Genomic DNA, 238122 nt, shown 5'->3' with positions numbered 1-238122 from the left:
TTCATCAATCAACCTAAATCTTTCCTTTTTTTTTTGGTTTCCGCCATAACTTTTTGGTTTTGTTTTAATTCAAAAAAAAATTCATGTTTGTTAATTTTGCGACAAACTTTTATGTATTATGGGTTTATCTTGACGAGAAGAATCAAAAAAATAAAAAAAAATTATAACTTTTACACAAATGTTTCTAAAAATATCTAAGAAAAACCTAAAAAATTGAACTTTTTTTTGCGCTTTTTTTTGAATATTTTTCAAAACACTAGTGTAAAAGTTAAATTTTTTTTACTTTTTCAAATCCTCTCGTTGAGATGAATTAATAATATATAGTAAAAATTTAGCGCAAAATTGATAAAGGCAAAAAAAAAAAATTGGATTACAAATTTTTTGTTAGGGAAAGTGGAAACGCACCATCACAGGAAATTCAAAACAAACCAAAATTTCTTCAAATCTGATATATCTTCTCGCGATATGAGTAGTAGCCGACTTTTAAAGCTTAATTCACAGAATCACTGGTGTAGTACTGTACAAGAGTCAGCCAAGTCATTGAATACCTTCTCTCAGTGGCCACGTGGAAAGTTCTTTACTTATTTATATTTGTTTTTGTTTTTTTTTATGAAAAAATCTAAGATCAGCCCACTGAACTGACAATAAGAAATATGAATGTATATTAAAAAGTGTAAAAAAAATATATAAAAATATATGTTTTCCTTATTCTTTTGTGTGCTTATTGTCAACCCACTAGGCTGACAATAGAAAAATAGTATTTTTTTTTCCATTAGTCTATTTTCAAAAAAGAAAAGCGTATTCAACGCCAAAGGATGATTTGCTCACGCGCCACCCTCTCACCCGTCAAGAGTTGGGTTACAGTTACAGTTACACTACTACCTCTGTCTCCCGCTCCCAATGCTCATTCTATGCGTCTCCGCTTTCGCTACGAGAAAAAATGATTTTTGCGTAGATACAGGGCCATCGCAAATACTCATGTCGCCCTCGCTAATGCCTTTTTCAAAGGCCATGCAACGGCAAATGGGACATCGCGGTTGATGGGGTTTCAAAAGTTTTTTTTTTTTTGGCATTGACAAGTAGCCGTCGCTAAATATTTGCCACAGTGAAAGCCACTTTTAAGCGTCGGCCTTGTTGCCAACGCGAAAGGAAATCTTAGAACTCATCCTTGAAACTTAACAAAGGAGACACAGTTTTAGAATCATCCAAAGAGGAGTTACAGTTTTTTAGAATCACCCTAAGAAGAGATTTTGCATGCATTATTATTTTGTCTATAAAATACTATAAATTAACCTTATCATTCTCATGAAATTAATTCTCTTGAAATTTCTAACCAACGACAACGTAACATATATAGTAAAAAATACAACTTAGAATTTATTCTTCATAATTTTACCCAAAACATTATTCTGATGCAAAATTTATTGTGCAAATATTATTTGACCACCCATACACAAATTAAAACTGAGTAATTATTTGTGTTATACTATTTCAAAACTTGAATCTAAAATCCTACAGAAAATTAACTTCCAAGTGCCCATTACTCCTACTCGTGTTCTCGCTCATGCGTAACAATTACTTCGAACCTCAAAATTAAGACGCAAACAAACACAATTACAATGGGGTGAGGAAGTTCCAAAGGAAAAAGTTTTAAGAAGAGTGTTTTTCTTTCTTTGATTTTTTTTTATCGGCAAAATGTTTATTGAAAAAACTCTATAAGGGTACATGGAGAAGGGGGCAATCCAAGCAAAGGTTAAAAGAAAATTTCTTTGTTTGATTTTTCACAGAAGAGAAAGCAAAGTTCAAGTTATCCTATGTAATAAGTTAGAAGTAAGACAACAAATGGGCTCCACAATATAAAATAGCTTTTATATTTTTTTAAGAAAGGGCTGAAACTATTTTAAAGTGCTGGGAATACCTACATTTTTTTGTTTATTTTTAAATAAGAGATTAAATTTTGTTCGCAAGCGGTAGAAACGATGGGTTTTCACTGTAGTCCATTGTGGATCCCACCATGTGTTTTATCATTCTAATCTGAATTGTTCATTTTGTAGAGCCTATTAGTGTACTTTATTCACGCAAAAAAATATCAGTTTGATTGTGTATCAATAAATCAATCAAAAATTGAATTTTGTTTATAAAATAGACGATCTGATCGTGTCAAGTTAAACTGTCCATGACCATCCAATCTATTTTATAAACCAAAGTTTAAATTTTTGGGACACCTACTGATATCCGCTAAAGCTAATATTTTGAATGAAAATATTACTCTGCGGGTTTTACAAAATAAACGGTTCAGGTTGACAATTAACGCACCGTGGGACCCAAAATAATTGTGGTGGAAAAACTATAGTTTATGCCGCTAGCGGAAGAAATTTAATCTCTTTAAATGCAGTAATAAACAACCGTTCTTTCCTTTTTTATTTGAAGATTGGTTCAAATAGAGATACTGTGAGCATGGAAAATATCAATTGGAGGGAAAATTATTTAATGTCTTTGGGCATCACCACATGATATTCAAAAAAAAATTCATCACATATTTTTGTAGTCTGCATCACAAAGTGTATGGAGCCGACACGTGTATAAGAGTTTGAGACACCGTCACGTGGGATTGCGGTGCTGCAGGAGCATAGAATAATTACTCGAATTTAATTCTGTCGGTGCCGGACACGAGCTCCACGATATTTAATTACCAAAATCAGACGACCAATCGCCGCGAAAAAGGAATCCAATGCCGATGCCCAGTACAGCATCAAAAAATCGGATGCGGGGGGCTGCTGTCCCCAAGGGGATAGCAGCGTGCTGCTGTCCCAATTTTGAGGCCCACTCCGGTCTCGCTCCGATAATCTGAATCGTTCACTTTGTAGAGCTCGTCAAGTAGAACGATTATGCGAAAAATCAGCTTAATTGGATATCATTAAGTACCTGATCGGAGCCCATATAACTCTCAATCCATGGGTTACAGTGGATTTGATCCAGTGTTTCGGATTCATTCTTTTTAAGATAAAAAGGTTCCGATCAGGTACTTAATGACATCCAATTAAGCTGATTTTTAGCATGGTTGTTCTACTCGACAAGCTCTACAAAATGAACGATTCAGATCATCGGAGCGAGACCGGAATGGGCCCCAAAATGGGGTGCAGCAGCATGCTGCTGTCCCCAAAGGGACAGCAGCCCCCCTCCCTCCAAAAAATCGGCGATTTTAAACTTTAATGCTTTAGTACTTTTTTCGAAAATTCAAGACACTTAATACTCCTATAAAAAAAACTGCCCATAGTCACGGAAAAAAACCGGGTTGAGGCCGTGGAGACTTTAGTACTCGATGGAACTTTACAGTTAAGCGTGCTCGTCTTGAAAATAGTCTTGAAATGGGTGACAAATTGGAAAGTTCATAGAGCTTGGCGGCCAATCGGACAATATTGTAGCAAGGCTGTAGCGGGTCATTACAAAAACATTTAATTTCAAATTTATCTTCTTTTTTTGTTTTAGCTCCACTAATCCTGAGAAAAAAATCTCAGTGATCACTGGCGGAGGTCCCACTAAAGCCAAAGTTTTGCCTTTCCGAACCTTTTACTCCGAAACAAAATAAACCAAGCATTAGTACGCCTTTTTCTCTGTTTTTTTATCCTCCTTGTTTTATCAAAACACCTTCTCTGGCTGCATTGGTAGTTCGGGATCTCGACTTCTCGATGACAATTCGTACGATGTTTTTTTTTGTTTTGTTGATGCTCAATTCGTACCATGTTTATGGTCACGTAAATAGTAAAATAGCCTCACACCTTGTTTTTTCAAGAATCTCGTTTGTCTTGGACCGTAGAGGTGCAGTCCAAGTGATCGCAACCGTCGCATGGTATTTTTAATGGTCCAGATTTGTTTTAAATCTATTATTATACCGGTAATAAAAGACTTTTACCCGTAAAATATTCAACAAATTAAATCAAAACCATTGATTATCAAGATAAATGGTTCAGATTGAATTGACTGTAGAGAAATCGGATCCAAGAATCAGGCAATTGGTTGGGTGATTGCGTAGATAAGTATTTAAGAACTTTCTTGTGAGCGCTCTCGTTTATCATTTTCGATTGTGCATTTCTCCCTTTTTGGGATTTTCGGAGCCAATTCAAGACCAATTATGCCAAAAATGGAGTATTTTGCAAAAGGAAGATGCTACGGTATCCCCTTTCTTGTCTGGGGGATACCCGACAAAAATAACATAACCCAAACAAACACGTTATGTAATTTTTCAAAAATGACATAACACTTTTTAAAAATGGCACAACACATTACATCATTTTTCAAAAAAGTTTTAAAATGTCATAACAACTCACACAAATGGGCATAACACTATGATGTTCCCCAGACAAGGTTACTACAAAGCATTCATTTGTTACGGTATCCCCTTAAATGGCACAATAACTCACACAAATGGGCATAACAAGAGGCGTAACGGGGGACACCGTGAGAAGAAACAAGGGGATACCAAGTCATTCCCTTTTGCAAAATGAAGTGGGGAATGTAAAATTCAAAAAACAATTGGCCCCCAAACACTTAGGAAAAACTTGAAAAGTTGGCCTAATAAGTACGTAATTCAATGCGCATGCTAAGCTTAAACAAACCGTCCACTATTAATGCCAAGTTAGCTTCGTCAGCTGATGCGTCAGTTTTTAACCATTTTCTTTTACCAATTTTCGTTCGTAGACTTCCAAAAATTCAACAATTTGATTCTTTGGGAATTTCGAGTAGTTGGTACGATTTTTCCAACAAATTTATAATTCTTATATATATAATCTTTCATACTCTTGGAGTGGCGTGTAATAATGTACATGCCCGAGTTTACTTTAGTTTTAATTTTTCAGCACATCGAACGTGTTGCGCACCCGCACGTGAATACGCACGTGTTATTTGAATATTTGGGCTAATCCCGATTATAGTGTCGAGTGCAAATAAACGTATTTAATGGGATTTAGGAAACCAATGACACGATATAGACGGGCATTGGAAAAAATGTTGAATATATACATCAAACGGAACAAAGATATAGTACAAAATACTCCTTGGTTTTATTCAAATCCTCAAATTCAGTGTATATATTGCAATTCCCTGCATAGATTAAAAATGTTTAAGACACAAATATTTGGATACAGGTATACCCGTAAGCCGTTGAGAGTCGACGCGAGTCTAGAAAATGCACTATGAGATCACATGCATCGAATGACTATTGACATATCTTTTCTTCGAACTTGTGTTTGAATATACACGTGTCTTGTCTAGTACTATCATATCGTTGGGTTGTACATTAAATTAATAAAATTTACCATCACCGCCACCATGAACTAAAACTAAAGAGAAGTGTGAAACAACCACTTTTTCCTTATTGAGTTTTTTTTTCTTTTAAAAAAAGTGTCTAGTAATATCATATTGTTACGTTTTTATCATTCGTTAAAACTACAATGTTGTAGCCGGCCAAACATAGCTGTCCGCGTTCAATTACCGTGCACATACCTGCGCCAGGGCTCGGCTTTGAACTGAGGTCTATCAGCCGCCAACGTGGCACCCACCTTATGCCTGACGCCAGGAGTGTGTCATCCACGCTCGGCAACCTGCGAAAAAATAGGGTCCGTTGGAAGGTTCTTCGTTCGGGGCAATCACTGGGCTCGGCCAGGAGCGGGGCTCAGCCACCCGCTGAGTCGCGTGCTCTCTCACGTGACTAAAAATAGTTACGCCAAAAGATAATGATGAGCGCACATGGGAGGTGCCAGCTCACGCCAAAACGGTTACCATATCTATTCTATGACGTCACAATGATGTCACCTAGCTCGTGCAGGGCATGTGCCCGTACTTGGAGAGCAAGCTAAGGAGACTATAAATACTCAAGGATCACGACCCTAAGAGGTACAGACTTCTAGAGACCTAAACCCTAGTCTCTGGCATTATTCTCTGCACATTTTGATCCTCTCGCCGGAGGGCCTTGCCGGGCAACCCCGCCCAGGTCTTAGTCGTGCGTTCACTGTGCAGGGTAGGGCAAGGAGGCTAGACGATCCCTGAACCAGCGGAGGAAGGATCGAAATCAAGGATTACGGGCCGCACAAAGGTCCAGTGGTAAAAAACAAAAAACTACAAGGTTTTTCACATTTTTAAGAGGTGAATCTCGTTAACTAAATCAAACGAGAGAATAAAGATGATTATTTACCGGTTAAATAGTTGAAACCCAACAAAAATTCGAATACATGTGTTACAAATTAATACTACCAATTTGTTTTCTGCTTCTACGTTTAAATGTTCAAATAAAACCTTGCTATGCTCCTGGCCAATTGGAGATGATGTTGTGCAGTGGTGTGCGCTGCACCGTGTTGAGCACCTCTAATCGTGCATCTGACGGCTCGGATCTCATCTCGACAATAAATGACTCTCGATCGTTGGTTGCTAAGATAAGATCCGAGTCGTCAGATGCACGATCCAACGGTTTGAAAGTACGCAGTATGTGTTTGTGCACCACCAATCCGAAGTCCGCTTCTGGCAAAGGAATCCTTGACCTACTTCAACACTTCTACAATTTTCCGCCTCCCATGCCTTTTTTTTTTTAAACGAACAATATAATCCCACTTATATATAACTTGAAGACTTTACAACCATATTTACTTAGCATCCAATACAAGATCAAAAGCAAAATGAAAAAACTATATATAGCGGCAAAGGCATTTATTTTTCTTATTGGGAGCTAAGTTACATAATTTCCGTGCGCAGAGACGGATCTAGAGTTCGGCATACGGGGGCCAAGGCCCTCGCATAGTTTCGGTTTTTTTTTCCCCCAAATTTCAATATCAATATTAGTTGTATTTTGCTTGAACACATAAATATTGTGTTTTGTATCAGGTGTTATTTAGACATTTAAATGCTTTAGAATTAGAATGTGTCCATTTTTTGTCACAAAAACCAACTTCTCCCTCTGTGCACGATTTCTCATAAGTTATCCCTTCAATTATTAGTCTTATTTCTCTTTTTATCCCTCTCACTCGTTACCCAGAAAACTTCTCTCAAAACCCAAATCAAACAAACAATTAAATTCTCAAACCTTGAAATTTTAGAATTTTGTTGTTTATAGTTCGGCCCCTGCGTGTAGGAAATTCTGGTTCCGTCTCTGTCCGTGCATGCTCGAGAATGGAAGCGACAGCACGTGTGCGAGTGTGGAAGTGTTTTCGAAACACATTCCGAACTACAAAAAATCGAGAGAGCGAGGATTGAAAGTGTGAGCACAGTGCAAGAATCGAAGGATAACGAGGATCGGAAGTACTAGGTAAAAACAAACATAGAATATATACACACGTGAGCATGTATTACCCCGTATTAAGTTTAACGCTTTCCCTCATTCCAATTTACATGCTGTAGATGTTTTTTTGTCACTCATGTAGCTAGAGAGTAGTGATTTTGTTCTATTATGCAATATGAAACTATCCATTTAGGAGAAACTATGGGTACAGATCAACAGATGTGCAAATATGGATGTCATATGGTGGTGCAGACATGGACATACATCATTGAGGGCACTATAAAAATAAAAAATCCAGAGATAGTCAACTCCTGACAACATTCCACCGACTCACAACTTGATGGTTGTTGGCGATGTGGCGTGGTTTCGTGTTGGTTGTTACATCATGTTAGGAAGGATAATTTTTAGGTTTTGGAGTACAAAGTACTATTTAGTTCACCCATGCACCTAAATACAAGGTGAGCAGTACTCACTGTCCATGTTGGACGAAAATTACTCACTTTTTGAAAAGTTCGCGCCGAACCGTTACTTCGATGATCACATACATTGATTTTGTGGGGCTTATTTTCGTAACATTTCAAACAAGTCATTCTTATTTTGACAAGCATTTAATCGAATAACATGTGCCTTGTAAACTAAACTAAAAATTTCAAAAAAAAAAAGTGCAGTGGGGGCCGTGCACCCGGTGGTCCTAGATTGGCTCTGTCACTGATGTCGTAAATGAAAATGGGTTCTTTGATTTAGGATTAATATAAAATGTATTCAAATAAAAAATAAAAAAAAAACTTCAAATTGATTACTCAACAAGTACACTAAAAAAATTGGAAAAACTAATTATTGGACAAAGTGGGCCTCTCTACAAATAAATTGAGAATTAAAGTTCCCAACTTAGAAAAGTCCATCAGAGTGCACAATCTTCGGTCTCCGACGGGTAACATGAGTAATCTCAAAATGTATATTTGGCTTTAAAATATACTCTCAATTCACGAATTCATCTATAATATTTATTGATACACGCAAGGTATGCGGTAGTCCGTGGTAGTAATATTTTCAGAAAAAGCTTATCAGGTTTTGTCGTTACTAGTAGAAGATGAAATTAACCACTTTCATTTTCTTTTGGGTGCTGCTAAATACAACTGCAAATTTTATACATGTAGCCAATTTATAAAAAGAAAATTTTGAATTCCTCCTTATGAATTGGCTACATATAGCAAATTCGCAGTTGTATTTAGTTGGACCCTTTCTTTTCTTTTGAGAAATTAAGATTCACTTATATCTGAATATTTAGGCTTAGCAATTTTCATGGTGGAACAACAAAAAACAAGTGACAGGACTTAAAAATGGGCCCATGTAAGGCCCACTACTCGGATCAGGTACAGATCTTCAAATGGGCCCATGCAAGGCTTTTTTAATGGCCCAGCATTACTCGGGTCAGTGACAGGTTCAAAATGGACCTATCGGAGGCCCTTTTTAGTGGCCCAATTAATTGTCCTCGCAATGAAATCTTCCTTTTTAGTGTAGCGTCAATTCATCATCATATAAAATTCTTTTTTTTTTTGGAAAATGACGGCTCAAGACGTGTTTTGATAATTAATACCAGCCAATGACAAGCTAAGAACATTTGTTAATGCTGAAAATGTCATTGGCGGGTATTAATTATCAAAATACGTCATTGGCCGTTATTTTCCTCTTTTTTTTTTTTTTTAAACCATAATCCGTTCAAGAATATGAATATCTGAATTAAATCGGTAAATGAAGCCCTCAACATACTAAGCCGAACTGATAGCCCATTAAAGAAAGAAATATTACCTAAACAAATGACCCATGACGGCATGACTCATGGGAGATATTCAATTCTTTGTGGCAGTGATTAACCCAGCCCCTGACATCTCGATCTGGTATGAAAATGTACAAGGGTGCTCAATTGAACTAGTCTCAATTAATTTTTTTCTTGATATCATAAACATAACGTGTTTGACAATTCGTATTGTTAGGGTAAAACGAGGAGGAAGCTAGAAAGATCTTTAACCGGGCCAAAAAGATTTCCAAAACGTAAAACGATGCATTTTAGAAAAGAGAGTTATTCTTACAAGAATGACGACATAGTTCTTGTTTCGCTAAGACCAATACTACAGAGTATAAAAAACCAATTTCCCTGCAATTTTTTTAGTGTTTACGAGTTACTGAGATAATTGAATTTTTTTTTTTTTCATTTCATCATTTCTCGTCTTTTTCGTACAAACTGAACGGGTCCTTAAACATAGTAACGTATTCCACAATTCCATGACTCTTTTGAAACAGAAAGTCTAGGGTCAACGCATTTCATGCGGTGACCGATCCACCGCACGTATTTTGGAGCCCACTCTGGACCCCCAAAAAATACAAGAAAATATTTATAAATTTTAAAGGACCATGTAAAAAATCAGCTCTAACGGATATCGGTAGGTATGTTTTTCGGAATTCGTAGGAACGAAACTGTTTAGTTTTACAGTTTCATCCCTACAAATTCAAAAAATATATCTACCGATATCCGTTGGAGCTGATTTTTTACAGGGTCTCGTAAAATATTATTTTAAAATTTATGAATTTTTTTCTGAATTTTTTTGAGACCCGAAGTGGGCCCCAAAAAAAGTGCGGTGAACGGTCACCGCGAATTCCATGCGGTGACCGTAGTCCTGCTCCTTTTGAAAATAGTCTAGTCTTAAAACATGGCATTGGAACTCAAAAAACGGTAGCTAATCTTAAAGACATACAAAGTACTTTTCAATATTACACTGCCAATATCTCTCAATTAAGACCTTGAGCATACAAAAATAATTACTCCACCAAAGAACTTTCTCATTAATAAGGGCCAGCTTCAACAGGGGTGAGCCATCTTGCACATAGAATACCAGACGAATGGGTAGCTATCAAAGCCGGCCCTGTGGTAAGTCGGTTCCGGCAACCTCCTACCATGAGGCAACAAATCAAACTAATTTTTGGGCAATTGTCCACGCGGTTATATTAATTTTGATTTTTGTATGTAACTTTTGATTGTGTTTTTTTCTTTTTGACTTGTATGTCATTTTGTCTTTCAAATATTATGCTGTGAAAGTGTGAATAAAATAGGGAGAATTTTTCATAAGTCCACTATAGCAATTTTCAAACCCTCTAAGTCCACTTCTAAATTCTAAAACCTCCTAAGTCCACTAACCTATTAGCAAAGATATAATAACCCTGTTAGGTCTAATATACCTCTGTTTTTTAAAAACTTTTTGCCCATTTTTTCAACCATTTCAAAAACATCAATTTGAAATTTCCTAAAATTTCTCCCGATTCTTGAAATTTCTCCCCATTCAAAAACTTATAAACCCCCCCCCCCCCCCCCCCCCCCCAAACCCCATTTTCATCTGTTTCATCTCTTTTCAGAAGAAAGGCCCAGTTCCTAACCTAGCCAATCGGTTCGTCTTCAACCACTTTGTAACGATCCGGATTTTTGACCTAATTTTTTTTAATACAAATTTATATTGTTAAATTTTTAATTCAATAATTAATTAGATTGAATAATTAAAATATATTATTACGTGTACAATTGATATTATTTGCGCTATTGTTTAAGATATATATTTAAACTTTAGATATACAGGAAATTAGGGATTCGTATTCATCTCTTATCTTTCCTATCTAAATCCTAACTAGAACTCTATTCAAATTAACTCTCCACTTCTCTCTCTCTCTCATCCTATACATATATGCGTTCACATACATTCTCACCTTATACATAAACGCGTCCACATACATTTTTATCTTATACATATACACGTCCACATACATTAGATTAAAGACCAAATGTGGCACTTGTCCTCTATCTCTCTTATCATTATCAGTATCTTTCTCATTCACTCTCATTCCCCATTCTACCACTTCCACACTTATCCTCTCACATTCTCACTACCTTATTCTCTCCCATTATACATACCCACATAAATCCGAAAATTGAACACCAATATATTATTTCACTCCCAATTCTATTATTAAGTCTAAATAGAGAGAGAGAGAGAGACGGATTTCTACATAAAATTCCTCCGTACATCATATTCAGGTTTTCAATCAACCACTACATCACCAAGTATCCACAAACCACCTTCCAATTAGTCCCGAGTCCCCTGCTGCCGCCGCCGTCTTTTTCATTTTACCGAAATCGTCCGCAAACTAGTACCCGCTCTTTCGGCCGGATTTAAAGTAGAATAATTGCTTCCCTATTTTCTCCTAAGTATTAAATAATTTATATATGATGAATTTGAAAAGTTATAATGGGATTTGTCATACCCGCGAATCAAACCAGAAGTACTCTGTTTCCTGAAAAATTGAAAATCGAAGGCTACTGTAGCATGCATGTTTTTCTTTTAAAGTGAGATATTATGAAATTGCAGTTTGCCCCCTGAATATACTTTAGTTCTCAATTTGAACCTAAACTATGTGGTTGATTTATTTTTAATAGAATAAGCGCATGCTATAATTAATTAATTTACTTGTTCAACGAATCTTAAGGGCATCGGTCCAATCATAAAATATTATGTGTTTACTTACTCGCACAATATTATTTGATATGTACTTTTTATCTCATTGAAATGTATTATGTTATGAATCGAGCTGTTATTGATTGTATTATGTTGTTCGTGTTGAAATGAGCTTGGGTTCATGGGTGATTTCGAGTAGTGAACACGTAGACGTGGTTAAGTAAAGGATAAAATGGTAAAGTTGATTGAGGATGTTGGGTGCCGGTAAAGGACCCTGGTACGGTAAAGTACCTTTAGTTGAGTTAGGGAACGGTAAAAGACCCCGAGTACGGTAAAGTGCTCAAAGTGTGTGGAGGACGGTAAAGAACTCCGGGTACAGTATTTGAGATACGGTAAAGGATCCTAAATACGGTACAGTACCCAGTGTGTGTGTGGAGGACGGTAAAGGACTCCGGGTACAGTATTTGGGATACGGTAAAGGATCTTAAATACGGTACAGTACCCAGTGTGTGTGTGGAGGACGGTAAAGGACTCCGGGTATAGTATTTGGGATACGGTAAATTATCCTAAATACGGTACAGTACCCAGTGTGTGTGGAAGACAGTAAAGGACTCCGGGTACAGTATTTTGGGAAACGGTAAAGGATCCTTGAATACGGTATAGTACCCAGTGTGTAGATTAGGGGTATGGTAAAGTACCCAGTGCGTAGAGTTGGGAGACGATAAAGGATCCTGACAATGAGATAGTGCGACCGCTAATGCTGAGTTGTCATGGTGAGCTGTTCCTTTATTATGGTTGTAAGCGAATCCAGACTGGATACATAATTTAGTAGTATTCGCTTAGAACCCTGGTGCAGGACAAATAAAGAGAGAGTTATTCCATGGGACGGTCAAAGTTAGTGGATATGGGAGGAAAGGACCTTGTGGAAAGGATCCTTAGATTTCATGTAAGATAATGGATAGTAAAGGAAATGGCGATGTATTATTATTCTGTACCTCCTATGAATTGATATATTGTTAACCTGCTAAATGTAGAGTAAGGGGTTGGTAGAATTGGGATTATTCTACTGGGTGAATTATCACTCACGGATACGTTTGTATCCTGGTAAATCGTTTGTTTCGGCGATCAATTTGTCAGAGGGTGCAGGGTTCAATGGTGGAGCTGTTTGTCACAGGAAGAATACCAAGAGCGGAGACCAAGTATGTTTGAGATCTGAATCAAGACTAGAGTTGCTCTGAAGATATTTAAATAAAATGTTGGATTCTTTTTGTTGTATTTTTTTTTAATGTACATTTTGTATAACGACAAATAGGGGCCTAGTAGTTTATAAAATTCAGTATATTTTAGGGTTAATGCTTCGAAATTCCTTGAAAAATCGGGGCGTTACACACTCGATCGGCAAGAAGCACTCGACCGTCGTCGCCGTCCTCAAGCACTCAAATACCGGCGTCGTCTCTGTCGCCGTCGCCGTCGTCAAGTACTCGATTGCCGTCGTCACTCCAACAACGAAAACAACGGACGAAAAATAGAGATCAACCCACGTCCCAGACTTCCTTCGTCGTCGATCGTCGACCTAGCCCAAGGTACGATCGTTGCAAATATCCATCGTCAATCGTCGCCCTTCGTCGCTAACATCGCACTCCTCCTCGCCGTCGTCCTTCGTCGTCGATCGTCGCCCTTCGTCGCTTTTGCATATGTGTATATATAGTTTCTGATTTATATAACATTATATATGATCTACTGTCTCGTAAGACATTTTATACGATGTTCCGTTGCTTTTGCATATATGTATATATAGTTTTTGATTTATATCACGTTATATACGATATACTGTCTCGTGAGACATTAGATATGATGTTCTGTCGCTTTTGCATATATGTATATATAGTTTCTGATTTATATAACGTTATATACGATCTACTATCTCGTGAGACATTATATATCATGTTCTGTTCAACAAATATATAGGGTTATATATGGTTATATCAATGTTGGTAACTGAGTCCAGTTCAAGGTATATATAGGAACTCATTAGCAAAACACAATTGAACAGTTAATAATATATAAGTTAGGGTTTTGATTGCGAGTAGATATGATTATATCAAACTCTGATCATTATATGTTCTACTTTATTGAATTGGTCCACGCAGCGGCCTTACTGACTTATTATTTGTGCAGTTGTTCAAGGGGTGAAGAGTATTAAGTTACATGTGAAATCGACCGTGAAGAAGGCGACGACGACAAAGGGAAAGAAGTTACAAGATCTGCTCTTCTTTTTTTTCCCATTTTTTTTACAGTTAGAAAGGACAGAATCTCATGTATAACGTTATAAGGCTATATGTTTATTTTTTGTCATACTTATTACGTTTTTTTGTGTGTATTTATTTATGTGGCAAAGTAATACACATATAAAGTTCTTTTGTTTGTTTTTGCATTGTAAACATATATAAGATTATTTATATACGGTTATCAGAAGTTAGTCAATAAAGCCGCTGCGCGGACCAATTCAATAAAGTAAAACATATAACGTTATATGTGAGTTTCTATGCTGTGAAACTCCAAAAAAATAGAACATATAACATTATATGAAAGTTGCTGATTTGTGTACCTCCCAACAAAAAAAGAACATATATTGTTACTCGAAGCAAGTCATTGAGGCCGCTGCGCGAACCAATTCAATAAAGTAAAAATATAATGTTATATGGGAGTTTTTGTGCAGCGAAACTCCAAAAAAATTATAGAACATATATGTACGTTCAGATGTAAACGTGGAATGTTATATGTTCTTGTATTATAATAAAAAAAGATTTCAAAAACTCATATAACGTTAAATGCGAGCCGATGAATGAGTACATAACGTAAAATGTAAGTATCGCACGTTAAATGAGAACTGATGAACGAGTATATAACGTTATATATGTACAATTACGTTATATACAGTGTATCAGAAAAGGAAAATTTTCTGTTGCTTTATTCCAACGTAACTGCTGGAATTTCAAACGTAGAACGGATAATGGGCTAAAAATATGAGATTTGAATGGAAAGGGTAATCTTCTCTCTCTCTCTCTCTCTCTCTCTCTCTCTCTCTCGTTTGGACTCTGTTTCCCTTTTGGATATGGGAACAACGTGAATATGAGAGATTTTATAGGAGTGGGATATGAGAGATTTTATAGGAGTGAGATATATCAGATTAACAGTTTTTAAAGGTAAGAGTATTTTGGTCCTGAACTAATTCCTTTTTTAATTGAATTGGACTTAAGGCCTCACCAAAACCTAATTAGTGGATTAGAAGGGTTATGAAATTTAGAAGTGAATTTAGTGGGTTACAAATATGCTATAGTGGACTTCCCAACAATTTTTTAAATAAAATAGGAGTATATTCATCTCTTTACCCCCATCGTTTTGACACACTCTAGCTAAACCTATTACACAAAATTGTATTGCATCATTCATGTATTACCCTATCGACTCAACATGTCCCTTCTATTCATCTTCAATCTCACATGTATGTGCGTGTGGAAATTAACGAAAATGTTAAGATCCATGAAATGAAAGATAAATGAATGGCTCAGATTTACAATCTGAGCAGTCCATTTATCTTTCATGAATACTTTAATGAATCAAATTCATGTACCGTATCAAGCCTCAAAGATTAATTGTCATTAAGGGTTGTGCATGGCCAATAGGAGCATTGGGGATGTTAAGCTATATTATCATGTTCATAATCTGCATTACAGCAACCCGAATGATTTGGTTTAGTGGTTAAAGTCTGAAACTCAAGGGTTTGCTTCATTTTAAGGTTTCAGATTCAAAACCTCTTAGGTATTATTAACCGATCTGAGCTAGTCTATACAATAATTTACTCTAGCTTTAATTGAGCACTCCACAAATAGGCAGCGAAATTGATCTACAGAATTAATAGAGGTGCGCGTAAGCTTGCCTGAGGACCTAGAGTTATCAAAAAATAATCTCCACTACCAGCAAGTTATCCCCGACTGCACCCCTTTATGACCAGCGGATATAGAGAGATAGATGGGAGAGAAGTACTAGTAGATGTTACTGTGGAAGGACAATGTTTGGTTGGTCCAATATTAAATACTCACTATGATATGAGAAAGGCCAATCATAAATGGCATTTAAGGGTGTTGCAGCCCTAGAAACCATAGCTCACGACCTGTCTTTGGGCAAATTGGCCCCTACCTCACAGGCCACATCAGAGAGATATGATTCAAAGGACGTCGTTTCCTTAATCTTTCTTGTATTGCCCGTTCGGACAAATAAGTCACAGAGGCTTATTTTTTGTTTTTATTCAAATTTTTTTCGTATCACTTGGCTTATTGTCATTTTTTTTGGGATTATTGTATCTTCACGACAAGAGGAATCTAAAAAGTAAAAAAATTTGACCGAAATTCAATTTTTTTTGAATAAAGACGAAAAAGTTTGCTTATTGATTTACTTTCGTCTTTATTAAAAAAAAATTGGATTTCGGTCAAAAATTTTTACTTTTTAGATTCCTCTTGTCGCGAGGATGCAATAATCCTCAAAAAAATGACAATAATCTAAGTGATACGAAAAAAATTTGAATAAGGACAAAAAATAAGCCATTTTGGCTTATTTGTCCGAACACCCAAGTGAGAAGTTTTTTTTGTACAAATTGGATACCACGTAGCGGCAGTCAGTGTCTATCCGAGCTGTCTAAACGTGTTTTAGACGGTTCAAATCCAAGCTTTCTCTCTCCTCTTTCCTTCTGCTCGGATTCATGGACGGTTCAAAACACGTTTGAACGGCTCGAATGAGTTGCTGAGTGCTACACGGACTAATTTGCACCCAAAAATTTATTCTTCTAAGGCTCCGTTCCGGAACGTAAAATAAGTACTTATTTTTAAGAAGTCAATTTCAAGCTAAAAAATGATGGATTTATTGAAATCTAAAAATATGCAATATGGATCTTGTTTGAAAGATCTCATTGAGATTGAGATCTTTAATAAGGTGCAAAAAAAATCAAAAAATTATTTTTCATTCACATAATTTTTTAGTTTGAAAATGTGAAATAAATATTTATTTTCTAATAAGAAGGTGTTCTGGAACGGACTCTAATTAAGGAGACAGTACTTGAATTCAGTGACCCTAAAAGTCAAATTTCCTTATTATTGTGTTTCAAAATATGTGCTGTCATTGGAGGGAGGCAGTTGGAAGAATTAATTTACTTGTCCAATAAAAGATCAGCATTCATTTACTCCTAAAAAAGGAGACAGTTGGGGTTACTGACTTACTGGGGGTCCAACCTTCTTTGCCATGCATGAAATACGTACACAAGCCAATAGAAAAATTAACTAAAATGACACTAATTTCGGAATTTCTAAACAAAAACTTTTTTTATTTAGTCTGAAGACAAAAAAATTTAGTGAAAACTCATCCTCAAATTGGATATTCACAATAATACATATGAAATTAAAATATACAGAATGGTGTGACCAATTGTAATCCTTGCATCTCTAAACAAAACATAAATCATTACCACGAAACCATTCGGAATGGAATTTTGGTATGACTTTCCCAACTCGTTTTTATGGTCCTTCTATTTGAATTTCGTGCACAAATTCCCGACACCAATGTGCCCGAATTTGTGCATTGAATGCGGGTTCTACAAAACATTGAAGGACTCAGGTGTATTGAACTTGGTCTGAACATATTAGCGCATTTGGATCTATGCACGAAAAATCTGTGTACCCAGAAATACTTTCAATGATAATTCAAAATTTCAAATTGTCTTGCTTTCTTAATTTCTTCTTCTTCTTTTTTGGAAACATGCAATTTCATAACAGGACCGTGCCAAAAGCTCAAGGAGATAAACACTAACCATGTAACTCAAAAAGAAATCAAAACTAACCAAAACTAACCAAAACTAACCAAACATAACCTGAGATTATCAGGAGATTTTGGAACCCTCCTCCAAGAGAAGGCATAAGACCAAGGACGGAACCAGGATTTTATCTTAGAAATGGCGAAATGTATACTAAAAAAATCTAGTAGTGGTGAGACGATATAAGTTGGGCATAATTTTTTTTTTACATATAATAATTGCATTTTTTAAAATTCTTGTCGTGACGGTCGCCGCCGTTAGGCCCCCCTGATCCATCCATGCACAAGACTGCACTTGATCTGCAATAAGCTTACAACTCGTAAAAGATCAAATAAATAAGGAGTCTGGGACAAAATGTTACTCCCTCCCTCCCATTTTAAATATTTTCTACTGAAAACGGTATAACTTTGACAACAAAATAAAATATTTTGGGAATTACAATTTTAATTTTTTTGGAACCTTTCAAAAGTACTCACTGAGATCTTTTGAACGATACAAAAATATTAGAAAAAATACATTCTTTTTGAAGTCAAAATATATGATTTTTTGTAGGGAGCATTTAAAATGAGACAGAGAGAGTGAAAAACCAAAACTAATTATGCAACATAACCTCCGTGCAAGTCCATGCACGTTCCAAAAACATTAGAGTCTAGGACCACGTACACATTTTATTCAGATATATAGTCCAATTAATATTGTCCAATGCCAACATAGTTTTTTTTTTTTTTTTTTTGTAGAAAAACCCCCCACCATTTAGCGTCTAGTGAATCCAAAAATGAGACTACTATATCCTTTTTTTTGAACGACGATACTACTAATTTAATAGTTTTATATTGAGTTTTGCGCATATTCTAAAATATACTCCTAATTTAATAGTTTTATTTTGTTGCCAACATTTTCGTGCATAGAAGCTTCCTTCAGTTCCTTCGCTATATATAGCCCGCATATATCTTCATTAATCCACTGCACTGATCAGTTTACTCAACTCGGCTCTATAGTCTTGCTATGGTATCTTTGTTTTAGAGAGAGAGAGAGAGAGAGAGAGAGGAGTTTTCTTCAGTAGTTTTGTGGAGATTGGGTTTTGTTAAAGCTACAAATGAGTAGCAGTGGAGTTCGTTTTTCCGCGGCTGTTTTCTTTCTTGTTCTAGTAGTAGTACTGGTTGGATGCGGAGTTGAAGCAGATCTTGTTAGTCATGAAGTTAAAGATGATAAACACTTACTTGGTCATCCCATTGGCCTTGGAGGAGGTTTAGGTCATGGCATTTTTAGAAAGGGGTTTCCACATGGACTTGGCAGAGGTGTTGGTCTAGGTGGCGGTGCTGGTGGAGGTTTAGGTGGTGGGTTAGGCGGAGGTGGTGGTCTTGGTGGTGGGGCCGGAGGTGGTGGTGGTTTAGGAGGTGGAGGTGGTCTCGGTGGTGGTGGTGGTTTAGGAGGAGGGGGTGGTGCTGGAGGTGGTTTAGGAGGCGGCAATGGTTTAGGTGGTGGTGCAGGAGGTGGTCTTGGAGGTGGTGCTGGCGGAGGTTTAGGCAAAGGAGGCGGTTTAGGTGGTGGTGCTGGCGGTGGAGGTGGTTTAGGGGGTGGTGTTGGCGGAGGAGGTGGCCTTGGTGCTGGTGGAGGAGGCGGTCTAGGTGGTGGTGGTGGTTTAGGAGGTGGCAGTGGTTTAGGTGGTGGTGCAGGAGGTGGCCTTGGTGGTGGTGGTGGAGGCGGTCTTGGTGGTGGTGGTGGTTTAGGAGGTGGCAGTGGTTTAGGTGGTGGTGCAGGAGGTGGTCTTGGCGGTGGTGCTGGCGGAGGTTTAGGCAAAGGGGGTGGTCTCGGTGGTGGTGGTGGTTTAGGGGGTGGTGGTGGTTTAGGCGGTGGTGTTGGTGGAGGTTTTGGAAAACAAGGTGGTCTTGGAGGTGGTGCAGGTGGAGGTTTAGGCGGAGGAGGTGGAATTGGTGGTGGCGGCGCAAATGGTGGGCTAGGAGGTGGTGCAGGAGGAGGTTTAGGTCATGGTGGAGGTTTAAATGGTGGGTTAGGACATGGGGGAGGTCTAGGTGGTGGTGTAGGTGGTGGTTTAGGTCATAATGGCGGTCTTGGAGGTGGTGTAGGTGGTGGGCTAGGTCATCATGGAGGACTAGGAGGCGGCACAGGTGGTGGATTGGGAGGTGGTGCTGGAGGAGGAGCTGGTGGGGGAGGTGGTCTTGGAGGAGGAGCTGGTGGAGGAGGGGGTCTAGGTGGAGGAAGCGGCGGAGGTTTAGGAGGTGGTACTGGTGGTGGCCTTGGCGGTGGAGCAGGTGGGGGAGGTGGTCTTGGAGGAGGAGCCGGTGGAGGAGGGGGTCTTGGTGGAGGAAGCGGCGGAGGCTTAGGAGGTGGTACTGGTGGTGGAGCCGGTGGGGGAGGTGGTCTTGGAGGAGGAGTCGGTGGAGGAGGGGGTCTTGGTGGAGGAAGTGGCGGAGGCTTAGGAGGCGGGGCTGGTGGTGGTGCAGGTGCTGGTGGAGGCTTCGGAGGGGGTGCAGGTGGCAGCGGAGGCTTTGGTGGAGGAGGTGGAGGTGGTTTAGGTGGCGGTGTAGGTTCAGGAGTAGGGTTTGGAGCTGGTGCAGGTGGGGGTTCCGGTGGTGGAGTGGGAGGCGGTGGCGGTTTCGGTGGAGGTGGTGGAGTAGGGGGTGGTTTTGGTGGTGGCCATTAACTTGCCCTTACCTGTTATATAGTACTGTACTAGTACTTTTCCTTATTCCATAATGCCTTGTTTATGCAGTCAATTAGTGCCTGGCTTGTTTATGGATACATCCGGAGTAGTGAAATTTATTTGGTTTCCTTTTCTGCCTATTTTAAGAGATTTATCGCAACCAGTTGTCATCAGATCTCTCTGATTGACTTTCGTTTTTTCCATATCATGAATTGTAATGCAAGAGCATTTAAGGTTTGTGTTGTTTTCACATGTTTTTGTTAATTGTTTCGAACAATTGTGATTGTATATAGTGCTTTTCTTTTGATCTCGAATTATTGTGATTCTAGTGCTTCTTTATGATCTCCGTATTAAATTTGTTTGTCCGCTTTTTAATTTCTGCTTGTTCTAAAGTATATGTCTGTTTTAAAGACTAATAGATGAAAAGCTACACCATCCTCATTTTGTCCTATATTATTTGATGAGTTAAAAAGTAATCTATTCGAAAAGATAGAGGGTAACTTTTGAGAGCATTTACAGACGCAATAATGTGCAATATAGTTTGACACTTAAAAATTTTGGTGCTTTTTTGGTGTGTTTTTTTTAAGATTTGGTACTGTAGATTTGCATTGGCTGTTCACAATGTGCTCATCAATATTCAGCAGCTAATATGTACATCTGCATATATTTCTAGATTTTGATTCATAGAACAGCAACAAAAACATATCAGTGCCTGCCTCATCACTAATGGTGAAATGGCATGCGAATGAAGAGCACAAGCACAGACTTTCGGTTGGTGCCAGCACCATGTCGCGCACCTCCGAGCCGTCAGATTGTGCATTCGACAGCTCGGATCTCATCTCGACAACTAACGATCGAGAGCCATTCATTATCGAGATGAGATTCGAGCCGTCAGATGTACGATTCGACGGCTTAAAGTTGCGCAACACGGTGCTGCGTACACCACTATACAGCACCATCCTCCAATTCCACAAGCACTCTTTTCCCGATCACTGGACCCAAGTCCCAAATCAAGACTTTTGCCCGAATGAGTAAACAATGGCCTATAGGGATCATATTTATCTATAACATACTAATTATAACAAACTAATTAACTAATTAAACGAGTCTCCAATAAGTATAATCTGGCCACTGAGCAGAATTAGGAAGCCCTGCTCGGACCGCGCGTTACTGAGCATGAGAAACTGCTATGGTGTTCCGTGCGATCAACCCCAGAGGGGTTCTAGGGTGTTGCCTGGCAATAAATCGGTGTCTAGTTTTTTTTTAAGGCCGTTGGCTGTGTATGCCAAAAATTAGGGGTGCCAAATTGAACCCAGACCATTAAGAAATCTAAATTCATCTATTAAAAAATAGACCCAACCCAATCTATTTATTAGTTGGGTAAGAATGGGTCCAAACCCATCTAACCCATTTATTATTGGGTCTTAATTGGGTTTCAATTGCGCGTTACTGAACAGTTTCATGTTACGAATTACAGTTACAGTACAAGCCGAGTTGAACCAAGTTTTGTAGTGAACTCGTACACTAAATGAACCAAAAATTCGAACTCAAACTTCGTTTGTTTGTAAACGAATCGAGTCCGATTCGAGCCGAGCTTATACAAAACAAGTCGAGGATTCTGAGCCGGAACACAGAATACGGAGACGGAGTATCAAATCATTAATGCCAGTACTACAACTCGGACACAGTCATAGAGTTCGAACGAAGACATCTCCGTCGATATTTATCGGGAAGCACTAAATCTTTCACCCGCATACGATTAGACAGAGGGTCCATTTCGGCCAATTTTCCATACTTGAAATTAGAGACAGACAAGAGAGGGAAGTTGATTCATTCGGGGAGAGAGAGAGGTACCGGTTCAATTTGAAATAACGGCTAGTTTTGATTTTGATCGAATGAAAATTTATGGGCACAAACAAAATAGATATACATACATCTTGTAACAATTTATTATATTATATAAAAAACCCTAGCACTTTATACAAGTCCCAAATTTTTCTTTGTACCTGCACCTTGAAATGTGTTTAGAGAGAGAAAATCCAACTTATGAATGGAAAGCTGGCTAGTTCGTGGCTTATTTTTTTTGTCCTTATTTAATTTTTTTCGCATTTGTTTGTTTTTCGTTAATTTTTTTTGTGGATTATTGCTTCGTCATAGGAGGAATCTAAAACGTAAAAAATTATGATCGAAACCTAAATTTTGAATAAAGACAAAAATAAACCAATTTTTTCGTCTTTATTTAAAAAAATATGAATTTTGATCGTAATTTTTTACTTTTTAGATTCCTCTCGTCATGACAAAGCAATAATCCTCAAAAAATTGTCAAAAAACTAACAAATGCGAAAAATATTTGAATAAAAATAAAAAAATAAGCCACTTGGTCATTTAGTGTACATATATATTTTAGTCATTTAGTATATAGTATGTAATTGGGTTAATGGGCAGGTCGGGTTTACTTTTAAATAAATGGGTTGAGTTGGGTATGGGTAATTAGACTCATAATTAATGGATCTAAATGGGTTAATGACCCATTAAAGACCCAACCCACTTGCAACTTACCCATTTTGACCCAAACCCGCCCATTTGCCACCCCTACCAAAAACTGACTTCGGTCAATTAGATCTAGTCGTCGAAGCGCAAATCCTACGTCTCCTTAGCGGTTCCTGCCTCTAGTGCCGTTGTTGGCGGGCAAGTTATGGCTGCGGTGGTTCTTCTACAAGTTGCAACAACAATAGACCGGAGGCGGCATGGGGCAATCCTTGTGGTGGGTGTAGCCTGCAAGATCAGGTGGTGAACAGAGGACGGAGGCCGAAATTTGGGGTGGTGGTGGCTGAAGTGTTTCAGATTGTTAAGGTTAGGGTTTTTAAATTTCATTATTCGTTTTTCGGTTTCGGTTTGTGTTTTCCGTTCGTGGGTCTTTTCTCCCTTGTATGGGACTTTCTCACCCCTTGGGGGGGTTGTTGGTAGTGGTGTGTTGGGATTTCGATGGTTGGTTTGTGAGGTTCTGGGTTTTTGCTTGTGAATCTAGACCTTTTGGTTATTATCTCTGGTCGGGATTGATAACCCTCCTTCATTGTATGTTTTCTCGTATTAATGGAATCTTCTACCATTTTGACCCAAAAAAAAAAAAAAGAAGGAAAAGTGGGGGGACTTGGAGATGGAAGAAGAAGAATGCGGAGAAGAGTGAGATTTAATGGGTGCGCCTAATTTAACAAAATGGTGTTGTTTTGGGAGGGCTACAATCCTCTGGTGAGCTCCCTTCACCACAGGCTCCCTTAGTTCGATGGCATGGAGAGAAGTCGAGGAGGATTAAGGGGTATTATTGTGATATATAAAAGTATGTTTAATCTTTAGGGGGTGTTCCACTAGGATTTTTTATTTTATTTTATTCTTATTTGAATTTTTTTTTTGCGTTTGTTAGTTTTGCGCCTCACTTTTTTGGGTTTTTGAATCGTCTCGTTAAGACATCAGAAAAGTATAATTTTTTTTTACTTTTATTCAAATATTTTGAGAAATAACCATTTTTCAATAAAAAAAAGTTGTATCCTTAGATGGTGTTGCACTAAGAACTTTTTTTACTTTTTCGCGTTTGTCCTTTTTTTGGTTTTTCGATTCGTCTCGTCAAGACGAATGGGAAAAGTATAATTTTTTTTTGCTTTTACCCAAATATTTCTCAAAATATTTTGGTTAAAGTATTTTTTTTTTTTTAACTTTTCTAACTCGTCGAGATGAATTAATAATTCATAAAAATTTGATGCAAAAACTAATAAACGCGAAAAAAATTTGAAGAAGAGAAAAAAATTATGGGTCCTTCTGCAATACGCCCACTAGGCTTACGCCGAATGGGCTGATGGTAAGGAAACAATAAAGTAAGGAACTTAAATTGAATGGGTGACACGTGTATACTCTGACATTTTTTATGACTACTTTTCACACTTAGTTGAATATTTGATTTTTGTACCGTCATAGCTCTTAGAATTCCCATTTTAGCCTTCCTGTCCTTTATGGCTTTAACCAATTCCATATCTCTTGAGTTCTCTCTCTCTACAAGTACCCAACTATGAAGGCTAGATTTACTTTCCCAATTCTCTCTCTGTTCACAAACCAATGCATGTATATATTGATGATGAAAACAATATTTCGAGCGGATCAAAAAAAAAAAAAACAATATTTCGAGAATTCTAATAAAATTGATTCTCAAGTTTATTGACTGCTTGTCTCCCAAATTCTAATATTACTTGATTCAGCACAAATTGCACGAAATAATTGATTAATGTATCTCTCTAGCCTCTATCATGTCCCATATTCCCTAAATGTACTTCAAAACAAGGAATCGAACGTCTAAATTGATTGTCTGACTAAAAAACAAGAACAATACAATTAGATCTTACGACATTGGAAATGAGAACTTTTAATTTTGACTACGATTGCAATAATGGAAAAACCAGAAGGCCATTACTAAAGAATTGCACGCTCAAAACAATACAAGCCAATCACCGATCCAATCGAAGTGACATCTATCCTTCCGCTAATTCAGTAAAAAAAATACACTAGAAATCAAATCTAGATCTATAAAAGAAGAGATTTATAAAGAGAAAAAAACTATGAGTGATGGAGAAAAACAAACCATGAGTAAAACCCATGTCTGTTGTCGATAAAAAAAAAAAAGTACCCATGTCTGTTGAGTAATGTGAGAAAGAGCATGGGCGGGGTGAGAGAACCATATTCCCCCTGTTTCACATCCATACGTTCAACTGAGTTAAGTTTCAAACCCATAAATTACAGAGCTCAATCAAAAAGAAGGTAAAAATGAAGTGCTATTTTTTGAGGTGAATATGATGCGTACACGATGGGAAATATTGAAAATGGCCAAAGAAAAAGTAAATGTAGAGCTACCGAAAAAGGTCCAGTTTAGGAACACCTTGGCTATTGGGGTTCGTCAATGGCGAGAGAGAGAGAGAGAGAGAGAGAGAGAGAGTTGGATGATGTAGAATTAGGCCCCGTTTCAGAAACCTTTTTAAAAAATAAGCAGCTTATTTCACATTTTCAAACTAAAAAATAATGTAAATGAAAAATATTCTTTTAATTTTTTTTGCATCATATAAAAGATCTCATCGAGATCTTTCAAATAAGATCCATAATGCATATTTTTAGATTTTAATAAATTCATAATTTTTAAGCTTGAAGTTGCCTTCTTAAAAAATAGAGACTTTTTTAAAGTTCTGGAACGGGGCCTTATTAGAGCCCGTTCCACAAACAAAAAAAAGTTTTTATTTTTTAAGAAGGTAATTTCAAGCTCAAAAATTATAGGATTATTGAAATTTAAAAATATACAATATGGATCTTGTTTGAAATAAGATCCAAAAAAAATTAAAAATTTATTTTTTATTTACATTATTTTTAAGTTTGAAAATATAAAATAAGCTGCTTATTTTTTAAAAAATTTTTTGGAACGGGCTAAATGTGGAATTATTTTTATCAATTGCTTCACAACTTAAGTAATCTTTAAATATTCTGTCAGTGCATTGAAAAAAACAATAAATAAGATGGCGTGATGCTCACTATGGTAGGCCTTTAGGGTTGACAATAACTTTTGCCAAAAATTATACTACTTTAAAAAGCGTAATGGGGGAAGAAATTGGAAAGGAGTCGGAGGGGATAAGGATCAATAAGTCTTGACGTCATCGATGACGCAGCAATGCCACGTGTTCCACACAGATTCCCCTGCATTGACACAGAAACCAGCCCATATCGCAACGGGCTCCGCTCACTGCACTCCATCGTCACTCCCTATAAAATACTCCATCCATTTTAAAATGACTGATTTTTTTTAAAAAACGTTTCATTTTTAATTTCTTATATTTTTTAATATAAATATTAAAAAATATGTAATATGAATCTTATTTAATAGATTATAATTAATTCTATTAAATAAAATTTTCAAAATCACATAAAGCTTCATAAATCAAAAAATATAAATATTTGAAAATGACACGAAATTTCAAAAACATCACTCATTTTGAAATGGAGCGAGTATTAAGAGCCAAGCGCGCTCTCTCGCTAGAGATCCACGCGTACAGAGAGAGTAATAGTCCAGAGTTAGACACAGAGAGAGAGAGAGAGAGAGAGAGAGATCAGTTTGAAGGAGAAATGGCAGCAGCAGCAGCAGTGAGGAGAACGAAATTGGGTTCGCAAGGAATGGAGGTATCAGCACAGGGGCTGGGGTGTATGGGCATGTCGTTCATGTACGGCCCTCCCAAGGCCGAACAAGACATGATCGAGCTCGTCCACTACGCCGTCTCATCTGGCGTCACCTTTCTCGACACCTCCGACGTCTACGGCGACAACGAGCTCCTCCTCGCCAAGGTATGTACGGCTAGAGCCGAGCAAGCCAAAAGGCCTTAAAAAATTTTCAAAATTTAGAGGCCCCTCCTATTCTGCTACCATTTGTAATAGTCTTGCAAAAAGGTTCAATCTTTTAATTTTCACTCTAGGCCCTGAAAAGTCAGGACCGGCTCTGTATGTACCCCAATTTACCCTGAATTTCATCACTTGTTTTGTGTTTGTTTTGTTATTGTAAAATGAGTAAGGATTCCAGTCTCCCTTTATTTGTTTAAATTTTAGTGTTAATTTTGATATGGACTTGAGTCTGGGGCTGGAGCGAGATTTAGGGGATTTACTTTGATTTTGGTTCTGAGTTTAGAAAAGCATAAATTATTGTTAGATTCTGGATTGTGGGTTGTAAATTATGTATTTCTAGTCTAGATTATAATAAGAATCTGCCAAAGTGGCGGGAGGTAGGGTTGCAAACAAGCTAAGCCAAGCTTTGAAGCATTCGAGCTTGGCTCGTTCAAAACTAGTCTAGTTCGAACTCGACTTTTTTAGTATTCAGGTGTTCAAGCTCGGTTCGTTTAGTAAACGAGCCTCTACAAAGGAGTGGAGCTTTTATGAGCAAGCCAAGTTACAACTAATTCAAGCTCGGATAGTTTACAAAAACGAGCTTGAAACTCAAGCTCAAGCTCGACTCGTTTACTAACGAGCCGAGTCCATAAGTAGCCGAGCCTTGAGTTGCTCACGGAACGTTCGGTTTGTTGTAGCCCTAATTGGATGACATGTGCAAAATAGAGTTTGTAAAAGGATTTTGCGAGTGAAAGTATAATCAAGGTCTAAAAAGTTCCTGGGTGATTTTTGGGTTTTTTATTTTTTGGTTCATTTTGAGATAATGCATGTTGACAGAATAATTTATAGAAGTAGCTCCAAAACACTCAAAATTGAAAGATGCCTAATTATCAATCAAATAGTTAGGCTAGGGCCTTAATTGGGAATGGTATATCTGATAATGGTTCAATGTTTGAAAGAATTGGTGTAGGAAAGTGATCGTTGGTGGACTATTCAACTAAGAATAACATTTCCAAACTTAGTAAGAATCTATTGAAGTTTGCCTAGATCATTGGGATTGGAGCAAATCTTCACTTGATTTGTCACAAATTGGCTCAAGATAATCCTCGGCCTACTCTGTTGACTTCCATGGCTTCTACTTGGTTCAAGTGTGAAGAAGAATAGGACTATCCTCTGCCTATGTATGTGCATTGACTGTGAAGCTTGAAATGAGAGGCAATCGATTGAGAGTTGGAGAAATAGAAACTAGGTGGGTTCCCTGTCTTAGGTGTTGGTGAGCAAAACCTTTGTAATTCTCCTCCACTTATTGAACTCTACCGGCCCTGGTGTAGGCAATTAATGAACCATGCAATTTTTTTGTGTGTTTGTGGTTATTTGTGTGCATTTGTAAATTTCTAGGAACAACAGATTCTGATCATAACTTTGAGGGTAATGTCAAAATTCAAGCTTAATCGACTAAAAAATGCTGGACTGAGTAAATTATTCTCAAATGATATATGTGGATAAGATTATTGGCGTAACCCAAACACTTGTAGAGTACCTCATGCGGTAGAGATTAGATAATTGTGTAATTGATTCCTAATAATTAGAATTTAATTTTCACTCAGGATTACTGGTATGCAACCGCAGCATCATAGTCACACTCACTCCATAGAACAAATTTAATTGGATTGTAATGGATATGCTTGAATTGTTCTGATTGATGATTGATTCAATTGGATTTTGTGTTATAGGCTCTGAAAGGAGGGTGGAGAGAGAAAGTGCAGTTGGCGACAAAATTCGGGATCAGCAGCATGAATGGTGCCCCCAAAACACGCGGAGAGCCAGAGTATGTGAGGGAGGCTTGTGAGAGAAGCTTGAAACGTCTCGAGGTGGATTACATTGATCTCTATTACCAGCATCGGATTGACATCACTGTCCCAATTGAAGTCACGGTTTGACCTCTTGTTCCTCTCTCTCTCTCTCTCTCTCTCTCTCTCTCTCTCTATAGATATATATATATATATATATATATATAGATATATCTATGCACACACACACACATCTGTATGGTGATTGGTCATGTAAGTTGGGCTTGTGGTTTTAAGTAAAGTTTTATTAGTTGTTAGTAACCAGTTGAAACAGGGTGGACTAGTTGTCATTTTGATTGTTATACTTTCTTTGTGGTCTCTCACGGTGTTGCTCTTCATTTCGAGCCTTCCAATTCTTTTACATCAGGCGTTAAGCAGATGTTTCTTTTGGTTGATGTTCGATCTTCAATGACGTCCAGTTCTACGCCCTCACTAAATTTAGAGGTCAACGTGATGAAGAACGATATTCTTTTGTTCCTGAGATTAGTGAACAGAACTTGATCATGTTTGATTCTGGGTTTAGGTAGGATGGGATTTGGCCATCTGGTTTCAGAATACTTAAGGTGTGCTTACTACATTGCTCAGAATTACGTAGATGAAGGTTACCTGAGATAATTTTTTGAACAGCAAAGGTAACCTGTGATCATGGTGCAAATGTAAGGGAGTTTTAATGCTTCTATATCATATATTAAGCAAATGGGTCTGTTGGTTGATTTTAGTTCTTGACTAGCACTACTGCGTCCCATGGCACACCCTTGTTCGGTTGGAAGTGAAAGGATGAAGACTGATATACTGTGTTTCCCATATATCACTGGATTAACTGTATTGATTGTAGGTTTAGGTAGGATGGCGTTGGGCTATCTTGTTTTTGGAAACTACTTCCATGGTCATGGTAATATACCAAGAGTCACTAGGAAACCCATAACCAAGGTGACATTATATGAACGTGCAGAGGTTGTCTTCATTTTCAATTCTGGTTCATTGTAATACTACCCATCAAAGGTGCAGTTAGGCAGCAATTTGTTTTTGCAACTACACTAGAATTGAGTGACTATCTTTTGCATAGCTCTTTCTTCTCTTGTTAAGTTTACGAGGATTTCATCATTTTGGCATTGAATTTTATCTAACCCTGGTTGTGCAACCTTTTGCAAGGTTGGAGCACTCAAGGAGCTGGTCGAAGAGGGTAAAATAAAGTACATCGGCTTGTCTGAAGCCTCTGCTTCTACAATCAGAAGGGCACATGCTGTGCATCCTATAACAGCTGTGCAGATGGAGTGGTCCTTATGGTCAAGAGATATAGAGGCGGAAATTGTTCCCACTTGCAGGTGAGGTGTCATTTGTGCTAATTCATCTGATTTGAGAGTTGATATGTGTTTTGATTCCTGAATGTCTGATTTCATCCCTTTTGCGACTCTTCTTGTCAAATTCAGAGAACTTGGCATTGCAATTGTTCCGTACAGTCCTTTGGGACGGGGATTTTTATCGGGAGGTGCCAATTTGGTAGCAAACTTGGCGGATGGTGATTTGCGAAAGGTTTGTGCATTTGGTTGTTATTTTCACTTAGTCACGAATCTATCAACCTTTTGAACCTTGCAAAAATTCAACTTCCTCTATCTACTATTGCATTCAATATGGGGTCAACATCTGGTATATAGGGGGTGTTTGGGAACCCTATTTTCTCATTTTGCATTTTCATTTTTTTCATTTTGGGTGTTTGGCACCCCATTATGAGAATGAATTCTTGGTTTTTTGGTTTGGAGGCAAAAACCCAGAAACAGGTCTAGAGGTGTTTTTCACATTTTTGCATTTTTCCATTTTGTGGTCAATTATCAAAATACCCACTTTCCTCCCTTCATTTTCGACAAAGTAATAAAGACAAAGGGCAATATGGTAAAAATCCTATCCATAATTCATTTTCGACAATCATCTACCAAATACTACTACATTTCAAAATACATTCTGCACAAAAATCTCCCAAACACTCTTACCATACTCAAAATACATTCTGGCCATAATCCAAAAAGCCAAAAAGCTGAAAATGAAAAGTCAAAAAGTAGGTTTCCAAATACCCCCATACTGTTTTCCTTCCATAGATTTATTCAAATTGTTTTTCTGCAGTTTCTCCACTTGTCCTAAATTTTACTCCTCTAGATGCACGTTGTATGTCGAATATAAGATAACCACCATTCACACAACCACATATTTAACTACAATTAGAAGTCGCGTCGACCGCATAACTGTTTGTGCAATGACATGTATGGAGCTTCTGTTTGCTATAAAGTTCCAGTTTGAATTATAGGTGGCAGAGCCACTAAACTGTAGAACTTTAGACAACACCGTGTATTTCTTTCATTAGCATCATACGCACTGCTGAAATGTTTTAATTGAAATTCTTTGACACATTGTGAAGCTTCTTAAATGTGTTTTTCACCCCGCATCCTTGCTCTTCCTTACCAACCAGCAAGACCACCTTCCCTCCCAATAAAAACTTATCCAAACTATGTGAGGGGCAATCACTCCTCCTCTTCTCAAAACCACTTTCTGGGTTTCAAGACTCCCATATGAAACTAGAACTACAGATATGCTACGGGAAAGGATTACTAAAGAGTAAAACGTCGGACGAAGAGAAAAAAATGAGAGTCAGTTATGGAAAAGTATACTTAATTCATCCTTCTGCATCATTTCTTTATTAGTTGTTATCCTGAATTGTATGTTTCCGTTTGTAGAATATGCCAAGGTTCAAACCCGAAAATGTTGAGCATAACAAGAAGATATTTGAGCGGGTGCATGAAATGGCACAAAAGAAGGGCTGCACACCATCACAGCTGGCATTGGCGTGGGTCCACCGCCAAGGGAACGACGTGTGTCCTATACCTGGTACCACCAAGATTGAGAACTTAAACCAGAACATTGGTGCATTATCCGTAAAGCTAACTCCTGAAGAAATGGCTGAACTGGAATCCTATGCTTCCAGTGATGCGGTTAAGGGTGATAGACATATGTACATGTCGACTACGTGGATAAATTCAGAGACTCCTCCATTGTCCTCGTGGAAACCTAAGTGAAGGCATGCCTCTTTCTCTGTCTGCGTGCTTACAGAATAAATTGCTTACCACTTTCCTATTTTCCATGGGTATTTTGTGTTTGTGTCAAGTTTCATCGGTATTGTGTTCCACTATAACTATCTTGGCTTGAGTTGTATGGTTCCACTATAGCTATCTTGGCTTGAGTTGTACGATATGGACCTCGTTTATTTAAGTCGTATCCATCTTGTACCGAACGTTTATGCCTACTGATTTTGGGTACTTGGATGATGTTTTGGATTTACGAAGCTTGCAATGCAGGATATGTGATTTTAGTGTGCATGGAGCTGTGTTTTGTTTTGCTCTATTTAGATTGACCTTTTAGAGATGTATTGCCATTCTTGGAGTATTAAGAATCCAAAAGCCCAGCTCAATGCCTGTATTGTGTGAATTGAAGAATAACTGTTTTTTTTTTTTTTTTAAAAGTTGGGTAGGTTAAAAATGGATTATTCATTTCTTCTAACTACCTAAACATTTTTTGCATGCTATTTGGGATCATAGTCAATGCATGTTCATTTTAGTGTGTTTCGTAACTTTTATTTTAGAATTCATAACCTTTTAGCAGTATAATTCGTAATATTTTCATTATGATTCATTACATTTTGGTGTATTTTGTAACATTTATATGATTCGTAACTTTTTAGCAATATCATTTGTAACATTTTCTCTACAATTCGTAATATTTTGGGGGGTGCATATGATACACATTCAAATAAGGGGTGTGTATTATAGTCTTCCTCTAAATTAGTACGTAAAATTTACCATCACCATCACCGCTACCACGAACTAAACCAAAGAGAAGTGTGAAACAACTGTTTTTTCCTTGTTGAAAATGTAACGAAAAAAAAAAAAGTGTAGTAATATCATATCGTTACGTTTTTATCACTTGTTAAAACTACAAGGTCCCGTGGCCAAAAAAAAAACTACATGGTCTTTCACATTTTTAAGAGGTGAATCTCGTTACTAAATCAATAGAGAGAACGACTTGTCAAAAAAAAAAAAAATCAAACGAGAGAATAAAGATGATTATTTACCGGTTAAATAGTTGAAACCCAACAAAAATCCGAATACATGTGTTACAATTAATACTCCAATTTGTTTTCTACTTCTACATTTAAATGTTCAAATGAAACCTTGCTATGCTCCTGGCCAATTGAGGATGATGATGTACAGTGGTGTACACAGCATCGTGTTGCGCATCTCTGAGTCGTCGGATTGTGCACGATCCGACGACTCGGATTTCATCTATGCAATAAATGGCTTTCAATCGTTGGTTGCCGAGATGAGATCTGAGCCGTCGTCGGGTTCACGATCCGACGGCTTGAAAGTGCGCAACACGATGCTGTGCACCACCAATCCGAAGTCCACTCCTGGCAAAGGAATCGTTGACCTACTCAACACTTCTACAACTTTCCGCCTCCTATACTTTCTTTTTTTTAAACGAACAATATAATTTCATTTATATAACTTGAAGACATTACAACCATATTCACTTAGCATCCAATACAAGATCAAAAAAAATGAAAAAACTATATATAGCGGCAAGGGCATTTATTTTTCTTATCGGGAGCTAAGTTACATAATTTCTGTGTGTGCTCGAGAACGGAAGCGAGAGCGCGTGTGCGAGTGTGAAAGTGTTTTCGAAACACATTTCGAACTACAAAAATTTGAGAGAGAGAGAATTGAGAGTATGAGCATAGTGCAAGAATCGAACGATAACGAGGACCGGAAATAGTAGGTAAAAACAAACATAGAATATATACACACGTGAGCATATATTATTAAGTGTAAAGCTTTCCCTCATTCCAATTTACATACTGAGATGTTTTTTGTCACTCATGTAGCAAGAGAGTAATGATTTTGTTCTATTATGCAATATGAAACCGTCCATTTAGGAGAAACTATGGGTACAGATCAACAGATGTGCACATATGGATGTCATACAGTGGCATAGACAAGGATATGCATCACTGGGACACAATAAAAATAAAAAATCTAGAGATAGCCAACTCCTGACAACATCCCACCGACTCACGACTTGATGGTTGTTGGCGATGTGGCGTGGTTTCATGTTGGTTGTTACATCATGTTAGGAAGGATAATTTTTAGGTTTTGGAGTACAAAGTACTATTTAGTTCATCCATTCACTTAAACACTAGGTGAACATTACTTATTGTCCATACTAGAAGAAAATTACTCCCTTTTTAAAAAGTTCGCGCCAAATCTTTACTTCGATGATCACATACATTGATTTTGTGGGGCTTCTTTTCGTAACATTTCAAACAAATCATTCTTATTTTGACAAGCATTTAATCGAATAACATGTGCATGGTAACTAAACTAAAAATTTCAAAAGAAAAAAGTGTAGTGGGGGCCCATGCACCCGGTGGTCCTAGATTGGCTTTGTCACTGATGTCATAAATGAAAATGGGTTCTTTGATTTAGGATTAATATTAAATGTATTCAAATAAAAAATAAAAAAATAACACTTCAAATTGATTACTCAACAAGTACACTAAAAAAATTTGGGCAAAACTAATTATTGGATGAAGTGGGCCTTTTACAAATAAATTGAGAATTAAAGTTCCCAACTTAGAAAAGTCCATTGGAGTGCACACTCTCCGGTCTCCAACGGGTGACATGAGTAATCTCAAAGTGCATATTTGGCTAAAAAAGATACTCTCAATTTACGAATTCATCTATAATATTTATTGATACACACGCAAGGTACGTAGTAGTCCGTGGTAGTAATATTTTCCGAAAAAGCATATCAGGTTTTGTCGTTACTCATAGAAGATGAAATTAACCACTTTCATTTTCTTTTCTTTTGAGAAATTAAGATTCACTTATATCTGAATATTTAGGCTTAGCAATTATCATGGTGGAACAACAAAAAACAAGTAACAGGACTTAAAAATGGGCCCATGTAAGGCCCACTACTCGGATCAGGTGCAGGTCTTCAAATGGGCCCATGCAAGGCTTTTTTAATGGCCCAACATTACTCGGGTCAGTGACAGGTTCAAAATGGACCTATCGGAGGCCTTTTTTAGTGGCCCAATTAATTGTCCTCGCAATGAAATCTTCCCTTTTAATGTAGCGGCAATTCATCATCACATAATAATATTTTTTCTTTTTTTTTTTTGGGGAAAATGACGGCCCAAGACGTGTTTTGATATTTAATACCGACAAAGAACATTTGTTAATGTTGAAAATATCCTTAGCGGATATTAATTATCAAAACACGTCATTGACCGTCATTTTTCCTTTTTCCTTTTTTTACTGTAAGCCAAAGAAGAATATGAATATCTGAATTAAATCGGTACATGAAGCCCTCAACATACTAAGCTGAACTGATAGCCCATTAAAGAAAGAAATATTACCTAAACAAATGACCCTTGAGAGATATTCGATTCTTTGCAGGAGGATTAACCCCCTGACATCTCGATCTCGTATGTAAATGTACAAGGGTGCTCAATTGAACTAGTCTCAATTAATTTTTCTCTTCATACCATAAACATAACGTGTTTGACATTCGTATTGTTAGGGTAAAACGAGGAGGAAGCTTGAAAGATCTTTAACCGGGCCAAAAAGATTTCCAAAACGTAAAACGAGGCATTTTAAAAGAGAGAGTTAATTCTTACAAGAATGACGACATAGTTCTTGTTTCGCTAAGACCAAATACTACAGAGTATAAAAAACCAATTTCCCTGCAATTTTTTTTAGTGTTCAGTTACTGAGACAATTGATTTTTTATTTTTTTTCATTTCACCATTTCTCGTCTTTTTCGTAAAATTGAACAGTTCCTTAAACATAGTAACGTATCCCACAATTCCATGACTCTTTTGAAAATAGTCTAGTCTTAAAACATGGCATTGGAACTCAAAGAACGGTAGCTAACCTTAAGGACATACGGAGTACTTTTCAAGGGAAAGTCTATAATACATATACCTTAAAATGGTGTACCATATGCACCTATTTTATGGTTCATTCATAACATTTTAGTGTGTTTTGTAACTTTTGTTCTAGAATTCATAATTTTTCAGCAATACAATTCGTAACATTTTTATTATGATTCATTACATTTTAGTGTATCTCGTAACCTTTATACGATTCGTAATTTTTTAGCAATCCGATTCGTAACATTTTTTCTATAATTCATAACATTTTGGGAAATGCATATGATATACACTCAAATAAAAGGTGTGTATTGTAGTCTTTCTCACTTTTCAATGTTACACTTCCAATATCTCTCAATTAAGACCTTGAGAATACAAAAATACTAATCACTCCACCAAAGAACTTTCATTAATAAGGGCCATGCTTCAACCAGGGGTGAGCTATCTTGCACATAGAATACCATACGAATGGGTAGCTATCAAAGCCGGCCCCATGATAAGCCCATAGGACCTCGGGTTTGGACAACCCACCATCATGGCGCAACAAATCAAAATAATTTTTGGGCAACTGCCCATGCGGTTGGTTATATATGTAATTCAAGCTAAAAGCATGATGTAATTTTGGTTGCGTTTTTTTTTCACTTTTCTTTTCTGTTTGACTTGTATGTCATTTTATCTTTTATTACTAATATAGTAGTAGGCAACTAAGATTGGAGTCGGGTTTAGACAACACAAACATAGGAGTCGACACTGGTACCTATTAGCCAAATACTGCCGGGGAGGGTGCCGTGTATTTTAGCTAGTCCTTGTTATCCAAACTATCTCAAATATTATGTTGTGAATAAAATAGGAGTCCAAGTCTCATCTCGTTAACCCCCATTGTTTTGACACACTCTAGCTAAACCTATTACAATCTCGTTAATTTTTTTTGCACCGTATTAAAGATCTCAATGAGATCTATCAAACAAAATCCATATTGATAGGAAAATTATTTGCGTACGTATATGATTTTTTAGCTTGAAATTGCCTTCTTAAAAAATAAGTACTTATTTTCCTTTCCGGAATGGAGCCTGAGCATGAGAAACCGCTATGGTGTTCCGAGCGATCAACCCCAGAGGGGTTATAGGGTGGTGGCTGGCAGTAAATCGGTGTCTAGTTTTTTTTGAAGGCCGTTGGCTGTGTGTGCCCAAAACTGATTTGGGTTATTTAGATCTAGCCGTCGAAGCGCAAATCCTACGTCTCCTTAGCGGTTCCCGCCTCTAGTGCCGTTGTTGGCGGGCAAGTTATGGCTGCGGTGGTTCTTCTACAAGTTGCAACAACAACAGACCGGAGGCGGCATGGGGCAGTCCTTGTGTTGGGTGTAGCCTGCAAAGATCTAGTGGTGAACGGAGGACGGAGGCCGAAGTTTGGGGTAGCGGTGGCTGAAGTGTTTCAGATTGTTAGGGTTAGGGTTTTTTAGTTTCGGTATTTGTTTTTCGGTTTCGGTTTGTGTTTGCCGTTCGTGGGTCTTTCTCCCCTGTGTGGGACTTTCTCACCCCTCGGGGGTGTTGTTAGTAGTGGTGTGTTGGGATTTCGATGGTTGGTTTGTGAGGTTATGGATATTTGTTTGTGAATCTAGACCTCTTGGTTATTGTCTCTGGTCGGGATTGATAACCCTCCTTCATTGTATGTTTTCTCGTATTAATGAAATATTCTACCATTTTTTTTAAAAAAAAGAAGGGAAAGTTGGGGGACTTGGAGATGGAAGAAGAATGAGGAGAAAAGTGAGATTTAATGGGTGCGTCTAATTTATCAAAATGGTGCTGTTTTGGGAGCTGTTTTGGGAGGGCTACAATCTGGTGGTGAGCTCCCTTCACCACAGGCTCCCCGAGTTTGGTGGCATGGAGAGAAGTCGAGGAGGATTAAGGGGTATTATCTATATTATTACTTCTTTTAAATGTACAAAGATATTCCTCCAGCATTTGCAACTAATATCAGTCCTATCTACAGCTCTTGCCCACCGGCACAATACAACCCAACAACTCGGTGAGATGTTTGTTTATTTTATATCCTCGCACCATCTCTAGAACACCCCAACCAAAACGACGTATCCTCTCTCCATCTCTCGAACGCTCCATCGGCCATCAACTAGAAACATCATGTCTTCCTCTGGCTCTCCTTCCATCTTCTTCTTCTCCGACCTTCATCGTGGTTCCATCTTCCTCCACGTTCTCCTCCAACCTTCAATCCTTTTATGGACTGTTACTAAGATCCTATCCTCTCCGCATTCATCGAAGACGAGCCCAGTGTCCGTTTACAGACATCTTCATGATGTCTAGCCCCACATCCATTTCTCATTCATATAGAAGATCTCTCTGGACTTCCAAGTTCTCTACTTCCAACAATATTTGCATAGTAAGTTGCATTTTCCCCACCCTCTCTTCCCCATCTTCATCAATAGTAAATCCTATCCTTTCCGCATTCATCGAAGACGAGCCCGGCGTCCGTTTACAGACATCTTCATGATGTCTAACCCCACATCCATTTCTCATTCATACAGAAGACCTCTCTAGACTTCCAAGTCCTCTACTTCCAACAATATTTGCATAGTAAATTGCATTTTCCCCACCCTCTCTTCCCCATCTTCATCGATAGTAAACATGTGCATCAAGTATAGGTATCTATACTTTCAACATCAGATTGATATTCCTTAAAACAAAATTGAATTGTTGATGTCATGCACACCACTTGTTCGATGGAATTACCCAACATTCCGGCGTGTTGTTTGTTGTCTTTGGGATAGTGCCGACTGCCTAGCAAGCCAGACTCCGTTGCCCCAAATTCATACCAAGTACCCATGTATTCATGTTAGTTACCGTGTGATTGACTGAATCAATACCATGTTTCCCCACCATTCATGTCCTATAAAGTGGATTTTTTTTTGGGTTTTAATATAGTACATGACTAGCCAATGTTGGGTAACGCATGCCACTATTAAATCTTCTTCTCCTTTTACTAGAATGGTGTACACAAAATATTTGATCAATGTCACGTACACCAACAAACAGAACCTCTGTTCTCAAATGTTTAACTTGACTCAATCCATAAATACCTTGCTTTGTTGAGAACTTACCCGCCAATTGTAATCCATAGCAATCCGGTAGAGCACAAAGCTTTGTTATTGAAAGTATTATAATATATATGTAAAGATCGAATACTTTTTTATGGAAAAGACATTGCATGTGTCTAATGGAACAGAAGAGGTTATTACCTCAGCGAGGAAACACGTTGGCAAATACCCGCATGCCAAATCTATAATTGAATAGACTGTCCATACGTATCGGCGCTTTCAAAATTTAAGCCATTACCTATCTTGACTTTGCACCTGTAAAATATTTCAATGTGATCCTTGGACATACATCTACACCTATGGTGTTTTATATTTTTCACCTGTGAGGACTTTGTGTGTCTATGTATATCATCTCGATATGTCCTTGAGCAGGATGTTTCCTGTTCTCTTTCTGTATTTCTTCCTTTTCATGGAGTGTTGTCGGGCTTGATTCATTTAGAACCCAAAAACTTGGTCCAACTTTAATATTATACTAGATTCTATAGGTAGGCATTTATCAATTGGTGTGTTCATGCATGATTTATTTCTTATTTTGATTTGGTAGACCGTAGACAGACTATTGTTTCAGCCTTGTTGTATGCAGCATGCCAGTAAGTAAATGGCTTATTCAAACTAGAATGTACGTTTGCAATCGCTTCTTCATTTTGAATAGGTAGGCTGATGGTATATCTTCTTCATTTTCAATAGGTGGGCTGATGTTATGAGTATTACTCTATTCTCTCACTTTTCCTAGAGTGAAACTGCAAGCTTCTACTTACAGGATCCTTTGTTTATTCTTTATTTGGAGTTAATAACTCCACAAGTTCAATAAATGTTCGTATGACTATTCTATTTGGCACCTTTCATCCGCTCCTAGGTAATTATTTTAGGAAGGGATCCTGATCATCTGATCTGACAAAGCACATTGGTACGTTTGTTCTATTATGAAGTAATTTCGAAAGAAGACGGGTATCGATGCTGCAAATGGGCTCCTCCCATCTAACCAGGTAGATAAAGTTTAACATAAATGGGTCCAAGTAGACAGAGATGGCCATGCTAGGGCTGGTGGCTAATGAGAAAGGTTATTGCTATGGCATGGGTGACACTATAACCCTACCAGAGCAGTGCAAAACAAGTAGAAATTTAAATGTCCTATTGGATCTCTGTCACAAATTCAGGATTTGATTAAAATTTTAACAAGATAATAATGACAATGAGATCTTCTAATGATAAGGTGTGAAGCATGATGCTCATGCTGTCGCAAACTGGAAACTTCTTCTTCCTTGGTCGGTAATGAAAAGTTGCAGGTCTGCAGCTACCAGCTCCTGCTTGACATTGATGCCTGCAGCCCTGGGTCGTTTAGTTGTGCAATCAAGTATGTTTTCTTTTCTTCCTCTTTCAAACCATTGAAAAAAGTAACAATTTATGACTAACACGCTTCAAATGCAATGGAATCAAAATACACGTTTCTTTCTGTTGTGTCCTATTTTCTTCCATCTCCCGTATTTGATTAACTAACAAAGCCAAAATATATAACTATCAAAAATCTCAACATTATCTGCTTGTCGCTTAACACCATTTTAAACATTTCCTGGATGATCAATGGTGCATCAGATACACAAAATGATTCGCCTTTTTATATTTTCAAATTAGTTGAAGGCATCAGGTACACAAAATGATTCGTCTTTTCACAGTTTCAAATCAGTTGAAGAAATTTTCAGCCAAGAACAAAAAGGTACTTAATTTTTCTTCTTTCTTACAATTTCAAATTGCATAAACGTTAGTTGCATACTTACCGATGCCATTTGTGCTCTTACTTTGGAAGAAAAAAAAACACGTGCGATGCATAGGCGAAGTTGACAAAGTTCTGGTGAGATGCATTCTCCTTAAGAATGCAACTACAACCATACAAAACATAACGACAAAAAAAATGATGATTTAATGATCTTTGGATGTTGTTGATTTTATTAGGCGAAGAGTGCTATCACGTGCTCTTAGGGTTAGGGTTCTCTTAGTTTTATCTGGAACTAAGATCATTTAGTGGAAATCTCTTTCAAATAAGAAGGTACAACTTCCTTGGTCTTCACCATAGGGAGAAACATGATAGTAGAAGAATGGATCCCAATCTGACACTAAGGTGATTTAGTGGAGATCTCTATCAAATAGGAAGATACAACTTTCTTGGTCTTCACCACATGAAGAAACATAATGGAAGAATGGACCCCAACCAACTCCTCCTATACCATTGACAACCAGTTTAACTTCACTCTCGTGTCTTGCCAAATGCTTTGACTTGATGTGGTGGCTAGAAACACACCTGCAATTTGCTGATGATACTATGTTTTTCTGTAATAATGATGTAAATGAAATCCAGGCTATCAAGATAATTCTGAGGTGGTTTCAGTCCATGTCTGGGTTAAAGGTCAATTACTCAAAAAGCATGATTTTGTGGAGTTAGAATTCAAGAGCAGGAAGTAAATAATCTGACAGCTTTAGTTGGGTGCAAAGTGGGAAGCTTCAAATGAAGTACTTAAGCATGCCTCTAGGAGCTAATCCAAGGAGGATTCAAACTTGGCAACCTGTGGTGGATAGAATGAAGAAGATTCTGAAGGTTTGTGTTACCCAAATTATGCAACCTAGAGGGGGGGTGAATAGGATTGCTAGTAATAATTACCAATAAAAATTTATCTCTAACAATATATGCAAACAATAAGTATGCAATCAAAATAGAGAGATAGAGAGATAGAACCCGTTTATAGTGGTTCGGTCCGGATTTGTCCACGGTCCGGCCCTACTCCACTTCTCCTCAAGCAATTACTTGAAGGTTAGACTAATCTTTAAAAGATTACAACTTGTAAGTCTTGCGGGTGCTTACAAGAACCGAATGTCTCTAGCTTTCCCGAGGAGCTAGCACAACCGCAAGAATTTTCTCCGAAAACTTCTCAAAAACAATAACACCCAAATTCCAACCCGAATTTGGTCTTCTAAGCTTTCAAGTGTTTGACTCAAACACTCACTTAGGAAATACAAGTATGTGAAGAAGGTATGAAAATTATCGCTCACGACTTGTACAAATTTTCTCTCAAGAATAATATGAAAGTGGAAGAACAATGAGAATTTTTGGCTTTGATCTTTTGAGAATTTGCTCTTGCAATAATATGGAATGTTGTAGCTTGTGTATATATACATTAATGAGTTCTTGATGCCTTATATAGCCATCCATATGCTTCCTAGCCGTTGGAAACTAGCCGTTGGAACTAGCCGTTGGAAACTAGCCGTTGGAAACTAGCCGTTTGAAACTAGCCGTTGGAAACTAGCCGTTTGAAACTAGCCGTTGGAAACTAGCCGTTTGAAACTAGCCGTTGGAAACTAGCCGTTTGAAAGAGTGGTCATCCGGGTGGTCGTCCGGTTGTCACAGCTTTCTGTTCAGACAGCCGGCTTGTCAGCCGGTTCGTCAACCTGTGGCTCACAATTTCATCTAAATAAACCGTTAAAGCATGTATTGAGCTCAATAAAGTCTTTGTAAATATAAATCATGAATCCAAGAGACTTTATGCTATATTTCAAGGTCACGAAAATATTTAATTCGGGAATCGACTTTTCGATAATTTTGTATTTGCCGAATAAAAATATCATTGAATTAATCATCAAAATAATTAATAGAGATGCATATAAATTTTCACAAATTATAATGCATACATTTTTCAACAATCTCCCCCTTTTTGATGATGACACAAAATGATAGTTTTTATTCAAGTAGGAGTTATGCCAATCTCCCCCTTAATACATGCACCAAAGCAGTTATCTATGATCAACGAGTAATAGCAATAATCATCAGATCATAGCAAGCAATTTTTTAAATTTGCCCAAAATGGCAAGATAGATCAATTAAAACTTGGCTTTTTCTCCCCCTGTGACATCATAAAAAAAAAACTAAAAAGAGAAAAACAATAGGGCCATGGTTCCAGCACCATGCCGCTCTTGCCCTGTAGCACTCTATCTTCGTTCATTGAGAGCTTGGCGACCTTGATTTTCGTATTCTCGAATAATGGCTGCTACAACGGCAGCTATAATGCCAATCCAATACCACAGAGTATCCACATTTATATTCCATCCGAACCATGGTGGTATTCTCATGGTAAGTAACGCACACAGCAGAATGAAGATAAAGAGTTGCATCCAAATGGTTTGGATAAACAACCTGAACTCTGCTCGTTCGGCATCTCTTTCGTAAAACTCAAACGGTAACCCTTGCGGTATGTTTGCCATTGCTTGATGAGAGATTTAGGCCGAGAGAGAAGGAGAGATAGATAGATGAAGAGATAGAGAGAGTGTTGTTGAATTTATAGAGTATGAGAGAAGTGTTTGAGGATAAGGAATGCCGCGCCGAATTGTTTGAAAGTTGAGATTGAGGATATCCGAATTGTTTGAAATTTGAGATTGAGGATAGCCGAATTGTTTGAAATTTGAGATTGAGGATATCCGAATTGTTTGAAATTTGAGATAGGGGATGCGGTAGGCGCCGAAAGAGATATATATGAAGAGATAGAGATAGGATAGGGGATGCGGTAGAGATGCGGCGCCGAAAGAGATATAGAATAGGGGTGGCGCCGAATAGAGATAGGATAGGGGTGGCGCCGAAAAGAATAAGAATAGGGGAAGAAAATTGTGTTCGGGTGTTTATTGTTGTGTCCCCTTAATACATGCTCCCCCTAAAAGAGAGCTTTTTAAAGAATGCGAGGGGTATTACCGAGAATGATTATCCCTGCAAGCTTAGAGACAAGAAATTCATATCGGCGAAGTATATAAGAGACAATTTAAGCACTAAGCCATGAAGTTCATACAAACTAAGTGTAACAGACTTAATAAATCAGAGTTAGCAACGCAAAAGCTTGAATAAGTCTCAACCTCACGGTTGTCCGGTTGGACATCCGCTTGGACATCCGACTGACAAATGCAGGTTAAGTCCAGAAATCGTTTAAGAGGAGTAACATTAAAGACCATAAAACTGATTTTCTTCATACCAAACACAGGAAAATGAAACATATGATAAAATGTTTGGAGGGTGATTTCTTTATCAAGATCATTTGTACTCTCCATCAAGTATGATATTTACGAATTCAATCAACTCAACATTGAATCCAAAAAAAACTTTTGACATCAAGAACACAAAACTTTTTCATAAATGATTAGACATGCCGAGTTCTCGTCGAATGAAACAAAATTGTTCTTCACCAAGGGGTTTTGTGAAAATGTCCGCCAATTGCTTGTCGGTACTAATAAAGTTAAGTTCAATATCCCCTTTTTGAACATGATCTCTTATAAAATGATGTCTAATCTCAATATGTTTTGTTCGAGAATGTTGAATTGGATTCTTGGTTAAGCTAATTGCACTAGTATTATCACATTTAATAGGAATATGATCATATTGCAAATTGAAATCCTCCATTTGTTGTTTGATCCACAATATTTGGGCACAACAACTTCCGGCCGCTACATATTCCGCCTCGGCGGTAGATAGAGCTACGGAATTTTGTTTCTTGCTATGCCAAGACACTAGAGAGTGCCCTAGAAATTGGCAAGTCCCACTTGTACTTTTACGATCAACTTTGAAACCTCCAAAATCCGCATCCGAATAACCAATTAAATCAAATGCAACTCCACGTGGATAAAACAATCCTAAGTCATGAGAACCGGCAACATATTTAAAAATACGTTTAATAGCTTTTAAATGCGATTCTTTAGGACATGATTGAAATCTAGCACACATGCAGACACTAAACATTATATCAGGTCTACTTGCCGTGAGATAAAGTAATGAGCCGATCATACCTCGATACATCTTTTCATTGACGGCCTTACCATTCTCATCTTTGTCTAGCTTAGTTGATGTGCTCATTGGTGTGCTCGTTGGTTTTGATCCTTCCATGCCAAACTTCTTAATAAGTTCTTTCGCATACTTGGCTTGGTTGATTAGGATCCCCTCATTAGTTTGCTTGATTTGAAGTCCGAGGAAGAAGTTAAGCTCCCCCATCATACTCATTTCAAATTCACCTTGCATACACTTAGCAAACTCTTTGCACATATTATCATTAGTGGCACCAAAGACAATATCATCAACATATATTTGAATAATGAGCATATCTTTACCTTTGGCTTTAATGAAAAGAGTAGTATCAATTTTTCCACGAGTAAAGCCATTGTCAAGCAAGAATGAACTAAGTCTATCATACCATGCACGTGGTGCTTGCTTCAAACCATATAAAGCTTTTGAGAGTTTAAAAACATGATCGGGGTATACATGATCTTCAAAGCCGGGAGGTTGTTTGACATAAACTTCTTCATTTATGAACCCATTCAAAAATGCACTTTTCACATCCATTTGATAAAGCTTGAAATTTTTGAAAGATGCAAAGGCAAGTAATATGCGAATAGCCTCTAATCTAGCTACCGGTGCAAAAGTTTCTTCAAAATCAATACCTTCTTCTTGATTATAACCTTGAGCAACAAGTCTAGCTTTATTCCTAACAATATTTCCGGATTCATCTAGCTTGTTACGAAAAACCCATTTAGTATCTATAATAGTGTGATCAAGAGGCTTAGGTACTAATGCCCAAACTTTATTCCTTTCAAATTGATTTAACTCATCTTGCATGGCCAAAATCCAATTTTCATCATCTTGAGCTTCCGGAAAGTTTTTAGGCTCAATTTGAGAAACAAAAGCTTGATTTTCACAAAAATTTCTATGAGACGAGCGAGTGGTTACCCCTTTCGAAACTTCTCCAAGAATCAAGTCCTTTGGATGGTTTTGCACGAATCTCCAATCCTTGGAAAGATCTTGGTTGTCTCCCATGGCATCTTGAGGTTGATTAATAACTTCATCTTCTTTGATTTGAGAGCTTTCTACTTGAGTATCACCATCAACTTTTTCTTGAATTGTCAAGTCATGAATCTCATGTGTAATTTCTAAGTCATCATTATTAACAACATCCTTAGTAGCACAAGGATTAGATTCATCAAAGGAAACGTGAATAGATTCTTCAACAAGATTAGTGCGCTTATTATAAATTCTATATGCTTTGCTAGTAAGAGAGTAACCAATAAAGATGCCTTCATCCGATTTTGAATCAAATTTACCCAAGTTATCTTTTCCATTGTTTAATACATAACATTTACAACCGAAGGCATGAAAGTAATTAATGTTGGGTATTCTACCATTCCAAAGCTCATAAGGAGTTTTCTTGAGGATAGGCCTAATTAAAACTCGATTCAAAATATAGCATGAGGTATTAACGGCTTCCGCCCAAAAATATTTTGGCAAAGAGTTTTCACAAAGCATAGTGCGGGCCATTTCTTCCAGAGTACGATTTTTTCTCTCTACTACTCCATTTTGTTGAGGAGTACGAGGTACGGAAAAGTTATGACCAATACCATGTTCATCACAAAACTTTTCATATAAAGAATTGTCAAGTTCTTTTCCATGATCCGTACGAATGTTAGAAATAACAAAGCCTTTTTCATTTTGAACTCTTCTACAAAGTTTAGTGAAATTAGGATAAGCCTCATTCTTATGAGCTAGGAACATCACCCATGTATATCTAGAGAAATCATCAACAACAACAAGACAATAATAGTTTCCACAAAGACTTGGAGAGCGAGTTGGTCCAAACAAATCCATATGAAGTAATTGCAAAGGTCTAGTAGTTGAAACAACATTTTTGGACTTAAAAGAAGCCTTGGTTTGTTTTCCTTGTTGGCAAGGACCACAAAGTCTATCTTTTTCAAATTTGATTTTAGGAAGACCTTTTACCAAATTTTTTCTAGAGAGTTTTGAAATAGCATCCATACTTGCATGTCCTAGGCGCCTATGCCAAAGCCAACTATTTTCACTCAAAGCGGAAAAACATTTTATATCACAATTACTTAAATCATTGAGATTAAAAACATATACATTTTCAAATCTTTGTCCAACGAAGAGTGTCTTGTTGCTTTTGTCATTTTCAATGATACATTTGGATTTTTCAAAGATAACACGATTTCCTCTATCACATAATTGACTTATGCTAAGAAGATTGTGTTTTAAACCATTAACAAGTAAAACATCTTCAATAATAGGAGAATTACCTATATTGCCGATTCCTATGATTTTACCTTTGTTGTTGTCTCCAAATGTGACATGTCCACCATCTTTAGTCGAAAGAGAATTGAAAGCCCTCTTGTCACCGGTCATGTGTCTTGAACATCCACTATCAAGGTACCAACTTCCTTCCTTGAGAGAACTTTTGAAGCATACCTACAATAGCACATCAATTCTTGACTTTTGGTACCCAAATCATCTTGGGTCCTTGAAGGTTAGCATTGATACGGTTCTTAGGAACCCAAACCTTTTTTGCATTAGAAGATGAGTATCCTTTCATAGGACATGTAGGAGAAATATGACCAATTTTACCACAATAATGACATGTCAATTTAGAATGGCTAGAAGGAGGAACATCTTTTTCAAAAAGATTTTTGTGTTGAGTGGGATTATAACCAATTCCGGCCTTGTGAAAAGAAACCATTTGTTTTCCAAGAAGAATGTCTAAACTTTCTTTTCCATTAGTGAGTTTTGAAAGAGAATTAGTTAAATCATCAATTTGTTTTTCTAAAGATTCGTTTTTGGAAGTATTTTTCAAATACTCTTTTTCTTTTTCCAAAGAGGTTCTTAAACTTTCATTTTCTTCCTCCAAAATATCTTTCTCTTCAATTAAATCATCTATTTCTAGTGAAAGATCTTTAGCAACCTTTTTAAGAAATTTGTTTTTAGAAACAACCTTTTCAAATTCTACTTTCAACTCTTTATAGGCAATAAATAATTCATCAAAGGAATAGGATGAGTCGAGATCTACCTCGTTTTCTTCGATGGCCATGAAACACAAGTTAGCGACCTCTTGTTGCTCATCGTCCTCATCGGAGCTACTATCGTCACTATTGTCCCATGCGGCCATCATAGCTCTCTTTTTGTCCTTCTTTGAATATTTTTTTGCATATGGACATTCACTTTTGATGTGGCCGGGCTTCTTGCACTCGTAGCAAATGATTGGATCCTTTTTACTATTTTCTTCTTTGCCTCCATCTTTTCTTGAAAATCCTCTGCCTTTGTGAGATGCTCTATTTTTGAGGAGTTTCTTGAACGTTTTTGTGATGAGCGCCATTTCATCATCCTCACTTTCGTTGCTTGAATCCTCCTTGCTTTTTGATTTGCTTGTTGTACTTTTGAAGGCAAGATCCTTAACTTTCTTCTCTTTTTCACCCTTGAGGTTGTGATGCATTTCCTCCGTCATGAGAGATCCCATGAGCTTGTCCATCGTGTATGTTGAGAAATCTTTGGATTGTAGGATGATGGAGGTGGTAGTGTCCCAATTGGTTGGCATGGAACGGAGCACCTTCCTTGTCATTTCGGATTGACTGTAAATCTTTCCAAGAGCTTTTAAACCGTTAGTAATACTAGCAAATCTAGCAAACATTTGAGATATAGATTCATCCGGTTTCATTTTGAAGAGCTCATAGCTATGCACAAGAATATCAATTTTGGACTCCTTAACTTGACTATCTCCTTCATGTGACATTTCTAACTTATCCCATATTTCTTTAGCCGATTCACATGCGGAAACACAATCATATTCATTGGGAGTAATAGCACAAAAAAGAAGGTTCATAGCTCTATAGTTCTTTTCTATTGAAGCCTTTTCCAAATGACTCCACTCATAATCTGGTTTAGGCATAGTCTCTTCTCCAACTTTCTTAGTAGGAATAATGGGACCATTTTTGATAATTTTCCATAGATCATAATCCGTGGATTGAATAAAGATCATCATTCTATTTTTCCAATGAGAGTAATTTTCTCCGGTGAACAAGGGAGGTCTATTGGACGATTGACCTTCGATACAAGAAACATTACTAGTGGTTGCCATGGATCTTAACTCTTAGATGGTTAAATCTACAAACAAGAGCCGAGGCTCTGATACCAATTGTTACCCAAATTATGCAACCTAGAGGGGGGGTGAATAGGATTGCTAGTAATAATTACCAATAAAAATTTATCTCTAACAATATATGCAAACAATAAGTATGCAATCAAAATAGAGAGATAGAGAGATAGAACCCGTTTATAGTGGTTCGGTCCGGATTTGTCCACGGTCCGGCCCTACTCCACTTCTCCTCAAGCAATTACTTGAAGGTTAGACTAATCTTTAAAAGATTACAACTTGTAAGTCTTGCGGGTGCTTACAAGAACCGAATGTCTCTAGCTTTCCCGAGGAGCTAGCACAACCGCAAGAATTTTCTCCGAAAACTTCTCAAAAACAATAACACCCAAATTCCAACCCGAATTTGGTCTTCTAAGCTTTCAAGTGTTTGACTCAAACACTCACTTAGGAAATACAAGTATGTGAAGAAGGTATGAAAATTATCGCTCACGACTTGTACAAATTTTCTCTCAAGAATAATATGAAAGTGGAAGAACAATGAGAATTTTTGGCTTTGATCTTTTGAGAATTTGCTCTTGCAATAATATGGAATGTTGTAGCTTGTGTATATATACATTAATGAGTTCTTGATGCCTTATATAGCCATCCATATGCTTCCTAGCCGTTGGAAACTAGCCGTTGGAACTAGCCGTTGGAAACTAGCCGTTGGAAACTAGCCGTTTGAAACTAGCCGTTGGAAACTAGCCGTTTGAAACTAGCCGTTGGAAACTAGCCGTTTGAAACTAGCCGTTGGAAACTAGCCGTTTGAAAGAGTGGTCATCCGGGTGGTCGTCCGGTTGTCACAGCTTTCTGTTCAGACAGCCGGCTTGTCAGCCGGTTCGTCAACCTGTGGCTCACAATTTCATCTAAATAAACCGTTAAAGCATGTATTGAGCTCAATAAAGTCTTTGTAAATATAAATCATGAATCCAAGAGACTTTATGCTATATTTCAAGGTCACGAAAATATTTAATTCGGGAATCGACTTTTCGATAATTTTGTATTTGCCGAATAAAAATATCATTGAATTAATCATCAAAATAATTAATAGAGATGCATATAAATTTTCACAAATTATAATGCATACATTTTTCAACAGTTTGGAAGCAAAATCACATGACAATGAGTGGAAGGTTGGCTCTAATTAAATCATCCTATAGCAACCTCCCAATCTATTATATGTCTTTGGTTAAAATGCCAGTTGCAGTGGCAAATAGCATTGAGAAGATTCAGAGACAATTCATATGGGATGACTCAGATGAGAGAAAGAAGTTATATCTAATCAAGTGGGAGCTAGAAGATTACAAAAAGCAGAAGATATGGGGTCTTGGGAGTTAGCAGCTAATGGAGCATAATTCTGCACTTTTGGCTAAATGGTGGTGGCGCTTCAACAAGGAAAAGGATTCTTTATGGATCAAAGTAATATCTCAGAAGTATAACATAGGAGAGAAGGTTGCCAAAAGTTCCTAATAGAGGGAAGGTTTCAAATGTATGGAAGGACATATGCTCCGTGGCAAGTGTTGGTGTTGACATGGGTGAACGCATAGTAACAGGTTTTACTTTTAAAAGTCAATTCTGGGAGAAATATTCAATTCTGGAATCATTTGTGGCTGGGTGAGGAGGCTTTGAAATCTGTGTTCCCTACTCTATTTAGGCTATCATCACAAAAGGAAGCTATGATAGCAGAAGTGAGAGGTGATCAAGCAAATAGCCTATGGGATTTAAGATTCTCAAGAAGACTACGGGATTGGGAGAAGGATCAACTGAACACTCTACATCCACTACTTAGTGTGGTTTTACTGGATGCCTCAACGGATGATAGCCTCCGATGGAAATGGAGTAAAGATCTCACCTTTTCAGTGAAGACTGCCTATTCTACTTAGGAAAACAAGAGCTTCTTGGATGAGATGGAGTTGTTCAAGACCTGGAAAAACATCTGCCCACCAAAAGTTGAAATGTTTGCTTTGATGGCTTTGCAAGAGTGTATTGCTTCAAAATCAGTCTTGGTTAGGAGAGCAATTATTCCCAACAGTTTGGATATATGCCCTTTGTGTAACAATGCTCAAGAATCTCCAAATCACCTCCTTCTGCTCTGTTATCATGCTTGGAAAGTTTGGTCTGAGATTATGAAATGGTGGAAGATATTATGGGTCCGTCCATCAAATCTAGTGGAATTTCATCAGTTCTGAACTCTTTTAGGTTTCAGAAGCTAGAGAAACTATGTTGGCAGGCATTTTTTATAGTGTGTTGTGGTCTATATGGTTAAGCAGGAATGAGATTGTATTCAGAAACAAGACTTGGGATTGTGAGTAAACTGTTGATCTAATCAAGACTAGGATGGCTATCTGGATTAAAGGAAAATTTGATGTCAAAGATTACTTCATTGATGACTTCAAATTTTGCTTGGAGGGGATTAGAGAAGTGAGATTTTAGTGCTTCTCTGGGGTGGGGTGGGGTGGGGTGGGGTGGGGTGGGGTGGGGGTGGGGTGTCTGTCCGTTTTTTCTTTCCTTTGTTTTCTCCTCTTGTTTTGTGGTTGGGTTGGGTTGGGTTGGGTTGGGTTGGGTTTGGGCTCTGTTTTTCTTTTTTTGCTTCTTTCCTTTTCTTTTTTGTGTCTTGGTCTTTTTGGAGTTTTGGGTGGTGGTTTGTCTTGTTTTTGGCTTTTTGTTTTTGGTTTGCATCTGTATTGTTTTGGTCCCTGTTTGTGTAGTCTTGTGTCTGTTCCTGTTTTGGATCTTGGTTTTTGTGTCTGTTTTGGTTCTCCCTTTGCCGGTGGCCCACTCATTGACCTCTTCACTTATCCACTGGAGTCTCTCATGAAACTGATGCTATTGCTGCCAAGAATACTAATGTTGCTATCTGAATGGATGCTTTTGATACTGTCAAGAATATTATTGTGCTACTCAGATATGTCTTGATGATGTGCTATGCTATACTTGGTGCTGACTGTCTCCTCTCTCAATTGAAGATGGTGCTGGTTGAATGGAAGGTTTCAATCTATAGATTTCTGAAAATCTCTTTCTGCTGAAGTTGCTGGTTATTACTATGTTTAGCGCTTGAACTTTGCTACTGGTTCATAAGTTTTCTGCATTTGCTGTCATTTCTGTTGTGGTGTGATGCTGTTTTGGACCTTGCTGCTACATCGTAATACTACTTTGGTCCATTCTAAGTTTTCTCCTGAAGATGTTTGAAGATGGTATGAGTGCAATTGTTTTCTTCTTTTGGCCTTGGATTGAAGAAAGATCAACGCTGTGCTTTGCAGTGCTGAATGATTGGCTTTTTTGAAGGTTTTGTAGGTATTGTCTGTGTTTGGTAGAATTTCATGACTATTGGATGTTAGGTTGCGGATTTCTACTGTAATGCCTTTTCGTTGGCTCGGTTTTCTCTTTTACATTCAGTATTGTGCTGGATGTTTTCTCTTCCTTGTCATGTATTTGCTCATGGCCTGTCATGTAACTTATATATGACTTGGATCCTTTACTCGATGTACTCATTGTTGAGTTATCAATAAATTTTATTGCCGATTAAAAAAAAACCAATGTAGGCGGCAACTTACCTCATTGGTCTAAAGAGGTTCGAATTTTTTATAGGCTTTGCACGCGTTGTAATATTTTCACTATGTAATTATTTATAGTGACAAGGTGTATCCATTTGCTAATTATGCTATGGAAGTAAGCTCCTTGTAGAATTGTTTATCTTTCGTCAATCAAGTTCTTGTCTTTTCTATGTTTCATGTAGAACTTGTACACATCATGCGTAATGCATGTATATTGATGCCCAACTATAGTTTTAAATAGCGATAGTGGACTGTGTAGCGGTAGTGGCCGAATCAAATGATACGTTGCGGGAATCATGTGTAATGGTCGTTTGTTGTAGCCGTTTTTGGTGCCACAGCACATGTGACAGTTGTAGCGAGCAAAAAATTGGATGTAAAACCATACATAGTGGGAACCAAAAAATATGGGTGTGAATTTGGAATAGCACCGGTATAGCAAGTGTAGCGGTAGTAGAGGTCCGAAAAATCGCTTCGCAGCAGCTAATATGCTATATAATGGCTGGTTTTAAATCCATGTGCCCAACACATAGGGGGACTTTTGAAGACTAATTTTGATGCCAAAACTAATTACTGATTAAGATTTAACAAATAGGTTTGCTCGGAAAAATCAATATATTTGGAGCAAATGATCTTTGAAGTCGTTTCTTGGGGTATGATAATGCACTAAAGATTAGATATTTAATTCTGTTTGACACTATTATTAGGTAGTTTCTAATGGAATTTGAGACCATTTTTAATTTTTATCACATTCACCCAAAGAAAAAGTTTCAAAATTCAAATCTCATCAAACTAAAATTCCTTTAGATTGCTTCACGTGCAACGCACGTGCAAGTTTACTAGTATCATAAAACAATCGATTACATTGAAGTTAGATATTGTCCGAAGGGGAATAAATAACCAAACAAGAGGCCTAACTACGCAAGATCACCCGCTAGAGCCTCGCAACCAGGCTTTACCAGCTAAATCAGCCATGACCGACCTCCAAACAGAGAAAGGAACCCATACCCTCACAAGCACACACAATTGGCCCACACCAATTAATTATCAAGATTATTTAGTACATACATCAACCTGAGGAGTCCCAGTGTATGAACTAGTTGATATATGAAAATATGTTGAATCTTTAGGTGGTGTTCCACTAAGAATTTTTTTTATTTTATTCTTATTTGAATTTTTTTTTTTTGCATTTGTTAGTTTTGCACCTCACTTTTTTGGGTTTTCAGAATCGTCTCTTTAAGACATCGGAAAAGTATAATTTTTTTTTACTTTTACTCAAATATTTTGAGAAATAACCATTTTTCTGTAAAAAAGAAGAAGTTGTGTATCCTTAGGTGGTGTTGCACTAAGGATTTTTAAGACTTTTTCTTAATTTGTCCTTATTTAAATTTTTTCGCATTTGTCCTTAATTTTTTGGTTTTTCGATTCATTTCGTCAAGAAGAATCGGAAAAGTATATATTTTTTTTTGCTTTTATCCAAATATTTTGAGAAATAAATTTTTTTTTTTTTGCTGAAAAGAGATTATTTTTCAAAATATTTGGGTTAAATTTTTTTTTTTTTACTTTTCTAACTCATCGAAACGAATTAATAATTCATAAAAATTTAGTGTAAGACTAATAAAGGAGAAAAAAATTTGAATAAAGAAAAAAAAAAGTATATAAAAGTTAAGTCTTGGGCAGGAGACAGGAGTCGGTGGGGATAAGGATAAGTCTTGACGTCATCGATGACGTTATCAATGCCACCTGTTCCACGCAGATTCCCTTGCTTTGACCCGAAACCAGCCCATTTCGCAACGTGCTCCGATCACTGCACTCCATCATCACTCCCTATAAAAGAAGAGTGAAGCGCTCTCTCTCGATAGAGATCCACGCGTACAGAGAGAGTAATAGTCCAGAGTCCTAGAGAGATCAGTTTGAAGGAGAAATGGCAGCAGCAGCACCATCAGTGAGGAGAACGAAATTGGGTTCGCAAGGAATGGAGGTATCAGCACAGGGGCTGGGGTGTATGGGCATGTCGTCCTCGTACGGCCCCCCCAAGCCCGAACAAGACATGATCGAGCTCGTCCACCACGCCGTCTCATCCGGCGTCACCTTTCTCGACACCTCCGACGTCTACGGCGACAACGAGCTCGTCCTCGCCAAGGTATGTACGGCTAGAGCCGAGCAAGCCAAAAGGCCTCAAAAAAATTTCAAAATTTAGAGGCCCCTCCTATTCTGCTACCGTTTGTAATAGTCTTGCAAAAAGGTTCAATCTTTTAATTTTCACTCTAGGCCCTGAAAAGTCAGGACCGGCTCTGTATGTACCCCAATTTACCCTGAATTTCATCACTTGTTTTGTGTTTGTTTTGTTATTGTAAAATGAGTAAGGATTCCAGTCTCCCTTTATTTGTTTAAATTTTAGTGTTAATTTTGATATGGACTTGAGTCTGGGGCTGGAGCGAGATTTAGGGGATTTACTTTGATTTTGGTTCTGAGTTTAGAAAAGCATAAGAACTGGAGATGCTTTAAGGGGGGGGGGGGGGGTTTAGTATTTGTTTGGGAGCTAATTATTGTTAGATTCTGGATTGTGGGTTGTAAATTATGTATTTCTAGTCTAGATTATAATAAGAATCTGCCAAAGTGGCGGGAGGTAGGGTTGCAAACAAGCTAAGCCAAGCTTTGAAGCATTCGAGCTTGGCTCGTTCAAAACTAGTCTAGTTTGAACTCGACTTGTTGAGGATTGAGGTGTTCGAGCTCGGTTCGTTAAGTAAAAGAGCCTCTACAAAGGAGTCGAGCCTTTACGAGCTAGCCGAGTTACAACTAACTCAAGCTCGGATCGTTTACGAAAACAAGCTTGAAGCTCAAGCTCGACTCGTTTACTATTACTAATTAGCCGATCCCATAAGGAGCCGTGCCTTGAGCTGTTCGCAAAACGTTCAGTTTGTTGTAGCCCTAATTGGATGACATGTGCAGAATATATTTTGTGAAAGGATTTTGTGAGTGAAAGTATAATCAAGGTCTAAAAAGTTCCTGGGTGATTTTTTGGATTTTTTATTTTTCGCTTCATTTTGAGATAATGCATGTTGACAGAATAATTTATAGAAGTAGCTCAAAAACACTCAAAATTGAAAGATGCGTAATTATCAATCTAATAGTTAGGCGTCCAACTAGGGCCTTAATTGGGAGTGTGATATCTGATAATGATTCAATGTCTGAACAAACTGGTGTAGGAAAGTGATTGTTGATGGACTATTCATCCAAGAATAACATTTCCAAACTAAGCAAGAATTTGCCGTGGTTTGCCTAGATGATTGGGATTGGAGCAAATCTTCACTTGATTTGTCACAGATTGGCAGCATTGGCTCAAGATGATCCTTGGCTCAAGATGATCCTCGGCCTACTCTGTTGACTTCCATGGCTTCTGCTTGGTTCAAGTGTGAAGAAGAGTAGAACTCTTCTCTGCCTATTTTTTTTGAACGGCGAAAAAGAATTTTATTAATCTTTGAATGTGAATACAAAGACCAAAAGGAGCAAGGAGAAGGGCAACAAGTGCCCATCTGAGACCCAGTAGGTTTGGTTCTAGTGGCTTATTAATCTTTGAATGTGAATACAAAGACCAAAAGGAGCAAGGAGAAGGGCAACAAGTGCCCATCTGAGACCTAGTAGGTTTGGTTCTAGTGGCTTGTGTTGCTGCCATAATATCCTCTTTGACTTAGGTTCAACACATTATAGCTCCAAATGTCTAGAATAAATTTATTTTACCAGAACTCTCCTCTGCCTATGTATGTGTACTGCTTGTGAAGCTTGAAATGAGGAGTTGGAGAAATAGAAACTAGGTGGGTTCCCTGTCTTAGGTTTTGGTGAGCAAAACCTTTGTAATTCTCCTCCACTTATTGAACTCTACCGGACCTGGTGTAGACAATTATTGAACCTGGCAATTTTTTTTGTGTGTGTTTGTGGTTATTTTTGTGCGTTTGTGAGTTTGTTTCTAGGAACAACAGCTTCTGATCATAACTTAGAGGGTAATGTCAGAATTCAAGCTTAATCGACTAAAATGTTGGACTGAGTGAATTATTTTCAATGATACATGTGGATAAGATTATTGGCTTAACCCGAACACTAGTGGAGTACCTCATGCAGGAGAGATTAGATATCTGTGTAATTGATTCCTAATAATTTGAATTCAATTTTCACTCAGGATTACTGGTATCCAACTGCAGCATCATAGTCGCACTCACTCCATAGAACATATGTGATTGGATTGCAATGGATATGCTTGAATTGTTCTGATTGATGAATTGATTCAATTGGATTTATGTTATAGGCTCTGAAAGGAGGGTGGAGAGAAAAAGTGCAGTTGGCGACAAAATTCGGGATCACCAAAAAGGATGGTGCCATAATACCACGCGGAGAGCCAGAGTACGTGAGGGAGGCTTGCGAGAGAAGCTTGAAACGTCTGGAGGTGGATTACATCGATCTCTATTACCAGCATCGGATTGACACCACCATCCCAATCGAAGTCACGGTTTGCCCTCTTGTTCCTCTCTCTCTCTCTCTCTCTCTCTCTCTATATATATATATATATATATATATACACACACACACACATTCACACACATATACATATACATATACATATACATATACATATGTTTATATGCATAGACATCTGTATAGTGATTTGTCATGTACGTTGGGCTTGTGGTTTTTAGTAAAGGTTGATTAGTTGTTAGTACCCACTGCCCAGTTGAAACTGGGTGGACTAGTTGTCATTTTCTTTGTGGTCTCTCACCATGTTGTTCTTTATTTTGAGCCTTTCTCATTCTTTTACATCATGCGTTAAGCAGATGTTTCTTTTGGTTGATCTTTGATCCAAAGTTGTCAAATCCGTTCCGTACCGGCTACGTACCGGTGCGAAAACGGAACGCAAAGAGTCATGTTCCGTTCCGGTTGAAATACCGGCTTGTTCCGGCCAATACCGGGTGTACCGGACAATACCGGCCTGTTCCGGACATTTTCCGGTGTTCCGGCCGGTACAAAATTACCCTCTCTCTCTTTTTTTTTTTTTTTACATTTTATGTTTATACTTAAAATATGGTAGATATATATTAAATACATAGATAAAATATTAATTGCGGTAAATCCGGAACGGTACCGGGTTACAGCCCAGTATCGATACGTACCATTCCAATAGTGAAAACGTTACGCTGGCCGGTACGGTATTGACAACTTTGCTTTGATCTTGAATTGCACTACGATGTCCAGTTCTAAGCCCTCACTCAATTTAGAGGTCAAAGTGATGAAGAATGATATTCTTTTGTTCCTAAGGTTAGTGAACTTGATCATGTTTGATTATGGGTTTGGGTAGGATGGGATTTGGCCATCTGGTTTCAGAATACTTCATGGTGTGCTTACTAAATTGCTCAGAATTACGTAGATGAAGGTAACCTGAGATAACTTTTTTGAACAACGAAGGTTAACCTGTGATCATGGTACAAATGTAAGGGAGTTTTAATGCTTCTATATCATACATTAAGCAAATGGGTCTGTTGGTTGATTTTAGTTCTTGAGTAGCACTACCGCGTCCCTTGGCACACCCTTGTTCTATTGTAAGTGAAAGGATGAAGACTGATATACTGTGTTTCCCACATATCGCTGGACTTAACCGTATTGATTGTGGGTTTAGGTAGGATGGCGTTGGACTATCTTGTTTTTGAAAACTACTTCTATGGTCATGGTAATACCAATTGTCACTAGGAAACCGGTAACCAATGTGACATTATATGAACGTACAGAGATTGTCTTCATTTTCACTTCTGGTTCATTGTCATACTGCCCATCAAAGGTGCAGTTAGGCAGCAATTTGTTTTTGCGACAGAGTTGAGTGACTCTTTTGCATAGCTCTTTCTTCTCTTGTTATGTTTACGAGGATTTCATCCTTTTGGCATTGAATTTTATCTAACCCTGGTTGTGCAACCTTTTGCAAGGTTGGAGCACTCAAGGAGCTGGTCGAAGAGGGTAAAATAAAGTACATCGGCTTGTCTGAAGCCTCTGCTTCTACAATCAGAAGGGCACATGCTGTGCATCCTTTAACAGCTGTGCAGATGGAGTGGTCCTTATGGTCAAGAGATATAGAGGCGGACGTTGTTCCCACTTGCAGGTGAGGTGTCATTTGTGCTAATTCATCTGATTTGAGAGTTGATATGTGTTCTGATTCCTGAATGTCTGATTTCATCCCTCTTGCGACTCTTCTTGTCAAATTCAGAGAACTTGGCATTGCAATTGTTCCATACAGTCCTTTGGGACGGGGATTTTTATCAGGAGGTGCCAATTTGGTTGCAAACTTGGCGGATGGTGATTTGCGAAAGGTTTGTGCATTTAGTTGTTATTTTCACTTCGTCATGAATCTATCAACCTTTTGAACCTTGCTAAAATTCAACTTCCTCCATCTACGATTGCATTCAATATGGGGTCAACATCTGGTATATACTGTTTTCCTTCCATAGATTTATTCAAATTATTTTTCAGCAGTTTCTCCACTTGTCCTATATTTTACTCCTCTATATGCACGTTGTATGTCGAATATAAGATAACCACCATTCTCACAACCACGTATTTAACTACAATTAGAAGTCGCGTCGACCGCAAAACTGTTTGTGCAATGTCATAGTTGTATGGAGCTTCTGTTTGCTATAAAGTTCCAGTTTGAATTATAGGCGGCAGAGCCACTCAACTGTCGAACTTTAGACAACACTGTGTATTTGTTTCATTAGCATCGTACACACTGCTGAAACATTTTAATTGAAATTCTTTGACACATTGTGAAGCTTCTTAAATGTGTTTTTCACTCCGCATCCTTGCTCTTCCTTACCAACCAGCAAGACCACCTTCCCTCCCAATAAAAACTTATCCAAACTATGTGAGGGGCAATCACTCCTCCTCTTCTCAAAACTACTTTATGGGTTGCAAGACTCCCATATGAAACTGGAATTACAGATATGCTACTGGAAAGGATTACTAAAGAGTAAAACGTCGGACGAAGAGAAAAAAATGAGAGTCAGTTATGGAAAAGTATACTTATTCATCCTTCTGCATCATTTATTTATTAGTTGTTATCCTGAATCGTATGTTTCATTTGTAGAATATGCCAAGGTTCAAACCCGAAAACGTTGAGCATAACAAGAAGATATTCGAGCGGGTGCACGAAATGGCACAAAAGAAGGGCTGCACACCATCACAGCTGGCATTGGCGTGGGTCCACCACCAAGGGAACGACGTGTGTCCTATACCTGGTACCACCAAGATTGAGAACTTAAACCAGAACATTGGTGCATTATCCGTAAAGCTAACTCCTGAAGAAATGGCTGAACTGGAATCCTATGCTTCCGGTGATGCGGTTAAGGGTGATAGACATGTGTACATGTCGACTACGTGGATAAATTCAGAGACTCCTCCATTGTCCTCGTGGAAACCTAAGTGAAGGCATGCCTCTTTCTCTGTCTGCGTGCTTACAGAATAAATTGCTTACCACTTTCCTATTTTCCATGGGTATTTTGTGTTTGTGTAAAGTTTCATCGGTATTGTGTTCCACTATAACTATCTTGGCTTGAGTTGTACGGTTCCACTATAGCTATCTTGGCTTGAGTTGTACGGTATGGACCTCCTTTATTTAAGTCGTATCCATCTTGTACCGAACTTTTATGCCTACTGATTTTGGGTGCTTGGATGATGTTTCGGATTTACGAAGCTTGCAATGCAGGATATGTGATTTTAGTGTGCATGGAGCTGTGTTTTGTTTTGCTCTATTTAGATAGACCTTTTAGAGATGTATTGCCATTCTTGGTGTATTAAGAATCCAAAAGCCCAGCTCAAGGCCTGTATTGTGTGAATTGAAGAATAACTGTTTTTGCGGATCAAAAAAAAAAAAAGAATAACTGTTTTTTAAATAAAAAAAGTTGGGTAGGTTAAAAATGGATTATTCATTTCTTCTAACTACCTAAACCTGTATTGCGTGCTATTTGGGCTCATAGTCAATGCATGTTCAGGACACACTATTGAAATGAATTTACCATCTATAAGTAAATAGAAAGTACAACTTTTACATGAAATAAAGAGGGAAACAAGTTGTTCATCTGGGAATATAGTTCGAAGTGAGAATATCTCCATTCTTACCGTTTTTATAAAAGTTATTAATCTTGTTCATTACAGGCCGGTATGTACTGTACCGGAGTAAAAACGGAATACTTAACACTACGTTCTGTTCTGCCCAAAATACCGCATATTCCGGCCATTATCCGGATCTCATCTGGTACAAGTACAACAAGAAAATTGCTACTCCCCCCCGCCGACGCACACCCCCCGGCCCCACCACCCTTTTTCCCGGATTACCCCTCTCTCTCTCCCTTTTCTTTCTTTCTGCGTTTGCTTCTTTTTTTTTTTCCTTTTCTTTTCCAGTTTTGTTTTTCATTTTCTTTCTTTCTGACTTGAATTTTTTTTTCTCTTTAATAATAGATTCAAGTCTAATTCTTGGCTTTGTAAAGTAATTGAGAAAAAAAAAGTGTTTCAATTGATCATGTTTATCCGACTGTTTTATTTTTTATTTTTTATCCTTTATAGATTAAAAAATATAGTTACGAAAATAAGTGTTTCAATTTTCAATCCGTTTGAACCAGTGCGAAGATGTTATTTTTCTGATCATTTCATCCTAAATGGTCGTAATAAATTTTTGGCTCCAAAGCCTTTTAATGAACACCCTAAGAGAGTCCTGAAACTAAATAATACAGTAAGTCTTACGGTGCTCGTTGAAAGGCCGTAAAGCAAAAAATTTATTAAGATTACAATTAGTGTTCGGGAACTAATTACGAAATGTATTTTGCAAACGACATATGAATCCAGAATACAAATGTTATATTTAGGATTATTATTTTTTAACTATAGTACAATTTTATAAATTTGTTAACCATTATTTAGCATAGATCCTCTTAACTGATTCAGTAGTATGTTGCTTTAAATTACGTTTATACTCCATAGGATTGCAAATGGATGGTTTTTATTTTTTTTAACTAAAACGGAAACGTTTTAGGGGCTACTGTGTCAATGGGGGCAGCAGAGCCCCCGGGTCCCCCATACTTTTTAATTTATTTTTTTATTTAGTTACTTATATCTTATTTATTTAATTTCTATAAATACACCCTTTGTATATTTAAAAATATAATTCAAGAATTAAGTGTTTTAATTCTCAATTCAATTAAATCAGAGCAAAGATCATTTTTTTTATTATTTTATTTTAAATGGTCATAATGAATTTTTTGGTTTAAGGCTTTTCAACAAACACCCTAAGACTCATTATTTAGTTTCAAGACTCTCTTAGGGTGTCCATTGAAAGGCCTTAGAGCCAAAAATTTATTATGACCATTTAGGATGAAATGATCAGAAAAATAACAACTTTGCACCGGTTCAAACGGATTGAAAATTGGAACACTTATTTTTGTAATTATATTTTTTAATCTATAAAGGATAAAAAAAGAAAAATAAAACAGTCGGATAAACATAATCAATTGAAACACTTTTTTTTCTCTCAATTACTTTACAAAGTCTAGAATTAGACTTGAACGTATTATTAAAGAGAAAAAAAATTCAAACCGGAAAGAATGAAAAGGAAATAAAATAAAAAAAAAAAAAACCAAACCGGAAATAAAAGAAAAAAGAAAAGAAAAGAATAAACTGTAAAGAAAGAAAGAAAGAAAAGGAAGGGAGAGAGAGAGAGAGAGAGAGAGAGAGAGAGAGGCGGAGGGGGGTAATCTGGGAAAGGGAGGTGGGGCCGGGGGGTGGGTGTGTCAGGGGGGAATAGCAGTCCTCGTACAACAAATACTTGTCAAAAAGATTGCTCCAAAGCCCTCAAAATTATGAATGAAAAGAGAAGAGAAGAGAGAGAAATGGGATTATACTGGAGTACCTTCATCACGGTCCGAAATCCATTGGGCACCAAAGTTTTCTTCCATGCGTTCAAGTAATGCTCCACTCGTATTACCTTGGTAAACTCCTTGGTAGACTTCAGCAAGCTTAGCAAGGTACTTGACAATGGAAGTACGAACAGACAATATGGTGCCATGGCTGCCAACTAACAATTTTAATATTTTATTGGCAATATCCGCCTCATTCACGAACTTTCCGTCGTCATCGCCAGTCGAAAGCATTTGTGACAAGATCGCGACAAGATCAATGTCCTAAGTTGGCGATGTCATTCCCTTAGCCAAATCTATCTTCAGCAGAATCCGAGGGCTTGGTATGTGGCTGAGTTTTCGAAGATGTGCGATAGAATATGGGGAGAGAGATTTTGGATTTTTATATGGGGAGAGAGATTTTGGACTTTTGTAAGTTTGGAGAGACATTTCCGTTGCAAAAAAAGAAGAAAAAAAAGAAGGGTGAGGGTGAAAGTGATGCAGCTGTATAGCAAATTAGCAAGTGTTGCCTACAACATGACGTAAATTTCAATGCAATTTACTTTTCCCAAATTCTTTCACCTCATCTCCACGTTTATTCATTAATCCCAATTTTTTGAGACTCAAAACAATTGACTTGCTTAACATGGATGAATAAGTACTGATTAATATATATATATATATATATATATATATCTTTAACAAAATTTATTATTAGAGAAAGGTTAATTATCTTTGTTAAGGAAACAGAATTTTAGGGTTAAATGAATGATCACTCAATAACATTTGGAACCATCTTTATTCATTGTTAATTAGTTTTGAAATAGATATAAAATTTCGACAATCTTCACATAAATATATTAAAAATATATAAAATATTTATTGCGTTGAATCTGAAACGATACCGAGGTATTAACTGGTACCGGTATGTATTGTTCCGGTAGTGAAAACGGAATTGATAACTTTTGGTTTTTATCCAAACCCAAAATTTGAGTAAAAACACTTGTCAACCGCAGAAAAATGGTAAAGGTGTGCTGAATTATTTATTTCTCGATTTATTTGGTTTATGAAATGCCTTGCATCGAGCTGAAGAGTTGCTGGTTGGCCTGCGATAAAAGCTTCGTTCTCGGCCACGTTGTTTGTGGTAGGAAATGCCAACTGATCAGTTGTTTTGGGTATTTTACTCCTTCTGGTGATAACAGCACAACACATTGGTTTTTTTTTTTGTTTTTTTATTTAAATTATTTACTTTTACATTTGTAATTTTTTTAATTAGTTACTATTTTAGTACGCCACTTTGAAACAAAAAAAAAAAAACTTATTAAGTGCTCTTGTGTTTTGTCACTTGGTGTATCAATACCATTCTTCGCTACATGTTCATGTGGGATCAAGACTATAATGTATAAGTAACACATAAATATGTGATCGGGATCGATTGGTGTTGGCATTTTGTGGCTATAACAAGCTTCCATTCATCAAACTTTTCCGTCTGAAACGCCACTTGTTTACGGAATTATAATCATTATCTCATCACAAAATACAAGTCAAGCCAACCTCCTTTTTACCTTCTTCCTTCTCTCTCTATTTATCATCTTATCTATCAATAACTCCTCTACTTTGGGTTGAAGATGAGTTAGAACTACATTCAGATTCTTATAAAAAAAAATTATAGATAATTTGTTTTCACTAAAAAGTCGCATGTGGTGGGGTAGGTGAATTGTGCCCCACCAATACAATTTTCTGGCTACGCCACTTGTGGCGGGCGCGGCTCGGCGGAGCGGGCCACATTAGGATGGCTAACTCAAATCTGCACACATAGGCCAGCTGCTTTAGTAGTATACAGGAGCTATACATCTGCCGGACCATTCTAGCCGAACCAAGATTATTCACCAGCGTTGGTCATAGACCCGGACAGGGGGAGTTCAGTTACATGTCGTTCGGCGGAAATCCCTCCGGACCAATTGACAATTCTGAAGTGCTTATCTCAGCCGATCCGTATCGTTCGGCAAAGCCCTTAGTCACTGAACCACCCCTGCTCCCTGACTTGAAGAGAAAGTCAGGAAGAGTTGGGTAAGAGCAAGTTTACCGGTCTATATAAACAAGAGAAAAAGCTTTTTAAGCTAACCAAAGAGATAAATTTCCCCTGCAACAGCATAGGTAAACCACACTGTATAATTCCTCCAGCTACAGTCGTTCACTTCATCTACCGAAGGACTGTTCACCCGGTTCCCATTTTTTAATTCTTTTTCCTCCCCTCCGTCTCTCTCTGTATCCACCAAGAAAGGAAAAGAAAAGAGAAAAAGAATAATATTTTAATAAAGAATAGGTAAAAGAAATAGTATTGATGTGGTGTTGAAAGAGATGTGAGTAGGTAAAATGAAAAAATTGCACTGTTCATTAGCATTTTTACATGACAATTGGTAGGGGTGAGCATGGATCGGATTGGTCTGGTTTTATAGTAATCCAATAACCAAACCACTACTTACGGATTATGAATTTAGAGAACCAAACCAATCCATAAAATTCATAAAATCAAACCAATCCAAACCATTCAAAGGCGGTTTGGTTTCGGTTTTAAACCACGGTTCGTTTAAAATTGAGATATCATTACTATAAACTATTTTAAGTACTTAAAATTGCATAGATAACTTAAACTAAAAGTTATATTGAAATTAATATATTAAAATCATCAAAACTCACTAACATCAATCAACTAAATAAGAATAGAATACATTAGAAAGTAAGTTACTGAGATAAAAGAGTAGGAAATCACTTTACTAAGCACAAACCATATATGTAGCGTAATGAAATTGTAGGAAAAGGAAGTTTAGGAAATTAATATTGAAAGTGAAAGAAAAGAATAGGGTGGTGGAATAGAGTATTAGATAAGGAAATTAAGTTTATTAAGTATATCTAAACAAATTATATACTATATGTGTGTGTGTCTATCACACGGTTTGGATTGGTTTGGAACCAGAACCATTAACATAAATCCATAAACCAAACCATCTAACACGGTTTTTATTTTTTTTAAACCAAGACCTAACCACATGATTAAAAAACCAAACCATATTATTCGGTTTAGATTGGTTTGGACTGGATTCACGGTTTCATGGTTATTTTGCTCACCCTTAACAATTGGTAAACTTGCTCTAAGGGTGGCAGATGACATGATTAGGTTTCCTTAATTACGTGAACAGATCGTGGGGATCGTCAGGACTGAGATTGCGGACTTGATTTGGTGCCACGATTGAAGAGCCAATCATGGAGCGCGTGATGCATGTACGTGGGCGATTGAAGAGCCAATCATGGAGCGCGTGATGCATGTACGTGGGTTGGCCTTCACGTTTCCTTTGTCTATAAAAGGAGCAGTCCCCCCCCCCCCTAGAGATAAAGGTGATTGAATTCTTACCCTCAAAAACCCTAAACACCATTCTGAAAGCTTTTCTTTCCTCATACTTACTTTACCGTTGGAGTGCCTATCCCGGACTTCCACGATCCGGGTTTGGGCACTAACACGGATGTTATTTGTGCAAGACTCACCCTCATCCAAGACATATCAACCCAACCACTTTATTACCTAAGACTCGACCGGATGGGAGTTCGATACTCCATGTCCGTGTAGAAAATTTATGAATCAGGAAAATCAGTCTTTACAGGCTAATTACAGGGTAAGGGGAGATGCACAAAGATGATCCACAATGGCTTGCCCCTCTCTCTCTTTCCTGTGTCGTCATACTGGGCAAAAATAAAACCACTCTGATCCGATAGCGTTGTCTATTGTGGAAAGATAAGAGTACAAGTGATCGACCTAGTAAATTCTTTCTACAATGTCATACTTTCTTGCCAAAGAGAACCAACAAATTGGAACGGAGGAAGTAACAAACACTCGATTTGGGTAAAAAAAAAAGGTGGAGGGGGGGGGGGGGGGGGGGGGGGGGGGGCCTCCCGGGCTCCCCTTCCAATCAATGTGATTAGCGACATTGCATTTGATTCACCTATATAACTCTTGGATTCACTTGAATGTTGAATACTACCGAACATTGTATATATAGACCACTGGTCATGTAAATCGAACATCGTCCCACAATTTAAACATGATAACTACCTGGGGCAATATCCAACCTTTGGTTGGTTCCCCTTTCCCCGGGTCTTTAGAGGCTAAATGAATGTCGAGGCTTGGGAATCTAACTTTGTTGGATTGCCGGTTTTTCCTCGTTGTGAGGCCGCCACTCTCTGATTCCGTTTAATCGTTGTAACTTGTTTCAATGATTACTAAAATCTTCATTTTGCTGATTAAAAAAAAAAAAAAAAAAACTAGCTGGGGCAAGGATTTGGAAGGCGGAGTCTGAAGCTTTGGAGATGGCATAACCAAATGAAGCTTTTCACCCAAATAATGGGTAAACGTTAAAGAATAATGCTTGTGAATTGGCGATGCTTAATTGGTTGATGATCCTAGCGGAATAGTGTTAAAGTCCCCTAAATCCACATTTCTTGTGATCATCTTCGATTTTTCACCGATGACATGGGTATCAAATGTTTGATTAAAACCCTCACACTATCTATAAAACACAACGCCTAGCTCTGAATCTTTCATCGTCAACCTTCACCTTCGATCTTTTTAAACGTGGAAGACGCGAAGGGTTTGAACTTGATATATATACTTGCTCAATTGTTTACCCTCCTTCCCGGGCTCCCCTTCGAATCAATGTGATCATTAGCAACATTGCATTTGATTCACCGATATAACTCTAGCTAGGGATTCACTTGAATGTTGAATACTACCGATCAAACATTGTGAAACCGATCAAAATGAAAGCATGAAGAATTCGATAGTTTTGTAGATTCATGTGATATTGATCATTCAGCATACAACTTAAGATCAAGTAACTAGCAAAATAATAAAGGAATACGAAAGTCATGAACAGTAGAGTTAACACTTCCCGGTAAGCGTTTGATTTATGAATTTAAGAAAGAACCAAGTAACTAATCAGTTGACAGATTGTGGATGGCAAGACTATATAATTAGGTCGAAATTCTCTTAAGGATAATACTCCCTCCAGGGAATTAGAAATCCTCTAGTGCAGGAGGTGCACTATGTGGTGTGCAGCATTTAAGTTGTTCGTTTGGCAATTAATGGTCCAGATTTCATCTCGATTCCTGCAAGTCTTAGCGGTCTATTGTCGAGACAAGATCTGAGCCATCAATTGCCGGAACGGACGCCCGAGATGCCGCACTACACCCTGTAATGCACCCCGCACTATAGGCTCCCATGCATGTACATGTCCTTCTCCATTCACCAGTAATATGCACAGAGTATGTGAGGTCTGAATTTGAGCACAGTATACTGCATGCTTTCAAATGACAAAAAAACAAAGCAAATCGGGTACGTAGAGGGAAAAGCAAATCCTATCTTGTATGACTATGGTTAGAGCATCAACAGATGTCTAATAATTATCAAATACTGTAAGGCCCGTTTCAGTTTCTTTAAAAAAGAACTTTTAGTAAATAAAGGTAATTTCAAGCTAAAAATTATGTGTTTACGCAAATAATTTTTCTATCAATATCGATCTTATTTGATAGATATGATCTTTTAAACGGTGCAAAAAAATTTAAAAATGATTTTTTATTTTCATTGTATTTAAGCTTGGAATTACATTCTTTTTGAAAAAAAAAAAGGTTTAAAAAGAAAGCGGAACAGCACCTAATTGTTTCATGACAAATTGGGTTAAATACCGGGACACCCCTAGAACTATTTCTGTTTGTCTCGCTCACCCCCTCATAGAATTTTGCCTATGGCCAGCCCCCTAAGCGAATTTTTTTTTGTCCCATAGACCCCTTCCGTCAGGTTTTCGTCCAAAACTGTTAGACGGAATGAATGAAAAGTTCATTTTACCCTTATATAAATATACCACACCAGACCACCATCGGCTCACCAGTTAATTCCTCCACCGTCACAACACACCAATTCATTCCACCACCGAACACCAATTCATTCCAAACACCACCATCATTTCTGTCCATTCACCAGTTCATTCCACCACCATCTTTTTCTCCTCACCACCACCACTACCATCACGCCATTCACCACGGCTATACACCACCACCGAACACCAACTCATTCCAAACACTTCTCTCTCTGCAAAATCATTGGGAGTGCTGATGAAAATACATAGTTTAGGGTTCTAATCGAGTCCTTTGGCACTCGAATCGACAGACCCAAGTGTGAATCTTGTTAAAAGCCTTCGAAAATAGCAGCATCTAGTTCAAGTCTAACTGAATCTGGTCTCAATCGAGTGGGATAGGAGCAATAAGGGTTTGCGAAAGGCTGAATCGAAGGTTACAGATAAGGGTTAGGGCTCGTACAAGTTTGAATCAAGTCAAACACCCTTCGAAATGACTCAAATTAGGGTTTTGAAACTCGATTTGAGTTCAATCTGTGGGTTTTTGGTTGATTTTGAGTTTGATAGGTACTATTTTTTGTTCGAAAGTAGCTGGTCCAGTCAATGGTGGTGGTTGCCGGTGTGGGTGGTGGTCTCTGATGTCGATGGTGGTTGGTGGTGGTGATTGTGGTGGCTGGTGGTGGTGGTGATTTCGAGTTTGATAGGTACTATTTTTGTTCGAAAGTAGCTGGTTAGTCGATGGTAGTTGCCAGCATGGGTGGTGGTCTCTGGCATCGATGGTGGTTGCCAGCGTCCATGGTGGTGGTGTTTGCAGTTTGGTGGTGGTGATTGTGGTGGCTGGTGGTGATTTCGGAGGGAGAGAGAGAGAGATAGGGGCAATTTTGAAACATTTTATAACTTTTAATAGAATTTAAGTCAAAATTTTTACAGTTTTAGAAGGAATCTTGACGGAAGGGGTGACAAAATTTTTTTAATGAAGGATCTCTCCGTAAGCAAGATTCTAAGAGGGGGTGAGCGAGTCAAAGAGGTAAACTTCGAGGAGTGTCCGGGTATTTAACCCTGACAAATTTTTGTTTTTGGTCTGTTGGAATAAGGTTTCTTTAGGCTGGGAATGAGATTTTTGGACAAGAGACAAGTGCAAAAATCCATGTGGCCTACTGATCAATAACTTTTCAAAAAACAAGACTAAAGGTGCCCATTTTGCTAAAGAGAGATCTGACACCACTGCCTGGTGGGTCGCACTCCTTTTTTCAGCTAAAGACGCTCCATTTAGTTTCACAGCTCAATATCTCATCGTCCGTCTAGGTAACCGCTGTTTCGAATTAAAAAAAAAAAACTCTTTCAGAAAAGAGTTTTTATTAAAATTCGGATAGTGCAAAACACTTTTAGACGATAAAATTAAGAGCGGCGGAAGAAGCGATAAATGTTGAGCGATGGACTTATCAACTATCAAGAGCCATGAAAGTCACCAGCACATGCAGCTGTAAAATACAAATGATACATTCATTTTGTGTCTCACTGATTTTATGCCTTGGTATTTCACAATAAGCAACTTTAGCATTAAAATCACTACCAAAAAAAAAACTTTAGCATTAAAATGCTAACCTCATGAGCAATAGTTAACGTACAAAAAGTGCAATAATATCTAAAAGAGGTATGTAGATCATATCCGAAAAAGTATATTGATATTTGAAAAAAATGCATCGAAATTTTAACTTTTTTTTTAGTACAAACTATTAAGTGAATTATAAATTGTCTAGTGGGCTGAGGTTAGAAAAATCGTTTATTGTTAGGTTTAAAAATTAGATATGCAGATAGGATTGATCAATTAATTCTCAACTCTAGTTTATCTTATCCTTTGCAATGTTTGAGATTTTTCGTTGTTGTTGTTGTTGGTTTTTTTTTTTTGAGATATTCATAGGTCATAGCAGATGCATTGAAGGAGTTATATATGTGAGACGAACAAAAAATCGAAACTCATTACCCATGGAAAAAGAAAAATCGTATAAAAACTGGAGCAAACATGTAACAACGAGTTTGAAATTGTAAACAAGCGTTGCCCATGAGTTCTATACCCGATTCATAAACAGAGAGTTTTTCAGGTTCTTTGCTAATCGGGGCTAAAACTCCGGAAATAAAAAGTGCCAAAATAGGAATAAAGCTTGATATTAGTAGAAATGCCCAAAAAATATCATATTCGTAAAGCAGAAACATAGATGCACTCCTATGAACGTGGAAACTTTAGATGAAAAACCATACACAATGATTTGCAACACCAATAAACCAATACCCTAATAATATTATTGTCCATGGAGGTAGCATATGATTGGAAGCATGGAAAATATGAAACCAGTAACTTATTTTTCACTATACATCCGGAGGAGGAGGAGGAGGAGGAGGAGAAGGTGGAGATGTGATTGTAACAGTACTCTGATTTGTAGCATTCGTTATGCCGATGACAAGGGCTATATCTGCTCACCTGTTGGACTCGGGATTCGGACCACTGGGGACTTCATGAGCACCCGCCTCGAATTGGCGCTTTTTAGTGGCGGTTGTACTACTGGTGGCATTTACGGTGGTGGTGGTAGAAAAAGAATTCGTACTTTGTGGCACTGAATCCACCGCTCTCGCGGCGTGCTGGGTTGTGGGCGATTCTGGAAGGGCTCGGCGGAGAGGGGAGGAGGAGAAAGGAACGCGAGGAGTCGTCGTCGTCGTCGTCCTTGAGGAATCGAGAGGGCGAGCGAAGAGAGGGGTAATCAAGAGAAGAAGTACTATCCCAACAAGCAGCAAGAGTGTTTTTGTTGGTTTTTTTGTGGAGCTTTCGAAAACTGATCTAGCCATGGTAATATTGGAAGAAAGAAACCACACCCCCCAGTTGTCCACTGGAGATCAATATCCATGAACCAGTTGGAGCCACCTGATAAAAGAGAGGAGTATTTCGATGGAAATCAAAAGGAGAGCTCTAAAAATTCAAAACCACATTTGTAGCTAATGGAAGTATATCGTTTTATATATAGCTAGTATAAAAGGAGGTGCGTACAAAAAAGTGAACCTTTGTTGATCAAGATATTGCAGTACCCCTCATTTTGTTGTTGAATTACATGGATGCCCTAGTATTTGATGAATTGAATTGTTGACTCTTGACCTGTTTGTTCACATTTCTTGTTTAAAACCTCTTAAACAAAATAGACTGCTCGGATTTTCATCCGAACAATGGACGGTTAGGATTTGAAGGAGTTCGGATTAAATTCAAGCTGTCCGCACCGAGTTAGGATTTGTAGTGTGGCGGGTGCACTACAGCCCCTCTCATTCCAACAGAAAGTATATGCCCACCGCACACTCAACATTCACCGCTCCTCCCCCAGACGGATGGTGAGCAGTGGGTCTATGTAGTCTTGCTGTAAACAAAATGCTCTTTCCTTTTGGGTAAATTATGCTCACCTATGGGTTTAGGTCGCCTTCGGGAGTCTCGCCATGAGTCGGAGTCCCTATGATCAAGTCCAAGGGATGATTGGTTTGCCCGATTGCCTCCTTCCTCCACCCTTTCAAAAAGAAAAGAAAAAAATCCTTTTTCTTTCCTCTCCAATTTGTCATGAAACATACGAAAAGTCATGCATGGAACAAGGGCAATCAAATTAAAAATCAATGTACTAAGTTTTTCATGGCTGGAGAAATATTCTTAAAAATTACATAACTTTTAGATCACATTTGAAAAGTATAACATCCTACGCGTCTAGCATGATAACCAATTTTTATTCATTATAATACTATTAGTTTATGTTATGTTCTATTTAGAGCAAGACAGTCTAAAAGTGACAACGGTGATCACTCCTAAGTTGCAGATGATATGGCCAACCCTTTTTTTTTCTTCTCGCAAATGAAAATTTTATAAAACTTGAAAGGGATACAGCGAGGGGAGCATAGAAGCACAATGTACTTTTGCGCTACTCAACAAAAGAAATACTAGTTGCTTAAGAAAAACCAACTAGGGGTAATCTGGTCATTTTGCAAAAAGAAAGAGAGAGAATCTGTAAAGATAAAGCAAGTGAGCGTAAAAAGGAAAGGGGTGGGAAAATTAAGGGTGGGTGGCTTTTTCCTGCTTGGCCTTTTGCTGAAGAAATCTCCCTTCTTTGACTTGGAAAATCCTTTGGAAAATTACAGGTGATGTTAAATGTCTGCTTTCTCCTTTTATCATGAGGAAATAATATCACAAAAAGCTTTGCATTTCCTTCCTTACCCATTCTGCATCACTGATTTTGAAAAAAATACAAGCCCTGTCTGCATGATTGGGTACATTGGTCCCCACCAAATGCATGGTACGTTAAGGTCATAAAGGTAATTCCAGTCCGAGGATTTTTCCTTTTTTTGGAATTTGAAGAGCTCCTATTTCGCACCGGATTTGGGGGTGGCGTAGGCCGGTCATCCCACCCGCCCCGTAGTGTATAGTGTAGTCGATCTGGTCGTTTATTTTGATAGAGACGGCTCAAATTTAATCCGAACTTCTACAAATCTGAGTCATTTATTCGTTGGATTAAAATTCGAGCTGTTCATTGTCGAAATGAATGGCCGAATCGGTTGCATTAAGTTCTGGATTCCGCATGAATATGCGGTAGTGAAAGTCATTGGAGCATCACACGACAATACTCTAAGAGCAATTAATAATTACTCCAAAACTAACCCACTTCACCATCCTGACTATATCCCTAAAATAATTAAGTATAACTACACACAGAGCCGGCTTATGAAAGAAGCCAAGAAAGCCTAAAAATATAGAGTGAGTGTGAGCCTCATTCAAAAAATTCGCTTCTGGCGCCCGAGAGTTATGAACCGGCTACACACTAACGTACATACACCTCTAGTGTGTGTGAGACTCACTCTTATTGTGAGTGCGTGTGTATAAATATTTGTGTGTTTGGTGAATTGTTGATATCCCTAAGCGCCCAGGACCCGAATCCTATGTCCGATCCCAATCCGGACAGGGGCCTGTCCCACTTGTCTCAGCCGTTGATCTCGCAAATCAATGGCTAAGATGTGCCGAGCAAAAAGAGCTCAGTACATTTCAGCCATTGATTTGCGAGATCAACGGCTGAAAGGAACGGGACAGGCTCCTGTCCGGATTGAGGTCAGACGGGATCTCGGTCCAAGCGCTCCACCCCTGCCACCGACCACCACCATCTTTACCAAATCGTAATAGCCTCCCCTCTTAGTTTTAGCATTCTCTGTCTCTCTGCAATCTCCCCTCCCCTTTTGCCACCGTTCTCCCCAGTCCTCACTACTCGTAAGGGTGTAAACGAGTCAAGTCAAACCAAATTTATAGTGTAAATGAGCCGAAAACTCGAGGTCGTAATGAGCCGAGCTAATCAGTTCATTTACTAAACGAGTCAAAACTTTAGAATGTTGAGCTGGGCTCGTTTACTTCACGAGGCTAAAACTCAAACTCGACCTTGGCTCGATTACTAAACGAGTGGAGCCGAACTGAGCCGATCCTCGAGGTGCTCACGAGCTTTGTTTGCAGCCCTAGTCGTCAGTCCATCCACCCATCCATATCGCAACTCAGAGATCACCTCTCTCTCCAATCCTTTTTTCTCTCGGTTCCACTTCTTCCAGGTGCCAGACACACCAATGCCCATTGTTCGTCATCTCACAATCAAACAATGGGAACCCTTTTACGATTCGTTTGTCCAATGGTCAAAAGATACCAGAACACTTTAGTTGGGTGGATTATTGAGAAATTCGGGTACATGTACTAGGATAAGGATTTTTGCACCTTTTGATAATTTTATTGAGAGGAAAAAAAAAACGATGATTAAGCGTATGGTGTTTTAAGGAGACTACTAAAATACAGTTGCGAATAGAAGAGGATATGAGCAGGGGCCCCGGAACCTTCAAGTTTTTTATTAGGCTCATTTTTCTAATGTAGTTATATTTTTACTATATAGTTGTATGTTTTGGCCTCTTAGAAATCTTGATAATTTTAATTTAAGATTAACCTACTTTTTTATCATGATCTTCCGAGCAATTTTTAAAAAAAATATATTTCTAGTCTGTTATTTTTAATGAAATTCTACGTCCGCCGCATTTGGGGGCTTAAAAATGCTTTCTAGGCTGCATGAAAAAAGTTGAAAGAAAGATGTGCCAACAAAAGTAACCCTTAAATAGTATTTGGAAAGGAAGATAAGAACGTTTAGAAAAAAACGACCAGCACCAGCAGCACTCATTTTCATGATATGTGGTGACTATTAGACATAGAAAAGGTTCCAAATGAGTAAGCGAGGCAGCTGACGGACGAGAAGTTTTTGGGTGCCGAGCGCGTATCACGTGGAGGTACTTGTTGGCAATCCGGATTGTCCAACCAGTTATCCAACGGCCTTGATTTATTCCCTCTCTCTCCCATCACCCCGCCACTCTCTCTCCACTTTTTCTCTTTCTAAAATTCGGACCGTCCAAAACACGTCTGGAAAATCCGGATCGCCGACAGAATATGTACGTACCACGTGAGTGGTACCCTACCGGCACCCAATTTTTTCTCCTGACAGAGAGTGAAAGATACGAGATTCCCTTGGCCTGCTAGAGATACTTTATCTAACTAAAAGAAGAATTTAAGTGTGAATTGGGCTCTAGCCGAGATGGGAGGTCTTGGGTTCAAATCTCACTTATTGCACTCGTGGTTTATACCCCACGTCCCATTCCCCTTCTTCCTCTTAGACATATAGAGTAGTATAATTTGTCCCCCCACTTGACAAAAGAGAGAGAAGAGTGTCTTGAAATTGTAGCATTCTTCCATTTGCGAGTTTCAATGGTTGAAGTTTAATATGCGTATGTGAATCAAATTATGAATGCTAGGGGCCCTAAATACGAATGCCAATGGTCCAAGTTAGTTTGTCAAATTAATTATGACTATTTTTTTTATCGCAAAAGTGACATTTTATTAAATCTTCATAATGGTACATCGAACATCCAATAAAAAAATTGGATGAAACACCTAGTGGGTCAAGCCCTAAATTGGGGTAAGTGACGCGGCTGACGCCCGATCCCAAAAATCCCAAACACTCAAACCCAAGCCCCACCCCACCGATCACCGACATATGAGTCCAAAAATTTAGCTGTGAATTTTTGTGGTTCAGTTTACGAGTTGCAAATGTTGCACCACAAAATGGATCGGAGTGTCTATTGTAGTCGTGTAAAAGAAGTCAAATAATATCAAATTATTTCGACAAAAAAAAACAGATCTGAGAGGGAAATCGCAAGCGCATTTCACGGCTCCACAATTGCGGTGGTTGAAGGCTAGCTATAGCGATGTAACCTAGTTAATTTGATTGACAAAGAAATTCTGTTGACAAAATCGATTCAAACAAATTTGATTTGTGCATGGCAGATCATGCACGCTGTTTACGTTAATCCCGTTCATACGAAAGCTACGTCAATTTAATCGCCCTTTGTCTGTTGCTTATTTTTTCTTTCTCCAAATCAGTCTTTCCATTTTGATTGCCGAACCGATGAAGTGTTTTTTTCTGAAGCAATGGCTGGCAATGGGCCATGGTGATCGCGCTAGGCCGTGATGTATACTCCTATGTAATATTACTCAACTACCCTTGGGAACTAACTCAAATCATTGAACCGACTCAAATCATTTGATTGATAATCAACGGACACGCAATTCAATTTCAGCTTGAACTTTTTAGAATGGTCAAGTGGCAGTGGCATTCTCGTAAGGAAATGACTTTGACATGAATTATGGGCCCTACCATGGGCTAATTGCGTGCCTTGTTGTGAAGATGGTTCGTAAAAAGGAGTTAAAATGTACTTTGATGGGATCTTTCGTTTTGACTTTTAAGTTCAAAACTTAACCAACGCCATTTTCTCTAATAATGCTATGGTTATCATATATTTGCACAACATTTAGATATCATCTGAGATGAGATGGAGTATCTGATATATACAAATGAGTTACTTGACATTTTTTTTTGATAATCTGGTTTCTAGGTCAATTTTTTTTTTAACCAGATCTAAATATCTGTATCCATTTTAATTTGGTTCTTCGGATTCCGGTGGTGGTATTAGATGGGTTTTCCAGTGGGGTGGCGGTCCGGGTGGTGGGGGCTGTTTTTAGGGTTTCGGTTTTGGCTTTGAGCTTGGCCCAATTAGGGTTTTTGTTAGTCTCTTGCCAACGCTTGGGTCTCGGATAGCCTTAGATTATTAATCTTTCATTTTGGTTGTCCTTGTCTTTTTAATTTTTGTACTTTTCGGAGATTAATAAAATTTCTTTTGCCGAGGGAAAAAAAAATTACTCGAAAGTTGCTATTAACTTAGCAAGAAAGTGGAGAGAGAGAGAGAGAGAGAGAGAGAGAGAGAGAGAGAGAGAGAGAGAGAGCAAATGTGCAACTGAACAACCAGTCAATTAGACTTAGGGCAGCCCCAAATTAAGAAAAAACTGTCTCACCTTTTACATGACAAACAATATCGATCTAATTCCATTCCCAGGTCGTTCTGGTCTTGACTAGAAGGGAAATGCATGAATCTCATGCTTTTGATTTGAGAAAAGTAGAAAACCATGTTTATAAGAAAGTCATCCGTAGAGACAACAAATTCATTATCTCCTGACCATAAATGCCCAAAGTAGACGCAAACTGGAGGTTTGATTAATAATATGTGCTGCTTTCTGTGTTAACTTACGTTATTATATGCCTTCCAAAAACTTTGAATTTTTGGCATTTTTTCTGAACTCACGTGCAGCCCGGATGCACATGGAGGTACGAATTGAGTTGAGGCCACCAAAGACTCGACCATGTGAGGTGAGGCCACCCAAGACAACTCTTATACTATGTTAGATTTCCTGGAAGATTCCAACCTAAAATCAATTGGTAATAGGTGGAGTGAATTCTAAATTTTATTAACATAGCTTAGATGACTTAGATGAGCGATGTGGGATAAAATCTAACAGAAACAAGACCAACTTGTGATTACCATCAGTAAAGTGAGGTAAAGCTTTTGCCTAACAGCGAGGCAGATCAGATCGGTTTGGGAGCATGGCCGGTGGCCTTCCGCCGGTATCTGCTGTTGAGGGATTCGGTTTTCACCTAACGGCTAAGGTTGAGTGCTTGCGTTTGAGTTTTTGGGCTTCCCTCCGTTGGTTCGTGTCCAGTGGTGGTAACGTTTGGTGCCCGGAGGTTGTCTGGATCGGACGGCTCGGCAGCAGGGTGGTGGCCAGGCTGATGTTGTGGCAGCGGGTGGAAGGCATGAATTTGAAATGTACATTAGTTATGATTAGGGCTTTGGTTAGGGCTTTGAGTATTCTTTGGACTGGGCTATATTGTATACCGGAAGTTGATGTAGAACGCGTACAATACCCTGAAGCGTGTGAACTAGCTAGCTAGCTAGCTAGCTAGAGACAAGATTACTCATAGTTCAAAACATAATTAGAAAAAGGTTTTGTAGGTGGGATGACTTTACATAAAGGTTGACACCACCCATGACACATTGTTATTTGCATTGACAGGGGGATCGATCAGTTTCTTTCATAAGGACATGCATGTCCCGTCCATGCAAAGATGGAATGGAATGCAGGGCCTAGTATAACTCCAGGGACATCTTCTCAAATAAGTTTTTACTTTTTTCAGACCAGCTTTTGAAAAGCATGACTAATAAATACTTTATCACAAAATAATGGATGTCAATCCTCACACATATATTTGTGCCTTTTTTTCTTTATTGGTAAGCACAACTTGTCTATGCAGCGTGACACCATTTATGATGTAAGGTAGAAATAATAGGGGGTGTAAGGTGTGGTTATCAATTTGGGGAGTGTCAAAATCACTCCCTGTATGAAATTGATTTTGGCACTCCCGTGGAGAGTGTGGTTATCAATTTGGAGAATGCCAAAATCAATTCCTGCGCTATTATTGCATTATATATGTGCATAGTGCATATTTTAATTATGGGTGTTCAGAAGCCAATTACAAAATCTTAAAATCACAAACGGAGAAGCTTTCACTCACGAAACACTTCTTCAAAACTTACTCTGCAAATATACCACTATTTTCCAAAAACCTTTGTAGAATATCACTATAACAAAAAAATGGGGAAATGATTTTGTCACTCCTTTTTTTGTTAATGCCACTCCCCTGCAAGTGTATTTTTGCACCAAAAATACACTTGCAGGTGAGTGACGTTAACAAAAAAGAAAGTGGCAAAATCAGCAGCAAAAAATTATACGCACAATCCATAAACTAAGATATAATTGGCTCCCAAACACCCCAATCTAGGTTGTAGCTAAGATTGTGGTTGTTCACAGTAAGAAAAGTTTTGAAGTTTGAACAATTCTCACAAAAGACATCTGTGTTTGGAGATCACAAGTGTGTTTGAAAACTCCATGAGACGAAATGTTAATTATGAAAATAGAACAAAATAGGAGTGGAACTTCGTGTGATATGACGTTAGGGGCAGCTCTATTATATGATTAGGGGTTCAAGCGAACCCCTCGGGCCAAGACACTATTGTAATTTTCGTTACATGTAGTTTAGTTTCTCTTTAATATTCTCTCAACTGAATCATTTGTAAAAAAAAGTAAACAAAAATATACCTAAAATCGTTTTGTATACAATTTTTTTTCTGCGCGTTTTGTTACCGCTGAACTAAAATTCTAGAGCCCCTAGCTAGGTCATAGTACGCTACCAATGTCTCTTTCCTTCCCCCTTCTCTCTCTAGAAACCTTGGCCACCTCTGATTATGGTTTCGGCCGGGGGAGGCTCCCCTTGGTCTTTTCCCCATCTCCACACTCTCCTCTAGTTTCCCTTTCTGTCCACCCTTTTTTCCCGTCCTTCTTAGCCCTTGTTTTTGCCCTATGATTTGGGGATTTTTCGTGTTGTGCGACTGGCTTGGAGGACTGGGCCGTAGGCCAGAGTTCCTCCTTCAGCTTGGCTCCCTTCGAGCCTTCCAGATCGGTTGGCGGCAATGGTGGTGTCGCGGGTGTGTGGGGTGGTTAGGGTTTGGGATTAATAACATAGGAGGAGGTGAAGGGGTTTGGTTTTCTGCTGTTTTTTCTGTTTTGCTTCTTCGGCTTGTTACCAGTCTGGGGTTCCCCCGGATTTGGTGAGTAGAGGTGGTGGGCGAGTAACTTTTGTGAGGCTTGGCTTCGGAGCAGGTGGTATAAAGGCCGGGGCTTGGCCCTAGAGCCTGGGTTCTACAAGTTTTTTAGCCTGTGGGTTTAACCTTGGGGATTTGAAGAGGCCGAAGAGGTTTTGCAGTCGTGAAGTCATGGTTTGATCGAAGTTTTAGTCCAGGAGGATTTCTACCTCGATCTCCATGCTTGGAGCCTCACGTGTCAGCGGAGGCTTGCTGGAGATGTCATCTCTTTTGTTTTGGTTTGTGATCCCGTTTGTGCCTAAATATCCGGCGAAGGGCGGGCTTTGGCCAAAGCAGGCCGACGTGCTTAGTGGTTTCGTCCACGGTGCTGCATTTTTGTTTTGATAGTTCTTATCTATTTCGGTTTTGTAGTGTTTGTCTCTGTTTTGGATTCTTCGCCATCCCGAGGCGACTGTTGTATAGATTGCTAGCCCCTTGTGTCCCAACCCTTAGTGGCGGTGAGGAGAGAGAGCATTTGGCTCGTGCTTAGGATCTAGATCTAGACTCTTTACGTCTCTTTGTCCTTGCATTTTTTGTGTATTTTTCTGTGTTGGGTTGGTTGTAATCTCCCTTTCATTGTATTCGGATAGTCTCGTTGTAAGTGCCGCTTGGCATTTTAATGAAATGTGTTTCGGATTAAAAAAAAATAGTACGCTACCAATCACAACAAAACTTCACAATTGTGTAAATTTCACTCACCTCCCTGAGGTATCTGACAAAAGCAAAAGCCTCCTTTGATGTTTCTGAAATGTTATTTATGCCTTCTACTCTACCAGACATTATACAGATTCCCCTAACTGATAAATATGCCTATGTTAAATGTGTTGGTCAAATGAGGAAAAGGTCCTCGAATTTTGACAAAATAAAAGTCCTCGTCTTCTCCTTTTACCAAACGCATCATTAGCTGACTTCATAGGGAAAAAAAGGAGCAATGCTCGAAATTAGGGTAAATTTCACTGTCCTCCATGAGGTTTTGACAAATACAAGAACCTCTCCTGACGTTCTGATAATTACTACATGGATCTCCCTTATAAACTATTGTTCATATTCTCTCGTTTCATTAAATCCTCACTTACGCCGTTTGTGTTTGTCATTAATAGAACAAGAAGACTTGATTATTTAATTTATCTAATATTAAGTGCATTTTTTACTAGCAAAAACTAACGGTGTTAGCGTGGATTTGATGAAATTGGGGAATCTATACAATAATTTGTGAAGTAAGGGTGTGATGACCCGCGCCAGGTAATCTGTTTACCCTTAGCCCATGTAGCTCAAAAGATTAATCTCAGGTTAACAGTAACTAATCGGCCTTACCTTATATACTACTCTGGGCTTTCATAACTCTGTGACATGAAATGTTACAACCTCTTCACCTTAGTTGCAACGTACCAGTTGCACCCATACACATTTTTCTTAACACCTCTTTTCACTCCTCTTTTTATTTATTTATTTATCAGAAACCTCTTTTCACTCCTTAATACACTTACCAATGCTGTCTTTTTTATTTTTTATTCAAATTTTAGAGGAAAAGTTTAAAATGCACTAGATTTGGGTAAAAAGAATGGATAAAAGCATTATTGAAGACATGTCCAAATAGAGCTTTTTCAAGGGTTGAAAAATGGGCAACGGTGGGTTCGTCCGCAAGAAACTGGTATGCTCTTATCCAAAACCCTAGCTTTTTATCCCTCCATCACGATCGCGCCGCCGACGAAAACACCGACTGCCTCCTCTTCAAGCGGTTCCTCAACCGCGGCGAGGGCGACGACGTCCGCCTGCAGTTCTCAATGAATCTCGCCAACATTGGTGAGAAACAAAATGGGGGGTTTTAGGGGTTCATGATCATCTCACCCTCCCCATTCATTCTCTCACCATTTTTCACCCTTTTGGCTATCCAAACAAGGGAGATAATTCCTTTTCCCTCGGTTGCTTTTCTTCTCCTGATGCGAGGTAATATTGGAGTGTCTTGAGTGTTAGAGTTCTAGATTTATTTATGGGTTTTGGGTTTAAGGTCATTTTGTGCATTTTAGGTGTTCGTTCAAAGTTCTCAAAGAAGTAGTTGTATCAATTTCCACATTCTTGTGAATCGTACTTCTTAATTTTGTGTATTGATAGATTTGTTTGATGGAAGTGGGTTGCGGCCGCCGGAAATAATGGAGGTTATAGGTTCTCGGTGTAGTGGTGATGGAGGGTTTTGGAGGTGTTGCTGGTTGTGATGGGTTTTGGTGGTAATGGAGACCGGGTCAAGGAGGTAGTCGTGTATATTAGCCTCAGTCATGTATATTAGCCTCGGTGAAAAAAGGTACTCTCTTAGATGACAGAAGGGGTATGTATTAGACTTGTTTTGATAACCCATTTGAACATAATAAAAAAAGAAGGGTAATTTTGTCAAAGAAACTCATTTATCAGGTCATTTGTGCTTAGTTTAGTTCCCGGCAATGCAGGGATGTACAAATATTATTTGTCTGGTATTATCTGTCCACATTACCCCTTTCGATCTCTTCCTAAGCTAGTATGGATATACAGCAGATTTTGAGGCATGGCTTATAGAAGAAAGGTCGTGTTGGGAAAAAATTTAATAATGCAATCAAATAGGATATTGCACTAGAGCAGTTGAAATAGGTATGGTTTGTGGCATAAATGCTTCTCCTCGAAACTAAATTGTAGAAAATTAATAGAATGTTCTTAGTAAATTTGCATTATCTCCTCTGTCTCAACCAAACAAAAAAAAAAAACCCTTTCTTCATTGTAACTTGGATCATCAATCCCATCAGAAACTTTACCAATTCGTAGACTAATCTCCCTTTGCCTCATCCCAGAGCTTGGGGCTCCTCCTTCAAGAACGTGACCAAATTTTTTTCTACAAACCAAAAGGAGAAAGAAAAAATAGTTTGAAGTACCGATACAAGGAAGAAAAAGGAACTTGTTTTGTATGATAAATATAGTTGTAGACACTTACCCAAAGTGCAACTTTGAGATACGGTATAGGTGAAAAACCATCTTCTTGTATATCATTGTGATGCCTTCGGGGAAGACTTCAAGCATATAAGTCATTGTAGCACGATCATCACACGAAAGGTTTAAATCCGGTCCTATTGCCACAATGATTGCCTCGCACTAGGATAATTGAATTGTATTAAAACAACCGTTACATATGTAGGACAAAAGGAGGAGAGCGAAAAAGGAAAAAGGACAACTAAAGGGGTAAAATTCAAATCTTACAGTTTCCCCATAGTGTTTTATAACCTTCTTGTGGAAATAGTATATTCCACCAGCAAACGATCCATAGGACTCCCAGAGTACCATGAGAGTGGTGGAATCTACTATTTCCACAAGAATGTTATAAAGCACCATGGGAAAACTGTAAGACATGATTTTTACCTCTTTAGTTGTACTTTTTTTTTTTTCTCCCTTTTTTCGCTCTCCTCTTTTTGTCCTATATATGTAACGGTTGTTTTAATACAATTTAATTATCCTAGTGCGAGGCTATTGTTGAGGCAATAGGACCGGGTTTAAGCCTTTTGTGTGATGATCGTGTTGCAATGATTCATCTGCTTGGAGTATTGCTCGAAGGCATCACAATATTGTATGAGAGGATGGTTTTTCACCTATACCGTATCTCAGAGTTGCATTTTGGGTATGCATCTACGATTATACTTATCATACAAAACAAGTTCTTTTTTTTTTTTTTTTTGTATCGGTGCTTCGAACTATTTTTTTTCTCTCCTTTTGGTTTGTAGAAAAAATTTGGTCACATTGTTTGAAGGAGAAACCCCAAGCTTTGGGATGAGGCGAAGGGAAATTAGTCTACGAATTGGTATTGTTTTTAATGGGATTTATGATCAAAGTTATTATGAAGAAAGGTTTTTTTTTTTTGCTTGAGAGAGTGAAGACAGTGCAAATTTACTAAGAACATTCTTTTAATTTTCTACAACTTCTTTCTGTTTCACTTTATTGTATGAGTTGTCTTCCTTTCGTAATACTCGTCTTTGACTATGATGGTTTAGGATTGAGGGTGAATGAGTATCTGAAATTTTTCCTTGTTATTCGAATGAGGGCAACATGCATTAGTTCTATAATCGTTATGTAATGAAGTTTCAATATCTAGAAACATAAAAATTCAATATTGGGTTTGGTTGCATTATATGCTATAGTACGTTTACAGAAATTTGAGTAGCACACACATTGCGTTAGCCCCGATTGCTTTGAAGAAGAAGATGATGCACTAAGAATTATGTTTTCAAAAAGATCTGTGCGTCTTAAAAAACGTAGTCAAAGCGAAGTCCAAGGTCCTAGAATGAAACTTCCAAGTCAGATCTATTTTATGTCAGATACTTTCGTCTCTTCCAACTTTGCCATGAAAATGCTTTTATTTGTATGGCAACCAATTTTGCAAAACATCTCGATTTACTCAGGTCTTCCAAAAACTACTGAACAAATAATCATTGCTTATTGGGCCATTGCACTTGCAGATCCTACTATATATGATCAGCTCTGTTTGAAAAAATAATAATAAGTAAACTTTGACCAATTTGCAGTGTGCTAATCATGGAAGGTTAAATAAATTATGAAGTTTGAGAAATTATTTTTGATCTGTAGAAGTTCATGTTCTTATCATTCTAAGGCTGGTATTTGTAGAGGGATTGCTGTTAGTCCACACTCTCCCCCCATCTCACATCTCCTGTTTGCAGATGATTGTTTTGTTTTTCCCCATTTTGATGTTTTTGAAGTCTGGTGTTTGAAGTGGTTTTTGGATGCTTACTGTGACCAAGCTGGTCAGAAAATTAATCTAAGGAAATCTGAGATTTATGTTAGCCCTAATATGACCCAATCTAATATTAATCTCTTGTCGCGTATCTTGGGAATTAAAGTGGTTGCTAAGCCTGGGGTGTATTTGGGAGCCAGTCTAGATTTCTCCCTTCGAAAAGGAGATATTTTTAATTCAGTGCTTCAAAATATGTTTAATAAAATGCAGGGTTGGAAAACACCAACATTAGCCTTGCCTTACCTGGTAGAACCATAGAAGTGTTTTGGCTAAACATTCTCTGTTCTATCCCTATCTATTTCCTCTCTTGCCTTTTGGGCTCCTTCCTACTTGATCAATTAGATTCATGGTATTGTTCGTAATTTTGTTTGGAAGGGAAAAACAGGGAAATGTTTACATTGGATCAAATGGTCTTCTTTGTTCCTACCTAAGAGCCAGGGAGGTTTAGGTTTCAGAGACCTAGCTCTTTAATAGCAGATCAAAAAAAAAAAAAGAAAAAAGAAAAAAGAAGCACCTCTTTAATCAAGCTTTGTTGGCTAGGATGGCCTGGAGAATATTGCAGTATCCAGAGTCTGTTTTTTCTTAAGTTCTGCTATCCAAATATTGTCATAAGGAAGAATTTTTTAAATGTCGAGGGTAATGCTCGTTGTTCGTGGGGATGGAGGAGTATCCTTGGGAAGGGATTTATTGAAGAAAGGTTTAAAATGGGAGCTGGGCGATGGTTCTTCTATTGATCCTTTTTGTGATGAGTGGATGAGTGGATTCCATTTGTTTCCAACCCCTACGGTTCTGTTTCTGCTAATAGATGTTTAGCAGTTTTCAAGTTTCAGACCTGATCAATTGGGAGTCTAGATCAGGGCGGATTCCCCTTCTTTCCTTTTTGTTTCCTCCTGAAGTGGTTAGAAATATTTCAGCCATCACAATTCCTTCTTGTTCGTCTAAGGACAGGCTTGTGTGGGGGCTTTCCAAAGGCGGGTCCTTCTCCGTCAAATCTGCATATTTTTTTGGCTCTTCAAGGTCGCAATTGTGTCTCTTGGAGCGCAATATGGTTGATGGCTTTGTTTATATGGAAGCTTATTCATAGAATCCTCCCGGTGAGTGTCAATCTTAGGAGGGGGGTAGAAATAGATACAAGGTGTCTAAGGTGTGGACAAGCAGATGAAGCCATTGAGCACTTTGTGTTTGAATGCTCTTTTTCTAAACATATATGGAGAGGATCAACATTGGGTCTGGATTTTGATGTGGGTAATCCCATGGGGCTTACTGAATGGTTGGTAGAGTGGATTAGAAAAGGAAATTGTTTTTGAATCTAGAATCCATTTTGATAATGTTGTTTCCCATCCAAATGATGTGCTGTTTTCCTGTAAGGCCTTGTTTGCTCAGGTTTTTCAAAGCCAAAAGTTGGGTTCTAACCATGATGCTTCCAATTTTGTTCTTGCTGATGAGGCTAGTAGCAGGGGGGTGGCTCAGGAGGGTACTCTTTCCGTTTTGGTCATTCTGATGGTTTTGCAGATGATGGGGGCAGAGTTTACTTTTGAATAGATGGAGCTTGGCAGAAAGAAGGATTGCAGGGAGCTTTTGCGTGGGTGGCTGAAAATTCTCAGGCGGATAAGCTTATGCAGGGTTTGGGGAAGCACATGATGCCCAGTGCAAATGTTGCAGAAGCCACTGCTTGTTTGGAGGCTGTTTGGTTAAGCTCTATTATTTCAAATATTGATAGGTTTGACTTTATTTTGATTGTAAAAGTCAGTAGGGTCTCGATGCAAGTTGCTCATAAGTTGGCAAAAGCCACCCTGAAAAGGGAGGGCTAGTATTTTGGTAATGAAGTTTCTGCTTTCTCGAAAAAAAACATTTCATCCTATACTCAATGCCAAATTGAAGTACTATCAACTCAAGAATAAATTTCAGCTGTAAACTATTTGTACACCACAGAACAGAACACATATGCATAAACTTCGATATAATTCACCATACTTTTCGAACATCAACCACTGTTCAATGGTACAGTACTATCAACTCAAGAATAAATTTCAGCAGTAAACTATTTGTACACCACAGAACAGAACATATATGCATAAACTTCGATATAATTCACCATACTTTTCTAACATCAACCAGTGTTCAATGGTACATGCAGCAGTACCTAAGAAATACATTGCCCGCACATCACAAAATGGAACTGAAGTTGGCAACATACATAAAAATTGCAATAAGGAATCTTCATATGAGTGGATCCTGATCCATTATAAGCATTTCAACTGTAAACAAATACTTCCATTTATGAGGCTATATAATTCAACAAAATCTCAACGAAATAACCTTCTTTGATCCTTGTCTCTACTTTCCTGGGTGTATAGATAATATGAAACAAATTACATAAGAGAGCCTCTTATGTCAGCCTAATTACTATTCTCAAAGCTGTATGTGTATTCAGAGATTAGTCTTCGGTTTAGTGAGGCGCCTCGTCACTGAGCGCATAGTCACAAATTCCTCCGCTGCAGAAGGGTGTATGCCCACCTGTCACCCAACCAAAAAATTATGATACTAATGATAAATCGTATTCATTCAGTTTGGGGGAATGATGGCATTGGATTCTTAATGAAGGATTCGAAGCGGGTGTTGTGCCTCATCCTGTGCTGTGAGTGCAAATCATCAAGCCTGGGGTGGACCCAATTTGCACTCACAGCACACTGTTGTACTCCCAAACACAGCACCTTCCCCGAACCGTTTGGTGGATGTTGAAACAAGTAGCAAGGGTAAGAAAGGCAATATCCAGATAAGGCTAACAGTCAATATGAGCTCAAGAAAGGACTCGGAAATTTCAATCTATAGGTCAAAAGAAAAGGATATTGAAAGGACAAAAACCACCAACCAAATCATTTAACAAATGAAAGTGCTTCAGAACACATATATATAGGAACACGTGTTCATAATCGAAACTAAGTCTTTGCATCCTAATCACTTGGGCGGGCTACATTAATCCCTTTTCTTTTTCTTTTCTTTTTTTTTTTTTTTTGGCACTATGATTTATCCCTTGACAGAGCTCAATGAAGAAAATGGGTTCATAAGCCAACCCTAATTGATTGGGACATTGAAGGCTTGATTCGGTTTTGTTTATATATCCATACACAGAGACACATACATTGTAGTTGTGTGACAGAATACAGAGTTGTTCTATTACGCTCCTATATGGTTATATGTTCTCCACCCCTTTCATTATACTGACCATATAGGCAATCGCCCATACATTTGGGTGTAAACTTCTACCAAAAAGGGCAAGAGGGTGCCAACAGGGAGCTCTAATTCAATATTTTAGTAAAAACTAGCGCTTCCAAACATGGTCCCCCCCCCCAAAAAAAAAAAAAACTCATCCATTTTGCGTCGTCATTAAAATGAGTTAAATGACTGATCAGGGCGGGAAAACTCAAGACTGATTGAACACATGTCAACAAGGGGCTAACATGGTAAGATTAAATCTGATGCCTTTCAAGCATTCCATGTAGCCTTGGGAAATCCCCAGCGAAAAAACCCCAAGAATTTAGAGAGAAAAATTCTAGCCCATCTTATTTCGGTAGTTCGACACAAGTGGGGGATGGAAATGGTTATAGGAACATGAGTTCTCAGTCAATTTGTGTATGAAAGAAAATACACATCCGTCCTCATTTATTTGTGCATTTCCAATATCATGGACATCACACAAAATCGTCTATGTTTTCTAACTTTTTTTATTAGATGATTATGAAAACTTTGTCTACAAAACCTAAATGAGATCTTTTAATTGCTAGAAAAGATCTTGAAATCTTTTACCACCAAAAAACAGTATATGTTGACCTGATAAAGGCATGACTGCCAGAAAATGACAAACAATGTGGAGTGGGGACAGAGGGAGTACGAGGAGAGACAAAAGACTCCAACTAAGGTTTAAAGAAAATCAGTGCTCTGATAGTTAGGGGAAACAACTTATAGGCTACCTGTATGAATATTCCTTAAAGTAACTCCACACGTCAACAAACAGAAGCTCAGATGCCAGTTCGAAAGAAAATTAAGTAGTTCTGAGGAGTGAAGTCCAGCTTACCGTGCTATCAAATTGTGCCTTAGTTGCTCCGCACTTGAGCGCAATAGCAATGCCCTGAGAAGGATATCCCAAACAGTATCAGGTGCTGCATATGCAGATATCAACTAAACCACAAAGTAATCCAGAAAAGTAGGACATTCATAAGAAGTGCTATAGGCAGTACTTGAGGAATACCACCTACTTGAGATACCATGGGATCTGCCACAACAGGGGATATACACTTACGAAACATGGTAAAATTTTGAAAATGTCCACTTAAAGCACATTTCTTGGCACACTATGAAAACATTTTTTATGCATCTTCCAAAGAACTACTCTCTTCGAGTTTTAGGCAGTCACAATTTAACTTTTTTACGCATGAGGTAAAAGATAAAGAAACAAACAGTGAAAAAGTTAGGGATAACTCTGGAACACTGAATCCAACACTTTCGAATATCAATGTGCCCTGTTTTGAAAACTGTGTTCCAACCGCAATCACTAGGGTATTAGCATTTTCCGGTAGCATAGATCCAGACATAGGCAATGCAAGACAATTCGTGTGGAAGATTCAATCATTCTAATCGAAACACAAAGGTGAAAGCCCAAGTTCATTACTCTGGTTCTGCCCATCAGTGGAAGGGCAACATGGGAGATCTTTATTTTTTATTTTTTATTTTTTATTTTTATGCATGGCAATATAGGATTAAAGAATTAACTCAATATGGAACTCTGAGAATTTCAGTTTTTCGATGCTCAAGCCTTCCCTAAATATCACTATCTGTTTGATGATCTTAATAAAACACAAAAATAGTAAGCCTCAAGTTCCATGTGAATTAAGAAATGAGGGATTCAAACCTATATGTAGCTACTGCTCAAGAACTTCATGAAATATTGGACAAAGACAACCGATACCTGCATAATCTCAGCCGCATCCGGCCCACACATGGATGCTCCAAGAACTTTATCTGTCTCTGCATCAACAACAAGCTTCATAATGGTCTTCTCTTGCCGTCTACAGACAGAAATGTCAAGTGACAAATGGAGTTTTAGAGATAAGCATTCTTCACAATGTAATAAGAGTGAAACAAATTACATGTCACATTTTAGTCAAGAATGATGCCTAGTTGAGAGAAGCAACAATTTTGTAACGTATATGGAACTCAATTGTTCAATTCAGATGCATGATAAACATGAACCACCAATTTCGTGGGCCTAATATCCAATGGCTAACAAATGGCACGTATTCAATGCCCTAATATAGTGGACAAACTGGAAAAAAAATCAAAATCTGCAGTTGCGAAACAGCTCTGGGCTATCATTATAACATTTGATACAGGCCCCTACAAATGGCAAGAGAAAACGTATAAAAAAGAAGAGGTTATAAATCGATAGAAAACCGGCAATTGTGATTTGTATTTACACAAATATACAACCGGGATACTACATTCCTACATATAGATAAGAATACAAACTCTAAAACAAAGATGCACTTCTATTCTACTTTCCACGTGTTTCTCAATCATGGCATGCTAAATCAGGAAATCCAGCTGCAATAGTTTTCACAACTGGAAAATATGATAGATGTTAGGATTCTGAAAGATAGGCATTTCTGATTTACCTTCAGATAATGCCCAGTATGACTAGAGAGTTGGCCTAAAACAACAGTGTTTAAGTATTGGACTTTTCATCTCATCTTTTATTTTATCAAGTGTATGGAAAGGAGAATGTTGACCTTGTGCAGAGGATTGAATGTAAGTTCCCAAAGACTTTAAAAAGTGCAAAACTAGCAGGAATCCCTAGTCTCACAAATCATGAGATTACAGCAAGAAGGTAATCTCTTCCCCTTTAAGCTTCTATAACTATATAATCAAATCATATACCCTGAGACAGTGTTCTTCATAGGGTTGAATGTTGACGTGAAAACCAAAACATCACCCTTTGCTTGCTCTATAGCCTGTTCTTCACTGAGTCCGACTACAGAAAGAGGTGGTATGCTGCGAAGTAACAGAAGACACAAATTATTTACTGAAAAAAAAAGAAAAAGAAGACACTACTAAAAATACTATAAAGAGATTCCAAAGAAAATGACAAAGTTGGTGCATAAAACTATTAAATGATATAATTGGGAAAAAAAACCTTCGGCATGCATGAGAAACAATTCTGACAAGATACTGATAAATGGTTTCAACGTTACATTTTTTGTACGGTACAAAATTGTTGGTCGCAAAAAGATTGAGAGTGATACAAACAAAGTGAAACCCAGAAGATAGAGACATATAGTACCAACAAAACAACAGGTTGTCTGATAGATTTACAAGGGCGTAAATTTTTTTTAGGAATCGGGTTTTAAAAAAAAAACTGTGAGAGACTAAGGATTTTAGAACAGAAAATCTCAAGTAGCCAGTGCATAGCAATCCAACATTGACAAAAAAAAAAAAAATACGTGACACGGAAACTCTTTAGTAACTTGTCAACTCAAGCCAAGGTAATATGTTAGATCTTCCACAAGCTCTGAATATAGATACAAATACCAGAATTGCACCAAGAACAATTTTAAAACTATAGAACCGTCACTCTATAGACAGATATTCTCATGGTTGAGGTATGTTAGACAAGTACTAGAAGGGCAGAAACTGTACCAGAACACGGCACAAGGTATATTGCTATAGTCTGGTTTGCAAGGCTGCCCACCAAAAGCAGTTTTCTGCAGGCAACACAAAGGAGTGGACACGTTGAGAAAAATGAAATTACTTAAGTACATAACAAGAGATATCGCATTGTTGAGTTCATAAGAAAAGGAATGAAAACTCAAAATTCATAACCACTGAAGGTCCAAGTGAGAACGCACTGCAAAAAGGGTTCCCTCCATTAAAGCCACAGGAGTAAGATTCATTCTATTTGTTACATCACCAATGGCCCATATGCTTGGTATGTTTGTGCGAGAATACTCATCAACCTGAAAAAGACAATGAGAAGGATGGGACACCTCAAAGACATTTAAATTTGAATAATTGAATGGAACAAGCCATCTTTTCACAAGCAAAACATTTGTTCATTGTGTTGCGAACAAATGGAAGGAGAATAAGAAGTTTGCAAACACTACAGGCGAACCCAAAACAAACCACCTAGTTACATGAGAAAGACCAGAATCATGTAACAAGCGCCTTTGCACACTATGAATGGCAGCAAATGCCTTCAAAGCAAAACCATTTAAATGACTATGGTGACCTACATGAATTGCACACAGCGTTCTGTTTGGGGGAAAAAAAAACAACACATGCAGAGAGCATATATAATAGAATAATACAGGGGAGACAAGAGGACAAAGGAGCATAAAGACCAACTATCATAGCCAACATAACAGCTGGTAACGACCCTCCACCCACAAATAATGGAAGCTTAAGGGTCAAGCTATAGGATTAAAAATATACAACACTAAAATAAGACACTATAGAGGAAAACATTTCCGTGTTGCCCACAAGTTCCGCACCACTGTCAATTAGTGATAGGAAATGAAGCCTCAAATAGCCTATGTACAAACTTCAGCTAAATATCTCTGATTCGAATAGCTCTTAAGCCAGTTCAGTTCCCTCTACAAACTGTTGAAATCGACAACATGAAAAAACCAAAAAGAAAAAGTTGGGACCTTTATGGCTCCTGTCTTGTCAAGCTCAACACCTACAGCTTCCAGATTCAACCTCTTTGTGTTAGGAACACGACCTGTAATAAACAAGAAAACTTCACTATCTCAAAAGCTTGATTGCCAAATTGCACCATAAAAGAAAATGTGCACTTTGCAACAAGCGACCAGCAAATACATAAATTGATACAGAACATGACTCTGACCAAGACTCAAAATCGATTTTAGTCAATGTGTCTTGTCCTTCGTAGGTTGACGACTTAACATGTAAATCAACGATAAGTAATAATTCCTCAATGCTTGTAACAAGAGCGAAGTTTCGGAATTACCGGTGGCAAAGAGTACAACATCAGCCATTATTTCTTCACCATGATCTGTGACAACTTTTATCCCCTCTTCTGTTTTGACCAACTAAACAATAAAACTCTTATCAGAGCCAGGTTGTCAGAAAGAAAAATAAGGAAATTAATCACCATGCAAATAACAAAACTCCTAAAAAAAAATGAAAAACCTCTGTCAAATTTGTCCTGGGGTGCAAATTAATTCCCCTGCCTTCCAGATTCCTTGCAACCACAGCTCTCATTTCATCATCAAAACCTCTGCATCAATTATTTGGAGAGCACAACCTTAAGGACACAACGGCATAATTCAATGAAAGTGGTATTGACCAAGAAATTCATAGCTAAAGCTGTTCTCTGGAAATAATAAGCAACCGCATTGGTGTGATATACTTGGATTCAACATAAAAGTAATCTATGTCGCAACAAATTCATATATAACCCGATATGTAAACCGTAAAGACTTTCTATGACAGAAAACAGAAACAATGAGGAAAACAACACCCCCCCCTCCCCGAAAAAGAAAAAAAAAATCAAGTTAGGCAGGAAGCATATAAAACGTACTGGAAGTAATATGAGTCATTGGAAGCACTGATGACCCAAGTAGGCTTCTACATCTATCCCATTACTAAAGTGAATCTGTCAATAGAGATTTCCGATCACAAAAAGTATCAAAAGTGATTGTAAACAGACTACATTAAATCCTATTTTTGAACTGGCTAAAATGGTTGACACTCGACCATGATTAAAAATGCCGTAATCAAGGGCAATTTTAAAATATTCTCGAAAATTAGATTTAATTTTAGACTATTATGAATATTATTAATAATAGCTTTTTATAATCTTAATAATCTTAGTTTGATTTAGTAAAAAATAGATTAATTTATATTCTCATTTCTTAATTTCGTGTGAGTATTATAGTGGCCTAAATAAAGGAAACAAAATGATTCATATACTTTTACTCTTTTAAGCTAGAATAATTTTAACGTACGAATGTATTATATTGGAAATCAAAAACTTTATGATATAAAAATGAGTTCAAGTGTATATAAAAATCTGTCTATTAAGTCGGCCCCCCTCTGGCCAAAATCCTGGCTCTGCCACTGGCAGTAATAGTCTTCTATGTTAACCCAACATCAGTTCAACAAAGCTTGGCAACTATTCCAGTTGTTCAGATGCTATAGCTTCATTCTTCAGAGTTTGATCTTGATGTGGTTTTATTTCTCATTGACACATTCTATGTGCAATACAAACGAGCTTGTAGTTAAAGTTCCATAGTTCCAAATCTTAGTTGAAGATGTCAAATGTTTTGGCCAAAAAATTGCAATAAGTACACAGGCTTTTCAAACTTTACAAATTCCGGTACATATTTAAATAAAGTGTAGCCTGGAGGTAAGTTAAAGGATGCACGAAGGAGATCCAAGGTAGCTTCATAGGATCATCTTAACATTATGGTAATCCGAATTTGTTTGTCCACTTTTTGACTTTTAGGGTCCTAAAAATCAAAATGTTTGTCTATTTGAACAGATTCATGAAACAAAATTTTATACAATTCGCTAGTTGCCCCTTCGCTTTTGAATTAAAGAGTCCAAGTCTAAATTTGATGTGCAAATTCTAGAAAGTTGAAGCTTTAAAAGTGTAATGATTGTGTCTCCTTAAAAAGTTGGATTCCTCAAACTGGGATGAAGGGAGTAATAGAAAAGCCCAGATCAAGCCATCCAAGCTTTTAGGCAATAACAAGGCAGCTACATGTTTAAGCTTCTTCGACTAGATCTACAACAATAAATAATTCACCTATGTCCATAAGGAAAAGTATAGTTTCTTCTATTCCAGCAAAGAAGTGTGGTGTCATCTCTATCCTCAAAGGGTGATTGCCATTTGTCACCATAAAATCCAAGAAGCAAAGGAGAAATTTACATGTTCACAACAAGCACGGGTTCCAAAGACAGAACTGCCCCAAATCTAATCTACTTTATAAAAGAAAATTTTCAAGTATAGCATATTGGGTACACCCATGAACTATAACCTAGCATTTTTCTCCCCCTCTCCTTTTGGGCATTCGTAGGTTTCTATCTGTGCGCATTATTCCCAAACTTCACAATATGGGTCCAGCAAAAAATTCATTATTCACTGAACAATAATTTTGGAACAACTAAAAGGAATGCCAACAGGAAACCAAAATTGATAACTTAAACTATAACCTCAATGGAAGTTCCTTTCTGAAACATAAATCCACTGTACAACCCATCCCGCGCCATATTGAAGCGAACTCAACAGCGATGTACCTAAACAAGAGAAAAACCAAGTCATCTAACAGACATAAGCATGCCAAGAGAAATTAATACAACAGGATGGTAAAGATAGAGACAAACCCTCCCCCAAGTACGACTGCACGCTTAGGTAACTCATCCAAGCTCAAGGCTTCATCAGAGGTTATAGCTAACTCCTACAATGCAACAAGAAAACATAGTAACAACACTAACTAGAACAGAATAGGAAAATAACATAGTACTGACGATGGAACCTTCAAGATAAAATTGGAAAATTACCTGCCCTGGAATAGCTGGTCGTTGAGCCCTACCACCGGTTGCAATGAGTATGTGTTTTGCTGAATAGCATATTTTGGTTCCATCCAGTTGTGTCAGCTCGACTTCATTAGGACCAACTATCTTTCCCTCTCCCTCATACAATTTAACCCCAGCATTTGAGAGTAGGCGCTTGTAGATCCCATTTAATCTGATTATTTCTTCTGTCTGCAACATTCACAGAAAATAAAGTTGAAAGACTAATAGTACATCATGTATAAAAGCAAAATACAAAATCCAACACTGACCTTCTTCTGCAAGAGCTTTTTCCAATTGAAATCAATTTTTTCATTCAATTCCCACCCATAATTTCTGGCATCCTACAAAACCAAAACAATCATTGCATCAAACCTCATCAGATAACCACATAGCGAAAATTTTGTTTCCTGCATTCTTGTACAAAATCACATTATTCTGAACCAAAACAAAAACAGTCAACTGGAATAACTTGGAAAGCATAACCATTTCAGTGGACAGTGCATCCTTAATGAGGTAACTTTCAAGGACGTAGAATCATATAAGAAAAACAGGGAACAAGACTACTACAATCAAAACCCATAACATCCATTCTGAGCCTGGTAGGAAAGGTTTCAACCTAAATACATCCAACCTAATTCCGGGCACCATTTAACATAGAACGTCACCATCACACATGCTAGGAGTATCGGGTGACAGTATCTCCAAATTAGCAAATTTTCGACGTAGACCTATGCACCATCAATTACACAATCAGGGGTAGTAGGAAGGGGAAAACAGGCACAGACTTAACCCATGTCACATTACTGAAACCCAAGATTCTGCATAGTAATTAAATCCAGATCACTACTAAACGAACTGTCATACCAGTCGAACCCAGAAGTTGTATATCTCACATGAGATGAACTTCAGTGTTTGGGAAAACGGAATTGGTTTAGAATATAAAAGGGCTTCAAAGAGGAAAAGCTGACCAAAGAGCCAGCACTGTCAACTACAATCTTCACCAACTTGTATCATTTCATCCACGTATAAACTAGATACCATGAACTCACCTCAAGTTCTGGCCCAAAAGATGCCCCATAAACCAAAATCTTCTTTGGGACACAACCCCGAATGACACACCTGTAACATATGAAAGACATCAAAGGTAGTAAGCAGTTTCAGTTTCAATTTTTGTTTTAAATAAAATAATAATAATACTAATCTAGCATCTACACTGCATACTCTGGATGGTGGTCAATTTAAGTACCAAACCACCACCTGTCTAACAGACACCCTAGTGGTCACCATACTTGGATGGTGACTCTTACCACCTAAAGTCACCAAATTCATTAATTGGAAAAAATGAAAGCAGAAACTACAGAAATGCATCTCATATGTAATAATTACAATGGTAAAACGATATGCCAAAGTTAAAACGGGAAAGGGCATTAGTGAATAGACTAATCCAGGTATTGTCTTGTGAAACTTACGTTCCGCCAACTCCTCCATTAACTTCTGAGCTGATTGGATGAAATGGAAGCTCGCAAATTCCAACCTTGCACACGATTTTGTTCTTTAGTAAATACATACTTAAAAAAAAGGATAAAAAGCACCCCCAAAACAGGGAACAGAAACATGGATTAAGCAACCATGTAACCAAACTGCAAAAAACGTTGAGAAAAGCTATAATCAATGTTAGAACACTCAGGGGAACTGTCTCCTATGAAGAATTCATGGGGGAAGCCATCGGTCAAGTAAGATCTTATGAAAGCTAATGACATCATATTTTAATTGTTGTTCTTCAACATAAAACATGATACACTCCCCGTGAAATTTTCCATGACTGATCAACTAACAACATAAAAATCAGACCAAGGCTTTGTCCACTTCTATCAACAACAGATAAAAACAACAGCATGCAAATGCAAGAAATTATAGCCAGTGGCTTTAACTAGTTATACCAGCATTGATTTCTCTTTCAAACTATATATGGCTACTTGCACCGACGGTCCGACCACATGACAATTTGTTTTCTTGAAGCTTTTCTAACTCAACAAGTCATCACAACCACATGCAAAAATATAGCGGCACAATAGTGTTCTTTTGCATTTATATGTCCTTTGTTTGTCATCCATAGGCGGAACCTCTTCATTGGTGCAGAAACAAAATAAATAAACTCTTCTACAGGTACATTTCCTATGAAAATCGAAGTAGAACCAAGTTAGACTAGATACGAAGACAGGCAGGGCCCCTTTGTGTTGGTAGGATGGACACAGATAGATCACCCTTTTTCTTCTTTATCGTGAACAAGGTTTAATAAAAAAAAATACAAGACTAAGGCTTACACATCCTAGGCTATTTAACAAACGCAGACGAAAATTACACAGGTAGTTGAGAGTTGGATTCAAAGAGGACCTATGATAAATACATGCATGAAATTTACCTTGGCTCCGAATTGAGCTGAGAATCTGGATGCACGAACACCACCACTTCCGGCCCCTATCACAAACAAATCGAAGTCGTAGTGTGGTTCCTCTTGGTTAGATTTTTCCAGCTCCCCATCAATTAGCATCTTCCTCGCCATGATAAGTAAACTAAAACCAAAAAAGCCAAAAAAAATTAGCAAGAACCAATATAACATCCACATAACTAATTTTCACGTGGCTGCTGAGCAAACGTAGGAAAGCAAAAAGTAATACATGGGGTTCTGATGTTCCTGAAAACTCTTACTTCCTAAAACACATACGGAAGTTTTGAATATTCTGCCTTCAATAGCTCAGTACTAAATAATTGACCAAAATGATTCATTTTCTCCCATAGATAAAAAGGAATTGGATCCTCCCCAGTAACTCTTAGGGACAAGATGGTCCAGTCCGGCCCATAAGTGGACCCTTTCCCAGACTTACTTCAGTGATTGGAACCGTTCACTTTTTAGACCTCCTCGAGAAAATCAGCCCCGCCAAAACTTATGCTTATCGTACATCGGTTGATAACTTGATATGTTTCAAAACAAAATTTATGTAGGGAAAAATAGAAAACAATAACGCCTGAAATACTGAATCGGAACCCTATTCAGAAAACATATCAAAACATATCCGACGAACATGAATTGTTCTCGATGAGGTCTAAAAGATAAATGGTTAAGACCATCGAAGTGGGCCTGAAAAAGGGCCCACAAATGGGCCAGACAGGACCATTTGAGGGACCGTAGAGGCTTCCACTCCACACAAAAAATATTTCCATTTCCCACAGATTCTAAGCAATCAAATGCAGAAATTAACCAAGTTAAATCAAAATGGATCGTAAATGACAGAAGTAATCAATAGTGATCTGATGTTGAAAAACTCTAAACCCACAAAACCAACATAGAAGCTTGGAATATTCAACCTTCAAAAGGCTCAAACAAAGCACAACCGACCCATTTGAATCGATCAAACCAAGCAAAGAATCAAGTTAAGTGGCAATATATATGGGAATTAACGGCAAAACCTTAACCCAGAAAAATTAAATGGAAATGGGTTGTTTAGAGTACCTCTGTGAACGTGAAGATCAACTTTCTTATTCTTCAATGATTTTTCTAACCCTTTTCTGAGTCTCTGGTTATGACGAGAGGGGTTACGTAGAAAAGAATGGTTGATGAAAGAAACAGCCACGACAGAGTTTGAACAAAGTGGGGCAGCTATATGTATATGCACATACGTCGGTGAGATGTAGAGAGAGAAAGAGAGGAATAGAGTCCACCTTTAGGGTTCAATACGGAGAGAGAGAGAGAGAGAGAGAGAGAGAGCGCGCAAGGGGTGGGGTTCTGAAAGGAAGGTATGGGGAAAACGAAGAAGATGGGTTTTTTGGGTATTTCACACGTGTACTGAGAATATAGGGGGGAACGACGGCCACAGGGAATCACAAAAATTTTTAAATTTTCCTCTCTCGTTATTTTTTAGTTTGGAGATAAATTTAGAAATAAAATAAAATTGTGCACAATATAATTTTTCTTCTATTTTTTCCTACTATTCTTTTATCTCGTTTTCCTCAAGTTCCAAAAACAATGTTAGTGCGTATAGCCACTGTAGTAAAAGACATTCTCAATACCAATATACAAAGGCTCTTCTACATTAATGATATTTGATAGAAAAAACAATAGGTGAGAAAAACAAATAATAGAAGTAAATTTTATTCTACCAATTTAATTTTGATGGGATCTTCGAATTTAAATATCACTGCATTATCTGTATATATTATTGTCATTTTAATTTTTTCATTTCAACCTTAACCTTAGTCAACTATTTTCAGGGAGAAACTTTTATGTATATCGGAGATACCACCCTCCTTGGTATCCCCTTCGGTCCATTTCGTATTTTTTAGGCCATTTTTTTGATCATATTTGGATGATCGGCTCCGTTCATTTTGTAGAGTTTGACAAGAATCTTATTAATACCAAAAATTGTATTCATTGAACTTTAATAGGTACATGATCGGCACACGTGAAAATTGAAGAAAATTAAAATTGGGTCAAAAAACACACTGAATTGGAACCCAATTTTGATTTTTTTTTCCCCTATTTTCATGTGTGCCGATCATGTTCCAAATAAAGTTTGATGAACACGGTTTTTAATACGATTAAGGTTCTCGTTGAACTCGACAAAATGAACGGATCCAATCATCAAAATGTGATCGGAAAATGGCCGAAAAATGTGAAACGGACCGGAAAAAGTTTCTCATTTTTAAGAGTAATACTAGTTATTAAGATTCCATTGAATGTTTCCATATTACAAAACCAAAAAAAAAAAAAAAACTAACCAATAGGTCCCATACATCATACTATAGATTTACCCCCCCAAAAAAAAAAATTTACATCATACTATATATAATTCTAGTTCTAAAATCAATAAGATATTCCATAACCATAATTAGAAATTCCAACATTATTTTTATTTCCATCTCTCAAGAAGAAAAGTACACTGACGAGGAATATTTTCCATCCATTAGAAAAGGAAACCACACCTAGTATAAGCTAGAAAAAGAGGCCACATGAAGCCACATTCCGTTAAACGAAATGAGTAAATATTTTTATTTTTAAATAAAAAATAATGTATTACAAGAAAATGATCTGTTTTGTAAAATAAAAAATAAATACTTACAAATAAGAAATTTAACGGAACGGGACCAGACTTGAGACTTGGGAGAGCCCTCTGTTCATGTTAGTGTAGTAGTAGTTTTTTCTCTTCTTTTTTCGAAATCGTGTGTAGTAGTAGTAGTTCATTTTAGTATTTTTTATAGAGTGTTCTTTAGCACTTTGTAATCCTATTTAAATCTATTGAACACGTCAACGTTGCATTTAAGCCGTGCAAGTGTGTGAGTATAGTTTTCCCGGACCCGGGATACTGTTGAGTGGCCGATTCGATCGTTCATCTCGGCACGGACGACTCGGATCGAATCTAAGGGCATACAAATTGCATACAAATTTATCCCGTCCATTGATCGGTTAAGATCCGAGTCGTCGATTGCCAAGATAACTGCACCACTTTTCTTTTCCATGTGATTCTAATAAATCCTGCCATGTGATTCTAATAAATCAAAGTAGTGGATGACAAATTGCGTGCTCATTCCCACCACCATCTTTGACTTGGCAACCATAGAAGGCAAAATCGAGTACGATCCTGTTAAAATGGTTTGATGCCTAAATGAAAATGTTCAAGTTCTATACTTGGAGGTGATAATTTCAATGGTCAATATACAACCACCTAAATCCAAAAGCCAAATTTATAAGCACAAAAAATATCCAAAAAAAATATCTATGAAGTTCTTCTTTATTGTCAAAAAAAAATCCAAAAGCCAACACTTGATTTTGTTCAATCCTTTAACCGCTGCAGGCTTGCCCAGATGGTTAGAATTTAGACCAGCATTAGGAGATCTTGAGTTCGGACCTTACTATATGCAAGGTACTCACAACTCTTTATTGTGGAGGTCGTGGACTCACGCTGTCGGGGTGATCCTTGAACCCCAACAGCTCCAAGGGGCTTGGCAACGTGGGCTTGAACGATTGTTCTGCATGAGATCGCATGTTCCGATTTTACAGAGGTCAAACATTTCAAACCCCTGGAGCCATTAGAGGAGTTGTCCGATTGTGAACTTTAGGGTTCCGAAATTAGTCGAGATGTGCACCAGTTGATCGGTTATTAAAAAAAAGAAGAGAAATAAGAGGTCCCATTATTTGTGCGGTGAAAGGGAATCGATGAGACGAAATCTGGGGACCATTCGGGCTGTGGTCCAATGGGTCTTGTTGCCATGGTTGTGTCTTCATCAATTGTGGAATAGGAATCAGCTTTTCCTTTTTCAGAAATTGATAACAGAAAGAAGACAATAATACTCAAACTCTGAAAAGATCACACTCTCCCATAAAGCTCACCATCGGTCTCATTTTGATGATCCGAACATTTCAAGGGATACGTTCGAACGGGTAAAACATTCATAAACAAAATTAGCTCAATCGGAACCTAGACCGACAAAATAATGGTTTCAATCATCGTGATAGTACGTTCTGATGCCCGTTCTGTTTGGTTCAAAGAGAAGCGCGAGCCGTTCGCATTACCTGATCAGAAGGTGTGTGTGGCAATAGAAGCACAAAAAGGGACAGGAGAGGTACCAAATCAGATGCACCTTAACAAAATTTTGGAAATCTGAAACTCAAGGTCCTTGACAAATAAGAAATGTTTCCTGAAAAATTCTTCCATTTCCTTACCAACCAAATCACTCAAACTAAGGCAAAGAAATACCACAACTACAATGAATTCAAGCCTCCTTTTACTGGACCATTTTTTTTTCTATTGAGCATCATGTAATGGGGGCCATGGAGGGCAAAGAGACAGAGTGGAAGATTTGGACTATTCAAAAAACTTGTAAACAAAAGGCTTATGCGATGTAACGATCCACATGGATTAATGGAGAGGACGGAGGTTCTTCCCTTTTAATGCACCGATCCCAACTTCAGGAAACAAGAAAAAGACACAGAAAAAACAAAAGCTATTGACACAGCAACAGTAAAAGACCAGTCACCGGACTCGCCACCTTTCTTCAGGCCTACATGAGAGTAGTTACTGTTGACTACATGAGAGTAGTTACTGTTGAGATGGTTTTTGAAAAGCCGGAGCCTGTTATTGGAAAACAGCCTGTTATTGGAAAACAAAGGATGCATAAGGATCGCTAGCCGCGAACATGCAAGTTATCTCGGAACCAACGCTTGCAAGAGATCTGGATTCTGTACTAGTAGTAGAAATATAATCAATCGACTGGGAAAGCTCAAAGCCGAACTCAAGTTCATAGTAAAGTACAACATCATATGAATGAAAATGTTATCAGGAGACTAGGATGAGACCAGCATTAAAAATCTTTATGGCCTATGGGATCAGATTAATGGATTTGCTCTTAAGGCCGCACCTCAGATAGGAATTATTTGGTTGGCAGTCTGCTGTAGTTTCATTTGTCTTAGATACTTAAGATTGGCATTGGTGACCAAAGATTGAGCAGAACTTAACCAACTTGAATGTCATATCCAAATGGTGCATGCATAGAGGCATAACAAGAAAAGGCCCCGTCTCTCCTATTCTTATTTGCTGATATCCTATCGTTTTCTAGCAATATAAGGTTTGTTGCTAAAGGAGGAAAGAAAGTAACAAAACAATGTTTGTATCGCTTTAATAACCTCTCGAACTCTAGGCCAATGGGCTCTAGTCCAGTTGGCATCTCTTGGCCCTCCCCATGTGGGAGGCCGGGGTACGAGATCCGTCGTGGGCATTTGGGATTCAGAGCTATGGATAGCCTTTGAAACCCATTGTGGACTAACCTACTAACTCCCCGCTAATCCCCGCTGACGTATACAAAAATTGAAAAAAAAAAGAAGAAAAACCTCTCAAACTCTAGTTTCTTGATAAACAGGATTGTGAAACTGCTGCTCCTGCATTCAAATGTATCCATCCATATTGAATCATTGATTGCTATCATGATTTAAACGGTCATGATTGTGTGAGATAAAGGATATAAGGAGGAAGAATATGGGCCTACCATTATTGAAGGAATGGTGCACGAAGTTCATAGTCCTGTTTACAAGAAAGAATTAAGACATCTTCTGGGACCATTTCATTCACCACTCCAGCTTCCTGTACTCGACCAATCAGAAAAAATTCAAAACTTCATAAAATGTATAACTCATCCATAGAGTTAGCAAGTATGAAAACACATGGTGTACAACCGTAATAGTAACAAATCCACAGGTAGTATAGTTGAACACTTCATTCAGAGTTCGTTTTTGACGGTGTAACATCATTCCATAAACCAAAACTTTTGGAATGTTTCTAGTAGTCATGCAAATTCATTCAGTATCAAAATCTAACTTGACCAAATTAGCATCCTACTTTGATCCTCAGTGGCGTCTTCCAATTCAATCCAGATGAGAGAGAGAGAGAGAGAGAGAGAGAGAGAGAGAGAGAGAGAGAGAGAGAGAGAGAGAGAGAGAGAGAGAGATGAAGATGTGAGGACCGAATATGGTTACCAGATTAAGTTTCAAATGACTGAGTTTCCAAATCACGATCTTCATCCATTTGAAGTTGTTACAGAAGCCGATCCTTCACATGATTGGTGCCATGGAAACGACAATGAATCATTTTTGTCAATTTTGTGATTGTGTCAATCATAATGCTAATTTTTCTGTATTTATTTGCTCAAAAAGTAACAATGATTCTACGACCCTTTTGGGAAGCAGCAAACGGATTATGCATACTCTCAAGTGTTGGTACAGGAATTCCATACAAACATAGATGCAAGCAATGCCTCTAGAAGGGGATGTTGTCTGGCATGCTCAAGCCAATTCCCATTTCCTTTTTGGCATCCCTCAGGTTGTAATTCTTGTCATTGATAAAACAGCTTGCTTGGCCACAAATATCAAGCCATAATTGTGTCACTACTAGTTTACCAAGAGCAATGGATTCCAACATATCCCTGTCTGCCCAAATCTATCAGCTATAAATTGTGTAGCATTTGAAGAACATGATGCTATAGAGCTACCTAGTCATGCCAAAATTTGTGAGGAAAAAATAGCTTCAGTGAAGGAAAAATCTAAAGCTGACATTTTGCCGATTTGGGAGCAGAAAAGTGACAAAAGAAAAAAGAAGATGGAAACCATTTTTTGCTGTTTAATTCTATCATAATCCAAGTTTTTGTAGAAAAAAGACACGGACGTTTGCCATGCCTCTTCGCTGTCTCATATCTTTTGATCTAACAAATTGTAGTGATTAAGCTCTTTCATTAGGAGGAATCTGGAAAGCTGTCTAGTTAACAGTATTACCAAAAGGCTCAGTACTTCGATACTAGTTGGCTTCATTGCCAATCCAAACTTTGAGACATTTGAGAAATCTGTTAAATTTTCACGAACGGGGGCCATGGGAGTGGCTATGAACCAATACGATTCAATTTCAAATGCAACCATTCTTGATTCGGGTCCTTTCTGTTTCACAAAAGAAAGTGGGGAAAAAGAAACATAATGCGTTATCTTTGACCATAACAATGCTAAGTCCTTCAATTGTAGACGACTTCTACGAATCTTCAATAATTTCTTCCATGCTTTCCACCAGCAGGAAGGAAAAGATCAAGATTATGTGAATTGAGCATCTTTCCCTGAACATATTCCAGCTAAGGAATATGTCAAACAATGCTAAATGCTTCCAAGGTATATTGCTGAAATGATTTCTCTACCCGGCCTATCATTCTTTCAACAACCAAAAGAAAAAGACTGAAAGAGTCAAATTTATGAAGAAGAATCAAAAACAGAAACGCTGCACATTGGAAGAACGACACAAGTTGTCAAGGCTACAAATAGGTAACACTATGGCTTCTCTCATATAACACTCTCCCGTACTACACATGCGCATGTGAATCATAACTACTTCAAATACTCGCTATCGATAGCTAACCAATAGATTGGCTGTTGGAACGAAATACGGTGATAAATGAGCACCCTATTTGCCTAGAATGTACTGGCAGAACTCCATCAATAATTTGAATTTTAAAAATTCAGCATCCGATAGAGTGCCTTGCAATTTTCCCACCTTAAACACCATCGATCACCACTCTAAAATGCAAACTCAACGTGATGAAACCATCGAAGGCAAACGTATCAGGACACCGTAAAAAAGCTACTTTAAAGTACATTCGTATATAGCCCTAATCACGCCGAACCATAGTGGGCGATTTTGAATGAAAAGTGGAGTAACAGTACTACTGATCTTCTCTTCGGAAGAAGAGAAATCAATAGCGGGTGGCTTTCGATTTTGCTGTTCTTGACAACTTGTGTCAAATTTGCCGTTCTTAACCCCTAAAAAGAGAGTCAAATTTGTAGCCTTGACAACTTGTGTCATTCTTCCAATGTGCAGTGTTCTTGTTTTCTATTCTTCTTCTTCTTCTTCTTCATGATATTCTCATTTTCTTCAAGAACTTCCAGTTAGTTTTGTCATTTGTTCAATCGAGTTCCAACCTAACTCCACGGGAAAAGTCTTTATCCCATAATACTAACAAAAAAGACCAAAAAAACTTCAGAACATACCCATCACCCAACCATAGAAGACTATTCTGCATAGCAAAAGTTACCTCTCAAAAAACCTTTCTTGAACTCATTTCCTAGTTATCTGAGCATCCAAACATGGCCACTAGTGAAACTACCTGCAAGTTCCTCAAGTTTGAAGAACCTATGGCCAGTGGTGCAAGAAGGAATCAAGAAACTTGTAGAGCACTTAGAAGAAGTTCGTAGCGATCAATTCATTTGTCTGTTGTCAGGTATTGCCATTCTTGAGGGAAAAACCATAGGCCGAAAAATGGGTTTCCTTCAGAAGCCAATACGTCAAACAGGTGGGAGGCATAAAACTTGCATCAATTTCTAAAACTGTTAAATCCATACAAAATCAAAAAACCTGCAAAGTTTTAGTTTAAGAATATTGTACGTACCTCACATTCTTGGCTTCAGATGCGGGTCGGGTCTGTAGAGAGAGAAGGGTGAGAGAGAGAGAGAGAGAGAGAGAGAGAGAGAGAGAGAGAGAGAGACGATGGATTTGCAACTGTTATAACGAACTGCGACCAAAAAGCCTACGAGAAAAACCAGTTTTTTGAGGTTGCAATCAAGTGTGCTTAGCTTTCTTTTCTTCAATTTCTTTCGAGATATATCTTCTTCGATTAAATAGCAATAGGTACTCGATCGACTTGATATCTCACAAAATTATTCTAATTAACAAGTTATACAATGCATCATTTACCCAAAAACAAGTTATACAATGCATCATTTACCCAAAAACAAGTTATACAATGCCGACGAATTGGATCATCAAATTGATTCCAAAGTAAGATTGAAAATTGCCAAAAACAGCAGAGAAACCTCCTACCGGATTGTAATCAAACTCACCTTCTATAAGGGTTGTGATCAAGTGTGCTCAGCTCAATTTTTTTTGAAATATATCTTTTCCGATTAAATACATTAGGAACTCGATCAACTTGATATTTTACTAAACCATTATAATCAACAATTTCTACAATTTGGACGAATCGGATCATTAAATTAGCTCCTAAATAAGTTTGAAAATTGCCAAAAAGGGGAGAAGCTTTCTTTTTGACATTTCGCAGATTGAAGATGAGAAGTCTTGCCAATATCAAACTCGCGTTTCATACACCCGCGTTATGTATTTACCGACTTTTTTTAATTCTTCCTAAAACCGTGTATCCCGAACACGATTTCGGCATGGCAGAGTCGCCAACACGAAACTTGCATTCACGGAGCACGCTTTCCTCAGAACATGTATAAATACTCCTTTTTTTGATTAACAAAACATGTATAAATTTTGTGTTTAAAGATTTTCCTCCTCGATTCACTCCCTTGATCCATGCTTGCTCAGAATTCCATAATTCAAACGAGTCCTCAGTTGATTTTCACAAATGCAATATCAAGGCCTTGGCCTTCCCCCCATGGCTTTATCCTCCCCACGGCGGTCAAGGCAGTGGACGGCAGGTTCATGGCATTGGGTCGGACTCCGGGCTCAATTCAGATCCCTTTGTTTAGTCGTCCTTGGTTAGTATGTTTGTTTAGTCGTCCTTGGTTAGTATGTATGTCAAATGCAGTGAATTAAAGGATGCCCGTACACTGCTCGATGTAATGTCTGAATCAGACGAGGTTTTTTGCAGTGCTTTAGTTTCGGGGAATGCTCGGCTAGCCAGCAGCCACTAGGACATGTAAGTGAGGCAAAAGAGGTCTTTGAGGACATGGAGAACAAAGGACTGCCGACTTGTAATTGATAAATTGTGAACTCATTCCGATTTTGTTTCCTGATCGGAACGGTTCAAATTGTAGATCTTGTCAAGAAGATAAACTTTGTGGAAGATCGTTCTAATCGAATGTTGATCAGTACATAATCGGAGACGATAGGAGTGAATTTATCTTTATTAAAATAGTTTTGGCCATACTGGATCAAACCCCATTTTAAATATGGGGGGGCTACGAAACGAGATTTTTCTATCACTCACGGGTAATGAAATTTCTGCTCCTTTGCAATTCAGGTACGTAATTAAGCTTTTGTTATTGACATATTCCTTCGGTAGGACCCTTTGCACTCGCTCTCAATCCTCGCTTTATGCTTGCGCTCTTGCGAATTGTTGTAGATTGGAATGTTTTTGGAAGACTCTTTCCTTCTCGTGCTTCTGCTCATGCAAGCGCCCGCGCATTATGTGACTCATAGGTTGCGAGCCCTGGTTTTTGGCAGAGATTACGGGATCTTAGAATGCAAAAGGTTGCTTTCAGATTAGAATGATTCCTTGGATATACCTTTCAACTTCCAGTTTTCCTTCAACATAAGTAATACTAGTAGAACAACGCAGAAGGAAAAACGTAGAGTAAAGCCTTAATGAATCAAGTGGTGAGGTGTATGAAACATTCAATATAGAATTGTGTCCTGATTTTGACTTACCAAAGAAAGATAGGGGAATATCCTGATTTTTTTTCCTGAAATTATACGTCCCTGCTCACCAGCTCGGACTTGAGAAAATTTTCCTGTTCTTTCTCAATTACCCAGAAGTATGTATTCATAAGTATGATGGATGGTACCTGAATTTCCGGCATATCACATTTTCCATTGGGACTTAGAAATAGCTTGATCGTTTCTAGCTATTTGTAACTTATGCTTGAGGAACCAAGGGGTAAATGCATTGCAAGAGCAGCCATAAACTTCTCCGCCTCTCTCCATGGCATCTGATTAATCAACCTGATACTCGGCTGCTCCTTGCAACTTTTTAAGCTTTGAATGCAGGAAATCCGAAATATTTGATAGCCTCCTATACAAGGTTTGATGTTTTATTTATCTTCACTTTGTTTTAACATGCCCGTATTTCACTGACATCTAATACACCGTGGAATGTAAAATGCCACAGTTTGTGCTTTTTCGTTTCCAAATTCCTTGTGTTGTATGTTGAGGTTTGGAGTGTGGATTATAATCATTGATGAAGAGGGTGATATGTTGAAAGAGTTGAGAAATGATTGTGGTGATGAGGTCCACAAGGCTGTAGCCAACTGATTGTTGGAAATCAACGACTGCAATCCAAGTGGGATGTATCCAGTTCCTGAAATATGGAATCCGAAGGAGGGAAGAAAAGCAAGTCTGAAAGAGATCATCAATTACGTAATGAAGCAGTGGAAGTCTAATAAGCATAAGAGGAAATCTGGCCAACAATCGCTTGGGCTCCCACAAATGAAGTATTATTCTTTCAGACTGTAAAGTCTATATATGCATCTATTTATGCATGTTAAAAATTTATGCTGCTGGTGCTATTGTCAAACCCTCCTTTCTTTTCTTGATACATATCCCACAATAAAAACCAGGAAAATCGAGTGCCTGTACATGGGAGCAGAAATATTTTGGTCCGGTTTAAGGCGTGTTGGCTTAAAATTGGTGACTCCCTAAAAGTTTTTAATTGTAAAGCAATATCCGCATCAGTTGTGAGTTGTCAATGTGGTACACTTCCACCAGGAAATAAAACAATTTCAGCTGGTTGAGCCAAGCTTCATAAGTTGTTCTCCTCCCGCTCTCACTTTTGTTTTCTCCATGTGAATCCTTGTCGACTGAATATTTACTATTGGACACCAAACTCGTGGCTGTCGACCAATTATATCATGATATACAAGGCTGTAGGGGGATATATAACAGTTCCTGTTACATTGATTTTAATGCATAACCCCCTGTTAGGCTGAACGGAAAAGAGACATTAGCAACCTACAACAAGAATGCATCGCGTCAACTAAACCAAAATTACTTCTGTTTGTTAGTATACAAGCACTTAAAAATATCATCTCCTTTGTTTCAAGGACTCTTTGAAATGTATGAATTTCCCGTGTTGGACACTCGAAAGGGTGTGGAATGTGACCTACACTTTACTTAGATGCTTACCTTGCAAACATATTTAGCGTTGTTAGTCTATTTCGAAACTATGTGTAAGGCTCTTATATGCATTAAGTTGCTTGGCTTCGTTGTGCTTTCTTGTTGTAGGATTTCAACGACACCTTCTGAAATTATACTTGATGATGGATGATAAGAAAAGGTGGGTGGGCGGAGCGATCATTTAGTTTATGCATTTTAATTTTGTGAGGACAATCTATTAAGTTATTTTCCTGCAGAAACATACCAGAGAGGGGTATTCTTCATATGTTATAGTAAATTTATTCATATGCATCGTACTGTGACCACTTTACACAACTATTACAGGTTTGGAAGTTGGAGTGAAAGTGAAGGTATTGTATTGTGTTTGAAATTTTCATTTGTAAGGTATTATGACATAGAAGGGTGGAAGCATGGGCCTTTTTTTTCTTTTTCTTTTTCTTTTTTGTTTTTGGTTTTTGGTTTGGGACGTAGTGTTAAGACACCCGATTTTGAAGTTCAAACCTCATTTGGTGTAGGTCACTGGCTGTCTGGTTACAGACTCAAGCCACACCGTCGCATTGGATAGCAAGTTGAGTAAGTTTAGGCTTCGTTTGTCTGTTATTGTTTCAGATGTAATGGATCAGGCCTTTGGCCCTTAATCAAGTTCTGTACTGAATATATCACCTGTTGTGCATGCTTTGAACAACTTCACGAGAAATACTAGATACGTTGGAATTCTTCAAAGTAAGTGTAATCAGAAGATTTTCTTGCCAAAGTATCTATATATTCATGTTTCCAAAAACGATGGTTTTCATGACCATAGGAGAACAAGAAACATATAGCTAGGCATCAGCAAATAGGACAACATTTCCTATGAGAGGCACCCCAAGACCAAAACGGTGGAACTTGTACCCAATAACCCCTAGCCAACCCCACGTTAGAACCTTTTGTTGGTTTGTGCCCTCCCAATTACATCCCCTTTAAAAGAAGAAAATGACAACCCCACAATGTACAAAATAATTCATAAGTATCATGAATTGAAACAGTCACACGGTTCAAATAGTTCATCACAGGGGTTTCAAACCCTGCCACCCTTTCTAATAATTAATGCTGGTAAGGATTTTTTATATGGGGAAGAAACACAATGCATTTCTGCGATGTGTTTTTCTTCATCCACCATTGGGTTTTTGATTTGAGTAGTTGCCAGCTCCAAACATAGGTGCAACTTCTTCTGGTGGCTCTTGCAACTTTGATTTCTACAAAGTCTTCTGATCCAAGTTTAGATAAGATGTTGGTACATCCATAAACTTGTCTGAGTATGTTGGTGATGGAGCTTTTGGTTCTTTGCAGCTTTAGTTTGTAGTCTTCTATCAAAGCTTTAGGCTTTTGAGTGCCTGAGTGGCATGGTCCATCCTTGGTTATTAACTTGACCATATCTGCTGATTCTATCTCCACTTCTACTCTCCTGTGAATCATTGGTTCTCTTTTAAACAACACGTGCAAAAATAATTTAAGATCTCTCTTATTTTCTTTTCCCTTAACAAATGGAAGATTCATATTTAGTGATAGTATGCATCAAGAATAATAACTTCACTTTGCTTTGGCTATTAAGTTCAAAGTTTGCCCTTCTACGAGACTATGACTGGTTTTGTTCTCGAAGACATTGTGGATAATACTAGATATCATTAGATTTCAAGGAATTCCAGATTCAGCAGCGAACACATTTGAGTATGGAGGTTCCTTGACTCGTTTTTTCAAAACCAATTCTCTTGAACGTACCTAAATCAAAACGTATGACAAAGCTGAGGGTTGGGTTTAGGGGTGGAGCTTAAGTTAAAACGTAGTACTTGTATACATAAAAGTACAAAGTATATTATCCTTGCAGAATCTGTTCTACCGGCACCCCTGCAATTTTAAAATCTCTCCCCACTGGATGAAGTTAAAAAATTCAAGTTTCGGCACCCACCCAAAACATAATTTTTGGCTCCGCCCCTAGTTGGGTTGTTATTAATTGGAAGCAATTGCAGTTTTAATCTATTTGTGATGGGAGGGGAACTGTAGCTTCAATGGTGGTCTCAACTAAGTTTTTTTGGGAGGTGACAAAAGCATAAGTTGCGACTGTATCTAATGAATTTAAAGAAAGGGAGGACCCAATCTTCCATTGGAATCTTACGATTTTGTACACTTTGTACAAGAACTGCTTTTATTACAGTTCCAAATTTTGTAGCTCATTCTAAGATCCTTACCTAAGAAGCATAGATACGGACACGAAACACGGATACGACATGACAAGGACATGCAGATATGTTATTTCTCTAAAATGTTAGGACACGGACACATTGAGGATACGTTCAATTATGTATCTAAATATATCTTTGTTTATATACATGAACATCAGTGCATGTTCCTAATTATATACTAATAGATCATAATATACGGCAAGTTATGTAGAATTTCGTTGACATGGGACACGAGAAAATCCTAGAAGAAATGGGCACGTTTAGGAATCCTCAAGTAATCCTTAACAATGTCATAGTTCGATATATTTTCTAGTCACATGTTAGCAATTGTCTAAGAAGTGTTGATCACAAATTTATTTCTTAGTTATAGATGCCAAAGAAGTGATGGACACGTTGTAGAAAGAGTGTCGGACATGTGTCCAAATTAAAATTTTCATTTTTTATTATGGACAGGAGAAAAAGAGTAATCTGACACGTGTCTGAGAGTGTCCGAGACTTCGAGGAGTGTCGGTGTTCGACACATATCCGACATGGACAAGCTTCCTTCTTTGAATTGTCCGTGCTTCTTAGATCCTTACTACTGGAGTCAATCATTTCCCTTCCGGAAGTGGATGAATAATGTAAGTTGTGATCTACAACCTTTGGAGTTGCAGTTTTTCTTTTCATTAGTTCATGGCTCTTAACTTATCAAATTATATCCCATCGGTGTAACTTCAGGCTTTGTTATTTTGATGGCTTTTAACAATGTTAAGCTTAGCAGTGGCGGAACTGCTAAGGGGTTGGGTGGGGCCAGGCCCCCCCACTTTTTTTTTTTTGTGTTCATTATTCCAACTGAAAATTCTAATAGAACTCTCCCGGTCAGAGAGCGTTTGGTTGGGGTTTCTTGAGACTGAGACTTACCAGTCACTTTAAATGTGTTTCTGCTTTATGGTTATTGGTAGTTATTCTTTTATAGTACTTGTTGAGTAAGGAATAGATTTTTTTTTGATTGAGGTTTTATGGAAATAAGCCACTTCCTAACAGTTATGGGAGGTTCATGGTGCAGGGATGGAATGCCCGTTTGGATGATGAAGTAGAAGAGGAAGTTGCTGGAGCACCTCCTAAGCCGAAGATGACAATGACTATGTCGAGGAAAATTAAGTTTGAGGAGTAAGTTGACGATGAAGTGGAGGTAGCAATTTGATTGCTTTAGACCGTGAAAGTTCTTGATACTGTGGAGGTCAGACAAGTAGGAGCTTTGCATAATTTATCCTTGCATTACCCTTTTTGTTTGTGATCATGCATTAACTACTTGCATAGTTGTTCTTTTGAGACATGTTTATCTTCGTGTAGGATGCAAATCGTACTAGCATGTCTAAGTTATGCAGTATCTAAGGTACGGGGAAGTTGATTAGTTTTCCCACCGATAGCACATGGTTCCCTTGGAAATCTTGGAAAACCTCTGAACTGACTGGAATATAGCTGTTGTTGAGGCATGAATTGAGATTGTGACTGATATGGACCTTGAGAAACAAACACTGATGAATCATTAGATTTCTCAATATCATCCTCATTGATTATTTGCATATCCTCTCCTTTCAACATTGTGACCAATTCATCAAAGCTAATGTTATCCCCTCTGGTTTGAATCACGATTGTGAAACCTGTAAAAATCTTTTGCTCAAACCACGTAAGGTATGAAGAATCAGTTCTTCATCTCCCATGGGGCCGGCTACCTGCTGCCTCTGTTTTCTGAGCATACTCTTTGATTGTATCAAGATAAACCTCCATCGTAGATGTTTGCTTACAATTGTACATCTTTTTATTTATTATTATTATTATTATTATTATTATTATAAGCTCTTATGCCTCTTATCCTTCAATTCATGAATATGAGACCGAGAAAGAGAAGTAATAAGTATCTATTCCTTTTTGTGTTGGTATTGGGGGATGGTGTTGTGCACATTCAGACCGTCCATCTCGGCAGTTAACGGTTCGGATTGCACAGTGTTGTGTGTAATCTCAACCAGCAATCCGGACCGTTGATTGTCGAGACAGGCTGTCAGGACGTGCACAGTATTGTGCACAACATGGTATCTAACATCTTTCATACAAATAAAGTTTGCATAAAAGACAAAGTTTGAAGTTTCATACAAACAAAGTTTGCATAAAAGACAAAATTTGAAGTTTATTTATCCGCATTTTAGACCTCATGTTTCATAATTTGTCACCTGGCCAATCAAATATGGCCTTAAACTAATTTTTTTGGCCTCCTTTGTTCAAAACAAAACTTAGAGAACTAATGACTTTCTACATGAAAAAAGGAATAAAAAGAATCTAGTGGTGACGGGCCTATATAAATTAAGGGGGCGACTATTCGCAGCTCCGTATTTTCTCTCTTAGCCCGTTCAAAAAATTTCAATTATACTCGACAGTTAGTTACCGAAATTGAGATACATTTTCAGCATACAATTATCGAAATATAATATTTTTTTCAACAACTATTTATCGAAAATATATGTTCGGCAGTTGTTTACCGAAGGTTGAATATATTTTCGACATGTAGTTACCGAAATATAATCTTGTTTTCAACAGCTATTTACCGAAATGTTATGTATGATTTTTAACAACTATTTACTGAAATGTAGTGGGCTAAGGGAGAAAATACGGGGATGCGAATAGTCGCCCCCTAAATCAAAGATAATTTTTTTATTTTTATATATAATCACAACATTTTTTAAAATCGTTGTGGTGGCGACCGCCGCAACTTGTCCCCCTTGGCTCCATTCTTGCACAAAAGGTTAGTCCTAAAAAAAAATGACACAGGTCAACCCACAAAGCTCACCATCGGTCTTATTTTGATGATATGAACATTTCATTTCATTAGGTAAGTTTGGATGGGTAAAAAAACATTCCGAAAAGCAATTAGCATGGATTAATGGAGAGGACGGCGATCGAGTAGGCAATGAATTCAAGCCTCCTTTTCAGCATCACGTAATGGGGCCATGGAGGGGCAAAGATTTGGACTATCAACAAAAGGCTTATGCAATATAACGATCCACACGGATTAAAGGAGAGGACGGCGATCGAGTCCGCGTTGACATCGAGATCTGATGTGACGTTTACGATATCGGCTAACGGCCTAAATCGAAGATAAACTTAAGATAGCAACAAATTGATCAAATCCTATCTCTATCTTTCGAACTTAACAAACCATATCGTATCGTAATGTAAAAACAAATAGGATTATTCTGCTCCAACCAAGCACCAGTATTGGACGAACAATTAAAGATTTGTTCGGACGTGGCTTGACCTTCTAAAGAGGATTATTCTGCTCCAACCAATTAAGGATTGCACCATCAGGTTAATTGGGGCCATCTGGGGTTCCAAGCAAGGAATATGCATCGCCTTTACCTAATTGCTTTAGACAAATAAGACAATTGTTTGATATATTTTTCTTTTTTAGGAACCTTTTTTTTTTTTTTGCTTTCGGTCATAATTTTGTACTCCTTCTATTCCAAATTGCTAGTCCCCTACAAAAAGGCGTGCAATTTTGATACCAAAAAATAAAATACTTCCACGCATAGTTTTCAAAATTTCTTTGCACTATCAATTTGGTGTAAAGAAACTTTAAAATGATGCTTGGAAGTATTTTATTTTTTGATCCAAAAATTGCATGACTTTTAGTAAGGGATGAGCAATTTGGGATGGATAAAGTACTTTTTAGATTCCTATTGTCAAGATGGATAATTAATCCAAAAAATATCACGCAAACCTAACAAAAATTCAGAAAATACGAATAAAACAAACAAAACAAAGAAACAAATTATTTTAAGTTAAAAAGAACGCAGCTGTAGTAAGCGATAATAAATCATCCAATTTACCTTTAATATTGTAGTTGCAACTAAACATCTAATTCAGTGTAAGCTGAAACTAGGCTCTCAATACATGGATAAGCACTAAAAGATGGAAAACAATGTTGAATCTTTGGATACCAAAATTTTCCGTCTTTCGGATTGTACCAAACTAAATGCCCCTTAACATCACGCCCCTTAACATCCATTAAAACGTCGCCATTCTTCGAAATGCACTTTGGCGCAAAATACTTACCATAGATTAATTCATGCATATCATCATCTATCGCAACCAACTTGGTCCAAGACTCTCTTATACCATATTCACCCATAGCTCAACACCTAATCCATCATAGTTGCAGAGCTTCATACAGAGGCGTCCACCTAAAACATCCATTGTCAAAAAAGGCTTACAGTTATCGATATAATCAGGTTGTAAATAAAACCTCCCCATATGTCTCCTTAGCCAAATCAAGAGAGACAATAATGACCTCGATCTCGTCACGCCCAATCCAATGCAGCGCCCCATTCACAAATTTTCCTCAACCATTCACAGGATGAGGACAATCTCCAATCCTCCTCCAAGAGTCAGTCCTTAACGTATACACCATCACTGTATTCTGATATTCCGAATTAATTCGAGCCTGAGAAATTAACACCACTTTGTAATCATCAATAGACTCGTCTCGTCATAACCGAACCCGTATATTGGGTACCTGTCCCACCATGGGATTTCAATACCGGGCAATATCCTGGATTTCCTAGTAGACGGGTTCCATACGAATAGCGTTTTTGATCGAATAATGCACACCAATCCGTTGCAGGAACCCACAATCCGATCTCTATTAAGAGTTACATCAAAACGAAAACCGAAACCGACAGCTAGCAGCATCATCTTGCTCATGCATAATAGAAAAAATCGAACATGACTTGAAATCGCAAGGGTGATCATCGCTGCTTAGGAGGAGTCTGTGGTGGGTATTATCGGTGTTGGAAGATGCTAAACTGAGATGGGTTTTGGCGAACTTTCGGATCAGAAATCAAGGAACGCCATGATTCGCAAACGCACCTAAATCGCAGCAGATCGCAGCAGAGTCTTGACGGGAAGTCTCAAAACTATTTCGACGATGATTTCACGAGGGAGATTCGGCAGTGGCTTAGAATCGGTTTTTTGACGTAGCGGGTTTCTATTTTTCTTTCTTTGGTAAACACGTATTGGGTTTCTTTCAATCGCCATAGATGGTGCTTTTTCTGAGTTTGGGACCAAAATCCAGGGTAGTATATACTTTTTACTGATAACTTTTGAACGATGTAAAGAAAATTTAAAATTATTTCCAAGATATATTTGTTTCATTGGATTCGGAAGGGTATGGGACATTGGAGGTGACACAAATTATGGGATGGAGAAGTAATATGAATTTTATTTTGAAGGTCTCGTATAACTTTTAATTAATACTCCCTCCGTCCAATTTAAGCTATAGGAAAGCATATTTTTATGGAGACGATGGCCTGATCTTTTTGGGATTTTGGATTTTGGGTAATTAGTAGAGAAAAAACTTATTGGGTCTGTAGATAGAGTTCAAAATTCAAATCCTAAAATGAACAAGGTAAATTGATTGTACTTAAAAGACATCAAATTTCCAAGATTGCCCTTCATTATTCTGAAGTTACTTAAAGGCCCCTTACTTGAAGACTCCTTTCGAAGCTGGCTCACATTTTCTTTTCCAAAATTGCCACAAACAAACAAAAGAATTTACTTTTAAGTACCATACGCACCTATTAACCGTAAGGCCAGAAAAGTAAAAGCACAGACGAAGTAGCCACTACCCACGTTCAACTTTGTGGAACTGCACACTTCCGTCTGCACACCTGTGACCTCGTTCGTTTTGGGTTTTGGATTTTGAATTCTAATCATGATCATATTTGTCTCCAATCATTACTCTCATTTTTTTCTCTATCTCCCTCCGATCATTACTCCTATTTTTAATCATTACTCTATTTCTTTCTACACTCATTACCTATAAATCCAAATTCAAATCCAAAATCCCAAAACGAACGATTCCGAAAATCCATGGTTCCCAAGAGCTTTGAACATCCGTCCAATGCTTCACACAAATTCAAGAAGTAGGTACTGATAATACCTATTACGTACGTTCCCCTTATTGTTACTTTAAAACTTCCTGTAAATGTACGCATGATCTATTTCTTCAATCCCCACCACAGCAGATACAACGCCGTATCTATTTTTCCTTACGAAGGTGCTTCACTTCCTGGAACGGCAAGGCAATTTGGTGTTCTAATGATGGTGCGGCAATTGACTTTTCGTCGTGACTGCCCTGCTCGCACTCTCTGTTCTGCGATACTGTTCCGAGGACAACAGTTCCATTTGTTCTTAATTGTATATACACAAGGTGTGTTAAATTTTTGTTCAAGTATGCATGAATCCGATGTTGGGTTGAGAAGGGACACTTATGGGGCCCTTTGGTTGTTTTTGATGTTTAATTTGAATTACCAATTGAGTTCAATAGAAAAAATCGAATTAACCATTATTGGATTAAGTTTTCTTTGTCCTCTATTGTCTCTCTCTATCATGCACAGGCACTCTGTTTGAATAGGTCAATGTACGTATTCCTTAAGAGCATCACATGTGTTTCTTGATCTGTTAGGAAATTCTATTTTGTGTTTGTGTAATGAATTTTAGTACGATATTAATTAACAACTCGTTTGCGAAATTTGATAAAAGACTACATAGATATTAGGCGGAGGCGATGGCGGTGGAAGACGGACATTAATTAGCACTAGAGGCCGGAGCACACATGATATGTGTGCAAGTCAAATTTTTGTTAAAATTGGGTCAAACAACAAATGATAACATTAGATCTTGCACACGCAACGTGTGTGCTCCAACCTCTAATCTAAAATAATGGGAGTACTAGAGATGGAGGGAAATTATTTGTTCCTCCGGAAAGTTCTTCTGTCTGTTTCAAATAAAAAAAGAACTTAACAAATCAACAATGGAGTGCAATTTTCCAAAATCTTTTGGTAAAAAGTTCCCATGGGAAGTTAAAAAAGGGCTCCATACATGAGGTTGCTTCCTTATTCTCTGTTCATGTCAAAACAATTTCCCGAATATGACGGCGAGGGAAGGCTGCTATTGTCAATGGAGGGTTGATTGATGTTGCAAGATGGAAGTTTGATTGATGTATCTTCCAAAAAAAGCCGCACGAGTTGGTCGCAAAAGAGTTCAAATCGAGCCGAACAAAGTCACTGAAGTACCTTTTTCTCGCTGAACAAATATTTGCTCCTTATCAAATCAGTTGAAAGTTGCAAAATTTACTGTCCATAGGCAAATCAAAGAAGGTATGATGAGCCACATTCAAATACAATCAAACCTTTTTTTATCAAATGAAACAAAGAGAGCAAGGCTTCGATTTTGTTTATCAATGCTTGAGCCTGAGTAGTATTGGAACTGAGCCGCTTTTTAAATCTATGTACAACTATATACATATTGATGAGAAGTGGTTCTTCATGACGAAAGAATAAAAAAAGTACTACCTATTGCCGAAAGAAAATGAACCATTGCAGACTTGCAAAAGCAAGCTAGCGGTTCATTACGAAAGTGATGTTTCATATAGTATCAAGACACAAGTTGAAGCATCCAGATACATGAAACTTGACTACAACTCAACTACAGTGATTACGCAAATTATAAAACTCCTCCCGAAGCCAGTTGATCACTTACCAAATAACTTTTGCAAAATCTCTGTACGTAGAGCAAAATCATACTCACGGGACAAAACTAGCAAGCTAACAACTTGTCCACTTACATCACAAACAGGAGCCCCATGACTACCCACCTCCCCACTGAAACAACTTAATTGGATGAACCTTGATGTGGAATTAAACCATATGGTTCATTTCTCTTTTCCTCAATGGTTTTCACAATCGCTAAGTTCAGTCGCTTATTTCTCAAAATTACCTTAGCTTAACGGGGTTCTTCCTCTAGGTGCAATGCATGATTATTTCGGAATCTTCCGGCACCACATGGTTACATGTGAGAATTAAACCATCTACATTGATTACTACACCAGCACCGTAAGATTCTTCCGCAACAAAATATTCCTCATCAGACTGTACGCTTCCTTCATCGTCTTCAGACTCTTGGGTTTCTTCATCATCATCAAATGCTTGTATTTCTTCATCATCATTCTCATCGACACGTGCATCATCTTTTTCGGTATCCTCATCATTGTCACTCTTCACTTCTTCCTCAGAAATCGTCTTCCTAGAAGATGAAATAACCGCTACCACCCCATGTAACCACAAGAGGTGGTAGTTGTTATTTCATCTTCTAGCTAGGAAGAAGATTTCTGAGGAAGAAGTGAAGAGGGACGATGATGAGGATATAAAGAATATTTTGTTGTGGAAGAATCTTACATCCTTGAGGTGTCGATGCACCATTATTTCGGAATCTTCCAGCACCAAATGGTTACATGTGAGAACGCTGCAGAGCTGAGGTAATTTTGAGAAATAAGCGACTGAACTTAGCGATTGTGAAAACCATTGAGGAAAAGAGAAATGAACCATTTACTTCTGTACATTTGGCAATGGAGATTCTAATGGGGATTCTATTTTGCAGGGTAGTACAGTGTATTCTATATCCCATCCTGACAAATTGACGTATAGTCGGGATCAGAAATTCATCATTCTTATCTTAAACTTAAGAAATATCCATAGCATTTCGGGCTCTTCGGGCTCTCCACAGCAAGGTTCATCAAATTAAGTTGTTTTAGTGGGGAGGTGGGTAGTCACGGGGCTCCTGTCTGTGATGTGAGTGGACAAGTTGTTGGCTTGCTAGTATTGTCCCGTGGGTATGATTTTGCTCTACGTACAGAGCTTCTACAGATATTTTGCGAAAGTTATTTGGTAAGTGATCAACTGGCTTCGGGTGGAGTTTTGTAATTTGCATAATCATTGCAGTTGAATTGTAGTCAAGTTTCATGTGCTTGGGTGCTTCAACTTGTGTCTCTATACTATATACACTTTCCTTTCTAATTTATTATCTTATGGTTTTTTTCCATTTTAAGTTGATATTATTTCAAGAGAATTGATAATTTACATGTAAATGTGGGCTACGATAGCCCCGGGTGATGGGGCTCTTTGGATGGCCCGAAAATGAAGTTTTGGTTTTCAAAAAATGGAAGAGTTGTCACCCAGATTTAAGGTCCGCCATCTGAGAAACCATTTTGATTGGAAAATAATTTTTAAAATTGAAAACCAGAGATTGTTTTGGGTTCGGAAGCTAGGTTACGAAAGGGAAAGGTTTTTACGGCACCCCTCTCGCTTGACACGGGGTTGGTCTCTACTCAAAGTATGTGGGATTTTTATCGAAAGCATTTTGTTTCATAAAGATCAATTAGCACTTATTTACATGTACAACAAATAAGAGTGTATACATGTGCTTGTGAACATGATACAATGATGACACGATACGAAATGAATAAATGCAGAAACTGAAACAAAACTACCGGAAACACTCGGGTGCCCAAGAGTGGTCTTGGACGCTCAAGACCACTTTGCTCCTGCAAAATAGAACTTTAGCACTTTTGACAGTAAACAGAATATTCAATTACGGAGAAATGTATTAATAGAATATTTAGGCAAGCTTGGTCAGCATCAAACTCAAACAAACAAGAACATGTCTTGAATATTCAAGTATTGCCTTCTTGAAAGTATAAAATGAACCTAACTGGTATCTGGAAGGACCAGTGCACACCCAGTACCTACAAAATCATCTGAAATGAAACCTATAATGGCAAAACGTAATTTTTGGGGAGCCTCAGCAATCTTGAGCGCTCATGAATGGTCTTGGGCGCTCAAGAGTGAGCCCAGTGCAAAAAAAAATAAAAAAATAATTTTGTTTCTCTTGCTCTTGTTAAACTAAGATTAAAAGAACTCACAACCAGTATAGGAAACTGGTATGAGCCTCCGATCTCCCTCAGAAGTAGGAAAAATATAAAATAACTTGGAAAAACCAAAATTTATACCTTTTCTTGACTTGGACTATCCTTTCTGGATGATTTTGTTGCTTGAAAAGAACTGAAGAATCCTAGAAAAATAAGAGGTTGATTATGGTTAAGATCTCAGATTTTTCTGGGATCTTCTAGAGATTGGTTTTTGATTTTTGAAATAAACTTTGAAATAATTTAGAGAGAAAGTGAGCCTTTTCAGAAAACAAGAGAGTTTTGAGAGAAATTTCGTGACCCTCTCATATGCTGAAATGAGGGGGTATTTATAGGGGTGAAGAAAATAGGTTTTGTTTTTTAAAATAAAATCAAAATAAAATGGGAAAATATTTTTTGGGGAAAAATGGCATGATGAGAATCTGGTCTTTTGAATACTCTGGCTGAGTATTGACCTGAAAAAGGTTTGAACGTTGAATGGAAAAAGTGGGGTGAGTGGAGGATCTCTTCACCCACTGGGTGTGATAGAGGTCTTAAGCGCTCAAGAGTGGTCTTGGGCACTCAAGAGTGGCTGCCCAACTTTAGAGCAGCGCCACAAACACTCACGAATTTGAATTTGGGTGTTTTTCGAAGTGTTGAAAAGCTGGTTGGGTCATCTTTCTTCCCCAGTTGGTTTAGCAACCAGACGTCAGCTAGCAACCCACGTCAGCTAGCAACCCACGTCGGCAAGAGCTCCCATGCGCAGCCGAATCCCCAATAATGACCACCGAGACACCGTCACTTCGGTTACCACAAACGACCTGAGAAACCCGACCACAATGGTACCAATCACCGCCGCACGCCATCAACCAAGCATCGCCCTCGCTCAAATCCAAACCACCAGCCGTGAAACCACCGCTTGCCGTTAAGCCCAACCATGACTAAACACGGTGGGTGGCCACACGAGCCTCAACACCACCACTCTAATCGGACGGCCTCGCCGTTAGGCCAAACCGGTCACCACAAGCGGTAAAAAATCGGCGGACGGCCGACGAGAGGAGAAAAGGATAGAGACAGAGGTTGAAACAGCATCCGGAACAGAGACTGGTCAGGATAGGTTAGGGAAAGGGGAAGGAGGAAAGCCCGTGGCCGGGTGGAGGAGATGAGGCATATCAAACGGCTTGACCAGTACAGAGAGAAAGAAGATAGAAGGTAGAGCGTTCCTTCCCAAAAAATGTTTCAGTTCAAGAATTCCATACTAATGAATTCCATTTCAAAGCTACCATACATAATTAAAACGAAAAGGGCATATTAACATATATACTAAGAACTTCTATCAATAAACATGATCAGCAAAGAAACACTTGATTGCCTGTATCACAACACTGAATGCATCACAGGGTAATAAGAAAAAATGGTTGAAACAGACAAAAAAAAAAACCCATTAAGTTGGAGTAGAGTTGGGAATTAAAGTGTAGTAACGGATAATAAAACATCTAATTTACCTTTGATATTGTAGCCACTAATCTCCACTGTCAGCATCAGTGCAAGGTGAAACTAGGCTCTCAATATATGGATAAGCACTAAAAGATGGAAAACACTGGTGAATCTTTGGATACCAAATTTTTCCATCTTTCCAATTGTAACCAACTAAATGCCCCTTAACATCACGCCCCGTAACAACCATTAAAACGTCGCCATTCTTCGAAATGCACTTTGGCGATAAATTCTTACCATGGATTAATTCATGCGAATCATCATAAATATCAAACAACATGGTCCAAGACTCTCTTATACCGTATTCCTTCATCACCCATAGTTCAACACCTAACCCATCATAGTCGCAGAGCATACAAAGGCATCCACTTAAAACCTCCATTGTCAAATAACGGTTAGCAAAGTGTATATAATCAGGTTGTGAAACCTCCCCATATGTCTCTTTAGCCAAATCAAAAGAGACAATAATATCCTTGATCTCGACATGCCCAATCCAATGGAGCGCCCCACTCACAAATTTCCCTGAACCATTCACTTGATGAGGACAATCTCCAATCGTCCTCCAAGAATCAGTCCTTGACGTATACACCGCCACTGTATTCTTATATTCCCAATTCACTTGAGCCTGAAAAATTAACACGACTTTGTAATCATCAATAGACTCGTCATAACCAAACCCGCATACTGGGAACCTAGAGCGCTGGTACACTGTGCACCTGTTCCACCATGGCACTTCAATATCGGGCAATATCCTGAATTTCCTAGTAGACGGGTTCCATATGAATAGCGTTTTTAATCCAAAAGTCATGCACACCAATCCGTTGCAGGAACCCACAATCCGAACTCCATCTAAACCAAAATCAAGACCGACAGCAGCATCACATCGCTCATACATAATAGAAAAAATAGAACATGACTTGAAATCGTGAGGGTCATCATCACTGCGTAGAAGGAGTCTACGGTGGGTATAATCGGTGTTCGAAGATGCTAAACTGAGATGGGTTTTGGCGAACTTCGGATCAGAAATCAAGGAACGCCATGATTCGCAAACGCACCTAAATCGCATCAGAGTCTTGACAGGAAGTCTCGAGAGTATTTCGACGATGATTTCATGAGGGAGATCTGGCAATGGCTTTGAATCGGTTTTTTGATGTAGCGGGTTTCTTTTTTTCTTTCTTTGGTAAACACGTTTAGGGGATCTTTCAATCGCCATAGATGGTGGTTTTTCTGAGGTTGGGACCAAAACCTAGTACTAGTAAAATTGTCAGCGAGTCCAACGCTATATTTATAGCTATCTATCAAGATTAGGGTAAATTAGAGAAAACCCCCTCTATCTATCACGCCCTATCACTTAACAACCTTTCGAGAAAAAAAAACCCAATGTATATATATACTTTCTACTGATAACTTTTGAATGATGTAAAGAAAATTAAAAACTATTTCCGAGATATATTTGCTTCATTCGATTTGGAAGGACACGGGATTTCGTAAGTGAGACAAATCATGGGACGGAGAAGTGATATGGATCTAATTTTAAACTATGTACCATGTAGCCAATACGCCCATTTTGGTGCCCCATGTGGTTCCCTATCTCAAACTGTTCCAGGTTAGTGTTCTATCCAGTTCCAGGTTAGTGTTCTAATAATAACTTAAGTGTGAAACATTGTTATCTTGAGAGTCTTTCTCCGATTTAATCTTAGGGCACACAAAAAAATATAGGGAGTTTCATGCTCTATAGGCATCTATTTTCTAAGCGAATGGCAGAAAGTTGAGTTTTCGGTTGAAATTCAATAGGTTTGGCTGTTTGGGTTAGCTCGCATTGTTTTGTTTAAGGTCTAAAAACTGGATGGTAGAATTTTGACACGGCCACAAAACTGTCAGAACGATTCTCTTGCTCCAGATGCTGTAGTTTGTCCCGCCAATGTCGCATCCATGTCGATTGTCAACAAACTCTCACGCCTCCCCCACACATTGTTAATTGTGTTACTTCTGCTGCATTCATTAGGTCAGCAAACAGATGTAGTTACGTATCTCCGTGGGATCACGTCTCTGCACCTCTATTTTCTTTGCTTCCGATGGATTGTGACATGATAGGTTCAGTTAAGTATTGTATTCGTGATGATGGCTGGTGGTTTTTGTTAATTGTTCGTTAACTACACAAATACTTATTTAGTCCAGAAAAGATTTTGTAGCTTCCTGGCGGTGTTTCCCCATAGAGACTCAAATGAAGATGTTATGCCACCATAATCCGCTCCGTCCTCAACATGAATAAGTTCATAGGCAGCAGCGGTAGTGAAATTCACATTAGAGGGGTGATCAGGAATATTAGAGTACCTGGGTATATAAGTGCTGGCAATAACATTCAGAGAATGGACAAACACCAGACACTATTACAACCAACAATATCTTTCACTTTAGAAGTAGAGGAGTAACCATGATTTCCAGGAAAAAAGGTCTACAAGAGGACCATTCCCACACCACCAGTCCAGCCACAAGTCAATGGTGAAGGTCACCGATTTAATCATAGTTGTACAGCCAGCCAAGTTCAAAGTGTCACTAACCCACCCGGTAAGCTTACTCTGAACTCTTTCAACTATGCTATTGAAATGGGATTCACTCACTCTACTATGGAGAATATAAATACCAAGATACTTTCCGAGGTTCAGGGCAAGTTGAATACCCATAATAGTACTAAGTCTATCAGCTCTTCTTCTCGAAACCTTCGAAGATATGAACATTTTGGATTTAGAAAAGTAATACTCTGATTAGACATAGTACAAAAGTTGTTAAGAACATCAATCATGGCTTGGAAAGTATCGAATCTGTCCACCCCAAACAATATCAAATCATCTGCAAAGAACAAATACATGGGGAGACAACTCCCTTGTCTAAGTCCCCTACCAGGAGTGAACTCTTACAAGGCTTCCCCATTACACAAAATGGAGGTAGTGATATTACAAACACAGTCTCATGATAAGTTGAATCCAAGCCAAACAAAACTTGAAAATTTTCAAAGTGTTAGCAATGAAATAAAAAAAAAAAGTTCGGATAATATAGAAACAACCGATATCGTGTGTCTCAAGATTGTGCTAGCCTATGCTAAGGATATTTAGGCTGCTTTTAAGGCTCCCCAACCCAATATATTGAATAATGGTCGACTGACCTACTGGTTGCTCTCACTTCCAGGTGAAATCAAACTCAACACAGATGGATGCTACTATGATTACAAGAAGTCTGGCTTTGGCGGAGGCTTTAGAGATAGCAATGGTGGCTGGATTCTTGGATTCTATGGCAAGGCCACTAGCAATTGCAGTCTTGGTAGCTCGATTCTTGGATTCTATGCCAAGGCCACTAGCAACTGCAGTCTAGAACCTAGAAGCTGAGATTTGGGCAATTCACGGTCTCATGATTATCCTCGAAAAGGAAATGAACAATGTTAAAATTGAGTCGGACTCTAGCGAGGCAGTTTGATTTTGCAATGATGGATCACCTGAAGGCCACTAGCAACTGCAAGAAGCTAGAAGCTGAGATTTGGGCAATTTACAGAGGTCTCACGATTATCCTCAAAAAGGGAATGAACAATGTTAAAATTGAGTCGGACTATAGCGAGGCAGTTCAATTTTGCAATGATGGATCACCTGATGACCATCCCCAATGCCACATAGTGAAAGACGCTTAGAGAATCATCACGAGGATTAACTCCACCATAGCCCCATACGTACCGCCAAGCCAATCAAACTGCTGATTGTCTGGCACGACTTGGATCTCAACAGGAGGAAGACTTGATCGTTTCAACTAGTGTCCTTGCTGCTAGGGAATTTGTTGTGGCAGACGCCCTCTGTGAAATGATTGTTCACAATTTTTTTTCTATGCGTGTACTAACAGCCTCTATGGAGCGGTCTATTCCCATTATTTGTTCCACTAATGTTGTGGAGCGTGTACCTTGGTTTATGTTTGATAGCACGTGGTACGGTTCTAACAAGTGGAACACAAAGATACCAATAGGCGTGACTTTTCTTGCATTCTAGACGAATGGGGAAGCCAAAAAGATGGGCAAGTTGCTGGCTGCTTTTGACCATCCATCGATTCCAAGGTTCCTCGAATACGAGTACAGAAGTGGAGTCCATCAAGTAGTGGTTGAGCGCCTCCCACCCCTTGGTATTCAAGAATGGTGGGACCGAGGAGTTGGTGAAACATGTATGTGAACCCTCAACAAGGATAAAACAATGTACTTGGAGATGAGTAATTATCAACAAATTTTCATGCTAGTCTTCTATTAGTTCTTGTTTACAACCTTTATGACAATCTTATTTTCTCCATGTTTTGTAACCCACAAAAGTAATTGTTCGGCAAGAGCATCTCAAAGGCCATTCAATATCTCCATGAAGGGGGAAATTTTCACAGAAACCTTATTGGAGGTGTATGGATTTCAACTGAATTAGTTTTTAAAGTTATGCTTGTGAACTTCAAGCCCAATTTGGGTGAGAATTTCTATGTGATCTACCTCAGTTAATATGTTTTGTCTTTTTAATTTGGACATCTCAGCCATTGATTCATTTTTCTTTAGGTTTTGAAGATGGATTTAAAAAGGATATTGCCCATCTGATGCAGCTGGTGGAGTTAGCTGTGGACAAACACTCGGAGGGTTTTATGATCAAAGACAAACATCCTAAATTGCATCCTCCGCTAGCAAGCTTCTACAACCTATGGCAGATGTCTTGGTTTATGAACAGGTTGTAGAAGCTTGCTAGCGGAGGAGACACTTTAGGATGTTTGCATGTGTGATCATAAAGCCCTTCGAGTGCTTGTCCACAACTAACTCCACTAACTGCATCAGATCGGCAATATCTTTTTTAAATCCATCTCCAAACCTAAAGAAAAATTAATCAATGGTAGACGTACCAGAATTAAAAAGACAAGACAATTAACAGAGGTAGATCACACAGAAATTCTCAACCAAATTGGGATTAAAGTTCACAAATCTAACTTTAATTTATAATTCAGTTGAAATCCATGGATCCGTGAAATTTCTCCTTCATGGAGATATTGAATGGCCTTCGAGATGCCCCTGCTCAACAATCACTTTTATTGGTTACAAAACAGTTAAAAAACAAGATTGAAATAAATATTGTAAACAAGAACTATCAGAAGACTTGCTTGAAAACTTGTTGAAAAGTACTCTTCGTCTTCAAGTACATTATTTTATCTTTGTTAAGAGTTCACATACATGTTTCACCAACTACTCGGTCCAACATTTCTTGAATACAAAGGGATGGGAGGCGCTTAACCACTACTTGATGTACTCTACTTCTGTCCTCATATGCGAGGAACCTTGGAATCCATAGATGGTCAAGAGCAGTCAACAACTTACCCGTCTTTGTGGCTTCCCCATTCGTCTGGAATGTGAGAAAAGTCACGTCTATAGGTATCTTTGTGTTTCACTTGTTAGAACCGTACCACTTGCTATCGAACATAGACCAAGGTACGCGCTCCACAACATCAGTGGAACAAAGAATGTGAATAGACTACACGGGATGTTCCATAGAGGCTGTCAATACACACAGGAAAAAAAATTGTGAACAATCTTTTCACATGTAAAAAAAAGAGCAAAAGAAACAACCAAATAAAAAGGCAAAAAATTTAGTGGTAATGATATGATGCAGATATTTTTTGGCCAAAGGGATTGTTACAGTATGATGAAAACATGGCAAACCCATTTCTTACCGTTACAGATTACAAAGACTCCGCCTCATCTATCACAGCCAAGAAAGTGAATTATCAGTATCCAAAGGAGGCAACCTGTACTGCAATTTGTGAGTTGCAAAGCACTGATACTTAGAAATTTAGAAAAGAATGGCAATTCAAGTCAAGAACAGAGGGGGCAATTATAATTTCAAGTCTTGAACCCTAAGTAAAAATTCCGAAAGGTAGTAATTTCTGTATAAAGGCAGGAGATGGATTCAATTTTAAGTTGTGATCTGATGTCTCATTGATGGGTTGGGGAGAAACCTCAAAAACATAGTTTTCCAAGGTTCAAAATGCTTTGAATAGATTAACAGATATATCAAAAAAAAAAAAAAATCATCATAAAATCCCAACGTAAAAAATCCATACTAAGAATCCACAAAATTCAAAACAGCCACAAAATCTCAAAACTTCAATTATGTTTCTGGTACCCATCTCCGTAACTACACCTTAAATATTCATAGCTCTCACCAAAATATCAACACGGCAAAGCAACTAAGTTCATGCTACAATTCTCAAACTCAGTTGCATGCAGGTCCACCATTTAAGAGAGGAATTCAACATGCAAAGCAACACAACCAAGGAATACAAAGACATTGCATGAATATAGACAGCCGTTAGCATTGTAACCTAGGGTGATAAGTGACGGTAACACTTTTCTCACATTCTAAATCCTCCAATTATAAGAACCAATTGATGGCTGTTGAAGAATGAAGGCATTGCATATAACCCACACAGAATCAAAATCATCAACTGTCCAACCAACTGACATGAAGAAAACAGTTCGAATTTCCAAACGAGTGCCAGCCTTACGTTATCTTTCAAATTGCCAATGAAAAAAAATAAACTAGCACCAAAATAATTGGTGAATAATACCAAAAATTTTCATGATATACATGCCTAGCTTATTTGTCATCATAATCTTGTACTTGGATCAAGAATTCGTAAGCAGGGGGTGTTGAAGGAAAAGACAAATTGATCAGGGGGATATCCCTTCGCAAACAACAAATCCATCTACAAATCGTTGATCCAAACACAGCAGGGTAAATGAGAAGTCGATGTTAGCTAGACCTTAACCTTGGGGTGTTCACTGGAACACCCTTGATTCAAAAGTACCAACAGGGAAAAAAATATAGTTATCTTACAAGTGGTTTAATACATAGCCCTTGACTACCCTAAAACTATTGTATAGGGACACTCTACAATGTCTTGATATGTACTAAAATTGGTTTAATACATATTTGTTTTTTATTATGCAACTCACTTTGTTAATTCATCCCACTTGAATGCCTATTTCACTCTTGCTAATGATGCAGAAGGCAAAAACATTCTTATTTTCATGCCTATTATTCAAGATCTAGAGATTGATTGAGCTCAAGATGGATATTTTTCACAACCCCAAAACATATCCAATGCTATCCTTAAAGCTGTATTTACCTGTAGTTTGGACTCGAGGCCAATTGATTCTTCTGATACCACCAAAGAAGCCGGAGAAGGGGGCGAGGAGAGAGAAATAACCGGAGCAAACCACCGCCATTTCTCAAAAACCTGACGGAAAAGGAGACGGGAGGAATGAGAGTGAACGGAGGAACCGTCGGGTAAACGCATTTCCTTTCAATTAAAGGGGCGATACGCAAAGGACATTTGTACTCTAATTAATGATATTGTTGCTTTTCAGTAGGACTGCGAGCAGCTCTTGAAACGTTCGGCTTGGCTACTAAACTAGTGAGCTCGAGCTCTTGAAACGTTCGGCTTGGCTACTAAACTAGTGAGCTCGAGCTCGAGTTTTCGACTCGGCTCGATTAAATAGGTCCGTTTAGTAAATGATTAAACTTTGCTTGTTAGGAGCTCAGTTCGTTAAAGCTCGAGCCAAGATCAACCTCAATTTTTTGGCTTGTTTAATGAATGAGCAGAACTCGAACTCGACGTAGCTCGGATCGGCTTGTTTAAAGCTCTACTATTCACCATAGGAGAAAAAAGAAAAGAAAAGAAAAGGTTCTCACTAGGCCTGTCAATGGACCGGATCTGATCCGAAAAATCCGATCTGGATTCGATAATGTCGATCCGATAATCCGATAATCCGAATCCGGTAATTCAAATACGGATCGGATCGGATTAAATCCGTTATCAATCCGAATCCGAACTTTATTTTTTTTAAATTTTTTAAATTTTTTTTAAAAAACAGTAAATTTTTTATTTTGAAAAAAAAAATGTTTAAGAAGTTGTATTTTTATTTTAAAATTTAAAAATTTTTTTTAAAAAAAAATTATATTTTTTTGCTAAAATTTTTGAAGTAAAAAAAGTTTTCGGATCCGGATTACCACTATCGGATTCGAGTCTTATCGGATTTGATCTTTTCGGATCCGGATCCGAATCGGATCCGGCCTATTGACTGACCTAGTTCTCACTGGACCCAGTTCGATCGTTGTGCAAGGACTTTTGTACATACGTTTTTCTTTCTCATTTCACATGGAAAAAAATAAAATTTTCCGCTAAGTTACCCTTGTAACAAATATACACTTTCTCAGCACACCTACCCATGAGTCCATGACCATTCTCAGATCAAGTCCAACGGGGGATAGATAGTCACTTTCCATCCCCAGATGTAAAAATCAGCGTTCCAATGGAGATGAAAAATAGCAAAGATGGATTTGGAATATATCCGTCCCCAAATGACTATGGCTATAAATGCCACATCATCAAACATCATCGAACCCAACTGAAATTACCAGAAAAGGTACGACCGGAGTTACCTTTTATTCGCCTGAAACTGGCCGGAATATGCAAAGGTCGCTGTTTATGCAAATATGTCGCCGGAATCTGCAAATATGTCGCCGAAGAGATGAATGATGAGAGTGTTTTCCACAAAAAGTGTCAAAACCAAATCGGCTTGGAATCGCAGGCGTGCCAGGGCAAGATTGGTACCCAAATTTGTATCAAGGCCTGAAACCTCAATCTGACTTCTAATCGAACGAAAGTGCACGGCTTAAGGGTAAAACTGTGAGCATGTTTGTGGTTTGCCTTAACGAAAAGAACTTAAAAATTTTCTAACCATTGTTAGAAAATGAAAAGAAAAGTAGAAAGGCCTAAAACAGAATTAAAAGGACTCCATTAACGGTTTAACAAAGTTTGGTTATAAGGAAATGAAATAAAATCTAGGCTTGGCTAGATTGAGTACAAACTTTGTTGGAAAGTAAAAGTAATTGAAGGATAATTAGAGTAGGCCGTGGGCTTAATTGGTCAGGGACCTCTGCTAAGGCCTTCCGTTCTGGTATTTGTAGGCAAAGTTCCAGGCCTTGAGCTGCTTTCACAGGTCTTCATGCATGGCTGCCTCGTGGCCCAAGCCTTGCTCCTTACTCTAAACCTTCAACTGCATTTTTAGGCCTGACAACAACTTTTTTTCAGGCCTGAAATCGCCTATTTTTGCATGGATGCTTGCTAAAAATAGATTTTTGGGACCTTTTAAGGCTAAAACTTGAAACTTTTTTGTAAAAGAGAAGACTTTTCAGCCATTTTTTACCTTAATCGGCTCTAAGGTGGTTCCTTCTACAAGAACATTCAAGATAAAGAGAACCCTTGAAACTTGTGCCCTCTTTTCCTGCAACATAAGACCAAGCAGGCCTAGTTAAGCTGCTTGTGAACAACTTGTGCAGGCCTGATTGAGCTATTTGTGAGCTGTTTAGAGAGAACCTTCTAGGCCTTTAAGCTGCTTGTGAGCAGCTTGCTAGAGAGAACCTTCTAGACCTTTGAGCAAGTTCTAGACCTTTGAGCTGCTTGTGAGCAGCTTGCTAGAAAGAACCTTTTAGGCCTTTGAGCAGGTTCTAGGTCTCACAAAATTAGCTTGCTGGAGAGAACCTTCTAGGCATTTTTGACTTCTCTATTTTCAAGCCTGAATAAACCCAAAAAAACTGGGCCAAGACCTGAAAAACGAATCTTGGCCTAATTGGTCTAAATAGGCCTGAAAAACTAGTCCGAATTTTGATTAGTTGGGTCAAGACCTGAACCTAATTTGGGCTTTTACTTCATTGGGCCGAACAGATCTAAGAATAGGCCCACTATATATTCGACCAAAGACCTAAATTAATCAAGGCCTAATTCAACCAAGGTCCAAAATGTTATTTTGGGCCACTAATCTATTAACAAATTCCTTTTTTAGAATTTAGCAAAAAATGGGTGTAGAGAGAGAGAGAGAGTGAGAGAGAGACGACCGAGTCGATGAGAGAGAGAGAGAGAGAGAGAGAGGGGGGGGGGGGGGTTTCAGACTTTCTGAGAGCCTGTTCCAGAACACCTTCTTAAAAAATAAGTACTTATTTCACATTTTCAAACTAAAAAATAATATAAATGAAAAATAATTTTTTGATTTTTTTTGCATTGAGATCTTTTAAACAAGATCCATATTGCATATTTTTAGATTTCAATAAATTCATCATTTTTGAGCTTGAAATTGTCTTATTAAAAAATAAGTTCTTATTCACGTTTCGGAACGGAGTCGTTTTTGGGTTTCAGTCGACACAAATTGAAAGAAGCCAATAGGTGGGGAGAGAACTGTGGGGCTATTATTCAATGTGGACAAAAGCGGGGAATATGGCGTTGAACGGCTATAAATTGGGGCAACGGCTCTAAAAAAATTACTCCAAATTCCAATGACACCAAATATGTTGTTGCTATCAGTTCACACCAAATATTTTTGGGGGAGACTTACCAAAAAAACCCCACATTTATATTTTACAAGTTCAAGGACAAACACATTTTGCAATCAAATATAAAGACAAATGTACCCTATAAAAGTGCCTAAAATTCTAGGGTACCCTGCAGTAGTTTTGTCCGTGAAAACATGTAAAAGGCTAAAAAATTCAAAAAGTTGAAAGATCTCCACTGAAAACTATTTTACCGTCCTTGTAACTAATTTTCCATATTTTTTGTCGCTACACAATCATTCTCAAATTCATAAATTAGCCTACGAATTATGGTGGAAAAAATTGGATGAAAGTTAAAAATAAAAGATAAATTTTCAATTTTTTTTAAAGTCTTCATTTGGCAAACACTATAATTATTTTTTAACGAAAATAGTAGATAATTGAATTAAGTCAGGGGAAAATAAGTTGGAGGGAAAGTTAGTTAATATATAGGACTCTTTGGTTCTATTTTAGAATTCACCATTAGAGAGGGGTGATTCATATTATACGTCCAACTAACTTCTAACCACTTTTTTATACTAAAATAACTATTCATCCCCTCATAATCCGGACCGTTCAAGAACATTTTTGGACTGCTGTGATTGGTTGGTATTTGTTTACAGCACAACCGAAAATAAGACAATCTCTTTGAATAAAATGGATGGGTAAAACTATTTTTGTAGAATCCGAAATGGATCGCAAAGACATATCTACGCAGGGCATGTGCCCCATTTATGTGCTCGTAGCTGGTCTTTAAGAACGCAGTTTTGACTGAGTGTATGGAGTTACTATATGCTTTATGGAGTATTAAATACCCATAATGCCCTCTATAGTCTATACAGAATCAAAAACAATGTAGCCATAAAGAGATTTTTGCTTAAAATGACCCAACAAGTACTGCCCTTATGCTTTTGGTTCAGGTTTTCTATGCACAGCTAGCCGCTTGCCACAAAAAGCAAGCAACAGCTAGCCTCAGCTATCAATATTGCGACTACCACATACGCTCACACACACGATCACACAAACTCACTCACATGATCCCACATTAAGTGTGGAGTTCACTTGTGTGGACCCTATACTTGTGGATGAGTTTGTGTGTAAGCGTTTGTGGTTATAGAATTATTGACTTTGTACTAAACGTCCAGTACTAAGTTTGTGCATCTCTCTTGTATATGAGTCCTAATTAAGCTATGTAATCGGCAACTATCCTAGAGAATTACGTTTTTTTGTAAGAATGTTGCAAAACATGGTATACTTTCATTCAAAAACGATAAATATGGAGATCCAAAACTATCCGCAATTTTTTGCAATTTTTTTCCCGACTTATTCATTTAAAAATCTAGAGAAAATGGAATTTTGGCAAGAGATAATATAAAAATGTGGTCATCATGTTCCTAGAAATGTATTTTAAATGAATAATTTGGAAAATAATACTTATTTTAACTGAATGTTCATCCCTTGGATGGGTAAGTTGTGATTTTGTTATCTATAAAAACCAACCCTAGCGTGTACCACAATTTAGACATGTAGCGTGCCACATTCTCGTTTTCATTCCTCGAATCGATACGATCCACAATCCAGATAACTGAAGTCGGTAATTACCACGTGAAAAGAACCAATCAAAATGAATTCAAGCCTAAGGCAGAAATACCACAACTACAATGAATTTCTCGCCAAAGTACTCAATCCAAATGAATCATTCTTCCATTTCCTTTCCAACTAAATCACTCAAACTAAGGCAGAAATACCACAACTACAATGAATTCAAGCCTCCTTTTCAGCATCATGTAATTGGGGCCATGGAGGGCAAACAGACACATAGTGGAAGATTTGGACTATCAACAAACTTGTAAACAAAAGGCTTATGCAATGTAACGATCCACATGGATTAACGGAGAGGACCGAGAGTCGATCGGCATTGACATCAAGGTCTGATGTGATGATTACAATAGAGCTCAGCTAACAGCCTAAATTAAAGATAAAACTTAAAATAGCGAAAAATTGATCAAATCCTATCTCTATCTTTCAAACTTAACAAACCATATCGTATCGTAATGTAAAAGCAAATAGGATTATTCAGCTCCAACCAATTAAGGGTTGCACCATGAGGTTGGGTCCATCTGGGTTTCCAAGCAAGGAATATGCATCGGCCCTGCCTAATTGCCAAAAAAAACAGGAAAACAAAAAAATTTATCGCCATTCAAATGACATCGAGAATAAAACAAATGTAAAGCAACGTCCACAAGCGTTTTGAAAGATTTTTGCTTCTACCAAAAATAGTACTATCAATGTTCTTCTACGTAAAAAGAACACAAAATCAACACGAAGTAAACCCCAACAATTTACGATCACATATTCCCCAAACAACAAAAAACAGAATGATTCCTTTTCAAGGCAATCATAGTTATCATACATAACAAAGATAAAGCCACCAACATATATATTAGGAGTAGACTTGAGTAAAACAATCAGCTGTCATGCACGTTCGGTACCGAAATTACTATAAAAAAAAAAAATTAATATTCTTGGTGAAGGACTAGGACTTACAACCTAGAGCAACACCTCCAAAACCGGAAATCCAACTAGACTGAGGCAATTTTGATCCAAACATCATCGGTTGATATCTCTTTACATCCCTCCCTAATTCCAAGTTCTACCCAATTCGCGGGGTGTAATGAAGCAGTGATCTGAGCCACGTCTCTCTCTAATTCCAACTTCGATCCAATTCTAGGTTAGAGTTCTACTAATAGTTATGGCAGAAAATAAGGCTATTTTTACGAGTATTTCCCAACTTTGCTTTCAGAACACAGATAAAAAATGTTGGGATTATCAATCTCTCTAGCCAACTTTGTTTAACATTACTATGTTGTGTCAGATAGGTTTCAAAAATTGGATGGTAGAATTCTGACATGTCGTCGACAAAACTGTTGGGATGATTCCCTTTCTCCCCTCCAGACGCTGTAGTTACCATGTCGATTGTCCACAAAACGCGCTCCCCTCTCACCCTATTTTCGAATAGTGTTACTTCTGCTGCATTCGTTAGGTTAGCAAATAGACGTTACAGTTTTTCTAGAGGTGTCAAACGGGTCGGGCCGGCACGGGCACGGCCCGTTTAAAGGCGGCACGGCACGGCACAGGCACGGATTTAATCACGGCACGGCACGGCACGACACGGTCATAGTGGGCACGCGGCACGGCACGGGCACGGAAGTGAGCGGGAACGACACGGGCACGGCACGAAAATTGGCCTGGTACGACACGGCACGACACGGTCTTAGATGGGCACGGTACGGGCACGGCACGGAAGTGGAATGGGGCACGAGTCACGGCACGGCACGACACGGTTCTAGACAGGCACGACACGACACGGCACGGGCACGGGGCACGGCACGGACACGGAAATGAGGGGGCACGGCACGGGCACGGCACAGAAGTTGGTCTGGTACGACACGGTCTTAGACGGGCACGGCACGGCACGGAAGTAGGATGGGGCATGAGTCACGACATGGTTCTAACTAGGCACGGCACGGGCACGGGTATGAGCACGGAAGTAGAACGGGATTTTAGTTGGGCACGGCACGGTGTCGGTTCTCGTCGTCGGGCATGGGCCGCATGGCACGGCACTAGGCATGGAAAAACCAAAAAAAAAAAATTGTTATTAAATAAACAAAGGATTTTAGATTATCGTTTACTTTACTTGTATGTATTTTTTGATAATCCAATAATTTATTAATCTTTTCCTTTTATTTAAGTAAAATAAGCTTTTAAAATATTTTATATGATTAAGAAATTTTGAATCAAAATTCAAACATGATAATAATAAAATACACCAATTACTACACATATACTAATATACATTATGTTTTATCTAATAAAGATTTTTAAAAAATACATAGAAAAAAAGAAGAAAAAAAACTACTTTAAAAAATGGGGTTTTAAAAAAATAATCTCTATGGGGTTCGAACCCAAGTTCTTAGGGACTTGACAATTGACACACATCTCAAACCACCAAGGCCAACAATTTTTTTGTACTTATAATTAGAACAAGTAATATATATTACATAATTGATAATTCTATTCTATAAAAACGAGCCTCTTGTACGCTAGCCACACGATTGCGACACAAGTATGATGACCCATATCGTTCATTTTGTTGTTCTTGGTGTTTTAATCACTCTCGCAAATTTTCAGGTCTATCGGGTTTTGGAAGCCCTTTCATCGGGACGTAGATTTATTAATAGAATTTTTTTTGTTATGTGCGATTAAGTATATAACGATAACCAATTTACTTTATTTTTTGCACGAATGATATAATCACTCCCACATAAAAGGTAGATGGTTCCGATTTTCAAAAAATAACTCGGACGACCCTCAAGTGGTGTATTATAGGACTTTAATGCGTTTAGAAGCACCGAATGTGTTCTGATCACGTGGTTTCCGACATCAGATTATCACCTATTCAGGGGAGAATGATAAATTATATAAGATCTTAAATTGTAACGGTTTAGATCAAACATTTGAAAAAATGAGTCTGCAGCTACCTTTCAAATCTATACATCGAACTTATTTGGTTCTAAACTAATATATTCCGCTATTGTCCAATGTACGCTAGCCACACGATTGCGACACAAGTATGACGATCCATACCGTTCATTTCATTGTTCTTGGTGTTTTAATCACTTTCGCAAAAATTTCGGGTCTATCGGGTTTTGGAAGCCCTTGCATCGGGACGTAGATTTATTAATAGAATTTTTTTGTTATGTGCGATCAAGTATATAACGATAACCAATTTACTTCATTTTTTGAACGAATGATATAATCACTCCCACATAAAAGGTAGACGGTTCCGATTTTCAAATAACAACTCGGGCGGCCCTCAAGTGGTGCATTATAGGACTTTACGAGAATTTTTCCTTATTGAATGCATATGGATTATGGTGCGACTGTTGCACATGATCACGCACTAGTATAAATAGAAAAAAAATGAGAGGCGAAAGCCCTAGCAGCTGTAGTGACCAGTAATTTTGGACCGTATTTTTTTTTTAAAGAAGTATTGTAATTATTAGTAAAGGTGTGACACGTGGAAATACGAATAATGTCGTGGTTATATGATTAGGGGGTTGATGTGAAGGAATTATTAGTGTAGGGGTGAAAGTACAATAAATGAATATGGATATATATGTTGGAATTGGAACGCGGGAAATCATTTTTCTCCCTTTTTTTTTTTTTTTTTTTCTTCTTCTTTCTCGTCTGTCTCTGCTCCTCCTCCGAAAACACCCTCCTCCACTTCTCTCCTCGATTTCATCTACTTAGACCGTGATTCCGAACAAAGCCCAAGACTTAAAATTGTTATACGGAGGGCGGGTTTCCTATCCATCCGAAAAAAATCATGATCGGACCTCGTGGGGCTACGGTTGACTTGGTCAAAGGGTCGGGTTTTGCTCAAAACCCTTGAGGTAGGGATTTCTTACTCTTGTTATGCGTTTATACGGTGTTTATGTATCTAGATTGTGCCTTGTTTCGTTGTTTGAGCTTGTTTTATCCATTTTCGAGAATCTGCAGAACAGGGTCTTCGTTTTTGGGGTTTTACCCCTTCTTAAGCTCAAAATTGAATTTTGATTCCTTCGTATGAAATAGAGTAGACTTAAAGCCCGTTCTAATGCCACTGAAATCACTCAAAACCGTTGAGAATTGAATTAATGGTGGATTTTAGAAGTTTGGTCACGAATCTGTCTCGGTTTCTGCTCGTTTTTGGTTTGCGCCCAATTTCAAATGGCTGTAACTTTCTTGTCTGATATCCGATTCATGCAAACTTTATATCGATTTCGAGGTCTTGAAGTCAGCTTTGTATTGCTACTGGAATCGCCTTAAAACTCTTAGTACACCGAAAGTTATGATCGTTTGAGTGGAGGTGTGTCAATCTGTCACGTTTATGCGTGACAGATTCGTATTGCTTCGACAAATGCCTGTTTAACCATCCTTAAAGTGCAGATTTGACTAGGGTTCCTTCATACCTTTTAAGCTTCGTTCACTCACGCAACTTTTGGGACTGGAATCATTCAAAAGTATTAAGAACTCAATTTATAGTGATTTTTAGAAGATTGCCCTGTAATCTGGAAATCTGGACAGCGTACAGAGCTTCGTTTTTCATCGTTTGCTATGGTTAAACGATGCTATTGGTTATGGGTCCTTATGGGTTTAAAAGATTGGTAAGTTGGTGAACTTTTGGCGTTAGAATCATTGAAAAATATTGGGTATGAAATTTTTAATGAATTGTCGAATATTGATTGCTCTCTAGGACAGTTTTGGTTCGTTAATTCTCGTTCGTCTGTTTTGATCTGTAAGATGGGATCTGTACTTCTCATACTCCTCGAAGCCGTTAAGATGGAATCTGTACTCCTCGTACCAAAGTCGGTAAGATGGGACAAAGCCCTTCTCTTCTGTATGTTTCTTTTTTTCCTTCTTTTTTTTATTTTTTTTTATTTTACCAAATTGTTGGTTTGATCTGTTTTAACAGTTGGGTTTTTTTTTAGGTGTGATTGCAGTACTCGATGTGTGCATATGGGATAGTGTACTTGGATAGCTTTTGTAGCTGTTTTCGATCCAGCAAGTGCCCTTCCAACATTTCAGAATCCATTCTCTCTCTCGCTCTCGGAAGGTGAACAGTGAGTCATTGACTACCCAATCTCTAGTACTTTATGTGTTAGTAACTCGTATTTAACTTGGTGGATACCTCTAACTTGGTTTTATGCCAAACTTGAGGTGTAACAAAGCCAGGCTAAATATTGAGTTTGTTTTTAGTTAGTATAGTTAGTTTTATTTGATTGCATTGCTTAGCCGAGGTGGTGGCATAACCCATCGCATATTCTGTTTGCTGAGTTGAGGTGGCGGCCTAGCCCCTCCAGTCTGTTAGTTTGTTGTTAGTTTGTTAGCTGTTTATTTGATTGCATTGCACGAGCGTTAATTTTTTGCACTATAAGAAACATGTGGACTGGGAGGTAACCGAAAATTGAAATTGGTGATATATTCACTTGTCTTGGACTCCAATACTGGCGTGCCTTGATGAGAATATATTTGTGAGAGCATGTGTTTTTTAGGGGGATGCACATTGCACGTAGGACACTGGATAATCATTACTCATTAGGATCGAAATATTGAATACTACGATATACAACTTAAGAACATTAAAGGCACCGACGCACCGGAATGTGAGTTTTTTGGGAAGATTTATTTTTAGATGAAAATCGGTTGCCTGTTGGTGATGTGTATACGAAAATTGATTGCACAACATGGCACGATTAAGGGCAGGCACGGCACGAATAGACAAAAAAGGCACGGCACGACCCAACCCGACAAAAAAAGCACGGCACGACACAACCTGACAAAAAAAGGCACGACACGATACGACACGACAAAAAAAGGCACGGCACGACACGACCCGACAAAAAAGGCACGGCACGACACGACCCGACAAAAAAAGGCACGACACGATGCGGCATGATTAATTAATGGGGCACGGCACGACACGACACGATTTTATAAAGGCACGGCCCGACACGGCCTGACAAAGCAAAATGGTCCACCACGGCACGACACGGGCACGGTACGGCACGCCATGGCACGATGAAGTAAACGGGCACGGTACGGCACGACACGAAGCACGGGTTGGCACGGAAGAAAATGGCACGGCACGGCACGACAGGCACGTTTGACACCCCTAAGTTTTTCTCCCATCTTTGCTCTGATTTGGGATCATGCCTCAGCACCACTTTGTTCCTTGCTTCCTATCAATTTTCCGAATTCATATTAGTGTTTTAGCCTTTTCTTCGCTATCACTATATATAGGTGGAGAAGACAGTTTCCGATACACATTTCCTATCAACAAAAACATAATCAATTCCATTTCAAAGCTACAAGACATAAAAGCGAAAAGGGCATTAACATACAAATAACTTCCCAAAATTCGCGGGGTGTAATTAAGTTTCTCGATAGTTAACTTCCTCCAAAAAATTTGCTAAACTTCAATAAACATGAGCAAAGAAACACTTGATTGCCTGTATCAAAACACTGATCATAGGGTAATAAGAAAAATGATCGAAACGAAACAAAAAAACATAAACTTAGAGTGAAGTTGGGAAAGTGTAGTAAGAGATAATAAAACATCAGTATTTACGTTTAATACTGTTGTTGCACCTAAACTCCAGTGTCACCAACATTAAGGTGAAACTAGGCTCTCAATATATGGATAAGACCGGTAAGAGTCTTTCAACAAATTTGGACCATTAAATGCCGAGATGGACGATTGAGATACCGCTCTTTCCTAAAATATGATATTGAAGTGCAAATAAGCCGGTCCCTTTGTTACGTCCGAGAGTACTTCTGTAAAGAACGCCAGTGATGTTACAATCTCATTCGTCCCTCGAGGTTGGTCCAATGACTAACTGCAACCTCACGCCTACTAGAGGATAAGCTCTGTCAGAAGCAAAATAGTAACTAGATTAACCACTGACAAGTACTGTGAACAGCCATAACTACACAAATAAAGGTACCCAAAGAACCATGTCGTGCAGGTTCCCTCCAGAGCTGCGCAAGTACAAGATTAGGTTCTTATGACATTACAATTGCAAAATAAACAGAGTAAGCTCTCATTATTGGACAAAGTTGTAACACGAAGGAAGTGCAAGTCTTCACTTCACAGAGACTACAATATAAGCAATTCGATTATGGGGATCACACGTTTTCATTCTCATTTCCTGAAAACATGTAAAACACTAACATAAGCTAATCCACGTAGAGGTGTCTAACGGGCCGGATTGGCACGGGCACGATTAATTTTGGCACAGTCCAAATGACCGAAGGATTAAAAATAACCAAAGCAAGGTCCCCCAAGCATTATAAAAAAAATGAATCTTCTTGCTTCCACCAAAATCAACATCGATTTTCTGCTAAGTTAGAAGAGCACAAAATAAACATGGACTCTACCCATTTCAGTTTCCAATACACATTTCCTATCAACAAAAACGTAACGAGTTCCATTTCAAAGGGATGAGACTTCAAAACGAAGAGGCATTCCATATCAAGAACATACATCAATAATGCATCAACAGTTGGGTTAACTGTCATCTTTCACTCATGTTCCCAAAATTTTCACAATAGTTAACAGATGGTTTTACCACATTTTGTTAAACATCACTAAATTAACATGAGCAAATTAAGGAACACTTCTGCAAGGTTGTATTATCAAACACTGAATACATCACAAGAGTACTAAAGCAAGGTAAACAACAAAAAGCAGAAACTTTAGGTAAAGTGCGCGAAAATCTAGCAAGAGATGAAAAAAAAGAAAACAATTTTACCTTTATTCCCTTTAATAATTAATGGTGTCGCCACCAGATTCCAGCATCAACACCAGTGTCAGGGTGAAACTAGGCTCTCAATATAAGGATAAACACTATAATTTGGAAAAAACCCACGAATCTTTAGATAACTAAATGTTCCATCATTGGGATTGTATCGAACTAAACGCATCCCGACAACCATTAAAACGTCACCATTGTTCAAAATGCACTTTGGTGTGAAATACTCACCACACAATGGATGTGTAACATCATGAATCGCAACCAACTTGGTCCAAGACTCTCTTATTCCATATTCCTTCATCACCCATAGATCAACATGAACTCCATGATTCCGCCACTGCCTGCAGAGCATACAGAGGTATCCACTTAAAACATCCATCGTCGAAAGAAAACCACCATTGCTATTATAATCAGGTTGCGAAACCTCCCCATACGTCTCTTTAGCCAAATCAAGAGAGACGATTAACTCATCACTGGAACTGCCCCTCACAGTCCAATGGAGCGCCCCACTCACAAATTTCCCTTTACCAGCCACAATAACAGAATTAGGACAGTCTGCTATCCTCCTCCAAGAATCAGCCCTTAACGTATACACCGCCACTTTATTTCGATGATAGTCCCTATTAGATCCACCCTTAAAAACTAACACCACCTTGTAATCATCAGTAGATGTGTCATAACCAAACCCACATGCCGGTTGCCAGTCATCCGGTATCGTAATACTGGGCAGCTTCCTAGACTTCTTCGTAGACGGGTTCCACAGGAATATGGTTTTCTTATCAGTATGGACGCACACCAACCCGTCACAGGAATCCTCAATCCAAAATCCTTTAGGATCGAAAGGGTAATCAACGCCCACAGCAGTATCAGATTGCTCATGCCGCATGATAGAAGAAATAGAACATGACTTGATATCGCAAAGGGGAACATTAGTTATTAGGAGGAGTCTATGGTGGGTATAACTAGAGTTCGAAGATACTATACTGAGGTGGGTTTTCACGATTTTCGGATCGGAAATCAAAGAACGCCATGATTTGCAAGCGCACCTGAATCGCAGCATAGACTTGATGGGAAGTCTCAAGAGTATTTCGACATTGATTTCATAAGGGAGATTTGGCAATGGCTTTGAACCTTCGGCCCAATCAGTTTTATGAAGTATCGGGTTTCTTTCTGTCGCCATGGATGTTGCTTTTTCTAGGTTTGGCACCAAAACCTAGTTGTAGTAAAATTTTACAAGGGTACAACGCTTTATACTTTGAGTCGAAACCCACAGTTTCCGCCTCGGCCCATTACAGGCCCTATCGAATATTTTCTGTAATAATTTAAATTGTTCATCTCGTAGAGTCCGCAAATTAATGGTTATACTAAAAATTATCTTGATTGGACATCAATAACTATGTCAAAAATTGAATTTTGGTTTAAAAAACGAATGGTCTAAGAAATGATATTGGCACTCCAAAAATTAATACAGACACTCCAAAAAACAAAGGAAAGTGGCTTTGGTGTGACGTAAACTATCCGTTACTGTCGATTTTATAAACCAAAATTTCAATTTTGATATAGTTCTTGATGTTCGATCAAGCTGATTTTTTACGAGAACATATAATTTTTCCGAGCTCTACAAGATGATCGGTTCAGATTACTGCAGTAAATGTTCAGTAGTCATGTATCAAAATCAGGGTAAATTAATTGTAGAAAACCCCCTCAATCTATCACAACGTGTTATTAAATGCCCTGCTATCTAAATAACGTCGCAATCCCAGCACCAATTTTCCTAAAACTACCCCAATGCGAACACTTTCTACGGATAATTTTAAATGATAGTAAAGAAAAATCCGGTAGTAACATATCAAAGAGCGTCATACAAAGACGACAAGCTCAACCTCACTACAATTCACCTCACAATTTTAAAAAAGAAAAGAAAAAATAACATGACAACAAACTCCTAGAAATAAACCTTGTTGGTAAGATAACAATAGCATGATGAAAATTAAAAAAATTATTTATGAGATAAGCATCGGAGGGCCTTCTGCAGACCAGAGGCGGGGTGATTCTCATTGTTTCTTGTCTTGTTGTATTAGGGTTTTGGCGAGATTATTCACTGCTGATTTCCGAGAATGTTGACCAGTTTATGCGGATTTTCTCCACGTGCAGAAGTAATATGGTTCTTTTAATATGTCCCGTGAATATGGTTCTTGTGATTGTCCCTAGTTTAATGATAATTAATTTAAAAATGTAAAAGTTATTATTGTGGGAAAATGAAGAGTAAAAGTAGAGACTCATCTCCATTGTGAAGTGAGTCGTCTAATATATATATATATATATATATATATATATATATATATATATACACACACACAGTCAGTCTCAAATGAGGAGTCCGTATTTTAGTTAAAATGCGGACCTCCTCATTTCTCCCATTTTCGGATTGAATTTCGATGATCCGAGTCGCTCAATGTGTTCAGAACATGATTTTAAGGGTACCAGCGAGAAATCGGCAAAAAAAAAAAAGAAGACCGGGAAGGTCTTCATTTGAGCAGTTTTTGTTTGAGCCGTTCGATAAAAAACAAACAAAAACTGCTCGGAAGGACTTCATTTTTTTTTGCTGATTTCTCCCGGGCACCCTTAAAATCACGTTCTAAACACATTGAACGGCTCGGATCATCGAAATTCGATCTGGAAAGGGAGGTCCGTATTTTATTAAAATGAGGTGGTCCTCATAAGAGCCGAACTGTATATATATAAATCAAGTCTCATTTTGTAGACTTATTTAGTTATTTTAGAGCTTGAATATTGAAATTTCCTGACACTTTACATTTGAATGTATAGAGAGTTTGATTGAACATGTTCTTGGGCATCTCCAACCCAATACTCTCCAAATTAATCGAGACACATGCATCCAACTGCAGTCAAAAACCAAAACTCACATCTAACAACTCCATCTGGAGTGAATTAATTAGTGTTAAACAGGGCTATTCAAATAGTTTTCGAAATAAAATTCCTGAATTTCCTCGAACTACTCCTTCAGGATTTCTGCACATGAATAGAGAATCAAGTTCCACATCATTACATCAAACACCTAAATTAATCATCATAAACAGCACATTGTGATCCAAGGTTTTTTTATTTTTCTTTTGATAACTTGATCATATCCGAACCAGCTTACAAGCACTTCATTATGATCAAAGTTGTCAAAACAAACTATGCAGCAACAAAGGAGTTAGCATTGACTACTCTCAACAAATATGATGTGATTCTTGTTTTATCGGAAAATGAAATCTCCATCATATGTGCTCTTGCTATGAGTTCTTGTATCTTTGCGGTTGTAAATGAGGCTACTTCCGTTGAATTATGAGCAAGCTATAGATCACACCTAACAAAAGTAACCAGTTCAATTTCGATTGTCCAAAAGTATTTTCAATGGTCTAGATTTGTTTAAAGACCCTTGCCGGTAAGAGTCTTTTAATAAACTTGAACCGTTAAAATCCAAGATGAACGATAGAGATACAACTATTTCCTAAAATATAACATTGAAGTGCAGATAAGTGGGTCCTTTTGTTATGTCCAAGTGTACTTTTGTTAAGAACGCCTTGGTCCAATGAAAATGATCGACCAATGACTAACTGCAACCTCACGGCTACAAGAGGATAAGCTCAATCAGAAGCAAAATAACTAGATTAACCACTTCTATCTTTCTTCAAAAAGAAATAAAAACGTCTCCAATCCATTTCTAGAGAACGAATGTGACATATCGAGGGAAGATTTTGTATTTTTTTCCATTTTATCCTCACTTTTAGTACTTTTTGAGAAAATTTTGGAGGAACCTATTGTATTTTTTAGAGATTTTGTCTCCAAATTTACTTTGGGGTCTATAACTATGGAGACCACACTTTCATTGTGGAGACAAAATCTCTAAAAAAACAATGGGCCTTCCAAGAATCTCCAAAAAAGTACAAAAAGTGAGAAAATATAAATTACAAAATCTACCCTCAGTATCTCACATCCATTCTTTATTTTTTGAAAAAATTATGCATTCTAGACCATTTTAATCTTCTCACTTCCACCAAAAAGAATATCAATGTTCGTCAAAGTTAGAAGCGCACAAAATAAACATGAATTTTGATATTGCAGTTTTCAATACTCATATCCTATCAACCAAAACATAGAATTGCATTTCGAGGCGACAAGACATTAAAATGAAAATGACATCAAGTATAATGCAATCAAGAACTTACAGTCAATATAAATGCATCAAACAGCTGACTTAAGAGAAGTGTCTTCTGTCATCCATGTTCTCAAAATTTTCATCAGTCTATTCCTTCGACTTTCCATTAGAATTGTCATAAAAGAATCAATTAGTGCCACCTTATCACCCCATCACGTTTAAGCATTGCCAAAGGTATAGGGAGAGGAGCCACAAGTTTATCAGTAGTTTAACGGATGGCTTTACCAAATTTTGGTAAACATCAATTAACATAAGCAAAAAAAAAAACACTTGTATCATCAACATTGAATGCATCAATGAGTGATGAAAAAACGGCGCCGTAACAAAAAAACACAGGCCTTTGGTAAAGTTGGAAAAGTGTAGTAAGCGATAAATAAAACATGTTCACCATGAATCGAAGTATGGTGTTACCACTAAACTCCGGTGTCAGCATCAGTGCCAGGTGTAACTAGACTCTCATTGTATTATCGTGAATCGCATTCAACTTGGTCCAAGACTCTCCTATACCATATTCCTTTATCACCCATAACTCAACACCCTTTACATCACAATCGCAGGGCACACAGAAGCATCCACCTAAAACATCCATTGTCAAATCATGACGAGAATGAACACACTCAGGTTGTGGAACCTCCCCATAGGTCTCTGTAGCCAAATCAAGAGAGACCAAATAATCTTCTCGGACCCAAGATTCAGAATCCAATGGAACGCCCCACTAGCAAATTTCCCTGGACCAATCAAATCAAAAGGATGAGGACACTGCCACACTGTTTTGCCTTTCCACGTTCGGGTTGTTCTTCTAAAAAAGCCAATGGCTTTCCCGCAAAAAATGAGTCAAATAAAGCCACATAAAGACGAAAATAAACTAATAAGCCAATTTTTTCGTTTTTATTCAAAAAAAAAATGAATTTCGATCAAAATTTTTTAGTTTTTAGATTCCTCTTATCATGAGGATGCAATAATCCCCAAAAAAGAGATGATAAGCCAAGTGATACGAAAAAAATTTGAATAAGGACAAAAAATAAGCCACTCTGGCTTTTTTGTTCAAACAACCTAAATTGAACCTGGAAAATTACCACCACCTTGTAATCATCAATAGACTCGTCATAACTTGAACATGGAACCTATGGAAATTAAGGAAAAGAAAAGAGAAGAGAAATTGAAGGAAAAATTTATTATTTATTAAACTTGAAAATTTTATTTTTTTCTCTTTTTCATTTTTAATTTCCTTTCTTTTTCCTGAGTTCCAAACAAAGCCTAAATTTCCTAGTAGACGGGGGTTCCATACGAATAACGTTTGTGATCGAAGAGCGATGCACACCAATCCGTTGCAGGAACCCACAATCCAAACTCCATTAGGAGTTTCATCAAAAGGAAATTCAAGACCGACAGTAGCATCACATTGCTCATACATAATAGAAAAAATAGAACATGACTTGAAATACAATACTAAGGGTAATTCTATATCCATCCGAGACCCAATCCCCAAGTTTGGCACGAAACCAAACATGGGAAAACCTTTGGAACAAAGCCCATATCTGTCGGCCTAAAAGCCCGGATAAGAACATTAAGATCAAACATCTAAGGGGCCTAAAAGCCCAAATAATGAGATAAATCCAAACCAATACAGCCCAAAACAAAAAACACTAGCAACAGTCAGCAGTTTCCGCCGCCCACACCACTAGTGCCGGCCCCGGTATTTGGGTTGCCCTAGCCCAATCTCATGTTTTGTTGCCCACTTACTATTAAGTCATATAAAATAAAATAGAAACATACAAGTACAAAAAAATCAAAATTTACATTGTTTTTTTTAGCTTGAATAACATCAAAAAAACAATATCAAAACGTAAACCCCGGTTATAGTGCTTTAATCTCTCTTGGGAAATGGTAGTTCGAAGATAAAAAAAGGGGGGGAGTTAGCTCGCTCAATTTATTTTAACTATGACATTTTTTTAATCATTACTCCAATATTCCTGTTTTGTTTGTTAAGTCTGGAAATTTCCAATGAAGTAATTTGATTTTTGTAATGTTATAGATTGGGAGGGAAGCAAAAAGAGGTAGAACAAAAATTGTGGGTCGAAAGGAAAACAAAAAGAGGAGAAAAACAAAAGATGGAGAAACAGAAAAGAAGAGGATTGGGTGTGGGCTGGGAGTCAAACTCTACCCAGCCGGAGTTTTCACAGCTGCAATGACCACTGAACCAAGCGGACAGTTTATGAATCTTTGGGAAACTTTTTTTATACTTGTCATCTATCTTAAATTTTTTTTTGCCTGAGAGCTTGCAGGGCTTACACCGGCCCGGCCCTGCACACCACTGCAAGCCACCACGGCAAAAGGAAGCTCCACCGCCAGCCACCATATCCAAGACTGCCACCCGGAGAGCCTCCCGAATGCCACCGCTGCCCCACAAGCCGTTAGGCCAAGAACCGAATGATCTTAGGCGAAACACCGGCAGAGGCTGTGGTGGGTGTAACAATCGTGAGGGCTATCAACACTGCTTAGGAGGAGTCTATGGGGGGTGTAATCGGTGTTGGAAGATGCTAATGTTGGATCAGGAAATCAATACCGGGCAATATCCAAAATTTCCTAGTAGACGGAGGTTGGTTTTCGCGAACTTTGGATCGGAAATCAAGGAACGCCATGATTTGCAAACGCACATAAATCCCTTTTTTCTTTGCTTCCGATAGATTGTGACATGATAGGTTCAGTTAAGTACTGCATTTGTGATGACGGCTGGTGGTTTTTGTTAATTGTTTTCGTTAACTACACGAATACTTATCTAATTGAGAAAAAGATTGTGAAGCTCCCTGACAGTGTTTTCCGCCCAGAGACTCGAATGAAGAGCTTATGCCACCAGGGATTGCAGTCAACAATGGATTGAGCAAAACTGGTAATTAAATCGAGCTGCTGTCTGGCTCTTCAGGCGATCGAGGAACTATTTGCTAGTAAAGGCTTCAAGACAAGTTGGCTCGATGATCTTTCACGTCTTGGTTGGGATCACTAGGGGTTATCAACAAGAACCCGAGAAGTATTCATCGGCCCTAAATAATCGCAGAAATAGCAAGTGGAAAAACAGCCCAACTATATGACGAATTCAACAGCCAAATAATCCCCAGGAAATAAAAATAAGCAGAGCAAAAGCAAAACGAACATCAATGTTTGTAAAAGTTAGAAGTGCACAAAATAAACATGGATTTTGATATTGCAGTTTCCGATACTCATTTCCCATCAACCAAAACATAGAATTCGATCCATTTCAAGATGATAAGACATAAAAATGAAAATGACATCACATATAATGCGATCACGAACTTATGTCAATAATGCATCAACAGGTGACTGAAGTGAAGTGTCCTCTGTCATCGATGTTCTGAAAATGACATCAAGTATAATGCAATCAAGAACTTACGTCAATATAAATGCATCAAACAGCTCACTTAAGTGAAGTGTCTTCTGTCATCGATGTTTTAAAAATTTTCATCTGCCTATTCCTTCGACTTTCAAAAAGTAGCGTCGTAAAAGAATCAAGTGAAACCTTATCACCCCATCATGTTTAAGCATTGCCAAAGGTATAGGGATATGAAGCCACAAGTTTCTTAGTAGTTTAACAGATGGTTTCTCCATCTTTCGAATTGTACCGAAGTAAACACACTTCCGTTGCAATGTCTCCATTCTTAAAATACAAATGGGTGGTGTGATACCTGTATTAACGTAAATCTCCCAGTGGATTCCGCACTATAACAAAGATTCAAGATCCACATCAACATCTAATCATCTTTAATGGCACATTGTGACCCAAGGTTTTTTTTCTCTTTTTTTGTTTTTATTTTTTTATAACTTGATGTCTGAACCAGCTTACAAGCACCTCATTGAGACTAGAGTCGTCCACACAATTACTATGTATCATGTATTGTTTCCTTCCATTGCTTTCCAACTAAACCACTCGCAGTAAGGCAATCAATGAATTAATTTCAAGCTTCTTACTGGTGACCATATTGCCAATTAATGCCCAATGCTTTCCTCATTCCTCCACCTTTACACACCTTTGTGGCTATATACAATACCCAATTAACCCTCCATTTCTAGACCATATTAATGGTTACTAAACTACTTTAACAGGCACACATTCATTCCAAACTGGCTTAAGGACGGCAAAAACATTCCAAAGTGGCTAGCTTAATTATGGACGGCAAAACACAAAGAGTGGAAGGTTTGGACTATCAAAAGGAGTTATCGGAAAACAAAACCTCCTTCATATGCCCTTGCCGTGAGTGCTTGTATCTTCGCGTTTGTAATGAGGCTATGAACAAGCTATGAATCACACCTAACAAAAGTAACCAGTTCTGGCTTTGTAGCCATCCGGTCGTGCAATTTTGACTGTCCAAGAGTATTTTCAATGGTCTGGATTTTCTTAGACTCGTACCGGTTAGAGTCTTTCAACAAATTTGGACCATTAAATGCCGAGATGGACGATTCAGATACGGCTCTTTCCTAAAATATGGTATTGAAGTGCAGATAAGCCGGTCCCTTTGTTACGTCCGAGAGTACTTTTGTAAAGAACGCTTGTGATGTTACAATCTCATTCGGCCCTCAAGGTTGGTCCAATGACTAACTGCAACCTCACGTCTACTAGAGGATAAGCTCTATCAGAAGCAAAATAGTAACTAGATTAACCATTGACAAGTACTGTGAACAGCCATAATTACACAAATAAAGGTTCCCAAAGAACCATCTCGTGCAGGTACCCTCCAGAGCTGCGCAAGTGCTAGATTAGGTTCTTATGACATTACAATTGCAAAATAAACAGAGTAAGCTCTCATTATTGGACAAAGTTGTAACACGAAGGAAGTGCAAGTCTTCACTTCACAGAGACTACAATATAAGCAATTCGATTATGGGGATCACACGTTTTCATTCTCATTTCCTGAAAACATGTAAAAACTAACATAAGCTAATCCACGTAGAGGTGTCAAACGGGCCGGACTGGCACGGGCACGACACGTTTAATTTTGGCACGGTCCAAATGACCGAAGGATTAAAAATAAGCAAAGCAAGGTCCCCCAAGCATAATAAAAAAAATGAATCTTCTCTCTTCCACCAAAATGAACATTGATTTTCCGCTAAGTTAGAAGAGCACAAAATAAACATGGACTCTACCCATTTCAGTTTCCAATACACATTTCCTATCAACAAAAACGTAATGAGTTCCATTTCAAAGGGATGAGACATCAAAACGAAGAGGCATTCCATATCAAGAACATATATCAATAGTGCATCAACAGTTGGGTTAACTGTCATCTTTCACTCATGTTCCCAAAATTTTCACATTAGTTAACAGATGGTTTTACCACATTTTGTTAAACATCAGTAAATTAACATGGGCAAATTAAGGAACACTTCTGCATTGTTGTATTATCAAACACTGAATACATCACAAGAGTACTAAAGCATGGTAAACAACAAAAAGCCGAAACATTAGGTAAAGTGCTCGAAAGTTTAGCAAGAGATGAAATAAAAACATCTAGTTTTACCTTTATTCGTGTCGCCACCAGATTCCAGTGTCAGGGTGAAACTAGGCTCTCAATATAAGGATAAACACTATAATTTGGAAAAACCCCACAAATCTTTGGATAACTAAATTTTCCATTATTGGGATTGTATCGAACTAAACACATCCTGACAACCATTAAAACGTCACCATTGTTTAAAATGCACTTTGGTGTGAAATTCTCACCATACAAATAATACAATGGATGTGTAACATCATGAACCGCAACCAACTTGGTCCAAGACTCTCTTATTCCATATTCCTTCATCACCCATAGATCAACATGAACTCCATGATTCCGCCACTGCCTGCAGAGCATACAGAGGTATCCACTTAAAACATCCATCGTCGAAAGAAAAACACCATCGCTATTATAATCAGGTTGCAAAACCTCCCCATAGGTCTCTTTAGCCAAATCTAGAGAGACGATTAACTCAACACTGGAACTGCCACTCACAGTCCAATGGAGCGCCCCACTCACAAATTTCCCTTTACCAGCCATAGGAATAGAATGAGGACAGTCTGCTATCCTCCTCCAAGAATCAGCCCTTAATGCATACACCGCCACTTTATTTCGATGATAGTCCCTATTAGATCCACCATTAAAAACTAACACCACCTTGTAATCATCAGTAGATGTGTCATAACCTAACCCACATGCCGGGGACCAGTCATACGGTATCGTAATACTGGGCAGCTTCCTCGACTTCTTCGTAGACGGGTTCCACAGGAATATGGTTTTCTTATCAGTATGGACGCACACCAACCCGTCGCAGGTAGCCTCAATCCAAAATCTTTTAGGAACGAAAGGGTAATCAACGCCCACAGCAGTAACAGATTGCTCATGCCGCATGATAGAAGAAATAGAACATGACTTGATATCACAAAGGGGATCATTAGTTATAAGGAGTCTTTGGTGGGTATAACTAGGGTTCGAAGATGCTAAACTGAGATGGGTTTTCACGAATTTCGGATCGGAAATCGAAGAACACCATGATTTGCAAGCGCACCTGAATCGTAGCAAAGACTTGACGGGAAGTCTCAAGAGTATTTCGACATTGATTTCATTAGGGAGATTTGGCAATTGCTTTGAATCTTCGGCCCAATGGGTTTTATGACGTATCGGGTTTCTTTCTGTCGCCATGGATGGTGCTTTTGCCAGGTTTGGGACCAAAACCTAGTTGTAGTAAAATTTACGAGGGTACGACTCTTTATACTTTACTTCCCTGGTTATTGTCGTACTCCATCAGGATTAGGGTAAATTATATAAGGGTCCCCTCCATCTATCACACCGTGTTATTAAACACCCTTTATCTACATAACATCACAATCCCGCACCTCAATTTTCCCAAAAATACCCCAATGCATATACTACTATCTTTGGATAAACTTTAGAACAACATGCATGAAGAAAATAAAAAAATTATTTCTGAGATAAGTATCAGAGGGCCTTCCTCGTACCAGGGGAGGGGTGTTTCTCATTGTTTCGTGTCTTGTAGTATTAGGGTTCCAGCGACATTAATCATTCATGATCTTAGGGAGCGTTAATTAGTTTAAGCGGATTTTCTCCACATATAATGTACATAAGTAATGTGGATTTTTTAAAAAGTCTAGTGAATATCGTGGTAAAATAGACAATAAAAAATAAAAACTCATCTCCAAGGTGAAGTGAGCTTAAAAATAAAGAGATATAAATCAAGTCCCTTTTTTCAGACTTATTTTAGAGCTTGATTAGAATGTCCTCACACTTTATATTTGAAGAACATATAGAGAGCGTGATTGAACATGGTCTTGGGCATCTCCAACCCAATACTCTCCAAATTAATCAAGACACGTTCAATTCAACTAGAGTCAAAAATCAAAACTTACACCAACAACTCCCTCTGGAGTGAATTATTGTTTTTTTTTTCCTCAGCAAATTTTTTTTATTAATCTCTGAAAGGATACAAAGATTAAAAGAAAAAGAGCACCCGAAGGAAAAATTACTAACCTAAAATTTCCCAAGACCCAAACGTTGATAGGAGACCAACAAAAATAGGCCAAGCCCAAACCCTAAAAAGACCCTATTTGCTAACTGCACCCAAAAAACAGCCGTCAACAATGAGATTCACTAGGTTTGGGTTAGCTTGTGCCAACTGGATGATAGAATTTGGACACATCCACAAGACTATTGGGACGATTCTCTTAGCTTTTTCTCAACAAGTATTCATCGGCCATAACTAATCAAAAAAATAGCAAAACGAGTGGAAAAACAGTCCAACTATGACAAAGTAACAGCCAAGTAATCCCAAGGAAATAAAAATAAGCAGAGCAAAGCAAGGTCCACATGCATTCTAGACCATTTTAATCTTTTGGCTTCCACCAAAAACAATACCAATGTTTGTCAAAGTAAGAAGCACACGTACAAAATAAACGTGGATTTCGATATTGCAGTTTCCAATACTCATTTCCCATCAACCAAAACATAGAATTCGATCCATTTCAAGGCAATAAGACATGTAAAATAAAAATGACATCACGTATAATGCGATCACGAACTTACGTCAATAACACGGTGTGATAGACGGTGCAACGCTTTATACTTTATGGCCCTAGTTATTGAATTGTCGTATGAAGATTAGGGTAAATTGTAGAAAACCCCCTCCATCTATCACACCGTGTTATTAAACGCCCTTTTTCTAATAATCGTCACAATCCCTGCACCAATCTTCCTAAAACTACCCCAATGCGTACACTCTCTATGGGAAACTATAGAACAACATGAAGAAAATTAAAAAATTATTTCTGAGATAAGCATCGGGGGGGACCTTTTGCCGACCAAAGGTGGGGTGTTTCTCACTGTTTCTTGTCTTGAAGTATTAGGGTTCCGGCGAGATTATACATTGCTGGTTTCAGAGAGAGTTGACCACTCTATGTGGATTTTCTCCACGTACAGAAGTAATATGAATTTTTTAAAAGGTCTCGTGAATATCTTTTGACTGTCACTAGTTTTATGATAATTAATTTTCAAATATAAAATTTATTATCGTGGAAAAATAAAAAATGAAAGTAGAGATTCATCTCCATTGTGAAAGTAGACTTGTCCCTCTGAGCATATATACACGAAAAATAGGGTGCTTGATTCAAACACCCTACACATATATACACGAAAAATAGGGTGTTTGATTTAAGCACCATACACTCATCGGATGCCATTGATTCTCGTGAGAGCCTCTTCGTTTTTTTTTTAGAATTTTTGGACGGCTCGGATCGGCTGTCCGGTGACCGTAGACGGCCCGGCGTGGCCGTCGGAACAATTTCGGTTGGGATGTGGTCGGTACGTATAGGTTTTCTGTGTCCCTCCGGAGTGAATTAGTGTTAACAGCGGTGTCTAATGAAAATCTGGAATCAATTTCAATGCAATAAACATGCACAAGGGCAATTCGAAAACTTTTCGAATTTAACAAATGTTTGAAACTTTTTGAATTTCACAAACTTTTCAATGCAATAAACAAGCCATCTATCATGCATGTTTGGAAAATTTTCGAATTTCCTGGACCTACTCCTTCAGGATACCAAATAATCAAGATCCACATCAACACCTAATCATCATATATAAGCGGCACATTGTGACCCAAGGTTTTTTTTTCCCTCTTCTTTTCTGTTTTTTTTTTTTTATAACTTGGTGTCCAAACCAACCTAAAAGGACCTCATCGTGACCAAAGTTGTCAAAACAAACAACGTATCATGTATTGTTTCCATCGATTGCTTTCCATCTAAACCAGTCGCACTAAAGGCAATCAATGAATTTCAAGCTTCTTTTTTTTGCTAAGAAAAAAGGATTTATTAATCTTTATAAAGGATTTCAAAGATTAAAAGGATCAAGAGCACACCGGCACAAAGCAGAAACAAAAATCCAAGCACCAAATTGACCATCAACTATTGCCAAAGCCCAATGCTTTCCTCATTCCTCTACCGTACACGCCATTGCGGCTATACATTCATTCCAAACTGGCTTATGGACGGCGAGAACACAGAGAGTGGAAGGTTTGGACTATCAACAAAGAATTTAGCATTGACTCTCAATGCATTTCCTTTCAACAAAATCGCAATGAGTTCCGAAATTTCCAAATTTTCATCTACTTGTAACTTCAACGCCCCATCATTTTAAGCATTGTCAAAGACACAAGCAAGTGAAACCACAATTTTGCTAATTAAACCTCGCTAAACACGAGCAAAGAAAAGCTTTTGTGGTTGTATTATCAAACACTGAATACATCACCAGAGTACTAAAGCAAGGTATAAACAATAAAAAGCAGAAACTTTAGGCAAAGTGCGCGAAAGTGTAGCAAGCAACAGAGAAATCAAAACATCTAATTTTACCTTTGTTCCCTTTAATATACGGAAAAGATATAGGTACCGACGGATTTCCCACCGAAATCGTACCGACGGCCTCACCGGGCCGTCTCCGGCCACCGGACGGCCGATCCGAACCGTCCAATAATTTTATAAAAAAAAACCGAGGGGCCTTGGGCGAGAAACAACGGCATCCGATGTGTGTAGGGTGTTGGATCAAACACTCTTTTATTCGTGTAGATATGTAATTACAACGGCATCCGATGTGTGTAGGGTGTTGGATCAAGCACTCTTTTATTCGTGTATATATGTAATTACAACGGCATACGATGTGTGTAGGGTGTTGGATCAAGCACTCTTTTTTTTGTGTATATTACAACGGCATCCGATGTGTGTAGGGTGTTGGATCAAGCACTCTTTTTTTTCGTGTATATACTACACACATCGGATGCCGTTGTTTCTCGCGTAGGGCCCTTCGGTTTTTTTTTTTTTAGAATTATTGGACGGTTCGGATCCGCCATCCGGTGGCCGGAGACGGCCCGGCGAGGCCGTCGGTACGATTTCGGTGGGAAATCCGTCGGTACGGATAGCAGCACTCTTTAATATATGTGTTGCCACAGCTTCCAACGTCGACAGTACCCGTTTCAGGGTGAAACTAGGCTCTCAATATAAGGATAAGCATTACAATACGGGAAAAATCCGTGGATCTTCAGATAACTAAAAGTTCCATCATTAGGACTGTATCGAACTAAACTCTCCTTGACAACCAATAAAATGTCACCATTGTTCAAAATGCACCAAAGTGTGAAATACTCACCGTACAATGGATGTGTAACATCATGGATCGCAACCAACTTGGTCCAAGACTCTGTTTTTCCATATTCCTTCATCACCCATAGATCAACATGAGCTCTAGGATACTTGCAGAGCATACAGAGGTATCCACTTAAAACATCCATCGTCGAAAGAAGACCACCATCTCTATTATAATCAGGTTGCGATACCTCCCCATATGTCTCTTTAGCCAAATCAAGAGAGACGATCAACTTACTGGACCCGTCACTCACAGTCCAATGGAGGGCCCCACTCACAAATTTCCCTTTACCAGCCATAATAATAGAATGAGGAAAGTCTGCTATCCTCCTCCAAGAATCAGCTCTTAATGTATACACGGCCACTTTATTTAGATGATAGTCCCTATTAGATCCACCATTAAGAACTAACACCACCTTGTAATCATCAGTAAATGAGTCATAACCTAACCCACATCCCGGGGACCAGTCATACGGTATCGTAATACTTGGCAGCTTCCTATACTTCTTCGTAGACGGGTTCCACAGGAATATGGTTTTTTTCTTACCAGTATGGAGGCACACCAACCCGTCGCAGGAACCCTCAATCCAAAATCGATTAGGAGATTCCACGAAAGGCCAATCAACGCTAGCAGCAGTATCAGATTGCTCATGCCGCATGATAGATGGAATAGAACATGACTTGAAATCGCGATGGAAATCCGTAGTCTCTAGGAGTCTATGGTGGTTATAACCAATGTTCGAAGATGCTAAACTGAGATGGGTTTTTGCGAATTTCGGATCGGAAATCAAAGAACCCCATGTTTGCAAGCGCACCTGAATCGCAGCAGAGACTTGACGGGAAGTCTCAAGAGTATTTCGACATTGATTTCATAAGGGAGATTTGGCAATGGCTTTGAACCTTCGGCCCAATCGATTTTACGAAGTATCGGGTTTCTTTCTATCGCCATGGATGGTGCTTCTTCTGGTTTGGGACCAAAACCTAGTTGTAGTAAAACTTTATAGTTTATGGCCCTAGTTATTGAATTGTCGTATCAAGATCAGGGTACATTGTAGAAAACTTCCTTCATCTATTTCATCTATCACACCGTGTTATTAAACGCCGTTTAATCTAAATAACATCACAATACCCGCACCAATTTTCGTAAAACTTCCCCAATGCGTACACTTTCTACGGATAACTTTAGAACGGCATGAAGAAATTCAATACTCCCGTAATTATTTTTGAGATAATCGTCGGGGGGCCTTCCGCCGACCAAAGGCGGGGTGTTTCTTGTCTTGTTGTATTAGAGTTCTGGCCAGATAGATTATTCACATCTCAGAGAGCGTTGACCAGTCTATATATAAAGCATTGTAACATAGATTTTTTCAAAGGTCTCGTGAATATTTTCTGATTGTTACTAATTTTATGATAATTAATTAAAAAATGTAAAACCTATTAAGGAGGAAAAATGAAAAATAAAAGTAGGAACTCATCTCCATTATGAAGTCTAAAATTATAGAGATAGAAACCAAGTCGCTTTTTGTAGACATATTTTAGAGGTTGATTGGAATATCCTGACACTTTAAATTCTTCCTATCAATTCTTAATTCCTAGCGGGTTCGTACTTTAGAGTTGGCAAAAGCCATGTATCATGGATCTTTTGGAAAATTTCCGAATTTCCTCGATCTACTCTGTAATCAATGCGCCCATGAGTGGGCAACTCAGGAGTTTTCTTGGGGAGCACAAGTGTTCTACGGTGGAAATCCAAAAGGGCAAATTCATGGCAGTGGTTTCAAGCTTTTTGGTTTCTCGTGGGAGGTTTCAAGCCCTTTGGTTTTTCCCCTGTTAAATCACTCCTGTTGTAGCCATGGAACACACGGGAAAAATCTCTATCACTCTTGTTGGTCTTAGATTGTGGATATGGGTGTATAACTCTGGTAGTATACACATCACCGGAGCAAGCTGGATTCGTGGGGTTCTCTCAAGCAAGCTCTCAACGAGGTAGAACGCCATTACCTGTCCGTCGTCGTTACTTCCAAGAGGTAATCCAAAATTGAACTTCCGCTGCGTCAATTTCTAACAGTGGTATCAGAGCCGCTTTAAGGTGTTCTCCTATTAAAGTATGTATTGTACTCATGCATCTCATTTTAGAACTCGAAGCTGTTAATACGGATGATACTGTGCTTGGTTCAAAAATGGTGATTTTCTGTATCATCTCAGTTTTGCGTCGAAATTATACATGTTGTAGTTGATAAGGCAAAGATCAGTTCTGGAAAGTTTGAACAGATATTATGGGGCCATTTGGCCGGAATTAGTTGTCAACACGGGTTGACGGAAACGAAAGGACATGACACAAGGCACGGGAAAAAAATTATTAGATAATTTGTTTTGTGACTCGTAAATATAATGTGATTAATTAACAATAATTTTAGTTGCAAAACAAGGCATTTTAGTTTCATAATTTATAAAAAATAAGTTTTTAAATTGGAACAACTAACAATAAAAAAGGAAAAAAACTAATTTTAAAGAAAAACCTCCATGTGATTCAAACTCAAGTCCTATGGAACTTGTCACACATTACAAACCACCAAGGCCACTAGTCATGTTATGTTTTTACTTGGAACAACTAATAATAAATAAGAAACAAAATTAGTTATAAAAAAATAATCTCTATGGGGTTCGAACCCAAGTCCTTGAGGACTTAACACACATATCAAACCACCAAGGCCAAAAATCTTGTTGTGCTTTTAATTGGAACAACTACTATATATTATATAATTTTATTCTATAAAAACGGGCATCTTGTACAGTAGCCAAACAATTGCAACACAATTGTGACGATCCATACCGTTCATTTTGTTGTTCTTGGTGTTTTAATCACTCTCACAAATTTTTCGGGTCTATCGGGTTTTGGAAGCCCTTTCATCGGGACGTAAATTCATTAATAGGAGATTTTTTGTTATGTGCGATCAAGTATATAACGATAACCAATTTACTTTATTTCTTGCACGAATGATATAATCACTCCCACATAAAAGGTAGACGGTTCAAATTTTCAAAAAACAGCTCTGGCGACCCTCAAGTGGTGCATTATAGGACTTTATTGCCTTTGGAAGCACCGAATGTGTTCCGATCATGTGGTTTCCGACATCCGATTCTCACCTATTTAGGGGAGAATGATAAATTTAACAAGATCTTAAATAGTAACGGTTTAGATCGAGCATTCGAAAAAATGAGTCTGCAGCTACCTTTCAAATCTATATAACTAACTTATTTGGTTCTAAACCAATGTATTCCGCTATAGTCCAATGTATGGTAGCCACACGATTGCGACACAGTTATGACGATCCATACCGTTCATTTTTTTATTCATAGTGTTTTAATCACTCTCGCAAATTTTCGGGTCTATTAGGTTTTGGAAGCCCATTCATCGGGATGTAGATTCATTAATAGGAATTTTTTGTTATGTGTGATCAAGTATATATGATAACCAATCTACTTCATTTTTTGCACGAATGAAAGCATGACCTGTTTAACACCTCTAAACGGGCACGACACGATTAAAAACGCCACGACCAAGTAAAACAGGCATTGCACGAAGCACGACACGATTGAAAAATGGCACGAAACGACACGATCAAGTAAACGGGCCAGCACGGTACGACACGATTAAAAAACAGGCGAGCACGGCACGACACTACACGATTTAAGTAAATGGGCCCGGCACGGCACGACAAGACATGATTTAAAAACGGGCTGGCATGGCACAACATGATTTAAGTAAATAGGCCCGGCCCAAAACGACACGATTGAAAAACAGCGCGGCACGACACGACACAATTTAAGTAAATGGGCACGACACGACACGATTAAAAATGGCACGGCACGACACGATACGATTTAAGTAAACGGGCACGGTACAAAGCACGGTTGGCACGGAAGTTGAATGACACGGCACGGCACGGCACACACGTTTGACACCTCTAGTTCTCCCTCCATTACTTTCCAACTAAACCACTCGCAGTAAGGCAATCAATGAATTTCAAGTTCTTGTGTCCCTTTTGCTGATAGGGAATTTGTTGTGGTAGACGCCTTGGGTGTGGGTCTTTTGTGAAATGATTGTTCACAATTTTTTTTTATGTGTGTATTAACAGTCTCTATGGAGCAACCCGTGCGGTCTATTCCCATTCTTTGTTCCACTAATGTTGTGGAGCGTGTACCTTGGTCGATGTTTGATAGCATGTGGTACGGTTCTAACAAGTGGAGCACAAAGATATCTATAGACGTGACTTTTCTCGCATGTTCCAAACGAATGGGAAAGCCGAAAAGACGAGCAAGTTGATGACTGCTTTTGACCATCCTTCAATTCCAAGATTCCTTGAATAGGAGCATAGAAGTGGAGTATATCGACAATCAAGTAATGGTTGAGCACCTCCCATCCCATCCCATGGTATTCAAGAATGGTTGGACCAAGGAGTTGGTGAAACACGTATGTGGACCCTCAACAAGGATAAAACAATATACTTGGAGTTGAAGAGTAACTATCAACAAGTTTTCAATTAGTTTTTGTTTACAACATTTATTTCAATCTTGTTTTGTAACCAATAAAAGTGATTGTTGGGCAGGGCATCTCGAAGGCCATTCAATATATCGATGAAGGGGGAAATTTTCACTCAAACCTTTTTGAAGGCATATGGATTTCAACTGGATTAGAAATTAAAGTTATGCTTGTGAACTTCAATCCCGATTTGGGTGAGAATTTCTGTGTGATCTACCTCTGTTAATTTGTCTTGTCTTTTTAATTTGGATACCTCAGCCATTGATTCATGTTTCTTTAGGTTTTGAAGATTGATTTAAAAAGGATATTGTCGTTCTGATGCAGCTGGTGGATCGGAGTTAGCTATGGACAAACACTAGGAGGGCTTTATGATCAAATGCAAACATCCTAGAGTGTTTTGCAGGCTTTATGATCAAATGCAAACATCCTAAAGTGCCTTGTACATCCTAAACTCAAACATCCTAAAGTGCCTTGTACATCCTAAACTTTAGGATGTTTGCATTTGATCATAAAGCCCTCAGAGTGCTTGTCCACAATTATTTGTAATATCTCTCTCACATAGTGTGGAACCTACACATATATGAGGTCCAAATCATGTGAGAGGATATTACAACTAACCGTTGCGTTGAGGATTTTTTTTGGTATGTACCCCATGTGTGTACTCATAGCTAGTTTTTAAAACTAGCTTTGCTAGAGGTACATATACAAAGGTACATACATCACAAATACATACGTATTCTTGACCCATCTCGGGTCTCAAAACATTGATCTGAAACCACTTATTTTGTTCAACTTTTCTTCATAATCTAGATTATGAAGCAAAGTTAGATATTTTGTATTCATTTTTTCTAATATTAGATTGTGTTTATTTTTTACAAGAACCCTAAACAAATCATTTTGAAAACCCAATACGAGTCCAAAACGTGCATGTCCCCTATTTTGCTCTTTACTCCAAGAAATCGGCTGCATGATCCCTAGACCTTTGAGCTTCTTCCATCCATGATATCTTGCTGAAAAAGCACTTCAAGCTGCCGTTAAAGAGATGCTTCTAGATACTTTGAGCTGCTTGGAGCTCCTCCTCAAGCCCCAAATGTCGCCAAGGGTCATTTCTTTGGCCATCCAACATTAAAGGCCGAAATACTTTGGCCAAAACCAAAGGAAAAAGCTACTTTTGCTAGCTTTTATCCCTTGCTTGTGGGTCCCAATCCACTTAAAAATAAATTCCTCGTTTATGAAGATTCTGAAAAAAGGAGTCCCTTGGGACTTGATCCTTCCTTTTTGGTTGGCTTAGGCTTAAGCTGTCTCTCTAGGCCTGAGTAAGCTCCTTGGAGAGCCGCTTATGGCCTACGGGAGCTGATCTGGAGGCCTGCATGGCCTTCATGTGTCAGTCATGCCTTCCTTCCTGCCGGTTGGAGAATAACTTTGGGCCTCCCCATTCTCCTCTTTTTACTTAGGCCCACACTTGGGCCTTTAACTGATTTGGACCTACTTAAAGGCTTGGCTTGCCTTGACCGACACTTGGGCCTCACCTAAACTTGTCCATGGATAAAATCCATGGAATTTTTATCTGAGCTTCTTTTCAAAAAATGAAACTTAGCCCCTTGTTGTGGACTTTTTATGTAAGGCCTGACATGCTTTTAAATGAAATTTTGGGCATTAATTAAGCCCAATTCGGAAACCTAATGGAGACCCATTTCATTCTATTGAGTTCAAACTTGGACTAAATGTCCCAATGATGCGTATCAAACGAAATCCAGATCCCCACATGTCATCTCCCATTCTTCTTTTAATTTTGGCCAAAATTGGATATAAACAGTGTGATATTTGGACATGACAGTGCATACAGTTTTCGAATGTCAGTGCACGAGGTGGTCAAATCTAATGGCAACTTGCTTTTCACCATGGGGGGATAAAATGGGGGGATAAAAAAAAAGGAAGCAGCTTCTCACTAGACCCAGTCCGATCCTTGTGCAAGGAACTTTTGTGCGTACATTTTTTTTCATTTCACCCGTCAAAAACAAAATTTCACTCTAAGTTACCTCTTGTAACAAATACGTACTCAAAATTACAATTTCTGATCAGCACACCTACCCATGACTATTTTTATCGTAAAAATTTACTAGTATTCACCAAAGAACATCACTATCCTATTAAGGCTATAAACTCCATAGGAACATGTTACGTACAAAGAAATTTTATCCGGATATGACCCGGATACACTATTTATGACTGGTCATAAATACACCGATCTTTTATGACCGGTCATAAATAATGTATTCTGGATAAAATGAGTTATTTTTGTAAATCCGAGACGGATCCGAAAGACATACGTACCTCATGTATATATGTACTCATAGCTGGTCTTTAAAACCATATTTTTTTACTGAGGGTATGGAGTTTACTATCTGCTTTATTGCTTGTATCATGAGAAAAAATAATAAAAACACTTAGTTGCTTGTATCATCTACACAGAATACATCAATGAGTGATGAAAAACGGTAAATACGAAAAACTATGACTCTATTTAAAGTTGGAAAAGTGTGGTAAGAGACAATAAAACATCAAATTTTACCTTCATCCCCTTCAACGTTGGCGTTGTCACTAAACTCTATTGTCTGCATCAGTGTCGGGTGAAACTAGACTCCCAATATAGGGATAAGCACGAAAAGATAGGAAACACTTGTCAACCGTTCGATAAAAAAAACTTCCATCTTTCGGATTGTACTGAACTAAATGCCCCCTAACAGCCATTAAAATGTCGCCATTCTTCAAAATGAACAATGGTTTGAAAAGCTGACCATACAATGAATGTGTCTTATCATGAATCGCAACCAACTTGGTCCAAGACTCTCTTATACCATATTCCTTCATCACCCATAGCTCAACACCCAATCTATTAGAATTGTAGAGCGTATAGAGGCATCCACCTACAACATCCATTGTCAAGTTACGACAAGAATCAACATAATCAGGTTGTGAAACCTCCCCAAATGTCTCTCTAGCCAAATCAAGAGAGACAATAATGTCCTTGGACCGGACAATCGGAATCCAATGGAGTGCCCCACTCGCAAATTTCCCTAAACAAGTCCTATCAAGACAATGAGGACAGTCTCCAATCCTCCTCCAAGAATCAGTCCTTGACGTATACACCGCCACTCTATTTTGACTTTGCATATATTTAAATCTAACATGGAAAACTACCACCACCTTGTAATCATCAATAGACTCGTCATAACCAAATCCATAAACATGAAGCCACATAGGCGAAAAAGCGTGCTCGGAATCTGTGAGCTCATTGAGCTGCATTCCAATTTCGGGCAATTTCTTGGCTTTCCTCGTAGATGGGTTCCATAGAATTATCGTTGACTTGTGAATAGTGATGCACACCAATCCATTGCAGGAACCCACAATCGAAATCGAATCAGGAGATCCAACAAAAGGGCAATCAAGACTAACAGCAGTAGCAGATTGCTCATACATAATAGCAGAAATAGAACATGAGTTGAGATCGGGATGGTAATATCCTTTATTCCTTAGGAGGAGTCTATCGTGGGTATAATCGGTGTTTAACGATGCTACACTTAGATGGGTTTTTGCGAATTTCGGATGAGAGATCAAAGAACGCCATGATTTGCAAGCGCACGTGAATCGCAATAGAGACTTGACGGAAAGTCTCGAGAGTATTTCGACAATAATTTCTTGAGGGAGATTTGGCAATGGCTTTGAATCTTCGGCCCAATCAGGTTTTCGACGTATCGGGTTTCTTTCGATTGCCATGGATGGTGCTTTTGCTCAGTTTGGGACCAAAACCTAGTAGTATTAAAAATTTATGAGTGTACAACTCTTTATACTTTATTGCCCTAGTTATTCTCGTATCAAGATTAGGGTAAATTATACAAAACCCCTCCATCTTTCATGCCGTGTTATTAATCGCCCTTTATCTACGTAACGTCACAATCCCTGCACCCCAACTTTCCCAAAAATACCCCAATTCATGTACTACTACTTTCTATGGATAACTTTAGAACGGTATGAAGAAAATTAAAAAATTATTTCGAGATAACCATCGGAGGGCTGCCGACCAGAGGAGGGGCATGTTTCTCATTGTTTCTTGTCTTGCAGTATTAGGGTTCCAGTGAGTTTATTCAATGCTGGTCTGAGAGAGCATTGACCAGTTTACGTGGATTTTTTCCACGTACATCAGTAATATGGATTTTTTAAAAGGTCCAGTGAATATCTTCTAATTATCACTAGTTTTATGATAATTAATTTAAAAATATAAAAGTTATTATCGTGGAAAAATGAAAAATAACAGTGGAGACTCATCTCCATTGTGAAGTAAGTCTAAAATGTAAAAAATCAAAGTCTCTTTTTGTAGACTTGTTTTAGAGCTTGGTGGGAATGTCCAGACTTGACACTTTACATTCAATTCAACTAAAGTCAAAAACCAAAAGTCATCTATCAGGCATGTTTGGAAAATTTCCGAATTTCCTCGACCTATGCCTTCAAAATTCCAGCGTTGTTACCCCCGCCGCACGACCCACACCAATCCCCGCTCATACAAAATGTCACCGTTTTGGTGCAGTGGCGAAGACCCCGTTGACTTGCTCCTTCCCTGTTTTTGGTGGCCGAATAAATGGGCATGGTTTTACCAAAACTTCTATAAATAAATATGAGCAAAGGAACCCCATTTCCTTTTCAGTTTTAACAGCAAACATTGAGTACATTACTTGGAGAATAAGAACAAGAACTCGTGTAAACGCATCGTGGAATATTATAAAGAATTGGGCAAGGCTAGTAAGGCATAATCGAAGACCTAATTTAACCTTTGCTCCCTTTAGTACTGGTGTTGCCACTGAACCCCACTATAACTTCGGGGTCGGGTCGATTTGGGGTTACAAACAAGAAATATTCATCAGCCGCGCCCCAACTGATTGCACAAATAGTACTCAATGCGCGGAAAAACAATCCAACAAGGAAGAAAGTAAACAGCCGAATGACCCCGAGGATTAAAAATAAGCAAAGCAAGGTCCCCCAAGCATTCTAAAAAAATTTATCATCTCACTTCCACCAAAATGAACATCGATTTTCCGCTAAGTTAGAAGAGCACAAAATAAACATGAACTTGTAGTAGGCCGGATTAATACATAAATAGGTCATGGGGTCTCTCGAACCCAAATCCCGCTAGGCCCGTAGGCCCAAGGCGAGAATAAGGGCCCCGCGGGTCCTTCACCCATTTGGAAGATATCTGGGTTGGAGGACTGACTCGGGTTGTGCCAAAGACTGCACCAAACCGCAGCTGGCTTAGTACGGAGAAGATCGGATCGGCCACGTGGCACCATTCTCATTCGGCCACCTGGCGAGGACAAACGGAATACGACGAGTTTGGCCCAGGTACCGTATGGCCCAGCCACGCGTCATCATCACGGGAGGCCACGTGGAGCGGTCCCCTCGCGAGCAGAGCTACGCCTTTCGGCAGTAGTCAGTACAGATGCGCAGAGTGAACCCCGCAGGCCCACGTAGCCGACCACTCGAGCCCCACCCGACACGCTCAAGGCTGAATCCCTCCTGGCGCTTGGAGGCAGACAGGGTTGGTGATTGGTGACAGCATCCGGCACAGGATTGGGAGCATGCTCTCCCTCCAAACTTGATCCTCAATGAAGGCATTCCGCTATATATGCTCTCTTCTCTCACTAAGTTGAGTTTCCCTTCTCTATTCCAGAACTAACTTAGTCATCGGAGTGAGCTGGTAGGCACTAATCGTGCATTCTTTGTGCAGAGACAGGGAAAGAGAGAGGAGACCTATCAAATGCATTTCACAGTCAAGTAATCCATATCAAGTAAGAGAGGATTAGAGTGAACACCAACCCACAGGACTCTACCCATTTCAGTTTTCAATACACATTTCCTATCAACAAAAACGTAACGAGTTCCATTTCAAATGGATGAGACATCAAAATGAAGAGGCATTACACATCAAGAACATCCATCAATCTTAATGCATCGACAGTTGGGCTAACTGTCATCTTTCACTTATAACTCCAAAAACTTCAAAATTCTCATTCTAAGCATTGTCAAAGACACGAGCAAGTGAAACCACAATTTTCACGCTAGTTTTACCACAATTGCTAAACCTCGCTAAACATGAGCAAAGAAACACTTTCGTGGTTGTATTATCAAACACTGAATACATTACAAGAGTACTAAAGCAAGGTAAACAACAAAAAGCAGAAACTTGAGGTAAACTGCGCGAAAGTATACCAAGAGAAATAAAACATCTAGTTTTACCTTTATTCCCTTTAATAATGGTGTTGCCACCAGATTCCAGCATCAACGTACACCAGTGTCAGGGTGAAACTAGGCTCTCGATATAAGGATAAACACTACAATTTGGGAAAAACCCACGAATCTTTGGATAACTAAACGTTCCATCATTGGGATTGTATCGAACTAAACACAACCCAACAACCATTAAAACGTCACCATTGTTCAAAATGCACTTTGGTGTGAAATACTCACCATATAATGGATGTGTAACATCATGAATCATAACCAACTTGGTCCAAAACTCTCTTATTCCATATTCCTTCATCACCCATAGATCAACATGTGCTCCATGATACCTGTAGAGCATACAGAGGCATCCACTTAAAACATTCATTGTCGAAACAAAACCACCATCTCTACTATAAGCAGGCTGTGAAACCTCCCCATATGTCTCTTTAGCCAAATCAAGAAAGATGATTAACTCACTGGACCTGTCTCTCACAGTCCAATGGAGGGCCCCACTCACAAATTTCCCTTTACCAGCCGTAGAAATAGAATGAGGACAGTCTGCTATCCTCCTTCAAGAATCAGCCCTCAACTCATATACCGCCACTTTATTTCGACGATAGTCTGTATTAGATCCACCATTAAAAACTAACACAACCTTGTAATCATCGGTAGACTTGTCATAACCTAACCCACATGCCGGGGACCAGTCATACGGTATCGTAATACTTGGCAGCTTCCTATACTTCTTCGTAGACGGGTTCCACAGGAATATGGTTTTTTTCTTATCGGTACGGATGCACACCAACCCATCGCAGGAACCCTCAATCCAAAATCCATTGGAAGATTCTACGAAAGGGTGATCAATGCCGACAGCAGTATCAGATTGGTCATGCCGCATGATCGAAGAGATAGAACATGACTTCAAATCGCCATGGTGATTACTATTATTCCTTATGAGGAGTCTATAGTGGGTGTAACCAGTGCTCGAAGATGCTGAACAGAGATGTGTTTTCACGAGTTTCGGATCCGAAATCAAAAAACGCCATGATTTGCAAGCGCACCTGAATCGAAGCAGAGACTTGACGGGAAGTCTCAAGAGTATTTCGACAATGATTTCATGAGGGAGATTTGGCAATGGCTTTGAACATTCGGCCGAATTGGTTTTATGAAGTATCGGGTTTCTTTCTGTCGCCATGGATGGTGCTTTTTCTGGGTTTGAGACCAAAACCTAGTAGTAGTACAAATTTACGAGGGTACAACGCTTTATACTTTATGGCCCTAGTTATTGAACTGTCGTATGAAGATCAAGGTAAATTGTAGAAAACCCCCTCCATCTATCACACCGTGTTATTAAACGCCCTTTTATCTACATAACGTGCATGCCCGCACCAATTTTCCTAAAACTACTGCAATGCGTACCCTTTCTACCATTCTACGGATAACTTTAGAACGGCATGAAGAAAATTAAAAAATTATTTCTGAGATAAGCGACGGAGGGCCTTCCGCAAACCAGAGGGGAGGAGTTTCTCATTGTTTCTTGTCTGGATGTATTAGGGTTCCAGCGAGATTATTCACTGCTGATTTCAGAGATTGTTGACTAGTCTATGCGGATTTTCTTCACGTACATAAGTAATATGGATTTTTTAAATGGTCTCGTGAATATCTTCTGATTGACACTAGCTTTATGATAATTACAGTAATTTTTAAATGTAAAAGTTATAATTGTGGAAAAAAAGTAAAGACTCATCTCCATTGTGAAGTGAGTCTAAAAATATAGAGATATGAATCAAGTCTCATTTTGTAGACTTCTTTTAGAGCTTGAATATTGGAATTTCCTGACACTCTCTTCATTTGAACATATAGTCTGACGGTCCGACACAATTAGGAGTCGCCGTAAACACAAGACAAACCGGGGACACATAAAAATAACATATGGGCGTGTGTCTACACTGGGGACACAGAAAAATACATATGAGATATCGCATACAAAAGTTATAATAAGCACAGATGACTGAAAACACAGGTAACAAGGTACTTGTAAGCCAAAGAATCTATAAGCTTCTCAATAAGCAATTCAATAAACAACCCTCCTGTATAATGGTGCACAACCAACAAAAGGTAACATGAAATACAACCGGTAGACAACAGGACGCACAATCCAGTAGATGCTAGCATACTTATTTAAGGGATTCAAGTTGAAAACCTATAAATGTATTCCATATATAACTGATACTTCCAATTAGTATATACTGTAAGATGGAAACATGAACACAATTAAAACATTCCTCCCACTTGGCAATGAAGGAAACATTTTACTCCTCCCACTCTCCAAAGAAAGAGAATATTAACATTCCTCTTGAGGGTTTTTTTTTTTTTTTAAACTTATGTTCCACCAAGTTAGAAGCACACAAAATGAACATGGATTTAACCTGTATAATTTCCAACACCCATTTCCGAATCAACAAATTCCCTTTGAAGACCATAAGACATACAAAAAAGGGGGGGGACCAGCATATAAGAAACCTAAATCCTCAGGCATGTTCCACATATTTCAAAATTTTCATCATATTCCTCCATGTTTCTGGAGATGTTATAAAAGAATCAAGGCCACCTCAACAACCCATCATCTTGTTAAACATTAAAAGATAAAATGATCTGAAACCATATCTAAACAATTTCCTTCAAGGTCAACAGGCGGTTTTACCAAAATTTGGTCACTTCAACAGATATGAGCAAGGGAACCATTTTTTATTTCGGTTTTAAATCAACATTGAGTACATAACTGAGAGATTGAAAATAGTTGGGGAACGCAAGTAAGAGATGATAAAACATCTATGTTTACCTATGTTCCTTGAAGTATTAGTGTTGCCAGTGAACCCCACCGTCAGACGCAATGTCAGGCGAGACTAGGCTCTCAACATAGGGAAAGAAATTAAAACGCGCTGAGCAATTATGAATCGTTGGATAAACAAATGTTCCATCTTTTGGATTGTACCGAACCAAATGCATAAAATTATGCAGTAAAACTTCACCATTCTTCAAAATGCACAATGGAGTGGTGGAGTAAGGACTACCAGATGGATGTTTCACATAAGGAATCACAACCAAATTGGTCCAAGACTCTCTAGTACCATATTCCTTCATCACCCATAGATCAGTGTAATAACGATAGGCATGTAGTATACAGAGGCATCCATTTAAAACATCCAACAAGCTCCTATACACATGACCATCTCGCTAATCAGGTTCCAAAACCTCTCCATGAGCCTCCTTCACCAAATCAACAGAAACAATAATAGAACCAACATTAGAATCGCTACGCCCAGTCCAATGAAGGGCACCATATAAATATGTCCCTAAACCATCCGAAGGAAGACGATGAGGAGAGCCTTCAATCCTTCTCCACGAAGGAGTCCTCAAGGCATACACCTTCACTTCAACCTCAAAACCACTTGTACCAAACTTCCCAAAAAATCCTGCCCCCTTGTAATCATCGGTAGACTCATCGTAACCAAAGCCATAACTGATGAAGGGCGGATGCGGTATGTCGGTCAATCTCTTGGAATTTCTAGTGGACGGGTTCCATATAAATACTTGGCTATCAATCGCAACGCACACTAAACCATCACAGCTGCCCACAATCCTTACTGGACAATTAGATGCTTTCGAAGGGCAATCAAGGTCAACAGCTGTGTCAGATTGCTCGTTCAACATAGAGTGAAGAGAGCATGATTTGTTATCATAACCGGGACTCAGAACACTTAGAAAGAGTCTATGGTGGGTATAATCAGTGTCCGTAGACGTTAATCTGAGATGGGATTTCACGAATTGGGGTTGAAAAATCAAAGAACGTCATGATTTGGAAACGCACCTGAATCGCAGCAGAGACTTGACCGGAAGTCTCGATAGTATTTCGGCGATGAGTTCCGTCGGAAAGCCTAGACAGGAGGTCTTTTTGGGTTCTTGACAATTGGAGCTGCTTTCGGTCGCCATGGAAAGCCGAGCTCCCAGATGAGGACACAACGAGGATCTAGTCAGAGAAACCGGACGGGAATTTGGTTAATTGTCCTTTAGGCTTTGTTTGTTTTTCAGGGAGAAAGCGAGGGAAAGAAAATGATAGGGAAAATTGGGAAATATGGGGGGGGGGGGGGGGGGGAGGAAAGGGAATGGGAGAGAAATTTTAATTAATTCTTTTGGCAAAAGCCTACTTCATTTCTAGACAAGACTTACGTTCGAGTCTCATCAGTGGCAAGAGAATGTGGAATTTGTTCTCTTGCCATCCTGTACCTAGGTGATGTTGTGGGGACGGTATGTCCTCACGAACAGTAGTTATGGCTCGAACCGAACATTTCACAATGAGTAGGGAGCCCCTATGATCACGCCCTAGGGGGTTGCTATATTGAACGTCCCCTCCAACCCTTTTTTCTAATAAAAAAAACAGTTGAATTTTTTTTATTTTCTCTCCTCTTTCTCTCCAATCTAAACAATTGGAGGGAAAAAAATTTAACTTTTTTTTCTTTTCTCTCACTTTCTCTAAATTCCAAACAAAGCCTTACATCCCTTAAACTATTCGAAAAGTGTCTTATTAGTCCTTCAAATAATAAAACTATTTACTCAATAACTACTTATTTTTTAAATAAGTGTACTTATTTTTTTAATTAAATGTAATGTATTATGAGAGAATGACATGTCTCGTAAAATAAAAAATAAGCATTTAAAAATTAAGAACCTAAGCAAAACAAGGTCGTAGTCCCTGAACTAACAATGTCCTTGTCCAGTCCAATTTTTGAATATAAAAAACGTTGGAAGGGCCTTTAAAAAGGTTAACGGAAGTAGGAAGGACTACTCCATGTTAGTGGTGATTCTATTCCTGGTTTTCCACCTCCACTTACATAGTCATACTCACATAAGAGATAAGACCCGCACACACTAGACACTCTTTGTGTTAGTGGTCGGAGACGGAGAGGTGTGGGCATATGGGGGCCAAGGCCCCGTGGTTTCTGGGTTTTTTTTATTAATATAAATATAAATATATTTTTAATTTTTTTTTGTTTGTTGAAAACATCTAGGTATTGTATTTTGTTTTGGGTGTTATTTAGACATAAAAATGCCTTCGTTTTTTGTCCCAAAACCCAATTTCTCTCTCCGTGCACGGCCTCTCATAAGTTTTTTCTTCAATTATTGATCTCATTTCTTTTTCTATCTCTCTCTACTTTCTACCCAAAAAACCCTCCTTCAAAATCTAAACCAAACAAACTACGTATTAGATATCCGAACCTTCAAATTTCAAAATCTTGTTCATAGTTCAGTCCCCGTGTTTACAAAATTCTGGTTCCGTCCCTGTTAGTGGTGATTCTATCCCCAAAAAAAGACAAGAAGAAATTTAGCTATTTAATTCAGTTAAACTTCTTCTTCTTCTTTTTGGTGTTTTTTTTTACCCCACACACAACAAGATATTTATCTTGCTCAGCTCCGAGTCTCGTTAAATTATCAGCACTTTGATTGGCTTGTGGAGTACGTACACTGTTACATCCCTACCAACTTGATCATCGCAGGTTCCATGATCGGTAACACAATCCGTTGAACTTATTTTGCTAGAACTCCGAACTTTTTGAGCAATATCATAGATATTTTCTAAAATATTTGGGTAAAAATCATAAATTTTTATGTTTTCGATTCCTCTTAACGATATGAATCAATAATTCACAAAAGTATGATAAAACAAACAATTGCAGAAAAATTTGAATAAAGACAAACTAAAAATCACCCAAAAAAACTACATGAAATAGGCACTTAAATCATTAATGTAATCATATAAAGCGGATAAGCTCAAGCAAAAGCAAAATAACTTGATTAACCATTTATACAGTCCGGATTTGGTCAAGACGTCCTGATCGGAGCTTAGGTCCGGACTTTTCCCACAGCCGTCGGATTGTGTTTTCGAAGGTCCAGATGCACGGATAGTTTGTTCGCGCGAGTTCGCGCGAACAAACTATCCGTGCATCCGGACCATTGAAAACACAATCCAACGGCTGAGATTATGGTCCGGACCTAAGCTCCGGTCAGGACGTCCTGACCAGATCCGGATTGACCATTTATAAGAGTGCACATGCCATAATTATACAAATTAAGTTTCTAAAAGAGCCATCCCAGGCTTTAGGTATACATACAACATATTTTTGGGGAAATCATGGAACAGTGGAGAAAGGGGCAAATATTGCCCAGGTCATGGACAACTTTTTTCGGAATTCATTTGAACATGAGAAGGAGAAAATTAATTCCCAATACATGTAGAGGGCCACCTAAAATGACTATTATGCCCCTAATGAAATAAATCCTAAATCTTGAATTCCAGCCACCGTTCTCTCATTTTATCCTTCCTTCCCACTCGTACGCTGCTGAAGAGCAAGAGAACAACAGGGGAGGGTTCCGCTTCTGCTCTCGTTCGACCTTTCTCCCTCACCTCTTCTTCCTCTCTTACATCATCTCTCTGTAAGCTACAGTACTCTCTCGATTCCGCCCAAGAAGAAGCAGTATCTTCTCCTTGACCAAGTGATTTCGTAGTCGTACGCATCTGGTAAGGAATGTTTTGGGTGTTTCAATTTTTTTGCAGTTTTCTCTCTTTTCTCTTCTCTCATTTCATCCATGTGTCTGTTTGTAAGCAATTTGGTTTTTTTCATTGTACGAATGAGTGGTCTGGTTAAGGTAGAAGTTGTTAGGTTTTAGGTTAAGTTTCTCGTTTTCTATAATGACGTGAAAACAACGCAAGCAAACCATTTCGAGGGCCTTCACTCTAGTATTGTTTCCATTGACAATGTACAAAAGCACCATAATTTGTTCTAACTGATGGAACAAATTTGAAACTTTCTAAGCCTAACAATGTGCAAGGCACAGTAGTATGATTGCAGCAGAAAAAAAAAAGTGTGTTGACCCTTTACAAAGGTGTGTTGGTCTGTATGAAATGTGATTCTTGTTTAAGTCATGTAACATTTTTTTTGAAAATAAAATAGTTACTCTTTAAGTTACCTGATGTTACTCATTGTAAGAACTTTTATTGCTCTCTATATAAGAATCTTTTGTTGCTCTCTATATAAGATTGTATGCCTTGACTGTTAAGGGAATTAAGGTAAAATTCGATGTTTTATTATCTTTGACAACACGTTCCCAACTTTACCTAGAGTCAGTTTTTGGTTTCACCGTTTTTCATCACTCATTGATATATTCTGTCTTAATGAAACAAACAACTAAGTGTTTTTTTATTTGTTTTTGCTCATGTTTATTGAATTTTATCATAATTTGGGAAAACCATCTTAAACTACTGAGAAACTTGTGGCTTTATATGTCTCTACCTTTCAAAATGATTGAAAATGATGGGATGGCACTTGATTCTTTTATTACACTTTCGAAAAGTTGAAGGAATAGGCAGATGAAAGTTTTGAAATTTTGAGAATATGGATCATAGATGACCCTTCACTTTAGGCAACTACTGATGCATTATTGATGAAAGTTTTGAAATTTTCAGAATATGGATCATAGATGACCTTTCACTTTAGGCAACTACTAATGCATTATTGATGTAAGTTCTTGATTGCATTATATGTAATGGCAAATTTTTTTTTTATGACTTATTGCCTTGAAATGGAATTCTATGTTTTGGTTGATAGGAAATGAGTATCGAAAACTGTAGTATTGAAATCCATGTTTATTTTGTGCGCTTCAAACTTTGAGGAACATTGGTATTCTTTTTGGTGGAAGCGAGAAGATTAAAATGATTTAGACATTGCTTAGGTTATTTTTTTTCCTTGGGATCATTTTGCAATACTTTGTCCTAGTTTTCCATTCTGGTAAATTGAGATCTTAGTAAAGCAAATAAACCACGAACACAACAGGATCTAGCCCTGGCTTAGTTTTACAGGCCCAAAAACCAACTGAAGGAAACAAAGACAACAGATAACTTTGTCATAGTTGGACTGATTTTCCACTCATTTGCTATTTGTGCGATTTGTTAGGGTGGATGAATACTTCTTGTTTATAATGCCAAGTGAGCCCAACCAAGAAGTGAAATATCATCGAACCGACTAGTCTTGAAGCATTTATACACAAGTAGTTCCTCGATCGTCCGAAGACTTGCTGTTTGGCTATTTCGACGTCATCAGTATTCTTCACTATAATTTAAAATATAATTTTGCAAAGGTAACAACTATTAATTTTTAAGAACAACTTTTTTTTGGGCATATTTCAATTGGTAATATTTTAGGTTGTGGCATGAGTGTAATTCGCTGATGTATGGTTGTTTCTGCTAAATAACATGAACTTTCTTAAATTATATTGGTAACATCAGTTTTATAACCTATGTCACTTGCTTTTTGTATTCACCTATATAGGATCAAATTAGTGAGTTGGCTATAATACAGGGAGTTGGCATAAATTTGGATAGAATAGATACTATTTGAGAGTGGGTTAGTGATTTGTTAAGGATATCTACATAATGTATTTAGGGTTGTAAGTTAGGATTTTGGTTTTGGAGAAAATGTTTTTGGAGGCAATCGACTTCATAGATTTTGCTTCAGCATTTTAGTCAGATAAACTTCCTATTGTCTTCTTCCAATACCCTTTACATTCATGAATATAGTTTTGATTGAGAGATCCATTTCTGAATACGTGTACGAGGCCGTTTGTTCAATGGCGGAGTCAATGGGACTTGTTCTTCAACCTCTTCTTCGTCTTCTTCCTCTTCCTCTTCCTCTTCCTCAACTTGTTTTTCCACCACACTTTGTTCTTCCACCTCCACATGTTGTACAACATCCGCCATCACGTGCTCCGGAGAGTAAAACGACATTTCGCGGGCAAACACAAGGTGATCAATCCCACTCATGCGGCCGGCATCCATGTCCTCCACGTCAAGCCCATCACTAACCTTCTTCGGATTCAAAGTGGAGGTTGAAGGAATGTCCTCCAAGTCCATATCTACATTGCCCATCTCCACATCATCTTCATTTGGATTCTTTCTCTCAGTCACATCCTTCCCCTTATTTGGACTCTGTCTCTCATTGGAGGCCTTCCTCTTGGATGGATTCCGTGTGCATGTTTCAGGAACATCACCCATCAAGGCGGCATCCAAGACTTCAAGTTGTTGCATTTGTACAAGAAAATATTTCTTCAAATCATGATATGCAGCAATTGCGTGCTGCACATAAGGTTAAAGACTAAACGTTATAAATATAAATGACATAAATGGTTCAATTGTATATCGGCAACCAAATTAAGTTCTCACCGGATGCCGAAGACGAGGCTCAGGGAATTGCCCAGAAATAGGATCTACCAACTCCAAATTCTCCTCCTTTGCAATTCGTTCTTTTATTAGTTTCGTCGTCCATGACTGAATCATGGGATCACCTTCACTCCCAACCTTCATACCCATTGGCTGTTTGTCAAAATATATAAGCTGCAACAAAAAAATATTATGAGTCACAATACAGTACACACGAGTTTTATAGCAAATGATTGAAAGGTAAAGAAAACGTTGATGTACTTACCATTAGGAGTAACACACAACCACCAACGCCAAAGGCATCCTTCTTATTCTTACTATCAGCAACCTTGGCACTTCTCTTTTTGTACTTGGATATTTCTTTCACCAACCAATCAAACACAAATTCTGCCCATGCATATGTAGGAGTTTGCGATAAATCGTGCACTGCCGGGTAAAATCTTGTGGCGGCCACATCCTTCGTGGTTGGACACAACAAGCAAGACAACACGAAAAGAACGTACGAAGTTTGAAACTTCACGTCAAAAATCCCAGTCTTGAATACTTGTTGCATCATTGCAAATGTGACTCCCCTCTTCAACGGTTTCTTTTCTTTCCCAAACATCTTCCTAATGTGTTCAAAGTGGTTGTCTTCACAATCCGTCGGAACTGCTATCGTTCCACAAGAAAGCCCTAATGCCCTTCGAACATCATCTGGAGTGATTGTATAAATCCTCACCCTCCCAAACTCCAAACTCTTGGTGGCAGGGTTAAAATGGTTAACCAACCGACTTATAAATTCACGGTTCAGCAATCGACACTTCAGTTTAAGCATTGAACCAAAACCGACTCTTTCAACAGCATCTTTTTGTTCTTTGGTCAATGCCTCGTTTACTTTCACCAACTTCAAGGGCGAGCACCGACTCCGAAATACCGGCTGCACATATAGAGAGTTTAAGATTTAATACAACCCATCATTGTTACACACATGATACGTTAACATAATGATTAACTATATCAAAAACAACAAATACAAAACCATACCGGCGCATTTTTCTTTTTTTCCTTCAGAACATTCTTGTTAATGCGGACCTTTCTTTCTTTGGCCATGTCCACGAATGGCGCTTTTTCAGCATCAGACATCTTTTTCCACACTTCCGCAGCTAATTTGCTATACTGGATAGTGGAGACAAAAATTTGTGTTATTACGAGAGGCAACATGATTTCATAATACCATGCACTAAAGTTTAACCAATAACCATACGAACTACAACCGCATTAACTCTAACCTTTGCAATTATAAACCTTGGACCCTTATTTGCAGCTTTGGCTTTTTTCTGATAGGCGTCACTGCAGTTGGAAAGGTAGAAAATGCATTTGTTACGGTCAATACAAAATGGAAGTAAACACATTAACAAACTAACTATAATGGTCGTAGAAATACGTACAGGAAATAGAGATAAGGATTGGTGTGGGTACATTCCACTGCTGACTTAGACCCTTCTACTCCTGCCTTGGACCCTTTTACAATTCGCGGTCGCTTCTTTCCAGTTGTCATCCTTCATTTAGCACAAAAATAAGAAAACTTTAATCATTCATAATGGTCTATGAGCAACCAGGACTACATTAAAAATGTACTCTTTCAGTATCTCAATCAAGAATTGAACATTACAATCATTAACCCATAAGTTTGAAGCCAAGCCAAACAGAATTAGCAAGCCTTCTATCTTTTATGTCTTATCCTAATCACAGATGATCAATGTGAGCTCTATCATAATTTAATGCACGTTCACCAACATGCACAAAAGTTCAAAAAGTCAAATATACACATTGACACAATTTATCTTAATTAGATTATTCATCCAAAAATAGCAAGGTAGCTGAGAATAGAAGCACAAGGGAGAAAATTAAATTTCCAGCTCTAAATCCAAATTTGTTGAATTATTGATCATACAATGCATTTAATCTAATGCAGGAAGGAAAACACTAAATCTAGGTGGAGCCTGGAACTGATTCTCTACACAAGTCACCAGCTTACTTGCAATTAAATAGTTTCAAGTGTCAACAACCAATATCAAGGACCAATAGCTACACTTAAGTGTACTAAGATTGTTAAAAAACCTAAAATTGAATTGAAGAATGAGCAAACAGGATTAAGTACTCACTTCTATGCAAAAGTAACACCAGATCCTCAAGGTGCTTAATCCTTATGAGTTCCTACGTTGTTTCAAAGGAGCTACCGAGCAAAGAAACAGCCATGTGCGCTCCATATCATATCTCCTTTTATTGAGCCTTGCTTGCCAAAACAAAAATCTTGGCTTTAGGTGTCAAATGTGAGCTCATTCACAAACAGTTTCAGCATCCATGTATGGACAAGAAAAGAACTCAACCGATCCATCATCAGTCATCACCATGTGGGTGAAACAGGACAAGCGAAAAATGAACATTGACTAGCAAAAGTTAATTATCATGTGCAAAAATATCTTTGCTTCACTTTTAACAAATAAATTCAGCCTTTACTTGCTGAATACATAATAAATCTTTGAAGTACCCGAACACACTGAAAATTCCAAAACAGTGTAAACCACAGAGAGAAACTAGGATTTTAGGACAAGATAAGAGTACATTGGATCTCCTGATGATTATTACCATACCCTATCTTACTCTACATGACCATGTGAAAGGAGTAGATGGAACAATCAAAAGATGTGTTCTAATATACAGAGCGAATTGATACAAGCAAAATCACAATGTTTAGTGATGTGAACAATTATTTTCTGATAATCATAAAGCTAAGAAATCCAGGGAAAGTTAAATAACTAGCATTCCCTCAAATACTTGGAAGAAAGCCGAAGCTCTGAACCTTAGGATGTATTTCTGACAATTAGAAAGCTAACAAAATTTGGAAATCTGAAACTCAAGGTCCTTAACAAATAAGAAATGTTTCCTGAAAAATTCTTTCATTTCCTTTCCAACCAACTCATTCAAACTCAGGCAGAAATACGACAGCTACACTGAATTCAAGCCTCCTTTTTCTGGACCATGTTTTTGCTATTGAGCATCGTGTAATGGGGTCATGGAGGGCAAAGAGAGAGAGTGGAAGATTTGGACTATTCAACAAACTTGTAAATAAAAGGCTTATGCGATGTAACGATCCACATGGATTAATGGAGAGGATGGAGAGTCCTCTTCTTCCCTTTTAATGCATCGATCCCAACTTCAGGAAACAAGAAAAAGACACAGAAAAAACAAAAGTTATTCACACAGAAACAGTAAAAGACCAGTCACCGGACTCACCACCTTTCTTTAGGCCTACACGAGAGTAGTTACTGTTGAGATGGTTTTTGAAAAGCCAGAGCCTGTTATTGGAAAACAAAGGATGCATAAAGATCGCTACCAGCGAACATGCAAGTTATCCCGGAACCAGCACGTGCAAGAGATCTGGATGCTGTACTCTAGTAGTAGAAATATAATCAATCGACTGGGAAAGCTCAAAGCTGAACTCAAGTTCATAGTAAAGTCCAACATCATATGAATGAAAATGTTATCAGGATTCAGGAGATTAGGATGAGACCAGCATTAAAAATCTTTATGGCCTATGGGATCAGATTAATGGATTTGCTCTCAAGGCCGCACTTCAGATAGGAATTATTTGGTTGGCAGTCTACTGTAGTTTCATTTGTCTTAGTTACTTAAGATCGGCATCGGTGACTAACGATTGAGCAGAACTTAACCGACTTGAATGTCAAATGGAAATGGTGCATGCATAGAGGCATAACAAGGAAAGGCCCCATCTCTCCTATTCTTATTCACTGATATCCTATCGTTTTCTAGCAATATAAGGTTTGTTGCTAAAGGAGGAAAGAAAGTAACAAAACAATGTTCATATTGCTTTGCTAACCTCTCAAACTCTAGGCCAATGGGCTCTAATCCAGTTGGCATCTCTTGGTCCTCCCCATGTGGGAGGCCAGGGTTTGAGCTCCGTCGTGGGAGTTTGAGATTCAAGGCTATCCATAGGCTCTGTTTCCCATTGTGGACTAACCTACTAACTCCCCGCTAATCCCAGCTGACGTATACAAAAATTGAAAAAAAAAACCTCTCAAACTCAGATTAAGTTTCAAATGACTGAGTTTCGAAATCACGATCTTCATCCATTTGAAGTCGTTACAGAAGCCGATCCTTCACATGATTGGTGCCATGGAAACGACATACGAGCAAATAAATACAGAAAAATTAGCATTACGATTGACACAATCACAAAATTGGCAGAAATGATTCATTGTTACTTTTGCTACTTCAAAAGTAACAATGACTCTACGACCCCTTTTGGGAAGCAGCAAACAGAGATTATGCATACTCTTAAGTGTTGGTACAGGAATTCCATACAAACATAGATGCAAGCAATGCCTCTAGAAGGGGATGTTGTCTACCATGGGCCAATGAAACTGGCATGCTGAAGCTAATTCCCATTTCCTTTTTGGCATCCCTAAGGTTGTAATCTATGGAGCACGGGTACCGGTACGTGGTACGGGTACGGGTACGGAAAATGGAAAAATCCAAAAAAGTAGGGTACGGGTACGGCGGGGGTACGGCATATTTATTTATTATTATTTTTTATAATTTTAATATGCTTGAGTTTGTATGTATAATGTATAGCTCATGTATAATCACATCATTATATTAGTTATAAAAAATTTATATATTTCTTAATAAAATACAAATTTAAAAGAGACCAGGGGTCGAAGTGCAAACTTTCATATATTTAGGGACCATATTGTTGCATATGATAAGGTATAAGGACTGGAGTGTAATAACCCTTTAAATATACGTATGAACCTAGGGCTCACAACTTCCCACATCGTCTCTGACTCTCTCGCCGTCGACTCTCTCTCTCTGACTCTCTAGCCGTCGATCATCATCATCGTCCGACGTCTCTCTCTCTCGTCGCCATCGATCATCGTCTCTCTTCTCCGTCCGACGTCTCTCTCTCGCAGTAGCAGTGGATCAACAGGTTTCTCCCTTTCTCTCTCTTCTTCTTCTTCTTCTTCGATCTTTCTTCTTCTTCATCTGCTTCTTCTTCTTCTTTGCGTACCCATCAGAGTATTCGCGTACCCATGCCGTACCCTAAACATACGAACGTACCCGGTTCGTTTCCGGCGTACCCGGCCCGTACCCGTACCAAGTACGTGTACGCCATTGTTTCTGGCGTACCGGTGCTTCATAGGTTGTAATTCTTGTCATTGATACAACAGTTTGCTTGGCCACAACTATCAAGCCATAATTGTGTCACTATTAGTTTACCAAGAGCAATGGATTCCAACATATCCCTGTTTGCCCAAATCTATCAGCTATAAATTGTGTAGCATTTGAACAACATGATGCTACAGAGCTACCTAGTCGTGCCAAAATCTGTGAAGAAAAAATAACTTCAGTGAGGAAAAATCTAAAGCTGACATTTTGCCAATTTGGGAGCAGAAAAGTGACAGAAGAAAAAAGATGGGAAAGCTTTTTTTTCTGTTTAATTCTATCATAATCCAAGTTTTTGTTGAACAAGGCACGGACGTTTGCCATGCCTCTTCGTCGTCTCAAATCTTTTGATCTAACATATGGTAGTGATTCAAAAACCCTAAGCTAATAAGCTCTTTCATTAGGAGGAATCTGGAAAGCTGTCTAGTTAACATTATTACCAAAAGGTTCAGTACTTCGATTCTAGTTGGCTTCATTGCCAATCTGGAAAGCTCACCTTTTGTTCAAGCTCTCGACTTCTTCGTCGGTGACCTGTCCTCCAAACACCAGCTTACTGATCCAATCCGACGGCTGCCAGCCATTATCCCACACAAAAACACAAAATAATCAACAAAATATAAGAACACAAACACGTTTTTGATACCCGAAAAAACAATACCATACAATGGCAATATCACAAACTGCACGTTATTAATCCTTATAACTATGTCTGGAGTATCGTTCAACGTGATTGATCAACAAATTTTCGATAGTATACCCAAATTTTATTTTTTAACATGATGTTTAATCATGTGACTGTCATTAAAATAAAATCTAACAACATTTAATATCCTAAACCTAGAAAGCGTAACTAAGCCCCAGTCTAGCATGGCATAAAACTACATCGCACTACATGAACACACACAGAGAAAAAAGCTAAAGAAATCATAAAGATATGGGCGAGGTAACATAAAGAATATATAATACATACTCATGGACATAGAGGAAACTTGTAGTTTTAATTAACTACGTTGTATGCTGATGGCATCTCGTCTTGGTAGGTAAACCTTGACAACAAAAATTAAGTAACTAATGCATGCCTACGCCTTCCTGGACATGTAAGGGATTCCAACTTTTCCCAATTTTTTCTCATCAAAACAATGTGCTGGGTAAGTGTAATATCCAACACGAGGCCTATGAAACTCCTTTTAGGAAACAACTGTGCAGCATACTAATTTAAGGCACGTCCATGGTGCGTTCCATAATTGTCATATTTATCCTCTTTTCCATTTCATCTAGCACATCAAACCTGATTATAGAAACCACCGAGAAGACAAAATACCAAGAGTATTATAGCAGTAAAAATTACACATAAAGCAGGAGAAAACGTGAAAACTAATGTGGGGGGGGTTGGTGTTTAAGGACCCTAAACCTTTTGTAGGTGGTGAGTGAACTCACACAGTTACCCGCACCTATCAACCAAATTACGAGAAGACATGAAGAACTATAGATGCTTTCAGCTAGTTAAAAAGATACAAAAAAGAGCAAATAGCCAAATATACCAAAAAATTGACGAGAGAGATAGAGGAGAGGAGAGAGAAATGGAGGTGCGGGCGTTGGAGCGAGGAGCGGAGGCGGGTGTGTCGGCAAGGGTATTCCGGACTAGACGAGCAGATCTACCGTGGAAGTGTGAGGCTTTCTCACTGCAGATGAAGTGCGTTCGTACTGAGCAATTCTTCAGACGATGGAGAACACAGAGGAGATGAAGGGGGAGCAAACCCTAGGGAGGATGAGATGACGTGTTAGTTCTTCTGGAGCACAGACAGATTTGAAATGGTTTAGGGGTTTACTTCAGTTGGGGAGTGGGAAGGGGGAAAACACGAAATTGGGAGTGGGAGACACCAACAACGTCGTCTTGAAAGGGAGAGGTAATTTTGTCCATATTTGTTTTGATTCCCATGTCTTTTGAATTACTTTTCTCCTTCCCATCACTTAGGAATTCCAAAAAAGTGGTCCATGACCTGGGCAATACTTGCCCCTCTTTCCACTGTTCCGTGATTTCCCCCATATTTTTCCACCCGATGGGCATACAAAGTCAGAAGAAACAACAGCAAAAAGAAGCAAAATCAACAGCAACTAGGAAGCTCAGTAGACCCCAACGCTTTTGGCACTTCCCCAACCCAAACAAGATGCTTAACTTCAATCTACCGCCATTTTAGCAAGATTACGAGCCGAGTATTAGCTCTCAATGCATTTCAAATTTGTAACATCACCAAGACTACCAATATAAGCAATTCTGAGAGGCCGTTCCAGAGTAGGTTCTTTTTAGAAAAGTACTTTTTTTGGTCATGAACAGCACAAAAAAGGAACATCCGTTCCACTTCACCCTGCAAAGTTCTTCTTTTTTGAGAAGGTAAGTGTTGTAATGACCATATTGTCCTTCCACTTCACCCTAGGTTGGGTTGCTGAATGCTGACAAAATGGGGGAAGGGTAGTATTGTCATTTCACGCAGGAGTATTGTCAAACATTCTTAAAAAATAGGAAGTTTCACAAATCTGGAACAAGCCTTGTTTTTAGACAAAAAAATATGTACTTTTTCCAAAACTGGAACGGTTACTCAATTATGGGAATCACACCTCGTCATTCTCAGTTTCTGAAAACATGTGACACACCATCATAGTTATTGCTTGTATGAGATGTTGCATACAAAAGTTATAATGTGCCATAACGACCAAAAAATTCATGACACAAGGTATTTATAAACCGAAGGTCTATAAGCTTCTAAATAAGCAATTCAATAAACAAGCACTGTATTAATGGTGCACAATCAACGAAAGGTAACATGGAATACGAACAGGTCGGCAACAGGATACAAAATGTAAATGATTGCCTGCTTATTGCCCTCGGGCACAAGAACTAACTTGTAGCACCACTAATAGGACTTTTACCCACCATCATCCGTATTCTACCGAAAATTAAAATTTCATAGAGTAAAGAAATCACAAAAAGGTAATCAAATAACGAAAATAAGCTTATCTTAAGACTCTTAAGGATACTCTTAAGGTCTAGTATAAGGTCCACAACGGAGGTTGTAAATGAGTGATGACGTCAAAATGCAACAAAACCAATGTTCTAAAACGCGCTAGGCAGGCGACGACCACCTTCAAGCTTCGAGACCTATTAATCAACCATTAATCGCCTTTTAGCAATTAGTCAGTTTTTGTTTTTTTTGTTTTTTTTTTAATATTCTGCAACCTCCCTACCATTATTAATCACAGATTTCCTAGTTGATGTGATATATCTTCTCTCCTAAAAAATTTTCTAGTTCTCTTTCACTATCGAATACTCAATGTAAACACTTCTGAATGTTAACAGTTCTCTGCAATTCAAAGAAAGAGACATAGAGAGTGGACTATTCAGTCGGTGAGTGTACTGACTTTTGATATATTTATTATTGGGGTGTATATTAGTTTAATTATATTACTAGTTAGTGGTGTGCATATTATATACTATACTAGTTAGGGGAGTGTATATTGTATATTATATATTATATACACCAGTATAGTATATACTGAGATACCAGACGAGAGTGAGAGATAGTGAGAGAGAGAGAGAGAGAGAGAGAGAGAGAGAGACTTCTGGACCTAGTGTATGCATGAGAGAGAGAGAGAGATACTAAGATACCAGACGAGAGAGAGAGAGAGAGAGAGAGAGAGAGAGAGAGAGAGAGAGAGAATTTACAGCAGTGAGGCGGCGAGGACGACCGGAGATGACGACCGGCGATGACAGACGGCGATGAAAGACGGCGATGACAAGCGGAGAGCGAGAGACCAGACGATCGTGTTTTAGGGTTCCGAATCTTCCGATCGTGTTTTACTCTGGTGTTACTCTGCTCTGAGATGCCAGACGATCGTATATCTCGAAGCCCTTAAACCGGTACTAGTGAGTAAAATTGCATAACAAGCCCTTCAACTTCATTACCCCAACAGTTACACTCCTTGAATTTTTTAAATTACAGCTTTATCCTGTTTAATTGCGGAATAGACGCCTAATCGCCGATTAATCGACTAATCGCCGCCAAACCTCGATTAATCTCCAGACCGTCTAATTCAAAAGCCCAGGCATTAATCTGATCGGAGAGGCCATAAATCCGATTAATCGGTGATTAAAACCGATTTTTAGAACACTGAACAAAACCCCAAAACTCGAAATTGAATCCTAAGACTACTCCGTGGCATTATGACCATACTCTTTTCTCTACTTAGAAATAGGCGATTGGACCACCTCAAAGTCCACAGAGATGTAGGCTTCCAGGGGTTCAACTTTGACGAAGATCCGCCTCAGTCGGAGTTCGTATGATGAAGATATAGTTGTTTGAAGTTTGTGGATTATGGAAAAATTTCTAGTGTCACACTCATTTTCACACCCAAACACATACCCACACTCACATGAGTGGTGGGCTCCATACACACACAGACACACTAGAGTGTGTAGTGTGTGTGGAACCCACCACTCATGTGAATGGTGGGTGTATGTTTGGGTGTGAAAATGGATGTGGTACTAGCACCACTCAAAAAGTAATGGCACCTAACTCATGCCTAGAGCGCCAAAAAACAGTATGCAGCTCTAATATTCGCCCAACGCGTGGCTGCCCACGTTGGAAGAAATTTCTGCAATTCCACAAAAAAATGTCCAGTCACAATTTAAGCCTAGAATTTCTTGGGATCAGGGGGTCTAGTGGCGGCGATCGCAATGACAAGAATTTTAGAAAATACAATTATTATATGTAAAAAAAAAAAATTATGCCCAACTTATATAGTCTCGCCACCACTAGATTTTTTTAGTATACATTCCGCCACTACTAGAGTAAAATCCTGGTTCCATTCTTGCGCATGAGGCAACTCCTCCAATCATTCCACCTAAATGTTATATGTATGAATATGCTAGACAGACTTAGCTTTGAAGGATTCAAGCTCAAAACTCATCAATGGATTACAAAGCTCATACTTCCAATTACTATAAAAGAAAACAAAAAACCAAATAGAGCACAAGGATTAAGTAAGAATTAGACATGCATGGCCTATTAGTTCTCATCGAGCTTTCGCTTCTCCGCGGGGTTGACTTGAGGTACCAAGCAGGAAACATGCTTCGGCTTAGACTAATTGGAAAGTAGTTAATGATTGCTAAAAAGCCCACTTGTTAAAAAGCTAGCAGTCAATCAAAATGTCCTCGCCAATGCATGAAACACATCACTCCTCCCACACCCCCAAAAAAGAGAATATTAACAATCCTCTTAAGTTTGTTTTTTTTGAACTTAATGTTCCACTAAATTAGAAGCACACAAAATAAACTTAGGTTAACCTATTTCCGAAACGACAATCACCTTTTGAACACCATAATGCAGTGAAAAAAAAGTAGACAAAATACTCCGTATAAGAAATTTAAATCCTTATGGATTGGCTGTTGGCTACGGTGTCATCCGTCATGCATGTTTTGTGAATTTCAAAATTTTCCTCAACCTATTCCTCCAAGTTCCGGAAATTAAAAAAAGAAACAAGTGTCACCTCAAAAACCCATCATCTCGTTAACAATGTCAAACATATCATGACGTGAAACCATATTTATGTGAATCCCTTTCACTATTAACCGGTGGTTTTACCAAAATTAGGTTAAACTTCGATAAATATGAGTAAATGAACTTATTTCTTTTTCAATTTTAAAATCAGCATTGAGTACATCACTAAGAGATCAAAAAGAACAAGAACCCATATAAAACACATCATGGATTAATAAAAATTGGGCAAGGCTAGTAAGGCATAATCGAAGGCAATTTTACCTTTACTCCCTTTAGTATGGGTACTACCACTGAACCCCACTATCAGCATCAATGTCAGGGGACACTAGGCTCTCAAAGTAGGGACAGACATGGATAGAAAAACCCGTCGAACAATTGCGAATAGTAGGATGAATAAATGTGCCATCTTTTGTGTTTTAAGGAACTAATATACAGTAAAACTTCACAATTGTTCAAAATGCACACTGGTATGGAGTAGTAAGGACCAGCCAATGGAAGAGGCACATACGGAATGACAACCAACTTGGTCCAAGACTCTCAAATATCCTATCTTTCATTACCCATACATCAGCACAATCACCGCAGGTGGCGATGTATTTTACAAAGACTAGGTTCAACTTCAATAAATATGAACTAAGGAACTTTGTTCTTTTTCGGTTTTAATATCAAGATTGAGTACATCACTACGATATTAAAAGACACAAGACCAAATATATAAACACAATGGATTGACAAGAGTAGGGGAAGGCTGGTAAGACATAATCAAACATCTAATTTTACCTTTATTCCCTTTAGTATTGCTGTTGCCACTAAACCCCAGTAACCCCATTGTCAACATCAATGTCAGGCGAGACTATGCTTTCAACCTAGGGAAAGACAGTAAAATCCTCTGAACCATTACAAATTGTAGGACAAATCGAAACTATGCTTTCAACGTAGGGAAAGACAGTAGAACCCTCTGAACCATTTCGAATTGTAGGACAAATAAATGTGCCATCTTTTGGATTGTACCAAACTAAATGTGTAAAAACATTCACTAAAACTTCACCATTCTTCAAAATGCAGACTGGGGTGGGGTAAGGAGTGCCCAATTGAGGGGTCGCATGAGGTATCACAATCATTTTGGTCCAAGACTCTCTGATACCGTATTCCTTCATCACCCATACATCAGCGTAATCATCGTAGGCACATCGTATACAGAGGCATCCATTTAAAACATCCAACAAGCTCCAAGACAAATAACCATCTCGATAATCAGGTACTGAAATCTCTCCATAAGTCTGCTTCGCCAAATCAAGAGAAACAATAACAACATTGGACTCCCTACTCACAGTCCAATGGAGGGCCCCGTTCAAATACGTCCCTTCTTCTCCGAAACCAAGACGATGAGGAAAGTCACCAATCCTCCTCCACGAATTAGTCCTTAATGTAAACACCTTCACTTCAATCTCGAGAGTATGAACATGGGAAAAGACTCCCACCACCTTGTAATCATCAACGGACTTATCGTAACCAAAACTATAACTCGGAATGTAATTGTGCATTTCAGGATTTGGCAATCCCTTGGATTTCCTAGTAGACGGGTTCCATATAAGTACATCCTGCCCAGCTCTGACGCACACTAAACCATAACAGCAACCAACAATCCATGTTCCCCAACAACGATCGTTCAAAGGGCAATCAAGCTCAACAGCAGTATCAGATTTCTCGTTCCAAATAGAGTGAAGAGAGCAGGACTTGTAATAAAAAAAAGGGGGATACGTACAGTGTAGAATGAGTCTATGGTGGGTATAATCAACGTCCATTGATGCTAAACTGAGATGGGTTTTGGCAAATACGGGCTGAGAAATCAAAGAACGCCATGATTTGGAAACACACCTGAATCGCAGCAGAGACTTGACGGGAAGCCTCGACAGTATTTCGAAGATGATTTCCGGGAGGAGATTCGGCAGTAGGAGAGGATCTACCGTGGGAAGGGTGGGGGTTTGAGAGGTGTTCTTGGGTTCTTGATGAGAGGAGCTGCTTTGGGTCGCCATAGAATATAGATGGTGCTGTGATTGCGTCCGTGTCTTGAGGGTTTAGGACCTTTCCGAGAAAGGTGCCTTTTAAGGAGCTTTGAATGGAGTATTGAGGGTAGTAGTACTATGTCCAGATGTCAAAAAATTGAGAGCCACAACTTTTATAAAATACTACTAATAACTACTCCTATCATTTAAAAAAAAGTTCATAATGAACACGATAGAAATGATTTTTACAATCTTATAAAACTAATCGAGATTTACTAAATAAAATTCATATATTCGATATGAAATTCATTGCAGATTTAAAGATTCATTATGGATTTACCAAATAAGATCCTATTTCTTTCAATTTTTTTCTCTTCCTCCCTTCAAACGAGGAATCAAACAACTGATACGAATTTTTTTTGTTTAATTTTCTCTTTCTTTCGTTTCATCTTCTTAACTTCCAAGCAAACCATGACAAGGAAATCATGGGAGAAGGAGATGTAAAAGAAAACCAAACCAAATATCCTGCTTGAAAGAAGTTTATACAGAAAATGTTGGTTGTGTTCGGTTCACATTTTAGTTTAGTTTTTCAATCATTATTCTATTTCTTTCTCCGATTATTACCCTATTTATCTAATTATTACTTTTTTATCTCTCTCTATCTCTCTTCAATCATTACCACTCTCTTCAATCATTACCTTATTTTTCTCTCTACCCACCACCATAACTAAATTCCTTACCAAACAAAGCCGGTAATAGTAGAGTTTTGAGACAATTACATTTTCACCGCCACAATTTTACACAAACTCCCAATTTCAACTCCATATTTGCGTGGTAAAAGTTACAGCCAAGGCCGCATGATACATGGAATCCTTCCCAAGTTTACGTTCTCTATTTGCCACCTCAAGCATAGAAGTTCACTACCCCTGTCCCGTCCCGTCCCGTCCCATCCCGCTAAGCCAAATAAACATTTAAAAAATAAGGATTTATTTTCAAACTTAAAAATAATAGGTTTACAAAAATAGTTTTTCAATTTTTTTGGCAGGATTTGATAGATCTCATCAAAATCGAGATCTATCAAATAATATTCATATTGCATATTTTTTAATTTCAGTATACCTATTATTTTTAAGCTTAAAAACTACAAATAAGTACTTATTTTTAAAGGGCCTCAGCGGAACACCCATTAATGACATAAAAAGGGGCTAAGCTCAAGCTCAAGCAAAATAACTTTGATAATAGTGGTCAAACTACGGTAAATAGCCAGATAAATGTCAAATATTGCCGAATGAAAACAACGATGAGAATATTCTTGTATCCCAAAAGGTTCATTTTCATGGAACTACAAACCCAGATCGCAATGTTAAAAGAAAAAAAAAAAAACTCCGATAGGGCTATAAACAAGTGTGTGTACCTGTATTAAATGTAACAGCCATGGCTTAGTCCGCGTAATACATGCAATTTCTCCCCATGGGCATTCAAAGATAGAAGAAGCAACTGCAAAAACAAAATGCTAACAGGCGCAATATTGCGCTTTCTAAGTTGGCCTTTTGTCCGGATCAACAAAAAAAAAAGTGGGCCATTTGTCCGGATCAAAATTAACAAATGCGAAAAAATATTAAATAAGGACAAAATTTTCAAATTTAAGTTAAGTTCAAGAGAACGGAGCCTTAAATATGAAGTTAAATTTAAATGTAAAAAACATATTTTAGTTGAAAATATTATTCGAGTTAACCAAATTAAATAAATAAATTAATTAATTAAATAAATAAGATAATAGAATTAAAGAATTAAAAAAAAAGAATTTAGTTAAAAGGGTGGGAGTTGGGGGCATTTTGGTCTTCTTGGGTGTGTGGGTGGGTTGGGGGGTGGGGGGGTTGGGGGTGTTGGGTGGGGGTGGTGTTGGGTGTGGGAAAAACAGCTCTCAGTACTTACATGTGTATCAGTTGTTGTGAGAGAAAATTATTTTCGGAGCAGCTGCAAACAACCTATTTACGGAGTCGTGTAATTTCAATCATCTGTTTCGGCAATCAATGGTCCGGATTTTAAAATAACTATTCACGTGAATAATTTTTTGAAATTCAGACCGTCCAAAATACTTTTGGATGACTGAGATTGAGCTCCGTTAAAATCTGTTTACAACTGCTCTGTAAACAATATTTTCTCATCAGTTGTTGGCAATAACTGATAATGATAGTACATATTTTATATTTTACCTATCTATATTTCAGCTCAATTTACACTAACAAAAATACTAAAAACTTAACGCATTTTATTAATTGGTTTCCACTAAACAATTTTTTTTTTACCAATTAAACAACTTTTTTCATTCATACCCAACAAGAACTTTTGCACTACCAGAAATAACTTGATATTTCTCAACAACTTATTTATTACCGAAAACACCTAACAACTTTTCAACCACAACAAAAAATCTATAAATATTTCACTATCGAAAACATCCCTGAATTCTTTCAATATAATTTTCAATCCGTTTGCCCCGGTGTGGAAATCTTAATTCTTTGATCATAAAGGGTCATTGTTAATATTTGTTTCTATGACTCTTATAATTAAGTATCTATTCTTTATTTGAGATCTTATAGAGCAGATACTTGACTATAAGAGCACTAGAGACAAAAACTAAATGACTTTTTAAGATAAAATAATCAAAAAAATAAGATCTTTGACCCACTTCAAACAAATTGAAAATTAGAATACTTTTTTTAAAATTATTTATATACGTATTAAAAATATGATTAATATCTGAGAGAGAGAGAAAGTAGCGTCTCAAAGAAACAGCTATAGGTTGCTTTCAAAATAGTAGTTGTGAGAGGAGTACATCAATGTGTGTAATTCAAAATAGTAGTTGTGAGAGGAGTACATTAGTTGTGAGAGGAGTACATCAATGTGGGTAATTCAAAATAGTAGTTGTGAGAGGAGTACATCAATGTGGGTAATTATAGTTTCAATCAAAGCTGTCATGTGTAGGGATGGCAATGGGGAGGGTCGGGGGTGGATACCAGTATCCCCGTCTCCGATCCCCGAGCCTAAATCTCTCCCCATCCCCGCCGGGGATTTATTTTTACCCTCCATCCCCGCCCCAAACGGGGAACGGGGATCCCCGCGGAGAAACGGGGATCCAAAGATTCCAAAACTTAAAAAAAAAGAAGAAAAAGTCACCTACCATTAGAAAATACAAACCATGAAACAAAATTAAAAAAAAAAAATCTAGGCTACCATTACAAACCAAATGCTAAGGAAAATAGCCACAGTTGGTGGTCGCATTTCATTCGATTCCACTTGAGTTGACAACGAGCGAGTTTTCCGAAGTGGTAGATTGTGTTCAAAATGAAAAAACGCATTAAGAAAAGGTGAAACAAAAATACACAAAAAAAAGAAAAAAAGTAAAACAAAAATTCACAGAAGATGCTCAAATTCGAAAAGAAAACCACGAACCTTCATTCATTATCAGCCACATTTGTCAGCAATAACATCAGACTACAAGACGACATACATTACAGTCAGATCCACACCCAATACTCGTTCTATAATCCATCTCACATCAGTTCAAAAATTATATTTAACACCATGCCATAATTTCTCACAATTCTTTACAACCATTTCACTCACTGTCCACCATCCACAAAGAGTAAATTCAAGAAGTTACTTGCCTTGTAGTATGAAAGAAGATAAATTTATGTTCTTTCCATCACTTTTAGTTACCATCAAAATTCAAACTACAGGGGAAAACAAACTGAGCATTTTACATAAAGTAGAATAACAAGTGGGTAAACCCTCACTTATGTATTAATAATTATATATAGTAGGGGGGCGGGGCGGGGCGGGGCGGGGATGGGGCGGGTACTAACTCATATCCACCCCCTACCCATTCCCCACTTTTTTTTTTAAAATTATCCCCATACCCTACCCGATCCCCAAATAATCCCCGAATCCCCCACCCATTTGGGGCGGGGCGGGGCGGCCGAAATTGCCATCCCTAGTCATGTGAGGCATGAATGGACATAAACTATTACAACTACTATTCTAATTACGATGGCGCCCATTAGCAGAACCGAAACAAGAAAAATCAGCATTATCTAGCAAGCAAAATATGTAACCCCCCACCAGGGGCGGAGGGATTAAGAGTCAAGGGGGGCAGCCGACCCCGCTGCCTCCCAAATTCTTTTAGAGATTGGTATAATTTTTACCTAATTTTTACTCATTTGACCTCCTTTTAAAATTCATTTTTGTCCCAACCCATATATAAGGGTTTTGTATTTAGGAAAAAGATGAGTCAAAATATAATTTCCACCTACAAAAATCCCCAAAACGTGAATAGCATTTTCATTGTTCTTGTTATTAATATATATCTACTTTTTGGTTAACTTGTTAATTTGATTGTTCCGTTCAAATAGCAACTAGAAAAAGTGAATCATACATAGTTCAAATTTTCGACCCTACTTGTTTAAAATCCTAGCTCCGCCTCTGCCCCCAACGCTCTTGGCACTTCCCCAATCCAGCAAAACAAGAGGGTGAACTTCTACCGCCATATTTTAGGAAAGAGATTTGAGCCGAGAGTATTAGCACATAATGCATTCCAAATTTATAACCTTAAGTGAGTCAAAGTCTTTCACTCCACAAAGACTACCAATATAAGCAATTCGATTATGGGAATCACACCTCCTCGTTCTCAATTCCTAAAAACATGTCAAACATCGACACAATTATTGCTCGTATGAGATGTTGCACATAAAAGTTATAACGTGCCATAGATCACCAAGAAATTCATGAAACAAGGTATTTGTAAACCGAAGGTCTATAAGCTTCTAGATAAGCAATTCAATAAACAAGCATCGTATTAATGGTGCACAATCAACAACAGGCCAGGTAACATGGAATATGACCAGGTCGGCAACAGGATGCACAAGAACTAATCCGTAGCGCCACTAATAGGACTGTTGTCTACCATCGTCCGTAGAATTCACTAACTTCCAAAAATAGAATCAATACAGAATGTATTGAAGGTATGTAACACTCACTTCAATTCCAAGTTCAATCAAAGAATCCTACCTAATACACTGCAACAACGTGCAATTAGGAGTAAGCAATCAAATAACGAAGTTAAATAATCTCACAAGACTCTAAGGATACTCTAATGTCAAGTGCAAGGTCCATGGTGGAGGTCCTAAATGAGTAATGACGTCAACATGCATCAAAATCCCAAGACTCGACATTGAATCCCAAGACTAGTCCGTGGCATAACGACCATAATATTTTCTCCACTTAAAAATAGGTGATTGGACCACCACAAACTCCACTTTCAGGGGTTCAACTTTGACAAAAACCCCGCCTCAGTCAGGAGTCCAGATGTTGAAGATACAGTCGTTTGAAGTTGGTGGACCGTGGAAAAAAAGTAATGGCACCTAACTCATGCCTAACCTTCACCCAAAGCATGCCCCACGCTGGAAGGGATTTCGGCAATTCCGCCCAAAAGACGTCCATAGTCACAATTTAAGCCTTGAATTCCCTACGGAGTACCCAACTCCTCCAATCAATCCACCCAAATGTAATATGTATGAATATGCAAGACAGACTTACCTTTGAAGGATTCAAGATCCAAAACACATCAATGAATTCCAAAACTCGTACTTCCAATTACTAGAAAACAAAAAATAAAAAAAAACCACAAGGATTAAGTGAGAATTAGACATGCCTGGCCTATCAGTTCTCATCGAGCTTTCGCTTCTCTGTGGGGTTTATTTGAGGAACCAAGCAAGAAATATGCTTCAGCCTAACCTAGTCAAGAAAGTAGTTAATGAATGCAAAAAAGTCCACTAGTTAAAAAGCTAATAGTCAATCAAATGTCCTCAAAGCAATTAAAAACAGGTGAAGCAATACACCTCACCAATGCATGAAACACATAACTCCTTCCACTCCCCAAAGATAGAGATTAACAACACTCCTCTCAGTTTTTTTGTTGAACTTAATGTTTCACCAATTAAGTTAGAAGCACACAAGATGAAAATGGAGTTAACCACTATAATTTCCAATACCTATTTCCTAAACGAAAATCAGAAATTCCTTTTCAACACCATAAGATAGTGAAAAAAAGGGGGACAGCATACTCTGTATATGAAGCTTAAATACTTATGGATTGGCAGTTGGCTACGGTGTCATCCATCATGCATGTTTTGCGAATTTCAAATTTTGTTCAACCTATTCCTCCAAGTTCCGCTAAATGTTAAAAAAGAATTAAGTGTCACCTCAAAAACCCATATCTTGTTAACCAATGTCAAACAAATAACGATGTGAAAGTTGAAACCATATTTACGCAATCCTTTCACTGGTTTTACCAAAATTAGATTAAACTTCTATAAATATGAGCAAAGGAACGTTTTTCATTTTCAGTTTTAAGTTTTTAACACCAACATTGAGTACATCACTATTAAGAACAAGAACTCGTGTAAGCACATCGTGGATTAAAAAGAATTGGACAAGGTGATGAGCACCCAATATTGTAGATATCTGGTGCGACTAATCCCGTTTTATGTGGTTTTAACTTGCGTTATTTAGCTTTTGTAGCGATATTGCACGTAAGGTAAGTTTTTGTATGTTTCAGGTAATTCGCATAAATGAGGCGCGTTCGAATGCCAAGGAATGCTCTGGGTGCAACCAAGTACTCAAGGCCACGTGCCACCACGTTGTTGTGCCCAAAGAGTCATGAAGAGATGGTTTGGAGGTTGCTCGGGTCGCCCAAGGGTCAAAGGAATTGAAGGAGAAGTGAGGATTTTACTAAAACTACTCATCTTCCGACCAGCTGAGAGTAGAATTGTCATAACTTTTTATGTATAAATTACTTTTGAACCAAACCACTTGGGTTAGAAAGTAGACTCGACAAGCTTTCTAACGGTCCAAAGAACACCTAAATCCGAGTTCAGGAGTGTCCGGAGCGTGCCATGGGCCGTCGGGTGTCAAATCGGGGCACAAGGGACTTGATCTGCCAGGAAGCAGAACCGTATCGATACGGATTTTGGAGTATCGATACGGTTTCAAAACAGAAGGAAGTCATAAATCCAACCTTCAGCGTATCGATACGGATCTCAGCGTATCGATACGGTTCCTTTTGTATCGATACGGGTCGTCTACGGAGAATCCTGGGTTTCAGAGCAAGACAGCTCAGTATCGATACGGGAGGCTTACCGACTTACTTTTTGACAGCTTTTAACTTTCCATAAGTGGTAACTTTCTACTTTTGGTGTGTTTCTGGATATTTTGGAGGAGAGAGAGAGTCTTTTTGTATAAATACTCATCTCTCTCTCACTTGTAAAGGAGTAGATAGTTAGTGTTATTAGAAATGAGGAAAAGTGTATAGGGTGTTAATGAACCCTTACACATATACTTTTATTTATATTACTCTGGAGAGTTACACATACATAAGATAGACGATGTGGGACAAACCCACTTTCTCTAATAAACACTTCTAACACTCCCCCTCAAGCTGGAGAATAGATATCACAAATTCCCAGCTTGTTACATAAAAATTCTAAACGAGGTTTAAATAGTGATTTGGTAAAAACATCTGCTATCTGAGCACCTGTGGACACAAAAGGCATAGCCAACACACCAGCATCAACCTTCTCTCGAACGATATGACAATCTACCTCAATATGTTTGGTTCTCTCATGAAACACAGGGTTCGAAGCGATATGTATTGCCGCCTGATTGTCACAATACATAGGAATGGGTAACTGCACCCGAAATCCCAGCTCCTCAAGAAATGATCTCAACCAAACAACTTCACATGTAGTATGAGCCATGGCACGATACTCTGCTTCTGCACTAGACCTTGCAACAACTGTCTGTTTCTTACTTTTCCAGGTAACTAAGTTGCCACCAACAAATGTACAGTAACCAGTTGTTGAACGTCTATCAGAAGGTGACCCTGCCCAATCTGCATCAGTAAATGCCTCAACACGCAAATGACCATTGGAACGGTAAAATAAACCACGTCCAGGATGAGCCTTAAGATACTTCACAATACGAATACAAGCTTCCCAATGTGGAAGACGAGGAGCAGACATAAACTGACTCACCATACTAACAGCAAATGAGATATCAGGACGTGTATTGGTAAGATAATTTAACTTACCAACCAAACGACGATATTGGTCTGGATGAGGAAATTCCTCCCCCTGATCAACGCAAAGTTTGACATTAGGATCCATTGGAGTCTCCACAGGTTTGGCTCCCAGCAAACCTGTCTCCTCTAGAATATCCAACACATATTTCCTCTGGGACAAATTAATCCCATCCTTTGACCTTGCTACCTCAATACCCAAGAAATATCGTAGCTTACCCAGGTCTTTAGTGTGAAACTGACTATGTAAGAACTGTTTCAACTCACCAATCCCTTTCTGATCATCTCCAGTAATAATAATGTCATCTACATAGACAATGAGCAATACTTTCCCTCGAGCCGACATAAGGGAAAACACAGAATGATCTGATTGACTTCGATGCATGCCAAATCTCAAAATAGCCTCACTAAACTTGCCAAACCACGCTCGAGGAGATTGCTTAAGTCCATAAAGTGCCTTGCGAAGACGACATACCTTATGATGCTCCCCCTGAGCAACAAACCCAGGTGGTTGCTCCATATAGACTTCCTCCTGGAGATCGCCATGGAGAAAGGCATTTTTGACATCAAGCTGATACAACGGCCAGCCAAGAGTGGCGGCAAGAGAAATAAGAATTCGCACAGAGCCAAGCTTGGCAACAGGAGAGAACGTTTCGGAATAATCAACACCATAAGTTTGGGTGTAGCCTTTAGCAACCAAGCGAGCTTTGTGACGCTCAATAGTGCCATCAGGTAGATACTTGACAGTATAGACCCAACGACAGCCAACAGTAGATTTCCCAGCAGGAAGAGTAACCAACTCCCATGTGCCATTAGTATGAAGAGCAGACATTTCATCCGCCATAGCTGTCCGCCACTCAGACCGAGATAATGCCTCCTGAACAGTTTTAGGAACAAAAACGGAGGAAACAGTAGTAGTGAAAGCACGAAGGGATGGAGAGAGATGAGTATAAGAGAGAAACCGAGAAATAGGATGAGAAGTGCTAGAGAGATTAGAAAAACCATATTTTGCCGGGGGACGACGATTCTCACGAGTCGGATATCGAGGAGCAGGTGGATCCGGCGACGGGGGAGAAGACGGAGATGTGGGCACTGAGAGTTCGCCAGATTGGAATGGCTCTGTAGGTGGAGGTGGTGCCTGAGGCGGTGGCGGTGCTGATGCTGGGAAACGACGAACATATACCTGCAAAGGTTGTGGTGAAACAGTGCCAGTAGGAACAGCCATAGGTAACACAGACTCGAGTGTAAGAAGATCATTGATAGCAACAGGGTCCGAATAATATGGTAAGGACTCATTAAACGTGACATCAGCACACACAAAGTGACGACGTAAAGTAGGAGAGTAACATCGATAGCCTTTCTGGGTGTGTGAGTATCCCAGAAAGATACACCTAAAAGACCGAGGATCAAGAGCATGAACATAACTGGTGCACCCAAAAACTCGAGGGGGTAAAGAGTGGAGAGGCCGACCGGGAAACAAGACCGTATGAGGAACCTGACCACCTAAGACCGTAGAGGGCATACGGTTGATTAGATAACATGCAGTGAGAACGGCGTCACTCCAATATGACTTAGGAACCTGCATTTGAAATAATAAGGCACGCATAACCTCGGACAAGTGCCGAATCTTGCGCTCAGCAACTCCATTTTGTTGTGGAGTCCGAGAGCACGACGATTGGTGAATAATGCCATGATCATCGAAAAAATGAGAAAGAATATGGTGAAAATATTCACGGGCATTATCGGAACGAAATATCTTAACACAAGTATCAAACTGATTTTTGACTTCCATGTAAAAAGTTTTAAAAACAGATTTCAATTCAGACCGCTCTTTCATTAGATAAAGATATGTAAGACGAGAAAAGTCATCCACAAAAATAACATAATACTGAAAACCAGAAACACTAGGCACATGAATAGGCCCCCAAATGTCTGAATGAACTAACTGAAAAGGACGCGACGCACGACGCTCAAGCCTAGGTAAAAAAGTGACTCTACGGTGTTTACTAAACTCACAGACCTCACAAACCAACTTATTAATGGAACGACAGGAAGGCACAAGGTGCTTCAAACTCTGAAGAGAGGGATGACCAAGACGACAGTGCTGTTGGTATGGAGACTCTGATGTCTGAAGAGCTACAGGCTGAGAAACAGTCAAGTAATATAAGCCACCTCGCTCAATGCCCCCACCAATCTTCCTCCCCGTCTTGAGATCCTGAAAAACACAGCCATGAGGAAGAAATGTGACGGAACAATTTAAAGATTTTGTAAGACGGCTCACAGACATAAGATTAAACGGGAAACGAGGAACATGTAATACAGATGATAAAGTAAAAGAGGAAGTGACAGGAACTGAACCGAAGCCAGTAACAACAGTGGTAGAGCCATCGGCTAAGGTGACATGAGATGTTTTACCAACCGGTTGGTGATCAAAGAAAGCAGATGTACCAGTCATATGATCTGTGGCTCCTGAGTCAATAACCCAAGGAGAGGAAGAAGAGGAGGCAACACAAGCAACGGATGAACCGGTCTGAGCGAGCGTAGCAGTAGAGGATCCTGTCGCAGCCTGAAATGACAAAAAACGTTGGTACTCCTCGGCTGAAATAGCCACATCGGCAGAGGATTGAGTAAACTGTTCAGTATCCTGAGAGATAGTAGCCTGATAAGCCTGGGGAAAGCCGTGAAGGTTATAACAGAACTCCACCGTATGATTTGTTCCCCAACAATGAGTGCAAAATCTTGAATCACGGCCGCGACCGCGGCCACCTCCCCCTGATATGCGACCCCCACGATTATCAAAACCAGAGTCACGGCCACCAAAGCCACGACCACGACCAAAACTACGGCCTCCAGAATCACGACTACGGCCTCCAAACCCAGAATCACGGCCACCAAAGCCACGACCACTCACCCCATAATCGCGGCCACGACTACTAAATCCAGAATCACGACTGCGACCGCGACCATGGCTGACAGACAAAGCAGAGCTGTCAGAAATAGCGGAAGACAAAGCAGAACGACCAGAAGTCGGTGCAGAAATAGACGATGACTGTCGGAGACGACTGAATACCTCGCTGAGCGGAGGTAAGTCACGATTTCCCAAAATCTGATTACCCACAGGGCCAAAAGTGGATGATGCACCGGATAAAAAACGAGTAACCCTCATACGTTCACGCTGGCGCCGTATAACCTGAATATCAGCAGTAAGTGGCTCACATATATCCAATTCATTACAAATGCGCCGAAACTTAGCATAATATTCCTCAAAAGAATCATCACCCTGAGATATATTAAAGAAAGACTGATGAAGATCATATGTGCGACGGAGATTGTCGACACCTGAATACAACTCCTGTGCCTGTGTCCACACCTCTCTAGCTGTATCACAGAACATCAGCGTACTAGCAACCTGTTCCGTCATACTATTCCATAATTCTGAACGAACACGGGCATCAACAGCTTTCCATGCCCTATATGTAGGTTCAGCAGTAGCAGGAGGCTCATCAGTCAAAAAAGAGTCCTCAGACTGACCCATATAATACACCTCAACAGCTTTAGCCCAAAGAACATAATTGCCCCCATTTAATGGTGTGGAGGTAATAGGGCGCCTCTCGCGAGACCAAGAACCACTTGATACGCTACCAACAATAGTAGAATTAGAGCTAGAAACAGTACCAGAATCAGAATCCTTCTTCTCAGACATTCTACCGAACAATGGAAGGGTAACAACCAATAACTAGCAAATAACCAATACACAACCAAAGCAAAATACCAATAACTATTGATCAACAAAATCAACTAATATACTAACATCGAACCGGTCACCAGGCTGGATAGATACCCAATATCAACAACCCCAACATAACATATTCTTCACAACCACTAGTCCACCACATGACAGCGATACTTGACAAGAACAGTATAGAAAATAGTTACCAGAATGAGAGAAACATCAACAGAAATTGCAAAAACGAGAAAACAGGGCCTGGTGATGCATGCCAGTGCATGAAGATGGTCGCCGAAACAGGGATGAACAGTAATTGTAAGGTGATGAACAGTAACGTAGGTGAACAGTACTCGGTGAACAGTAACGTCGGTGAACAGTACCCCCGTGAACAGTCGCGATGAACAGTAATCGTGAACAGTGCGATGAACAGTAACCGTGAACAGTGCGCGGTGAACAGTATGCGGGAACAGTACAGTGAACTAGGATTAGGGTTAGGGTTAAGGCAAAGGCTAGGGTATGGTTTAGGATTAAGGTTAAGATGGTGGTGTATTAGGATTGTGGTGGTTTAGGATTAGGGTTAAGGTTAAGCTTTGATACCATGTTATTAGAAATGAGGAAAAGTGTATAGGGTGTTAATGAACCCTTACACATATACCTTTATTTATATTACTCTGGAGAGTTACACATACATAAGATAGACGATGTGGGACAAACCCACTTTCTCTAATAAACACTTCTGACAGTTAGTTTAGGTTAGTCTTTCCCACTAATGTCTTCTAAGCTTTCTTAGTTAAATCTTTCAAGAACACTTGTAAGTCTTTCTCATTTGTTAAATTCTCGTTTATTAAAGTTGTTTGTACGTATTAGATTCTCACTAATATCAAGTTTATTTTCGTTTTATCAATTAATCATGTTTTCATTTCCTAGTATAATTTCTAGCATTTTCAATATGTGTGAGTAGTTTCTTGGCTAAGTCTTGGGCTACTCTTTCCTAAGGACTTAGGGTGTTATTTGGTTCTTGAACCCTCAGCTTAAAATCATGATTTTCGGAATTTCATTAACTTAGCCATTTTGGTCTAAGCGAGAGGTGTTAACTCCTTGATATGAAGTTTAGTCAAGCAGTCTTGGCAAGCAGCATACCGAGGGCTCGTGGCCTCCTACGTGTTAGATACATTAGCAAAAATAGGTTGGTTTAGTTCCGTTTAATCACATCTTTTGATAAACGTAGTCGTTAAAGTTAAATCTTCCAGGAGTGAGCAAGCGGTCGTGATTCTCGCCTGAGTTATAATGAGAACCAGTAACGGCCTTTGTCAAGGGAAGGATGGTCCCTAGACTTGCCTCTTTTAGTTCATAGAACTATTTTCTAGTCTTTTGCCTTAGTTTTCCACCGTTTAAAGTAAAACAAAGTTGGCCGTCTTAAACGCCGAAACCACCATATAAAACCCACAATCCGGTTAAATTATATTCGAATTCCCTGTGGTACGATCCCGGTCTTATCGGTTTATTATGCAACCGACGATCTAGTCTCACGCTTGGGGTTTTTCTCAATCTTATTTGAAGGCGAGATTTGAAGGCTAAGCACAAGGCTAGTAAGGCATAATCGAAGACCTAATTTAACCTTTACTCCCTTTAGTACTAGTGGTGCCACTAAACCACATTGTCAACATCAATGTCACGCAACACTTGGCTCTCAACGTAGGTGTAGACGTAGACAACAAATCCCATCCAACAATTGCGAATCATAGGATAAATAAATGTGACATCTTTTGGTTTGTAAGGAACTAAATGTCTGTACGTATACAGTAAAACTTCACCATTGTTCAAAATGCACAATGATATGGAGTAAGGATAAACCAATGGAGGCGCCACAAATGGTATGACAACCAACTTGGTCCAAGACTCTCCAATATCATATTCCTTCATTACACATACATCAGCACAATCAATGTAGGTCACGAGTATTTTACCAAAATTAGGTTCAATTTCAATAAATATGACCAAAGGAACTCTGTTCTTTTTCGGATTTAACATCAAGATTGAGTACATCATCAATGTTTTTCAACACACTGTGGATTTAAGACATAATCAAACATCTAATTTACCGTTGTTCCCTTGAGTACTGGTGCTGCCACTGAATTCCACTGTCAACATCAATGTCTGGCGAGACTAGGCTCTCAATGTAGGGATAGACAATAAACTGCTCTGAACAATTACGAATCAGAAGATGAATAGATGTGCCATCTTTGGGATTGTACCGAACTAAATGTGTATAAACGTTCACTAAAACTTCATCATTCTTTAAAATGCAGACTGGTGTGGGGTAATGACGACCCAACGGATGGGTCGCACGAGGTATTGCACGAGGTATCACAACCAACTTGGTCCAAGACTCTCGAATACCGTATTCCTTCAACACCCATACATCAACGTACTCATGATAGGCACATACTATACGGAGGCATCCATTTAAAACATCCAAGAAGCTCCTACACAAATGACCATCTCCATAATCAGGCAGCAAAACCTCTCCATAAGTCTCCTCCGCCAAATCAAGAGAAATAATAATAGCATCGGACTCCCTACTCACAATCCAATGGAGGGCCCTGTTCAAATATGTCCCTGATACATCCATATGAAGACAGCGAGGAAAGCCTCCAATCCTCCTCCACGAATTAGTCCTTAATGAATACACCTTCCCTTCAGCCTCAAAACCCCTATTATAATTATTAGCATCACAAGAAAATACCGCCACCTTGTAATCATCAATAGACTCATCATAGCCAAAACCATGCATCGCGATGTAATGGTATGGGGACGGAATTTCAACATCTGGCAATCTCTTGGATTTCCTAGTAGACGGGTTCCATATAAATACTTCCCTATCACTTGCAACGCACACTAAACCATCACAGCAACCCACAATCGTTCCTCGATGATTAGATACTTTCGAAGGGAAATCAAGGTCAACAGCAGTATCACATTGCTCATTCAAAATAGAGTAAAGAGAGCATGACTTGACATCAGTATGGGGATACGGATAGCTTAGGATGAGTCTATGGTGGTGGGTATAATCAGTGCCCATTGATGCTAAACTGAGATGGGTTTTCGCGAATTCGGGTCGAGAAATCAAAGAACGCCAGGATTTAGAAACGCACCTGAATCGCAACAGAGACTTGACGGGAAGCCGCGACAGTATTTCGACGATTAATTCCGGCAGGAGATCCGGCAGTAAGAGAGAATCTTCTGTGGGAAGATGGGTTTGAGAGGTCGTTTCGGGTTCTTGACAGGAGGAGCTGCTTTCGGTCGCCATTGATAAAGCTGTGGTCAGCGTTGCATCTGTGATTCTGTGTCCTGAGGATTTGGAAAAATTTCGAGAATGGTGTCGTGCTGTGATTTGCGTCTTGTGTATACAAAGCTTTGAGATAATTGCATTTGAAACCCCATAGTTTAACGAATATCCCAATTACAGCTTCCTATATTTAATTTGATCAATTTTAACCGTGTACTATCAGAAATGATATGAGATGATTTTTTATTGGAGACCCTAAAATATAGGAAGCTGGATGATTTGTAAATGCCCTAACCCTAAAAAATAAATTTTGAACAAAATAAACGGCTCCGATCATTTTTGTGGGACTTGAAACGGGTCCAAAATGGATCTGTGCAAGCTATTTGTACAACTTTTGTCGTACCTCTAGCACCTCTGGTGTACTATTGATGGATCAATCCAACAATGCTACTTGCACATACTTTTGTGCACATATCATGAACATATATTTTTGTGGGGCCCATATCGGGATTCCACAAAATGATCCGAACCACTCATCTTTTTAAAAATATTTTTGGAAGGGTTCTTATAAAAAATCAACTCCAACGGATATCGGTAAAAGCTTTCTCAGAAATCGTAAGGCAACACAGAATGATTCGCCTTACGATTTCTGAGAAAGTCCTTACCGATATCTGTTGGAGCTGATTTTTACAAGAACCCTTCAAAAAATATTTTAAAAAAGATGAGCGGTTCGGATCATTTTGTGGGACTCCGATATGGGCTCCACAAAAATGTACGTGCATGATATGTGCACAAAAGTATGTGTGGGAATCATTACCGGGATCAAGATGCCTCCAATGGCATAATCAAAACTAAGACTCTGTTTGAAACCCATGGAAAATGGGAGAATAAAAATTTTTCCTTAAGGATTGTTTGGTTCCTATTTAAGGAGAAGGAAAAGAAAATGGGAAGGAAAGGAAAGTTCTGGAGAGGAAAAAGACCGAGGAAAATTGGGAGAGAAAACTCCCCACACATTTATAAGGAAAAGACAATTAAATTTTTTTTTCTTTTCTTTCCATTTTCCTATTGAAGTCAAATAGTGGAATTAATTTTCCTTGCAGTTTCTTTTCATTTTCTTTCTTCCACCAAACAAGATAAAAGAATCCACTTTCTTCACATTTTCCCTCCTTTTTCTTTTCTTTTACTTTCTACAAATTTCAAATAGAGAAAAGATTTCTAAAGTTAGCAATGTTGGTCCAAAATATGAATCAAAATGGCATAATAAAACTTAGCAACTCCTCAACCAAATTTTGGCTGGATAATCAAACTAACAACATATATTGTATTTGATAACTAAATTTAATGAGAATCACACATTCTCTCTCTTTCTTTTCTCTCTCCTCTCATCACTATCAATTGACTCATTTGCTTACAGTTATTTCTAGCTCCCTTCACTAAAAGGTAATTAATTTTGGCATTCCATTTGGTCTTTTAGTGTGTTTGAAATACACATGACAGAAGCACTGAAACACAAATAGTGAAATGTGGTTACCAAAAATCAGAGTGCCAAAATCATTGCCCCTATTAAAAATGTGTTTTTGATTACAATTTTTTTTTATGATGGACCATTGTGGGACTCCACATTATTAAGCTTAACAACTCATTAATGAATAACCGGAAGACAAGGTGACAAGTTTTGACTATTCAAATTTGATTACGCCATTGGAGATACCCTTAATGTCAACCATCCATGATTCTCTATGAGTAATGTTAGAACCACACCCATTTGGATTCGATGTATATGATTGTGAGGATTTTATTTAAGAAATATTATTTTATTTATGTTTAAAAATCGAGGGCGTGACACTTTTAGTGTTTAAAATACACATGGCAAGAGCACTGAAACACAAATAGTGGAAATGTGGTTATTTAAAAGTGAAGTGTCAAAATCATTGCCCCTATTAAAAATGTGTTTTTTATTACATTTTTTTTATTATAGAACATTGTGGGCCTCCACGTTGTTAAGCTTTACAATCCTTTAAATGGATAACCAAAAAATGAGGTGACAAATTTTGACTATCCAAATTTGATTATGCCATTGGATATTTCTTATAATGTCAACCATCCATGATCTATCTATCAAGATGAGCAATGTTACAACCACTCACACCCCCATATATTTTTTGCTACTGTGGTCTTGTCTCACTGGTTCTTGTAATTTTCATCCACGCTTACCCACACCCCAATCAAAATCCCTTCCGCGCTCCTCCCACGCAACCCAAATATTCCTGTTTCGATCGTGAAGCCAACGCCACCGCAACAAGAAAGGACTATTAAATAGAGACGGAGGATGTAGTAATTTTTTCTCAAAGCACACTTTTTTCTCAGCGCACTCCTCTTGATCACCACACTCAAATTGAGCCCCCGGTACTCTCCAGTCTCCACTGCCGTGTCGCCCGCTCTCACCTATCTCACCGTACGCAGTGCAAATCCCCTCCTTTCTCCATCTCGCCCGCAATCACCACACCAGCAAGAAATCATCAAACGACCAAGTGTGTAAGCCATCAAAAATGAAAACGGTGCGGTGCCGGAATTGGCCAATGAGTCTGAAAACAGATGAGGTCAAGAGAACACAACCAGAGTAGGAAAAAAAAAAAAAAAAAGTTAGCCAAAAATGTAGCTTTGTTTCTCCAAGACAATCTTTCATTTTTCTCCTCCATTAGCCATATCCACAATTGCATCTGTATTTTGTGGGCTCCTTATGAGAGAGAAAGAGGGGAGACCCTTGCCAAAACCTATATAAATCTCCAAATAAAATGTCAAATATTGCTAATTGAAGCACAACAATAGAAAAATTCTTACAATCTCAGAAGTTTAGGTTGTAACAAAGCCACATTGGCCTATAAACAAGTGTGTGCAATCTTCCCCGCGTGACTTCAGTTGTATCCGAGCTGCTGCTTTTTTTCATCATACAGTGGTATTTGAACATGATACCGTCTCCTTTTCAAATATGTTGCGACAATGTTCTTGCTTTATCGAGAAACGAAAGCTTGTTTATGACTTTCTCATGCCCTCACCATGCGTGCTTGTAATCTTCTCGTTTGTAATGAGGCTACTTCATTGAATTATGACCAAGGTATCAATCACACCTAATATTTGTAACCACACTCATAGCTTCGTAGCCGTTCGTGCAGTTTTAATCGTCAAAAAGTATTTTCAATGGTCTAGTGTTGTTAAAAGACTCTTACCGGTAAGTCTTTTAACATATTGGAAGCATTAAACACCAAGATGGACGATTGAGGTGTGTGTGCTTCCTGCAATCCCGGCTTGAAGTGTAGATAAGCAGGCCCCTCTGTTATGACCGGTTTTTGTTAAAGAAGGCTTGTGATGTTACAACCTTGCTGATCCGGTGCAAGCGGGGCTCCGCAAACCCCCAATTATTGCAATATTTTTAATATATTTTTATATTTTGTATGAAAAAATTATGAAGAAAGGTCCCCTCAAACTTGTATTATTGCTATATGAGGATGATATTTTGTTGTTAATTTACGAATACACGTGATTCGGTCCCCCCACATCAGGAATCCTGCGTCTGCCACTGATACCCGTTTCAGAATCCAAAATAAGTACTTATTTTTTGATAAGGCAATTTCAAGCTCAAAAATAATGTGTTTACACAAATAATTTTTTTGACAATATAGACCTTGTTTCATAGATCTCATTAAAACGACTAAAACCTTTAAGCTAGGTCTCTTTTTGAATTCGTTATCGATAGATGGTGTACGTGTACACACATTTCCATATTTCAATTTTGGTCCCAAGTTATGAAATTTTTTTCCTGCCGGATAGCTTTGAAAATTTATAAAGGCCCCCCCACTTCGTGTCCTCCCATGTCTTATTGCTTCTGAATCTCTCTGATTGAGCTAACAGTTGTATTGTAAAGTGAACTTTTTATGCCTTTGGTTGCAGTTAGTCACTGGAGACCGTCCTCGATGTGTCCGCCACTGCGTGATCTCAACAGTTCAAAAGTGTTTTGGATAGTCCAGATTTTTAAAAAACTTTTCCCAATTTCAACTCCATATTTTCCCATTCAATCATCCTTCTATCTTCGTAAGTATGCTTGCTCTAATGGAGTGTACATGCAATATAATACTATGCCTACGGCAAAATCTTAATAATACTACCCCTCACTCACTCTATTAGGCTCACAGAGCAAACTGATTTGAGATATGTGACCTAAACAAAAGAAGCAGCAATTTGATAGTATTCGTTGTTGTACCATACTCTGGAAAATGCGACCCAATTAGCAATTCAGTGATCGAAGATCCGAACAATGTATAAAAAAAAAAAAAAAAATTGTCAAATATACCTTCTTTCTTCCATACAACAAATTTAGTAAGTCAAACCTGGAATGGTAATTGCATTTTATACTTCTTGTGAGAGAAAAAGAGAAGACCCCTGCCAAACTGGGTAAATAGGTAGATAGAATGTCAAATATTGCGAATTGAAACACAAAAATAAGAACATGTTTGCGTGGTAAAAGTTACAGCCAAAGCTCAGGCCGCAGGATACATGGAATCCTTCCCAAGTTTAAGTTCGGGCGCCGCTATTCGCAACTTTTTATTTTCTCCTATAGCCCACTACATTTCGGTAAATAGTTGATGAAAATCATAAATAACATTTCGATAAATTACTGTTGAAAACAAGATTATATTTTGGTAACTTCATGTCGAAAATATGTTCAACTTTCGGTAAACAACTGCCGAACATACATTTTCGATAAATATCTGTTGAAAAAAATATTATATTTCGGTAATTGGATGCTGAAAATATATTTCAATTTTGATAACTAATTGTCGAGTATAATTGAAAATTTTTAACGGACTATGGAAGAAAATAGAGGGCTGCGAATAGCGGCGCCCCTAAGTTCTCTATCTGCCACCTCGAGCATAGAAGTTCATTAATGACATAAAAGGGGGCTACGCTCAAGCTCAAGAAAAATAGCTTTGATAAGAGTGGCCCAAACTATGGTAAATAGCCAGATAAATGTCAAATATTGCCAAATGAAAAACAACGATAAGAATATTCCTGTAGTCCCAGAAGGTTAATTTTCATGGAACTACGTACAAATGCAGATTGCATTGGGTCATAAAAAAAAACTCGCATAGGGCTGTAAACAAGAGGGTGTATGTGTATTAAATGTAACAGCCACGGCTTAGTCCGCGTAATACATGCAATTTCTCCCCATGGGCATACAAAGTCAGAAGAAACAACAGCAAAGACAAGAAAACTCAGCATTAACTAGCAAGCAAAATCAGCAACCCCCAACGCTCTTGGCACTTCCCCAATCCAGCAAAACAAGAGGGAATCACACCTCCTCGTTCTCAGTTCCTGGAAACATGTAACACATCAACATAATTATTGCTTGTATGAGATGTTGCACACAAAAGTTATAACGTGCCATAGATGACCAAGAAATTCATGAAACAAGGTATTTGTAAACCAAAGGTCTATAAGCTTCTAGATAAGCAATTCAATAAACAAGCATCGTATTAATGGTGCACAATCAACAACAGGTAACATGGAATACGAACAGGTCGGCAACAGGATGCACAATCCTGTAAATGCTTGCATGCTTCTGGCACAAGAACTAATCCGCAGCGCCACTAATAGGATTGTTGTCTACCATCATCCATAGAATTCACGAACTTGCAAAAATGGAATCAATACAGAATGTAGTGAAGGTATGTAACACTCACTTCAATTCCAAGTTCAATCAAAGAATCCTACCTAATACACTGCGACAACATGCAATTAGGAGTAAGTAATCAAATAACGAAGTCAAATAATCTCATAAGACTCTAAGGATACTCTAATGTCAAGTGCAAGGTCTACGGTGGAGGTCCTAAATGAGTAATGACGTCAACATGCAACAAAATCCCAAAACTCGACATTGAATCCTAAGACTAATCCGTGGCATTACGACCATAATATTTTCTCCACTTAAAAATAGGTGATTGGACCACCACAAACTCCACTTTCAGGGGTTCAACTTTGACGAAAACCCCGCCTCAGTCAGAGTCTAGATGTTGAAGATACAGTCGTTTGAAGTTGGTGGACCGTGGGAACAAAGTAATGGCACCTAACTCATGCCTAACCCGCACTAGAGCGCCAAAAAAAAGTATACAGCGCTAATATGCGCCCAACGCGTGCCAACCCACGTTGGAAGGGATTTCGGCAATTCCACCCAAAAGACGTCCACAGTCACAATTTAAGCCTTGAATTCCCTACGGAGTACCCAACTCCTCCAATCAATCCACCTAAATGTAATATGTATGAATATGCAAGACAGACTTACCTATGAAGGATTCAAGATCCAAAACACATCAATGAATACCAAAACTCGTACTTCCAATTACTAGAAAACAAAAACAAAATAAACCACAAGGATTAAGTGAGAATTAGACATGCCTGGCCTATTAGTTCTCATCGAGCTTTCGCTTCTATGTGGGGTTTAATTTGAGGAACCAAGCAAGAAATACGCTTCAGCCTAACCTAATCGCGAAAGTAGTTAATGAATGCTAAAAATTCCACTTGTTAAAAAGCTAATAGTCAATCAAATGTCCTCAAAGCAATTAAAAACAGGTGAAGCAATACACCTCACCAATGCATGAAACACATAACTCCTCCCACTCCCCAAAGAAAGAGATTAACAACACTCCTCTCAGTTTTTTTTGTTGAACTTAATGTTTCACCAATTAAGTTAGAAGCACACAAGACGAACCTAGAGTTAACCACTATAATTTCCAATACCTATTTCCGAAACACAAATCACAAATTCCTTTTCAACACCATAAGATAGTGAAAAAGAGGGGGACAGCATACTCCGTATATGAAACTTAAATACTAATGGATTGGCAGTTGGCTACGGTGTCATCCATCATGCATGTTTTGCGAATTTCAAATTTTGTTCAACCTATTCCTCCAAGTTCCGCAAATGTTAAAAAATAATCAAGTGTCACCTCAAAAACCCATACCTTGTTAACCAATGTCAAACAAATAACGATGTGAAAGTTGAAACCATATTTACGCAATCCTTTCACTGGTTTTACCAAAATTAGATTAAACTTCTATAAATATGAGCAAAGGAACTTTTTTCATTTTCAGTTTTAACACCAACATTGAGTACATCACTATTAAGAACAAGAACTCGTGTAAACACATCGTGGATTAAAAAGAATTGGGCAAGGCTAGTAAGGCATAATCGAAGACCTAATTTAACCTTTACTCCCTTTAGTATTGGTGTTGGCACTGAACCCCACTGTCAGCATCAATGTCACGCAACACTAGGCTCTCAACGTAGGGACAGACATAGACAGCAAATCCCATTGAACAATTGCGAATCGTAGGATAATAAATGTGCCATCTTTTTGGTTTGTAAGGAACTAAATGTCTGTACATATACAGTAAAACTTCACCATTGTTCAAAATGCGCAATGATAACCAATGGAGTTGTGGCAGGTGCCACATATGGTATGAGTTGTATGAGAACCAACTTGGTCTAAGACTCTTTAATACCATATTCCTTCACTACCCATACATCAGCACAATCACCGTAGGTGGCAAGTTTTCTACCAAAATGTGGTTCAACTTCAATATATATGACCAAAGAAACTTTGCTCTTTTTCGTTTAACATCAAGAGTACATCACTATGATATTAAGAAGACGCAAGAACAAATATAAACACACTGTGGATAGAAAAGAGTTGGGGAAGGCTAGTAAGACATAATCAAACATCTAATTTTACCTTTATTACCTTTAGTATTGGTGCTGCCACTGAACTCCACTGTCAGCATCAATCTCTGGTGAGATTAGGCTCTCAATGTGGCGATATACACTAAACCGCTCTGAACAATTACGAATCGGAAGATAAATAGTTGTGCCATCTTTGGGATTGTACCGAACTAAATGTGTATAAACATTCACTAAAAATTCACCATTCTTCAAAATGCAGACTGGAGTGGGGTAAGGATCAAACAACTCAGGGGTCGCACAGGGTATCACAACCAACTTGGTCCAAGACTCTCTAATACCGTATTCTTTCATCACCCATACATCAATGTACTCATCATAGGCACATACTATACGGAGGCATCCATTTAAAACATCCAAGGAGCTCCTACTCAAATGACCATCTCCATAATCAGGTAGCAAAACCTCTCTATAAGTCTCCTTCACCAAATCAAGAGAAACAATAATAATATTGGACTCCCTACTCACAGTCACAGTCCAATAGAGGGCCCCGTTCAAATATGTCCCTGATATATCCATATGAAAACCATAAGGAAAGATTCCAATCCTCCTCCACGAATTAGTCCTTAATGAATACACCTCCCCTTTAGCCTCAAAGTCAAAACCACTATTACTAGCATCACGAGAAAATACCACCACCTTGTAATCATCAATAGACTCATCATAGCCAAAACCATACGCATATGGGTAATTGTGTCGGGACAGCATTTCAACATCCAGCAATCTCTTGGATCTCCTAGTAGACGGGTTCCATATAATTAATCCACCATAAATTGTACCGCACACTAAACCATCACAGCAACCCACAATCCTTCCTAGATGATTAATATTCAGAGGGCAATCAAGGTCAACCGCAGTATCAGATTGCTCATTCAAAATACAGTAAAGTGAGCATGACTTGACATTAGTAGGTTCACGGGGATCCAGATCGCTTAGGAGGAGTCTATGGTGGGTATAATCACTGCTCATAGATGCTAAACTGAGATGGGTTTTCGCGAATTCGGGTTGAGAAATGAAAGAACGCCATGATTTGGAAACGCACCTGAATCGCAACAAAGACTTGACGGGAAGCCTCGACAGTATTTGGACGATGATTTCCGGCAAGAGATCCGGCAGGAGGAGAGAATCTTCGGCGGGAAGGTGTGTTTGAGATGTCATTTTGGGTTCTTGACAGGAGGAGCTGCCATCGGTCGCCATAGATGAATCTGTGATGGCATCTGAATTTTGGAGAATGGTGCTATGCTGTGATTTGCGTCTGCATACAAAGCTTTGAGACAATTGCATTTGAAACCCCATAGTTTAACTAGCATCCCAATTACAACTACCTAATCTGATCAATTTGAACTGTGTACTATTGATGGATTAGGGTGTCTCCAGTAGCATAATTAATTAAAAGATTTTTAAAATTAGCAATGTTGCCAAAATATGAATCAAAACAGGCAACAGCATAATAAAACGTAGCAACCCCTCAACTAATATTCAAATTTTGAAACTTGAATAATTAAAACTAACAACATTTTCTATTTGATTACTAAATTTAACGAGGACCGCATATTCTCTCTTTTATTTCACTCTCCCCTCGTCACTATCAATTGACTCACTCACCTACATTTATTTTCAACTCTCTCTGCAAAAGGGGGAGCAGAAGAGAGTTCTAAAGAGACGAGCTCGTTCCACCTTGGGACTCCGGGGCTGCGATCCTCGACATTTGTCATTTCTCTAGTCTGGGTAACATCTCCTTCAAGTGGGTTCGAAGATTTGCTAATAGGGTCGCCCAAGAAAAGTAGCAGCCTTAGCTAGTCATAATTTGCTTCCTTGTAATTGGACCGGTGTCCCTCCTCTATCTCTCTGAGAAGAGGCTCTATAAGCCGTTTTGGCTTTCTATTAGTTTATATAATCTTATTTGCAGATAAAAAAGAAGAAGAAGAGAGTTCTCTGGGGGAGGGCTCCTCCTCCTCTCCTTGTCCACCCCCCTCCCCTCCCCATTCCCTTTTTTTCTTCTCTTCCTGCCTCTTTGCCCCTCAATCCCCCTCTCCTTCGGTCTCTCTTTCTCCTCTCTTCTCCTATCATGGTTGCGAGATGGTTGAGATGCTCTCCTAAAGAAGTTGTGATTTTCTACTCTCCCAATCACTTTTGGACTCACGAGCTAGATCTAAAAACTTTTTTAACGAGGCCTCTCATAATTAAAATTTAAGGAGGTCAATCTCGACCGTCCAAAAGTATTTTAGACGATATAGATTAAAGATTAACGATAAGAAATATTTACTACCGGTAAGAGTTAAAAAATGTATCTCAACCATTGATTGCCAAAACAAATGAGTTATTCACGGCTCCACTGGAAATAAGTTTCTCTCTTATCACGAACACGTATTTCCAAATTGGTCAACTTAAACCTTGTACCGTTAATGAATTACACAACAATTATGCTACCACCACAAACATTTCATGAAACACGAGAACATAAAATAGGGGTGGTACCGCATACTTAGCCGTAAACAATCACTTTACTATATGAAATGGCAAGGAACCATGAATTCTGGGTAGCCAGAATTATAACCCAGAAACTTATCCTTAATCCAGGTTGCTATGCCCACATTATGCCTCTCCGACCCACTAACAACCAGTTTGGATGGGAAGAATTGGAGAGAAAAGAAAGGAAAAGAAAATAAGCCCTTTTCGGCTGTATCACTTTTTTGGTCAGCTGATGAGGAGAGAAATGGAAAACAAATGGAGGAAAATCGAGACACTCATTTCTCCCTCAAACCACCAGTTTTCAAATCATTCTCTTTCTTTCCTTCTCATCCGAACAAGAAGAAACTAACTAGTAGAATTTCTTATGCTCTGTCTTATTCTGCAGAAACGAAACAAGCACAAATGAGGTCGCTGGTAGCATCTTTAAAGATGCCAAATAAAAACGATCAAAGCCTTAAGCCATGTCCACGATGTAGCGTTTTGATTTCACTCGAACCAAAAGACCAACACACACAGAAAACACCCTTTCAATTTCTGTAGAGTTGAGACTAGAGTAGGTGGAGGTGGCCAAATTGAAGGGTGTCACATGAAATCCATTTTTAAACCGAACAGTCCCACTATGCACACATTCACTTGGGTTCCATACCAAGCTATTGATCTCACCTGAAATCAGCCACAACTCATGGCTCTGTGACGACTACTTGTGTTTCTGTTTTCGATGTTCTGGCCATCTCAAGACTAAAAAGACCACCGAACACCACAGTTATGTGCTAAAGAGGGCATAAGCTCAAGCAAAAGCAAAATTCATCCTTTATATTAATAACACTGGACAAGCCATAACTGTACAAATAACTTTCCAAAAGAGCCATCCCTGGCTGTAGGTGCCCTCTAGAGCTATGCAAATACTAGATTATGTCCATATGCATCAATTTTACATTCAAAAAATATATATAGAGAGAGAGTAGTAGCTCTCCCTACATTTCAAATGTATAACATAGAGCAAGCACGAGTCTTCACTCTGCCAAGACTACAACAAAATCGATTCAATTCTTGGGAATCACACCTCCTCATTCTCATTTCCTGAAAAAGCGGGTAAAAACAAAATCATAAGAAAACGGCGGAACCCTCACACGAGATAGTGCATAGAATACTTACAATGTACCATGGATGACTAAACAATTCATGTAACAAGTTAATTGTAAAGACAACTCGATTCAAACTTTCAATGTCAGTCTAATTATATGGTTTCACAAGCAGTAATGATATTACGCTTGTGATCGCAATCTTTAAACTTCACAGAATAAAATGCAATTAAAACTTAATTATTGCACTAAGACCTAATTGAAACCTAAACCTTCATTTAGGATAAACTAGGGTCCGGGTGGTACAAGTTCTCTTGCTTATTAGTATATTCATGTAATCAGGTGTTTCTCATATACACTGTTACACACACGTTTTCCAAGTTGTGTCTGTCTATTATAAGAACCTTTAAGTGCATGCATCTTTAAAAAATAATGTCATAAAAGTCGCTAGGCGCTAGCCGGTGATTAAGCGGGGAGATTAAACAGCGCCTAGAGAATAGTCGGTTGTTTCATTTTTTAGTTTTTAAAATTATTCTCCTCCCCCCTCCCCATGTTATGACTTATGAGTTAGTAGCAATGTTTGCAAAGGCAATTTTGGGACCCGCCTCGAGGCAAGGCACAACAAAAACGCCTTTGGGCATTAATGTTTGTGCAAAGAACCACAAAAGTAGCGTACACTTTCTATGCCTTTTTCACCTAGATGACAGAGGCGAACGCCACTGAAGAATTGATTCTTTTTCTTTTTGTAAGTAAAAGAGTTGGTTTATTTAAAGTTGTTGGGGCAAAGACGCTAGGTTTTCACTTACTTGCGAGACAATTGAGAGTACTTTTAAAAGTTGAATTTCCAAATGGAAGGTCTAAGTTCGAATCTCAGGGGTGGACCTATGGTGACATTCCATAACTCACTCCCCCTTGAGGTTACCCAGGGCTTAGGCCCGGTAATTACCCGACTATGTAACACGGATGCGGGTGCATGAATCAGAAACATGTGTATATCTAAGGGCCAGACACCACAAACTTGAAAGGATTCGTGGATATGTATATAAATTTGGATACAGGTGCGGCGATATGCCACCAAATTCTTAAATTATTTTTATTATATTTTTATATGTACAAAAAACAAGATTTTCTATGTGGGGAAAAAAATGGAAGCCCAAATAGACAAGCCCAATAAACAATTGATTTTCAAGTTAACACCACATAACTTAGTAGGCCCAGAGGCTAGTTTAATGAAGGACCCCAAACAAACCTATCACTCCTTATTGAATAAAGAAGCCCACAAACCCATTACTAAATAGAAGCCCAATAAGTAGACAAGCCCAACTACTAATAGGGACTACATACAGAGAGAGAGAGAGAGAGAGAGAGAGAGAGAGAGAGAGAGAGAGAGAGAGAGAGAGAGAGAGAGAGAGAGAGAGGATCATTGGTCTGTTTGCAGCAGCAACAAGCAGAGAATATTCAACCCTTTAGATTTGCAAAATTAAAACCGAAATAGCATATTAACACAATATTCAACCCTTTAGATTTGAAAAAATTATGCATTTAACCCCCGATTAATCGCGCCTAGCCCCTTAATTAATCGCGCCTAGCCGCTTAATTCTCCAATTAATCCCACATAGCTGCTGCCTAATTCCGCCCAACTGCCTGGCTGATTAGTTGCCAAAAATTCTGCCCAGTGGCCGACTAATTGTCCTGACGCCTAATTCAGCTCCTAGGCCCCTAGTCGAGGCAGCGGACCACCAGCGCCGGTGGTCCACCTAGGCCGACTTGTAGAACACTGGTAAAAAATGTGACCAAGTCATGAATTATTCACAAGCCCACAAGGAGGATGTTCCATTTTAACGGTCTCTCTCTCCCTAAGTTAATCAAGACACATTCAACGAGAGTCAAAAACCAAATCTTACATCCAACAACTCTCCTCTGGAATGAATTGGTGTTAATGGAGGTGTCTAGTAAAACATTTGCAATCAAGTTCAATGCAATAAACATACACAGGCAATTCAAAAGGTTTTGGAGATAAGATTTTGCCATGCCAAGATGCTAGTAAATGAGATTTCCACGCAAATGAGACTGCACTTTAGTCTTCCTATCATTTGTCGATTCCTACTGCATTGGCAGATGGCATGTGCCAGTTACCATGATTTAAGGACAAATTCTGAATTTTGAAATCATAGGTATAATTATGTGAAACCATATCAAAGATATAATCATGAGAAATCATATTAACATGATGTTCTTTCACAGTTAACAGGAGGATTTCCTACAACTTTGTTCTTCAATAGATATGAGCAGGGAACATTGTTCGTTTTCTGGGTATAAACATCTATATTGAGTATATCACTCAAGACATAACAAGATACAAAGGAAAAACTATAAATTATAAGCACATTATGCATTGAACAAAGTTGTGAAAGGCGATCAAGACATAATCAAGACATTTAATTTACCTTTACTCCTCTAAGAAGTCGTATTGCAATCGAACCCCAGTGTATCAAGCAAGACTAGGCTCTCAATGTAGGGATACGCAACAAAATACGAGGGACAATTATGAAGTGTAGGATAAGTAAAGGTGACATCCTTTGGATTGTAGCGAACTAAATGTGTCCAAACACAACGCTTCTGGATATGCAATAAAACTTCACCATTCTTCAAAATGCACAATGGTGGGGAATAATTTAAATTCCCATAAGGTATCACAACCAATTTGATCCAAGACTCTCTTCTATCGTATTCCTTCATCATCCATACATCAACACAAGCTCCATCATAGTTGCGAACTACACACAGGCATCCACTTACAACAGCCAGCATCGACTGAGAATGACCATCTCCATAATCAGGTTGCAAAACCTCTCCAAACTTCTCCTTTGCCAAATCAAGAGAAACAATAACCTGACAGGACCTGCCCCAGGGGGCACAATGAAGGGCCCCCTTCACATATATCCCTGAATCATTCCAAGGTATAAAATCAGAAGAGTCTAAAATACTCCTCCACCAATCTGTTTTTGAAGTATACAACTTGACCTTGACATCACCACAGCCTGCCCCAGAATTACTGAAGAATCCCACCACCTTGCAATCATCAATAGACTCGTCATAACCAAACCCATACCTACAGAATAAGTACGGCATTCTGGCATTCGGTAATCTCTTGGATTTCCTAGTAGACGGGTTCCAAATGCATACTTCGTTTCCGGCTGCAATGCACACTAAACCATCACAGCAACCAACAACCATTATTCTCCAACGAGATCCTTTCAAAGGGCAGTCAAGATCAACAGCAGTATCGGATTGCTCATTCAAAATGGAGTAAAGAGAGCATGACTTGACACCAGTAGAAGGTGGATACTGGCCGGTTAGAATGAGTCTATGGTGGGCATAACTAGTGTTCTTAGATGCTAAACTGAGATGGGTTTTCACGAATTGGGGTTGAGAAATCAAAGAACGCCATGATTTTGAAACGCACCTGAATCGCAGCAGAGACTTGACTGGAAGTCTCGGCAGTATTTGGAAGATGATTTCCGGCGGGAGATCCGGCAGTAGGAGAGAATCTTCCGTCGAGAGGAGGCCATGAGAGGTCTGCATAGTCATTTTGGGTTCTCGGCAATTGGAGCTTCTTTCTGTCGCCATAGATGGCGCTCTGCCCTGATTGCGTCTGTGTTTTTCGATGATGGTGCAATTTGGGTTTGCTACAAATATGTTTAGGGCTTGAATAGTTGAGCGAACAATTATTTTTCATCCTCAAACAATTACACACGCTTTGCGCATATGCATTTTTTGTGGGGCCTATACACACTGGAGGTGTAGTATGTGGGCTCTAATGTGAATGTGGGTGGAGTTATGTAAATGTGTGTGTAAGTATTTGTAGTTGGAGAATGATTGATTGAGAAAAATAGAAGATCCGAACCGACTTCTACATGTAATGCACCCGGTCTCGGCTAGAGTCATTTAGTAATCAATAATCGTGGTAAGCACGAGCTCAAGTTCTAGACACGAGCTATGCTCAACACTCTAAAAATTTAACTCGGCTTGAAAAAGCTCCACTCTTCGTAAGGGCTCGACTCGTTTATAAAAGGGTCGAGCTCGATTTCAAGCACGTTCAATAAACGAGCTGAGCTCGAATACTCAAAAGCTTGGTATTGGAATGAATCATCACTTAATAACATTTGAAACCTTTGCATTCATTGCCAATTGACTATGAGTTGGGTATAAAATTTTCACATGATACAAGAGAGGGACCATTCTACCCCACAATTTAAAAAAAAAATTTTATATTTCACACCTCACAATGATACACCCCAAAAGAAGGTACACGTGAGTGGAGATGTTAAGGAAATAAGTAATCACTTAATAACATTTGAAATATCCCCACTCGTTGCCAATTAATTTTGAGATGACTATAGTAAAATTTACACAATTTGCACTCCTAACTTGAACAGTGCCTTTTTTGAAATAGTTTATTTTTAGTGGAACCAACAATTTTTAGACCACCGCACCTACTACCATATTAATGCTACCTTTGGCAACAACAAAAAAAGGCCAAAAACTCCCTGTGATCGGTTGTATAGTAGTACTAGTTTTGGACATTCTGAACACTACCGTGTTATTTGATATGATTATTACTAATACGTACAAGATTATGGAATATTGAATACTTATCTGGGGTTGAAAAGGAAAAATGATTGTTGAGCCAAAGTCTTCCATGAGATTAAAATCTAGAATCCACTAATTTTACTCTTTTAATTTATCTTTTACGTATTATGGGAGTGCAATCGGGTCCAATAGTGGCCCGGCTACAGGGTTGTTCCTCGGTTACCAAAAAAAAAAAATTGATGGGAGTGACATGGTTGTGGTTGTAGTATAGGAAGGATGTTGCTCGCGAGATAGCAGGCATAGAAAGTGGTTGTGGTTGTAGTATACGAAGGAGGTGCTCGCGGGATAGCAGGCATAGAAAGTGCTAACTTAAGGGATGGGTTGATGATGATCTAGTGATGGTTTCCCTTGTCCTAAAAAATCGATTACCACACCAACCAAAAAGGAGGAATGAAGGTAAAGGAAAAGGATCGAAACGGGAATGTTAACCGCCGCAATGAGTAGGCCGAAGAAGACTATAAGTAACGGGAATGTCGTCAAAAAATGGCAGCGGTGCAAGAACCGGCACGACCAAGCCCGACACCTCTAAAACCACGACTACCACCCGACACCTCTAAAACACATCAGCACCACCAAGCCCGTCACTCCCATGCATTTTGTCCCTCCATTTCACTAAAACAGAAGGGGATCTTATGTGCATATATTGGCAATATTGCTCACTATGTTAAGATTTCCCGAGGTCGTCCAGTTCTGGCTGTGACTTGGTTTGAATTCAAGGGTGAGATAGATACTCGATTGCTATCCTCAAAAAAAAAACTTACATAGCATACATTGTATTCAAAATTGCACACAGAAACATTGATCTTCAAGCCCTCCCATCCAAGGTACATATGATGCTGCGAAACGTGGAGATTGGGTTGGAGATTTGATCACAAGCACCGTCTAGCATTACAAAATGGGAAAATCTGGTCCTGATATGAGTGCACACAATATATGGACGGCTTCCCACATAAGAGAAAGGTGGATGGAATTGGAGATTGAATTGGGAAAGTTCCACAACTAATATGGAAATGGTGATGATGAAGTGTTAGATCCGTTTGTTGGAGATCACTTAGCAGATAAGGGGCACAACCAGAGAAATCCAAACTACATATGTGACGAAATAAGAAGCTATTTTAATCTGCACAAAGGGAGTGATTCGAAAACGGATTGCAAATGGAGTAATTATACAATTGTCCTAGACTACCATGTGGCATGTCCAAGTGGTGCTCCCAACCTATCACTTAGCGGGAAATTTTATGGGTGGCACATGGTCGTCATCCCTTGTTGGGTGGTTGGGGGACAAGGGTTGACCCACTTAGTATAGGTGGCGATAAATTATTGGCACATGTGGCATAGTCATCATCCCTTGCAGATGAGGGCTAAATCTTGTTTTGAACTATGAATACTTCGATTTACCAAAAATCGTGGAGGGATTGATGGCGGTCAGAGAGAACTAAACTATTTTGCCGATATTAAGCTGTAACGATTTGACGGTGGGCTAAACTATTTGGCCGAATCGTATTACTCATAGCCGCTTGTTTTGACACTTGGCCGGTTGTTATTACTCTTGGCCGCTTCTTATTACTCTTGGCCGCTTATTATTGCACTTGGCCGCTTGTTATTGCTCTTGGCCGCGTCTTATTACACTTGGCCGCTTGTTATTACTCTCAGCCGCGTCTTATTACACTTGGCCGTTTCTTATTGCTCTTGGCCGCTTCTTATTGCACTTGGCCGCTTGTTATTGCTCTTGGCCGCGTCTTATTACACTTGGCCGCTTGTTATTACTCTCAGCCGCGTCTTATTACACTTGGCCGCTTCTTATTGCTCTTGGCCGCTTCTTATTGCTCCGAACCGCTTGTTATTACTCTTGGCCGCGCTTTATTACACTTAGCCGCTTTTTATTACTCTTGGCCGCTTCTTTGGACACTTCGCCGCGATTTTCTTAAAGCGGGATTAGTATACCCGTCATTTTGGCCGGAGCGTCGGGCTTCTAATCAGGAATTTGGGTTTTGAAGCGGGGCTCTGGGAGTTAGGGGACTGAATTGAGCTTACCAGCTGGCCCACCTCATTTTAAGCCGAAACCCATTTAAAAAATTTCAACAGGAAAAAAAACTTTTAAAGAATCTTTCAATTGACCCAAAATATTTTTCTGGCTCTCTTTTGGGGATTTTATACTTTTACAAGCTTAATAATGTTTTTCTAATTTTTTTTATTTTTATTCAATTTTCTTTTGCGTCAAAGTTTTTTTTATGGATTATTGGATCGTTTCGACTAGAGAAATCGAAGAACTATAAAATTATGACCCAAACTCAAACATTATTATAAAAAAGCCAAGAAAAAGTCTGAAAAGTTTGAATATTGTTTGGCCTTTGTTTGGATATTTTCCAAAATAACTATTTCTACGACTCATCTCGTCGAGACGAATCAATAGTTAACAAAAATTTGACGCAGACTAACAAATGCAAAAAAAAAAAAGATGAATAGAGACAAAGAAAATTCCGTTCGGCAGGAAAATAAAAATGTGTGCGATCATTTAATATCTTAACATAGAGATGTGTCCAAGTGACTGTCTAAGCATACACCTCAATCTTTGAGCCCTTCCAATTTCTTGCTTGAATGGAGTCAATGGATCACAAACGGGGCCAAAGGATGCCGCCAAGCACCCCGATGCCAAGTGGGTGCCGAGCGGCATCCGATCGTTCATTTCGGTATAGATCACTCGGACTGAATCTAATCACATATAAATCTAAACCTTTCATTGCTTGATGAATATTCGAGCAGTCGATCACCGAGATGAACGGTCGGATCGGCTGCTCAGAAGTACTGCTGCCAAGCACAGGCATGTCCAAATCCCAAGGATAGTAGTGTTTTATTAACTAACAATAAGTCTACATTAATTGCCCCCACCCCCCCCCCCCCCCCCCCGCCCCCCCCCCCCCCCCCCCCGGCGGCAAAAAAAAAAAAAAAACAATAAGTCTACATGCAGCTTTGCAATTATGCAACACATATTCATTTAAAGATAGTCCATCAAGATTTAGTTCCATGAGGGCGTAAAAATAATCTGACAAACTCAAATTGTTTACTCAAAATCGAAGCAAATGTCATAAGTAATGAATGTAGGTACATTGCACCGTCTTCTTAGCGAAGCATGTTACTATGGCCTCCTCTATTTACCCACTGTTAAGTGCCAACTAACTCGTTTTAATCTCCATTTTATTATAGAATTTAAGTTCATTTTACAGAGTAAAAGGATGCATTTGCAAATCCAAACAACTCTTCAAAAGGAAAATCCCAATTCTTGGAAGGAAGAACTTAATTGTTTGCTTTGCTTTTGGAGTTTGGAAAAATTCTCAGTTGAATAATTGTATAATCAAAAATTAAAAGAAGAGGCACAAAGAAATGATCAAAAGGGTGAAGCATAAATGAACACACAAATACAGGAGAGGATTCGAAGTGAGCAAGAACGAGATTGGCAGCTCCTTTCCCTATATAAATCCAATCGTGTGCATCTTTTCGCTCAAATTCCACCTCCATCCACTGCAAGGATTCAGAAATGCACATCTAAATGCATTATACTCCTAAATGTATACATTCACATATACTAGGTCCTGTTTGCTTACAGATTTCTAAGAATTTACCGTTGGAATTGCAACAAAAGCCAATAACAGTGAGAGCACATCGAGGAATTATGTTTCCTCAAAGTGAACTCTCATGTTACTGACCCAGTTTACAAGAATAAGAACACCAACCAACCGGCGGCCCAAACCAAGAATCACAGATTACTTTTGAATCATGTAAACCTAAAAAAAAAAAACATATGCGAATGAAATCATCACGGATGAATCTCATGGAATCACTTCGTACCACCTTCTTGTGCCTCTCTTATGCTTTAACAATCCTTATAATGTTTAAAGGATTGCCTTTTTCTAGTCTCCTGCCAATTCGGACTAGAAAAAGTGAGGTAAAAAAATAAATTAAAATATTTGCTGCATCACATGCGCCTCAGGCGCAATTCGCGTGCTCCGATCCCCAGGCGTATATAAGTTGCGCTCGGGCGCTTCCACATTTTCTCTTTTCTTGTAGAGTGTCTCAGGCGCAATTTGAATTGCTACTCGGGAGCACTCAGTTTTTTCTTTTTTGATGTAATGAACCATTGAAATCCATGCCAACATGCTCAAAAGTGCAAAATCTAACTATGAACTCCATAATTTTGGATCAACAAAAAAAAAAAATCCAAAGGTCATTGGTTCTTGTGTTAGCCCATATTTATTTGTATATGAGACAAATCTTGAACAAAAAATTGGGCCTCAAGGCACTTTCAAAAGGAAAAAGAACAATTTTATTCCTACATATGACATCCACGGCCGGGCTCATAGATTTCTTGCATTTGAGGGTGTGATCGATCTCCAGAAGCAAAAGCATGGATCAAACCTTCGGCTTCAACGCTGCTCCACCCCGGCTTCTTCAATAAATTCATTGTCGTTCATACATCTACGTAGTTCTTCAACTCCTTCCCGCCTCTCAACAATAGCTTGAACAGTACAAAGTACAAAGTATGAAGCTCAAATCGTTGTCATTCATGATGCGTTTTCTTCTTGCTTACTACTGGTAAAAGCATGATTAGTGTGCGTATGTTCTGTTTTCGGACATCTTGGCTGCATCTTATTACTCCTGGCAGCATGTTTTGACATCTGGCCGCTATTTTTTTAAGAGTGGTTACAGAACACGCGTTTTAGTGTATGATCTGTTTCCGGATATCTTGGCCGCATCTTATTACACTTGGCCGAATCGTATTACTCATAGCTGCTTGTTTTGACACTTGGCCGGTTGTTATTACTCTTGGCCGCTTCTTATTACTATTGGCCGCTTATTATTGCCTCTGGCCGCTTGTTATTGCTCCTAGATGCTATTTATTGCCAGTGGCCGCTTGTTATTGCTCCTAGCCGCTTGTTATTGCTCTTGGCCGCGTCTTATTACAATTGGCCGCTTGTTATTACAATTGGCCGCGTCTTATTACACTTGGCCGCTTCTTATTGCTCTTGGCCGCTTCTTATTGCTCCGAACCGGTTGTTATTACTCTTGGCTGTGCTTTATTACACTTGGCCGCTTTTTATTACTCTTGGTCACTTCTTTTGACACTTGGCCGCGATTTTCTTAAAGCGGGATTAGTATACCCGTCATTTTGGCCGGAGCGTTGGGCTTCTAATCAGGAATTTGTGTTTTGAAGCGGGGCTCTAGGAGTTAGGGGACTGAATTGAGCTTATCAGCTGGCCCACCTCATTTTAAGCTGAAACCCATTTAAAAAATCTCTACAGAAAAAAAAAACTTTTACAAGAACTTTCAGTTGACCCAAAATATTTTCCTGGCTCTCTTTTGGGGATTTTATACTTTTACAAGATTAATAATTTTTTTTAATTTTTTTTCTTTTATTCAATTTTCTTTTGCGTTAGTTAGTTTTACGTCAAAGTTTTTTTTATGGATTATTGGATCGTTTCGACTAGAGAAATTGAAGAACCATAAAATTATGACCCAAACTCAAATATTATTTTTAAAAAGCCAAGAAAAAGTTCGAAAAGTCTGAATATTGTCTGGCCTTTTTTTTGGATTTTTCCCAAAATACTTGGGTCATAATTATCTATTTCTCCGACTCATCTTGTCGTGACGAATCAATAGTTGACAAAAATTTGACGCGAACTAACAAATGCAAAAATAGTAAATGAATTGAGACAAAAAGAAAATTCCGTTCGGCAGGAAAATAAAAATGTATATGATCATTTAATATTTTAATATAGAGATGTGTCCAAGTGACTGTCTAAGCATACACCTCAATCTTTGGGCCCTTCCAATTTCTTGCTTGAATGGAGTCAATGGATCACAAACGGGGCCAAAGGTTGCCGCCAAGCACCTCGGTGCCAAATGGGTGCCAAGCGGCATCCAATCTTTCATTTCGGTATAGATCACTCGGATTGAATCTGATCGCATATAAATCTAAACCTTTCATTGCTTGATGAATATTCGAGCAGTCGATCGCCGAGATGAACGGTCGGATCGGCCGCTCAGAAGTACCACTGCCAAGCATAGGCATGTCCAAATCCCAAGGATAGATATGAATTATTAACCAACAATAAGTCTACATTACTTGCCCCCAACCCCCCCCCCCCCCCCCCCCCCCCCCCCCCCACAAAAAAAAAAGAAAGAAAGAAAAAAACAATAAGTCTACATGCAGCTTTGCAATTATGCAACACATATTCATTTAAAGATAGTCCATCAAGATTTAGTTCCATGAGGGCGTAAAAATAATCCGACAAAATCAAATTGTTTACTCAAAATCGAAGGAAATGTCATAAGTAATGAATGTAGGTACATTGCACCGTCTTCTTAGCGAAGCATGTTACTATGGCCTCCTCTATTTACCCACTGTTAAGTGTCAACTAACTTGTTTTAATCTCCATTTCATTCTAGAATTTAAGTTCATTTTACAAAGTACAAGGATGCATTTGCAAATCCAAACAACTCTTCAAAAGGAAAATCCCAATTCTTGGAAGAAAGAACTTAATTGTTTGCTTTGCTTTTGGAGTTTGGAAAAATTCTTAGCTGAATTATTGTATAATCAAAAATTAAAAGAAGAGGCACAATGAAATGATCAAAAGGGTGAAGCATAAATGAACACACAAATACTGGAGAGGATTCGGAGTGAGCAAGAACGAGATTGGCAGCTCCTTTCCCAATATAAATCCAATCGTCTACATCTTTTCACTCAAATGCCACCTCCATCCACTGGTGGGATTCAGAAATGCACATCTAAATGCATTATACTCCTAGACGTATACATTCACATATACCAGGTCCTGTTTGCTTGGAGATTTCTAAGAATTTACTGTTGAAATTGCAACAAAAGCCAATAACAGTGAAAGCACATCAAGGAATTATGTTTCATCAAAGTGAACTCTCATGTTACTGACCCAGTTTACAAGAATAAGTACACCAACCAACCGGCGGCCCAAACCAAGAATCACAGATTACTTTTGGATCATGTTGGTCTGTCGTTTTCGCACCAAAAATATAATTTATAAAACCAAGGAATTAACTAGTATTCCGAAGAACAGTTGTTAAGTCCAGGATCGTCCGCAGGGAGTAAAAAGCTGAGTTGCAGTAGTTTCAATTAATTTCTAATTTAATTCAGAAAGTAAAGAGAAGTTGGATTTTGATTTGGATTGATTAAACTAAAACTAAACTAGAAAGCAGATTAAAGGAGTTGTAAACTGATGAGAGATGGGACTAGGGTTTCTGATTCAGTCTCCCTCTGTAACGCAATTGTTTCGAAACCTAGTGTTCATATTCAACATTCAACCAGATTACCGTAGGGTAGCAATTCTTATCGATAATTCCCAAAAAGATAATCAAGATTCGCACTCCATATAGGCTATCTCAACATGGCACAGATCGTCTCATTGGATTTAACCAACGGCACGATCCGTCTCACGTCGTATAGTCTATCTCAAAACCTATCCTGAAATATTAAAAATCATTGTATGACAGTGCTTGAAACCATGGATACAAACACATTCGAATGTCAGAAAAATATCAAACTTCATAAAAAGTTATGAATCGATCAAGTGACACAATCAAGTTGAACATAAAACCCTAGAATCAGACAACTATGCTACTTGGAGAGACCTCCTCATTACCCTAGCCGAGTAGATTAGCCGTTCATGGAGTGAGAACAAATAATCATGTAAGAACAAAACTCCATTGAACAACAAACTGAAAGCTTTCTAATAAATAGTAAAAGAATAAAACCCAAAGCTCCTGTGTCGGTTTGGCCGTGATTCGCGAGGCGTGGTGATTGCTGCCCAGTTCTCTATTTTCGCGTGATGAAAAAGTATCCTGATGGCCACCACCGTTCTCCCGTTCTCCCGTTTCTGCCGTGGGAAAATATGATATATTGGCAGCCCCCGCTGTTTCCGTTTCTGCGTGACAATCGGATCCCCAAGCAAAAACCCTTGCAGCCCTTTTATAAGTGCCGAAAATAATCTTCATGAGAAAGGAGGCGCCGACCTTTTTAATTACTGGCCCATCATTATGCACATAATTATTCATCTTGTAGGAATTTTATTGGGTGCTTCTCTCTTTCCATCCATTATAAGCTTGGTCCAACTTGTTGATTTTTGATCGGCAAGGATAACATTCTCTAAGCATGACATCGAGCTCGCTTTGCATCGTTAATTATTTTTATATCGATTTAGCTTCAAATATTATCCAACGGCTCCGTAGGTTCTGAAATAAATAAAAACGAGTATCAAACTCTAAATAATATAATAAACGGACATAACAAGAGTAAATTAAGGGGCGTAAATAGGCACATTTATGCACCTATCACATCCCCCAACTTACACTTTGCTAGTCCCTAGCAAAGAAATCAAAAAATAAATAAAATAAAGCAACTAACTAAAGGATAGATCTTTTAAACCCCCGGGTGGCCCCGGTAGGACGAGTGAAGTCTCGTGAGGGTTTTCAGCAGTGATCACCCACAAAACATCGCGGATTCCTTTACTTGGAACCCAAAAACCTGCAATGCAACTCATTGCAACACCAATACCAAGAATATAACATATGCAATAATAGTTCTAGATGCTATCAAAACATAGAAATAAATCATGGCACCCAAACTTAGTGTGTGTGAGCAAAGACCTCGACTACAAGTGAACCACAACCGAGCACCCTCTCCGGACCGAGTCTCGACTTCAATTCTCACCATGTCATGCACTCAACAAAAGAAAACGCTCGAAACAAGGTGCATTTAATAAACTCTCAACGTGTGCGGATGGAAGTTATGCAATAAAGAACCAAAGTATCCTGCACACTTAGACGCGAAAAGAAAGCTTTTTAAAGTGGACACAAGATCTCATGAATGGAATGCCAAGTATTAAAGACTATATCTATCCATCGATCACAACCCATTACCCCTAAGATCAAGTAGGACTTTTATTTTGGTTATATCATTGGGTAAGGAAAAGTGCTTCAAAAGTTAGGACAAATCATAAGCAAGTGTCCGAGAATAGGCCAAAACAACATAGGGCAAGTAATAATGTGCCCCTCTCATCATTCTTTTCAACTCCGCCTTATCTCTCTTATTATTCACCACTCACACAATTCCACAATGAAGTTCACACGTTTCTTTCTTCAAACAAATGCATAGGTGTCTTCCCCTTTTTCATTCAAGTTCTATTTTTGTTTCTTTTGCAATTTTTTTCACTGTTTTTAACAATGGGGAAGAACACACCACAATTCAAGCAAATCTTTCTCAAATACACTTTCTCCACTCTCTTTAAAAATTAACCTTCACATGATTAACTTGCCATTCTCAAGACACAATATGGTTGGTGAAGCTTAACAAGAAAAAGGCTCATGCAAGAGGCTCAATGTGGCTTGCAAGGGATAAGTGTTTAAGAAAAAGAAACGAACCGGCTCAAAGCACAAAAATGGCCTACTATCATCTCCTAGGGGCAATACAACCATGTAACTTTCCATTCCCAAAAGATGAAATATTACGCATGCATTAAGTCCCAATACTTGATGACAAAGATAATGAGATCGACAACGATTAAGCTTCTTCTTTTTTACGACAAACAAAGAGTTTAAATAACACCACTCCAAAGGAAGGTAAGGCACTAAAGCTCACATGGGTATAAGTCTCCACTAATCTAGCCATTGAAAGCACTCAAGTTACAACTCACAAGTAGTCAAAGTCCAAGAAACATGCAGTGCAAAGATGCTAAGAGCGTATGCCAAGATAAATTCCTATTGCCAAGCTAGCAAAAAGAACTACCGTGCTACATAAGTATTCAAGTAATGCTCATAGATTTTCAGCACAAGCAACCAACAAGTAAACATTGCAATCTCCAAGTCTCAAGTAGAAAGGATCTAACAAGTATTTTTTTTTTTTTTAAAAACTCTATAGACAAAAAGCAAGCGATCCATCCCCCAACTAATAATGGCACTGTCCTCAGTGACGGCTCAGCCATAGAAAAATAAAAGACAAGCCAGAGAAAGAAAGGAGAGATATCACCTCACGTAGGAGCAACAAAAATCAAGGCAAAAGAAAATGTGGGAGTCATCCCCCAACTTGTAGCGTAAACCTGCGCTTCGTTAGTCCCACAACACAAAATATAGAGAATAAAACAAAATAAAACAAAAGACACAAAGCGAAGAAAAAGAGAAAAATAAAAATAATAAAAATAAAAATAAAATGCTAACAAATACTCCCTAAAATACTCCACCAAGACAAAAAAGTATACACTTTCTTCGCGTGAAAGACACGGGTACTACTTTTCTCCCTTGTCAAAGACTGTGGTTCCCTATTTGTTGGAAGGACAATATGTGTAGGATTCAGCGATATCTTGAAAAGTGGTGCCATCATCTAATAGGCTGTCACTCCCTCTGGGGCTGCCAGATTCCTTACCCACCACTCGGTTTATGAAGCAATCTCCACCAAGTTGGACATTAAAATCAGATGGTTCAGACAGAATTTTCATTGCTAACTACACGCCTGCCGCCAGACCCAACCTCCTAAGTACTACATACATAGCTTTGACAAGGTGGCTATACCAGACCTTCAGAAGCCGTTCGAGCACGGCAAACACTAGAGGTCTCTCAAACTCCATAGATTTCAAGTCTCCTAGACTCATTGAAAGCGCTCAAAGGTTAGGGTACACTGGGTCCACCAAATTGATGGACTCAATTTCACCCTCTTCACTCAAACCATCCACATATGGCTTCAATCGTTGGCCATTAACCTTAGATACTTGGCCATCACGTGGATCCCAAATTTCAATCGCACCATGGGGGTATACACGAGTAATAACATAAGGTCCATCCCATCTAGAGTTCAACTTGCCCGGAAACAATTTCAAACGTGAATTGAAGAGCCACACCTTTTGATTAGGCTCAAAGGACTTCCTACGGATATGCTTATCATGGAATGCTTTAGTCCTAGCCTTATAGATTTTAGAGCTCTCATATGCATCATTACGAAGTTCTTTTAATTCATTGAGTTGGAGTTTACGATTCGAACCGGCAATAACCATATCAAAATTAAATTTCTTAATGGCCCACATGGCCCTATGTTCCAACTCTACAGGCAAGTGGCACGCTTTACCGTAAACCAACCGGTAAGGAGACATGCCAATGGGAGTTTTAAAAGTTGTACGGTAGGCCCATAAAGCATCATTAAGCCTAAGCGACCAATCTTTCCGATCCGGCCTAACCGTTTTCTCAAGAATTGATTTAACCTCCCTATTCGAGACCTCTACTTGGCCACTAGTTTGAGGATGATAAGGTGTTGCCACCTTGTGAGTGATAGAATATTTCTTTACTAGCGCCGCAAAGTATTTGTTTAGGAAGTGGGTTCCCTCATCACTTATAATCGCACGTGGGTAGCCAAAGCGACTAAAAATGTTACTTTGCAAGAATTCGACCACAACCTTGTGGTCATTAGTCCGCGTTGCTACCGCTTCCACCCACTTTGAGACATAATCTACTGCCACTAAAATATACTCATTCCCAAAAGAAGTTGGGAATGGTCCCATAAAATCAATTCCCCACACATCAAAAATTTCTACCACAAGAATATCGGACAAAGGCATCATGTCTTGGTTGGATATGTTGCCAACCTTTTGGCAACGAAGGCATGCCTTGCAAAACTCATGGGCATCCTTAAAAAGTGTGGGCCAATAGAACCCGCATTGCAAGACCTTCGCCGAGGTCCTCTTACCGCTAAAATGTCCCCCACACTCAAGAGTATGACAAAAAGTCAATATGCTCTGTTGCTCACTTTCGGGGACACATCGCCGAATCACTTGATCCGAACAATATTTGAACAACTCCGGATCCTCCCAAAAATAATTACCAACCTGCGCAAAGAATCGGTCCTTGTCTTGCTTGGACCAATGGGAAGGTATGGCGCCAGTGGCATGGTAATTTACAATGTTCGCATACCAAGGGGGTTGACTATGTGACACCGTAAAAAGTTGCTCATCCGGAAAGGAGTCTTTTAAGGGTAAAGGGTCACATGCGGAGTCAATCAAGATCCTCGAGAGGTGGTCGGCTACGGAGTTTTCGAAACCTTTCTTGTCCCGGATTTCTAAGTCGAATTCTTGTAGCAATAAGACCCACCTAATCAACCTAGGTTTCGCGTCCTTCTTTGAAAGCAAGTACCGCAACGCGGCATGGTCAGAGTACACGATAATCTTCGACCTCAAGAGGTAGGACCAAAACTTATCTAACGCAAACACTACCGCGAGCATCTCCTTCTCCGTAGTGGTATAGTTCAATTGAGCATCGGAGAGAGTCTTGCTCGCATAGTAAATGGCGTAAGGCACCTTATCCACCCGTTGGCCAAGGACCGCGCCAACCGCATAGTCGGACGCATCACACATGATCTCAAAGGGAAGAGACCAAACAGGGGATTGCATGATCGGGGCGGAAGACAACGCAGTACGAAGCTTCACGAAGGCATTCATGCACGCATCATCAAAGACAAACGGGGCATCCTTGGCAAGGAGGTCGCACAAGGGCTTTGAAATTTTGCTAAAGTCTCTGATGAAACGGCGGTAAAACCCTGCATGCCCTAAAAATGAGCGAATTTGCTTGACGGTAGAAGGGGGAGGAAGCTTAGAGATAAGGTCCACTTTAGCTTTATCGACTTCGATCCCCCTTTTAGACACGACATGACTTAGCACAATTCCCTCTTGAACCATAAAATGGCTCTTCTCCCAACTTAACACCAAATTGGTCTCCAAACAGCGCTTAAGCACCCTCTCAAGATTATGGAGACAACTCTCGAAAGACTTCCCAAAAACCGAGAAGTCGTCCATGAAGACCTCAAGAAAATTCTCCACCATATCGGAGAATATTGCCATCATGCACCGTTGAAAGGTCGCAGGTGCATTGCACAAACCAAAAGGCATACGCCGATAGGCAAAGGTGCCAAATGGACAGGTGAACGTGGTCTTTTCTTGGTCTGCGGGGTCAACGGATACTTGATTATAGCCTGAATAGCCATCAAGAAAACAATAGTAACTCTGGCCCGCCAACCGTTCTAGGATTTGATCCACAAATGGAAGTGGAAAGTGATCCTTCCTAGTCATGGAATTCAACTTCCGGTAATCAATGCACACTCGCCACCTGTGGTCATGCGAGTGGGGACAGATTCACCCTTATCATTTTTCACCACAGTGATGCCTGACTTCTTAGGCACCACCTGCGTGGGACTCACCCATTTACTATCAGAGATGGGGTATATGATACCCGCATCTAACAATTTGACCACCTCCTTCATTACCACCTCTTTCATGTTGGGATTTAATCTCCGTTGCATCTCTGGAGATGGTTTGGCATCTTCCTCACAATTTATACGATGCATGCAAACGGAGGGGTCTATCCCCTTGAGGTCCGCTATCGACCACCCTAAGGCACCCTTGTGCCTCCCAAGCACATCAACAAGCTGACCCTCCTGCACGACAGTAAGGTCAGACGCGATAATCGCAGGAAGAGTATCTGTAGGCCCTAAAAAGATATACTTGAGATTGGCCGGGAGTGGCTTCAGCTCAAGCTTCGGAGGGGCCTCTATAAAAGGGAGCGCAGGCTCACGTGACAATGGTGGTAATGGTTCAAACTTGGCTTGCCATGTTGGAGGTGCATGATTAAGCACTGAGTTGACCTCTGTAATGGTTTAACCTAATTCATACTCCTTATGGCCATAATGGGCCAAACATGCCTCTAAAGGGTCCTTAGTGAGAATGTAGGGAAGAGCTTCCTCCACGACATCATCTATGACATCGACTGCGAAACAGTCTTCATCCGTGGAAGGGTACTTGGTGGAATTGTAAATATTAAGCCTAACATTCATGTTTCCAAAAGACACATCCATCACCCCGGCCTTGACATGGATATTAGCATTAGCTGTAGCCAAGAAAGGACGACCAAGTATGATGGTGGTGGATTGCATGGATGCTTGGCCAAGCTCTGTGTCAAGGATGATAAAATCTGCAGGGAAGAGAAATTGGTCAACTTTCACCAATACATCCTCGACAATGCCCCTTGGGATTCTAATGGATCGGTCCGCCAACTGTAAAGTCACCGAGGTGGGTTTCAACTCCCCAAACCCAAACTGCTCATACACAGAGTATGGCATAAGATTAACACTGGCCCCGAGATCCAGAAGTGCCCTTTCTATAATGTGGTCACCTATGACACATGAAATTGTGGGGGTCCCTGGATCGGGCAACTTAGGGGCAGTAGAAGTGTGGAAAACAGAGGAGACACCCTCAGCTAGAAGGACATTTTTTGTAACATTGGTTCGAGTTCTACGCTTTTGAGTGCAAAGGTCCTTAAGAAATTTAGCGTATGAGGGGACTTGCCGAATGGCGTCCAGAAGAGGAAGATTTATCTTGACTTGCTTGAAAGTCTCAATCATATCTTCCATCACAGCAGCTTTCTTAGTATAAGGAGATTGTGAATTAAGAGCCGCTGGAAAAGGGACACGTGGTACACCTGGTGGTACCATGGCGGAACTGGTGGAAGGAGAAGTAGGTGAAGTGGTATCAGTAACAAAAGGAGGCGCATCCTCCTCTTCAAGGATCTTGTCCTTTTCCTTAGGCCTAAAAACAGAAGATCGAGCATCTTGCTTTTTCGAAGTGTCATCTGTAGGCCTAGTCTCTACAATTCGGCCCGATCGAAGGGCCACAACTGCTTTAGCTTGCTCCTGGTGATGGTTAGGAGCGTGCTGCTCGTCAACTTGGAATTGACCCCTAGGATTGGAAACTGGTTGGCTAGGTAGCTTACCCTCCTCTCTCTTGCTAAGCGCATTGGCCAATTGGCCGATTTGGGATTCTAACCGCACTATGGATTGAGTATTGGAATTACATTGTTGGCTGGTACTCTTTAATCCCTGCAGTTTTTGGAGCACTGTTTGCATCCCTTGTCACATGGTCTCGTCAAAATTGGGAGACCGTTGAGGCTGGGGCGCCTGAGAAGGAGGAGGTGCTTGTTGGAAGGGCTGTGGTGCCCTTTGGGAAGCCATTTGATTAAATTTGCTTGGGTAATTGGGCTTTGGTTGGTTGAAACCACTTAGGTTGTGCGGTCTCTGTTGCAAAGAGGAGGGACTGCCTTGATTTTGCGTCCTCCAAGAAAAGTTTGGGTGATCTTTCCAACCAGCATTGTATGTGGGAGAAAATGGGTCGTAGCCTGGCCTGGAGAACCCTTGTGCAGCACTAACTTGCTCTTGCACAAACTCTGGATATTGGGAGGCAGAGGGGCAATCAGTGATGTAATGCATGGGACTAGCACAAATCCCACACACCTCCTGAAAAGTGGGTGGATGATGTCCCACAGGGAGAGGATGTTGACCCGAAGTGATTAATTCTTTCAATGTTTTGGTCAAGGCAGCTACTTGATGTGTAAGGTCATTCGAGGGCTGAACCTCATAGACCCCTCTCTGTTTGGAAGAACTAGACGCTGCCCCTCTCGAATGTCTAAGGGAAGATGCACGATGTTGAGAGTTTTCACTAAGGTTTTCGAATAACTTCCATGCATCGTTCACATTCTTATGCAGGAAGGTCCCACCACTAGAAGAATCTACCAGTTGGCGATGTGGTTCCATCAAACCCTGGTAAAAAGATTGAACAAGCTGCCACTTGGGGATAGCATGGTGAGGACACGTCCTAAGAAGGTCATTGAATCTCTCCCAAGATTCATGAAACTGTTCTCCATCGTGTTGGGTAAATCCGGTGATCTCTTGTCTATGAAGGGTTGTCTTACCGATGGAGAAATATTTCTTTAGGAACTCTTCGCACATCTGAGTCCAAGAGGTGATGGAGTTTGCCGGTAAGGAGTTCAACCACTGTTTGGCCTTATCCTTCAACGAGAATGGGAAAAGTAGTAATTTCAATGCATCCTTATCAAAGTCACGAATGCAAATAATTTTGCTCGTTTCCATGAATTGGTTCAAGTGATCATAAGGATCCTCGTTTGGTTTCCCATAAAATGAGGGCAACATCTGTAAAGTGCCTGGCCTTATCTCGTATTGGTTGGCTCTTACCGTGGGCATGACTATGCACGAAGTGGACTCATACTCATTTGGAATAAAATACTCCACCAATGGGGAGCCCTGTTCCCCACCAATTGCTCCTGTTTGGTCGCCCATTACGTCAAAGTTTATATTACGAGCAATTGGGCGTTCACGTTTTGCTTTAAGAGAATTCCTAAAAGATCGAAGGGTTTTCTCAAATTCAGGATCAGTATCAGACGCTGTCTCAGGTGATAACGACCGATATCGACGCATAAATATCCCAAAAACCCTAATTCCACTACCATTTCAGCGATCCAACAATAAAGTAATCGAAAAGAGAACTCACAGTGGGTAAACGAAATCGCTTTGATCTGCCTGGCCACCAATAAATTCAACTTCACAATCCTTGTGATGTTCAAAAACCTGGCAATGCTGAAACAGACTAACAGGAAAGAAAAAAAAATTAAATAAAACAAAGAATTAAACTAAAAACAAATTGAAAATACGCAACCGTGTTTTAACTCCCCGGCAACGGCGCCAAAAATTCACAACTATGTAAAGATTTCCCGAGGTCGTCCAGTTCTGGCTGTGACTTGGTTTGAATTCAAGGGTGAGATAGATACTCGATTGCTATCCTCAAAAAAAAAAAACTTACATAGCATACATTGTATTCAAAATTGCACACAGAAACGTTGATCTTCAAGCCCTCCCATCCAAGGTACATATGATGTTGCGAAACGTGGAGATTGGGTTGGAGATCTGATCACAAGCACCGTCTAGCATTACAAAATGGGAAAATCTGGTCCTGATATGAGTGCACACAATATATGGACGGCTTCCCACATAAGAGAAAGGTGGATGGAATTGGAGATTGAATTGGGAAAGTTCCACAACTAATATGGAAATGGTGATGATGAAGTGTTAGATCCGTTTGTTGGAGATCACTTA

General features: G+C 38.7%; 17 protein-coding genes, 4 long non-coding RNA genes and 1 other non-coding gene across 36 annotated transcripts; 6 read left to right on the top strand and 16 right to left on the bottom strand.

The window, feature by feature from the left end:
- Positions 1-18577: 18577 nt before the first annotated feature.
- Positions 18578-20608, top strand: LOC131318069 (glycine-rich cell wall structural protein-like). Of its 6 annotated transcripts, none has more exons than XM_058347860.1 (4): positions 18578-18963; positions 19108-19680; positions 19717-19977; positions 20074-20608. In XM_058347860.1, exons 1-4 carry the CDS (start codon positions 18726-18728, stop codon positions 20292-20294), a joined length of 1293 nt encoding a protein of 430 aa, XP_058203843.1. In that variant the 5' UTR covers positions 18578-18725; the 3' UTR covers positions 20295-20608. The 6 variants fall into 6 exon arrangements, with proteins under 6 accessions (XP_058203843.1, XP_058203841.1, XP_058203846.1 ...); XM_058347863.1 differs by having other exon boundaries at positions 18579-18963; positions 19108-19674; positions 19717-19794; positions 19927-20608; XM_058347861.1 differs by having other exon boundaries at positions 18579-18963; positions 19108-19674.
- Positions 20609-26361: 5753 nt separating this feature from the next.
- LOC131318065 (probable aldo-keto reductase 2) lies at positions 26362-31908 on the top strand. 2 transcript variants are annotated; one of them, XM_058347856.1, is made up of 6 exons: positions 26362-26368; positions 26410-26660; positions 28427-28627; positions 29696-29868; positions 29974-30076; positions 31270-31908. In XM_058347856.1, exons 2-6 carry the CDS (start codon positions 26445-26447, stop codon positions 31606-31608), a joined length of 1032 nt encoding a protein of 343 aa, XP_058203839.1. In that variant the 5' UTR covers positions 26362-26368; positions 26410-26444; the 3' UTR covers positions 31609-31908. The 2 variants fall into 2 exon arrangements, 1 of the variants encoding a protein (XP_058203839.1); XR_009197486.1 differs by lacking the exon at positions 26362-26368 and having other exon boundaries at positions 31270-31705; positions 31740-31908.
- Positions 31396-59924, bottom strand: LOC131318066 (uncharacterized). The gene is made up of 2 exons (XR_009197487.1): positions 59765-59924; positions 31396-31832 (listed from the first exon to the last, which is right to left on the bottom strand). It is a non-coding gene; the product is annotated as an uncharacterized LOC131318066 (long non-coding RNA).
- Positions 37596-37807, bottom strand: LOC131318068 (uncharacterized). The gene is made up of 2 exons (XR_009197488.1): positions 37762-37807; positions 37596-37723 (listed from the first exon to the last, which is right to left on the bottom strand). It is a non-coding gene; the product is annotated as an uncharacterized LOC131318068 (long non-coding RNA).
- LOC131318064 (probable aldo-keto reductase 2) lies at positions 53867-59927 on the top strand. 3 transcript variants are annotated; one of them, XR_009197484.1, is made up of 6 exons: positions 53954-54311; positions 56472-56672; positions 58135-58307; positions 58413-58515; positions 59289-59724; positions 59759-59927. XR_009197484.1 is itself a non-coding variant. In XM_058347855.1 (5 exons), the coding sequence occupies exons 1-5, from the start codon at positions 54093-54095 to the stop codon at positions 59625-59627; spliced, it is 1035 nt and encodes a 344-aa protein (XP_058203838.1). In that variant the 5' UTR covers positions 53867-54092; the 3' UTR covers positions 59628-59927. The 3 variants fall into 3 exon arrangements, 1 of the variants encoding a protein (XP_058203838.1); XR_009197485.1 differs by having other exon boundaries at positions 59289-59760; positions 59793-59927; XM_058347855.1 differs by having other exon boundaries at positions 53867-54311; positions 59289-59927.
- A 20755-nt stretch (positions 59928-80682) lies between these two features.
- Positions 80683-81895, top strand: LOC131318063 (uncharacterized). The gene is made up of 2 exons (XR_009197483.1): positions 80683-81572; positions 81732-81895. It is a non-coding gene; the product is annotated as an uncharacterized LOC131318063 (long non-coding RNA).
- A 2633-nt stretch (positions 81896-84528) lies between these two features.
- Positions 84529-85789, top strand: LOC131318062 (uncharacterized). The gene is made up of 2 exons (XR_009197482.1): positions 84529-84826; positions 85019-85789. It is a non-coding gene; the product is annotated as an uncharacterized LOC131318062 (long non-coding RNA).
- Positions 85790-85931: 142 nt separating this feature from the next.
- On the bottom strand, positions 85932-146818 carry LOC131318052 (glutathione reductase, chloroplastic). 4 transcript variants are annotated; one of them, XM_058347842.1, is made up of 17 exons: positions 146815-146818; positions 96893-97038; positions 95940-96004; positions 95520-95589; positions 94740-94811; positions 94456-94659; positions 94279-94352; positions 94108-94191; positions 92080-92167; positions 91898-91979; positions 91575-91648; positions 90777-90884; positions 90568-90632; positions 89809-89922; positions 88841-88940; positions 87950-88003; positions 85932-86391 (listed from the first exon to the last, which is right to left on the bottom strand). In XM_058347842.1, exons 2-17 carry the CDS (start codon positions 97031-97033, stop codon positions 86305-86307), a joined length of 1482 nt encoding a protein of 493 aa, XP_058203825.1. In that variant the 5' UTR covers positions 97034-97038; positions 146815-146818; the 3' UTR covers positions 85932-86304. The 4 variants fall into 4 exon arrangements, with proteins under 4 accessions (XP_058203825.1, XP_058203821.1, XP_058203824.1 ...); XM_058347838.1 differs by lacking the exon at positions 146815-146818 and adding an exon at positions 97982-98281 and having other exon boundaries at positions 96893-97043; XM_058347841.1 differs by lacking the exon at positions 146815-146818 and adding an exon at positions 97837-98236 and having other exon boundaries at positions 96893-97043.
- Positions 122292-123704, bottom strand: LOC131318057 (F-box/kelch-repeat protein At3g23880-like). The gene has a single exon (XM_058347849.1). The coding sequence runs from the start codon at positions 123607-123609 to the stop codon at positions 122422-122424; it is 1188 nt and encodes a 395-aa protein (XP_058203832.1). The 5' UTR covers positions 123610-123704; the 3' UTR covers positions 122292-122421.
- On the bottom strand, positions 142179-143410 carry LOC131318060 (F-box/kelch-repeat protein At3g23880-like). The gene has a single exon (XM_058347853.1). The coding sequence runs from the start codon at positions 143354-143356 to the stop codon at positions 142232-142234; it is 1125 nt and encodes a 374-aa protein (XP_058203836.1). The 5' UTR covers positions 143357-143410; the 3' UTR covers positions 142179-142231.
- Positions 146819-151962: 5144 nt separating the features above from the next.
- On the bottom strand, positions 151963-153112 carry LOC131317041 (F-box/kelch-repeat protein At3g23880-like). The gene has a single exon (XM_058346620.1). The coding sequence runs from the start codon at positions 153091-153093 to the stop codon at positions 151963-151965; it is 1131 nt and encodes a 376-aa protein (XP_058202603.1). The 5' UTR covers positions 153094-153112.
- A 3816-nt stretch (positions 153113-156928) lies between these two features.
- Positions 156929-158046, bottom strand: LOC131317040 (F-box/kelch-repeat protein At3g23880-like). Its single transcript, XM_058346619.1, has 2 exons — positions 157913-158046; positions 156929-157814 (listed from the first exon to the last, which is right to left on the bottom strand). Exons 1-2 carry the CDS (start codon positions 158044-158046, stop codon positions 156929-156931), a joined length of 1020 nt encoding a protein of 339 aa, XP_058202602.1.
- A 5983-nt stretch (positions 158047-164029) lies between these two features.
- Positions 164030-165433, bottom strand: LOC131318058 (F-box/kelch-repeat protein At3g23880-like). Its single transcript, XM_058347850.1, has one exon. The coding sequence runs from the start codon at positions 165412-165414 to the stop codon at positions 164239-164241; it is 1176 nt and encodes a 391-aa protein (XP_058203833.1). The 5' UTR covers positions 165415-165433; the 3' UTR covers positions 164030-164238.
- A 2588-nt stretch (positions 165434-168021) lies between these two features.
- On the bottom strand, positions 168022-169142 carry LOC131318061 (F-box/kelch-repeat protein At3g23880-like). Its single transcript, XM_058347854.1, has one exon. It carries the CDS (start codon positions 169106-169108, stop codon positions 168485-168487), a length of 624 nt encoding a protein of 207 aa, XP_058203837.1. The 5' UTR covers positions 169109-169142; the 3' UTR covers positions 168022-168484.
- Positions 169143-171150: 2008 nt separating this feature from the next.
- On the bottom strand, positions 171151-172193 carry LOC131317039 (F-box/kelch-repeat protein At3g23880-like). The gene is made up of 2 exons (XM_058346617.1): positions 172144-172193; positions 171151-171721 (listed from the first exon to the last, which is right to left on the bottom strand). The coding sequence occupies exons 1-2, from the start codon at positions 172191-172193 to the stop codon at positions 171151-171153; spliced, it is 621 nt and encodes a 206-aa protein (XP_058202600.1).
- Positions 172194-176446: 4253 nt separating this feature from the next.
- LOC131318053 (uncharacterized) lies at positions 176447-186255 on the bottom strand. The gene is made up of 9 exons (XM_058347843.1): positions 186141-186255; positions 185971-185994; positions 182907-182980; positions 178612-178722; positions 178453-178513; positions 178208-178339; positions 177450-178100; positions 177188-177358; positions 176447-177100 (listed from the first exon to the last, which is right to left on the bottom strand). The coding sequence occupies exons 4-9, from the start codon at positions 178719-178721 to the stop codon at positions 176534-176536; spliced, it is 1692 nt and encodes a 563-aa protein (XP_058203826.1). The 5' UTR covers position 178722; positions 182907-182980; positions 185971-185994; positions 186141-186255; the 3' UTR covers positions 176447-176533.
- A 79-nt stretch (positions 186256-186334) lies between these two features.
- Positions 186335-190544, bottom strand: LOC131318059 (F-box/kelch-repeat protein At3g23880-like). Its single transcript, XM_058347851.1, has 2 exons — positions 188901-190544; positions 186335-188831 (listed from the first exon to the last, which is right to left on the bottom strand). The coding sequence occupies exons 1-2, from the start codon at positions 189999-190001 to the stop codon at positions 188775-188777; spliced, it is 1158 nt and encodes a 385-aa protein (XP_058203834.1). The 5' UTR covers positions 190002-190544; the 3' UTR covers positions 186335-188774.
- A 3930-nt stretch (positions 190545-194474) lies between these two features.
- On the bottom strand, positions 194475-214227 carry LOC131318054 (F-box/kelch-repeat protein At3g23880-like). 4 transcript variants are annotated; one of them, XM_058347847.1, is made up of 2 exons: positions 212912-214227; positions 194475-194668 (listed from the first exon to the last, which is right to left on the bottom strand). In XM_058347847.1, exon 1 carries the CDS (start codon positions 214210-214212, stop codon positions 212923-212925), a length of 1290 nt encoding a protein of 429 aa, XP_058203830.1. In that variant the 5' UTR covers positions 214213-214227; the 3' UTR covers positions 194475-194668; positions 212912-212922. The 4 variants fall into 4 exon arrangements, with proteins under 4 accessions (XP_058203830.1, XP_058203828.1, XP_058203829.1 ...); XM_058347845.1 differs by having other exon boundaries at positions 194476-194668; positions 212921-214227; XM_058347846.1 differs by lacking the exon at positions 194475-194668 and adding an exon at positions 210150-210494.
- On the bottom strand, positions 195712-205215 carry LOC131318055 (F-box/kelch-repeat protein At3g23880-like). Its single transcript, XM_058347848.1, has 2 exons — positions 203927-205215; positions 195712-195755 (listed from the first exon to the last, which is right to left on the bottom strand). Exon 1 carries the CDS (start codon positions 205143-205145, stop codon positions 203934-203936), a length of 1212 nt encoding a protein of 403 aa, XP_058203831.1. The 5' UTR covers positions 205146-205215; the 3' UTR covers positions 195712-195755; positions 203927-203933.
- Positions 199878-203758, bottom strand: LOC131317038 (uncharacterized). The gene is made up of 5 exons (XM_058346616.1): positions 203489-203758; positions 202045-202314; positions 201920-201937; positions 200557-201844; positions 199878-200323 (listed from the first exon to the last, which is right to left on the bottom strand). Exons 1-5 carry the CDS (start codon positions 203756-203758, stop codon positions 200286-200288), a joined length of 1884 nt encoding a protein of 627 aa, XP_058202599.1. The 3' UTR covers positions 199878-200285.
- A 4700-nt stretch (positions 214228-218927) lies between the features above and the next one.
- Positions 218928-220173, bottom strand: LOC131317036 (F-box/kelch-repeat protein At3g23880-like). The gene has a single exon (XM_058346615.1). The coding sequence runs from the start codon at positions 220098-220100 to the stop codon at positions 218928-218930; it is 1173 nt and encodes a 390-aa protein (XP_058202598.1). The 5' UTR covers positions 220101-220173.
- Positions 220174-236806: 16633 nt separating this feature from the next.
- On the top strand, positions 236807-236909 carry LOC131318313 (small nucleolar RNA R71). The gene has a single exon (XR_009197637.1). It is a non-coding gene; the product is annotated as a small nucleolar RNA R71 (small nucleolar RNA).
- The last annotated feature ends 1213 nt before the right edge of the window (positions 236910-238122 follow it).

Source organism: Rhododendron vialii, chromosome 2a, assembly GCF_030253575.1.
Source record: "Rhododendron vialii isolate Sample 1 chromosome 2a, ASM3025357v1".
Taxonomy (NCBI): domain Eukaryota; kingdom Viridiplantae; phylum Streptophyta; class Magnoliopsida; order Ericales; family Ericaceae; genus Rhododendron; species Rhododendron vialii.
Note: the sequence above shows the minus strand (reverse complement) of the source record. Positions and strands in the feature narration are given on the sequence as shown.

What these genes read in the sequence shown, in the direction of transcription:
- LOC131318069 (XM_058347858.1), top strand. Translation starts at nt 18,726, where the DNA reads ATGAGTAGCAGTGGAGTTCGTTTTTCCGCGGCTGTTTTCTTTCTTGTT. An exon ending in CGGTGCTGGTGGAGGTTTAG is followed by an intron (nt 18,964 to 19,107) that starts GTGGTGGGTTAG and finishes GCAATGGTTTAG; the next exon opens with GTGGTGGTGCAGGAGGTGGT. An exon ending in AAGCGGCGGAGGCTTAGGAG is followed by an intron (nt 19,978 to 20,073) that starts GTGGTACTGGTG and finishes GAGGCTTAGGAG; the next exon opens with GCGGGGCTGGTGGTGGTGCA.
- LOC131318065 (XM_058347856.1), top strand. Translation starts at nt 26,445, where the DNA reads ATGGCAGCAGCAGCAGCAGTGAGGAGAACGAAATTGGGTTCGCAAGGA. An exon ending in CTGTCCCAATTGAAGTCACG is followed by an intron (nt 28,628 to 29,695) that starts GTTTGACCTCTT and finishes ACCTTTTGCAAG; the next exon opens with GTTGGAGCACTCAAGGAGCT. An exon ending in GAAATTGTTCCCACTTGCAG is followed by an intron (nt 29,869 to 29,973) that starts GTGAGGTGTCAT and finishes TGTCAAATTCAG; the next exon opens with AGAACTTGGCATTGCAATTG.
- LOC131318064 (XM_058347855.1), top strand. Translation starts at nt 54,093, where the DNA reads ATGGCAGCAGCAGCACCATCAGTGAGGAGAACGAAATTGGGTTCGCAA. An exon ending in ACGAGCTCGTCCTCGCCAAG is followed by an intron (nt 54,312 to 56,471) that starts GTATGTACGGCT and finishes TTTATGTTATAG; the next exon opens with GCTCTGAAAGGAGGGTGGAG. An exon ending in CGGATGGTGATTTGCGAAAG is followed by an intron (nt 58,516 to 59,288) that starts GTTTGTGCATTT and finishes TTTCATTTGTAG; the next exon opens with AATATGCCAAGGTTCAAACC.
- LOC131318052 (XM_058347842.1), bottom strand. Translation starts at nt 97,033, where the DNA reads ATGGCGAGGAAGATGCTAATTGATGGGGAGCTGGAAAAATCTAACCAA. An exon ending in CAGCTCAATTCGGAGCCAAG is followed by an intron (nt 96,005 to 96,892) that starts GTAAATTTCATG and finishes ATCGTGTGCAAG; the next exon opens with GTTGGAATTTGCGAGCTTCC. An exon ending in ATACCTTGTGCCGTGTTCTG is followed by an intron (nt 89,923 to 90,567) that starts GTACAGTTTCTG and finishes GTTACTTCGCAG; the next exon opens with CATACCACCTCTTTCTGTAG.
- LOC131318057 (XM_058347849.1), bottom strand. Translation starts at nt 123,609, where the DNA reads ATGGCGATTGAAAGATCCCCTAAACGTGTTTACCAAAGAAAGAAAAAA.
- LOC131318060 (XM_058347853.1), bottom strand. Translation starts at nt 143,356, where the DNA reads ATGGCGACAGAAAGAAACCCGATACTTCATAAAACTGATTGGGCCGAA.
- LOC131317041 (XM_058346620.1), bottom strand. Translation starts at nt 153,093, where the DNA reads ATGGCGACAGAAAGAAACCCGATACGTCATAAAACCCATTGGGCCGAA.
- LOC131317040 (XM_058346619.1), bottom strand. Translation starts at nt 158,046, where the DNA reads ATGGCGATAGAAAGAAACCCGATACTTCGTAAAATCGATTGGGCCGAA. An exon ending in AAGTCTCTGCTGCGATTCAG is followed by an intron (nt 157,815 to 157,912) that starts GTGCGCTTGCAA and finishes TAACCACCATAG; the next exon opens with ACTCCTAGAGACTACGGATT.
- LOC131318058 (XM_058347850.1), bottom strand. Translation starts at nt 165,414, where the DNA reads ATGGCAATCGAAAGAAACCCGATACGTCGAAAACCTGATTGGGCCGAA.
- LOC131318061 (XM_058347854.1), bottom strand. Translation starts at nt 169,108, where the DNA reads ATGGCGACAGAAAGAAACCCGATACTTCATAAAACCAATTCGGCCGAA.
- LOC131317039 (XM_058346617.1), bottom strand. Translation starts at nt 172,193, where the DNA reads ATGGCAAGAGAACAAATTCCACATTCTCTTGCCACTGATGAGACTCGA. An exon ending in GCCACTGATGAGACTCGAAC is followed by an intron (nt 171,722 to 172,143) that starts GTAAGTCTTGTC and finishes ATCCCATCTCAG; the next exon opens with ATTAACGTCTACGGACACTG.
- LOC131318053 (XM_058347843.1), bottom strand. Translation starts at nt 178,721, where the DNA reads ATGACAACTGGAAAGAAGCGACCGCGAATTGTAAAAGGGTCCAAGGCA. An exon ending in AAAAAAAGAAAAATGCGCCG is followed by an intron (nt 178,101 to 178,207) that starts GTATGGTTTTGT and finishes CTATATGTGCAG; the next exon opens with CCGGTATTTCGGAGTCGGTG. An exon ending in AGCCTCGTCTTCGGCATCCG is followed by an intron (nt 177,101 to 177,187) that starts GTGAGAACTTAA and finishes CCTTATGTGCAG; the next exon opens with CACGCAATTGCTGCATATCA.
- LOC131318059 (XM_058347851.1), bottom strand. Translation starts at nt 190,001, where the DNA reads ATGGCGACCCAAAGCAGCTCCTCTCATCAAGAACCCAAGAACACCTCT. An exon ending in GTTCTACTGTCTTTCCCTAC is followed by an intron (nt 188,832 to 188,900) that starts GTTGAAAGCATA and finishes GTCTTTCCCTAG; the next exon opens with GTTGAAAGCATAGTCTCGCC.
- LOC131317038 (XM_058346616.1), bottom strand. Translation starts at nt 203,758, where the DNA reads ATGAAGGAATATGATATTGGAGAGTCTTGGACCAAGTTGGTTGTCATA. An exon ending in ACATTGATGTTGACAATGTG is followed by an intron (nt 202,315 to 203,488) that starts GTTTAGTGGCAC and finishes CCCTAATCCTAG; the next exon opens with TTCACTGTACTGTTCCCGCA. An exon ending in AGCCACAGATCATATGACTG is followed by an intron (nt 200,324 to 200,556) that starts GTACATCTGCTT and finishes TGTGTTTTTCAG; the next exon opens with GATCTCAAGACGGGGAGGAA.
- LOC131318055 (XM_058347848.1), bottom strand. Translation starts at nt 205,145, where the DNA reads ATGGCGACCGAAAGCAGCTCCTCCTGTCAAGAACCCGAAACGACCTCT.
- LOC131318054 (XM_058347847.1), bottom strand. Translation starts at nt 214,212, where the DNA reads ATGGGGTTTCAAATGCAATTGTCTCAAAGCTTTGTATGCAGACGCAAA.
- LOC131317036 (XM_058346615.1), bottom strand. Translation starts at nt 220,100, where the DNA reads ATGGCGACAGAAAGAAGCTCCAATTGCCGAGAACCCAAAATGACTATG.